General features: G+C 45.9%; 5 protein-coding genes, 4 long non-coding RNA genes and 2 pseudogenes across 13 annotated transcripts; 5 read left to right on the forward strand and 6 right to left on the reverse strand.

Annotated features, from left to right (window-relative positions):
• Window positions 1-32,333: 32,333 nt before the first annotated feature.
• Window positions 32,334-36,899, reverse strand: LOC144382050 (thyroid receptor-interacting protein 11 pseudogene; annotated as a pseudogene).
• Window positions 36,900-41,433: 4,534 nt separating this feature from the next.
• Window positions 41,434-80,530, forward strand: LOC144382051 (transport and Golgi organization protein 1 homolog). Its single transcript, XM_078074034.1, has 18 exons — window positions 41,434-42,148; window positions 42,502-42,703; window positions 51,885-51,966; window positions 52,521-52,622; window positions 54,279-54,470; window positions 59,494-59,621; window positions 60,697-60,796; window positions 61,692-61,811; window positions 63,289-64,514; window positions 66,591-66,678; window positions 69,783-69,914; window positions 76,563-76,626; window positions 76,796-76,934; window positions 78,920-79,021; window positions 79,689-79,749; window positions 79,858-79,893; window positions 79,973-80,040; window positions 80,164-80,530. Exons 9-18 carry the CDS (start codon window positions 64,453-64,455, stop codon window positions 80,528-80,530), a joined length of 1,119 nt encoding a protein of 372 aa, XP_077930160.1. The 5' UTR covers window positions 41,434-42,148; window positions 42,502-42,703; window positions 51,885-51,966; window positions 52,521-52,622; window positions 54,279-54,470; window positions 59,494-59,621; window positions 60,697-60,796; window positions 61,692-61,811; window positions 63,289-64,452.
• A 2,588-nt stretch (window positions 80,531-83,118) lies between these two features.
• Window positions 83,119-85,711, forward strand: LOC144382281 (uncharacterized). The gene is made up of 3 exons (XR_013448872.1): window positions 83,119-83,259; window positions 83,852-83,934; window positions 85,521-85,711. It is a non-coding gene; the product is annotated as an uncharacterized LOC144382281 (long non-coding RNA).
• A 5,920-nt stretch (window positions 85,712-91,631) lies between these two features.
• On the reverse strand, window positions 91,632-163,064 carry LOC144378826 (uncharacterized). 3 transcript variants are annotated; one of them, XR_013448873.1, is made up of 5 exons: window positions 162,934-163,064; window positions 160,280-161,118; window positions 158,531-158,693; window positions 106,332-106,453; window positions 91,632-92,247 (listed from the first exon to the last, which is right to left on the reverse strand). It is a non-coding gene; the product is annotated as an uncharacterized LOC144378826 (long non-coding RNA). The 3 variants fall into 3 exon arrangements; XR_013448874.1 differs by lacking the exons at window positions 158,531-158,693; window positions 160,280-161,118; window positions 162,934-163,064 and adding exons at window positions 107,464-107,635; window positions 108,072-108,184; XR_013448875.1 differs by lacking the exons at window positions 158,531-158,693; window positions 160,280-161,118; window positions 162,934-163,064 and adding an exon at window positions 108,072-108,158.
• Window positions 96,846-102,498, reverse strand: LOC144382282 (thyroid receptor-interacting protein 11 pseudogene; annotated as a pseudogene).
• LOC144382284 (uncharacterized) lies at window positions 103,984-107,516 on the forward strand. Of its 2 annotated transcripts, XR_013448877.1 has the most exons (3): window positions 103,984-104,154; window positions 106,407-107,032; window positions 107,386-107,516. It is a non-coding gene; the product is annotated as an uncharacterized LOC144382284 (long non-coding RNA). The 2 variants fall into 2 exon arrangements; XR_013448876.1 differs by lacking the exon at window positions 107,386-107,516 and having other exon boundaries at window positions 106,407-107,353.
• On the forward strand, window positions 113,422-126,551 carry LOC144382027 (acyl-coenzyme A synthetase ACSM1, mitochondrial-like). Its single transcript, XM_078073995.1, has 6 exons — window positions 113,422-114,042; window positions 116,770-116,921; window positions 117,406-117,507; window positions 124,249-124,376; window positions 125,452-125,551; window positions 126,447-126,551. Exons 1-6 carry the CDS (start codon window positions 113,997-113,999, stop codon window positions 126,549-126,551), a joined length of 633 nt encoding a protein of 210 aa, XP_077930121.1. The 5' UTR covers window positions 113,422-113,996.
• Window positions 125,492-150,480, forward strand: LOC144382283 (uncharacterized). 2 transcript variants are annotated; one of them, XM_078074757.1, is made up of 20 exons: window positions 125,492-125,551; window positions 126,447-126,566; window positions 128,039-128,201; window positions 129,196-129,264; window positions 131,341-131,428; window positions 134,533-134,664; window positions 138,107-138,128; window positions 139,869-139,957; window positions 140,190-140,267; window positions 141,326-141,389; window positions 141,559-141,697; window positions 143,687-143,788; window positions 144,456-144,516; window positions 144,625-144,660; window positions 144,740-144,807; window positions 144,931-145,025; window positions 145,973-146,055; window positions 147,864-148,026; window positions 148,619-148,701; window positions 150,290-150,480. In XM_078074757.1, exons 4-20 carry the CDS (start codon window positions 129,203-129,205, stop codon window positions 150,464-150,466), a joined length of 1,542 nt encoding a protein of 513 aa, XP_077930883.1. In that variant the 5' UTR covers window positions 125,492-125,551; window positions 126,447-126,566; window positions 128,039-128,201; window positions 129,196-129,202; the 3' UTR covers window positions 150,467-150,480. The 2 variants fall into 2 exon arrangements, with proteins under 2 accessions (XP_077930883.1, XP_077930884.1); XM_078074758.1 differs by lacking the exons at window positions 148,619-148,701; window positions 150,290-150,480 and adding an exon at window positions 148,220-148,593.
• Window positions 163,065-170,205: 7,141 nt separating the features above from the next.
• LOC118528410 (uncharacterized) lies at window positions 170,206-171,692 on the reverse strand. The gene is made up of 5 exons (XR_013448878.1): window positions 171,628-171,692; window positions 171,484-171,519; window positions 171,337-171,404; window positions 171,119-171,213; window positions 170,206-170,322 (listed from the first exon to the last, which is right to left on the reverse strand). It is a non-coding gene; the product is annotated as an uncharacterized LOC118528410 (long non-coding RNA).
• A 646-nt stretch (window positions 171,693-172,338) lies between these two features.
• Window positions 172,339-188,033, reverse strand: LOC118548226 (uncharacterized). The gene is made up of 7 exons (XM_078074036.1): window positions 187,933-188,033; window positions 186,870-186,938; window positions 184,706-184,793; window positions 181,471-181,602; window positions 174,752-174,815; window positions 174,444-174,582; window positions 172,339-172,453 (listed from the first exon to the last, which is right to left on the reverse strand). Exons 2-7 carry the CDS (start codon window positions 186,929-186,931, stop codon window positions 172,339-172,341), a joined length of 600 nt encoding a protein of 199 aa, XP_077930162.1. The 5' UTR covers window positions 186,932-186,938; window positions 187,933-188,033.
• ACSM1 (acyl-CoA synthetase medium chain family member 1) lies at window positions 187,772-229,594 on the reverse strand. Its single transcript, XM_036080824.2, is given in 15 exon segments — window positions 187,772-188,095; window positions 189,567-189,686; window positions 190,582-190,681; window positions 191,757-191,884; window positions 198,626-198,727; window positions 199,281-199,310; window positions 199,312-199,362; window positions 202,074-202,197; window positions 204,438-204,517; window positions 208,084-208,243; window positions 210,804-210,944; window positions 212,481-212,688; window positions 215,652-215,862; window positions 225,575-225,816; window positions 229,502-229,594. Coding segments are annotated over 14 exon segments (1,836 nt in total). The 5' UTR covers window positions 225,767-225,816; window positions 229,502-229,594; the 3' UTR covers window positions 187,772-187,906.
• Window positions 229,595-237,882: the final 8,288 nt, after the last annotated feature.

A 237,882-nucleotide genomic window follows, 5' to 3' on the forward strand; every position in this document is an offset into this window, starting at 1 on the left:
TTTTGCTCTCCTTGTTTTGTTTTTGTTTGCTTGTTTTTTATGGTTTCTTTATATTTATGTTCAAGATACTGCGTTCCTATTTTAGCAGTGCTAAAATGGTTCCTGTTGACAAGAAATTGACACAATAAGTGGTGGTTTGTAGAGCATTGATTTTCAGCTGCCTTGGGCCTGAATGAGTTGGGGAAACATTGTGTTAGTCCTAGAGAGAAACAGTTTAGGAAGTTCGGCTCAGGACAGGGCCCAAGAGAGATGATCACAGGGGGTTTGTCTAGTCACCTGGGTCCCTGGCCCTGCCCACCTGCTTGGCTCTCCCCGCCCAGCACACCTGGAGCTGCCAGCTCTCTGGGTGTTGTCTTGGATTCCCCAGGAGAGAAGCTGGTGAATGTTTTCTCTTAAAATACTCTCATTCCTGGAGGTCCCAAGAGATCCCATGAGAGTCAGCTTGGATTGTTTCCCCTGTGAGGTTCATAACGTAAAGCCCAAGCTAGTGTGTAGCAGGGTCACATAGGTAAGTGACAGATCTACCGCTGTTTGAGGTGTTAAAATGTCTCCGTCAACTAGGGATGATTTTGAGGCCATACAGTCTTCTCATACTAATATCCCAGGATATACCAGCCCAGAAGACATACTTGATTACAATTTTCTCATGCTTATTTCATTCGGTTCCAAGGTAGCTTTTTCTTTGGGATTTCTTTACTCCTATTTTATTTATAGAGGTACTTCTCAATTTCTAAACATATGGGAAATTCTAGTGAGCTTTTTAGCCATGATTTCTAGCACATTATATTACCACAACATGCTCTGTGTGATTTCATGCCTCTGAAACGTACTGAAATGTCCCTTATGGCCAAAATAGATCGGGTGCATTTTTGTAAGTGTATCCTATATGCCCAAAGTTAATGTGTCCTCCACAGTGGTATATGGATGTGGACAGACATACGGAGATAGCTGTGGGATTCAGATGGTTTGCCATCAAGGTCTACATGTTATGGATGTTCTGTGTGCTTTGAGTCACTGAGAGAGGGTTGAAACCTCCCACTCTGCTTGTGTATTTGCTTGTTGTTGCAGTTCTGTCCTCCTTTGCTTTATATGTTGTTCAGCCAATGGCTCTAGGATGGGAGTTGTGGAAGGAAGGAGATAGCGCCCAGAAGAGGGGAACAGGGACCCGGGTTGGGAGGGAGCAGAAACAAGAAGGATGGCCAAAGTTCCAGAGAGGACCTGTTATTGGGATGGCACGTGGTGGGGCGCCAGTTGGGAAGGGGCTCTTTAAGTATGAGGTCACGCGGGGTGTCCATTATGATCTAGCAGGAGCAAAGGCAGATGACTGGCTGAGAGAGAGTATAAAGCCTCTGGGTTGCTAAGGAACGGTTCAACCAGGGCAAGGCTTGGAGAAAAGTGTATCGTCCTCCAATCCCTTCACCTGCTACTGTTTCCTGCTGACCTAGTGATTTCCTAACCTGCTGACCTACTACCCTTTCTGAACCTCCCCTCGAGTACTTACTCTGACCCTGACACCGTCGCTGACCCCTTCTTCTCCTGACAAACGCCTTCCCCAATCCCACCCTTTACTTCTACCCTGCTCCCAACCCTCCTTAAAACCCTGTCCCCTTCCCACCCCTGCCCACCCCTCCCTACCCCACCCACCCCTACCTCCACTCCACCCCCCATCTCCACCTCCTCCCTGACGCCCCAGCACCCCTTGGAAGGACCAAGACATGAAGGTGCAGAGGCTGTTGTTCCTGGTGCTCTTGCTCCGCTGTCCCGGTTCCCCAAACCCAAATGTGAGTAAACATGGCACTTCACTGGTATCTTCACAGGTGTGGGGGGGAAGGGCAGAGGGGGAGGGAGAGAGAGAATCCCAAGCCAGCTGTGCAGTGAGTCCAGAGCCTGAAGAGGGGCTCAGCCTCAGGACCATGAAATCGTGACTTGATCCAAACCAAGACGTCGTCACTTAACTGACTGAGCCACCCGGTGACTCAAAGCTGCTAGTGGTGTCTTCGTTCCTCCTGGGTTCTTTCACATGGTGGTGAAATAATAGTTTTTTCATGGGGTCCTTGGTGGGAACTTGAGAAGAACTGCAGTTCTTCCTGAAGACCGAGGACCGCAGGGCAGGTTTCTCGGTCAGCCTGAAGGGGCTGGGGCCACAGCCGTCCACATCAAGTTCTGGGTCCTGTCTGTGTGCTTGGTCCAAAAAGAGCAGCTCTGGCAGGATGGAAACCTGAAAATACTAGGCTTATGGTGTCAAGAAGGAAGGATTTGAGAAGATATGAAAAGCCATTGAGCTCTTTGTCTTCAATAGGGGGCTTGTATGATATGTACATTAGATCTCATTCAACTTGTCTTTGAAAATGTCAGGAATGCTAATGTCTAGGAGCTACGGGTATTAGACTGGCTCCTGGAAGCCCAGTGAAGATCCTGCTGCAAGCCTTGTATGTTTAGGGTCCATCTTCTACATACTTTGATTTCATATCAGCACATTGTTCATATTTGTGAAGTTTGGCAGCCCTGGGAACAGTGGTATCTTAAGCATTGGTGTTGGGACTCAAGTGTTAAACAGTGAAGTGTCCTTTGTGCTCTGTGCTTCCTGGTTGGTTGACTTGTAACAACTTCTGAGTCAGCCCTTTCCTTCTGGGCTCGGAGGCTGTCCCCAGGGACTCTGTGTCCCACCAGGTCCATGGGAGCCCTGAGAAGCCCAGCAGAGACTAAGTGACCGCATCTTGCTGGGACGTCTGTCCCAGGAAAATCTGATGGATTGATGTCATCAGGAAGCGAATGAGTTGTTATCCATTCTTTGGCCCAGTATGTACAGAGTGTTGATTTCCCCAAAGTCAAAAGCTCCTGAATGTCCTTAGGATTGTCCCAATATAAAGAAATACCTGGTTCCTAGTGTGATATTTCACTCCTTAAAAAATAAAACCCTTACCGTCAGGAGAGAGAGACAGACAGGGAACACCCTAGAAATAAGCAGACTTCTTTAGATCCGGCCTACACCAGATTCTTAGAGAGGGCTCTGCAAAGTGGGAGTAGTCAGGAAGGACCCTAGTGTTGAGGCAGACTCATCCCACATGAATACCTCCAGTCAAAAGAGACTCGATTCTGTTTCTTTTGAGTCTTCAAAGGAGGGAATTTCTTGGTAGTCTTTATTGGAAATATCCCCCTCTACCGAGGCTGCATCTCATAGATCACTTGGACTTTCTCACCCTCCCTCATCTCTGAGCTCTTGCATAAACTACCTGGTCTTGCATTTCCCTCCTCCACCTGCTCATGGCCATTGTCTGTTAGAAGCCAGTGTTATTGGCCCCATTGGATGTCATCTAGTTAAGAGTCAGCTACTGGTCAGCATCCCGACAGCTGCCAGACGTACCACGTGGCCACAACTGGGGGTGTTTTCCATTTGTGACAAGATGGCCTCTGTCTTTTGTGCATTTGATCCCCATGATCAACCATTGTGCAGATAGCTAATGTTCTCTTTCAGACAGCGGCTGTTCAAAGACCGTGTATGTTTCCCACCAGCACACATGTTTGTGACCTCAGCTGTGAGGGCTGAAGATGAAAATGTTATAGATTTCAGGGGTACTTTCTAGAGAGTTGTGTTTGCACGCAATTCAAGCTTGGTGTGAATGAGTATGAATTGCATTGTGAGCGTCTCGTCTCCTAAAATACTTGGAAGTCCAGTTTTTGTAAAATGAGATGTGTTCTTTGTTTTGGTGTCCATATCCAGGAATTTTGTATTCTTTTAGAAATGAAATTTCATGGTCACCTGGGTGGCTCAGTCAGTTGAGCTTCTGCCTTAGCCTTGGGTCATGATCCCAGGGTCCTGGGATTGAGCCCTGCTTGGGCTCCCTGCTCAGCCGGCAGTCTTCTTTTCTGTCCCCCTCTACCCCTTCCCCTGCTCATGCTCTCTCTCTCTTTCACATCAATAAATAAAATCTTTTAAAAAATTAAATTTTAGAGTTGGTCTTGACTGATTTAGTTACAATACTGAGAAATAGGAACATGAATGCCTTTCACTGGCTTTTGGAGATAGGTGTTCAAGTAATTTAAAATGTCACAGATATCATCAAAAGAAACAAGATCACCTGATCATGAAAATCTTCATGTACCCCTGAAATCTGACATTTTGGGCTGTGATTCTGAAGCAAAGTGGGCATTGAAAGAAAACATCACTGTTTTCAGAAACTAAGCAATAATTGTACTTTATTTTTGTTGAAATACTCATCCCATATTATTCTAATAGAAGCCTCCTGTCTCTCTCTCACTCATGTCCTTATCGATAAACATCTGTCCATAGAACATTCTCATTTATATCTCTAGTACATTTTTTATTCTTGCTTTCTCTCATTCTTCCATAAATTTCGGGCATATTTTTGGAAAGGTTCCAGAGGAGTTTATCCAGGTCCTTCATGGATGTACAATAGAAGTCAGTGACTTCTTACCTACTGTAAGTTTACATTTACTTCTCTTGTCTATTTTATGTGGGCTTATAAATTCTTAAGTTCTGTTAGCTATAGAAAATTTATTTGCAATGTGTTTGTAGGCAAAATCAAATCTCTTCAGATTTGCCTATTAGATTTTTCCTACAGCTTCAGTGTTCTATAATGTATGTATGATCACAACACCTTTTTCAAGAATAGAGTTTGTTGATATTTACATAGGTAAACACAGTGAAACCCATCAGCACAGTAAGATAGTAAACACACTCATCACTCCCAAAAGTGTGCCCCTGCTCCTTTGGAATTCCTCTGTGCTCCTTCTCCTCCGTGGGGAGGCACTTGAGAGCTGTGCTTACCTGGGGGAGGCTGGTTGAGGGTTTGTAAAGTTGATGGTTTGGGACAGAGACATTGTAAATCTTTGAGATTCCTCATTGTCTCACGTGTTATTTCAGCTTGTCCATGTTGTGCCTGGCCGTTTCCCTCTTGGCCCTGATGGGGTTGGAGTTCTATGGAAACTTCCCATTATCACTGCCCCCTTGGGAGTTTGTGTCCTTCTCATTTATATCTGGAGAACCATCCTCGCTGTAAGTATACTAAAGTAGCTTATATATACTGTTCTTCATACATAAGCAGAAAATTTTATAGTCATTGGACCTTTTGTATCCATTCAGTAATAGAAATATCCCTCTAATACATCAATTTTGATGATCACCTAGATTGAAATAGATGTAAATTTGTGTTGCAGTGCCTTCTGTGATCCATATGTTCTTTTTTTTTTTTAAAGTTCAAGCATAATTGGCCAACAGTGTAGTATTCGTTTCAGGTGTACAACATGATTCAGCAAGTCTATACATTTCTCAGTGCTCATCACAATAAGTGTACTCTTAATCCCCTTCACCTCTTTCCTCCATCCCTCCACCCACCTGCCCTCCAACCCATGTGTTCTTTAGAAGTGTGTTGTTTCATCTCCATTTTTGGGTCATTCTCTAGCTATCTTTCGGTGCTTGATGTCTAGTTTGAGTCGTCTGTGGTCTGAGAACATACTTCCTGTGATTTCTTTTCCTTTGGTTGTTCAGATGTATCTTATGGCCCCGAATATGGCCTCTCTTAGTGAATGTTCCATGGGAACTTGAGAAGAATGTCTTTCCTTGGGTTGTTGAATGGATTATTCTGCAGATGTTAATGGATCCAGCTGATCGGTGATGCTTTTCAGTTCACCTGTGTTCTCATGGAATTTCTGTATCTGTTGGATCTGTCAATGACTGATAGAGGATTCTGAATTCCCCAGCTATAATAGGGATTCGTCTGTTTCCATCAGCAATTCTTTCAGTTTCTGCCTGATGTACTTGGACACTCTGTTGTTAATGCATGCACATGAGAAATTATTGTGTCTTTTGGAGAATTGACACCTTTACCGTTGACGTCATTCCCATCCTTATCCCCGACGGTTTTCCTTCCTCTGTAGTGTGTTTTGCAGGATCATTTCACTGGCCACAGGTTTCTAGTTGGATGTTTCTTTGAACACTTTAAACATTTCATCCTTCTTGATGGCAAGGTTTCTGAAGTGTGATGTAGTCCTTATCCTTATTCCTCTTGGGTAAGGGTTACTGCTCTCCTTCCCCCTTCCACCACCCACACCCAAGCCCTGCTCCAGATTTCCAGAATTGTTTCTTTGTCTTTAAGGACCTGTGACTGAACATTCTGGGTTAGGCATCGTTGGTGTTAGTTGTTTGTGTGTTTCTTTTGGTATTTATCCTGCTTTCCTTGTCTTGAGCTTCCTGGATCTGCGATTTGGTGGCTATATTAATTTAGGAAAATCCTCAGTCATTATTGCTCCAACTGTCTCTCTGTCCATTCTCCTGCTGTTTTCCTATTATGTGTGTGTTACACGATTTGTAATTGTCCCACTGGTCTTGGATTTTCTGTGCTGTCTTTTTAATTTTTGTCTTTGTTTTTCTTTTTGGAAGTTTCTGCCGGAAATTCTTTAGGCACAATGATTCTTTCCTCTGGTATGTTGAGTCTCTTAATGAAGCCATCAAAGGCATTCTTCATTTCTGTTATGGTGTTGTCCAGCATCCCGGTAAAATCTTAGAGTTTCATATCTCTGCTTACATTCATCATCTCTTCTTCCTACTGCCCCCTTTTTGCTTAGATCCAAGATCAGGTATGGAAGGGACTTGAAATTCCCAGCCTGCCGATGCCATCGTCTCTGCCTTAGATGCCTCAGGTAGTGTGATTCTAGTGCTTGCTGGCGTGGTTTTTACCTCTAGTATGCCTTGTGAGGTTGTGTTGAAAGCTAGATCTCCTGTTCTGGTAAAGGAACTGAGGTAAATAGGACGTTAGGGTGAGGTTGTCTACTCATCTGTGTGGGGTTAGACTGAGTTTACTCCCAGGTGAGACAGGGAGGAGATTGCATTGGAGTTGAGACTTTCCCCCTCACCTCTATTGCAGTCTTTGGGAAAGGCCCAGTTAGGCTCTGGGGACATAGTTTCACTTGAAGGCAGACCTTTCTAAGAAGAACAGAAAACTTCTGAGGTTATTTCTAAATGGAACCTCCCCCCTCTCCCTGCCAATGGAGAAACCTTCCCTTCAAAAGGAAAACAAGTATGTGCTACGGTGAGCGCTGTGAATTGTGCAAGACTGTTGAATCACAGATCTGTAGCTCTGAAACAAATAATGCAATATATGTTAAGAAAAAAAGAAGAAGAAGATAGCAGGAGGGGAAGAATGAAGGGGGGGTAGTCGGAGGGGGAGATGAACCATGAGAGACGATGGACTCTGAAAAACAAACTGAGGGTTCTAGAGGGGAGAGGGGTGGGAGGATGGGTTAGCCAGGTGGTGGGTATTAAAGAGGGCACGTTCTGCATGGAGCACTGGGTGTTATGCACAATGAATCATGGGTCACTACATCAAAAACGAATGATGTCATGTATGGTGATTAACATAACAATAAAAAATTTTTAAAAAAAGGAAAACAAAACTTTGACGTCTTTGCTGTGCTCATCTGTCTCTTCACTTCCCCTTCCTGTGGGGCTGGGTGACAAGGGCCAGAGCAACTCAGAGATTCCTAAGCAACATGTGAAGTTACAGGAATCACCATGGTTTTCTGTTTGCCCTCCACTGATGGACTTTCCCCTAACAACTGGCTTGTTGATAGCGTGCTGATATTCCAATATCCTGGCAAGATTTGGGGGCTGGCCTCAGCCTCTCCTCATCCTGTAAAACTTTTGAATGGGGAAATATGTTAATGGTGTCAAAATGGGGTCTTGCCTAGAGTTTACTAAGCTATAATTTATCACGGTGACTCGATCTGGATAGCCTGGTTCCCCTCTTTTGAAACATCCGCTGTCATTTCTCTTGTTGCTTATGCTTCATCTCTCGCCACGTGCCACTCTTTTTCTCCTTCGATGGCTTTTCTTTCTTTTTGATGACCCTCTGTAGCAATCTGGGAAACTTCATAGCACCTGATGTGCCATAACTGTGTGTGAATTCAGCAAACAGCCAACCCTTAGTAATAGTTCAGAGAAGCTTTCTGGACAAGGAAAACGGCATAATTTTGTCAGCGCTTTGCTCACCTGCCAGCCTCCCTTCCTACATTCCTTCCTCCCTTCCTTCCATTTTCTTTCTTTCAGGATCTTAGAATAATCCGTTTCTGAACTCAGTGTGGATATTGGGTTGCATTAAAGTTACGGAAATGATGAATTCATGAATGTGTTTTAAAATGTCTGCATGGTCCGCTGTCAAAATTGAACAGGTTGAACGTTCATTTCACAGAATGTGACTAGATTTTGGGGTCAAAACTAAGTTATATACCTTTGTGCTCTTTATCAGAAATGGATTGTGAACTATGGTGACTTAATCAGGAAATTCCAATTTTGTCTTCTTTTTTCATCCTGTGAAGTCATTCTGCTAAACAAAATGATTATTGTAATTTTATTGGATGACTGTTTCCGTATTGACCTGAACTAGAGATTTTGACTAGTAATATGTTTTGACATCAAACTTCATTTTGTTTCTTCCTCTCTTAGATAAAGCCTCGACAATATCAAGGTAAGTTTTTTGGCTTTAGTTTTCATTGTCGTAAATTCTCGGTACTGGTGTTTGATGTGGGTATAATAGGACTAGGGATAAATATGGTGACTCCTGATGTCTAATTGACTTGTTAACTCCTGAAAATCATTCTCTTTCCCATGTGGAGTCTAAGTGACAATGTGGAGGGTGTTGCCATCTCTTAGGAGACCAGGAGGAGGTATACCTCATGGGAGTAGGGAGAATAGGAAGAGTCATTTTGCAGAGACATGTTTAGGAGGCATGCGATGATAGGAGCCTGAGGTCTGGAGTGAGTACTTTGCCATGACCTGGCTCTTGGTGAAATGTCGAGATGAGAAAACACTCTTTGAGTCTAACAAGCAGGCTACACTTAGAGAAGGAGCCACATGTTGCCAGACAGAGCGTGTGTCACAAGAGAGGTTTAAAGCGTGGTTTTGAGTCTGAAGTGGAAGGAGCCTTTCCTGCCAGGGGAGAATGAGTGGAAAGGAACGGGTGCCAGTGGGGGTGATGTACTGTGTCGGGCCTCATGGATTGTGGTGATTCCGTGGTGCTGTCTGTTGACGGCCAGGGTGGCTGCCTGGCACATAGCAAACCCTCGAATGCTGGTGTTCGTCCCTGTGAGTGCAGCAGTGGGGGTGGTGAGAAGAGAGATCTCAGGGCACGAGAGCGCTCACATTGGGCCAATAGAAGAGAAGTTTGCACTTTGAGGTAAGATGAGAGAATTACGATTTTTTAGAAGATTCTGTTTATTCACTTGACAGAGAGGGCACAAGCAGACCGAGTGGCTGGCAGAGGGAGGGGGAGAAGCATGCACCCCACTGAGCCCAGACCCAGATGTGGGATCCCAGGACCCAGGGTGGAATCATGATCCGATGTGGGATCATGACCCAAGCTGAAGGCAGACACTTAACCGACTGAGCCACGCAAGTACCCCGAGATGAGAGAATTAAGTGCCAGTTAGAGGAGTCTGTGTTCTCGACCTTCGATGTGTTATCCATCAGTGATAGGGCGCTTCATGAGTGTTGTTTTCCTGTCAGGGTAGAGGGTAACCTTCTCATGTTGGGATGAGAAAAGCTTGTGTCCCAGGGAGTGTGAGTTATCCAGGCCCTCCAGAGACTGTAATGTGGAGTTTGTACCCGAGTGTGTTTGATTCCAAAGATCTTGTCCTCCAGAGCCCCTGCCTAGGGTTCATGACAGGCAATCTGTGAGCAGCAGAAAGTCACTGAAGGCCTTGGAGGTGTCACTCAATTGCCACTTTGAGCTTTCCTTGTGTGGAATTCCAAGGAGGATCTGGAAACGGACATGGCGCTGAGCAGGAGCAAAGGATGGTTTTGTTCATTTTGGGTTGTTTGCAGGGACTTATTTTTGTACCTTAATCATTGGAGGAGAGAAATGTTAGTTGACAGGATGCTTGGTTTTTCTGTTAGGTATCTGGGGATGACATCAGCATTTGCAGTGATTGCATTTTCCAAGATTGGTGCTTCCGCATGGGAGTAAACTTAGAAGACATTTGAGGGCGTTTCTCTATTTTTGAAAAAAATTTCAGTAGGAATCTCCCCGAAATAGGTTGTCTTAGGTTTCCAATGCTGCTAAAACTTGCTTCCTTAGGGCACAATGGGAATGCTAACAAGTTAGTTACACCCAAGTGTCAGAGAATGTGTCTCTGGTGCTCATACACTGGGATTATTCAATGTCACTGGTTTTGCTAGTTATCTTTGAGATTCTTTTTTCTCCTTTTAGTAACCTTACAACAAATAAAGGAGAAGATCCATCGACTTAGAACAGAAAACAGGGAGCTTGCTCAGGAAATATCCCTTTGGGAGCTGAAGGTATCAGTGCCTTTTCAAATACTTTTTGTGATTTCATTTTGGTTACTTCCACCTCTTGTAGTTCATCCTATTGACCTATTTCATGTGATCCAGAAATGGTCCTGATTCAAGAGAAGTTTCACAAATGTAGAGCACTGCCTCTCTATTTTGAAAGGAGTCACACATGAGTAGATAGGTTTGTGTAACACGATGCAATTTTGGAATTCTGTTTCCTTCTTCATATGTTTTATAGATCCAGGAAGGCAAGAAACACCTTGCAGAAACCAAGAGTGAACATAAGTTTCTCTCTGAGGAAGTGCTTCAATGGAAGGTAAGAATCCCTTCTTTGCCTGAATTGTGTCCTACCAACAGAAATCAAAGTAATGAATTATCATCATTATCATGATTATTATTATTATTTTAAACACTGATTGATTGACTGATTTGAGAGAGAGAGAAAGAGTGAGTGGTAGGGGACAGAAGGAGAGAGAGAATCCCAAGCTGACTCCATGCTGAGTGTGTAGCCTGATGCAGGGGTCAATCCCATAACCCTGAGATCAGGCCTTGAGCCAAAACGAAAGCAGGAGTCAGACACTCCACCGACTGTGCCACCCGGATGCCACCCAGGTGCCCCAAGGAATGGATTATTATTACTCATTCAAAATGTTTTGTTGAAGGAGAACATCAAAAAGGTTGAGGAAGTTAATGAAAATTTAAATGACACCCTTCGTCGGGCACGGGCTCACTTGCAAATTGAGAGAGAGAAGAAGGTCAAGAATCAGGGTGTGGTAAGAGCTGGCTGTTGAGTTTTAGCTTAATGTGGCTCCGGCAGGCTTTTGGTTCACTGGGTGAGGTGAGTGCAGCATCCTCGCTTGCTGTTTAGCACAGTAGAGAGTGGGCATCTGGGAACTGAAACTCCTACGGAGCAGTGAGCTGGGATTTCACTTAGAACCACCATGATGAGGTTTGCTCTTATAAGGACTAGGAAGTATGGTTGATTTCACAGCGAGGTAATGATCACATCATTCAGCCCTGCCCTCCAAGATATGTAGCAGATCCCCACAAGATACTTGAGCGATGAAGGGCGATGGCTGGCCCGACTGTACAGTCCCTTCCTCTCTTAATGCCAAACGGAGCATTTTCAATGTGAATAGGGGAAGACGTGTATATATGTATGTATGTGGATATATATATGAATGAAAGCCACTAAGAAAGTCATTTGTGAGTTCTTTGACTTGAACTCTTTTCCACTTTGCTTACTTTCTCCTTCTTCTATTATGCCTTAAGGGCTTTCTTTGTTGCACTGCATGATCCTGTCCTGTTAGGCGCCCTCACGTTGTTGTGTGATCATGATTTCCTGAATGTCTTTTCTCATATCTGTCTTAAAGGCCCAGGATGCATCCGAGGATGGAGAGCAGAGAGCCTTTAGGGCCAAAAAACTGCAGGGTATGTTATTTTGGGGGAAGAAATCCCCATATGGTGGCAATGAGTTTGCATTGGGAAGGGAAAGAATGCCTTCCTGCCTTCAAGGTCTTGCCCTTCTCCTTTCCCTATCAAACCGAAGTTCTCAGGTCATGTGCACATACACACACAAAAGAAAACTCATCCTTTCCAGAATATCAACGATGGATGGAAGACCATGGCAATGCCCTGAGTTCTTTGAAAACCACTCAAGAAGCCGAATTGAAACTCCTGAGGAGGAAAGTGGGTATCGTGGTGGATTTCTCTGAACAGAGACGAGTGGCTGCCGAAGAGTAAGCTATTCTTGTGTGAATTGCCACAGATACTATTGTATGAATTTCTGTGACGGCCAGTCTAGATAATTGTATTTCTTTTAGAATTGGCTCTAGAGTGTTTTTGCCAAATGCATTCTGTAGGATAGTGCCTGCCCTTCCTGCCTTGATGTGTGTGACCTGCATTTCCCTGTGTGTTCTAACTGCTTGTCACGCTTGTTGTGTGACTCCTTGGAGTAGAAGAGGGAAGGTACCATCATTAAAAACTTTGATACCTGGATCCCCTCTGGGTCTGTCTGCATTGTCCTTTTGGTTTCCGTGTCATCCCATGTTCTTATTAGCCCTGAATTCAGTCACTTTTGGTTCAGTACGAGACTTGGGTCAATAATGTGGATAGAAAAATGGAATTGTCCTGCTGCAGAGACACTGGGAGTTTCTTTGTGGAAAGTGGGTTGGGGCTCCAGCAGTCCTGGATCCCTTCATCCAGTGTACGACTGACATCATTCACTGTAGCCCAGTCCCTAAGAAGGCCAGGGTATTTCCCATCCAGCTGATTTTTTTAGGTGGAACTCTCCTGGGTCCCAGCCAAAGCCTGCGGGTTCACTAGCGCTCACCTTTGCTGGCTGACCCTGAACTTGACTCGTTTCCTTCTAAGCCCATGCCCATAAAGTTGTTCAGCTTCTTTCCAGTTCACTTGCCTGTTCCAGAATGTATTGATGTGTCCTGGCGAGATTGGCTCCCACTGCCAGGCTGGCCTTCTCCTAGGCTTCCTTCTTCTCCATCTGGTTCTCGTGTTTCTTCATGTACTCTTTAGAAATTGGGTGCATTCACTCACGAGTTTGCTCTTTTGTCCAGTGTTTCCTTGATTTTCTCAGGAGGAGATCAGGACCTTCGAGTCCCTCATTCACGTTGAAAAGCAAAACTGTTCCCTGTCTTCCCTGGACACTCAGCTTTGTGTTATTCCTTCCCACAGCGGGGGTGGGGCCTGCTCTGTGTCATTGGCATCCTGGTTCTGTTCATTGGAAATTTCTTTTGGGGGTGGGTACAGTGTCCTGACCACCTTTCTGTCTTCTACACTTTACAACTGAGCCACTCCATTACAGCCGCTCCAGAAAGCATTTGCTGAAGGATTGCCTGAGAGACCAGAAGCAAATGCATGTGTCTTTCTCTGTCTGGAGCTTTTGACTCCGTTTCTAAGAGTCTTTTTGCATGTGATCTTGAGTAAATCAGGTGTCCTGTTGAAACGCTTTCAATCAACACCATGAACAAAAGACTCTGAGGGCAACACAGCAAACCAGCCTTTCTAAGCATCGCACGTTGCTGCCTTCACTATCAGTGAACTCAGTCTTGTTCAAGTCGGTTGACTCCATGCAGTTGATAGTTTTCCATCTGAAATCTGTTGCGTGGAGAGAACACACTGACTATGTGACAGTTCACAGCCTTTTACACTTGAGGACATATTGCCGGCACTAAGATTGGCCTCTTCAAAGGAGGAGGCGGGGGTTGTAGTTGGTGACCCAGAGATGTCTGGGAGTGAGTTGCCATGCTGATGAAGCCATATTCTGGAAGGCTTCCTTTCGGGTTCATCGTGTCAGGCACAGCCTTGGTCTGAGGATCAGGGCTCCCCGTGGAGGTGTACGACTAACGATGGTCCCCCGCCTCATCCTATAGTTGGTCAGGCTTGGTTTTTCACTTTGAACTGAAAGGAGCCTTCACCGTCTCCGACAAAAGACCAACTCTGAGAGGACACAAACTGCAATGTTACTTGAGGACTTGATAATGAAGTAGAGAAGTGTAAAGACAGCTCCGATTGCAACGACTTGGCAGCATCCGGAGTTTGATTTTTCTTGAACCCTAAATGGGACCTTCAGTTCATTTCCCTCCTTGTGTTGTCAGTCTGTGCATTTATGAGGGACACTGGAATCTAGGCCATCCAGTGTGCTGGGAGGAATGACGGTAGAACTTCTGGACCTTGGCTACTGGACCATGTCTATACCTTTCCTGTCTTAGGAAGGTCGCAAAGACCCGCCGTGACCTGGAGGCAACAGAGAGTCAGCTGTCAGCTGCCGTGGAAAATCTGAAAGGAATCAAAGAAGAAACGGACAAGTACAAGTGAGTTCAGACACTAAATATTAGCGGCTCCTGACATCCCTGTTCACTTCGTATTTTTCACTTTTCTTCATTGTTTAGACTCAATTCCCATGTAATAGAAACAAAAATTCAGAGGCATATCCAGAGAGAATTACCAGACACAAAAAGTGAAGCTCTAGAAAGAACAAAACCATTTCATTACTAAACATGTCCTGATCCCCAGCGCTGGCCTGATTCTGTGGAAACTTCTTCCACGCCATCGTCCCTGGGGGTGGTGTCAGTTGTCCTAATCTTGAGGAAAGCAGTTTGTCGTAGGATGAATCCTACCCATAAAGCCGGTAGTGCCATCTGATGGCGCTGGTCTCTGCAACCCTGGGAACCATGGCGAGGATAGAAGTTTCCCAGTACACTTGATGGCACACTTGTCATGTGATAAATTAGGGAAAGATTGAAAATGGGTAAGGAAATTATGTCAACTCTGAACCCTGCAGGGGAAGAAAAACGATTACGGAAAAGAGGTAGCAATAGCTTTGATCCTACTGTGCATTATAACCATGTGAAAAGTGTTTCCTGTGTCAGGATCAATTGTATGAGGGGACAGATAAGAGGAGAATGGCCACGTGGGCAGATGATTTAAAATCACAGCCAATATTGGGTGTTATCTGACGAAAGCAATTATAACTCACAGGCGAGAAGTCGGAGCGTTGCAAGATCAGCTGCGGGAGGCAGAGCTCACCTTCAAACACAAGGTAACCTGAGTTGTGCCCCAACATCCTGGCCCCTTCGCGCCTCCTGCAGGTGATGGAAGTGGCCCTTAGATCCCTGAACATGGGCTCTTGGTGCGTTGACTTTTTCAGATCGCAGCTCATGAGAGAAGTGCTCTAGATAACTGGGTAAGTGTTTTCTTTTTCCTCCTCTTCGTTTGGGGCACAGTCCGGCACAGCTGAAGGCGGATGTGTTTTTCTCCCCCAGACTAAGGCTCGGGTTTGGGAGAGGAAGATAGTGCAGCAGAGCAGGGAGAACGCCTACGTGAGACACAGGTGTGCGAGTTTGACGTGCCCTTTTCTGGGTGTCTTGAGGGGTCAAGGCTAAGCTGTTTAGTGTCTAGTAGAGGACATGGTGTTGTAATTCTTCTAGACGTCCATTCTTTTTCTGTATTCAAGATTGCACATGATGAGGAGAGGGACGCTGCCTGAGGGATCCATGAGGCAGGAACCGATGCCGGGAAGACCTGAGACACAGAACCGTGTGCGGAGAGGTAGGGAGCGTGCTGTGAAATGCAGCAGCCTGATCTCTGCTGGGAAAGCACACGATGTCCTTCCCGTTCCTGTGGGTGATCACTGTGTGTCCTGGAGAGAATCACGAGCACTCCCTAAGGACAGCAGGTCGTCTGAAGGGGTGACAGGAGGGTGCTTTCCTCAGGTGCCCACCGGCAGCAGGGCCCCTGTCCCTGTGACAGGTGGAGCTCATGCCCCTCCCCTGACTGCAGACCCTCCCACCCCCTCTACCACCCACCTACTGCAGAGCTGAGCCTGGAGGAGTTGTGAGCCCGAGCTCCCTTCCCACTTTGACGCAACGGTGAAGACTTTTTGGAAAAAAACAAAAATTGAGAAAAATGGCATTTATTTACTCTTTATGGAGGTTCCTTGATTTTTGTTTTATTTGTCATCGACAGTAGTCTATTAATCCGTGAAAGTCATGCATTTTACTCCTCTAATGTTATCGGTATAAAGCCACAGCTTTACTTCTCAATCTGCCTATTTTTACTTTGCTCCTGACTGTACGATTAGTCTACTCCAATTCTTCTCTTAAATATTTACGTAATAGCCAGTCACACATGCTAGGCCTCATCTATAGACTGAAGGATTGAACCGTCAACTGGCGGCCTGAGAAAAGAATGCATGCCGTTCATGTTGAGGGTTTCTCCATTTTTAGCTGGTTGAGCCCAGAGCAGTCTACTGCCGTTCCCTTAGCTATGAAAACACCTGAAGCAAGCTGGGCGATGGTGGTCCCATCCTCGAGGGGGAGAGGCAGAGGTCTCCCCCTTGTCCTCAGGGGTCAGCAGAGACATTTGAGAAATGCTGTGTGTCTGAGAAGGGACCCAAGAGTGGGACAGAGGGGAACGTGTTAGGGGCGGGTTTGGAGGGTGGGTTTGAATTCTGCACAGTCGGTGCTGGTCTGAATCCACCTCCATCTGTTCTAGGGCTTTGGTCTGATGCTGAAACTGGTGCGTCTCCCATGGGGAACAGGGGCACCGAGCCTCCTAGAGACCCAGGGATGAGCAAGGTAACTACCGTGGCCTCTACCAGGTGTTCCGGAAACTTCTCCCTTTCTGAGCAGCACCCTGTCCTGGCCTTGTGTCTGTTGGGTGGGTTAGGGTTTGTCTGTGGTGTCGTTCACCTTTCAAAATACAAGCAGTTCACCCAGGGGCTGACAGGCTTCTCCATTACAGATCCTCACCTTCGGTGGCACCTCCTGAAGCCACAGGTGCTTAGAGGTGAAGGATGGCAGGGCGCTCACTGTGTGTGTGTGTGTGTGTGTGTGTGTGTGTGTGTGTGTGTGAGTGTGTGTGTGAGTCGACCCCTGCCCACCCACAGTGCCCGGGCGGGGACTTAGCTCGAGGAGGATGACACGTCACTCCACAGTGAAGTCTCTGGCCGGCCTGACTGCCAGTCAGTAGGTTACGATCAGGTGCGATTGGTGTAGTGTTCATGTTGGGGTTAGATGATTTACCTGGGACAAGGTCTGTGGTAATCCTCACAACTGGAAACTAGGGGAAACTCTCTCTCCATTTTATATTGCCTGTTTTGCAGTTTGGCATGTTCTTAGATAGGGCAAGTTTCGTAAGTCATCCCTGTTTGACTTCTGCTGGTAAAAATGCTGTACAGAATCCCTCTACTTGTACCCTTTCGACGACTGTTGTGAATTTCCAAAGCTGTTGGGTGTACTGGCCCACACGATCTGAAGGGGGGATGTCGGTGATTAGCTGCATGACCCGGGCCTCACAAGCCCTTCAGTTGGGCTTCTAGGAGCAGGTCTTTTTGGTCTTATGTCACTGTGAGAGCTGGTTTCTTCTCTCATCACACGTTCTGGAGTTGTCCATGAGAAAACATAAACATTTTTGTGAATTCTGTTATTTAGCCTTCCCATCTTAATTTCCCACTGGACAAAATTGCTCTGGAACTCAGTGTGCGGAAAATTCCGAAGACTGTGTTTTAAGATAAACACAGCCGCTGCACGTAAATAAGGGCCATTGGTATCATGTTCCTCTGGGAAAACCCTTTTCCAGGTCCACTATCAGACCACAGGCCCCTAATTCCTCAAGGGTCTTTGTGGCCTGGACAGAAACTGCAGAGAGTAGAAGACCGCTTTGTCAGGAAGTGAGGCAGGTGGGGACAGTCAGGGGCTTTGCGGGCAAGGGATTCACCTCGAGTGGCTCAGATTCCTTGTGGAGAAAGGGCATTCAGTTTCACCACATTCTGCCTATTCTTTTTTTTTTTTTAAATATTAATTTGACAGAGAGAGACAGAGCGAGGAGGGAACACAAGCAGGGGGAGTGGGAGAGGGAGAAGCAGGCTGCCCGCTGAGCAGGGAGCCCGATGCGGGGCTCGATCCCAGGACCCTGGGACCATGACCTGAGCCGAAGGCAGACGCTTAACCAACTGAGCCACCCAGGCGCCCCACATTCTGTCTATTCTTAACAAACCCAAATCTTCTGCGGTGGTTGAAGAGGAACGATGAAGTGTTGTCCACGATGTCAATGCCTCCGTGTCTGGAGTGTGGGCTGCTTTACTCGTTTCCAGTGATCCCTTTTCACCCTTTAAGACACTACTTCTTGGTAGTGAACGTTGGCAGACATGGGTAGTGATGTTTGGTGACAGTAGGTTATTCCTGTAACATCCATTCTCCTTCCTCACCCCACCCCCCTTATTATAGTAGGCAGCTATTGGGAGGGATAAAGTTTTCTAGCACGATGTGGCTCTCCTGGAACATGGTATTGGAGAAGGAGCAGGATGCTGAGAGCTCTCTTGGGTTTCAGCTCTTGGTGTTGCAACTTTTGTGTGTCTTGCCCAAATATTTTCTCCTCTGTTCTGCAGGTCGGTACAGATGTGAGAGGGTTTCCTCATGCCCCAAGGCCCCCCCATATGCCCTACCACATGGGGCAGGGTTTACCAGGCTTCACTGGCTATGGGCCACCTGCACCTCCTCCACATGGGTGGACATGGGGGCCTCAAGCACAGCTCGTTCCTGCTACACATGGTAAGATGATCTGAATTGGATGACCTGAATCGTAAAGCCTATTCATAGTTTAAGTACTTCAGTTGGTGGAGAAGATGTAGAGGAGGTACCAGAAGGCTTTGCAATGCAAGGATCGACCTGAGTGAGGACATAGTAGCATTCCTCACCTTTCTGTGGACATCCATTTCATGGACTGTCTTGTTTCACCCTACAGAAATGGGCAGCAGGTGTCCGCCATCGAGAAGAAAAGTGACAGTTTGCAAAAGACAGACATAAAAGCTTTGCCCATGGGCACTGCCCAGACACAATGTTTTGGGCCCTGGGATGGATGAAGCACAACCTCAAGTCACTGTGACTTGTGGAGGCCCCAGTTGTCCAGTGTTATTCATTAGCTCTGAAAACATCTGTCACTGGGTGGACTGATCACATCCTCAGGTGTGGGGGACTTGTGTCTCCTTTGTCCACAGGGGTGAGAGGAGACCTGTGAGAAACGCTCTGAATCTGGAAGGGATGTGGGAGTGGGAGAGAGTGGAACAGGGTGGGGCAGGTGTAGAGGGTTGGCTTCCATCCTGCATGGTCAAGGCCAGTCTGAATCCACCTCCGTCCCTTGTAGGGCTTCGGCCGTATTCAGAAACCTGTGGCACTCAAGGGGACAACAGCGGCACCCCGCCCAAGAAGGTCCCACAGAAGGACCAGGTAAATACTGTGTCTTTCCTCAATTGTAACCATTTCTGGAATCCTGTTCCTGTCTGGGCAGCACCCTGTCCTGACCTGTGTCTATTGGGTATGTCCTGGGATCTGTGTGTGGTGTCATTGACCTTTCAATATGCCAAGTCTTCATTCGGAGCCTACAGACTTCTCTGTTTCCAAATCATCACCTTCCGCGGGGCGTCCTGAAGCTCCAGGTGCTTAGAAATGAAGGAGAGCAGGACCCTGCCCTTGTGTGTGTGTGTGTGTGTCTGCATGTGTGTGTGTGTGTGTGTGTAAACTCCGGAGGAGAGCAATATGTCACTCCACACTGAAGTCGGCCAGTCCCGCTGACTCCTTGCAGTTTGCTTTCCCGCGAGAGCGGTAGTGGTGTTGGTTTTCAGGTCAGGAGACTAAGCTGGGAGAATGTCTGCGGTAATCCTCACAGCTGGAAACGGGAAAAGCCATGCCCTGCCTCACACTTTGTGCCACGTGTTTTGGGCAGCTGTGAGTGTTGGTGGAGAAGGTGAGCTGCGACCTCACGTGCGTTCCATCTGTGTGGGTGAAGACGCGACCCGGAATCCCTCCAGTTGCACCCTGGGTGAGATGAAGGTGAACTCTGCCAGGGGCCAGGTGTGTGGTAGAAAACGCCCCCCGGAGCACAGCCGTGAAGAGGGAATCCCGGTGACTCCCTGCAGGGCCCACGGCTCACACACGTTTCAGTCGTGCTCCCGTGAGCGGGTTCTGATGCGCTTTGGTGGCTGTGCCAACTGATAGCGTCTCTCCTGATCCATCCTGGGAGGGTGACGCCTGCTCTCCAGACACATTGGTTTGCATCCGGGGATGCAGAATCGGCCCCTCAGTGGTTCTCGGCGCCAAGGACTACGACTACGCATTTGCTCTGTGCCTGAGCTGAGGAGCATCGGAATGCCGGTGACGCAGATCCACAGAGCTGGGTCTCACGAACTCCTCGGGATCGTGTTCTTCTCAGCACTTTTCCCGGTCCGCTGCAGGACTCCAGAAACTCCTGTCTCCTGAGCGGTGTCTGTGGCCATGGACAGCACTTGGGAGAGTAGAAGAAGACCCCTTTGTCAGGGAGGGAAGCGGAGCAGGGTCAGGCGGGTGCTGGTGGGAAGCAGTTGGACCCACGAGGGGCTGTGATTCCACGTGTGGACACTGGGCTTCTCCGGACTTCTCAGCCTGTTTTTGTTCTCACTGAGTCACATGGCAAGCCTCTGGGGCCACACTGGACGAGGGGATCAGAGTGGGCCTGGACGCAGATGCGTGCCTGTCTGGCATATGCTGCTTATGGGCCGTTTCTTGTGGCCTCTGGTCACCTGGTAGGAGAAGACGACTTGACGTCCCACCTTCTCAGACATGGATGGTGATGTGTGGGGACACTACGTTCTTTCCTTCCCTGGTCCCTGAGTGTGTGGTGGCACCAAGAGGGGGACTAGGGTTTAGTGGCACTGGTGCTCTGCTCCCTGGAAGCTCAGGGTGAAGAGAGGGCCAGGTGCTGACCCCTGCTTCTTTGGGTTTCAGGTTGGTGGGGGTTCTGCTTCTGTCTGTCATAGCAACATTCCTTTGGTTTCTGTTCTGCAGAACCCTGTGGATGCAAGAGGACCCCCTCCTGTACCCGGCCCACTGGGTCCACCGTACCCCACGGATCCCCCTTCATCACCATCCTGGGGCCCTGGGGCACACCTCCCTCCACCCACCCAGTGGTCTCTGCGTCCTTACCCTGCACCCGAACCTACAGCACAGGGTGGGATGATATGAATCGTATGAATTGACTTACAATGTGTATTGTCTTCTTTCTTATTGAGTTGGTGGGGCAAAGGCTGAGTTTGTGCTGAGGCCTTGACATTGCGAGGGGAAAACCGCCAGGGGGCGCTGTAACATCCTGAGGTTTCTCAGGACATACAGGTGTTGTGCTTGGCTATTTGCACACACTGAGGGGGGGGGGGCGGTGCCGTCGTTGGGAAGGAAGCGTCTCTATCGCACAATGGCAGACATATATTTCTTACCGTCGGGCACGTCCAGAGTCCACAGTTGTTGTTCTGGGTGGGATGAAACACACCTCTCACTTTGTTTTCAGCGTGTTGAGTTTGAGCTCTCATTTCCTTAGTTATAGAAACACCTGAAGCAGGGCTATGGTGCCTTGATTAATCATCAGGGTAGGGGTCTGTCCCTTGTCCTCGGCAGTCAGTGGATACTTGTGGGAAAGCCTCTTGTCCGGTAAGGGAGGTGAGAATGAGAAACAGTGGCAGATGCTGGAGGCAGGTGTAGACGGTTTGTTGGAATGTTGCTCAGTCACTTCCAGTGGGATGGTCTTCCGTCTTTTCTCTGACGTGGGTCAGATGCAGACGCTGGGGCATCCTCCATAAGGAAGAGCAGTCCTGCATGCAGGCCTCTCATGTTATGGGAGAGTGAATGTTGCTAAGGACAGGATCACTTTCTTCAGGTTGCTCAGGAGACGCCTTTGATGGACTTTGTCTTTCACTCACACTGAGGTGGTCGGCAGGGCCCTTTGTGGTGAAGGAGAGCCGCTCTTCTCCAAAAGCTGGGCACAGCAGGTATGCGCATGCACACTGTACAGAGACCATATTCTGTGCTCTGGGAGGGATGAGGAGGGAATTTCAGGGGTCTGAGAGCAGCGAGGGACACACTCATTAAACGACATAGATGTTGTGTTCCGTATAAGGGAAGCACCAGCGATGCATCTGAAGGACAAGAGAGGGAGCCATGAGTCACTAGAAACAGGAGGCTGTGGATGAGAAGGATGGAGGTGCTCAGGGGAGTGGATGGGCCTCTCTCGGGTAGAGCGGAGGCCGTTCCTGCAGGCCAGCAGCTTGAGCAGTGAGTGTGAGGACACCGTGAGATCCACACCGGGTTGCTGCCTGTGTCCGTCACACAGCGTGGATAATGCAGTTATTTGTATCAGAACGTCATTGTTGCCATAAAGCTGTTCGTTCCTAATCTATAAGGATTGTTTCCTCTGAATTTCTGAAGGTTCTGAACTGGGTGAAAGAATGTGGTGGAGACTTGGGAAATTGAACTTGGTTCCTTTGGGGATTCTTGTCTGCCTGAGTTTGTGGGCCCCAGTGAGAAAAAGTGAAGACGGGACCAAGATCAGCAGAGTGGCTGCCTTGGCCTTCAGCCCGAGTCAGACTCTTGGTGGGGAATTCAGGATTGACCAGGAGCCACCCTCGCTGGATCCCTGTCACTACGCCTCTGCCTCTGAGTCACCGCTCTGCCTGCACTTTGCATCTCCCTGAACTTTGGTCACAGTATCCTGCGGATTTACCTGTGTTCCTGCCCGAATGCCAGCTCTCCGTGGGGCCTACTCAGAGCCTCAGCTTTGTTATCTGTGAAAGGGGAGCCTGTCGGATTCTGAGGTCATTAGAAGAATAGGAGTTGAAGTACATAAAGAATCTGCAGGGGCCCCTGGGTGGCTCAGTCGATTAAGCATCGGACTCTTGATTTCTGCTCAGGTCATGATCTCAGGGTTCTGTGATCGAGCCCCAAGTCAGGCTCGGCGTTGAGTGTGGAGCCTATCTAGGAATTTCTCTCCTCCCCACTCCCCATCCCCCGCCGCCTTTCCAGCACAAATTTGCCCTTTTTTGGTCTCTGTCTCTCTATCTCAAAAAAAGAGAAAGAATATGCAAAATATCTGGGCTGTTGGCCACTCCCCCTTCTCACTGTTTACATGAAAATAGCTCCATCAGATGATCATCAAAAGATGTTCATTTAAGTCCACAACATTACACTGAGAGTATAACACCTCAGCCCAGAGATTGGCATCCTCATTTCAAAAATAAGGCAAAGACCCCCTTTTTTTTTCTATTAAATTTTAGGTCCTAGCCGAGAATGAAGTAAAAGATCATTCTGAGAACATGTCCATGCAGAGATTTATATCTGAGATGTGAAGACAATTATTTTCTATTACATACAGACTCACGGAAGCAGCCACACACTCAGGTGTTCATTCAAGGCCTCAGATATACCAGAGGAAGCAAATGCATTTAGGAAAACATAAGGTCACAGTGTACTAACCCAAATCTATCTGCCTTACAGGACAGTACATTTGATATTTGAAGACGTCCCTGAGCAGTAACAACCAGGCTGTGTGTGCATATATTTAGAAAATTGTCAGATCAGCCTAATGTCCTGAGTGTTGTCCCTGCCCATCCTGTCCCCTGTGCTCTGTCTCTCCTGGGATCCCCCAAATAAACCTTTCACGGCTCTGTCTCTGTGTCAGCGTCTGCCATCAGGAGGCCCTGCAGTCGCTCCCCTTCCAGTGCACAGTGTGAGGCCCGTACACACAGAAAACAAACCGGCAGCAATGGTGGTGATGGAGGAGAGTAGCAAGATTCCCCTTTGTGGTATCTTCACTGCAAGGGGCGTAAGAAATCCTTCTGGGGAGGCGGACACAACATGTATTTAAGTCTGTTGGTGGTTGTATTAACTCTGGTGCTAGATACTCTCGAGCACATGGCGCCTGCTCGTTTAGGGGGTGTGTGGTGATGAGCAGGACAGGTGTCTGTCCCCAGGCAGTGGTCTGTTGTGATGGTGAGGAATGAATGAAGCATCCCTAGTGGCCCTGGGAGACCGGTGAGGAGGCCCTGCATTAATCCAGATTGTGTGCACTGGTTTCACCTCACCAGCTGCCCCCCAACAGCAGGTGGGCTCTGAGCGGGGCTGATGGTGACAGTTTTCTTGGTAAGACCCACGATGCCCCATAATCCTCCCCCAGTTTCCTTGTTGAGGGATGGGCAGGGCAGAGGCCAATGACAGGGGACCCATTCCTCCCTCACCACACAGGAGGAGTTGGGTGTATGCTTCTGTCACTGTTTAGGTCCTGTACTCCAATCCATTCTGCACCAGAACTCCTGGGTCTTGCAAAGCCCTCCTCCTTCCCGGCTTGTGGAAGCAGCCATCCCCCAGTAGCTTTGGGGTCGTGGCTGGGCCACCGAGGTGTCCAGGTCTGTCTGTCCACATGCTTCCCAGGAGTGGCTGGGAAGTGCACTGCTGTGGTCAAGGTCAGCCTGAGCAGCCTTTGAAAATGGGATTGCCATGCCCTGTGAGCGGGGTCTGGGCCGAATGATGGCAGGAGAGAGGGGGAGACAGGAGAGGTGGTTCCCTGTGGTCTTGGACAGGGCTGCACAGAGCAGAAGGCCCGAGGGCCTGGGGAGAGAGGGAAAGAGACTGTCAGGGAGAGAGATGCTGAGTGAGTGGTGGGGGGATTGGGCAAGTCCTAGAAAGCGAGAGGAACCAAGAGAGAGACACAGGGTAGAGAGAAGCAGAGACGAAGAGGAATTTCAAGGATGACAAGAGGTTGCTGGTCTAGGTGTATGGAAGTGGACCATGGACCAGGGTGGAGGAGGTCGATGTAGGTGCTTTGAGCATTGGGACCAGAGAAGGTGGGAAAGCCGGTGATCAGATTTCCCTGAGCCCAAAGCTCCAACCTTCCTAGGGCTGAGCTTTGCAGAGGCCGTTTCACTTGGGAAGATGGGCACACCCCCTTTTGCATGGGGTTGTGGGGCCGAGCCTCAGGATCTGTCATGGAGAGAGATGGCTTGGCTGGACCTGAGCATGCTCTGTGCCTGCAGCTGAGGGGCCCTGGCTTTGAGCATTGTAGGGATTCCCAGTGCGGCCAGCAGAGGGCGCGCGCGCACCTCCACCGGGAGGGGGCGGTGTCCCCGCGCGCGCAGCAACTGCCTGCTGTCAGAAGACGTCATGGCGTTATCCGAGCCAGGGTAGCTCAGGGCAGGAGAGGTTGCTGCTGCCCCCTGAGGACCCACTAGCCCTCCGAGAGCCAGAGCTGCGTTTACCAGCAAGTTCTGCCGCCGCCCTGGGGAGAACCTGGGGCCTTTGCAGCAACTTGGTGCCTCCTGAGGAGCGACGGAGAAGCAGCCTTGTTGGCTGAGTGCTGAGGAGGGGGCTCTGGGCGGCTTCCCAGGACCTGCTGGTAGGTGAGCAGCACAGTCGCTTGCATTTTGGGGGCTGTTCCCCTGGTTTGGTCCTTATGTTCCCTGAGGGTATTTGAACCAGAGGTATTTTCCTCAGGGGTCCGTGGATTGAGGGGTCCCGCGACGCCACGTCAGAGATGCTGTGGTGGTTTTGTTACACATGCAGGCTGGTTTCTGGGGAGAAATCCTGACTCCAATGAAGAGGAAGGGGAGCAGCATTTAGTTGGGAGGTGAACACACTAACTGCTGACTCTCAGGACCTTCTAGAAGAATGAGCTGGGATCCCACTGTCTGATTTCTGCTGGAACCGACCAGAGCCCCAGGTAAAAACAAAGTCCCGTCCAGTGTGTAACCTTAAAGGGAGAAACTCTCAGGGAATTATCAGCCACTGTCGGGTTTCTTTGGGAGGAAAGAGACTTGAATGTAGGACAGAGAAGCTGTGATGAAACCTCAGGCACACTGGGGACTATCAGAGAGGCTCACTGTTTTCAGGAGGAAAGGGGGCAATTTGGAAGGCTGTTAAGAACCAAAGGGCCATTGGCGGCATCTGGTAGTTCCAAGTGTGGTAGCTTCTCATGGGTGAGTCCTGTTGGAGGAGGTGGGGGGGGCATAGAGAGGTGAGAATCGAGTTCTGCTAGCTGGAATAGTGGCGTATCCGTGTGCGCGGTCAAGTCCATGTCTTCCTGTTGGGTCCCCACTGGATCTGGAGTGGTAGTGTGTGAGGGCTCCCCCTGCCCAAACCTCCTGCCTGTGTTTTGTGACCTTTCCCGTTATGAGTTTTCAAAATGACGCTTTTTAAAAAATTTTATTATGTTATGTTAGTCGCCATACAGTACGTTAGTTTTTGATGTAGTGTTCCACGATTCATTGTATTTGTGTAACACCCTTCCTGCTTCTGATCAAGATTTGCTTTGATGAGCAAAATACATCAGAGAAAGATAAATACTGTATGATTTTACTCATCTGTGGAGTTTCTAAAGAAAAAAAAAACAAATGAGCAAAGAGAAGAAAAAAGAGTCAAAGCAAGAAACACTCTTAAGTATAGAGAACAAGCTGTTGTTACCGAGGGGAGGTGTTTGGGGGAATGGGTTGAATAGGTGATAGGGATTAGGTCATGCACTTGTGATGAGCACCAGGTGTTGCCTGGAAGTGTTGAAGCGCTAGATTGTACACCTGAAATGACTATCATAGTGTATGTGGACTAATTGTACATAAAAACTTTAAAAAAGTTTCCTTGGGAGAATTTCTTTTTCTTTTTAGGATTTTATTTATTTGTATGTATGTATGAGAGAGAGAGAGAGACAGAGAGGCAGAGGGAGAAACAGGCCCCCGCTGAGCAAGGATCCCAATGTGGGACTCAATCCCAGGACTCTGGGACCATGACCTGAGCCAAAGGCAGACGCTTAATCGACTGAGCCGCCCAGGTGTCCCCGGAAGGCTTCCTGATCAACAGTCAAGTTCTTTGTATTTAGTGGTTTTGTGTTTGAGTGCCAGCAAAGCTTTTTCAGATCGGCATGTCTCACGTTGGAGGGAATGTGCATCGCGGTTGGAAACTACTCAAGTGACACTTGAGGAACAGGGAGGGTTAGATGGGAGAAACTCTCACGAACTTCCCATGTGAAGTCTGTATCTGCTCAAGATTGAGACCAGTGAGCCAGCATCACTTCATTGGAGACAGTGTTTCTACAGAGGATTGAGAGACAGCAAGTACAGAATCCAAAACAAGATGACAATTCCAAACCATAGGTTGGTTTTAATCCAGGACCCTAGGTCTGAAAGGAGCCAACTGAAAATATTTATTGGCACTTGTTTGGACTGAAGGCAAACCCGGAGTCCTGTATGCCTCCTGGAAGTGTCCTCCCCCAGTGGCTAGGAACAAAAGAGACCAATACTGCAGGAATGCACTGAATGAAATCACTGAGCACATTAGGGAACCTAGAGTACACTGAAGAACATGAAGCAATAGTTAGAGAACTTGTTGCAAGAATAGGAATACTTCTGGGACATTTCAGAAACAGACTCTCTCCTGAGTCACTGTGGTTCAGGCAACGCGAGTGGCCTTGCCCATCTCCCCAGCTGCCGCTCCTCTCCCTGTTACCGTGTGTCCTCCGGAGCCCTCAGGGTTTTGAGGCACACATCCATGGCAGCCCAGGGCCCAGGAGCTGATGAGAAACACAAAAGTGGAGGGTCGGCCGTTTGGTGCTCCACTTCTCTCCCAGTGCAAAACCCCTCCTCCACACACTTGCTTTCTCTTAGTGTTGTTGCTTCCCAGCGCGTCCAGGGACTCATCTCTGGATCCAGGGGCTTGAGGCTCCCACTCTGGCCATGGACAAAATGGTCTTCCTGGCTGTGGACTCCAACACTGGGGAGATGGACTGGCATGCCCGCAGGAAGAGGACAGTCATCTGTGGGGCCGACCCACCCGGCTCCCTTTCCCCATAAACACCCAGGACATGTGCACCATGTCTGAATAGCTGGAGACAGAAACAAAAACCCATGACTTTATGGGGCTAGAAATGAAATAGTCTCCTGAGGGAATCTGTAGAGTGGGAAAAGGGGGGAGGGGAAGCAGTCCACACTGAGAGAAGGTAGGGCTGTAGCAGAAGGTGGTTTGGCTTTATCAACGTCTGCGCTGTGGGTCCTGTGCTCTTTCACTTACCACTCCACTGCCTAAACCTCTTTGGCACAAGATCGCCATCCTCAGGGTTATGGGGGAAACATCCGTGGCACCCCTGTGGCACAGTGAGGGTATCAATTCACACCCTGACTTACGCCAGGAGACTTGAGACCATACGACCATTGCCACGACAGAGGCTCCAACCCTGATGATGCTGATTTGAGACTCTCTGGAAGAAAAAACGGAGAAAGATGAACAGGGTAAAAAGACACTCCCTAACCCAACCATATATCAAGGACCAAACAAACCCAAGAAAAGGAGGAATGGAAGAAAGAAAACTGGATACAGGAAGAGGAACCCCCCAAATTAATTCAACATAGGTTCACAATTGGGCCCAATTGGAAATCCAAAATTTACAGGGGCGCCTGGGTGGTTCGGATGGTTAGGCGTCTGACTTCGGCTCCAGCCGTGATCCCAGAGTCCTGGGATTGAGCCCCATGAGAGGCTCCCTGCTTGGAGGGGAGTCAGTCGGCTTCTCCCTCTGCCTCTGCCTGCAGCTCCCCCTGGTTCCTGCTCTTTCACACTTGCTTGCTGTCTCTCTCTCAAATGAAGGAATAAACCTTAAAAAAAAAAAAAATCCAAAATTTACTAAGATGATTTATATGGCAAAAGATAAAAGGAGGTCAATTGGCTTTTGGCCCTCTAAAACATGGGTTCTGAATTAACTTTAATGTCTGCTAAGATGTACCAGTTGGGTAACCTTCATGGACTCAATACCAGGGCTCCAGTTATGGTTATACCTAGTAAAATAACCATATTTTCTAGCTTCTGTATTTAATGCTTTGACATCAGGCCTTGCTGACTTTGGAGGGACTGTCCCTGGCAGGCTTACTTAATTCTTAGAAAAAGTCAACAACTTGCCTGTGAGCATACCTTTCACATCTAAACCAACCAGTACAGAACCCTTACCCCCCAACCACCTCCTCTTAAGAAGCTCTGGGCCACTATGCCCTGCCCTGATCACCCCAAGGGCAGGGACAGACTACTGCAGACACCACTATGCCCTGGAGCCCACTGAAATTATTCAAACTAGCCAGTCTTAAATGTGCTTATCCTGCCTCACCTGTCCCTTCCCATGGAAACCACAATAAAGGGTCTTGCCCACATTTTCCCTTCACTCCCTCTTTCTCCTGACCAATCCTGGTGCTTCCCCAGGTGGCCCTCCATGGCTCTCAGAACCTCCTTTCTTGGGATCTGTAAATCTACAAAACTTCTTCCATTGTGACAGCTACTTCTATATCTTCCTGACTTATCATACCTGATTAAAATAAATCCTGGTCCCCTTAAAACCTTGAGACCCCTAGGGGCACCTGGGTGGGTCAGTGGGCTATGCTTTCTGCTCAGGTCATGATCTCAGAGTCATAGGATCCAGCTCCATGTTAGGCTCCGTGCTCAGGGTGGAGTCAGCTTGGGATTCTCTCACTCGGCCCTTCCGTCCCCCCTCCCCCCCCCCACTGGGCTCGTGCACTAAGTGTCTCTCTCTTTCAAAGAAAGAAATAAAATCTTTAAAAAAACACAAGGGAGCCCAACAAATTTAACGATGGGGAATATTTTGCTAATATAGATTTGGTCAGTATGTTCTGTTCCATGCGTATTTCAACATCCTCTCAGTCAAATGTGCCTTGACTTTGAAGGGGACACATTTTACCTTGTTAAGCACAGGGCACCCAAGCCTCTCTGCTATCACAGGCATCTTTGTGGGCAGGATCTTCCTGCACCCGTCTTTCTCCAGGAACATAGGTATGACATCACATCTACGACTACCTACGTGAGGACATCTGTTTGACACACTTGTTAAGGACATACAGGTGCAGGGGCCACTGGGTGGCTCAGTCCATTAAGCGTCTGCCTTCGGCTCAGGTCACGAACCCAGCGTCCTGGGAACAAGCCCCGCATCAGGCTCCCCGCTCACTGGGAAGCCTGCTTCTCCCTCTCCCTCTGCCCCTACCAGCCCCTTGTACTCTCACTCTCGGGCTCTTTCAAGTAACCAAATAAAATCCTTAGAAACAAAGAAGGACGTACAAGTTCAAAGTCTGTCAGTATTTTTTTTTTGGTTCTGGAGGCAACATATTCCTTGTTTATAAATTTTACATAAGCCCATTTAGGCTGTTACTTGTCAATGAGCCCATGCTGGGTGGGGCTCCCCTCAACAAAAGGCTCTAGGATCTGTCCAAAACACCTGTGAGGGGACGACTGGCTGGCTCAGTTGGTGAAGCGTCTGCCTTTGGCTCAGGTCATGATCGCAGGGTCCTGAGATCCAGCCTGGCAGGGGACTCCCTGTTCAGTGGGGAGCCTGCTTCTTCTCCCACTCCCTTTGACCTCCTCCTCCAGCTCCAACTGTCTCTCAAATACATAAATAAAATCTTAAAAAAGAAAAAATCACCCGTTAGTGCTCCAAGTAAAAAGGCTTTAGCAACTACCTCTCCAGGTTCCTGGAGTCCCTGGAATTGTCCATGGACTCCCAATGCAAGTAATGGCCCTCCTTGGCCCTGGGTTATAGACCAGGAAAGAAGCAATTGCTGGCCATGCACTGGGCTCTCCTGGAAACGGAGTCTCTCACAGACTCTGAGCCTTCATGTCCTGCTGTCTGCTGTTCCTCGGGTCATGATACCCCCACCAGCTCAATGTAGTTACCAAGGCCTTCTTGCTACAGGCTGAAGCCAAAGTCTGCATATCCAACCTGCAGGTGGGGGTGGCTGCTTCTATCCACAGTCCATTGCCAGATTCCATGGTGCTGGAGGACGTCAGCCTTTCCTTCTACCCCTTGGCTACCTCAGGATTCCCTTGGGATCAACTGAGTGACCATCAATGACAGTTGATACATTTTGGTTTTGAAGACCAACTCCCCCTCTTGGTCACGTGACAATTTCACTTCCTAGAGAAGCACCTGTCCTAATCCTTAAAAGTCTCAGTCCCAGGTTGAAATTGATGTCTAGATATCAGAGTCCACTGTGATGGAAAGCCTGAGATTAAGATTCAATAGGCAGTGTTGTCTTGGTAGCAGGGAACATCAGAGGGCCTCCAATGGCCTCGGCCTCACTCAAAGTTCCCTTCCCCCTCTGCTCCCACAGATCAGGTCTCCTGGCCAAACGACCTTCTTTATCCCAGGGACCAGGCACAGTTTCTCCCCAAGGAGTAAGGTCCATTTCCCTGACAGCGTGTGGAATTATCCAGCAAGCCAGTCATGCCCTCCTGCAGGAAGAAGGGCTCACCGTCACTCTCCTGTTACTACAAGGTCTGCCCCCGCCCCAAAGCCCTTCTTCATTCTGCTCCCAGGTAAAACCCCCTTGTGGCCCTGCACGGTGTGCGCCAGGAGTATACATGGGTAATAAATTACTGTCGAGCTCATCTGTTCAGCATCTGGACATCCCATAACTTTAGGGTGGGAATCACTCCCTTTACCAATGGGTGAAGAGGAGAAAAATGAAATCCTTCTGCTTTGTACCTTTGTCAAGGCACAATGATGAGGCTCATGCACTTGAAGTTATTTGGATAATAATCTATTTGGGGCTTGTAAGAATTCCCTGGGGCTAAAGGGCGGCCTGTATGTGAATGATGAGCAGGAGGGAAGGCTGCAAAAGCAAGGGCTTGGATGGTCTCTTAAAGGTCGAACTCCAAGCAATGAGGGAACCCACAAATAATGACAGCAGGGAAGTCACATCAGATTTTCATCTCAGTTCGCCCTGACAGCAGCATGGAGAATGGATTCAAAGGAGGCCGAGAGTGGAACCAGCAAGATCAGTAGGCAGTCTACTGCACTAGTCTGTGCAAGAGACAGGAATGGGTGAACCAGAGCACTGGCAACAGAAAGGGAGGGAAGGAGTTAAGATATTTGGCAGGCGGAAGATACAGCAGAATGGAAAATTAATGGAATGAGATCTTTAAAGAAGTCTGAATGGGAGGCGCTTGGGTGGCTCAGTCAGTTTAGCGTCTGCCTTTGGTTCAGGTCATGATCTCGGTGACCCGGGAATCAAGCACCACATCAGGCTCCCTGCTCAGCAAGGGGCCTGCTTCTCCTTCGCCCTCTGCCACCCGCCCTGCCTGTGCTCTCCTGCTCTCTCTGTCAAATAAATAAATAAAATCTTTAAAAAAAAAAAAAAAAAAAGAAGAAGAAGAAGAAAAGAAGTCTGAATGGATGGTTTCCAGAGTATAGTGGAGTAATTAGCCTGGAACTGCAAATGAAGATTTGCAGTGGCTTTTGAGGAAATGAAGAAGGGAGTTGACCATGGACAGTTGAAGTAAAAACCGATTAAATACTGATCAATAGGAGCTAGTTAAGTAATTTAGGGTATATCCATAAATGCCTGCATTTCCTTTTAAAGAATGAATTGGAATTCATTCACATTTGTAAAGATCTCCAAGGCAGAGTGATTTTTTTTTTTAAAAAGCAAGTCATAGAATACTATACGCCCAAATAGACAAATATACATATATTTCTAAAGGCCTGAGATAAATCAGGTTACCCATGAAGTAGATTCCCAGGCAACATAAAGTGAAATGGAAAAAACAATTAAAAATAAAAACGGAGAAAGAGAAATGGGACATAGATGGGAAAATCAAACTTGCATTTTTAAAAAAAATGTATTCATCTTAAACTTTCATGCTATACACCTAGTTTCTCAAACAAAGCGGATGTGCTCGTGTATTTGATAAGTTTGGAACATTAAAACAAGTTGATGTTTTCCTTACCAAAGGTATATGTAGATAGGTGCTCCTTATGAAAACATCAAAGCATTACAAACAATACTGGAAGTACCATTGACCACAGCCCCCAACCCCACCAGTGTCTACTCTCATAAGAAATAACCACCATTTTCAGTTTGGTGAATACCTCTGCAGTCATGAAAAGATGCCTGTTTTTGTTAACTCATAAAAGAATATTTTTATTAAGCTGAAAGCAAGACTGCAAAAATATTACGTTTTGCAAAAGGACATTTTGGGATAAGGTAAACACACAGAGCGACTTGGGGTCTTTCGAGCGCTGTCTCATCTCTGGCTTGAGAATCCTCTATTCCTTTGAGAGGCCTTTGGCCGCCATTCCAACCTTCTTGGCAGGTGACAGTATTTGGGGTGTGTACGTGGGCAAAGCATCAGTGACGGCATTTAGAAGAAGGTGCTCCGATCCATCCGTTTCCGGTCCAGGTGGGGTAATAAGAGACACAGTTGTGGTGCGGGGCTTCGCATCTTTTGTCCGGGATGTGGATCCTAGGGTAGCGTTCAGACGTGGTGGGCCCTGTTTCATAGCCAGTTTTCCCCTTCCTCCGGAATCTGGGGGCTTCGCGTCATGAGCAGAGGGCTTTGGTGGTGGCAAAGCTGAATGAGATTCCGCTTCTAGAAACTGGACGAAAAGTCCTGAAAAAGAATTCTTGGCCATAGGTCGGTGATTTGGCTTCACACGTGTGTTGGGGGCGCTTTTGGATCCAGGCCCCCGAGTCATCCAGCTGGTAACACCACCTGGCCCTTCATTGAACAGCTGCCGCATCTGGTCTTCTCGGATCCCCAGCATGCTTCCCATCAACCTTAAGGCTTCCTGCCGTTCAGCATCAGGTGCTTGGAAAGATCCCAGGAAGAGGCTCCTTAGTAGGCTTTTGTCCACCATTCCTTCGGACTTACTGACTAAGTTCATCAGTTTCTTCTGTGTGTCCTCCAGGATTTCCTGCTGGACCTCATTCTGTTTCTGGAATTCTTGGAGTTGGTCTTCCTTCAGCTCCAAGTCAGCATTTGTTTTATGTAATCGTCCCTGCAATGACTTCAGTTTTCCTTCTAGGCTGTCTGCCTTTTCCATCCATTCGGCGAGCTCCAACTTGAGGTCAGCTAGGATGTGACCATACCGCTTTCCTTCTTCCTGGGAGGCAGGAAGCTGCAGCGCGGTGTCCTCTCTCTGCTGGGTCACCACGTGCAGCTGCTCCTGCAGCGACTCTACCTGCACACTGGCTCCTCGGCTGGCATTTTCCATGGCAGTGGAAGACAAAACGAGTTTTCCCTGCAAGACCGTCACTTCCTTCCTGAGTTGAGCCACTTTGTCTTCTGAGGCCAGAGCTTCCCGGCGATGAGCGTCTTCGGCTTCTAGAGCGAGGTGTCGCCGTCTCTCCAGCTCCTGGGTTAGGCGTAATTCGCTCTCACGTAAATGGTGAACCTCCTTCTGGAGGGCACAGGTTTCCGTTTGTTTCTGTTTCAGGGCCAACAGGACTTCATCTCTCCCCTGTTGGCACAGAACTGTCTTTCCCTGCATGGATGTAACTGCACTGACCAGCCGGTTCAATACCCCGGTCTCGTGCTCTTCTTTCTCTTGCAATAGTTGCTCCAAAGCAAGTGCCTTCTCTTTCATCGCAGCACCCTGGGATTCCTCCTCTCTCCGCATCACTGAAAGCAGCCTATCTGTCTCTTGCAATGCCTCATTTCCCACTTCCTTTTCTCTAGAGTTTTCCTCGACTTTTGCATTTTCCTCTTTCAGTTGACACACATCCATTTCCAACTCTGCTATTCTCTCCTTCAGATTGGTGACCGTCTGCCTCAAAAGTTCATTTTCACTCACTTGGCTACGGAAGTTCTCCTGTAAAGAAAGCAAGTCCTCACTTTTCGCTTGGATTCGGAGCTCCTGATCCTGAATGAAGTTTTGTAGAACGGCCTGTTTCTCCTTCAGCTGCTCGATGTCAGAATCCCTGTGTTCCTGTTCTTGGCCTTCTCCTTCCCACGTGGCAGCCACTGAATCAATCCATCTCTGCTTATCTTCCTGGAGGGCTCGAATCATTGTATCTTTTTCTTGCATGGATTTTCTCAGCTCTTCTACCTCTGCTTGGAGCAAGTGAGAAGCCTCACTCACTCTGTCAGATTTCATGGCCTCCAGAGAGTCTGCTGACTCTGAGGAGTCGGGGGAGGGCTGGAGGAAAATCACGTCCAGTTTCCCTAGAAGGAGATCCTTGGCATTGCAAAGCTCCCCGATGCTGAGCTGAATTTGTGCCAGTTCCTTCTCTAAATGTTGTAACTTTATTTCATTGCCTTTGTACGTTTGGATCAGGTCACTAGAGGTCGTCTCTAGTTCAGAATCCTTTTCGCTGCTGGCGAAAGCCCCCGCCTGGAGTTGTGCCAGAGCTCTCTGAAGCTGGGGTGACTCACGCTTCATATTTTGGACTGTGGTCATCACCTGCTGTTTCCACTCTTCCATGATCTTCACTCGCTGTTTTAATGTGTCCCGTTCCTGTAGAAGCTGCTTGAACTGATCCGTATTAACGCCTCGAACCTCATTACCAGTGCTGGATGGTTGCAGGAGTGTCAATAAAGTCTGACATTTCTGACTTAACGCATCCACTTCGAGGTCTTTCTCTCGAACAATGTGTGATAAATTCTGAATCGTTTCTCTAAACAGCTCCTGACCACTACTGTCAATTCTAGTGGACAGTTTTTGATTTTCCTCTTGCATCCGCCGGAGCTCTGCTTCTGTGGCAGCCATTCTATCTGCCATTTTGTCATACTCTGTCTTCAGATTGCTGTTCTCCCTCGTTTTCTCATTTAAGACAGCCAAGACCTGTTCGCTTTTCCAAGCATGCTCTTGCAATTGCCGCTGAAGTCGCTCCACGTCCCCGTTCTGGCTGTGAGAAGCCGCAGAGATCCTGCTGGAAAGACCCTGAATCTCCAAGTCTTTCTGCTGGATAATCTGAGTTAGTTTACCAATCTCCTCTTTGGAGAGCCGATCGATCTGTTCCGTCAGTCGGATGTTCTGTTCAGTTAGAAGCTTCATCTCCAGTTCGTGTTCTTTGATTCCTAGGACTGATCTTTGAGTTTCGGCTTCACGTGAATCAAGCTTTTCGCTTCCGTTTTCTCTAGGAAGAGGCTGACTGGTTGTGACTTCCACATCATCACAGTCTTCTGTTGGAATGTGCTGGCTTTTGTCAGGCAACCGGGCTTTCATTTGTTCTATCGTGTCCTGCAAATGCTGAATCTCCTCGTCTTTCGCTGAAAGGAGCTGAGCGTGTTCAGTATTCATCTGCTCCTGCCGGTATTGGAGATGCTCCACTTTCTGCTTCTGCTCTTGTAAAGAATGAAGCAGTCCTATCTTCCCCTGCTGCTGGTTGTGAATGATCTTCTGTTGCTCTCTGATTTCCTCCTCGAGATCATCCTTTAACTCCTGCAGTTGAAACACCTCACACTCTAGTTCTATGATCTCGTCTAGGATTTTAGGGTCGACCGCAGGAACAGAGCGACTCTGTTGTCTTAGGCTCTCCAGTTCTTCTCTCACATGATGATTTTCGCCTGTCACGGATGGGAGACACCTGTCTTTGTCCTCCACGGATGGCTGGAAAATGTCACTGCTTCTGAAGGTTTGGGTAGACTGGCCGAATTCCTCCTGAAGCTCTGGACTTCCTGTAAGTTCTTCAATATACATCTCTTTCTCTTTAATGAGTTGTGTCAATTGCTTCTGCTCCTCCAGAGCAGAGGACAGCATTTCCTTCGTTTCTTTACGGTCAGCGTCCATCTGCTCGATCCTCTTTTTGAGGTGTACTATTTCCAGGTCTTTCTCTTGACTGTGTTGAATGAAATGCACATGCTCTAAAGGGGACAATTCTTTGATAGTTTGCTCACACTTGTTTGTTTCCTCCAACAGCTTCTTTTCCGCCCGAGCCAATTTTGCTATTAACCGTCCTTTTTCTATTTTTAAAGCCCTCACAGCAGTGTTGTTTTCCAGAGAATCCTCGTTGTTCCGGAGAATCGATTCTTCCAGCTGATGTCTTACATCCTGGAGCGCCAAAACCAACTTTTGGTTTTCTGCTCTGAGATCAGAAGCAACGTTGTTTAAACTGTCATTCAGCCGCTCCATTTCTGCAAGCTGTTGCTTCAACCTTCGAAGCTCAGTTTCCCTTTCTTGAAGTAAGTCATCTTTCCCATGACCGGCAGACTCTTGATGTTGCAGGTCTTCTATCCGTTTTTCATACTCGAGGAGTTGTTTGCGGTGCCTGTCAATGATGTCGGCCAGTTTTTCTTGATGGACACTGCAGTATCGCAACTCCGAGTTGATGTTCCTCCATCTCCCTCATGCGCCTCTCTTCTAGGTCCCTGATGGTGCTCTTCAGTTTCCAGATGGCATTGGAGTCTGAGCTATTTGGTCCCTTGGACAAACGTTTCCAAAGTGTAAGATCAGCCTCCAGTGTTTTGATCTCGTTGAGGAGTCTGTTGATTTCTGTCTGAGATGATATGACATCAGCAAAGTCCATCGTGAGATCCGAGTTGTAGCCGGTCAAGGAAGTCTCACGGCCATCCACTCCCCCCTGGGAATGGCCTAGGCCAGAGCCCAGGCCACCAACCCAAGAGCACATCTCCGCGGGTCATATAACTGTCGTGGTCCGCTGTGGAAAAGCGTCCAGCGCAGTCGGACTACCCCGCCAAGTGTCCCAGAACCCCTGCTTGCGCCAGGCTAAGAATCAGAAGACAATAGGCGTTTCTAGGCAACGCCTGCGTGGGCCCGGCACCCGCCTCCCCTGCGCAGGCCACGTTGCTAGGAAAGGCCGAGGCCTCGGGCCTTCCCAGGGCCGACTCTGGCCACTGGTCCCGGTCCCAGCCGCTCAGCCCCACGACTTCCCATGCAGGGCTGGGCCCCTTCCCCTTCTGCCCCTGCTTCCTGGCTCTCCTGGGTGGGCCCCTAGTGAGTGCTCCTGCCTGACTGCCCCCAGGTGCCTGCCCACAGAAAATGCATGTGGCCCTGGACTTTCCCCCTAAGTGGTATCTCGGTACACAACTCCTGCGGCTTGTGCTTTCCACACAACAGTATCTTCTTAATCGAGGTGACTAGTACACAGGCACACGCATCCATTCACCTAGGAGAGCAGATCGCAGGTGCATTTGACAGATATCTACACCTGCGCAGAGGCACGGCCCTCAAGGAGACTTTGGGCATTTCCAGCCTCCAGAGGCTCCAGAGTGTTCTGTCCCTCTGTGCCCTGCCAGCTCTACGCGGACAGTGCGTCCCACACCGGGGTTTGGCGGTTCACTGCAGGCTCCGTGCGCTGGGCGCATCCGCTGCCTCGCGGAGGCTTGCGGCTTGACCCGGCAGGGGGTCGCGGGCGGCGGTGGTGGCGGTGCCGGATAGGGGGCCTCCGGGCCCTGCACAGGGCGGCCCCGGGGTTCCCGCCATGGGTGGAGGAGGGGCTGGGTACCGCGTCCCGGGTCTGGCCTCCCAAGGCCCCGACCCGCCGCGCCACTGGATGAGAGGCGGCGAGGGCGGGGCGCCGGCCCCAGAGCCGCTTCCACTGCCGCCTCGGGTGGACATGAAGCGATGTCGGCCCCCCTCCCCCCGGGCGATTCCTCGAGCTGCCCTGCCCTGGCCGTGCCGGCCGCCGCCGCCGCCAGGAAGAAGCAATGCAGCTGCATGAAGCAGCTGACCCACCAGACCGTGGGAAGGCGAGTGCGTCGGTCCGGGTCGGCAGGAGCCCGTACCAGGCTCGGGCGCGGGAGGGCCGGCTGCTCTCCTGGTCGCGAGCTCTGGTCCCTTGCCGCCGCCCCACATCAGGCCTCGGGGTCCGGGCCTGGGGCTGCGCCACGCCAAGACCTGGAGCCCGGCTCGGTGCCGCTGCCCGAGCCCCTGGGGAGCAGCGGGGTGGGTCGGCCGTCCCCGTCGCCCTCTGTCCGGGCCCCACCCAGCATCGCCCTGGGCGGACTGCACCCGAGCCTTCCCCTGCCCTCCCCCGGGGTTTGCCCTGGGTGAAAACTCCGCTAACCAGTGAGCCCCAGGCCGAGCGGACGCTGTGCTCTGCGGGCCATGGTCTCAGGCGTTCCCGGTCGCCCCGCCGCTGCAGACCCTCCACCTCCCAGTGCCTGACGGCACTAAATAAGGAAGGGGCCATCAGAGCCCATCGGATCCGCCCAGGACGTTCGGGCGTCCATCCAGGGACTGTAGAGGTGCCGCTGTCTCCAGACCCGGGCCCCTATGACCAGACTGCCCAAGATCCTGACATTGAGAAATTGGGAACTGGGAGGAAAGAACTGTGGAAACGCCTTGGGACGACTTTTAGTGTAATTTTGAAGAGCTTTTTAAAAAGCCTTTCTCCCTTTGGATTTGGAAGCCGAGTCTTCTCCAGGTTTCTTTGGGACTGCTTTAATGCTTGACAGGAAACATGATCCATTATGAAATGACAGAACAGACCGGAATTTGTGGAGCATCAGGCTGTTGCAACAGGAACCGTTGGTGGTGTTGAGAGCTCCTGCAGGTGACTGTCATGTGCCCCGTTATCGGGGGCACATCTTTCAACGTCTTTGGGGCAGTTGGCTGTACTGGACCTACTGTTTATGCTGGGAGAAATAGGAAAGTGTGAGTTTTCCACAGCTTTTGCTTCTTTTTTTCCCCAGTAGTGGGGTCAAAAGGGGAGTTTAGTTTGACCAAAGCACGTGTGTGAATGGCACGTGCATCCTGTGTGTTATCCATTCATAGAGCATTGCGAGGCCACGTTCTCGTCCCAAGATCGAGGACCTTGTGAGCAACCCCACAGTGAGGTTCCGTGGTGCTGTGCAGCTTTCTCGTGACTATCATTGGAAAGTCGACCTCAGAATACTTACTTGGGAGAAGATCTTCATCCTGAGGACGAACACACAGTAAGTTTTCTAATTCTGTATTCCCTCATACATTGACCGACCATCTTCATGGACTGAACACTAGGCCCCAAACAGCAAAGGTGTACTTAGCGCCTTAAATTAGGAACACTATGGTCAGAAATGTATTTTGAGGTGACTTTGGTCTCCGCATGGAGAACGGATGGAGGACAAAAGTTAGGAGGATCTCACAGCCATCCAGGAAGAAGGTCCAGGGAAGAAGTCAAGGGGAGCCTGAACTGGGGGAGCCGCCACTGGGATGGACGTGGGGAGGCACTGAGAGGTGCTGGGGAAGTAGGACCTAACAGAGTTTTCCAAAACCCAGACTGAGACAGATTAGGGAGGGTCAGGAAACCAATGTGGGGGGGGGGGTGGAGTGGGGCCAGCATTTAGGGGATCAAATAGGATACAAGAGCAAATATCACAAAGCACCCCGCATGGTGAGGGTGAGCACTGTCTTGTGGTACTACTACTTTTTCTGTGAGAGGAGAGCACGGTGGGGGGAAAGGGCCGGCACTCTGGAGCCGGGGAATGGGCTTCCGATCCCAGCTCCACCACGTGTCTGCTGTGAGGCGCTGGAAGTCACTAACCTCCCCGGCCCAAGCGTTCCTCGTCTGCACAGTAGAGAAAGGGACAGCACCTCACGGGGTTGTGAGGATTCCTGAGGAAATAAATACACGAGAGACTCTCCCAGCAGGACCTGCCCTAGTAAGCGCCGTGGCTGTGCCTTTATGACTTATGACACGGGACACAGACGTGGGGCCTGAGGTACAGACACACCGTGAATCGACAGACCGCAAAGAACCCCCTGAACAAGCACAAGGCCCTGTGTAGAGAACAGGGAAGGAACCCGGACTTGCAGGAGCTGCAGTCCATATTGTCCTGGTTCTGCCACTAACCAGACCCATCGCCTTTCCTGTGAATGAGCGTAGTTACATACACCTGTTCTTGCCCCCTAACAGAGCAGGTGAGGGACCAAATCAGGGAATAGCTACAAAAGGCCTTTGTTTCATATCACCATCACCCAGCCTTGCACATCCCCAAACCGTACCGAGGACGCTGTCATGATGACAATAAAATCATCGTTATCAGACATGGATGGAACTGGAGGGTGTTATGCTGAGCGAAGTAAGTCAATCAGAGAAAGACATGTATCATATGACCTCACTGATATGAAGAATTCTTCATCTCAGGAAACAAACTGAGGGTTGCTGGAGTCGTGGGGGGTGGGAGGGATGGGGTGGCTGGGTGGTAAGACATTGGGGAGGGTATGTGCTATGGTGAGCGCTGTGAATTGTGGAAGACTGTTGAATCACAGATCCGTACCTCTGAAACAAATAATACATCATATGTTAAGAAAAAAAAAGAAGAAGATAGCAGGAGGGGAAGAATGAAGGGGGGGAAATTGGAGGGGGAGATGAACCACGAGAGACTATGGACTCTGAAAAACAAACTGAGGGTTCTAGGGGAGCGAGGTGGGAGGATGGGTTAGCCTGGTGATGGGTATTGGGGAAGGCACGTTCTGCATGGAGCACTGGGTGTTATGCACAAACAACGAATCACGGAACACTACATCAAAAACTAATGATGAGGGGCGCCTGGGTGGCTCAGTCGTTAAGCGTCTGCCTTCGGCTCAGGTCATGATCCCAGGATCCTGGGTTCGAGCCCCGCATCGGGCTCCCCGCTCAGCGGGAAGCCTGCTTCTCCCTCTCCCACTTCCCCCTGCTTGTGTTCCTCTCTCGCTGTCAATCTCTCTGTCAAATAAATAAATAAAATCTTTAAAAAAAAAAACTAATGATGTAATGAATGGTGATTAACATAACATAATAAAAAAGGAAACCTCTTCCTTATCGTCAATATGGCAGATGCAGGGGCTCTGGGTCTCACAATTCCACTGGCAGGGCTCTTCCACACGTGCTGAGGACATGTCTACAAGGATTTTTTTCATAACCCCTGTTGCAACAGCAAAGGATGGGAAGCCAGGCACCTATCCTTCACCGAGGCCCTGGTGACATCACATATGTGGCTGAGGGTGGCAGCAGGTGCAAGCAGCTGGGGACAGGGGCGCGAGACAGGCAGTCACTGCATTCCTTCTGAATATATTTTTAACATTTTTGAACCAGGCGGGCACCTTCACAAATGAAACAATTCGGGAAAGAAAAAGGGGAATTTTCATTTACCTTTAATCTCCAGAAGGTGGTATCTATCCCAGCGCCAAGATTTAGAATTTGATAATGACATCCTGTCTTCCGCAGAAATGCCTTTAGCAGCTGGCTGATGCCTTGGACTCGAGCAAAATATCCTGAGAGACAGAGACAAGCTATCGCTCAGTGAGGTGGGAAATCATCCCTGCAGAGCCCACCCCAGGAGAAGAGCAAATGAGGACCCTTCTGCTCTTCTTTGGGGTCAGCGGTTTATCTGTGGACTTCATGGGACAAAGAGTGACTTTCACATTCTCTTGTTTTTTGTTTTATGTTATGTTAATCACCATATAGTACTTCAGTAGTTTTTGATATAGCGTTCCATGATTCATTATTTGCGTGCAACACCCAGTTTTTTTTTTTAAAGCTGTTTGAACTCAAGTAAGTACAATCTACTTGATGGTGGAATTAACCATCTTAAAAAAAAAGTCCCATAATTTTACATAAGAAAGCCAAGGGTTTTACATAAAAAATCAGATCTAAATGTTCCTCTTGGAAATATACTTTCTCTTGGTTAGGTGTAAGCCTCTCAGGACTCTGTGAAACCTCAACAATGCGAGATCATGACGAAAATAAGATTCTGGGGTCAGGAAACGGGGCAGATAAATGTCAAAGCAAAAAAAAAAAAAGAAAGAAAAGCCGTATTGCCACCACGTTCCCTTCCTCTCCATCCTGTGTGGGTAAGAGCCCCTGTTTATAAAGTGGCCTCATAGACCGTCTGCGGGAGGGGAAGGCATGAGCAAACGTTGCCGAATAAATGGACTGGTTCAGCTGTGGGGTGGGGAGCTGGAGTGAAGACGATGAGAAATAAAAGAGGGGAAAATGGAAAATAGTATCTGTTCTAAGAGGGGGAAATGGAAGATAATATCTGTTCTAAAGCCCTGTTGCTTAAAGTATAACTACTTTAAGAACCAAATCTCAGTAGCATTTAGAAACTTACTGCAATGGGACATAGGAATTCTATGTCTATTGATTCTCCTAATAAATAAGTTGAGCTTCTATTTTATGTGTCTCTTGCATTTTATTTTTCTAGGAAATCATTTTTCATGTATGTCATAGAATATCGTCCACAACAGATAGATTATTGGAACAAAACTTTAAAGATGCTCACCACATGTTGCCTGGGAAGCCCTCTCCTAGTGGGTCCGGTCTGGAGATGCCAGCCCATGCAGAGGAAGAAGGAAGGAAGGCCGGCTGACACCCTGCCTGGGGCGTCCAGCTCCCAGGGCCCCAAGGTGGGTTCCCACCTCTGTAGCACTGGTTAGGAAAGCTGCCTCAGGAGCCTGGGAGACAGGATTTCAGGCCTCTTAGCCAGGCCTGGCCCCATCTCCCTGATGCCTGGGTTCACCCTCAGCTCCAAGTAAGGTCCATGGCCTTATTCTCAGGAACCACCACTTTACACTTTCTTTACATTTCTTATACAATCTACCCATAGGCTCCATCTTTAGGGTGAGGATTCCCCTGCATGCCCAAGGACTGTGGTCATTTGGTCAATTTCTCAATCTGACTAAGTCACCCTCCCATCTCAAATCCCTTCACTGCCTTGATAGAAAGGACTTCAGAGCCTAACAGTGTTACTATCATTTTACTAAGGTCAAGAAAGTAATTCCTTACTTGACCAGACAGTTCACAGTAAAAGATAATATAAATGGCTCTTAAACATATAAAAACGATCTTCAACTTCACCCCCAAAAGAAGAGGAATATAAAATAAAATTACTGGGGCACCCGGGTGGCTCAGTCGTTAAGCCTCTGCCTTTGGCTCAGGTCATGATCCCAGGGTCCTGGGATCGAGCCCCGCATTGGGCTCCCTGCTCCGCGGGAAGCCTGCTTCTTCCTCTCCTACTCCCCCTGCTTGTGTTCCCTCTCTCGCTGTGTCTCTCTCTGTCAAATAAATAAAATCTTAAAAAAAAAAAAAAAAGAAAGAAATACTAAAAGGGATCCTCTACGCCAAGAGAGAGCCCAAAAGTAACACTGGACCAGAAAGAAAAAGATCTACAGAAACAGGGACTATACAGGTAATACGACGGTACTAAATTCATATCTCTCAATAGTTACTCTGAATGTAAATGGGCTAAATGCTCCAATCAAAAGACACAGGGTAGGGGTGCCTGGGTGGCTCAGATGGTTAAGCGTCTGCCTTCGGCTCAGGTCATGATCCCAGGGTCCTGGGATCGAGCCCCGCATCGGGCTCCTGGCTCAGCGGGGAGCCTGCTTATCCTTCTCCCTCTGCCTCTCTCCCTGCTCATGCTCTCTCTCTCTCTCTGTCTCTCCCTGTATCTCTGTGTCTCAAATGAATAAACAAAATCTTAAAAAAAAACAAAAACATCATTTAAAAAAAAAAAGACACAGGGTATCCGATTGGATAAAAAAGCAAGACCCATCCATATGCTATCTACAAGAGACTCATTTTAGAACTAAAGACACCTCCAGATCGAAAGTGAGGGGGTAGAGATCCATTTATCATGCTAATGGACCTCAAACGAAAGCTGGGGTAGCAATCCTCCTATCAGACAAATTAGATTTTAAACCAAAGACTGTAGTAAGGGATGAAGAAGGACGCTGTATCATACTTAAAGGGCCTACCCGACAAGAAGATCTAACAATTATAAATATATATGCTCCTAACTTGAGCAGCCAATTACATAAACCAATTAATAACCAAATGAAGGAAACACAACGAGAATAATACAATAACCGTAGGGGACTTCAACACCCCACTCACAGCAATGCACAGATCATCTAAGCAGATGATCAACAAGGAAACAAGGGCTCTGAATGACACACTGGACCAGATGGACTTCACAGATATATCACAGCATGCCATCCTAAAGCAACAGAATACACATTCTTCTACAGGGCACATGGAACATTCTCCAGAAGAGATCCCATACCGGGGCACAAATCAGGTCTCAACCCATACCAAAAGATTGGGATTATTCCCTGCATATTTTCAGACCACTACGCTTTGAAACAGGAACTCAATCACAACAGGAAATAGGGAAGGAACTCAAACACTCGGAGGCTAAAGAGCATCCTACTAAAGAATGAATGCATCAACCGGGAAATTAAAGAAGAATTGAAGATTTCATGGAGATGAATGAAAATGAAAACACAGCTGTTCAAAACCTTTGGGAGACAGCAAAGGCGGTCCTAAGAGGAAAGTACATAGCAATACAAGCTTTCCTCAAAAAATCAGAAAGTCTCCAATACACAAGCTAACCTTATGCCCAAAGGAGCCGGAGAATGAACAGCAAATAAAGCCTAAACCAAGCAGGAGAAGAGAAATTATAGAGATTAGAGCAGAAAACAATGAAATAGAAACCAGAAGAACAGTACAACAATCAATGAAACCAGGAGCTGGTTCTTTGAAATTATTAATAAGCTTGATGAACCTCAAGCCACACTTATCCAAAAGAAAGGGGAAAGGACCCAAAATAATAATGTCATGAATGAAAGAGGACAGATCACAACCAACACCAAAGAAATACAAACAATCTTAAGAACACACACAGCAACTATATGACAACAAATTAGGCCATCTGAAAGAAATGGATGCATTCCTGGAAACTTAGAAACCACCAAAACTGAATCAGGAAGAAATAGAAAACCTGAACAGACCCATAACCAGCAAGGAAATTGAAGCAGTGATCAAAAAATCTACCAACACACAAGAGTCCAGGGCCAGATGGCTTCCCAGGGGAATTCCACCAAACATTCAAAGAAAAACTAATACCTATTCTTCTGAGGCTGTTTCAAAAAATAGAAATGGAAGGAAAACTTCCAAACTTGTTCTATAAGGCCAGCATGACCTTGATCCCAAAAACAGACAAAGACCCCATGGATGCAAAAATTCTCAGCACAATACTAGCGCACAGGATCCAACAGCACGTTAAAAGGAGTATTCACCGTGACGAAGTGGGATTTATTCCTGGGCTGTAAGGGTGGTTCAACATTCGCAAATCAAATCCATGTGATACTTCACATTAATAAAAGAAAGGTCAAGATCCATATGATCCTCTCAATTGATGCAGAAAAAGCACTGGACAAAATGCAGCATCCTTTCTTGATTAAAACTCTCCACGGTATAGGGGTAGAGGGGATATACCTCAATAACATAAAAGCCATCTATGAAAAGCCCACAGCGAATATCATTCTCAATGGGGAAACACTGAGACCTTTTCCTGTAAGGTCAGGAACATGACAGGGATGCCCACTCTCACCACAGTTTTTCAACTAGAGAAGTCCTAGCCTCAGCAATCAGACAACAACAAAAAAGAAATAAAAGGCATCCGACTGAGCAAAGAAGTCAAACTCTCACTCTTTGCAGATGACATGATACTTTATGTGGAAAACCCAAAAGACCGCCCCAAAATTGCTAGAACTCATACAAGAATTCAGCAGGATATAAAATCAATGCACAGAAATGAGTTGCATTTCCATACACTAACAATGAGACAGAAGAAAGAGAAATGAAGGAATCGATCCCATTTACAAGTGCACTGAAACCCATAAGATACCTAAGAATAAACCTAACCAAAGAGGTAAAGGATCTGTACTCCAAAAACTACACAACACTTAGGAAAGAAATTGAGGAAGACACAAAGAAATGAAAAAACGTTCCATGCTCATGGATTGGAAAAACATTGTTAAAATGTCTACACAGAGTAATCTAACCATTCGATGAAATCCCCATCAAAATACCATCAACTTTTTTCACAGAGTGTAACAAATAATCCTAAAATTGGTATGGAACCAGAAAAGACCCCGCATCGCCAGAGGAATGTTGAAAACGAAAACCAAAGCTAGTGGCATCACAATGCCAGACTTCAAGCTATTGTACAAAGCTGTAATCATCAAGACACTATGGTTCTGGCACAAAAACAGACACATGGATCAATGGAACAGAAGACAGAACCCAGAAATGGACCCTCAACTCTATGGTCAACTAATCTTCGACAAAGCAGGAAAGAATATCCAGTGGAAAAAGGACAGTCTCTTCAATAAATGGTACTGGGAAAACTGGACAGCCACATGTAGAAGAATAAAACCGGACCATTTTTTGGCACCATACACAAAGATAAACTCAAGATGGATGGAAGACCTTACTGTGAGACAGGAATCCATCAAAATCCTAGGGGAGAACACAGGCAGGAGGTTCTTCGACCTCAACCGCAGCGACTACTTGCTAGATACATCTACAAAGGCAAGGGAGCAAAAGCAAACATGAACTATTGCAACTTCATCAAGATAAAGAGCTTCTGCACAGCAAAGGAAAAGCTCAGCAAAACTAGAAAAGGCAACCTATGGAATGGAAGAAGATATTTGCAAATGTCTTATCAAATAAAGGGCTAGTATCCAGGATCTATAAAGAACTTATCAAACTCAACACTCAAAAAACAATTAGTCCAGTCAAGAAATGGGCAGAAGACATGCACAGACATTTCTCCAAAGAACACATACAAATGGCCCACAAACACATGAAAAACTGCTCCACTTCATTCGGCATCAGGGAAATACAAATCAAAACCACAACGAGATACCACCTCATACCAGTCAGAATGCTTAAAATTAACAAGACGGGAAATAACAAATGTTGGGGAGGATGCGTGTGTCACCACTCACTGAATCAGAAAAATAGAATATTGCCCACACCCCAGAGATCTCTTCATGGTTCTCTTTCTTCCCTAAAGGAATTTACTATCTTGACTTTTATGGTGTTCATTTCTTTGTTTTCCCTTATAGTTTACCTCCTAAGGAAATACCCCTAAACAAATTATCATATTTTCCTTGCTTTTGACCTTTATGTGTGTAATCAGATATTACTCTGTAATATTTGGCTTCTTTTCTCAGCATTATGTTTTTAAGATGTGTCGATGTTGCTGCAGGTTGCTGTAGTTAATTTTCATTGCTGTATAATATCCCATTGTATAAAAACATCATGTGTTTTTTATCTGTTCTACCATTAATGGACACTGGGTAGTTTTCATTTTGGGGCTATTAGTGATTCATGCTGCATTGGATTCTTGTACATGTACGCTGGTGCGTATAAGCATGCATTTCTGTAGCATTTTTCTGGAAGACGAATTGCTAGTTCACACTGACATGACATTTTACCATGCGATTTTCCAAAGTATTGAAATGCTCCCATTAACAGGAGAGGAGAATTCCCATTGTTCCATAACATTGGCAATATTTGTTATTGTCAGAGTTTTTAATTTTTGTCAATCTGATGGATATATAGTGTTATCTTACTGTAGAGTTTTAGTTTTGCATTTCCCCATGTTTGCAGGTTAATTTCAGCTAAACTGAAATCTGCTCTTTGAAACTTATGGGCATTTATGTATCTTTTAAAGAGTCTGAGATTAAAACGGCTACTTCAAAAATCAGAGTAACATGTCTTAAATATAGAATTAAAATATTAAGGTGTTCTATGGCTACCCTTATGAAGCTAACTCTGAAACACAGGTTTGATTTTATTCATGAAGCCTCAAGCGATTTGGATCCTGTTTCCATCTGTATTTCAAAGCTCATATTAAGCTACTTTTTGAACATTCCTCAGTCGATGATCTTTGTCCAAACCCAGTAAAAATACAACCAAAGCATAGCTAATGACTGCATGAGAGAATCTGCCCATTTTACCTACTTTGGATAAAGCTACAGAAGAATGAAGAAGACACCCTCAGTGAACTCAGCCCTCCTGTCCCTGACTCTGACTCTGATGTACCAGGACAGCGTGATGAGGATGAGAAGGTGAACCAGATGTCTGCTACCTCTCTCATCCCCAAGAGCTGACCCGGCTCAGCCCCAGGCCACCTGGTACTCAGACCTCAATCACTTCTCCGCACGTCCTTCAGGGAATCCATCATTATTTTGTGGTTGTTTTTTTATAAGCAGAAAATTTTATGGGGAAAAATGAAGAAGAGGATTTACATCATGCAATGTACCTACCACAGATGTTCACAGCCAACTTTTTGGCTCCCTGAAATTCTTTCTCTCAGGGCTGCTACCATAACCCTTCTCTCCTTTCCTACACGCATTCCAGTCTTCCTTGATGTCCTGGGCAATTCATTTCTACCCTCTAACTTGCATTCTCTGCTCAGAAATACAAAAGCCCTTCAATTCACATGACCCTACCCTTCAGAGAAGGCAATGCAGTTCTGTTAGCATCCTAACATGCTCTTGGGATTTTATCCCCCATCACATTACAGTTTATAAAATACCCCTCATAGCCACGGAGAATGTGAAGACAAGGTCTGATAAATACATCTTTGCCATCTTTTTATGTCAACTTCCAAAGTTGATCCAAACCTTTGATCCAAACCCATTAGCCTCACCACCACCACCCAGCCCTTGCCAGAAGAGTTAACATGAACTGACAGGAAGTGAGTGACTTCCAGTTGGCTTTGACCACCAGCAAATTGCCCAAAAGGCAAGTAAGAACATGAGGAAGCAGAAGCATGAATGATCCAGATGACGAGGCTCTGAGCTCTTAACACTCTGGGCCTGGGGCAGAACATCCAAGGCCTGATTGCAAGTTCTCTTGTCACTTTGCCTTCCCCTAAGTCTCAGGTTCCCTACCCTGGAGCACTGCAGTGCTGGCGGGGAGGCTCTGCTGCCGGAGGATCAAGAGCAGTGGAGAAAATGGACAGGTCTTCTGCTCTACGAGGTCTACGGACAGTCAGAAACAGTAGGTAGATGGTACTTTCTTGGTCAGTCAGGATGTGCTGAGCCACTGAGCCCAGCAGACGAGCTGAACCATGTATGTGCAGAGGCCCCACTCTGCTCACAGCATTGCTTGAAGCCAATGGGAGGCTTCAGAATTCTAGGCTAATTTGCCCCAAATCAATTTGCACAAAGACAATTCACAGCTCATCAGTTTGTCAAGAGGCCAATGTACTGAAAACTATTGGACAAAACTTTGAAAAGGGGTGTAAGGACATGGTGCTACCATCCTTGTGATCATTAGCTCTAGGGAGCCCAGGAAGGGTGGCGGGATGGGAGGTTCTCTCCAGTTACATGGAGCCCACCATCTGCAAGTCCTGCCTACTTCATCCCTTCCTAGGGTGGCAACCACAGGCAGCCAGGAGCTGGCCCCAGCAGTTCATTTCTGGTGTTCACGTGGACAGCACACAGGTTTGATTGAGGGACACTAGCTAGAGTGGGGGAGGGAGCAGAAACTTCCTGTATATACCAACACACACACACAGACACACACACACACACACACACACACACACACACACAGTGTGACTCCCAAAGGCATCACTGACTAGCCAGGTGACAGGGCATTCAGAGTATCAGGCATGTCTTGAACCACAAAAACGTTATTAATGATAGTAGGGGCAGGGGCAGGTATCTTTCTTCCAACACAATTCTCAAGTCATTTCTGTTGCTGGGCCACTTTGCCCAGCCTCCTTGTTATCCCTGTAACTGACAGACAGATGACTACCACCTCAGGAGCTGGAGCAAAATGACTATTTTAGCCTCAATTCACATACTTGTCTGACTTTTTTGCAAAAAAATATGCTTTTAAATCATCAGTTAATTGGTCTGCTTCCAGGCCTAAGAAATATTAAGACTTTAGGTTAGTTCTTGTATGGTTCATAGTTTATATTTGGACAAGGAGGAGGGTGGGATGAGAACTACAATATACCCATGATTCAGGTTCCTTTGTATCAACTATTTGCAACAACAGAATACTGCCTTATACCCAGGTGGTGCTGTATTTCACAAAGTATTTTCATAGCCACTGACTCATCTGTGGAACATTTTCCACATGCCTGTACTGTGAGCAGCAACACAGCAAAGGAGAAAGAGCTTTCCCTCTCAGGAACTCAGACCCCAGTTCAAATCTCAGCTTGCCAATTACAGGCTTCAAGACCATTGGCATAGCATTGAACCTTCCAGAGTCTCTGCTTCTCTGTCTCCAAAATGGAAATATAACCCAGTCTCGCTGGGTTGTGATAAGGGAAATGAAAGGAAGTATATAAAGCTCTGGCTACAATGTCCAACCTCTTGTACATGCTCACCTTGCCGTTACTCTTGTTTTTAAGTAAGTGTTGCCCTAGATGCTAGGATAGTAGAGATGAATGGGGCAATCTCTATTCTCAGGATGCTTGTTATCCACTGAGGGAAACAGACAAGCAAAAATAAGTATAATTGGGAGCTCCTGGTTGGCTCAGTGGGTTGAGCTTCCGACTCTTGGTTTCAGCTTAGGTGGTGATCTCATGGGTCGTGGGATTGAGCCCCCGCATAGAGCTCCATGCTCAGCAGGGAGTCTGCTTAAGACTCTCTCTCCCTCTGCCCCCCAAACCCCATTCAAGCACTCTTGAGCTCTTTCTCTCTCTCTAAAATAAATGGATAAATATTTTTAAAAAAAAGAAGTATAATGCTCTGTTGGCTACAATGGAAGTGTGGGAAGAAATACTACAGAAGGAGAATCTCCCAACTGACTTTTCTTGGGGCCAGGATAATAGCTAGTTGTAACTGTTTATGGAACTAACTTGGTGTGCCAGGCACTGTGTGAAGAGTTTTCCACACACTCACAGGTACTATGAGAGCTAAGTGTTGTAATTACCCCCCTTTACAGAGGAGAAGATGAAAGGGGATTAATTGGCACATAGCTGGAGTCAAGATTCAAATCCTTGGGTGGCTCAGTCGGTTAAGCATTTGCCTTTGGCTTGGGTGGTGGTCCTGGGGTCCTGGGATCGAGCCCCGCATTGGGCTCCCTGCTCAGCTGGGGAGTCTGCTTCTCCCTCTCCCTCTGCCCCTCCCCCTCCACCCCTACTCTGTCTCTCGTTTTTCTCTCTCTCAAATAAACACACAAAATCTTAAAAAGAAAAAAAAAAAAAGATTCAAATCCTGGTCTGGCTTAGCTTTAGAAAGATATTTTAGAGTACCATAAAGGAGGAATAAAGTTCATCAGGAAGATAAATGGGGGTGGGGCAGTTGCCTAGCAGAGGGGACAACACAATCTGAATATTCTCAGCACAGCTCTGAGTCGTTGAGACAGTGTTCCTATCACTGTTTAACAGCCTGAGTCAATGTTAAATGATGTCATGGCCTTCCTCTAACAAACGGACACATGTCTGACATACAGTGCGTACTCCACACCTCACATTACATGCCCACAGCCCCGGGCTCACCCCTTTGCTTCTTTTTTGGCCCCTCCCACTGGACCGGGTAGCCCCAGGAGCTAGCACAGGCCCAGTCCATGTCAGGTGTGGTGAATATCTGCTGACCAGAATTGGGTCAATGCCTTGCACCTAGAATCTGGGCCTTCTAGCTTCCCCATAAGGGTTCTTTGCATAGCATCGAATGACATGGATGAGTGAGGATGCTGTGTGTGGTTCTTAATGCTTTGTAATCAGCCTGGACTCTTTGACCAACCCCATTTTCTTTCTTTTATGAATAGGGAGTAAGTTGTGGCACTCTCCGTGGAATGAAGATCAAGCCGGGTTCCATCGGGGAAGGCATCCCCCGCCTTCGACGTCCAGGTCTGGTCCTAAAGGCATTTGCTGGGTGCAGTTAGGGCTCAGCTGGGATTGGACAATTGTGGGACACCAGGTGACAGAACCAGCTGTGCCCACTCCACCCCACCCCCACCCCAGTTGTTGTCCTTCTTCCTCTCCTCCTGTTTTCCCGCCGATTTCCTGGGGAGGCTTCAGTTGAGAACTGCAGTATCCTGGGCATGAATGCTGCTCAGCCTGGCAGCCGGAAGCCTCATACACAACAGATGGGACCAGAGCACCTGGAGGGAGCCCTGGCAGCTCTCTCCATCAGCTGGTGCTTCTAGTTTTCCCTGATCTGTGTTTTCTAGCTTGAAGACACGTTTGCCACGTCTGCATGTCCATGAGACCAGTAGACCCATAACTTGGGTTTCACCACTTCCTGACTTCAAACTCTTCTGACAGCTGTAATCTATTTCCCAACAGGGCTCCTCCCCCCATTTATTCTCACCAGTGTCACACAAATAGTCCGGTACTGTGTGGGTGGGGCAGGCGTGTTGGGGTGACCCTGCAGGGTGGGATTCACACGCCTGTTGCTCCAGATCATTGACGACAAGGGCAACAGCCTGCCGTTCAACACTGAAGGCAACACTGGCATCAGGATGAAGCCCACCAAGCCCATTGGCCTCTTCATGGGCTACGAAGTAAGTGGTGATCCTCACCTGCCCACTTCCAGGCCCCCAAAACCCCTTCAGGGAGCAGTGTGGGTGCTAAGGGGGTGGATACAACTCCGCAACACGAGCCTTCTTCACACCTCCCTTCAGTCACTCCAACTCAATGAAGCCTCTTCTAACTAATCTCTAAGCTCCTAGTGTGTTCTCACATCCTTTCCTGTCCGAAACCGTCTGACACTTAAGTGCTGACAGGGTAGAAAGAAGCACCCTAGACTTGGGTTCCAATGATCTCTTTTTTTTTTTTTTAAAGATTTTATTTATTTATTTGACAGAGAAAGACACAGTGAGAGAAGGAACACAAGCAGGGGGCGTGGGAGAGGGAGAAGCAGGCTTCCCGCTGAGCAGGGAGCCCGATGTGGGACTTGATCCCGGGACCCTGGGATCATGACCTGAGCCGAAGGCAGAAGCCTAACGACTGAGCCACCCAGGCGCCCGTCCAATGATCTCTTGAGGTTGAGTATGCAGGAAGCTTTGACTGAGTTCAGATCCTACAGTCCCACTTACCAACAGGCTGTGCACAAATCTGTTAACCTTGCTGAGCCTCCAGAGAGGACAGTGGTGCCCCCACTTCACAGAGGAAGAAACTGCAGATTGGAAGCTTTGTATGTTTTCCCCACGTCAAATAAATGGCAGGTCTAGGATTCAAACCCACATCTTTTTGGTTCCCAAACCCTACGTAAGAAATCCAGGGATTACATAAAACTGTGACAGGCTCTAAGGAAACCTGAAACTCTTGACCAAATTCTCAGCTTCCAAGATTGTCAGGGGAGAGTGGACAGACCTTGAAGTTGATCTCAGACCCGTCTCCTTTCTCCACAGGAACAACCGTTGGTGTCCCTGTTGGCCTCACTCTATGCCTTGGGGGTGGGTGGTGCTGCTCCTTTTGTGCCATTATTGACCAAAAGCAAATAATGCAGGCCCTAGCCTTAATTCACAGTAGTACGATTTTAGGCTTGGATAAAAGAGAAAATAAACAGAGTAACAGATATATAGATCAGTGGTTCTCAACCCTGCCTGTATGTTAGAATCAGTTGAGAAGATTTAAAAAAATAATTCTTGGATCCAACCATAGAGATTCTGGTTAAATTAAACTGGGATGGTCCAGAGCAACATCAGTTTTTTTTTTAGTTGGAAATAACATATTTTATTTTACAAAGATGTCCTCCTCTATGCCCACACCTATGTAGATATATACCCCATTTCACATGCTCTCTTGACTATATGTTGTCACTCCTCCACTGAGATTTGTTTGCTTTTTTCCTTTCTTTTCTTTACTGAGGTAAAATATATAAAATTTACCCTTTTCACCATTTTTAAGCATACAATTCAGCAGCACTGAGTAAATCACAACATTGTACAGTTACCACCATGCATCTCCAGAAATTTTTTCCATCCCAAATGGAGACTCTGTTCCCATTAAATAATAACTCCCCCCTCCTCCTCATATCCCCAGCATTTGGTAACCTTTAATACACTTTTTGGCTTTAAGAATTTGCCTATTTTAGTTACCTCTATTAAGTGGAATTTTACAACATTTGCCCTTTTGTGTCTGGCTTATCTCACCTAGCACATGTTTTCAAGGTTCATCCATGTTGTAGCGTGTGACCAAATGTCATTTTTTTTCAGGCTGAATGGTATTGTATGGGTGTACCATATTTTGTATATCCATCAATTTCTTAATAGACATTTAGATTATTTCCATCTTTTGGCTACTGTGAATAATGCTGCAATGAACATTGGTGTGCAAGTATCCGTTTTGAGTTCCTGCTTTCACTTCTTTTGGATATATACCTGAAAGTGGAATTGCTGCATCATATGGTAATTCTATATTTAACTTTTTTTTAAAAGATTTTATTTATTTATTTGACAGAGAGAGAGAGACAGCGAGACAGTGAAAGAGGGAATATAAGCAGGGGGGAGTGGGAGAGGGAGAAGCAGACTCCACGCTGAGCAGGGAGCCTGATGTGGGGCTTGATGCCAGGACCCTGGGATCATGACCCGAGCCAAAGGCAGACGCCCAATGACTGAGCCACCCTGGCGCCCCTGTATTTAACTTTTTGAGGAACTGCCAAAATGTTTTCCACAGTGGCTGCACCATTTTATATTTCTATCAGCAACGTACAAGTGTTCCGGTTTCTCCATATCCTTGCTAAACCTTGTTATTTTCAGGTTTGTTTGTTTGTTTTGTGTGTATAATAGTCATTCTACCGCATGTGATGTGGTATCTCATTGTGGTTTTGATTTTCATCTCCCTAATGACTAGTGATGTTGAGCATCTTTTCATGTGCTTATTGGCCATTTGTGTACCTTCTCTGGAGAATTGTCTATTCAAGTCCTTTGCCTATTTTTAAAATTGGGTTGTTTGTTTTGTTGTTGATTTGTAAGAGCTCTTTATATATTCTGAATATGAACCCCTCATAAGATATATGCTTTGCAAATATTTTCTCCCATTCAGTGCATTGTCTTTTCACTCTTTTGATAGTGTCCTTTCAAGTAAAATTCTAAAAATTTGATGAGGAACATTTTATCTATTTTTTTCTTTTGTTTCCTGTGCTTTCGGTGTCATAGTCAATAAATAATTGTCAAATCCAAAATCATGAAGACTTCCCCCTATGTTTTCTTCTAAGAGTTTCAGAATTTTAGCTCTTGTGTTTAGGCTTTTGATCCATTTTGAGTTAATTTGTGTATATGGTGTATAAGGTAACTGCATTCATTTGCATCTGAACATCTAAGTTTCTCAGTGCCATTTGTTGAAAAGATTGACTCTTCCCACTGAATGGTCTTGGCATTTTTGCCTAAAAGCCATTGACAATATATGTGAGGATTTCTTTCTGGGTTCTCTATTTTATTCCAATCATCTATGTGTCTTTTTTTTTTTTTTTATGCCAGTTTTGTATGGGTGTACCATATTTTGTATATCCATCAATTTCTTAATAGACATTTAGATTATTTCCAGTATAGTTTTGCAGTAAGTTTAAAAATCAGTAGTGTAAGCTCTTCTCCCTGGAAAGAAGAACTTTCTTCTCCCTTTAAAAGATTGTCTTGGCTATCTGGGATCTGTCAAGATTTCATATGAAATCTATAGTTTTGCAGTAAGTTTAAAAATCAGTAGTGTAAGCTCTTCTCCCTGGAAAGAAGAACTTTCTTCTCCCTTTAAAAGTTTGTCTTGGCTATCTGGGATCTGTCAAGATTTCATATGAAATCTATAGTTTTGCAGTAAGTTTAAAAATCAGTAGTGTAAGCTCTTCTCCCTGGAAAGAAGAACTTTCTTCTCCCTTTAAAAGTTTGTCTTGGCTATCTGGGATCTGTCAAGATTTCATATGAAATCTATAGTTTTGCAGTAAGTTTAAAAATCAGTAGTGTAAGCTCTTCTCCCTGAAAAGAAGAACTTTCTTCTCCCTTTAAAAGATTGTCTTGGCTATTTGGGATCCGTCAAGATCTCATATGAATTTTAGGATGAATATTTCTATACCACTGAGATTTTGATAGGGAGTGCATTGAACCTGAAGATGGCTTTGGGTAGTATTGTCATCTTAATATTAAGTCTCCAATTAATACAGTATGTCTTTCCATTTATTGATACCTTCTTTCGTTTCTTTCAGCAAAAATTTTTATTTTTCAGTGTACAAGTCTTTCACTTTCTTGACTAAATTTATTCTTAGTATTATATTCATTTTGTTGCTATTCTAAATAGAATCATTTTTTAATTTCTTTTGTCCATATATAATTTTTTCTGTTTTTTAGTTCTTTGTTCATTTTTTCTCTTAGTTTTTGATCATTTAACACGTTTGACTTATTATTTCTTCCAAGTTTTTATTTAAATTCCACTTAGTCAACATACAGTGCAATATTAGTTTCAGGTACAGAATTTAGTGATTCATCACTTACATACATCAGCCAGTGCTCATCCTAAGGAGTGCACTCCTTAATCCCCATCACCTATTTCACCCATCCCCCTGCCCCCCCCCTCTGGTTACTTACCATCACTTTGTTCTCTACAGTTAAGAGTCAGTTTCTTAGCTTTCCCCTCTTTTTTCCCCAATGTTCATTTGTTTTGTTTCTTAAATTCCACATATGAGTGAACTCTAGAAATCAGATTCTCCCACTTCCCTGGGGGTTGAGGTTGCTGGGGTTTCATTGTTTTGTTTTTGATTTTGGACTGTTGAAGGCTATCGTAGTCCTTTGTTGTGGTACTTTTGCAGATTCTTTAAAGACTATTGTTTGTCATGTGTGATTACTGAGGTTTCTGATCCTTTAGCTCGTGTTCAGTTAATGTTTTGACAGAGATTTCCTTGAGGGGCAGGAGCTCAAATGAACAAAGAAAAACATCACCAACCAAAAAAGAAGAGAGAACAACCACTGTGCAGATTGGCTCTGTGCTGGGATACTCCTTCACCACTTAGCTGGACTTGCTCTGAGCCTAGGGATCAGCCTGAGATGAAAGCTTAAGGTTTTCTCAGGACTTTGCTGAGCATGCATCTTGCCCAGGCATGTTCATGGCTGTCTTAATTCCCCCATGCATATAGCTGTCTTGAACATCCTAATTTCAAAGACAAAAAACAAGAAACCCCCCAAAACTCACTCCAGCATCTCCCCCAGACCTTGATGGTCTATTGTATATCTCCACCCATAATCTCTTACTTCAGGCAACTTCACTTTTGTAGTTTGCCTGGTAGCTTCTATGAGCCGTGCTTGCTGCTTTTTTCTGAGTTACATAAAGTGAGTTCCTTGCACCTGTCCTTCAGGCAGCCCCCCAGATAGGTTAGAAAAGATGCACACAATAATCATTATTTTACTTTAAAACATCTGTTTTTTGGGGGCACCTGAGTGGCTCAGTCGTTAAGCATCTGCCTTCGGTTCAGGTCATGATCCCAGGGTCCTGGGATAGAGCCCCGCATCGGGCTCCCTGCTCCGCGGGAAGCCTGCTTCTCCCTCTCCCACTCCCCTTGCTTGTGTTCCCTCTCTCGCTGTGTCTCTCTCTGTCAAATAAATAAATAAAATCTTTTAAAAAAATAAAACATATGTTTTTTAAAAAGTTAATCGGTATCACAAATGGAAAACAGTATGATTTGCCAAAAACAGAAGGCAATTAAACTATAACTACAATGCAAACAAAACAATTTTTCTTGAATTCTAGCTAAACCCTGTTCCCACTAAAAGCTCCAGTCCTGAAACTCACTCTTGGTAGTTCCAGAGCTTTTAAAAACATGTCAGACAGTCTCCTTAATACAATCAGAACAATTGGAAGGGAACCTAAAATGGGATGTCATTCAATGTTTTTTTTTTTTTTTTTTTCCTGGACCCTTTTCAAATCATTTCGTGTTTCATGAGAGGGATGATCTCAACACATTGCTTAGTGGTTGAGTACAAAGGCTGTGGAGCAAGAATTAAATTCAAATACCAACCCTACCACTGACCAGCTGAGTGACTTTGAGTGAGTTATTGTGCTTCTCTGAGCATTCATTTCTTCTGTTATGGCCTATAAAAATCTAGCCTCACATAAAACCTGCACATGAATGTTGAGAGCAGCTTTATTCACAATAGCCCCAAAGTGGAAACAACCCAGATGCCCTTCAATGGGTTGACACCCAAACTGTGGTTCATCCATAACATGAAGTACCATTTAGCAGTAAATAGAACAAAGTATTGATGAACATAAGAAGCTGGATGAATTTCCAGAAAATTATACTGAGTGAAAAAAATAAAAACAGAGCTAGTCCCAAAAGATTACATACTATAGGATTCCATTTATGTAACATTCTTAAAGTGACAAAATTATAAAACTAGGGAATAGATCAGTCCCTGTCAAGGGCTTAGGGATTTGGAGGGAGGGAAAAGATGAGGGAGATGGGTGTAGATATAAAAGAGCAACACAGGAGATCCTCAGGATGACGGGAGTCTTCTGTAACTTGACTCTGGTGGGGGATGCACATTTGATAAAATACACGTAGACACACACAAAAAAGTAAAAGTAAACTGGGAGATCTAAGTGAGATTGGTGGACTGTAGCAATGTCAATATCCTGGTTGTGATATTGAACTGTAGTTTTGCAAGATGCTACCATTGGAGAAAACTGAGTAAGTGGCACACAGGATCTCTCTGTGTTATTTCTTATAACTGCATGCAAATATATAATTGTCTTTTTAAAAAAGATTTATTTATTTATTTATTTGAGAGAGAGAGAGAGAACATGTATTCATGCATGTGTGCATTAGTTAGGGAAGGGGTGGAGGGAGACAGAGAATCTCAAGCAGGCTCCATGCTGAGTGCAGAGCCCTACACAGGGCTCGATCTCACAACCCTGAGATTATGACCTGAGCAGAAATCAAGAGTTATCCGCCCAACCGAATGAGCCACCCAGGTACCCTGCAAATATACAATGATCTTAAAATAAACAGTTTAATTAGAAAAATAAAAGCCTTGTAGGTTTTCTGGGAGGATCAGATGATGTAGTATTTTGGGAAGGAAATTCATTTAACAAAAGTTTATTGACACCTCTCATTTGTCCAGGCACTATGTGAATGCTAAGCTGAGAACAAGTAAATAAAATACACAGGGTCCATGTTCTAGTGGAAATTTTGTTATACTAGAGTGCCACACAAAAGTGAGTTGTTACTTTAAGAAATTATCCTTAAAATTGGCTCAATATTGTTCACTAATTGACAAGTAGTGTTCATTGAGTACTTGGATATAATGAAAATAGACTCAGAGAGATTACAAAACTTGCCCAGGTGCCAAGTAGAGCCAGGAGCGGGATCCAGACCCAGATCTGAGCACCAGGTTGTGGCTCATCATCTCTAAACTCATTGCCTTCAACAAAGGGGTATTGTTGTCTTTGCAGGACAACCCAGTAAAGACAGCCGAAGTGGCGTGTGGGGACTTTTACAACTCTGGAGATAGAGCAACTATGGATGAAGAGGGCTACATCTGGTTCCTGGGGAGGAACGATGACATCATCAATGCCTCTGGGTAGGTATGGCTGACCTGAGCCGGGAGGCATCACCCTCACATGCCTCATGGGATCTAGCTTGTTCTGACATTCATCCAAGCTTGGCGATGGTTAGCTCAGTCTAACTCTGAGCAGAGCTCTGTCCGTGGGGCCCTTTTCTGGGGATACCTGTGTACCTCCCCCAAGCCCTGCATCCAGAAAAGTCTATCAAAATGTAGTTCAAGAGGTCTGCAAGGCGAACCATAATGAGACATTATGCAATTTAAGGAATTTGGAAGGAAGACGTTACTTAGGCCCTTTTTGGTTGAGGAAGCTTCCTCTATGTTTGGCTCCTCTAATGGGACACAACAATCACTGAAAATTTTAATAATAGATAACAACAACATAAACCTTTATGAGGCACTTACTATGGGGACGCACACTCTGCAGTGCTTTATATAACCCAGCTCTCAATGCTAGAAGGTAGATGCAATTTTGCCATTTTACAGATGAAGGAACTGGGTTACTGACTAGTGAATAAAGTTCCTTAAAGTTTCAAAGAGTGCTGGGTACAACCAAGATTTACCAAAGCTGTCTGGCTCCAAGTCAGTCGTCCCTAAACCTTAACGTGATTTGGAAGAAAAAAAAAAATGACACATTGTACCAGAGTAACAAGTTCTCTTGGATATTTCAGGGAAGTTGAGTGTGTTTACCTTTTAAATTTCTAAAACATGCTAATATAATGGGGAAGAGTATGCAGAATTTGCATGAATGTTTAAGATAAAGGCCGAGGCTTCTACTAGGTTTCATGCCAAGGGAAGCTGCTTGAGCCCAGCCCCAGAGCTCGGGGAGGACTAAACATTCACCCTCCTCCCTGAGCAGAGACAGTGAGGTGAGAAACTCTGGGGAGCATGTGAGTGTTGTATTTCTCAGCACGGAGTGCCCATTCTTCACGTTTGGGGCCCATGACAGAGCCAGGGCACAGGTATCTGGCTTCCTGTGACAGTTATCCTATGTGACAAGGGACGAGGTGACCCTCCAAAACATGAGACTTGAGGGCCTGCGTCACCCGGCCCTGGCAGCCACTCAGAAACCAAGGAGCCATTGATCCTGCAGGTACCGCATCGGGCCCGCAGAGGTGGAGAATGCCCTGGCCGAACACCCGGCTGTGGCTGAATCAGCTGTGGTGAGCAGCCTGGACCCAATTCGAAGGGAGGTAAGGAGGAGGACACAGAGGTCATCGTGTCTGTGTGTGGGCACCAAGGCAGGTGCGGGGAAACCTTCCTCCCGGTCCTGTCTCTCCAACCTTGGACCTAGGGTGGAGGGGGGCCCCCCCGGGGTGTGCATGTGCATTTACACTGTGTGGCCACCGGAGAGCAGTGTGGCCTCAACCATGTGTGACAGAACATGATGCTTGTGAGTGTGGCTTGCAGCTGGGGCTACTGCTGCCCATCTCCTAATTTCTGAGCCCTTCCTACCTGCCGGCTCATTTCACCCCCCTCACAGCAACCTCATTAATTAAGGACTCTGAGACCCTTTTTTACAGGGAAAGAAACAAGCATAAGGAGATTAAATAAGTTGCCTGATCACAAAGCTGTTAAGTGGTGGAGCCAGAATGGGAATCTGAGCAGTCTGGCTCCAGAGCAAGCATTCATTGATTCACTGTGTGCTGAGCACCTACTCTGGACAAGGCCCTGTGCCCTGTAGAAGCGACATGAATAATAGGAACGCAGTTAATCACCACCATTGATGTAATGCCCACAGAACTCTACCTACAATAATAGTGAAAATGGTGATGATAATGATAGGAATAAAAATCAGTTGAAACGAGCTTCGTGGTTTATATGAATGATCTCGATGAATCTTGAGAGCCATGCCCTGAGGAATGAAGCCGTGCTGTCCCCACATCAGAGAAGGACATGGAGGCTGAGGGAGGTGAAGTAATTTTCCAAGGCAGAGAGTAGAAATTGGAAGTATGGACACTGGTCCTGTTCTTTTCCAGGGGCTCAACTGTCAACTTGTTTTTCCATTTACTTAATACACATTGACTTTTTAGACTCTACACTTGGTTGCCACTCCCCCTGAGCCTCCACTCTGGTTCTGTGCTGCAGGTGGGGAAGGCATTTATTGTCCTGACCCCGGAATTCCTCTCCCATGGCCGGGACCAGCTCACCAAGGAGCTGCAGCAGCATGTGAAGTCAGTGACAGCCCCGTAGAAGTACCCCAGGAAGGTGAGTGAGGGCAGAGGGATGGGGTCTGGTCCCCTCCAGTGGGCCCTGGGCTCTGCTGCCCCAAATCTCCTAGGGTCGCTGAGGTGAAGCTGATGTAGCCCATGGAATGAGCATTTTTCTCTACCGAAGAAGCATTCAACTTAGGGGTTTAGGGGAGATCCATCTTAATCCTGGAAACCTCTATCCTGTGTCAGAAAACAAAAAGGCTGACAAAAAACCTACAGAAAAAAATCAGCCAAGAGCCTAGAAATATCCAAGAAGGTTATTTGAAATCTTTCACAATGTGAAAAAGACATTCAAGTCAACAACTGCCACACTTGTAAAAAACATTATTTGTAGTAAGAAATATATTCTAAATTGAAGCCCAGTACATATATAGATACATAACAAACAAAAGTTAACAAAATAATATTTATTGTAGCATAAAATACATTCTGAGAGGTTTTTTTTCTACCTCATTTGTTTTCAGTGCCATGTGCGAACTATGAAAATGTCCAACAATAGAGAAATGATTAAATTATTCGTGGTAATTAATGCTGTCCTATAATTTAAAAAGATGATGCAGATCTCTTATTTGTAACATAAAAAACATCACAAAAATATATTATTAAGAGAAAAAAGCAGGCTGTGAATAAATATACATGTTATCTGACTTGTTGAAAAACCACGTTTGCAAGGATACATGGGTGAAAAATTTAACGTGTCTTTCTTTTGTAATAATACATTGCTGTGCTTTCTGAGTGTTTACCCAAAGGTAGATAGCTAATATTTATTGAACATGTGTGCCAGGGGCTGGACTCAAAGCTCTACATGTATTATTTCATTTAATCCCCCCAAACCTGAGATGGCATAAGCATCCATTTGACAGACTGGAAATGGGGGAGGCTGAGAGACTCACAGTAAATTGCCGGAGGTTGGACTGAAGAAAAGGGCAGAGCTGAACTCAAAGCCAGTGTATCTGAAAACAGAGTTCGTCCTTCACATGTAAGGCTCTGCTGCCTCCTAGAGAGTAGACTGGAGGCTGCATGCCAGTTAGGATGGGCTGATGTTACTGTGAGGAACTAGGAGCCCCTCGTCTTAGTGGCTCCTACTAGGGAAGTATCTTTCTTGCTCCTGCCACATGTCCGCATGGTCTTCCTGGGACCAGGATAAAGGAGCACCCACACCCACCATAGGTAACTGCCAGGTGCTAGAAGAGATGGCCAGAGTGGATGCCAGACCCAGTTGTCCCAAGTGTTCTGTTCGAGGTGGCACGCCTCACTCCCACTCACATCTCACTGGTCAGAGCACGTCACAGGGCTGCATCCAACTTCCCGGGTCAGGGGACACCCTGACATGCCTTGGTGGAGCCTATTGGGGCCACCACATGGTGCCAGCCCGTCTGGGGGACTGTGCAGGGGCAGAGGAGGAGCCTGGGGCATTGGTAAGAAATGACAGCAGGACTAAGTTGGGATGGGTTTGCTTTATCCTTGACCAGGTGGAATTTGTCTCAGAGCTGCCCAAAACCGTCACGGGCAAGATTAAAAGAAGTGACCTTCGGAACAAGGAGTTTGGTCAGATGGAATCAGCAAAAGCCTCAGAAACCACTGTGTCTTCTTCGCCACATCCCTGGCTGCCTCAGTTTCCTCACTATGGGGAGGGTGAGGAGGGGAGTGTTGGACATTGATTTTAAGAGCATCAGGAGTGCTCACATTCCAGCATTTTTGTTCTTTTAAATTACTATCCGTTACTCTCCTGCTTCCAAGTCCCCGAGTGAGCGCCCAGTATGTGGCTGGGGTAATGAACTGACATCAGCATCCAAGGGGACTCGTGTTGTGCTTTTATTCTGTGAATGAACCAGTGCTAAATGCTGTCCCTCCATGATTCTCCCCAAGCCCCATTGGAGAGGACTCTGGGGCCAGATTCTCCCCCCTGGTTCCAGGGGCCCTGGGTGACTCCTTTTGTCTGTTCAACAAGCACAACACAGAGGTCTGAGGAGGGACCCTTCCTTGGGCCCAGGTGTCCACCTCTGCCTGGCTTGCCCATGCCCTGCTGGAGGGTGAGGTCAGGGCCAGAGCTAGTGAGGTGGCTGGGGAAGGGGGAAGGCGCCGAGGGCAGCCCAGCCTGGTGATTCCACTTGCCTGCCAGACCATTCCTCTCCGTTCCATCCAGCATCCCATGGACCTGCTGCCTCTGTATGCTGCTGCTTCCAGGTCCCAGCCTGCACCAGCTTAGGTGTGGGAGGGATCTGCCCTGTGGGGACCCAGGAATCCTGCAAGACTCCTCCAGCCCTTTCCGGGGTGCCCGATCCCCCATTCCTTCCATGGAGCCCAGGAGCTCCGTTCCCCAGCCCTCCGTAGGGTCCCCCAATCACTCACCCTTCCCCAGGGCCCAGGAATCCCTCAGCCTCCCCAGGGGCCCGGAGCTCTCCCCGCACTTTAGGAGGTCCTCCTGCCATCTGGAGACCGAGAGATGATGTGTGCAAAGGGCAGGGCTTAGCACAGGCCTGAAACAGGAGGGACCTGTGCTTGTCACCAGTGTCGCCTTTAACAGCTGTGAGACGTGAGGCACCGCATCTGGGAAGGCACTTGCCCCATGGAGATGCTGCTGCTCATGTCCATAGGTGCTCAGCACGTGGCTTCCTCTTGTCCTCAGCACAGTTATGGACACAGGCTTGGACGCCCCCAGCTCACTGAAGGAAACCAGCCCAGGGTCACACAGCTGGTAAGCAGCACAGCTGGATGTCACACTCTAGGCTCCCGGCCCTGTTTCCAGGGGCCACGAAGGGCTTCGTAGACGGGAGGCTGACGCTGGCTTTGGGGACACTTCCTCACCTCCACGAGTGATCTCACCTATTCGAGGCCCCCAAACTCTGTTCACTGCTTCTTCTTTCCCTGCTCCCTGTTCCACTTATAATCAGGGTGACCCCGGCCATCCTTCCTGGAATTCCCTAGTCCCCCTTAGAGGCTGGGCCTCTCTCCCGTTCACTTTTGGGCTAGTCTGACTCCACCCCTTCTGTAGCTGGTCTCTCCTTCTATAACCAGGACCGCGCAACTCTGGGGCTCTGGAGGCGGGCAGCAGCATCTAAACAGAATTTCATACAAATGTTTTGCTCTCCTTGTTTTGTTTTTGTTTGCTTGTTTTTTATGGTTTCTTTATATTTATGTTCAAGATACTGCGTTCCTATTTTAGCAGTGCTAAAATGGTTCCTGTTGACAAGAAATTGACACAATAAGTGGTGGTTTGTAGAGCATTGATTTTCAGCTGCCTTGGGCCTGAATGAGTTGGGGAAACATTGTGTTAGTCCTAGAGAGAAACAGTTTAGGAAGTTCGGCTCAGGACAGGGCCCAAGAGAGATGATCACAGGGGGTTTGTCTAGTCACCTGGGTCCCTGGCCCTGCCCACCTGCTTGGCTCTCCCCGCCCAGCACACCTGGAGCTGCCAGCTCTCTGGGTGTTGTCTTGGATTCCCCAGGAGAGAAGCTGGTGAATGTTTTCTCTTAAAATACTCTCATTCCTGGAGGTCCCAAGAGATCCCATGAGAGTCAGCTTGGATTGTTTCCCCTGTGAGGTTCATAACGTAAAGCCCAAGCTAGTGTGTAGCAGGGTCACATAGGTAAGTGACAGATCTACCGCTGTTTGAGGTGTTAAAATGTCTCCGTCAACTAGGGATGATTTTGAGGCCATACAGTCTTCTCATACTAATATCCCAGGATATACCAGCCCAGAAGACATACTTGATTACAATTTTCTCATGCTTATTTCATTCGGTTCCAAGGTAGCTTTTTCTTTGGGATTTCTTTACTCCTATTTTATTTATAGAGGTACTTCTCAATTTCTAAACATATGGGAAATTCTAGTGAGCTTTTTAGCCATGATTTCTAGCACATTATATTACCACAACATGCTCTGTGTGATTTCATGCCTCTGAAACGTACTGAAATGTCCCTTATGGCCAAAATAGATCGGGTGCATTTTTGTAAGTGTATCCTATATGCCCAAAGTTAATGTGTCCTCCACAGTGGTATATGGATGTGGACAGACATACGGAGATAGCTGTGGGATTCAGATGGTTTGCTATCAAGGTCTACATGTTATGGATGTTCTGTGTGCTTTGAGTCACTGAGAGAGGGTTGAAACCTCCCACTCTGCTTGTGTATTTGCTTGTTGTTGCAGTTCTGTCCTCCTTTGCTTTATATGTTGTTCAGCCAATGGCTCTAGGATGGGAGTTCTGGAAGGAAGGAGATAGCGCCCAGAAGAGGGGAACAGGGACCCGGGTTGGGAGGGAGCAGAAACAAGAAGGATGGCCAAAGTTCCAGAGAGGACCTGTTATTGGGATGGCACGTGGTGGGGCGCCAGTTGGGAAGGGGCTCTTTAAGTATGAGGTCACGCGGGGTGTCCATTATGATCTAGCAGGGGCAAAGGCAGATGACTGGCTGAGAGAGAGTATAAAGCCTCTGGGTTGCTAAGGAACGGTTCAACCAGGGCAAGGCTTGGAGAAAAGTGTATCGTCCTCCAATCCCTTCACCTGCTACTGTTTCCTGCTGACCTAGTGATTTCCTAACCTGCTGACCTACTACCCTTTCTGAACCTCCCCTCGAGTACTTACTCTGACCCTGACACCGTCGCTGACCCCTTCTTCTCCTGACAAACGCCTTCCCCAATCCCACCCTTTACTTCTACCCTGCTCCCAACCCTCCTTAAAACCCTGTCCCCTTCCCACCCCTGCCCACCCCTCCCTACCCCACCCACCCCTACCTCCACTCCATCCCCCATCTCCACCTCCTCCCTGATGCCCCAGCACCCCTTGGAAGGACCAAGACATGAAGGTGCAGAGGCTGTTGTTCCTGGTGCTCTTGCTCCGCTGTCCCGGTTCCCCAAACCCAAATGTGAGTAAACATGGCACTTCACTGGTATCTTCACAGGTGTGGGGGGGAAGGGCAGAGGGGGAGGGAGAGAGAGAATCCCAAGCCAGCTGTGCAGTGAGTCCAGAGCCTGAAGAGGGGCTCAGCCTCAGGACCATGAAATCGTGACTTGATCCAAACCAAGACGTCGTCACTTAACTGACTGAGCCACCCGGTGACTCAAAGCTGCTAGTGGTGTCTTCGTTCCTCCTGGGTTCTTTCACATGGTGGTGAAATAATAGTTTTTTCATGGGGTCCTTGGTGGGAACTTGAGAAGAACTGCAGTTCTTCCTGAAGACCGAGGACCGCAGGGCAGGTTTCTCGGTCAGCCTGAAGGGGCTGGGGCCACAGCCGTCCACATCAAGTTCTGGGTCCTGTCTGTGTGCTTGGTCCAAAAAGAGCAGCTCTGGCAGGATGGAAACCTGAAAATACTAGGCTTATGGTGTCAAGAAGGAAGGATTTGAGAAGATATGAAAAGCCATTGAGCTCTTTGTCTTCAATAGGGGGCTTGTATGATATGTACATTAGATCTCATTCAACTTGTCTTTGAAAATGTCAGGAATGCTAATGTCTAGGAGCTACGGGTATTAGACTGGCTCCTGGAAGCCCAGTGAAGATCCTGCTGCAAGCCTTGTATGTTTAGGGTCCATCTTCTACATACTTTGATTTCATATCAGCACATTGTTCATATTTGTGAAGTTTGGCAGCCCTGGGAACAGTGGTATCTTAAGCATTGGTGTTGGGACTCAAGTGTTAAACAGTGAAGTGTCCTTTGTGCTCTGTGCTTCCTGGTTGGTTGACTTGTAACAACTTCTGAGTCAGCCCTTTCCTTCTGGGCTCGGAGGCTGTCCCCAGGGACTCTGTGTCCCACCAGGTCCATGGGAGCCCTGAGAAGCCCAGCAGAGACTAAGTGACCGCATCTTGCTGGGACGTCTGTCCCAGGAAAATCTGATGGATTGATGTCATCAGGAAGCGAATGAGTTGTTATCCATTCTTTGGCCCAGTATGTACAGAGTGTTGATTTCCCCAAAGTCAAAAGCTCCTGAATGTCCTTAGGATTGTCCCAATATAAAGAAATACCTGGTTCCTAGTGTGATATTTCACTCCTTAAAAAATAAAACCCTTACCGTCAGGAGAGAGAGACAGACAGGGAACACCCTAGAAATAAGCAGACTTCTTTAGATCCGGCCTACACCAGATTCTTAGAGAGGGCTCTGCAAAGTGGGAGTAGTCAGGAAGGACCCTAGTGTTGAGGCAGACTCATCCCACATGAATACCTCCAGTCAAAAGAGACTCGATTCTGTTTCTTTTGAGTCTTCAAAGGAGGGAATTTCTTGGTAGTCTTTATTGGAAATATCCCCCTCTACCGAGGCTGCATCTCATAGATCACTTGGACTTTCTCACCCTCCCTCATCTCTGAGCTCTTGCATAAACTACCTGGTCTTGCATTTCCCTCCTCCACCTGCTCATGGCCATTGTCTGTTAGAAGCCAGTGTTATTGGCCCCATTGGATGTCATCTAGTTAAGAATCAGCTACTGGTCAGCATCCCGACAGCTGCCAGACGTACCACGTGGCCACAACTGGGGGTGTTTTCCATTTGTGACAAGATGGCCTCTGTCTTTTGTGCATTTGATCCCCATGATCAACCATTGTGCAGATAGCTAATGTTCTCTTTCAGACAGCGGCTGTTCAAAGACCGTGTATGTTTCCCACCAGCACACATGTTTGTGACCTCAGCTGTGAGGGCTGAAGATGAGAATGTTATAGATTTCAGGGGTACTTTCTAGAGAGTTGTGTTTGCACGCAATTCAAGCTTGGTGTGAATGAGTATGAATTGCATTGTGAGCGTCTCGTCTCCTAAAATACTTGGAAGTCCAGTTTTTGTAAAATGAGATGTGTTCTTTGTTTTGGTGTCCATATCCAGGAATTTTGTATTCTTTTAGAAATGAAATTTCATGGTCACCTGGGTGGCTCAGTCAGTTGAGCTTCTGCCTTAGCCTTGGGTCATGATCCCAGGGTCCTGGGATTGAGCCCTGCTTGGGCTCCCTGCTCAGCCGGCAGTCTTCTTTTCTGTCCCCCTCTACCCCTTCCCCTGCTCATGCTCTCTCTCTCTTTCACATCAATAAATAAAATCTTTTAAAAAATTAAATTTTAGAGTTGGTCTTGACTGATTTAGTTACAATACTGAGAAATAGGAACATGAATGCCTTTCACTGGCTTTTGGAGATAGGTGTTCAAGTAATTTAAAATGTCACAGATATCATCAAAAGAAACAAGATCACCTGATCATGAAAATCTTCATGTACCCCTGAAATCTGACATTTTGGGCTGTGATTCTGAAGCAAAGTGGGCATTGAAAGAAAACATCACTGTTTTCAGAAACTAAGCAATAATTGTAATTTATTTTTGTTGAAATACTCATCCCATATTATTCTAATAGAAGCCTCCTGTCTCTCTCTCACTCATGTCCTTATCGATAAACATCTGTCCATAGAACATTCTCATTTATATCTCTAGTACCTTTTTTATTCTTGCTTTCTCTCATTCTTCCATAAATTTGGGGCATATTTTTGGAAAGGTTCCAGAGGAGTTTATCCAGGTCCTTCATGGATGTACAATAGAAGTCAGTGACTTCTTACCTACTGTAAGTTTACATTTACTTCTCTTGTCTATTTTATGTGGGCTTATAAATTCTTAAGTTCTGTTAGCTATAGAAAATTTATTTGCAATGTGTTTGTAGGCAAAATCAAATCTCTTCAGATTTGCCTATTAGATTTTTCCTACAGCTTCAGTGTTCTATAATGTATGTATGATCACAACACCTTTTTCAAGAATAGAGTTTGTTGATATTTACATAGGTAAACACAGTGAAACCCATCAGCACAGTAAGATAGTAAACACACTCATCACTCCCAAAAGTGTGCCCCTGCTCCTTTGGAATTCCTCTGTGCTCCTTCTCCTCCGTGGGGAGGCACTTGAGAGGTGTGCTTACCTGGGGGAGGCTGGTTGAGGGTTTGTAAAGTTGATGGTTTGGGACAGAGACATTGTAAATCTTTGAGATTCCTCATTGTCTCACGTGTTATTTCAGCTTGTCCATGTTGTGCCTGGCCGTTTCCCTCTTGGCCCTGATGGGGTTGGAGTTCTATGGAAACTTCCCATTATCACTGCCCCCTTGGGAGTTTGTGTCCTTCTCATTTATATCTGGAGAACCATCCTCGCTGTAAGTATACTAAAGTAGCTTATATATACTGTTCTTCATACATAAGCAGAAAATTTTATAGTCATTGGACCTTTTGTATCCATTCAGTAATAGAAATATCCCTCTAATACATCAATTTTGATGATCACCTAGATTGAAATAGATGTAAATTTGTGTTGCAGTGCCTTCTGTGATCCATATGTTCTTTTTTTTTTTTAAAGTTCAAGCATAATTGGCCAACAGTGTAGTATTCGTTTCAGGTGTACAACATGATTCAGCAAGTCTATACATTTCTCAGTGCTCATCACAATAAGTGTACTCTTAATCCCCTTCACCTCTTTCCTCCATCCCTCCACCCACCTGCCCTCCAACCCATGTGTTCTTTAGAAGTGTGTTGTTTCATCTCCATTTTTGGGTCATTCTCTAGCTATCTTTCGGTGCTTGATGTCTAGTTTGAGTCGTCTGTGGTCTGAGAACATACTTCCTGTGATTTCTTTTCCTTTGGTTGTTCAGATGTATCTTATGGCCCCGAATATGGCCTCTCTTAGTGAATGTTCCATGGGAACTTGAGAAGAATGTCTTTCCTTGGGTTGTTGAATGGATTATTCTGCAGATGTTAATGGATCCAGCTGATCGGTGATGCTTTTCAGTTCACCTGTGTTCTCATGGAATTTCTGTATCTGTTGGATCTGTCAATGACTGATAGAGGATTCTGAATTCCCCAGCTATAATAGGGATTCGTCTGTTTCCATCAGCAATTCTTTCAGTTTCTGCCTGATGTACTTGGACACTCTGTTGTTAATGCATGCACATGAGAAATTATTATGTCTTTTGGAGAATTGACACCTTTACCGTTGACGTCATTCCCATCATTATCCCCGACGGTTTTCCTTCCTCTGTAGTGTGTTTTGCAGGATCATTTCACTGGCCACAGGTTTCTAGTTGGATGTTTCTTTGAACACTTTAAACATTTCATCCTTCTTGATGGCAAGGTTTCTGAAGTGTGATGTAGTCCTTATCCTTATTCCTCTTGGGTAAGGGTTACTGCTCTCCTTCCCCCTTCCACCACCCACACCCAAGCCCTGCTCCAGATTTCCAGAATTGTTTCTTTGTCTTTAAGGACCTGTGACTGAACATTCTGGGTTAGGCATCGTTGGTGTTAGTTGTTTGTGTGTTTCTTTTGGTATTTATCCTGCTTTCCTTGTCTTGAGCTTCCTGGATCTGCGATTTGGTGGCTATATTAATTTAGGAAAATCCTCAGTCATTATTGCTCCAACTGTCTCTCTGTCCATTCTCCTGCTGTTTTCCTATTATGTGTGTGTTACACGATTTGTAATTGTCCCACTGGTCTTGGATTTTCTGTGCTGTCTTTTTAATTTTTGTCTTTGTTTTTCTTTTTGGAAGTTTCTGCCGGAAATTCTTTAGGCACAATGATTCTTTCCTCTGGTATGTTGAGTCTCTTAATGAAGCCATCAAAGGCATTCTTCATTTCTGTTATGGTGTTGTCCAGCATCCCGGTAAAATCTTAGAGTTTCATATCTCTGCTTACATTCATCATCTCTTCTTCCTACTGCCCCCTTTTTACTTAGATCCAAGATCAGGTATGGAAGGGACTTGAAATTCCCAGCCTGCCGATGCCATCGTCTCTGCCTTAGATGCCTCAGGTAGTGTGATTCTAGTGCTTGCTGGCGTGGTTTTTACCTCTAGTATGCCTTGTGAGGTTGTGTTGAAAGCTAGATCTCCTGTTCTGGTAAAGGAACTGAGGTAAATAGGACGTTAGGGTGAGGTTGTCTACTCATCTGTGTGGGGTTAGACTGAGTTTACTCCCAGGTGAGACAGGGAGGAGATTGCATTGGAGTGGAGACTTTCCCCCTCACCTCTATTGCAGTCTTTGGGAAAGGCCCAGTTAGGCTCTGGGGACATAGTTTCACTTGAAGGCAGACCTTTCTAAGAAGAACAGAAAACTTCTGAGGTTATTTCTAAATGGAACCTCCCCCCTCTCCCTGCCAATGGAGAAACCTTCCCTTCAAAAGGAAAACAAGTATGTGCTACGGTGAGCGCTGTGAATTGTGCAAGACTGTTGAATCACAGATCTGTAGCTCTGAAACAAATAATGCAATATATGTTAAGAAAAAAAGAAGAAGAAGATAGCAGGAGGGGAAGAATGAAGGGGGGGTAGTCGGAGGGGGAGATGAACCATGAGAGACGATGGACTCTGAAAACAAACTGAGGGTTCTAGAGGGGAGAGGGGTGGGAGGATGGGTTAGCCAGGAAAAGAGGGCACGTTCTGCATGGAGCACTGGGTGTTATGCACAATGAATCATGGGTCACTACATCAAAAACGAATGATGTCATGTATGGTGATTAACATAACAATAAAAAATTTTTAAAAAAAGGAAAACAAAACTTTGACGTCTTTGCTGTGCTCATCTGTCTCTTCACTTCCCCTTCCTGTGGGGCTGGGTGACAAGGGCCAGAGCAACTCAGAGATTCCTAAGCAACATGTGAAGTTACAGGAATCACCATGGTTTTCTGTTTGCCCTCCACTGATGGACTTTCCCCTAACAACTGGCTTGTTGATAGCGTGCTGATATTCCAATATCCTGGCAAGATTGGGGGGCTGGCCTCAGCCTCTCCTCATCCTGTAAAACTTTTGAATGGGGAAATATGTTAATGGTGTCAAAATGGGGTCTTGCCTAGAGTTTACTAAGCTATAATTTATCACGGTGACTCGATCTGGATAGCCTGGTTCCCCTCTTTTGAAACATCCGCTGTCATTTCTCTTGTTGCTTATGCTTCATCTCTCGCCACGTGCCACTCTTTTTCTCCTTCGATGGCTTTTCTTTCTTTTTGATGACCCTCTGTAGCAATCTGGGAAACTTCATAGCACCTGATGTGCCATAACTGTGTGTGAATTCAGCAAACAGCCAACCCTTAGTAATAGTTCAGAGAAGCTTTCTGGACAAGGAAAACGGCATAATTTTGTCAGCGCTTTGCTCACCTGCCAGCCTCCCTTCCTACATTCCTTCCTCCCTTCCTTCCATTTTCTTTCTTTCAGGATCTTAGAATAATCCGTTTCTGAACTCAGTGTGGCTATTGGGTTGCATTAAAGTTACGGAAATGATGAATTCATGAATGTGTTTTAAAATGTCTGCATGGTCCGCTGTCAAAATTGAACAGGTTGAACGTTCATTTCACAGAATGTGACTAGATTTTGGGGTCAAAACTAAGTTATATACCTTTGTGCTCTTTATCAGAAATGGATTGTGAACTATGGTGACTTAATCAGGAAATTCCAATTTTGTCTTCTTTTTTCATCCTGTGAAGTCATTCTGCTAAACAAAATGATTATTGTAATTTTATTGGATGACTGTTTCCGTATTGACCTGAACTAGAGATTTTGACTAGTAATATGTTTTGACATCAAACTTCATTTTGTTTCTTCCTCTCTTAGATAAAGCCTCCACAATATCAAGGTAAGTTTTTTGGCTTTAGTTTTCATTGTCGTAAATTCTCGGTACTGGTGTTTGATGTGGGTATAATAGGACTAGGGATAAATATGGTGACTCCTGATGTCTAATTGACTTGTTAACTCCTGAAAATCGTTCTCTTTCCCATGTGGAGTCTAAGTGACAATGTGGAGGGTGTTGCCATCTCTTAGGAGACCAGGAGGAGGTATACCTCATGGGAGTAGAGAGAATAGGAAGAGTCATTTTGCAGAGACATGTTTAGGAGGCATGCGATGATAGGAGCCTGAGGTCTGGAGTGAGTACTTTGCCATGACCTGGCTCTTGGTGAAATGTCGAGATGAGAAAACACTCTTTGAGTCTAACAAGCAGGCTACACTTAGAGAAGGAGCCACATGTTGCCAGACAGAGCGTGTGTCACAAGAGAGGTTTAAAGCGTGGTTTTGAGTCTGAAGTGGAGGGAGCCTTTCCTGCCAGGGGAGAATGAGTGGAAAGGAACGGGTGCCAGTGGGGGTGATGTACTGTGTCGGGCCTCATGGATTGTGGTGATTCCGTGGTGCTGTCTGTTGACGGCCAGGGTGGCTGCCTGGCACATAGCAAACCCTCGAATGCTGGTGTTCGTCCCTGTGAGTGCAGCAGTGGGGGTGGTGAGAAGAGAGATCTCAGGGCACGAGAGCGCTCACATTGGGCCAATAGAAGAGAAGTTTGCACTTTGAGGTAAGATGAGAGAATTATGATTTTTTAGAAGATTCTGTTTATTCACTTGACAGAGAGGGCACAAGCAGACCGAGTGGCTGGCAGAGGGAGGGGGAGAAGCATGCACCCCACTGAGCCCAGACCCAGATGTGGGATCCCAGGACCCAGGGTGGAATCATGATCCGATGTGGGATCATGACCCAAGCTGAAGGCAGACACTTAACCGACTGAGCCACGCAAGTACCCCGAGATGAGAGAATTAAGTGCCAGTTAGAGGAGTCTGTGTTCTCGACCTTCGATGTGTTATCCATCAGTGATAGGGCGCTTCATGAGTGTTGTTTTCCTGTCAGGGTAGAGGGTAACCTTCTCATGTTGGGATGAGAAAAGCTTGTGTCCCAGGGAGTGTGAGTTATCCAGGCCCTCCAGAGACTGTAATGTGGAGTTTGTACCCGAGTGTGTTTGATTCCAAAGATCTTGTCCTCCAGAGCCCCTGCCTAGGGTTCATGACAGGCAATCTGTGAGCAGCAGAAAGTCACTGAAGGCCTTGGAGGTGTCACTCAATTGCCACTTTGAGCTTTCCTTGTGTGGAATTCCAAGGAGGATCTGGAAACGGACATGGCGCTGAGCAGGAGCAAAGGATGGTTTTGTTCATTTTGGGTTGTTTGCAGGGACTTATTTTTGTACCTTAATCATCGGAGGAGAGAAATGTTAGTTGACAGGATGCTTGGTTTTTCTGTTAGGTATCTGGGGATGACATCAGCATTTGCAGTGATTGCATTTTCCAAGATTGGTGCTTCCGCATGGGAGCAAACTTAGAAGACATTTGAGGGCGTTTCTCTATTTTTGAAAAAAATTTCAGTAGGAATCTCCCCGAAATAGGTTGTCTTAGGTTTCCAATGCTGCTAAAACTTGCTTCCTTAGGGCACAATGGGAATGCTAACAAGTTAGTTACACCCAAGTGTCAGAGAATGTGTCTCTGGTGCTCATACACTGGGATTATTCAATGTCACTGGTTTTGCTAGTTATCTTTGAGATTCTTTTTTCTCCTTTTAGTAACCTTACAACAAATAAAGGAGAAGATCCATCGACTTAGAACAGAAAACAGGGAGCTTGCTCAGGAGATATCCCTTTGGGAGCTGAAGGTATCAGTGCCTTTTCAAATACTTTTTGTGATTTCATTTTGGTTACTTCCACCTCTTGTAGTTCATCCTATTGACCTATTTCATGTGATCCAGAAATGGTCCTGATTCAAGAGAAGTTTCACAAATGTAGAGCACTGCCTCTCTATTTTGAAAGGAGTCACACATGAGTAGATAGGTTTGTGTAACACGATGCAATTTTGGAATTCTGTTTCCTTCTTCATATGTTTTATAGATCCAGGAACGCAAGAAACACCTTGCAGAAACCAAGAGTGAACATAAGTTTCTCTCTGAGGAAGTGCTTCAATGGAAGGTAAGAATCCCTTCTTTGCCTGAATTGTGTCCTACCAACAGAAATCAAAGTAATGAATTATCATCATTATCATGATTATTATTATTTTAAACACTGATTGATTGATTGATTTGAGAGAGAGAGAAAGAGTGAGTGGTAGGGGACAGAAGGAGAGAGAGAATCCCAAGCTGACTCCATGCTGAGTGTGTATCCTGATGCAGGGGTCAATCCCATAACCCTGAGATCAGGCCTTGAGCCAAAACGAAAGCAGGAGTCAGACACTCCACCGACTGTGCCACCCGGATGCCACCCAGGTGCCCCAAGGAATGGATTATTATTACTCATTCAAAATGTTTTGTTGAAGGAGAACATCAAAAAGGTTGAGGAAGTTAATGAAAATTTAAATGACACCCTTCGTCGGGCACGGGCTCACTTGCAAATTGAGAGAGAGAAGAAGGTCAAGAATCAGGGTGTGGTAAGAGCTGGCTGTTGAGTTTTAGCTTAATGTGGCTCCGGCAGGCTTTTGGTTCACTGGGTGAGGTGAGTGCAGCATCCTCGCTTGCTGTTTAGCACAGTAGAGAGTGGGCATCTGGGAACTGAAACTCCTATGGAGCAGTGAGCTGGGATTTCACTTAGAACCACCATGATGAGGTTTGCTCTTATAAGGACTAGGAAGTATGGTTGATTTCACAGCGAGGTAATGATCACATCATTCAGCCCTGCCCTCCAAGATATGTAGCAGATCCCCACAAGATACTTGAGCGATGAAGGGTGATGGCTGGCCCGACTGTACAGTCCCTTCCTCTCTTAATGCCAAACGGAGCATTTTCAATGTGAATAGGGGAAGACGTGTATATATGTATGTATGTGGATATATATATGAATGAAAGCCACTAAGAAAGTCATTTGTGAGTTCTTTGACTTGAACTCTTTTCCACTTTGCTTACTTTCTCCTTCTTCTATTATGCCTTAAGGGCTTTCTTTGTTGCACTGCATGATCCTGTCCTGTTAGGCGCCCTCACGTTGTTGTGTGATCATGATTTCCTGAATGTCTTTTCTCATATCTGTCTTAAAGGCCCAGGATGCATCCGAGGATGGAGAGCAGAGAGCCTTTAGGGCCAAAAAACGAGAACTGCAGGGTATGTTATTTTGGGGGAAGAAATCCCCATATGGTGGCAATGAGTTTGCATTGGGAAGGGAAAGAATGCCTTCCTGCCTTCAAGGTCTTGCCCTTCTCCTTTCCCTATCAAACCGAAGTTCTCAGGTCATGTGCACATACACACACAAAAGAAAACTCATCCTTTCCAGAATATCAACGATGGATGGAAGACCATTGCAATGCCCTGAGTTCTTTGAAAACCACTCAAGAAGCCGAATTGAAACTCCTGAGGAGGAAAGTGGGTATCGTGGTGGATTTCTCTGAACAGAGACGAGTGGCTGCCGAAGAGTAAGCTATTCTTGTGTGAATTGCCACAGATACTATTGTATGAATTTCTGTGACGGCCAGTCTAGATAATTGTATTTCTTTTAGAATTGGCTCTAGAGTGTTTTTGCCAAATGCATTCTGTAGGATAGTGCCTGCCCTTCCTGCCTTGATGTGTGTGACCTGCATTTCCCTGTGTGTTCTAACTGCTTGTCACGCTTGTTGTGTGACTCCTTGGAGTAGAAGAGGGAAGGTACCATCATTAAAAACTTTGATACCTGGATCCCCTCTGGGTCTGTCTGCATTGTCCTTTTGGTTTCCGTGTCATCCCATGTTCTTATTAGCCCTGAATTCAGTCACTTTTGGTTCAGTACGAGACTTGGGTCAATAATGTGGATAGAAAAATGGAATTGTCCTGCTGCAGAGACACTGGGAGTTTCTTTGTGGAAAGTGGGTTGGGGCTCCAGCAGTCCTGGATCCCTTCATCCAGTGTACGACTGACATCACTCACTGTAGCCCAGTCCCTAAGAAGGCCAGGGTATTTCCCATCCAGCTGATTTTTTTAGGTGGAACTCTCCTGGGTCCCAGCCAAAGCCTGCGGTTTCACTAGCGCTCACCTTTGCTGGCTGACCCTGAACTTGACTCGTTTCCTTCTAAGCCCATGCCCATAAAGTTGTTCAGCTTCTTTCCAGTTCACTTGCCTGTTCCAGAATGTATTGATGTGTGCTGGCGAGATTGGCTCCCACTGCCAGGCTGGCCTTCTCCTAGGCTTCCTTCTTCTCCATCTGGTTCTCGTGTTTCTTCATGTACTCTTTAGAAATTGGGTGCATTCACTCACGAGTTTGCTCTTTTGTCCAGTGTTTCCTTGATTTTCTCAGGAGGAGATCAGGACCTTCGAGTCCCTCATTCACGTTGAAAAGCAAAACTGTTCCCTGTCTTCCCTGGACACTCAGCTTTGTGTTATTCCTTCCCACAGCGGGGGTGGGGGCTGCTCTGTGTCATTGGCATCCTGGTTCTGTTCATTGGAAATTTCTTTTGGGGGTGGGTACAGTGTCCTGACCACCTTTCTGTCTTCTACACTTTACAACTGAGCCACTCCATTACAGCCGCTCCAGAAAGCATTTGCTGAAGGATTGCCTGAGAGACCAGAAGCAAATGCACGTGTCTTTCTCTGTCTGGAGCTTTTGACTCCGTTTCTAAGAGTCTTTTTGCATGTGATCTTGAGTAAATCAGGTGTCCTGTTGAAACCCTTTCAATCAACACCATGAACAAAAGAGTCTGAGGGCAACACAGCAAACCAGCCTTTCTAAGCATCGCACGTTGCTGCCTTCACTGTGAACTCAGTCTTGTTCAAGTCGGTTGACTCCATGCAGTTGATAGTTTTCCATCTGAAATCTGTTGCGTGGAGAGAACACACTGACTATGTGACAGTTCACAGCCTTTTACACTTGAGGACATATTGCCGGCACTAAGATTGGCCTCTTCAAAGGAGGAGGCGGGGGTTGTAGTTGGTGACCCAGAGATGTCTGGGAGTGAGTTGCCATGCTGATGAAGCCATATTCTGGAAGGCTTCCTTTCGGGTTCATCGTGTCAGGCACAGCCTTGGTCTGAGGATCAGGGCTCCCCGTGGAGGTGTACGACTAACGATGGTCCCCCGCCTCATCCTATAGTTGGTCAGGCTTGGTTTTTCACTTTGAACTGAAAGGAGCCTTCACCGTCTCCGACAAAAGACCAACTCTGAGAGGACACAAACTGCAATGTTACTTGAGGACTTGATAATGAAGTAGAGAAGTGTAAAGACAGCTCCGATTGCAACGACTTGGCAGCATCCGGAGTTTGATTTTTCTTGAACCCTAAATGGGACCTTCAGTTCATTTCCCTCCTTGTGTTGTCAGTCTGTGCATTTATGAGGGACACTGGAATCTAGGCCATCCAGTGTGCTGGGAGGAATGACGGCAGAACTTCTGGACCTTGGCTACTGGACCATGTCTATACCTTTCCTGTCTTAGGAAGGTCGCAAAGACCCGCCGTGACCTGGAGGCAACAGAGAGTCAGCTGTCAGCTGCCGTGGAAAATCTGAAAGGAATCAAAGAAGAAACGGACAAGTACAAGTGAGTTCAGACACTAAATATTAGCGGCTCCTGACATCCCTGTTCACTTCATATTTTTCACTTTTCTTCATTGTTTAGACTCAATTCCCATGTAATAGAAACAAAAATTCAGAGGCATATCCAGAGAGAATTACCAGACACAAAAAGTGAAGCTCTAGAAAGAACAAAACCATTTCATTACTAAACATGTCCTGATCCCCAGCGCTGGCCTGATTCTGTGGAAACTTCTTCCACGCCATCGTCCCTGGGGGTGGTGTCAGTTGTCCTAATCTTGAGGAAAGCAGTTTGTCGTAGCATGAATCCTACCCATAAAGCCGGTAGTGCCATCTGATGGCGCTGGTCTTTGCAAACCTGGGAACCATGGCGAGGATAGAAGTTTCCCAGCACACTTGATGGCACACTTGTCATGTGATAAATTAGGGAAAGATTGAAAATGGGTAAGGAAATTATGTCAACTCTGAACCCTGCAGGGGAAGAAAAAGGATTACGGAAAAGAGGTAACAATAGCTTTGATCCTGCTGTGCATTATAACCATGTGAAAAGTGTTTCCTGTGTCAGGATCAATTGTATGAGGGGACAGATAAGAGGAGAATGGCCACGTGGGCAGATGATTTAAAATCACAGCCAATATTGGGTGTTATCTGACGAAAGCAATTATAACTCACAGGCGAGAAGTCGGAGCGTTGCAAGATCAGCTGCGGGAGGCAGAGCTCACCTTCAAACACAAGGTAACCTGAGTTGTGCCCCAACATCCTGGCCCCTTCGCGCCTCCTGCAGGTGATGGAAGTGGCCCTTAGATCCCTGAACATGGGCTCTTGGTGTGTTGACTTTTTCAGATCGCAGCTCATGAGAGAAGTGCTCTAGATAACTGGGTAAGTGTTTTCTTTTTCCTCCTCTTCGTTTGGGGCACAGTCCGGCACAGCTGAAGGTGGATGTGTTTTTCTCCCCCAGACTAAGGCTCGGGTTTGGGAGAGGAAGATAGTGCAGCAGAGCAGGGAGAACGCCTACGTGAGACACAGGTGTGCGAGTTTGACGTGCCCTTTTCTGGGTGTCTTGAGGGGTCAAGGCTAAGCTGTTTAGAGTCTAGTAGAGGACATGGTGTTGTAATTCTTGTAGACGTCCATTCTTTTTCTGTATTCAAGATTGCACATGATGAGGAGAGGGACGCTGCCTGAGGGATCCATGAGGCAGGAACCGATGCCGGGAAGACCTGAGACACAGAACCGTGTGCGGAGAGGTAGGGAGCGTGCTGTGAAATGCAGCAGCCTGATCTCTGCTGGGAAAGCACACGATGTCCTTCCCGTTCCTGTGGGTGATCACTGTGTGTCCTGGAGAGAATCACGAGCACTCCCTAAGGACAGCAGGTCGTCTGAAGGGGTGACAGGAGGGTGCTTTCCTCAGGTGCCCACCGGCAGCAGGGCCCCTGTCCCTGTGACAGGTGGAGCTCATGCCCCTCCCCTGACTGCAGACCCTCCCACCCCCTCTACCACCCACCTACTGCAGAGCTGAGCCTGGAGGAGTTGTGAGCCCGAGCTCCCTTCCCACTTTGACGCAACGGTGAAGACTTTTTGGAAAAAAACAAAAATTGAGAAAAATGGCATTTATTTACTCTTTATGGAGGTTCCTTGATTTTTGTTTTATTTGTCATCGACAGTAGTCTATTAATCCGTGAAAGTCATGCATTTTACTCCTCTAATGTTATCGGTATAAAGCCACAGCTTTACTTCTCAATCTGCCTATTTTTACTTTGCTCCTGACTGTACGATTAGTCTACTCCAATTCTTCTCTTAAATATTTACGTAATAGCCAGTCACACATGCTAGGCCTCATCTATAGACTGAAGGATTGAACCGTCAACTGGCGGCCTGAGAAAAGAATGCATGCCGTTCATGTTGAGGGTTTCTCCATTTTTAGCTGGTTGAGCCCAGAGCAGTCTACTGCCGTTCCCTTAGCTATGAAAACACCTGAAGCAAGCTGGGCGATGGTGGTCCCATCCTCGAGGGGGAGAGGCAGAGGTCTCCCCCTTGTCCTCTGGGGTCAGCGAGACATTTGAGAAATGCTGTGTGTCTGAGAAGGGACCCAAGAGTGGGACAGAGGGGAACGTGTTAGGGGCGGGTTTGGAGGGTGGGTTTGAATTCTGCACAGTCGGTGCTGGTCTGAATCCACCTCCATCTGTTCTAGGGCTTTGGTCTGATGCTGAAACTGGTGCGTCTCCCATGGGGAACAGGGGCACCGAGCCTCCTAGAGACCCAGGGATGAGCAAGGTAACTACCGTGGCCTCTACCAGGTGTTCCGGAAACTTCTCCCTTTCTGAGCAGCACCCTGTCCTGGCCTTGTGTCTGTTGGGTGGGTTAGGGTTTGTCTGTGGTGTCGTTCACCTTTCAAAATACAAGCAGTTCACCCAGGGGCTGACAGGCTTCTCCATTACAGATCCTCACCTTCGGTGGCACCTCCTGAAGCCACAGGTGCTTAGAGGTGAAGGATGGCAGGGCGCTCACTGTGTGTGTGTGTGTGTGTGTGTGTGTGTGTGTGTGTGTGTGAGTGTGTGTGTGAGTCGACCCCTGCCCACCCACAGTGCCCGGGCGGGGACTTAGCTCGAGGAGGATGACACGTCACTCCACAGTGAAGTCTCTGGCCGGCCTGACTGCCAGTCAGTAGGTTACGATCAGGTGCGATTGGTGTAGTGTTCATGTTGGGGTTAGATGATTTACCTGGGACAAGGTCTGTGGTAATCCTCACAACTGGAAACTAGGGGAAACTCTCTCTCCATTTTATATTGCCTGTTTTGCAGTTTGGCATGTTCTTAGATAGGGCAAGTTTCGTAAGTCATCCCTGTTTGACTTCTGCTGGTAAAAATGCTGTACAGAATCCCTCTACTTGTACCCTTTCGACGACTGTTGTGAATTTCCAAAGCTGTTGGGTGTACTGGCCCACACGATCTGAAGGGGGGATGTCGGTGATTAGCTGCATGACCCGGGCCTCACAAGCCCTTCAGTTGGGCTTCTAGGAGCAGGTCTTTTTGGTCTTATGTCACTGTGAGAGCTGGTTTCTTCTCTCATCACACGTTCTGGAGTTGTCCATGAGAAAACATAAACATTTTTGTGAATTCTGTTATTTAGCCTTCCCATCTTAATTTCCCACTGGACAAAATTGCTCTGGAACTCAGGGTGCGGAAAATTCCGAAGACTGTGTTTTAAGATAAACACAGCCGCTGCACGTAAATAAGGGCCATTGGTATCATGCTCCTCTGGGAAAACCCTTTTCCAGGTCCACTATCAGACCACAGGCCCCTAATTCCTCAAGGGTCTTTGTGGCCTGGACAGAAACTGCAGAGAGTAGAAGACCGCTTTGTCAGGAAGTGAGGCAGGTGGGGACAGTCAGGGGCTTTGCGGGCAAGGGATTCACCTCGAGTGGCTCAGATTCCTTGTGGAGAAAGGGCATTCAGTTTCACCACATTCTGCCTATTCTTTTTTTTTTTTTAAATATTAATTTGACAGAGAGAGACAGAGCGAGGAGGGAACACAAGCAGGGGGAGTGGGAGAGGGAGAAGCAGGCTGCCCGCTGAGCAGGGAGCCCGATGCGGGGCTCGATCCCAGGACCCTGGGACCATGACCTGAGCCGAAGGCAGACGCTTAACCGACTGAGCCACCCAGGCGCCCCACATTCTGTCTATTCTTAACAAACCCAAATCTTCTGCGGTGGTTGAAGAGGAACGATGAAGTGTTGTCCACGATGTCAATGCCTCCGTGTCTGGAGTGTGGGCTGCTTTACTCGTTTCCAGTGATCCCTTTTCACCCTTTAAGACACTACTTCTTGGTAGTGAACGTTGGCAGACATGGGTAGTGATGTTTGGTGACAGTAGGTTATTCCTGTAACATCCATTCTCCTTCCTCACCCCACCCCCCTTATTATAGAAGGCAGCTATTGGGAGGGATAAAGTTGTCTAGCACGATGTGGCTCTCCTGGAACATGGTATTGGAGAAGGAGCAGGATGCTGAGAGCTCTCTTGGGTTTCAGCTCTTGGTGTTGCAACTTTTGTGTGTCTTGCCCAAATATTTTCTCCTCTGTTCTGCAGGTCGGTACAGATGTGAGAGTGTTTCCTCATGCCCCAAGGTCCCCCCATATGCCCTACCACATGGGGCAGGGTTTACCAGGCTTCACTGGCTATGGGCCACCTGCACCTCCTCCACATGGGTGGACATGGGGGCCTCAAGCACAGCTCGTTCCTGCTACACATGGTAAGATGATCTGAATTGGATGACCTGAATCGTAAAGCCTATTCATAGTTTAAGTACTTCAGTTGGTGGGGAAGATGTAGAGGAGGTACCAGAAGGCTTTGCAATGCAAGGATCGACCTGAGTGAGGACATAGTAGCATTCCTCACCTTTCTGTGGACATCCATTTCATGGACTGTCTTGTTTCACCCTACAGAAATGGGCAGCAGGTGTCCGCCATCGAGAAGAAAAGTGACAGTTTGCAAAAGACAGACATAAAAGCTTTGCCCATGGGCACTGCCCAGACACAATGTTTTGGGCCCTGGGATGGATGAAGCACAACCTCAAGTCACTGTGACTTGTGGAGGCCCCAGTTGTCCAGTGTTATTCATTAGCTCTGAAAACATCTGTCACTGGGTGGACTGATCACATCCTCAGGTGTGGGGGACTTGTGTCTCCTTTGTCCACAGGGGTGAGAGGAGACCTGTGAGAAACGCTCTGAATCTGGAAGGGATGTGGGAGTGGGAGAGAGTGGAACAGGGTGGGGCAGGTGTAGAGGGTTGGCTTCCATCCTGCATGGTCAAGGCCAGTCTGAATCCACCTCCGTCCCTTGTAGGGCTTCGGCCGTATTCAGAAACCTGTGGCACTCAAGGGGACAACAGCGGCACCCCGCCCAAGAAGGTCCCACAGAAGGACCAGGTAAATACTGTGTCTTTCCTCAATTGTAACCATTTCTGGAATCCTGTTCCTGTCTGGGCAGCACCCTGTCCTGACCTGTGTCTATTGGGTATGTCCTGGGATCTGTGTGTGGTGTCATTGACCTTTCAATATGCCAAGTCTTCATTCGGAGCCTACAGACTTCTCTGTTTCCAAATCATCACCTTCCGCGGGGCGTCCTGAAGCTCCAGGTGCTTAGAAATGAAGGAGAGCAGGACCCTGCCCTTGTGTGTGTGTGTGTGTGTCTGCATGTGTGTGTGTGTGTGTGTAAACTCCTGGAGGAGAGCAATATGTCACTCCACACTGAAGTCGGCCAGTCCCGCTGACTCCTTGCAGTTTGCTTTCCCGCGAGAGCGGTAGTGGTGTTGGTTTTCGGGTCAGGAGACTAAGCTGGGAGAATGTCTGCGGTAATCCTCACAGCTGGAAACGGGAAAAGCCATGCCCTGCCTCACACTTTGTGCCACGTGCTTTGGGCAGCTGTGAGTGTTGGTGGAGAAGGTGAGCTGCGACCTCACGTGCGTTCCATCTGTGTGGGTGAAGACGCGACCCGGAATCCCTCCAGTTGCACCCTGGGTGAGATGAAGGTGAACTCTGCCAGGGGCCAGGTGTGTGGTAGAAAAGGCCCCCCGGAGCACAGCCGTGAAGAGGGAATCCCGGTGACTCCCTGCAGGGCCCACGGCTCACACACGTTTCAGTCGTGCTCCCGTGAGCGGGTTCTGATGCGCTTTGGTGGCTGTGCCAACTGATAGCGTCTCTCCTGATCCATCCTGGGAGGGTGACGCCTGCTCTCCAGACACATTGGTTTGCATCCGGGGATGCAGAATCGGCCCCTCAGTGGTTCTCGGCACCAAGGACTACGCATTTGCTCTGTGCCTGAGCTGAGGAGCATCGGAATGCCGGTGACGCAGATCCACAGAGCTGGGTCTCACGAACTCCTCGGGATCGTGTTCTTCTCAGCACTTTTCCCGGTCCGCTGCAGGACTCCAGAAACTCCTGTGTCCTGAGCGGTGTCTGTGGCCATGGACAGCACTTGGGAGAGTAGAAGAAGACCCCTTTGTCAGGGAGGGAAGCGGAGCAGGGTCAGGCGGGTGCTGGTGGGAAGCAGTTGGACCCACGAGGGGCTGTGATTCCACGTGTGGACACTGGGCTTCTCCGGACTTCTCAGCGTGTTTTTGTTCTCACTGAGTCACATGGCAAGCCTCTGGGGCCACACTGGACGAGGGGATCAGAGTGGGCCTGGACGCAGATGCCTGCCTGTCTGGCATATGCTGCTTATGGGCCGTTTCTTGTGGCCTCTGGTCACCTGGTAGGAGAAGACGACTTGACGTCCCACCTTCTCAGACATGGATGGTGATGTGTGGGGACACTACGTTCTTTCCTTCCCTGGTCCCTGAGTGTGTGGTGGCACCAAGAGGGGGACTAGGGTTTAGTGGCACTGGTGCTCTGCTCCCTGGAAGCTCAGGGTGAAGAGAGGGCCAGGTGCTGACCCCTGCTTCTTTGGGTTTCAGGTTGGTGGGGGTTCTGCTTCTGTCTGTCATAGCAACATTCCTTTGGTTTCTGTTCTGCAGAACCCTGTGGATGCAAGAGGACCCGCTCCTGTACCCGGCCCACTGGGTCCACCGTACCCCACGGATCCCCCTTCATCACCATCCTGGGGCCCTGGGGCACACCTCCCTCCACCCACCCAGTGGTCTCTGCGTCCTTACCCTGCACCCGAACCTACAGCACAGGGTGGGATGATATGAATCGTATGAATTGACTTACAATGTGTATTGTCTTCTTTCTTATTGAGTTGGTGGGGCAAAGGCTGAGTTTGTGCTGAGGCCTTGACATTGCGAGGGGAAAACCGCCAGGGGGCGCTGTAACATCCTGAGGTTTCTCAGGACATACAGGTGTTGTGCTTGGCTATTTGCACACACTGAGCGGGGGGGGGGGGGGGGGGGGGAGGTGCCGTCGTTGGGAAGGAAGCGTCTCTATCGCAGAATGGCGGACATATATTTCTTACCGTTGGGCACGTCCAGAGTCCACAGTTGTTGTTCTGGGTGGGATGAAACACACCTCTCACTTTTTTTCAGCGTGTTGAGTTTGAGCTCTCATTTCCTTAGTTATAGAAACACCTGAAGCAGGGCTATGGTCCCTTGATTAATCATCAGGGTAGGGGTCTGTCCCTTGTCCTCGGCAGTCAGTGGATACTTGTGGGAAAGCCTCTTGTCCGGTAAGGGAGGTGAGAATGAGAAACAGTGGCAGATGCTGGAGGCAGGTGTAGACGGTTTGTTGGAATGTTGCTCAGTCACTTCCAGTGGGATGGTCTTCCGTCTTTTCTCTGACGTGGGTCAGATGCAGACGCTGGGGCATCCTCCATAAGGAAGAGCAGTCCTGCATGCAGGCCTCTCATGTTATGGGAGAGTGAATGTTGCTAAGGACAGGATCACTTTCTTCAGGTTGCTCAGGAGACGCCTTTGATGGACTTTGTCTTTCACTCACACTGAGGTGGTCGGCAGGGCCCTTTGTGGTGAAGGAGAGCCGCTCTTCTCCAAAAGCTGGGCACAGCAGGTATGCGCATGCACACTGTACAGAGACCATATTCTGTGCTCTGGGAGGGATGAGGAGGGAATTTCAGGTGTCTGAGAGCAGCGAGGGACACATTCATTAAACGACATAGATGTTGTGTTCCGTATAAGGGAAGCACCAGCGATGGATCTGAAGGACGAGAGAGGGAGCCATGAGTCACTAGAAACAGGAGGCTGTGGATGAGAAGGATGGAGGTGCTCAGGGGAGTGGATGGGCCTCTCTCGGGTAGAGCGGAGGCCGTTCCTGCAGGCCAGCAGCTTGAGCAGTGAGTGTGAGGACACCGTGAGATCCACACCGGGTTGCTGCCTGTGTCCGTCACACGGCGTGGATAATGCAGTTATTTGTATCAGAACGTCATTGTTGCCATAAAGCTGTTCGTTCCTAATCTATAAGGATTGTTTCCTCTGAATTTCTGAAGGTTCTGAACTGGGTGAAAGAATGTGGTGGAGACTTGGGAAATTGAACTTGGTTCCTTTGGGGATTCTTGTCTGCCTGAGTTTGTGGGCCCCAGTGAGAAAAAGTGAAGACGGGACCAAGATCAGCAGAGTGGCTGCCTTGGCCTTCAGCCCGAGTCAGACTCTTGGTGGGGAATTCAGGATTGACCAGGAGCCACCCTCGCTGGATCCCTGTCACTACGCCTCTGCCTCTGAGTCACCGCTCTGCCTGCACTTTGCATCTCCCTGAACTTTGGTCACAGTATCCTGCGGATTTACCTGTGTTCCTGCCCGAATGCCAGCTCTCCGTGGGGCCTACTCAGAGCCTCAGCTTTGTTATCTGTGAAAGGGGAGCCTGTCGGATTCTGAGGTCATTAGAAGAATAGGAGTTGAAGTACATAAAGAATCTGCAGGGGCCCCTGGGTGGCTCAGTCGATTAAGCATCGGACTCTTGATTTCTGCTCAGGTCATGATCTCAGGGTTCTGTGATCGAGCCCCAAGTCAGGCTCGGCGTTGAGTGTGGAGCCTATCTAGGAATTTCTCTCCTCCCCACTCCCCATCCCCCGCCGCCTTTCCAGCACAAATTTGCCCTTTTTTGGTCTCTGTCTCTCTATCTCAAAAAAAGAGAAAGAATATGCAAAATATCTGGGCTGTTGGCCACTCCCCCTTCTCACTGTTTACATGAAAATAGCTCCATCAGATGATCATCAAAAGATGTTCATTTAAGTCCACAACATTACACTGAGAGTATAACACCTCAGCCCAGAGATTGGCATCCTCATTTCAAAAATAAGGCAAAGACCCCCTTTTTTTTTCTATTAAATTTTAGGTCCTAGCCGAGAATGAAGTAAAAGATCATTCTGAGAACATGTCCATGCAGAGATTTATATCTGAGATGTGAAGACAATTATTTTCTATTACATACAGACTCACGGAAGCAGCCACACACTCAGGTGTTCATTCAAGGCCTCAGATATACCAGAGGAAGCAAATGCATTTAGGAAAACATAAGGTCACAGTGTACTAACCCAAATCTATCTGCCTTACAGGACAGTACATTTGATATTTGAAGACGTCCCTGAGCAGTAACAACCAGGCTGTGTGTGCATATATTTAGAAAATTGTCAGATCAGCCTAATGTCCTGAGTGTTGTCCCTGCCCATCCTGTCCCCTGTGCTCTGTCTCTCCTGGGATCCCCCAAATAAACCTTTCACGGCTCTGTCTCTGTGTCAGCGTCTGCCATCAGGAGGCCCTGCAGTCGCTCCCCTTCCAGTGCACAGTGTGAGGCCCGTACACACAGAAAACAAACCGGCAGCAATGGTGGTGATGGAGGAGAGTAGCAAGATTCCCCTTTGTGGTATCTTTACTGCAAGGGGCGTAAGAAATCCTTCTGGGGAGGCGGACACAACATGTATTTAAGTCTGTTGGTGGTTGTATTAACTCTGGTGCTAGATACTCTCGAGCACATGGCGCCTGCTCGTTTAGGGGGTGTGTGGTGATCAGCAGGACAGGTGTCTGTCCCCAGGCAGTGGTCTGTTGTGATGGTGAGGAATGAATGAAGCATCCCTAGTGGCCCTGGGAGACCGGTGAGGAGGCCCTGCATTAATCCAGATTGTGTGCACTGGTTTCACCTCACCAGCTGCCCCCCAACAGCAGGTGGGCTCTGAGCGGGGCTGATGGTGACAGTTTTCTTGGTAAGACCCACGATGCCCCATAATCCTCCCCCAGTTTCCTTGTTGAGGGATGGGCAGGGCAGAGGCCAATGACAGGAGACCCATTCCTCCCTCACCACACAGGAGGAGTTGGGTGTATGCTTCTGTCACTGTTTAGGTCCTGTACTCCAATCCATTCTGCACCAGAACTCCTGGGTCTTGCAAAGCCCTCCTTCTTCCCGGCTTGTGGAAGCAGCCATCCCCCAGTAGCTTTGGGGTCGTGGCTGGGCCACCGAGGTGTCCAGGTCTGTCTGTCCACATGCTTCCCAGGAGTGGCTGGGAAGTGCACTGCTGTGGTCAAGGTCAGCCTGAGCAGCCTTTGAAAATGGGATTGCCATGCCCTGTGAGCAGGGTCTGGGCCGAATGATGGCAGGAGAGAGGGGGAGACAGGAGAGGTGGTTCCCTGTGGTCTTGGACAGGGCTGCACAGAGCAGAAGGCCCGAGGGCCTGGGGAGAGAGGGAAAGAGACTGTCAGGGAGAGAGACGCTGAGTGAGTGGTGGGGGGATTGGGCAAGTCCTAGAAAGCGAGAGGAACCAAGAGAGAGACACAGGGTAGAGAGAAGCAGAGACGAAGAGGAATTTCAAGGATGACAAGAGGTTGCTGGTCTAGGTGTATGGAAGTGGACCATGGACCAGGGTGGAGGAGGTCGATGTAGGTGCTTTGAGCATTGGGACCAGAGAAGGTGGGAAAGCCGGTGATCAGATTTCCCTGAGCCCAAAGCTCCAACCTTCCTAGGGCTGAGCTTTGCAGAGGCCGTTTCACTTGGGAAGATGGGCACACCCCCTTTTGCATGGGGTTGTGGGGCCGAGCCTCAGGATCTGTCATGGAGAGAGATGGCTTGGCTGGACCTGAGCATGCTCTGTGCCTGCAGCTGAGGGGCCCTGGCTTTGAGCATTGTAGGGATTCCCAGTGCGGCCAGCAGAGGGCGCCCGCGCACCTCCACCGGGAGGGGGCGGTGTCCCCGCGCGCGCAGCGACTGCCTGCTGTCAGAAGACGTCATGGCGTTATCTGAGCCAGGGTAGCTCAGGGCAGGAGAGGTTGCTGCTGCCCCCTGAGGACCCACTAGCCCTCCGAGAGCCAGAGCTGCGTTTACCAGCAAGTTCTGCCGCCGCCCTGGGGAGAACCTGGGGCCTTTGCAGCAACTTGGTGCCTCCTGAGGAGCGACGGAGAAGCAGCCTTGTTGGCTGAGTGCTGAGGAGGGGGCTCTGGGCGGCTTCCCAGGACCTGCTGGTAGGTGAGCAGCACAGTCGCTTGCATTTTGGGGGCTGTTCCCCTGGTTTGGTCCTTATGTTCCCTGAGGGTATTTGAACCAGAGGTATTTTCCTCAGGGGTCCGTGGATTGAGGGGTCCCGCGACGCCACGTCAGAGATGCTGTGGTGGTTTTGTTACAGATGCAGGCTGGTTTCTGGGGAGAAATCCTGACTCCAATGAAGAGGAAGGGGAGCAGCATTTAGTTGGGAGGTGAACACACTAACTGCTGACTCTCAGGACCTTCTAGAAGAATGAGCTGGGATCCCACTGTCTGATTTCTGCTGGAACCGACCAGAGCCCCAGGTAAAAACAAAGTCCCGTCCAGTGTGTAACCTTAAAGGGAGAAACTCTCAGGGAATTATCAGCCACTGTCGGGTTTCTTTGGGAGGAAAGAGACTTGAATGTAGGACAGAGAAGCTGTGATGAAACCTCAGGCACACTGGGGACTATCAGAGAGGCTCACTGTGTTCAGGAGGAAAGGGGGCAATTTGGAAGGCTGTTAAGACCCAAAGGTCCATTGGCGGCATCTGGTAGTTCCAAGTGTTGTAGCTTCTCATGGGTGAGTCCTGTTGGAGGAGGTGGGGGGGGGCATAGAGAGGTGAGAATCGAGTTCTGCTGGCTGGAATAGTGGCGTATCCGTGTGCGCGGTCAAGTCCATGTCTTCCTGTTGGGTCCCCACTGGATCTGGAGTGGTAGTGTGTGAGGGCTCCCCCTGCCCAAACCTCCTGCCTGTGTTTTGTGACGTTTCCCGTTATGAGTTTTCAAAATGACACTTTTTAAAAAATTTTATTATGTTATGTTAGTCGCCATACAGTACGTTAGTTTTTGATGTAGTGTTCCACGATTCATTGTATTTGTGTAACACCCTTCCTCCTTCTGATCAAGATTTGCTTTGATGAGCAAAATACATCAGAGAAAGATAAATACTGTATGATTTTACTCATCTGTGGAGTTTCTAAAGAAAAAAAAAACAAATGAGCAAAGAGAAGAAAAAAGAGTCAAAGCAAGAAACACTCTTAAGTATAGAGAACAAGCTGTTGTTACCGAGGGGAGGTGTTTGGGGGAATGGGTTGAATAGGTGATAGGGATTAGGTTATGCACTTGTGATGAGCACCAGGTGTTGCCTGGAAGTGTTGAAGCGCTAGATTGTACACCTGAAATGACTATCATAGTGTATGTGGACTAATTGTACATAAAAACTTTAAAAAAGTTTCCTTGGGAGAATTTCTTTTTCTTTTTAGGATTTTATTTATTTGTATGTATGTATGAGAGAGAGAGAGAGAGACAGAGAGGCAGAGGGAGAAACAGGCCCCCGCTGAGCAAGGATCCCAATGTGGGACTCAATCCCAGGACTCTGGGACCATGACCTGAGCCAAAGGCAGACGCTTAATCGACTGAGCCGCCCAGGTGTCCCCGGAAGGCTTCCTGATCAACAGTCAAGTTCTTTGTATTTAGTGGTTTTGTGTTTGAGTGCCAGCAAAGCTTTTTCAGATCGGCATGTCTCACGTTGGAGGGAATGTGCATCGCGGTTGGAAACTACTCAAGTGACACTTGAGGAACAGGGAGGGTTAGATGGGAGAAACTCTCACGAACTTCCCATGTGAAGTCTGTATCTGCTCAAGATTGAGACCAGTGAGCCAGCATCACTTCATTGGAGACAGTGTTTCTACAGAGGATTGAGAGACAGCAAGTACAGAATCCAAAAGAAGATGACAATTCCAAACCATAGGTTGGTTTTAATCCAGGACCCTAGGTCTGAAAGGAGCCAACTGAAAATATTTATTGGCACTTGTTTGGACTGAAGGCAAACCCGGAGTCCTGTATGCCTCCTGGAAGTGTCCTCCCCCAGTGGCTAGGAACAAAAGAGACCAATACTGCAGGAATGCACTGAATGAAATCACTGAGCACATTAGGGAACCTAGAGTACACTGAAGAACATGAAGCAATAGTTAGGGAACTTGTTGCAAGAATAGGAATACTTCTGGGACATTTCAGAAACAGACTCTCTCCTGAGTCACTGTGGTTCAGGCAACGCGAGTGGCCTTGCCCATCTCCCCAGCTGCCGCTCCTCTCCCTGTTACCGTGTGTCCTCCGGAGCCCTCAGGGTTTTGAGGCGCACATCCATGGCAGCCCAGGGCCCAGGAGCTGATGAGAAACACAAAAGTGGAGGGTCGGCCGTTTGGTGCTCCACTTCTCTCCCAGTGCAAAACCCCTCCTCCACACACTTGCTTTCTCTTAGTGTTGTTGCTTCCCAGCGCGTCCAGGGACTCATCTCTGGATCCAGGGGCTTGAGGCTCCCACTCTGGCCATGGACAAAATGGTCTTCCTGGCTGTGGACTCCAACACTGGGGAGATGGACTGGCATGCCCGCAGGAAGAGGACAGTCATCTGTGGGGCCGACCCACCCGGCTCCCTTTCCCCATAAACACCCAGGACATGTGCACCATGTCTGAATAGCTGGAGACAGAAACAAAAACCCATGACTTTATGGGGCTAGAAATGAAATAGTCTCCTGAGGGAATCTGTAGAGTGGGAAAAGGGGGGAGGGGAAGCAGTCCACACTGAGAGAAGGTAGGGCTGTAGCAGAAGGTGGTTTGGCTTTATCAACGTCTGCGCTGTGGGTCCTGTGCTCTTTCACTTACCACTCCACTGCCTAAACCTCTTTGGCACAAGATCGCCATCCTCAGGGTTATGGGGGAAACATCCGTGGCACCCCTGTGGCACAGTGAGGGTATCAATTCACACCCTGACTTACGCCAGGAGACTTGAGACCATACGACCATTGCCACGACAGAGGCTCCAACCCTGATGATGCTGATTTGAGACTCTCTGGAAGAAAAAACGGAGAAAGATGAACAGGGTAAAAAGACACTCCCTAACCCAACCATATATCAAGGACCAAACAAACCCAAGAAAAGGAGGAATGGAAGAAAGAAAACTGGATACAGGAAGAGGAACCCCCCAAATTAATTCAACATAGGTTCACAATTGGGCCCAATTGGAAATCCAAAATTTACAGGGGCGCCTGGGTGGTTCGGATGGTTAGGCGTCTGACTTCGGCTCCAGCCGTGATCCCAGAGTCCTGGGATTGAGCCCCATGAGAGGCTCCCTGCTTGGAGGGGAGTCAGTCGGCTTCTCCCTCTGCCTCTGCCTGCAGCTCCCCCTGGTTCCTGCTCTTTCACACTGGCTTGCTGTCTCTTTCTCAAATGAAGGAATAAACCTTAAAAAAAAAAAAAAATCCAAAATTTACTAAGATAATTTATATGGCAAAAGATAAAAGGAGGTCAATTGGCTTTTGGCCCTCTAAAACATGGGTTCTGAATTAACTTTAATGTCTGCTAAGATGTACCAGTTGGGTAATCTTCATGGACTCAATACCAGGGCTCCAATTATGGTTATACCTAGTAAAATAACCATATTTTCTAGCTTCTGTATTTAATGCTTTGACATCAGGCCTTGCTGACTTTGGAGGGACTGTCCCTGGCAGGCTTACTTAATTCTTAGAAAAAGTCAACAACTTGCCTGTGGGCATACCTTTCACATCTAAACCAACCAGTACAGAACCCTTACCCCCCAACCACCTCCTCTTAAGAAGCTCTGGGCCACTATGCCCTGCCCTGATCACCCCAAGGGCAGGGACAGACTACTGCAGACACCACTATGGCCTGGAGCCCACTGAAATTATTCAAACTAGCCAGTCTTAAACGTGCTTATCCTGCCTCACCTGTCCCTTCCCATGGAAACCACAATAAAGGGTCTTGCCCACATTTTCCCTTCACTCCCTCTTTCTCCTGACCAATCCTGGTGCTTCCCCAGGTGGCCCTCCATGGCTCTCAGAACCTCCTTTCTTGGGATCTGTAAATCTACAAAACTTCTTCCATTGTGACAGCTACTTCTATATCTTCCTGACTTATCATACCTGATTAAAATAAATCCTGGTCCCCTTAAAACCTTGAGACCCCTAGGGGCACCTGGGTGGGTCAGTGGGCTATGCTTTCTGCTCAGGTCATGATCTCAGAGTCATAGGATCCAGCTCCATGTTAGGCTCCGTGCTCAGGGTAGAGTCAGCTTGGGATTCTCTCACTCGGCCCTTCCGTCCCCCCTCCCCCCCCCCCACTGGGCTCGTGCACTAAGTGTCTCTCTCTTTCAAAGAAAGAAATAAAATCTTTAAAAAAACACAAGGGAGCCCAACAAATTTAACGATGGGGAATATTTTGCTAATATAGATTTGGTCAGTATGTTCTGTTCCATGCGTATTTCAACATCCTCTCAGTCAAATGTGCCTTGACTTTGAAGGGGACACATTTTACCTTGTTAAGCACAGGGCACCCAAACCTCTCTGCTATCACAGGCATCTTTGTGGGCAGGATCTTCCTGCACCCGTCTTTCTCCAGGAACATAGGTATGACATCACATCTACGACTACCTACGTGAGGACATCTGTTTGACACACTTGTTAAGGACATACAGGTGCAGGGGCCACTGGGTGGCTCAGTCCATTAAGCGTCTGCCTTCGGCTCAGGTCACGAACCCAGCGTCCTGGGAACAAGCCCCGCATCAGGCTCCCCGCTCCCTGGGAAGCCTGCTTCTCCCTCTCCCTCTGCCCCTACCAGCCCCTTGTACTCTCACTCTCGGGCTCTTTCAAGTAACCAAATAAAATCCTTAGAAACAAAGAAGGACGTACAAGTTCAAAGTCTGTCAGTATTTTTTTTTTGGTTCTGGAGGCAACATATTCCTTGTTTATAAATTTTACATAAGCCCATTTAGGCTGTTACTTGTCAATGAGCCCATGCTGGGTGGGGCTCCCCTCAACAAAAGGCTCTAGGATCTGTCCAAAACACCTGTGAGGGGGCGACTGGCTGGCTCAGTTGGTGAAGCGTCTGCCTTTGGCTCAGGTCATGATCGCAGGGTCCTGAGATCCAGCCTGGCAGGGGACTCCCTGTTCAGTGGGGAGCCTGCTTCTTCTCCCACTCCCTTTGACCTCCTCCTCCAGCTCCAACTGTCTCTCAAATACATAAATAAAATCTTAAAAAAGAAAAAATCACCCGTTAGTGCTCCAAGTAAAAAGGCTTTAGCAACTACCTCTCCAGCTTCCTGGAGTCCCTGGAATTGTCCATGGACTCCCAATGCAAGTAATGGCCCTCCTTGGCCCTGGGTTATAGACCAGGAAAGAAGCAATTGCTGACCATGCACTGGGCTCTCCTGGAAACGGAGTCTCTCACAGACTCTGAGCCTTCATATCCCGCTGTCTGCTGTTCCTCGGGTCATGATACCCCCACCAGCTCAATGTAGTTACCAAGGCCTTCTTGCTACAGGCTGAAGCCAAAGTCGCATATCCAACCTGCAGGTGGGGGTGGCTGCTTCTGTCCACAGTCCATTGCCAGATTCCATGGTGCTGGAGGACGTCAGCCTTTCCTTCTACCCCTTGGCTACCTCAGGATTCCCTTGGGATCAACTGAGTGACCATCAATGACAGTTGATACATTTTGGTTTTGAAGACCAACTCCCCCTCTTGGTCACGTGACAATTTCACTTCCTAGAGAAGCACCTGTCCTAATCCTTAAAAGTCTCAGTCCCAGGTTGAAATTGATGTCTAGATATCAGAGTCCACTGTGATGGAAAGCCTGAGATTAAGATTCAATAGGCAGTGTTGTCTTGGTAGCAGGGAACATCAGAGGGCCTCCAATGGCCTCGGCCTCACTCAAAGTTCCCTTCCCCCTCTGCTCCCACAGATCAGGTCTCCTGGCCAAACGACCTTCTTTATCCCAGGGACCAGGCACAGTTTCTCCCCAAGGAGTAAGGTCCATTTCCCTGACAGCGTGTGGAATTATCCAGCAAGCCAGTCATGCCCTCCTGCAGGAAGAAGGGCTCACCGTCACTCTCCTGTTACTACAAGGTCTGCCCCCGCCCCAAAGCCCTTCTTCATTCTGCTCCCAGGTAAAACCCCCTTGTGGCCCTGCACGGTGTGCGCCAGGAGTATACATGGGTAATAAATTACTGTCGAGCTCATCTGTTCAGCATCCGGACATCCCATAACTTTAGGGTGGGAATCACTCCCTTTACCAATGGGTGAAGAGGAGAAAAATGAAATCCTTCTGCTTTGTACCTTTGTCAAGGCACAATGATGAGGCTCATGCACTTGAAGTTATTTGGATAATAATCTATTTGGGGCTTGTAAGAATTCCCTGGGGCTAAAGGGCGGCCTGTATGTGAATGATGAGCAGGAGGGAAGGCTGCAAAAGCAAGGGCTTGGATGGTCTCTTAAAGGTCGAACTCCAAGCAATGAGGGAACCCACAAATAATGACAGCAGGGAAGTCACATCAGATTTTCATCTCAGTTCGCCCTGACAGCAGCATGGAGAATGGATTCAAAGGAGGCCGAGAGTGGAACCAGCAAGATCAGTAGGCAGTCTACTGCACTAGTCTGTGCAAGAGACAGGAATGGGTGAACCAGAGCACTGGCAACAGAAAGGGAGGGAAGGAGTTAAGATATTTGGCAGGTGGAAGATACAGCAGAATGGAAAATTAATGGAATGAGATCTTTAAAGAAGTCTGAATGGGAGGCGCTTGGGTGGCTCAGTCAGTTTAGCGTCTGCCTTTGGTTCAGGTCATGATCTCGGTGACCCGGGAATCAAGCACCACATCAGGCTCCCTGCTCAGCAAGGGGCCTGCTTCTCCTTCGCCCTCTGCCACCCGCCCTGCCTGTGCTCTCCTGCTCTCTCTGTCAAATAAATAAATAAAATCTTTTAAAAAAAAAAAAGAAGAAGAAGGAAAGAAGTCTGAATGGATGGTTTCCAGAGTATAGTGGAGTAATTAGCCTGGAACTGCAAATGAAGATTTGCAGTGGCTTTTGAGGAAATGAAGAAGGGAGTTGACCATGGACATTTGAAGTAAAAACCGATTAAATACTGATCAATAGGAGCTAGTTAAGTAATTTAGGGTATATCCATAAATGCCTGCATTTCCTTTTAAAGAATGAATTGGAATTCATTCACATTTGTAAAGATCTCCAAGGCAGAGTGATTTTTTTTTTAAAAAGCAAGTCATAGAATACTATACGCCCAAATAGACAAATATACATATATTTCTAAAGGCCTGAGATAAATCAGGTTACCCATGAAGTAGATTCCCAGGCAACATAAAGTGAAATGGAAAAAACAATTAAAAATAAAAAAGGAGAAAGAGAAATGGGACATAGATGGGAAAATCAAACTTGCATTTTTAAAAAAAATGTATTCATCTTAAACTTTCATGCTATACACCTAGTTTCTCAAACAAAGCGTATGTGCTCGTGTATTTGATAAGTTTGGAACATTAAAACAAGTTGATGTTTTCCTTACCAAAGGTATATGTAGATAGGTGCTCCTTATGAAAACATCAAAGCATTACAAACAATACTGGAAGTACCATTGACCACAGCCCCCAACCCCACCAGTGTCTACTCTCATAAGAAATAACCACCATTTTCAGTTTGGTGAATACCTCTGCAGTCATGAAAAGATGCCTGTTTTTGTTAACTCATAAAAGAATATTTTTATTAAGCTGAAAGCAAGACTGCAAAAATATTACGTTTTGCAAAAGGACATTTTGGGATAAGGTAAACACACAGAGCGACTTGGGGTCTTTCGAGCGCTGTCTCATCTCTGGCTTGAGAATCCTCTATTCCTTTGAGAGGCCTTTGGCCGCCATTCCAACCTTCTTGGCAGGTGACAGTATTTGGGGTGTGTACGTGGGCAAAGCATCCGTGACGGCATTTAGAAGAAGGTGCTCCGATCCATCCGTTTCCGGTCCAGGTGGGGTAATAAGAGACACAGTTGTGGTGCGGGGCTTCGCATCTTTTGTCCGGGATGTGGATCCTAGGGTAGCGTTCAGACGTGGCGGGCCCTGTTTCATAGCCAGTTTTCCCCTTCCTCCGGAATCTGGGGGCTTCGCGTCATGAGCAGAGGGCTTTGGTGGTGGCAAAGCTGAATGAGATTCCGCTTCTAGAAACTGGACGAAAAGTCCTGAAAAAGAATTCTTGGCCATAGGTCGGTGATTTGGCTTCACACGTGTGTTGGGGGCGCTTTTGGATCCAGGCCCCCGAGTCATCCAGCTGGTAACACCACCTGGCCCTTCATTGAACAGCTGCTGCATCTGGTCTTCTCGGATCCCCAGCATGCTTCCCATCAACCTTAAGGCTTCCTGCCGTTCAGCATCAGGTGCTTGGAAAGATCCCAGGAAGAGGCTCCTTAGTAGGCTTTTGTCCACCATTCCTTCGGACTTACTGACTAAGTTCATCAGTTTCTTCTGTGTGTCCTCCAGGATTTCCTGCTGGACCTCATTCTGTTTCTGGAATTCTTGGAGTTGGTCTTCCTTCAGCTCCAAGTCAGCATTTGTTTTATGTAATCGTCCCTGCAATGACTTCAGTTTTCCTTCTAGGCTGTCTGCCTTTTCCATCCATTCGGCGAGCTCCAACTTGAGGTCAGCTAGGATGTGACCATACTGCTTCCCTTCTTCCTGGGAGGCAGCAAGCTGCAGCGCGGTGTCCTCTCTCTGCTGGGTCACCACGTGCAGCTGCTCCTGCAGCGACTCCACCTGCACACTGGCTCCTCGGCTGGCATTTTCCATGGCAGTGGAAGACAAAACGAGTTTTCCCTGCAAGACCGTCACTTCCTTCCTGAGTTGAGCCACTTTGTCTTCTGAGGCCAGAGCTTCCCGGCGATGAGCGTCTTCGGCTTCTAGAGCGAGGTGTCGCCGTCTCTCCAGCTCCTGGGTTAGGCGTAATTCGCTCTCACGTAAATGGTGAACCTCCTTCTGGAGGGCACAGGTTTCCGTTTGTTTCTGTTTCAGGGCCAACAGGACTTCCTCTCTCCCCTGTTGGCACAGAACTGTCTTTCCCTGCATGGATGTAACTGCACTGACCAGCCGGTTCAATACCCCGGTCTCGTGCTCTTCTTTCTCTTGCAATAGTTGCTCCAAAGCAAGTGCCTTCTCTTTCATCGCAGCACCCTGGGATTCCTCCTCTCTCCGCATCACTGAAAGCAGCCTATCTGTCTCTTGCAATGCCTCATTTCCCACTTCCTTTTCTCTAGAGTTTTCCTCGACTTTTGCATTTTCCTCTTTCAGTTGACACACATCCATTTCCAACTCTGCTATTCTCTCCTTCAGATTGGTGACCGTCTGCCTCAAAAGTTCATTTTCACTCACTTGGCTACGGAAGTTCTCCGGTAAAGAAAGCAAGTCCTCACTTTTCGCTTGGATTCGGAGCTCCTCATCCTGAATGAAGTTTTGTAGAACGGCCTGTTTCTCCTTCAGCTGCTCGATGTCAGAATCCCTGTGTTCCTGTTCTTGGCCTTCTCCTTCCCACGTGGCAGCCACTGAATCAATCCATCTCTGCTTATCTTCCTGGAGGGCTCGAATCATTGTATCTTTTTCTTGCATGGATTTTCTCAGCTCTTCTACCTCCGCTTGGAGCAAGTGAGAAGCCTCACTCACTCTGTCAGATTTCATGGCCTCCAGAGAGTCCGCTGACTCTGAGGAGTCGGGGGAGGGCTGGAGGAAAATCACGTCCAGTTTCCCTAGAAGGAGATCCTTGGCATTGCAAAGCTCCCCGATGCTGAGCTGAATTTGTGCCAGTTCCTTCTCTAAATGTTGTAATTTTATTTCATTGCCTTTGTACGTTTGGATCAGGTCACTAGAGGTCGTCTCTAGTTCAGAATCCTTTTCGCTGCTGGCGAAAGCCCGCGCCTGGAGTTGTGCCAGAGCTCTCTGAAGCTGGGGTGACTCACGCTTCATATTTTGGACTGTGGTCATCACCTGCTGTTTCCACTCTTCCATGATCTTCACTCGCTGTTTTAATGTGTCCCGTTCCTGTAGAAGCTGCTTGAACTGATCCATATTAACGCCTCGAACCTCATTACCAGTGCTGGATGGTTGCAGGAGTGCCAATAAAGTCTGACATTTCTGACTTAACGCATCCACTTCGAGGTCTTTCTCTCGAACAATGTGTGATAAATTCTGAATCGTTTCTCTAAACAGCTCCTGACCACTACTGTCAATTCTAGTGGACAGTTTTTGATTTTCCTCTTGCATCCGCCGGAGCTCTGCTTCTGTGGCAGCCATTCTATCTGCCATTTTGTCATACTCTGTCTTCAGATTGCTGTTCTCCCTCGTTTTCTCATTTAAGACAGCCAAGACCTGTTCGCTTTTCCAAGCATGCTCTTGCAATTGCCGCTGAAGTCGCTCCACGTCCCCGTTCTGGCTGTGAGAAGCCGCAGAGATCCTGCTGGAAAGACCCTGAATCTCCAAGTCTTTCTGCTGGATAATCTGAGTTAGTTTACCAATCTCCTCTTTGGAGAGCCGATCGATCTGTTCCGTCAGTCGGATGTTCTGTTCAGTTAGAAGCTTCATCTCCAGTTCGTGTTCTTTGATTCCTAGGACTGATCTTTGAGTTTCGGCTTCACGTGAATCAAGCTTTTCGCTTCCGTTTTCTCTAGGAAGAGGCTGACTGGTTGTGACTTCCACATCATCACAGTCTTCTGTTGGAATGTGCTGGCTTTTGTCAGGCAACCGGGCTTTCATTTGTTCTATCGTGTCCTGCAAATGCTGAATCTCCTCGTCTTTCGCTGAAAGGAGCTGAGCGTGTTCAGTATTCATCTGCTCCTGCCGGTATTGGAGATGCTCCACTTTCTGCTTCTGCTCTTGTAAAGAATGAAGCAGTCCTATCTTGCCCTGCTGCTGGTTGTGAATGATCTTCTGTTGCTCTCTGATTTCCTCCTCGAGATCATCCTTTAACTCCTGCAGTTGAAACACCTCACACTCTAGTTCTATGATCTCGTCTAGGATTTTAGGGTCGACCGCAGGAACAGAGCGACTCTGTTGTCTTAGGCTCTCCAGTTCTTCTCTCACATGATGATTTTCGCCTGTCACGGATGGGAGACACCTGTCTTTGTCCTCCACGGATGGCTGGAAAATGTCACTGCTTCTGAAGGTTTGGGTAGACTGGCCGAATTCCTCCTGAAGCTCTGGACTTCCTGTAAGTTCTTCAATATACATCTCTTTCTCTTTAATGAGTTGTGTCAATTGCTTCTGCTCCTCCAGAGCAGAGGACAGCATTTCCTTCGTTTCTTTACGGTCAGCGTCCATCTGCTCGATCCTCTTTTTGAGGTGTACTATTTCCAGGTCTTTCTCTTGACTGTGTTGAATGAAATGCACATGCTCTAAAGGGGACAATTCTTTGATAGTTTGCTCACACTTGTTTGTTTCCTCCAACAGCTTCTTTTCCGCCCGAGCCAATTTTGCTATTAACCGTCCTTTTTCTATTTTTAAAGCCCTCACAGCAGTGTTGTTTTCCAGAGAATCCTCGTTGTTCCGGAGAATAGATTCTTCCAGCTGATGTCTTACATCCTGGAGCGCCAAAACCAACTTTTGGTTTTCTGCTCTGAGATCAGAAGCAACGTTGTTTAAACTGTCATTCAGCCGCTCCATTTCTGCAAGCTGTTGCTTCAACCTTCGAAGCTCAGTTTCCCTTTCTTGAAGTAAGTCATCTTTCCCATGACCGGCAGACTCTTGATGTTGCAGGTCTTCTATCCGTTTTTCATACTCGAGGAGTTGTTTGCGGTGCCTGTCAATGATGTCGGCCAGTTTTTCTTGATGGACACTGTGCAGTATCGCAACTCCGAGTTGATGTTCCTCCATCTCCCTCATGCGCCTCTCTTCTAGGTCCCTGATGGTGCTCTTCAGTTTCCAGATGGCATTGGAGTCTGAGCTATTTGGTCCCTTGGACAAACGTTTCCAAAGTGTAAGATCAGCCTCCAGTGTTTTGATCTCGTTGAGGAGTCTGTTGATTTCTGTCTGAGATGATATGACATCAGCAAAGTCCATCGTGAGATCCGAGTTGTAGCCGGTCAAGGAAGTCTCACGGCCATCCACTCCCCCCTGGGAATGGCCTAGGCCAGAGCCCAGGCCACCAACCCAAGAGCACATCTCCGCGGGTCATATAACTGTCGTGGTCCGCTGTGGAAAAGCGTCCAGCGCAGTCGGACTACCCCGCCAAGTGTCCCAGAACCCCTGCTTGCGCCAGGCTAAGAATCAGAAGACAATAGGCGTTTCTAGGCAACGCCGGCGTGGGCCCGGCACCCGCCTCCCCTGCGCAGGCCACGTTGCTAGGAAAGGCCGAGGCCTCGGGCCTTCCCAGGGCCGACTCTGGCCACTGGTCCCGGTCCCAGCCGCTCAGCCCCACGACTTCCCATGCAGGGCTGGGCCCCTTCCCCTTCTGCCCCTGCTTCCTGGCTCTCCTGGGTGGGCCCCTAGTGAGTGCTCCTGCCTGACTGCCCCCAGGTGCCTGCCCACAGAAAATGCATGTGGCCCTGGACTTTCCCCCTAAGTGGTATCTCGGTACACAACTCCTGCGGCTTGTGCTTTCCACACAACAGTATCTTTTTAATCGAGGTGACTAGTACACAGGCACACGCATCCATTCACCTAGGAGAGCAGATCGCAGGTGCATTTGACAGATATCTATACCTGCGCAGAGGCACGGCCCTCAAGGAGACTTTGGGCATTTCCAGCCTCCAGAGGCTCCAGAGTGTTCTGTCCCTCCGTGCCCTGCCAGCTCTACGCGGACAGTGCGTCCCACACTGGGGTTTGGCGGTTCTCCGGCGGCTCCGTGCGCTGGGCGCATCGGCTGCCTCGCGGAGGTGTGCGGCTTGACCCGGCAGGGGGTCGCGGGCGGCGGCGGTGGTGGTGCCGGATAGGGGGCCTCCGGGCCCTGCACAGGGCGGCCCCGGGGTTCCCGCCATGGGTGGAGGAGGGGCTGGGTACCCCGTCCCGGGTCTGGCCTCCCAAGGCCCCGACCCGCCGCGCCACTGGATGAGAGGCGGCGAGGGCGGGGCGCCGGCCCCAGAGCCGCCTCCACTGCCGCCTCGGGTGGACATGAAGCGATGTCGGCCCCCCTCCCCCCGGGCGATTCCTCGAGCTGCTGGGCCCTGGCCGTGCCGGCCGCCGCCGCCGCCAGGAAGAAGCAATGCAGCTGCATGAAGCAGCTGACCCACCAGACCGTGGGAAGGCGAGTGCGTCGGTCCGGGTCAGCAGGAGCCCGTACCAGGCTCGGGCGCGGGAGGGCCGGCTGCTCTCCTGGTCGCGCGCTCTGGTCCCTTGCCGCCGCCCCACATCAGGCCTCGGGGTCCGGGCCTGGGGCTGCGCCACGCCAAGACCTGGAGCCCGGCTCGGTGCCGCTGCCCGAGCGCCTGGGGAGCAGCGGGGTGGGTCGGCCGTCCCCGTCGCCCTCTGTCCAGGCCCCACCCAGCATCGCCCTGGGCGGACTGCACCCGAGCCTTCCCCTGCCCTCCCCCGGGGTTTGCCCTGGGTGAAAACTCCGCTAACCAGTGAGCCCCAGGCCGAGCGGACGCTGTGCTCTGCGGGCGATGGTCTCAGGCTTTCCGGGTCGCCCCGCCGCTGCAGACCCTCCACCTCCCAGTGCCTGATGGCACTAAATAAGGAAGGGGCCATCAGAGCCCCTGGGATCCGCCCAGGACGTTCGGGCGTCCATCCAGGGACTCTACAGGTGCCGCCGTCTCCAGACCCGGGCCCCTATGACCAGACTGCCCAAGATCTTGACATTGAGAAATTGGGAACTGGGAGGAAAGAACTGTGGAAACGCCTTGGGACGACTTTTAGTGTAATTTTGAAGAGCTTTTTAAAAAGCCTTTCTCCCTTTGGATTTGGAAGCCGAGTCTTCTCCAGGTTTCTTTGGGACTGCTTTAATGCTTGACAGGAAACATGATCCATTATGAAATGACAGAACAGACCGGAATTTGTGGAGCATCAGGCTGTTGCAACAGGAACCGTTGGTGGTGTTGAGAGCTCCTGCAGGTGACTGTCATGTGCCCCGTTATCGGGGGCACATCTTTCAACGTCTTTGGGGCAGTTGGCTGTACTGGACCTACTGTTTATGCTGGGAGAAATAGGAAAGTGTGAGTTTTCCACAGCTTTTGCTTCTTTTTTTCCCCAATAGTGGGGTCAAAAGGGGGGTTTAGTTTGACCAAAGCACGTGTGTGAATGGCACGTGCATCCTGTGTGTTATCCATTCATAGAGCATTGCGAGGCCACGTTCTCGTCCCAAGATCGAGGACCTTGTGAGCAACCCCACAGTGAGGTTCCGTGGTGCTGTGCAGCTTTCTCGTGACTATCATTGGAAAGTCGACCTCAGAATACTTACTTGGGAGAAGATCTTCATCCTGAGGACGAACACACAGTAAGTTTTCTAATTCTGTATTCCCTCATACATTGACCGACCATCTTCATGGACTGAACACTAGGCCCCAAACAGCAAAGGTGTACTTAGCGCCTTAAATTAGGAACACTATGGTCAGAAATGTATTTTGAGGTGACTTTGGTCTCCGCATGGAGAATGGATGGAGGACAAAAGTTAGGAGGATCTCACAGCCATCCAGGAAGAAGGTCCAGGGAAGAAGTCAAGGGGAGCCTGAACTGGGGGAGCCGCCACTGGGATGGACGTGGGGACGCACTGAGAGGTGCTGGGGAAGTAGGACCTAACAGAGTTTTCCAAAACCCAGACTGAGACAGATTAGGGAGGGTCAGGAAACCAATGTGGGGGGGGGGGTGGAGTGGGACCAGCATTTAGGGGATCAAATAGGATACAAGAGCAAATATCACAAAGCACCCCGCATGGTGAGGGCGAGCACTGTCTTGTGGTACTACTACTTTTTCTGGGGGGGAGAGCACGGTGGGGGGAAAGGGCCGGCACTCTGGAGCCGGGGAATGGGCTTCCGATCCCAGCTCCACCACGTGTCTGCTGTGAGGCGCTGGAAGTCACTAACCTCCCCGGGCCAAGCGTTCCTCGTCTGCACAGTAGAGAAAGGGACAGCACCTCACGGGGTTGTGAGGATTCCTGAGGAAATAAATACACGAGAGACTCTCCCAGCAGGACCTGCCCTAGTAAGCGCCGTGGCTGTGCCTTTATGACTTATGACACGGGACACAGACGTGGGGCCTGAGGTACAGACACACCGTGAATCGACAGACCGCAAAGAACCCCCTGAACAAGCACAAGGCCCTGTGTAGAGAACAGGGAAGGAACCCGGACTTGCAGGAGCTGCAGTCCATATTGTCCTGGTTCTGCCACTAACCAGACCCATCGCCTTTCCTGTGAATGAGCGTAGTTACATACACCTGTTCTTGCCCCCTAACAGAGCAGGTGAGGGACCAAATCAGGGAATAGCTACAAAAGGCCTTTGTTTCATATCACCATCACCCAGCCTTGCACATCCCCAAACCGTACCGAGGACGCTGTCATGATGACAATAAAATCATCGTTATCAGACATGGATGGAACTGGAGGGTGTTATGCTGAGCGAAATAAGTCAATCAGAGAAAGACATGTATCATATGACCTCACTGATATGAAGAATTCTTCATCTCAGGAAACAAACTGAGGGTTGCTGGAGTCGTGGGGGGTGGGAGGGATGGGGTGGCTGGGTGGTAAGACATTGGGGAGGGTATGTGCTATGGTGAGCGCTGTGAATTGTGTAAGACTGTTGAATCACAGATCCGTACCTCTGAAACAAATAATACATCATATGTTAAGAAAAAAAAAGAAGAAGATAGCAGGAGGGGAAGAATGAAGGGGGGGAAATTGGAGGGGGAGATGAACCACGAGAGACTATGGACTCTGAAAAACAAACTGAGGGTTCTAGGGGAGCGAGGTGGGAGGATGGGTTAGCCTGGTGATGGGTATTGGGGAAGGCACGTTCTGCATGGAGCCCTGGGTGTTATGCACAAACAACGAATCACGGAACACTACATCAAAAACTAATGATGAGGGGCGCCTGGGTGGCTCAGTCGTTAAGCGTCTGCCTTCGGCTCAGGTCATGATCCCAGGATCCTGGGTTCGAGCCCCGCATCGGGCTCCCCGCTCAGCGGGAAGCCTGCTTCTCCCTCTCCCACTTCCCCCTGCTTGTGTTCCTCTCTCGCTGTCAATCTCTCTGTCAAATAAATAAATAAAATCTTTAAAAAAAAAAAACTAATGATGTAATGAATGGTGATTAACATAACATAATAAAAAAGGAAACCTCTTCCTTATCGTCAATATGGCAGATGCAGGGGCTCTGGTTCTCACAATTCCACTGGCAGGGCTCTTCCACACGTGCTGAGGACATGTCTACAAGGATTTTTTTCATAACCCCTGTTGCAACAGCAAAGGATGGGAAGCCAGGCACCTATCCTTCACCGAGGCCCTGGTGACATCACATATGTGGCTGAGGGTGGCAGCAGGTGCAAGCAGCTGGGGACAGGGGCGCAAGACAGGCAGTCACTGCATTCCTTCTGAATATATTTTTAACATTTTTGAACCAGGCGGGCACCTTCACAAATGAAACAATTCGGGAAAGAAAAAGGGGAATTTTCATTTACCTTTAATCTCCAGAAGGTGGTATCTATCCCAGCGCCAAGATTTAGAATTTGATAATGACATCCTGTCTTCCACAGAAATGCCTTTAGCAGCTGGCTGATGCCTTGGACTCGAGCAAAATATCCTGAGAGACAGAGACAAGCTATCGCTCAGTGAGGTGGGAAATCATCCCTGCAGAGCCCACCCCAGGAGAAGAGCAAATGAGGACCCTTCTGCTCTTCTTTGGGGTCAGCGGTTTATCTGTGGACTTCATGGGACAAAGAGTGACTTTCACATTCTCTTGTTTTTTGTTTTATGTTATGTTAATCACCATATAGTACTTCAGTAGTTTTTGATATAGCGTTCCATGATTCATTATTTGCGTGCAACACCCAGTTTATTTTTAAAGCTGTTTGAACTCAAGTAAGTACAATCTACTTGATGGTGGAATTAACCATCTTAAAAAAAAAGTCCCATAATTTTACATAAGAAAGCCAAGGGTTTTACATAAAAAATCAGATCTAAATGTTCCTCTTGGAAATATACTTTCTCTTGGTTAGGTGTAAGCCTCTCAGGACTCTGTGAAAACTCAACAATGCGAGATCATGACGAAAATAAGATTCTGGGGTCAGGAAACGGGGCAGATAAATGTCAAAGCAAAAAAAAAAAAAAAGAAAGAAAAGCCGTATTGCCACCACGTTCCCTTCCTCTCCATCCTGTGTGGGTAAGAGCCCCTGTTTATAAAGTGGCCTCATAGACCGTCTGCGGGAGGGGAAGGCATGAGCAAACGTTGCCGAATAAATGGACTGGTTCAGCTGTGGGGTGGGGAGCTGGAGTGAAGACGATGAGAAATAAAAGAGGGGAAAATGGAAAATAGTATCTGTTCTAAGAGGGGGAAATGGAAGATAATATCTGTTCTAAAGCCCTGTTGCTTAAAGTATAACTACTTTAAGAACCAAATCTCAGTAGCATTTAGAAACTTACTGCAATGGGACATAGGAATTCTATGTCTATTGATTCTCCTAATAAATAAGTTGAGCTTCTATTTTATGTGTCTCTTGCATTTTATTTTTCTAGGAAATCATTTTTCATGTATGTCATAGAATATCGTCCACAACAGATAGATTATTGGAACAAAACTTTAAAGATGCTCACCACATGTTGCCTGGGAAGCCCTCTCCTAGTGGGTCCGGTCTGGAGATGCCAGCCCATGCAGAGGAAGAAGGAAGGAAGGCCGGCTGACACCCTGCCTGGGGCGTCCAGCTCCCAGGGCCCCAAGGTGGGTTCCCACCTCTGTAGCACTGGTTAGGAAAGCTGCCTCAGGAGCCTGGGAGACAGGATTTCAGGCCTCTTAGCCAGGCCTGGCCCCATCTCCCTGATGCCTGGGTTCACCCTCAGCTCCAAGTAAGGTCCATGGCCTTATTCTCAGGAACCACCACTTTACACTTTCTTTACATTTCTTATACAATCTACCCATAGGCTCCATCTTTAGGGTGAGGATTCCCCTGCATGCCCAAGGACTGTGGTCATTTGGTCAATTTCTCAATCTGACTAAGTCACCCTCCCATCTCAAATCCCTTCACTGCCTTGATAGAAAGGACTTCAGAGCCTAACAGTGTTACTATCATTTTACTAAGGTCAAGAAAGTAATTCCTTACTTGACCAGACAGTTCACAGTAAAAGATAATATAAATGGCTCTTAAACATATAAAAACGATCTTCAACTTCACCCCCAAAAGAAGAGGAATATAAAATAAAATTACTGGGGCACCCGGGTGGCTCAGTCGTTAAGCCTCTGCCTTTGGCTCAGGTCATGATCCCAGGGTCCTGGGATCGAGCCCCGCATTGGGCTCCCTGCTCCGCGGGAAGCCTGCTTCTTCCTCTCCTACTCCCCCTGCTTGTGTTCCCTCTCTTGTTGTGTCTCTCTCTGTCAAATAAATAAAATCTTAAAAAAAAAAAAAAAAAGAAAGAAATACTAAAAGGGATCCTCTATGCCAAGAGAGAGCCCAAAAGTAACACTGGACCAGAAAGAAAAAGATCTACAGAAACAGGGACTATACAGGTAATACGACGGTACTAAATTCATATCTCTCAATAGTTACTCTGAATGTAAATGGGCTAAATGCTCCAATCAAAAGACACAGGGTATGGGTGCCTGGGTGGCTCAGATGGTTAAGCGTCTGCCTTCGGCTCAGGTCATGATCCCAGGGTCCTGGGATCGAGCCCCGCATCGGGCTCCTGGCTCAGTGGGGAGCCTGCTTCTCCTTCTCCCTCTGCCTCTCTCCCTGCTCATGCTCTCTCTCTCTCTCTGTCTCTCCCTGTATCTCTGTGTCTCAAATGAATAAACAAAATCTTAAAAAAAAAAAAAAAACATCATTTAAAAAAAAAAGACACAGGGTATCCGATTGGATAAAAAAGCAAGACCCATCCATATGCTATCTACAAGAGACTCATTTTAGAACTAAAGACACCTCCAGATCAAAAGTGAGGGGGTAGAGATCCATTTATCATGCTAATGGACCTCAAACGAAAGCTGGGGTAGCAATCCTCCTATCAGACAAATTAGATTTTAAACCAAAGACTGTAGTAAGGGATGAAGAAGGACGCTGTATCATACTTAAAGGGCCTACCCGACAAGAAGATCTAACAATTATAAATATATATGCTCCTAACTTGAGCAGCCAATTACATAAACCAATTAATAACCAAATGAAGGAAACACAACGAGAATAATACAATAACCGTAGGGGACTTCAACACCCCACTCACAGCAATGCACAGATCATCTAAGCAGATGATCAACAAGGAAACAAGGGCTCTGAATGACACACTGGACCAGATGGACTTCACAGATATATCACAGCATGCCATCCTAAAGCAACAGAATACACATTCTTCTACAGGGCACATGGAACATTCTCCAGAAGAGATCCCATACCGGGGCACAAATCAGGTCTCAACCCATACCAAAAGATTGGGATTATTCCCTGCATATTTTCAGACCACTACGCTTTGAAACAGGAACTCAATCACAACAGGAAATAGGGAAGGAACTCAAACACTCGGAGGCTAAAGAGCATCCTACTAAAGAATGAATGCATCAACCGGGAAATTAAAGAAGAATTAAAGATTTCATGGAGATGAATGAAAATGAAAACATAGCTGTTCAAAACCTTTGGGAGACAGCAAAGGCGGTCCTAAGAGGAAAGTACATAGCAATACAAGCTTTCCTCAAAAAATCAGAAAGTCTCCAATACACAAGCTAACCTTATGCCCAAAGGAGCCAGAGAATGAACAGCAAATAAAGCCTAAACCAAGCAGGAGAAGAGAAATTATAGAGATTAGAGCAGAAAACAATGAAATAGAAACCAGAAGAACAGTAGAACAATCAATGAAACCAGGAGCTGGTTCTTTGAAATTATTAATAAGCTTGATGAACCTCAAGCCACACTTATCCAAAAGAAAGGGGAAAGGACCCAAAATAATAATGTCATGAATGAAAGAGGACAGATCACAACCAACACCAAAGAAATACAAACAATCTTAAGAACACACACAGCAACTATATGACGACAAATTAGGCCATCTGAAAGAAATGGATGCATTCCTGGAAACTTAGAAACCACCAAAACTGAATCAGGAAGAAATAGAAAACCTGAACAGACCCATAACCAGCAAGGAAATTGAAGCAGTGATCAAAAAATCTACCAACACACAAGAGTCCAGGGCCAGATGGCTTCCCAGGGGAATTCCACCAAACATTCAAAGAAAAACTAATACCTATTCTTCTGAGGCTGTTTCAAAAAATAGAAATGGAAGGAAAACTTCCAAACTTGTTCTATAAGGCCAGCATGACCTTGATCCCAAAAACAGACAAAGACCCCATGGATGCAAAAATTCTCAGCACAATACTAGCGCACAGGATCCAACAGCACGTTAAAAGGAGTATTCACCGTGACGAAGTGGGATTTATTCCTGGGCTGTAAGGGTGGTTCAACATTCGCAAATCAAATCCATGTGATACTTCACATTAATAAAAGAAAGGTCAAGATCCATATGATCCTCTCAATTGATGCAGAAAAAGCACTGGACAAAATGCAGCATCCTTTCTTGATTAAAACTCTCCACGGTATAGGGGTAGAGGGGATATACCTCAATAACATAAAAGCCATCTATGAAAAGCCCACAGCGAATATCATTCTCAATGGAGAAACACTGAGACCTTTTCCTGTAAGGTCAGGAACATGACAGGGATGCCCACTCTCACCACAGTTTTTCAACTAGAGAAGTCCTAGCCTCAGCAATCAGACAACAGCAAAAAAGAAATAAAAGGCATCCGACTGAGCAAAGAAGTCAAACTCTCACTCTTTGCAGATGACATGATACTTTATGTGGAAAACCCAAAAGACCACCCCAAAATTGCTAGAACTCATACAAGAATTCAGCAGGATATAAAATCAATGCACAGAAATGAGTCGCATTTCCATACACTAACAATGAGACAGAAGAAAGAGAAATGAAGGAATCGATCCCATTTACAAGTGCACTGAAACCCATAAGATACCTAAGAATAAACCTAACCAAAGAGGTAAAGGATCTGTACTCCAAAAACTACACAACACTTAGGAAAGAAATTGAGGAAGACACAAAGAAATGAAAAAACGTTCCATGCTCATGGATTGGAAAAACATTGTTAAAATGTCTACACAGAGTAATCTAACCATTCGATGAAATCCCCATCAAAATACCATCAACTTTTTTCACAGAGTGTAACAAATAATCCTAAAATTGGTATGGAACCAGAAAAGACCCCGCATCGCCAGAGGAATGTTGAAAACGAAAACCAAAGCTAGTGGCATCACAATGCCAGACTTCAAGCTATTGTACAAAGCTGTAATCATCAAGACACTATGGTTCTGGCACAAAAACAGACACATGGATCAATGGAACAGAAGACAGAACCCAGAAATGGACCCTCAACTCTATGGTCAACTAATCTTCGACAAAGCAGGAAAGAATATCCAGTGGAAAAAGGACAGTCTCTTCAATAAATGGTACTGGGAAAACTGGACAGCCACATGTAGAAGAATAAAACCGGACCATTTTTTGGCACCATACACAAAGATAAACTCAAGATGGATGGAAGACCTTACTGTGAGACAGGAATCCATCAAAATCCTAGGGGAGAACACAGGCAGGAGGTTCTTCGACCTCAACCGCAGCGACTACTTGCTAGATACATCTACAAAGGCAAGGGAGCAAAAGCAAACATGAACTATTGCAACTTCATCAAGATAAAGAGCTTCTGCACAGCAAAGGAAAAGCTCAGCAAAACTAGAAAAGGCAACCTATGGAATGGAAGAAGATATTTGCAAATGTCTTATCAAATAAAGGGCTAGTATCCAGGATCTATAAAGAACTTACCAAACTCAACACTCAAAAAACAATTAGTCCAGTCAAGAAATGGGCAGAAGACATGCACAGACATTTCTCCAAAGAACACATACAAATGGCCCACAAACACATGAAAAACTGCTCCACTTCATTCGGCATCAGGGAAATACAAATCAAAACCACAACGAGATACCACCTCATACCAGTCAGAATGCTTAAAATTAACAAGACGGGAAATAACAAATGTTGGGGAGGATGCGTGTGTCACCACTCACTGAATCAGAAAAATAGAATATTGCCCACACCCCAGAGATCTCTTCATGGTTCTCTTTCTTCCCTAAAGGAATTTACTATCTTGACTTTTATGGTGTTCATTTCCTTGTTTTCCCTTATAGTTTACCTCCTAAGGAAATACCCCTAAACAAATTATCATATTTTACTTCCTTTTGACCTTTATGTGTGTAATCAGATATTACTCTGTAATATTTGGCTTCTTTTCTCAGCATTATGTTTTTAAGATGTGTCGATGTTGCTGCAGGTTGCTGTAGTTAATTTTCATTGCTGTATAATATCCCATTGTATAAAAACATCATGTGTTTTTTATCTGTTCTACCATTAATGGACACTGGGTAGTTTTCATTTTGGGGCTATTAGTGATTCATGCTGCATTGGATTCTTGTACATGTACGCTGGTGCGTATAAGCATGCATTTCTGTAGCATTTTTCTGGAAGACGAATTGCTAGTTCACACTGACATGACATTTTACCATGCGATTTTCCAAAGTATTGAAATGCTCCCATTAACAGGAGAGGAGAATTCCCATTGTTCCATAACATTGGCAATATTTGTTATTGTCAGAGTTTTTAATTTTTGTCAATCTGATGGATATATAGTGTTATCTTACTGTAGAGTTTTAGTTTTGCATTTCCCCATGTTTGCAGGTTAATTTCAGCTAAACTGAAATCTGCTCTTTGAAACTTATGGGCATTTATGTATCTTTTAAAGAGTCTGAGATTAAAACGGCTACTTCAAAAATCAGAGTAACATGTCTTAAATATAGAATTAAAATATTAAGGTGTTCTATGGCTACCCTTATGAAGCTAACTCTGAAACACAGGTTTGATTTTATTCATGAAGCCTCAAGCGATTTGGATCCTGTTTCCATCTGTATTTCAAAGCTCATATTAAGCTACTTTTTGAACATTCCTCAGTCGATGATCTTTGTCCAAACCCAGTAAAAATACAACCAAAGCATAGCTAATGACTGCATGAGAGAATCTGCCCATTTTACCTACTTTGGATAAAGCTACAGAAGAATGAAGAAGACACCCTCAGTGAACTCAGCCCTCCTGTCCCTGACTCTGACTCTGATGTACCAGGACAGCGTGATGAGGATGAGAAGGTGAACCAGATGTCTGCTACCTCTCTCATCCCCAAGAGCTGACCCGGCTCAGCCCCAGGCCACCTGGTACTCAGACCTCAATCACTTCTCCGCACGTCCTTCAGGGAATCCATCATTATTTTGTGGTTGTTTTTTTATAAGCAGAAAATTTTATGGGGAAAAATGAAGAAGAGGATTTACATCATGCAATGTACCTACCACAGATGTTCACAGCCAACTTTTTGGCTCCCTGAAATTCTTTCTCTCAGGGCTGCTACCATAACCCTTCTCTCCTTTCCTACACGCATTCCAGTCTTCCTTGATGTCCTGGGCAATTCATTTCTACCCTCTAACTTGCATTCTCTGCTCAGAAATACAAAAGCCCTTCAATTCACATGACCCTACCCTTCAGAGAAGGCAATGCAGTTCTGTTAGCATCCTAACATGCTCTTGGGATTTTATCCCCCATCACATTACAGTTTATAAAATACCCCTCATAGCCACGGAGAATGTGAAGACAAGGTCTGATAAATACATCTTTGCCATCTTTTTATGTCAACTTCCAAAGTTGATCCAAACCTTTGATCCAAACCCATTAGCCTCACCACCACCACCCAGCCCTTGCCAGAAGAGTTAACATGAACTGACAGGAAGTGAGTGACTTCCAGTTGGCTTTGACCACCAGCAAATTGCCCAAAAGGCAAGTAAGAACATGAGGAAGCAGAAGCATGAATGATCCAGATGACGAGGCTCTGAGCTCTTAACACTCTGGGCCTGGGGCAGAACATCCAAGGCCTGATTGCAAGTTCTCTTGTCACTTTGCCTTCCCCTAAGTCTCAGGTTCCCTACCCTGGAGCACTGCAGTGCTGGCGGGGAGGCTCTGCTGCCGGAGGATCAAGAGCAGTGGAGAAAATGGACAGGTCTTCTGCTCTACGAGGTCTACGGACAGTCAGAAACAGTAGGTAGATGGTACTTTCTTGGTCAGTCAGGATGTGCTGAGCCACTGAGCCCAGCAGACGAGCTGAACCATGTATGTGCAGAGGCCCCACTCTGCTCACAGCATTGCTTGAAGCCAATGGGAGGCTTCAGAATTCTAGGCTAATTTGCCCCAAATCAATTTGCACAAAGACAATTCACAGCTCATCAGTTTGTCAAGAGGCCAATGTACTGAAAACTATTGGACAAAACTTTGAAAAGGGGTGTAAGGACATGGTGCTACCATCCTTGTGATCATTAGCTCTAGGGAGCCCAGGAAGGGTGGCGGGATGGGAGGTTCTCTCCAGTTACATGGAGCCCACCATCTGCAAGTCCTGCCTACTTCATCCCTTCCTAGGGTGGCAACCACAGGCAGCCAGGAGCTGGCCCCAGCAGTTCATTTCTGGTGTTCACGTGGACAGCACACAGGTTTGATTGAGGGACACTAGCTAGAGTGGGGGAGGGAGCAGAAACTTCCTGTATATACCAACACACACACACAGACACACACACACACACACACACACACACACACACACAGTGTGACTCCCAAAGGCATCACTGACTAGCCAGGTGACAGGGCATTCAGAGTATCAGGCATGTCTTGAACCACAAAAACGTTATTAATGATAGTAGGGGCAGGGGCAGGTATCTTTCTTCCAACACAATTCTCAAGTCATTTCTGTTGCTGGGCCACTTTGCCCAGCCTCCTTGTTATCCCTGTAACTGACAGACAGATGACTACCACCTCAGGAGCTGGAGCAAAATGACTATTTTAGCCTCAATTCACATACTTGTCTGACTTTTTTGCAAAAAAATATGCTTTTAAATCATCAGTTAATTGGTCTGCTTCCAGGCCTAAGAAATATTAAGACTTTAGGTTAGTTCTTGTATGGTTCATAGTTTATATTTGGACAAGGAGGAGGGTGGGATGAGAACTACAATATACCCATGATTCAGGTTCCTTTGTATCAACTATTTGCAACAACAGAATACTGCCTTATACCCAGGTGGTGCTGTATTTCACAAAGTATTTTCATAGCCACTGACTCATCTGTGGAACATTTTCCACATGCCTGTACTGTGAGCAGCAACACAGCAAAGGAGAAAGAGCTTTCCCTCTCAGGAACTCAGACCCCAGTTCAAATCTCAGCTTGCCAATTACAGGCTTCAAGACCATTGGCATAGCATTGAACCTTCCAGAGTCTCTGCTTCTCTGTCTCCAAAATGGAAATATAACCCAGTCTCGCTGGGTTGTGATAAGGGAAATGAAAGGAAGTATATAAAGCTCTGGCTACAATGTCCAACCTCTTGTACATGCTCACCTTGCCGTTACTCTTGTTTTTAAGTAAGTGTTGCCCTAGATGCTAGGATAGTAGAGATGAATGGGGCAATCTCTATTCTCAGGATGCTTGTTATCCACTGAGGGAAACAGACAAGCAAAAATAAGTATAATTGGGAGCTCCTGGTTGGCTCAGTGGGTTGAGCTTCCGACTCTTGGTTTCAGCTTAGGTGGTGATCTCATGGGTCGTGGGATTGAGCCCCCGCATAGAGCTCCATGCTCAGCAGGGAGTCTGCTTAAGACTCTCTCTCCCTCTGCCCCCCAAACCCCATTCAAGCACTCTTGAGCTCTTTCTCTCTCTCTAAAATAAATGGATAAATATTTTTTAAAAAAAGAAGTATAATGCTCTGTTGGCTACAATGGAAGTGTGGGAAGAAATACTACAGAAGGAGAATCTCCCAACTGACTTTTCTTGGGGCCAGGATAATAGCTAGTTGTAACTGTTTATGGAACTAACTTGGTGTGCCAGGCACTGTGTGAAGAGTTTTCCACACACTCACAGGTACTATGAGAGCTAAGTGTTGTAATTACCCCCCTTTACAGAGGAGAAGATGAAAGGGGATTAATTGGCACATAGCTGGAGTCAAGATTCAAATCCTTGGGTGGCTCAGTCGGTTAAGCATTTGCCTTTGGCTTGGGTGGTGGTCCTGGGGTCCTGGGATCGAGCCCCGCATTGGGCTCCCTGCTCAGCTGGGGAGTCTGCTTCTCCCTCTCCCTCTGCCCCTCCCCCTCCACCCCTACTCTGTCTCTCGTTTTTCTCTCTCTCAAATAAACACACAAAATCTTAAAAAGAAAAAAAAAAAAAGATTCAAATCCTGGTCTGGCTTAGCTTTAGAAAGATATTTTAGAGTACCATAAAGGAGGAATAAAGTTCATCAGGAAGATAAATGGGGGTGGGGCAGTTGCCTAGCAGAGGGGACAACACAATCTGAATATTCTCAGCACAGCTCTGAGTCGTTGAGACAGTGTTCCTATCACTGTTTAACAGCCTGAGTCAATGTTAAATGATGTCATGGCCTTCCTCTAACAAACGGACACATGTCTGACATACAGTGCGTACTCCACACCTCACATTACATGCCCACAGCCCCGGGCTCACCCCTTTGCTTCTTTTTTGGCCCCTCCCACTGGACCGGGTAGCCCCAGGAGCTAGCACAGGCCCAGTCCATGTCAGGTGTGGTGAATATCTGCTGACCAGAATTGGGTCAATGCCTTGCACCTAGAATCTGGGCCTTCTAGCTTCCCCATAAGGGTTCTTTGCATAGCATCGAATGACATGGATGAGTGAGGATGCTGTGTGTGGTTCTTAATGCTTTGTAATCAGCCTGGACTCTTTGACCAACCCCATTTTCTTTCTTTTATGAATAGGGAGTAAGTTGTGGCACTCTCCGTGGAATGAAGATCAAGCCGGGTTCCATCGGGGAAGGCATCCCCCGCCTTCGACGTCCAGGTCTGGTCCTAAAGGCATTTGCTGGGTGCAGTTAGGGCTCAGCTGGGATTGGACAATTGTGGGACACCAGGTGACAGAACCAGCTGTGCCCACTCCACCCCACCCCCACCCCAGTTGTTGTCCTTCTTCCTCTCCTCCTGTTTTCCCGCCGATTTCCTGGGGAGGCTTCAGTTGAGAACTGCAGTATCCTGGGCATGAATGCTGCTCAGCCTGGCAGCCGGAAGCCTCATACACAACAGATGGGACCAGAGCACCTGGAGGGAGCCCTGGCAGCTCTCTCCATCAGCTGGTGCTTCTAGTTTTCCCTGATCTGTGTTTTCTAGCTTGAAGACACGTTTGCCACGTCTGCATGTCCATGAGACCAGTAGACCCATAACTTGGGTTTCACCACTTCCTGACTTCAAACTCTTCTGACAGCTGTAATCTATTTCCCAACAGGGCTCCTCCCCCCATTTATTCTCACCAGTGTCACACAAATAGTCCGGTACTGTGTGGGTGGGGCAGGCGTGTTGGGGTGACCCTGCAGGGTGGGATTCACACGCCTGTTGCTCCAGATCATTGACGACAAGGGCAACAGCCTGCCGTTCAACACTGAAGGCAACACTGGCATCAGGATGAAGCCCACCAAGCCCATTGGCCTCTTCATGGGCTACGAAGTAAGTGGTGATCCTCACCTGCCCACTTCCAGGCCCCCAAAACCCCTTCAGGGAGCAGTGTGGGTGCTAAGGGGGTGGATACAACTCCGCAACACGAGCCTTCTTCACACCTCCCTTCAGTCACTCCAACTCAATGAAGCCTCTTCTAACTAATCTCTAAGCTCCTAGTGTGTTCTCACATCCTTTCCTGTCCGAAACCGTCTGACACTTAAGTGCTGACAGGGTAGAAAGAAGCACCCCAGACTTGGGTTCCAATGATCTCTCTTTTTTTTTTTTTTTTAAAGATTTTATTTATTTATTTGACAGAGAAAGACACAGTGAGAGAAGGAACACAAGCAGGGGGCGTGGGAGAGGGAGAAGCAGGCTTCCCGCTGAGCAGGGAGCCCGATGTGGGACTTGATCCCGGGACCCTGGGATCATGACCTGAGCCGAAGGCAGACGCCTAACGACTGAGCCACCCAGGCGCCCGTCCAATGATCTCTTGAGGTTGAGTATGCAGGAAGCTTTGACTGAGTTCAGATCCTACAGTCCCACTTACCAACAGGCTGTGCACAAATCTGTTAACCTTGCTGAGCCTCCAGAGAGGACAGTGGTGCCCCCACTTCACAGAGGAAGAAACTGCAGATCGGAAGCTTTGTATGTTTTCCCCACGTCAAATAAATGGCAGGTCTAGGATTCAAACCCACATCTTTTTGGTTCCCAAACCCTACGTAAGATCCAGGGATTACATAAAACTGTGACAGGCTCTAAGGAAACCTGAAACTCTTGACCAAATTCTCAGCTTCCGAGATTGTCAGGGGAGAGTGGACAGACCTTGAAGTTGATCTCAGACCCGTCTCCTTTCTCCACAGGAACAACCGTTGGTGTCCCTGTTGGCCTCACTCTATGCCTTGGGGGTGGGTGGTGCTGCTCCTTTTGTGCCATTATTGACCAAAAGCAAATAATGCAGGCCCTAGCCTTAATTCACAGTAGTACGATTTTAGGCTTGGATAAAAGAGAAAATAAACAGAGTAACAGATATATAGATCAGTGGTTCTCAACCCTGCCTGTATGTTAGAATCAGTTGAGAAGATTTAAAAAAATAATTCTTGGATCCAACCATAGAGATTCTGGTTAAATTAAACTGGGATGGTCCAGAGCAACATCAGTTTTTTTTTTAGTTGGAAATAACATATTTTATTTTACAAAGATGTCCTCCTCTATGCCCACACCTATGTAGATATATACCCCATTTCACATGCTCTCTTGACTATATGTTGTCACTCCTCCACTGAGATTTGTTTGCTTTTTTCCTTTCTTTTCTTTACCGAGGTAAAATATATAAAATTTACCCTTTTCACCATTTTTAAGCATACAATTCAGCAGCACTGAGTAAATCACAACATTGTACAGTTACCACCATGCATCTCCAGAAATTTTTTCCATCCCAAATGGAGACTCTGTTCCCATTAAATAATAACTCCCCCCTCCTCCTCATATCCCCAGCATTTGGTAACCTTTAATACACTTTTTGGCTTTAAGAATTTGCCTGTTTTAGTTACCTCTATTAAGTGGAATTTTACAACATTTGCCCTTTTGTGTCTGGCTTATCTCACCTAGCACATGTTTTCAAGGTTCATCCATGTTGTAGCATGTGACCAAATGTCATTTTTTTTCAGGCTGAATGGTATTGTATGGGTGTACCATATTTTGTATATCCATCAATTTCTTAATAGACATTTAGATTATTTCCATCTTTTGGCTACTGTGAATAATGCTGCAATGAACATTGGTGTGCAAGTATCCGTTTTGAGTTCCTGCTTTCACTTCTTTTGGATATATACCTGAAAGTGGAATTGCTGCATCATATGGTAATTCTATATTTAACTTTTTTTTAAAAGATTTTATTTATTTATTTGACAGAGAGAGAGAGACAGCGAGACAGTGAAAGAGGGAATATAAGCAGGGGGGAGTGGGAGAGGGAGAAGCAGGCTCCACGCTGAGCAGGGAGCCTGATGTGGGGCTTGATGCCAGGACCCTGGGATCATGACCCGAGCCAAAGGCAGACGCCCAATGACGGAGCCACCCTGGCGCCCCTATATTTAACTTTTTGAGGAACTGCCAAAATGTTTTCCACAGTGGCTGCACCATTTTATATTTCTATCAGCAATGTACAAGTGTTCCGGTTTCTCCATATCCTTGCTAAACCTTGTTCTTTTCAGGTTTGCTTGTTTGTTTTGTGTGTATAATAGTCATTCTACGGCATGTGATGTGGTATCTCATTGTGGTTTTGATTTTCATCTCCCTAATGACTAGTGATGTTGAGCATCTTTTCATGTGCTTATTGGCCACTTGTGTACCTTCTCTGGAGAATTGTCTATTCAAGTCCTTTGCCTATTTTTAAAATTGGGTTGTTTGTTTTGTTGTTGATTTGTAAGAGCTCTTTATATATTCTGAATATGAACCCCTCATAAGATATATGCTTTGCAAATATTTTCTCCCATTCAGTGCATTGTCTTTTCACTCTTTTGATAGTGTCCTTTCAAGTAAAATTCTAAAAATTTGATGAGGAACATTTTATCTATTTTTTTCTTTTGTTTCCTGTGCTTTCGGTGTCATAGTCAATAAATAATTGTCAAATCCAAAATCATGAAGACTTCCCCCTATGTTTTCTTCTAAGAGTTTCAGAATTTTAGCTCTTGTGTTTAGGTTTTTGATCCATTTTGAGTTAATTTGTGTATATGGTGTATAAGGTAACTGCATTCATTTGCATCTGAACATCTAAGTTTCTCAGTGCCATTTGTTGAAAAGATTGACTCTTCCCACTGAATGGTCTTGGCGTTTTTGCCTAAAAGCCATTGACAATATATGTGAGGATTTCTTTCTGGGTTCTCTATTTTATTCCAATCATCTATGTGTCTTTTTTTTTTTTTATGCCAGTTTTGTATGGGTGTACCATATTTTGTATATCCATCAATTTCTTAATAGACATTTAGATTATTTCCAGTATAGTTTTGCAGTAAGTTTAAAAATCAGTAGTGTAAGCTCTTCTCCCTGGAAAGAAGAACTTTCTTCTCCCTTTAAAAGATTGTCTTGGCTATCTGGGATCCGTCAAGATTTCATATGAAATCTATAGTTTTGCAGTAAGTTTAAAAATCAGTAGTGTAAGCTCTTCTCCCTGGAAAGAAGAACTTTCTTCTCCCTTTAAAAGTTTGTCTTGGCTATCTGGGATCCGTCAAGATTTCATATGAAATCTATAGTTTTGCAGTAAGTTTAAAAATCAGTAGTGTAAGCTCTTCTCCCTGAAAAGAAGAACTTTCTTCTCCCTTTAAAAGATTGTCTTGGCTATTTGGGATCCGTCAAGATCTCATATGAATTTTAGGATGAATATTTCTATACCACTGAGATTTTGATAGGGAGTGCATTGAACCTGAAGATGGCTTTGGGTAGTATTGTCATCTTAATATTAAGTCTCCAATTAATACAGTATGTCTTTCCATTTATTGATACCTTCTTTCATTTCTTTCAGCAAAAATTTTTATTTTTCAGTGTACAAGTCTTTCACTTTCTTGACTAAATTTATTCTTAGTATTATATTCATTTTGTTGCTATTCTAAATAGAATCATTTTTTAATTTCTTTTGTCCATATATAATTTTTTCTGTTTTTTAGTTCTTTGTTCATTTTTTCTCTTAGTTTTTGATCATTTAACACGTTTGACTTATTATTTCTTCCAAGTTTTTATTTAAATTCCACTTAGTCAACATACAGTGCAATATTAGTTTCAGGTACAGAATTTAGTGATTCATCACTTACATACATCAGCCAGTGCTCATCCTAAGGAGTGCACTCCTTAATCCCCATCACCTATTTCACCCATCCCCCTGCCCCTCCCCTCTGGTTACCATCACTTTGTTCTCTACAGTTAAGAGTCAGTTTCTTAGCTTTCCCCTCTTTTTTCCCCAATGTTCATTTGTTTTGTTTCTTAAATTCCACATATGAGTGAACTCTAGAAATCAGATTCTCCCACTTCCCTGGGGGTTGAGGTTGCTGGGGTTTCATTGTTTTGTTTTTGATTTTGGACTGTTGAAGGCTATCGTAGTCCTTTGTTGTGGTACTTTTGCAGATTCTTTAAAGACTATTGTTTGTCATGTGTGATTACTGAGGTTTCTGATCCTTTAGCTCGTGTTCAGTTAATGTTTTGACAGAGATTTCCTTGAGGGGCAGGAGCTCAAATGAACAAAGAAAAACATCACCAACCAAAAAAGAAGAGAGAACAACCACTGTGCAGATTGGCTCTGTGCTGGGATACTCCTTCACCACTTAGCTGGACTTGCTCTGAGCCTAGGGATCAGCCTGAGATGAAAGCTTACGGTTTTCTCAGGACTTTGCTGAGCATGCATCTTGCCCAGGCATGTTCATGGCTGTCTTAATTCCCCCATGCATATAGCTGTCTTGAACATCCTAATTTCAAAAACAAAAAACAAAAAAACCCCAAAAACTCACTCCAGCATCTCCCCCAGACCTTGATGGTCTGTTGTATATCTCCACCCATAATCTCTTACCTCAGGCAACTTCACTTTTGTAGTTTGCCTGGTAGCTTCTATGAGCCGTGCTTGTTGCTTTTTTCTGAGTTACATAAAGTGAGTTCCTTGCACCTGTCCTTCAGGCAGCCCCCTGAAGGGGTTAGAACAGATGCACACAATAATCATTATTTTACTTTAAAACATCTGTTTTTTGGGGCACCTGAGTGGCTCAGTCGTTAAGCATCTGCCTTCGGTTCAGGTCATGATCCCAGGGTCCTTGGATAGAGCCCCGCATCGGGCTCCCTGCTCCGCGGGAAGCCTGCTTCTCCCTCTCCCACTCCCCTTGCTTGTGTTTCCTCTCTCGCTGTGTCTCTCTCTGTCAAATAAATAAATAAAATCTTTTAAAAAAATAAAACATATGTTTTTTAAAAAGTTAATCGGTATCACAAATGGAAAACAGTATGATTTGCCAAAAACAGAAGGCAATTATAACTATAACTACAATGCAAACAAAACAGTTTTTCTTGAATTCTAGCTAAACCCTGTTCCCACTAAAAGCTCCAGTCCTGAACCTTACTCTTGATAGTTCCAGAGCTTTTAAAAACATGTCAGACAGTCTCCTTAATACAATCAGAACAATTGGAAGGGAACCTAAAATGGGATGTCATTCAATGTTTTTTTTTTAATTTTTTTTTCCTGGACCCTTTTCAAATCATTTCATGTTTCATGAGAGGGATGATCTCAACACATTGCTTAGTGGTTGAGTACAAAGGCTGTGGAGCAAGAATTAAATTCAAATACCAACCCTACCACTGACCAGCTGAGTGACTTTGAGTGAGTTATTGTGCTTCTCTGAGCATTCATTTCTTCTGTTATGGCCTATAAAAATCTAGCCTCACATAAAACCTGCACATGAATGTTGAGAGCAGCTTTATTCACAATAGCCCCAAACTGGAAACAACCCAGATGCCCTTCAATGGGTTGACACCCAAACTGTGGTCCATCCATAACATGAAGTACCATTTAGCAGTAAATAGAACAAAGTATTGATGAACATAAGAAGCTGGATGAATTTCCAGAAAATTATACTGAGTGAAAAAAATAAAAACAGAGCTAGTCCCAAAAGATTACATACTATAGGATTCCATTTATGTAACATTCTTAAAGTGACAAAATTATAAAACTAGGGAATAGATCAGTCCCTGTCAAGGGCTTAGGGATTTGGAGGGAGGGAAAAGATGAGGGAGATGGGTGTAGATATAAAAGAGCAACACAGGAGATCCTCAGGATGACGGGAGTCTTCTGTAACTTGACTCTGGTGGGGGATGCACATTTGATAAAATACACGTAGACACACACAAAAAAGTAAAAGTAAACTGCTGGGAGATCTAAGTGAGATTGGTGGACTGTAGCAATGTCAATATCCTGGTTGTGATATTGAACTGTAGTTTTGCAAGATGCTACCATTGGAGAAAACTGAGTAAGTGACACACAGGATCTCTCTGTGTTATTTCTTATAACTGCATGCAAATATATAATTGTCTTTTTAAAAAAGATTTATTTATTTATTTGAGAGAGAGAGAGAACATGTATGCATGCATGTGTGCATTAGTTAGGGAAGGGGCGGAGGGAGACAGAGAATCTCAAGCAGGCTCCATGCTGAGTGCAGAGCCCTACACAGGGCTCGATCTCACAACCCTGAGATTATGACCTGAGCAGAAATCAAGAGTTATCTGCCCAACCGAATGAGCCTCCCAGGTACCCTGCAAATATACAATGATCTTAAAATAAACAGTTTAATTAGAAAAATAAAAGCCTTGTAGGTTTTCTGGGAGGATCAGATGAGGTAGTATTTTGGGAAGGAAATTCATTTAACAAAAGTTTATTGACACCTCTCATTTGTCCAGGCACTATGTGAATGCTAAGCTGAGAACAATAAATAAAATACACAGGGTCCATGTTCTAGTGGAAATTTTGTTATACTAGAATGCCACACAAAAGTGAGTTGTTACTTTAAGAAATTATCCTTAAAATTGGCTCAATATTGTTCACTAATTGACAAGTAGTGTTCATTGAGTACTTGGATATAATGAAAGTAGACTCAGAGAGATTACAAAACTTGCCCAGGTGCCAAGTAGAGCCAGGAGCGGGATCCAGACCCAGATCTGAGCACCAGGTTGTGGCTCATCATCTCTAAACTCATTGCCTTCAACAAAGGGGTATTGTTGTCTTTGCAGGACAACCCAGTAAAGACAGCCGAAGTGGAGTGTGGGGACTTTTACAACTCTGGAGATAGAGCACCTATGGATGAAGAGGGCTACATCTGGTTCCTGGGGAGGAACGATGACATCATCAATGCCTCTGGGTAGGTATGGCTGACCTGAGCCGGGAGGCATCACCCTCACATGCCTCATGGGATCTAGCTTGTTCTGACATTCATCCAAGCTTGGTGATGGTTAGCTCAGTCTAACTCTGAACAGAGCTCTGTCCATGGGGCCCTTTTCTGGGGATACCTGTGTACCTCCCCCAAGCCCTGCATCCAGAAAAGTCTATCAAAATGTAGTTCAAGAGGTCTGCAAGGCGAACCATAATGAGACATTATGCAATTTAAGGAATTTGGAAGGAAGACGTTACTTAGGCCCTTATTGGTTGAGGAAGCTTCCTCTATGTTTGGCTCCTCTAATGGGACACAACAATCACTGAAAATTTTAATAATAGATAACAACAACATAAACCTTTATGAGGCACTTACTATGGGGACGCACACTCTGCAGTGCTTTATATAACCCAGCTCTCAATGCTAGAAGGTAGATGCAATTTTGCCCATTTTACAGATGAAGGTACTGGGTTACTGACTAGTGAATAAAGTTCCTTAAAGTTTCAAAGAGTGCTGGGTACAACCAAGATTTACCAAAGCTGTCTGGCTCCAAGTCAGTTGTCCCTAAACCTTAACGTGATTTGGAAAGAAAAAAAAATGACACATTGTACCAGAGTAACAAGTTCTCTTGGATATTTCAGGGAAGTTGAGTGTGTTTACCTTTTAAATTTCTAAAACATGCTAATATAATGGGGAAGAGTATGCAGAATTTGCATGAATGTTTAAGATAAAGGCCGAGGCTTCTACTAGGTTTCATGCCAAGGGAAGCTGCTTGAGCCCAGCCCCAGAGCTCGGGGAGGACTAAACATTCACCCTCCTCCCTGAGCAGAGACAGTGAGGTGAGAAACTCTGGGGAGCATGTGAGTGTTGTATTTCTCAGCACAGAGTGCCCATTCTTCACGTTTGGGGCCCATGACAGAGCCAGGGCACAGGTATCTGGCTTCCTGTGACAGTTATCCTATGTGACAAGGGACGAGGTGACCCTCCAAAACATGAGACTTGAGGGCCTGGGTCACCCGGCCCTGGCAGCCACTCAGAAACCAAGGAGCCATTGATCCTGCAGGTACCGCATCGGGCCCGCAGAGGTGGAGAATGCTCTGGCCGAACACCCGGCTGTGGCTGAATCAGCTGTGGTGAGCAGCCTGGACCCAATTCGAAGGGAGGTAAGGAGGAGGACACAGAGGTCATTGTGTCTGTGTGTGGGCACCAAGGCAGGTGCGGGGAAACCTTCCTCCCGGTCCTGTCTCTCCAACCTTGGACCTAGGGTGGAGGGGGGCCCCCCCGGGGTGTGCATGTGCATTTACACTGTGTGGCCACCAGAGAGCAGTGTGGCCTCAACCATGTGTGACAGAACATGATGCTTGTGAGTGTGGCTTGCAGCTGGGGCTACTGCTGCCCATCTCCTAATTTCTGAGCCCTTCCTACCTGCCGGCTCATTTCACCCCCCTCACAGCAACCTCATTAATTAAGGACTCTGAGACCCTTTTTTACAGGGAAAGAAACAAGCATAAGGAGATTAAATAAGTTGCCTGATCACAAAGCTGTTAAGTGGTGGAGCCAGAATGGGAATCTGAGCAGTCTGGCTCCAGAGCAAGCATTCATTGATTCACTGTGTGCTGAGCACCTACTCTGGACAAGGCCCTGTGCCCTGTAGAAGCGACATGAATAATAGGAACGTAGTTAATCACCACCATTGATTTAATGCCCACAGAACTCTACCTACAATAATAGGGAAAATGGTGATGATAATGATAGGAATAAAAATCAGTTGAAACGAGCTTCGTGGTTTATATGAATGATCTCGATGAATCTTGAGAGCCATGCCCTGAGGAATGAAGCCGTGCTGTCCCCACATCAGAGAAGGACATGGAGGCTGAGGGAGGTGAAGTAATTTTCCAAGGCAGAGAGTAGAAATTGGAAGTATGGACACTGGTCCTGTTCTTTTCCAGGGGCTCAACTGTCAACTTGTTTTTCCATTTACTTAATACACATTGACTTTTTAGACTCTACACTTGGTTGCCACTCCCCCTGAGCCTCCACTCTGGTTCTGTGCTGCAGGTGGGGAAGGCATTTATTGTCCTGACCCCGGAATTCCTCTCCCATGGCCGGGACCAGCTCACCAAGGAGCTGCAGCAGCATGTGAAGTCAGTGACAGCCCCGTAGAAGTACCCCAGGAAGGTGAGTGAGGGCAGAGGGATGGGGTCTGGTCCCCTCCAGTGGGCCCTGGGCTCTGCTGCCCCAAATCTCCTAGGGTCGCTGAGGTGAAGCTGATGTAGCCCATGGAATGAGCATTTTTCTCTACCGAAGAAGCATTCAACTTAGGGGTTTAGGGGAGATCCATCTTAATCCTGGAAACCTCTATCCTGTGTCAGAAAACAAAAAGGCTGACAAAAAACCTACAGAAAAAAATCAGCCAAGAGCCTAGAAATATCCAAGAAGGTTATTTGAAATCTTTCACAATGTGAAAAAGACATTCAAGTCAACAACTGCCACACTTGTAAAAAACATTATTTGTAGTAAGAAATATATTCTAAATTGAAGCCCAGTACATATATAGATACATAACAAACAAAAGTTAACAAAATAATATTTATTGTAGCATAAAATACATTCTGAGAGGTTTTTTTTCTACCTCATTTGTTTTCAGTGCCATGTGCGAACTATGAAAATGTCCAACAATAGAGAAATGATTAAATTATTCGTGGTAATTAATGCTGTCCTATAATTTAAAAAGATGATGCAGATCTCTTATTTGTAACATAAAAAACATCACAAAAATATATTATTAAGAGAAAAAAAGCAGGCTGTGAATAAATATACATGTTATCTGACTTGTTGAAAAACCACGTTTGCAAGGATACATGGGTGAAAAATTTAACGTGTCTTTCTTTTGTAATAATACATTGCTGTGCTTTCTGAGTGTTTACCCAAAGGTAGATAGCTAATATTTATTGAACATGTGTGCCAGGGGCTGGACTCAAAGCTCTACATGTATTATTTCATTTAATCCCCCCAAACCTGAGATGGCATAAGCATCCATTTGACAGACTGGAAATGGGGGAGGCTGAGAGACTCACAGTAAATGGCCGGAGGTTGGACTGAAGAAAAGGGCAGAGCTGAACTCAAAGCCAGTGTATCTGAAAACAGAGTTCGTCCTTCACATGTAAGGCTCTGCTGCCTCCTAGAGAGTAGACTGGAGGCTGCATGCCAGTTAGGATGGGCTGATGTTACTGTGAGGAACTAGGAGCCCCTCGTCTTAGTGGCTCCTACTAGGGAAGTATCTTTCTTGCTCCTGCCACATGTCCGCATGGTCTTCCTGGGACCAGGATAAAGGAGCACCCACCATAGGTAACTGCCAGGTGCTAGAAGAGATGGCCAGAGTGGATGCCAGACCCAGTTGTCCCAAGTGTTCTGTTCGAGGTGGCACGCCTCACTCCCACTCACATCTCACTGGTCAGAGCACGTCACAGGGCTGCATCCAACTTCCCGGGTCAGGGGACACCCTGACATGCCTTGGTGGAGCCTATTGGGGCCACCACATGGTGCCAGCCCGTCTGGGGGACTGTGCAGGGGCAGAGGAGGAGCCTGGGGCATTGGTAAGAAATGACAGCAGGACTAAGTTGGGATGGGTTTGCTTTATCCTTGACCAGGTGGAATTTGTCTCAGAGCTGCCCAAAACCGTCACGGGCAAGATTAAAAGAAGTGACCTTCGGAACAAGGAGTTTGGTCAGATGGAATCAGCAAAAGCCTCAGAAACCACTGTGTCTTCTTCGCCACATCCCTGGCTGCCTCAGTTTCCTCACTATGGGGAGGGTGAGGAGGGGAGTGTTGGACATTGATTTTAAGAGCATCAGGAATGCTCACATTCCAGCATTTTTGTTCTTTTAAATTACTATCCGTTACTCTCCTGCTTCCAAGTCCCCGAGTGAGCGCCCAGTATGTGGCTGGGGTAATGAACTGACATCAGCATCCAAGGGGACTTGTGTTGTGCTTTTATTCTGTGAATGAACCAGTGCTAAATGCTGTCCCTCCATGATTCTCCCCAAGCCCCATTGGAGAGGACTCTGGGGCCAGATTCTCCCCCCTGGTTCCAGGGGCCCTGGGTGACTCCTTTTGTCTGTTCAACAAGCACAACACAGAGGTCTGAGGAGGGACCCTTCCTTGGGCCCAGGTGTCCACCTCTGCCTGGCTTGCCCATGCCCTGCTGGAGAGTGAGGTCAGGGCCAGAGCTAGTGAGGTGGCTGGGGAAGGGGGAAGGCGCCGAGGGCAGCCCAGCCTGGTGATTCCACTTGCCTGCCAGACCATTCCTCTCCGTTCCATCCAGCATCCCATGGACCTGCTGCCTCTGTATGCTGCTGCTTCCAGGTCCCAGCCTGCACCAGCTTAGGTGTGGGAGGGATCTGCCCTGTGGGGACCCAGGAATCCTGCAAGACTCCTCCAGCCCTTTCCGGGGTGCCCGATCCCCCATTCCTTCCATGGAGCCCAGGAGCTCCGTTCCCCAGCCCTCCGTAGGGTCCCCCAATCACTCACCCTTCCCCAGGGCCCAGGAATCCCTCAGCCTCCCCAGGGGCCCGGAGCTCTCCCCGCACTTTAGGAGGTCCTCCTGCCATCTGGAGACTGAGAGATGATGTGTGCAAAGGGCAGGGCTTAGCACAGGCCTGAAACAGGAGGGACCTGTGCTTGTCACCAGTGTCGCCTTTAACAGCTGTGAGACGTGAGGCACCGCATCTGGGAAGGCACTTGCCCCATGGAGATGCTGCTGCTCATGTCCATAGGTGCTCAGCACGTGGCTTCCTCTTGTCCTCAGCACAGTTATGGACACAGGCTTGGACGCCCCCAGCTCACTGAAGGAAACCAGCCCAGGGTCACACAGCTGGTAAGCAGCACAGCTGGATGTCACACTCTAGGCTCCCGGCCCTGTTTCCAGGGGCCACGAAGGGCTTCGTAGACGGGAGGCTGACGCTGGCTTTGGGGACACTTCCTCACCTCCACGAGTGATCTCACCTATTCGAGGCCCCCAAACTCTGTTCACTGCTTCTTCTTTCCCTGCTCCCTGTTCCACTTATAATCAGGGTGACCCCGGCCATCCTTCCTGGAATTCCCTAGTCCCCCTTAGAGGCTGGGCCTCTCTCCCGTTCACTTTTGGGCTAGTCTGACTCCACCCCTTCTGTAGCTGGTCTCTCCTTCTATAACCAGGACCGCGCAACTCTGGGGCTCTGGAGGCGGGCAGCAGCATCTAAACAGAATTTCATACAAATGTTTTGCTCTCCTTGTTTTGTTTTTGTTTGCTTGTTTTTTATGGTTTCTTTATATTTATGTTCAAGATACTGCGTTCCTATTTTAGCAGTGCTAAAATGGTTCCTGTTGACAAGAAATTGACACAATAAGTGGTGGTTTGTAGAGCATTGATTTTCAGCTGCCTTGGGCCTGAATGAGTTGGGGAAACATTATGTTAGTCCTAGAGAGAAACAGTTTAGGAAGTTCGGCTCAGGACAGGGCCCAAGAGAGATGATCACAGGGGGTTTGTCTAGTCACCTGGGTCCCTGGCCCTGCCCACCTGCTTGGCTCTCCCCGCCCAGCACACCTGGAGCTGCCAGCTCTCTGGGTGTTGTCTTGGATTCCCCAGGAGAGAAGCTGGTGAATGTTTTCTCTTAAAATACTCTCATTCCTGGAGGTCCCAAGAGATCCCATGAGAGTCAGCTTGGATTGTTTCCCCTGTGAGGTTCATAACGTAAAGCCCAAGCTAGTGTGTAGCAGGGTCACATAGGTAAGTGACAGATCTACCGCTGTTTGAGGTGTTAAAATGTCTCCGTCAACTAGGGATGATTTTGAGGCCATACAGTCTTCTCATACTAATATCCCAGGATATACCAGCCCAGAAGACATACTTGATTACAATTTTCTCATGCTTATTTCATTCGGTTCCAAGGTAGCTTTTTCTTTGGGATTTCTTTACTCCTATTTTATTTATAGAGGTACTTCTCAATTTCTAAACATATGGGAAATTCTAGTGAGCTTTTTAGCCATGATTTCTAGCACATTATATTACCACAACATGCTCTGTGTGATTTCATGCCTCTGAAACGTACTGAAATGTCCCTTATGGCCAAAATAGATCGGGTGCATTTTTGTAAGTGTATCCTATATGCCCAAAGTTAATGTGTCCTCCACAGTGGTATATGGATGTGGACAGACATACGGAGATAGCTGTGGGATTCAGATGGTTTGCTATCAAGGTCTACATGTTATGGATGTTCTGTGTGCTTTGAGTCACTGAGAGAGGGTTGAAACCTCCCACTCTGCGTGTGTATTTGCTTGTTGTTGCAGTTCTGTCCTCCTTTGCTTTATATGTTGTTCAGCCAATGGCTCTAGGATGGGAGTTCTGGAAGGAAGGAGATAGCGCCCAGAAGAGGGGAACAGGGACCCGGGTTGGGAGGGAGCAGAAACAAGAAGGATGGCCAAAGTTCCAGAGAGGACCTGTTATTGGGATGGCACGTGGTGGGGCGCCAGTTGGGAAGGGGCTCTTTAAGTATGAGGTCACGCGGGGTGTCCATTATGATCTAGCAGGGGCAAAGGCAGATGACTGGCTGAGAGAGAGTATAAAGCCTCTGGGTTGCTAAGGAACGGTTCAACCAGGGCAAGGCTTGGAGAAAAGTGTATCGTCCTCCAATCCCTTCACCTGCTACTGTTTCCTGCTGACCTAGTGATTTCCTAACCTGCTGACCTACTACCCTTTCTGAACCTCCCCTCGAGTACTTACTCTGACCCTGACACCGTCGCTGACCCCTTCTTCTCCTGACAAACGCCTTCCCCAATCCCACCCTTTACTTCTACCCTGCTCCCAACCCTCCTTAAAACCCTGTCCCCTTCCCACCCCTGCCCACCCCTCCCTACCCCACCCACCCCTACCTCCACTCCACCCCCCATCTCCACCTCCTCCCTGACGCCCCAGCACCCCTTGGAAGGACCAAGACATGAAGGTGCAGAGGCTGTTGTTCCTGGTGCTCTTGCTCCGCTGTCCCGGTTCCCCAAACCCAAATGTGAGTAAACATGGCACTTCACTGGTATCTTCACAGGTGTGGGGGGGAAGGGCAGAGGGGGAGGGAGAGAGAGAATCCCAAGCCAGCTGTGCAGTGAGTCCAGAGCCTGAAGAGGGGCTCAGCCTCAGGACCATGAAATCGTGACTTGATCCAAACCAAGACGTCGTCACTTAACTGACTGAGCCACCCGGTGACTCAAAGCTGCTAGTGGTGTCTTCGTTCCTCCTGGGTTCTTTCACATGGTGGTGAAATAATAGTTTTTTCATGGGGTCCTTGGTGGGAACTTGAGAAGAACTGCAGTTCTTCCTGAAGACCGAGGACCGCAGGGCAGGTTTCTCGGTCAGCCTGAAGGGGCTGGGGCCACAGCCGTCCACATCAAGTTCTGGGTCCTGTCTGTGTGCTTGGTCCAAAAAGAGCAGCTCTGGCAGGATGGAAACCTGAAAATACTAGGCTTATGGTGTCAAGAAGGAAGGATTTGAGAAGATATGAAAAGCCATTGAGCTCTTTGTCTTCAATAGGGGGCTTGTATGATATGTACATTAGATCTCATTCAACTTGTCTTTGAAAATGTCAGGAATGCTAATGTCTAGGAGCTACGGGTATTAGACTGGCTCCTGGAAGCCCAGTGAAGATCCTGCTGCAAGCCTTGTATGTTTAGGGTCCATCTTCTACATACTTTGATTTCATATCAGCACATTGTTCATATTTGTGAAGTTTGGCAGCCCTGGGAACAGTGGTATCTTAAGCATTGGTGTTGGGACTCAAGTGTTAAACAGTGAAGTGTCCTTTGTGCTCTGTGCTTCCTGGTTGGTTGACTTGTAACAACTTCTGAGTCAGCCCTTTCCTTCTGGGCTCGGAGGCTGTCCCCAGGGACTCTGTGTCCCACCAGGTCCATGGGAGCCCTGAGAAGCCCAGCAGAGACTAAGTGACCGCATCTTGCTGGGACGTCTGTCCCAGGAAAATCTGATGGATTGATGTCATCAGGAAGCGAATGAGTTGTTATCCATTCTTTGGCCCAGTATGTACAGAGTGTTGATTTCCCCAAAGTCAAAAGCTCCTGAATGTCCTTAGGATTGTCCCAATATAAAGAAATACCTGGTTCCTAGTGTGATATTTCACTCCTTAAAAAATAAAACCCTTACCGTCAGGAGAGAGAGACAGACAGGGAACACCCTAGAAATAAGCAGACTTCTTTAGATCCGGCCTACACCAGATTCTTAGAGAGGGCTCTGCAAAGTGGGAGTAGTCAGGAAGGACCCTAGTGTTGAGGCAGACTCATCCCACATGAATACCTCCAGTCAAAAGAGACTCGATTCTGTTTCTTTTGAGTCTTCAAAGGAGGGAATTTCTTGGTAGTCTTTATTGGAAATATCCCCCTCTACCGAGGCTGCATCTCATAGATCACTTGGACTTTCTCACCCTCCCTCATCTCTGAGCTCTTGCATAAACTACCTGGTCTCGCATTTCCCTCCTCCACCTGCTCATGGCCATTGTCTGTTAGAAGCCAGTGTTATTGGCCCCATTGGATGTCATCTAGTTAAGAATCAGCTACTGGTCAGCATCCCGACAGCTGCCAGACGTACCACGTGGCCACAACTGGGGGTGTTTTCCATTTGTGACAAGATGGCCTCTGTCTTTTGTGCATTTGATCCCCATGATCAACCATTGTGCAGATAGCTAATGTTCTCTTTCAGACAGCGGCTGTTCAAAGACTGTGTATGTTTCCCACCAGCACACATGTTTGTGACCTCAGCTGTGAGGGCTGAAGATGACAATGTTATAGATTTCAGGGGTACTTTCTAGAGAGTTGTGTTTGCACGCAATTCAAGCTTGGTGTGAATGAGTATGAATTGCATTGTGAGCGTCTCGTCTCCTAAAATACTTGGAAGTCCAGTTTTTGTAAAATGAGATGTGTTCTTTGTTTTGGTGTCCATATCCAGGAATTTTGTATTCTTTTAGAAATGAAATTTCATGGTCACCTGGGTGGCTCAGTCAGTTGAGCTTCTGCCTTAGCCTTGGGTCATGATCCCAGGGTCCTGGGATTGAGCCCTGCTTGGGCTCCCTGCTCAGCCGGCAGTCTTCTTTTCTGTCCCCCTCTACCCCTTCCCCTGCTCATGCTCTCTCTCTCTTTCACATCAATAAATAAAATCTTTTAAAAAATTAAATTTTAGAGTTGGTCTTGACTGATTTAGTTACAATACTGAGAAATAGGAACATGAATGCCTTTCACTGGCTTTTGGAGATAGGTGTTCAAGTAATTTAAAATGTCACAGATATCATCAAAAGAAACAAGATCACCTGATCATGAAAATCTTCATGTACCCCTGAAATCTGACATTTTGGGCTGTGATTCTGAAGCAAAGTGGGCATTGAAAGAAAACATCACTGTTTTCAGAAACTAAGCAATAATTGTAATTTATTTTTGTTGAAATACTCATCCCATATTATTCTAATAGAAGCCTCCTGTCTCTCTCTCACTCATGTCCTTATCGATAAACATCTGTCCATAGAACATTCTCATTTATATCTCTAGTACCTTTTTTATTCTTGCTTTCTCTCATTCTTCCATAAATTTCGGGCATATTTTTGGAAAGGTTCCAGAGGAGTTTATCCAGGTCCTTCATGGATGTACAATAGAAGTCAGTGACTTCTTACCTACTGTAAGTTTACATTTACTTCTCTTGTCTATTTTATGTGGGCTTATAAATTCTTAAGTTCTGTTAGCTATAGAAAATTTATTTGCAATGTGTTTGTAGGCAAAATCAAATCTCTTCAGATTTGCCTATTAGATTTTTCCTACAGCTTCAGTGTTCTATAATGTATATATGATCACAACACCTTTTTCAAGAATAGAGTTTGTTGATATTTACATAGGTAAACACAGTGAAACCCATCAGCACAGTAAGATAGTAAACACACTCATCACTCCCAAAAGTTTGCCCCTGCTCCTTTGGAATTCCTCTGTGCTCCTTCTCCTCCGTGGGGAGGCACTTGAGAGCTGTGCTTACCTGGGGGAGGCTGGTTGAGGGTTTGTAAAGTTGATGGTTTGGGACAGAGACATTGTAAATCTTTGAGATTCCTCATTGTCTCACGTGTTATTTCAGCTTGTCCATGTTGTGCCTGGCCGTTTCCCTCTTGGCCCTGATGGGGTTGGAGTTCTATGGAAACTTCCCATTATCACTGCCCCCTTGGGAGTTTGTGTCCTTCTCATTTATATCTGGAGAACCATCCTCGCTGTAAGTATACTAAAGTAGCTTATATATACTGTTCTTCATACATAAGCAGAAAATTTTATAGTCATTGGACCTTTTGTATCCATTCAGTAATAGAAATATCCCTCTAATACATCAATTTTGATGATCACCTAGATTGAAATAGATTTAAATTTGTGTTGCAGTGCCTTCTGTGATCCATATGTTCTTTTTTTTTTTTAAAGTTCAAGCATAATTGGCCAACAGTGTAGTATTCGTTTCAGGTGTACAACATGATTCAGCAAGTCTATACATTTCTCAGTGCTCATCACAATAAGTGTACTCTTAATCCCCTTCACCTCTTTCCTCCATCCCTCCACCCACCTGCCCTCCAACCCATGTGTTCTTTAGAAGTGTGTTGTTTCATCTCCATTTTTGGGTCATTCTCTAGCTATCTTTCGGTGCTTGATGTCTAGTTTGAGTCGTCTGTGGTCTGAGAACATACTTCCTGTGATTTCTTTTCCTTTGGTTGTTCAGATGTATCTTATGGCCCCGAATATGGCCTCTCTTAGTGAATGTTCCATGGGAACTTGAGAAGAATGTCTTTCCTTGGGTTGTTGAATGGATTATTCTGCAGATGTTAATGGATCCAGCTGATCGGTGATGCTTTTCAGTTCACCTGTGTTCTCATGGAATTTCTGTATCTGTTGGATCTGTCAATGACTGATAGAGGATTCTGAATTCCCCAGCGATAATAGGGATTCGTCTGTTTCCATCAGCAATTCTTTCAGTTTCTGCCTGATGTACTTGGACACTCTGTTGTTAATGCATGCACATGAGAAATTATTATGTCTTTTGGAGAATTGACACCTTTACCGTTGACGTCATTCCCATCATTATCCCCGACGGTTTTCCTTCCTCTGTAGTGTGTTTTGCAGGATCATTTCACTGGCCACAGGTTTCTAGTTGGATGTTTCTTTGAACACTTTAAACATTTCATCCTTCTTGGTGGCAAGGTTTCTGAAGTGTGATGTAGTCCTTATCCTTATTCCTCTTGGGTAAGGGTTACTGCTCTCCTTCCCCCTTCCACCACCCACACCCAAGCCCTGCTCCAGATTTCCAGAATTGTTTCTTTGTCTTTAAGGACCTGTGACTGAACATTCTGGGTTAGGCATCGTTGGTGTTAGTTGTTTGTGTGTTTCTTTTGGTATTTATCCTGCTTTCCTTGTCTTGAGCTTCCTGGATCTGCGATTTGGTGGCTATATTAATTTAGGAAAATCCTCAGTCATTATTGCTCCAACTGTCTCTCTGTCCATTCTCCTGCTGTTTTCCTATTATGTGTGTGTTACACGATTTGTAATTGTCCCACTGGTCTTGGATTTTCTGTGCTGTCTTTTTAATTTTTGTCTTTGTTTTTCTTTTTGGAAGTTTCTGCCGGAAATTCTTTAGGCACAATGATTCTTTCCTCTGGTATGTTGAGTCTCTTAATGAAGCCATCAAAGGCATTCTTGATTTCTGTTATGGTGTTGTCCAGCATCCCGGTAAAATCTTAGAGTTTCATATCTCTGCTTACATTCATCATCTCTTCTTCCTACTGCCCCCTTTTTGCTTAGATCCAAGATCAGGTATGGAAGGGACTTGAAATTCCCAGCCTGCCGATGCCATCGTCTCTGCCTTAGATGCCTCAGGTAGTGTGATTCTAGTGCTTGCTGGCGTGGTTTTTACCTCTAGTATGCCTTGTGAGGTTGTGTTGAAAGCTAGATCTCCTGTTCTGGTAAAGGAACTGAGGTAAATAGGACGTTAGGGTGAGGTTGTCTACTCATCTGTGTGGGGTTAGACTGAGTTTACTCCCAGGTGAGACAGGGAGGAGATTGCATTGGAGTGGAGACTTTCCCCCTCACCTCTATTGCAGTCTTTGGGAAAGGCCCAGTTAGGCTCTGGGGACATAGTTTCACTTGAAGGCAGACCTTTCTAAGAAGAACAGAAAACTTCTGAGGTTATTTCTAAATGGAACCTCCCCCCTTCCCTGCCAATGGAGAAACCTTCCCTTCAAAAGGAAAACAAGTATGTGCTACGGTGAGCGCTGTGAATTGTGCAAGACTGTTGAATCACAGATCTGTAGCTCTGAAACAAATAATGCAATATATGTTAAGAAAAAAAGAAGAAGAAGATAGCAGGAGGGGAAGAATGAAGGGGGGGTAGTCGGAGGGGGAGATGAACCATGAGAGACGATGGACTCTGAAAAACAAACTGAGGGTTCTAGAGGGGAGAGGGGTGGGAGGATGGGTTAGCCAGGTGATGGGTATTAAAGAGGGCACGTTCTGCATGGAGCACTGGGTGTTATGCACAATGAATCATGGGTCACTACATCAAAAACGAATGATGTCATGTATGGTGATTAACATAACAATAAAAATTTTTAAAAAAAGGAAAACAAAACTTTGAGGTCTTTGCTGTGCTCATCTGTCTCTTCACTTCCCCTTCCTGTGGGGCTGGGTGACAAGGGCCAGAGCAACTCAGAGATTCCTAAGCAACATGTGAAGTTACAGGAATCACCATGGTTTTCTGTTTGCCCTCCACTGATGGACTTTCCCCTAACAACTGGCTTGTTGATAGCGTGGTGAGATTCCAATATCCTGGCAAGATTTGGGGGCTGGCCTCAGCCTCTCCTCATCCTGTAAAACTTTTGAATGGGGAAATATGTTAATGGTGTCAAAATGGGGTCTTGCCTAGAGTTTACTAAGCTATAATTTATCACGGTGACTCGATCTGGATAGCCGGGTTCCCCTCTTTTGAAACATCCGATGTCATTTCTCTTGTTGCTTATGCTTCATCTCTCGCCACGTGCCACTCTTTTTCTCATTCGATGGCTTTTCTTTCTTTTTGATGACCCTCTGTAGCAATCTGGGAAACTTCATAGCACCTGATGTGCCATAACTGTGTGTGAATTCAGCAAACAGCCAACCCTTAGTAATAGTTCAGAGAAGCTTTCTGGACAAGGAAAACGGCATAATTTTGTCAGCGCTTTGCTCACCTGCCAGCCTCCCTTCCTACATTCCTTCCTCCCTTCCTTCCATTTTCTTTCTTTCAGGATCTTAGAATAATCCGTTTCTGAACTCAGTGTGGATATTGGGTTGCATTAAAGTTACGGAAATGATGAATTCATGAATGTGTTTTAAAATGTCTGCATGGTCCGCTGTCAAAATTGAACAGGTTGAACGTTCATTTCACAGAATGTGACTAGATTTTGGGGTCAAAACTAAGTTATATACCTTTGTGCTCTTTATCAGAAATGGATTGTGAACTATGGTGACTTAATCAGGAAATTCCAATTTTGTCTTCTTTTTTCATCCTGTGAAGTCATTCTGCTAAACAAAATGATTATTGTAATTTTATTGGATGACTGTTTCCGTATTGACCTGAACTAGAGATTTTGACTAGTAATATGTTTTGACATCAAACTTCATTTTCTTTCTTCCTCTCTTAGATAAAGCCTCGACAATATCAAGGTAAGTTTTTTGGCTTTAGTTTTCATTGTCGTAAATTCTCGGTACTGGTGTTTGATGTGGGTATAATAGGACTAGGGATAAATATGGTGACTCCTGATGTCTAATTGACTTGTTAACTCCTGAAAATCGTTCTCTTTCCCATGTGGAGTCTAAGTGACAATGTGGAGGGTGTTGCCATCTCTTAGGAGACCAGGAGGAGGTATACCTCATGGGAGTAGGGAGAATAGGAAGAGTCATTTTGCAGAGACATGTTTAGGAGGCATGCGATGATAGGAGCCTGAGGTCTGGAGTGAGTACTTTGCCATGACCTGGCTCTTGGTGAAATGTCGAGATGAGAAAACACTCTTTGAGTCTAACAAGCAGGCTACACTTAGAGAAGGAGCCACATGTTGCCAGACAGAGCGTGTGTCACAAGAGAGGTTTAAAGCGTGGTTTTGAGTCTGAAGTGGAGGGAGCCTTTCCTGCCAGGGGAGAATGAGTGGAAAGGAACGGGTGCCAGTGGGGGTGATGTACTGTGTCGGGCCTCATGGATTGTGGTGATTCCGTGGTGCTGTCTGCTGACGGCCAGGGTGGCTGCCTGGCACATAGCAAACCCTCGAATGCTGGTGTTCGTCCCTGTGAGTGCAGCAGTGGGGGTGGTGAGAAGAGAGATCTCAGGGCACGAGAGCGCTCACATTGGGCCAATAGAAGAGAAGTTTGCACTTTGAGGTAAGATGAGAGAATTATGATTTTTTAGAAGATTCTGTTTATTCACTTGACAGAGAGGGCACAAGCAGACCGAGTGGCTGGCAGAGGGAGGGGGAGAAGCATGCACCCCACTGAGCCCAGACCCAGATGTGGGATCCCAGGACCCAGGGTGGAATCATGATCCGATGTGGGATCATGACCCAAGCTGAAGGCAGACACTTAAGCGACTGAGCCACGCAAGTACCCCGAGATGAGAGAATTAAGTGCCAGTTAGAGGAGTCTGTGTTCTTGACCTTCGATGTGTTATCCATCAGTGATAGGGCGCTTCATGAGTGTTGTTTTCCTGTCAGGGTAGAGGGTAAACTTCTCATGTTGGGATGAGAAAAGCTTGTGTCCCAGGGAGTGTGAGTTATCCAGGCCCTCCAGAGACTGTAATGTGGAGTTTGTACCCGAGTGTGTTTGATTCCAAAGATCTTGTCCTCCAGAGCCCCTGCCTAGGGTTCATGACAGGCAATCTGTGAGCAGCAGAAAGTCACTGAAGGCCTTGGAGGTGTCACTCAATTGCCACTTTGAGCTTTCCTTGTGTGGAATTCCAAGGAGGATCTGGAAACGGACATGGCGCTGAGCAGGAGCAAAGGATGGTTTTGTTCATTTTGGGTTGTTTGCAGGGACTTATTTTTGTACCTTAATCATCGGAGGAGAGAAATGTTAGTTGACAGGATGCTTGGTTTTTCTGTTAGGTATCTGGGGATGACATCAGCATTTGCAGTGATTGCATTTTCCAAGATTGGTGCTTCCGCATGGGAGCAAACTTAGAAGACATTTGAGGGCGTTTCTCTATTTTTGAAAAAAATTTCAGTAGGAATCTCCCCGAAATAGGTTGTCTTAGGTTTCCAATGCTGCTAAAACTTGCTTCCTTAGGGCACAATGGGAATGCTAACAAGTTAGTTACACCCAAGTGTCAGAGAATGTGTCTCTGGTGCTCATACACTGGGATTATTCAATGTCACTGGTTTTGCTAGTTATCTTTGAGATTCTTTTTTCTCCTTTTAGTAACCTTACAACAAATAAAGGAGAAGATCCATCGACTTAGAACAGAAAACAGGGAGCTTGCTCAGGAAATATCCCTTTGGGAGCTGAAGGTATCAGTGCCTTTTCAAATACTTTTTGTGATTTCATTTTGGTTACTTCCACCTCTTGTAGTTCATCCTATTGACCTATTTCATGTGATCCAGAAATGGTCCTGATTCAAGAGAAGTTTCACAAATGTAGAGCACTGCCTCTCTATTTTGAAAGGAGTCACACATGAGTAGATAGGTTTGTGTAACACGATGCTATTTTGGAATTCTGTTTCCTTCTTCATATGTTTTATAGATCCAGGAAGGCAAGAAACACCTTGCAGAAACCAAGAGTGAACATAAGTTTCTCTCTGAGGAAGTGCTTCAATGGAAGGTAAGAATCCCTTCTTTGCCTGAATTGTGTCCTACCAACAGAAATCAAAGTAATGAATTATCATCATTATCATGATGATTATTATTATTTTAAACATTGCTTGATTGACTGATTTGAGAGAGAGAGAAAGAGTGAGTGGTAGGGGACAGAAGGAGAGAGAGAATCCCAAGCTGACTCCATGCTGAGTGTGTATCCTGATGCAGGGGTCAATCCCATAACCCTGAGATCAGGCCTTGAGCCAAAACGAAAGCAGGAGTCAGACACTCCACCGACTGTGCCACCCGGATGCCACCCAGGTGCCCCAAGGAATGGATTATTATTACTCATTCAAAATGTTTTGTTGAAGGAGAACATCAAAAAAGGTTGAGGAAGTTAATGAAAATTTAAATGACACCCTTCGTCGGGCACGGGCTCACTTGCAAATTGAGAGAGAGAAGAAGGTCAAGAATCAGGGTATGGTAAGAGCTGGCTGTTGAGTTTTAGCTTAATGTGGCTCCGGCAGGCTTTTGGTTCACTGGGTGAGGTGAGTGCAGCATCCTCGCTTGCTGTTTAGCACAGTAGAGAGTGGGCATCTGGGAACTGAAACTCCTACGGAGCAGGGAGCTGGGATTTCACTTAGAACCACCATGATGAGGTTTGCTCTTATAAGGACTGGGAAGTATGGTTGATTTCACAGCGAGGTAATGATCACATCATTCAGCCCTGCCCTCCAAGATATGTAGCAGATCCCCACAAGATACTTGAGCGATGAAGGGCGATGGCTGGCCCGACTGTACAGTCCCTTCCTCTCTTAATGCCAAACGGAGCATTTTCAATGTGAATAGGGGAAGACGTGTATATATGTATGTATGTGGATATATATATGAATGAAAGCCACTAAGAAAGTCATTTGTGAGTTCTTTGACTTGAACTCTTTTCCACTTTGCTTACTTTCTCCTTCTTCTATTATGCCTTAAGGGCTTTCTTTGTTGCACTGCATGATCCCGTCCTGTTAGGCGCCCTCACGTTGTTGTGTGATCATGATTTCCTGAATGTCTTTTCTCGTATCTGTCTTAAAGGCCCAGGATGCATCCGAGGATGGAGAGCAGAGAGCCTTTAGGGCCAAAAAACGAGAACTGCAGGGTATGTTATTTTGGGGGAAGAAATCCCCATATGGTGGCAATGAGTTTGCATTGGGAAGGGAAAGAATGCCTTCCTGCCTTCAAGGTCTTGCCCTTCTCCTTTCCCTATCAAACCGAAGTTCTCAGGTCATGTGCACATACACACACAAAAGAAAACTCATCCTTTCCAGAATATCAACGATGGATGGAAGACCATTGCAATGCCCTGAGTTCTTTGAAAACCACTCAAGAAGCCGAATTGAAACTCCTGAGGAGGAAAGTGGGTATCGTGGTGGATTTCTCTGAACAGAGACGAGTGGCTGCCGAAGAGTAAGCTATTCTTGTGTGAATTGCCACAGATACTATTGTATGAATTTCTGTGACGGCCAGTCTAGATAATTGTATTTCTTTTAGAATTGGCTCTAGAGTGTTTTTGCCAAATGCATTCTGTAGGATAGTGCCTGCCCTTCCTGCCTTGATGTGTGTGACCTGCATTTCCCTGTGTGTTCTAACTGCTTGTCACGCTTGTTGTGTGACTCCTTGGAGTAGAAGAGGGAAGGTACCATCATTAAAAACTTTGATACCTGGATCCCCTCTGGGTCTGTCTGCATTGTCCTTTTGGTTTCCGTGTCATCCCATGTTCTTATTAGCCCTGAATTCAGTCACTTTTGGTTCAGTACGAGACTTGGGTCAATAATGTGGATAGAAAAATGGAATTGTCCTGCTGCAGAGACACTGGGAGTTTCTTTGTGGAAAGTGGGTTGGGGCTCCAGCAGTCCTGGATCCCTTCATCCAGTGTACGACTGACATCACTCACTGTAGCCCAGTCCCTAAGAAGGCCAGGGTATTTCCCATCCAGCTGATTTTTTTAGGTGGAACTCTCCTGGGTCCCAGCCAAAGCCTGCGGTTTCACTAGGGCTCACCTTTGCTGGCTGACCCTGAACTTGACTCGTTTCCTTCTAAGCCCATGCCCATAAAGTTGTTCAGCTTCTTTCCAGTTCACTTGCCTGTTCCAGAATGTATTGATGTGTCCTGGCGAGATTGGCTCCCACTGCCAGGCTGGCCTTCTCCTAGGCTTCCTTCTTCTCCATCTGGTTCTCGTGTTTCTTCATGTACTCTTTAGAAATTGGGTGCATTCACTCACGAGTTTGCTCTTTTGTCCAGTGTTTCCTTGATTTTCTCAGGAGGAGATCAGGACCTTCGAGTCCCTCATTCACGTTGAAAAGCAAAACTGTTCCCTGTCTTCCCTGGACACTCAGCTTTGTGTTATTCCTTCCCACAGCGGGGGTGGGGGCTGCTCTGTGTCATTGGCATCCTGGTTCTGTTCATTGGAAATTTCTTTTGGGGGTGGGTACAGTGTCCTGACCACCTTTCTGTCTTCTACACTTTACAACTGAGCCACTCCATTACAGCCGCTCCAGAAAGCATTTGCTGAAGGATTGCCTGAGAGACCAGAAGCAAATGCATGTGTCTTTCTCTGTCTGGAGCTTTTGACTCCGTTTCTAAGAGTCTTTTTGCATGTGATCTTGAGTAAATCAGGTGTCCTGTTGAAACCCTTTCAATCAACACCATGAACAAAAGAGTCTGAGGGCAACACAGCAAACCAGCCTTTCTAAGCATCGCACGTTGCTGCCTTCACTATCAGTGAACTCAGTCTTGTTCAAGTCGGTTGACTCCATGCAGTTGATAGTTTTCCATCTGAAATCTGTTGCGTGGAGAGAACACACTGACTATGTGACAGTTCACAGCCTTTTACACTTGAGGACATATTGCCGGCACTAAGATTGGCCTCTTCAAAGGAGGAGGCGGGGGTTGTAGTTGTAGACCCAGAGATGTCTGGGAGTGAGTTGCCATGCTGATGAAGCCATATTCTGGAAGGCTTCCTTTCGGGTTCATTGTGTCAGGCACAGCCTTGGTCTGAGGATCAGGGCTCCCCGTGGAGGTGTACGACTAACGATGGTCCCCCGCCTCATCCTATAGTTGGTCAGGCTTGGTTTTTCACTTTGAACTGAAAGGAGCCTTCACCGTCTCCGACAAAAGACCAACTCTGAGAGGACACAAACTGCAATGTTACTTGAGGACTTGATAATGAAGTAGAGAAGTGTAAAGACAGCTCCGATTGCAACGACTTGGCAGCATCCGGAGTTTGATTTTTCTTGAACCCTAAATGGGACCTTCAGTTCATTTCCCTCCTTGTGTTGTCAGTCTGTGCATTTATGAGGGACACTGGAATCTAGGCCATCCAGTGTGCTGGGAGGAATGACGGCAGAACTTCTGGACCTTGGCTACTGGACCATGTCTATACCTTTCCTGTCTTAGGAAGGTCGCAAAGACCCGCCGTGACCTGGAGGCAACAGAGAGTCAGCTGTCAGCTGCCGTGGAAAATCTGAAAGGAATCAAAGAAGAAACGGACAAGTACAAGTGAGTTCAGACACTGAATATTAGCGGCTCCTGACATCCCTGTTCACTTCGTATTTTTCACTTTTCTTCATTGTTTAGACTCAATTCCCATGTAATAGAAACAAAAATTCAGAGGCATATCCAGAGAGAATTACCAGACACAAAAAGTGAAGCTCTAGAAAGAACAAAACCATTTCATTACTAAACATGTCCTGATCCCCAGCGCTGGCCTGATTCTGTGGAAACTTCTTCCACGCCATCGTCCCTGGGGGTGGTGTCAGTTGTCCTAATCTTGAGGAAAGCAGTTTGTCGTAGGATGAATCCTACCCATAAAGCCGGTAGTGCCATCTGATGGCGCTGGTCTTTGCAACCCTGGCAACCATGGCGAGGATAGAAGTTTCCCAGTACACTTGATGGCACACTTGTCATGTGATAAATTAGGGAAAGATTGAAAATGGGTAAGGAAATTATGTCAACTCTGAACCCTGCAGGGGAAGAAAAACGATTACGGAAAAGAGGTAGCAATAGCTTTGATCCTACTGTGCATTATAACCATGTGAAAAGTGTTTCCTGTGTCAGGATCAATTGTATGAGCGGACAGATAAGAGGAGAATGGCCACGTGGGCAGATGATTTAAAATCACAGCCAATATTGGGTGTTATCTGACGAAAGCAATTATAACTCACAGGCGAGAAGTCGGAGCGTTGCAAGATCAGCTGCGGGAGGCAGAGCTCACCTTCAAACACAAGGTAACCTGAGTTGTGCCCCAACATCCTGGCCCCTTCGCGCCTCCTGCAGGTGATGGAAGTGGCCCTTAGATCCCTGAACATGGGCTCTTGGTGTGTTGACTTTTTCAGATCGCAGCTCATGAGAGAAGTGCTCTAGATAACTGGGTAAGTGTTTTCTTTTTCCTCCTCTTCGTTTGGGGCACAGTCCGGCACAGCTGAAGGCGGATGTGTTTTTCTCCCCCAGACTAAGGCTCGGGTTTGGGAGAGGAAGATAGTGCAGCAGAGCAGGGAGAACGCCTACGTGAGACACAGGTGTGCGAGTTTGACGTGCCCTTTTCTGGGTGTCTTGAGGGGTCAAGGCTAAGCTGTTTAGTGTCTAGTAGAGGACATGGTGTTGTAATTCTTCTAGACGTCCATTCTTTCTCTGTATTCAAGATTGCACATGATGAGGAGAGGGACGCTGCCTGAGGGATCCATGAGGCAGGAACCGATGCCGGGAAGACCTGAGACACAGAACCGTGTGCGGAGAGGTAGGGAGCGTGCTGTGAAATGCAGCAGCCTGATCTCTGCTGGGAAAGCACACGATGTCCTTCCCGTTCCTGTGGGTGATCACTGTGTGTCCTGGAGAGAATCACGAGCACTCCCTAAGGACAGCAGGTCGTCTGAAGGGGTGACAGGAGGGTGCTTTCCTCAGGTGCCCACCGGCAGCAGGGCACCTGTCCCTGTGACAGGTGGAGCTCATGCCCCTCCCCTGACTGCAGACCCTCCCCCACCCCCTCTACCACCCACCTACTGCAGAGCTGAGCCTGGAGGAGTTGTGAGCCCGAGCTCCCTTCCCACTTTGACGCAACGGTGAAGACTTTTTGGAAAAAAACAAAAATTGAGAAAAATGGCATTTATTTACTCTTTATGGAGGTTCCTTGATTTTTGTTTTATTTGTCATCGACAGTAATCTATTAATCCGTGAAAGTCATGCATTTTACTCCTCTAATGTTATCGGTATAAAGCCACAGCTTTACTTCTCAATCTGCCTATTTTTACTTTGCTCCTGACTGTACGATTAGTCTACTCCAATTCTTCTCTTAAATATTTACGTAAAAGCCAGTCACACATGCTAGGCCTCATCTATAGACTGAAGGATTGAACCGTCAACTGGCGGCCTGAGAAAAGAATGCATGCCGTTCATGTTGAGGGTTTCTCCATTTTTAGCTGGTTGAGCCCAGAGCAGTCTACTGCCGTTCCCTTAGCTATGAAAACACCTGAAGCAAGCTGGGCGATGGTGGTCCCATCCTCGAGGGGGAGAGGCAGAGGTCTCCCCCTTGTCCTCAGGGGTCAGCAGAGACATTTGAGAAATGCTGTGTGTCTGAGAAGGGACCCAAGAGTGGGACAGAGGGGAACGTGTTAGGGGCGGGTTTGGAGGGTGGGTTTGAATTCTGCACAGTCGGTGCTGGTCTGAATCCACCTCCATCTGTTCTAGGGCTTTGGTCTGATGCTGAAACTGGTGGGTCTCCCATGGGGAACAGGGGCACCGAGCCTCCTAGAGACCCAGGGATGAGCAAGGTAACTACTGTGGCCTCTACCAGGTGTTCCGGAAACTTCTCCCTTTCTGAGCAGCACCCTGTCCTGGCCTTGTGTCTGTTGGGTGGGTTAGGGTTTGTCTGTGGTGTCGTTCACCTTTCAAAATACAAGCAGTTCACCCAGGGGCTGACAGGCTTCTCCATTACAGATCCTCACCTTCGGTGGCACCTCCTGAAGCCACAGGTGCTTAGAGGTGAAGGATGGCAGGGCGCTCACTGTGTGTGTGTGTGTGTGTGTGTGTGTGTGTGTGTGTGTGAGTGTGTGTGTGAGTCGACCCCTGCCCACCCACAGTGCCCGGGCGGGGACTTAGCTCGAGGAGGATGACACGTCACTCCACAGTGAAGTCTCTGGCCGGCCTGACTGCCAGTCAGTAGGTTACGATCAGGTGCGATTGGTGTAGTGTTCATGTTGGGGTTAGATGATTTACCTGGGACAAGGTCTGTGGTAATCCTCACAACTGGAAACTAGGGGAAACTCTCTCTCCATTTTATATTGCCTGTTTTGCAGTTTGGCATGTTCTTAGATAGGGCAAGTTTCGTAAGTCATCCCTGTTTGACTTCTGCTGGTAAAAATGCTGTACAGAATCCCTCTACTTGTACCCTTTCGACGACTGTTGTGAATTTCCAAAGCTGTTGGGTGTACTGGCACACACGATCTGAAGGGGGGATGTCGGTGATTAGCTGCATGACCCGGGCCTCACAAGCCCTTCAGTTGGGCTTCTAGGAGCAGGTCTTTTTGGTCTTATGTCACTGTGAGAGCTGGTTTCTTCTCTCATCACACGTTCTGGAGTTGTCCATGAGAAAACATAAACATTTTTGTGAATTCTGTTATTTAGCCTTCCCATCTTAATTTCCCACTGGACAAAATTGCTCTGGAACTCAGTGTGCGGAAAATTCCGAAGACTGTGTTTTAAGATAAACACAGCCGCTGCACGTAAATAAGGGCCATTGGTATCATGTTCCTCTGGGAAAACCCTTTTCCAGGTCCACTATCAGACCACAGGCCCCTAATTCCTCAAGGGTCTTTGTGGCCTGGACAGAAACTGCAGAGAGTAGAAGACCGCTTTGTCAGGAAGTGAGGCAGGTGGGGACAGTCAGGGGCTTTGCGGGCAAGGGATTCACCTCGAGTGGCTCAGATTCCTTGTGGAGAAAGGGCATTCAGTTTCACCACATTCTGCCTATTCTTTTTTTTTTTTAAATATTAATTTGACAGAGAGAGACAGAGCGAGGAGGGAACACAAGCAGGGGGAGTGGGAGAGGGAGAAGCAGGCTGCCCGCTGAGCAGGGAGCCCGATGCGGGGCTCGATCCCAGGACCCTGGGACCATGACCTGAGCCGAAGGCAGACGCTTAACCGACTGAGCCACCCAGGCACCCCACATTCTGTCTATTCTTAACAAACCCAAATCTTCTGCGGTGGTTGAAGAGGAACGATGAAGTGTTGTCCACGATGTCAATGCCTCCGTGTCTGGAGTGTGGGCTGCTTTACTCGTTTCCAGTGATCCCTTTTCACCCTTTAAGACACTACTTCTTGGTAGTGAACGTTGGCAGACATGGGTAGTGATGTTTGGTGACAGTAGGTTATTCCTGTAACATCCATTCTCCTTCCTCACCCCACCCCCCTTATTATAGAAGGCAGCTATTGGGAGGGATAAAGTTTTCTAGCACGATGTGGCTCTCCTGGAACATGGTATTGGAGAAGGAGCAGGATGCTGAGAGCTCTCTTGGGTTTCAGCTCTTGGTGTTGCAACTTTTGTGTGTCTTGCCCAAATATTTTCTCCTCTGTTCTGCAGGTCGGTACAGATGTGAGAGGGTTTCCTCATGCCCCAAGGCCCCCCCATATGCCCTACCACATGGGGCAGGGTTTACCAGGCTTCACTGGCTATGGGCCACCTGCACCTCCTCCACATGGGTGGACATGGGGGCCTCAAGCACAGCTCGTTCCTGCTACACATGGTAAGATGATCTGAATTGGATGACCTGAATCGTAAAGCCTATTCATAGTTTAAGTACTTCAGTTGGTGGGGAAGATGTAGAGGAGGTACCAGAAGGCTTTGCAATGCAAGGATCGACCTGAGTGAGGACATAGTAGCATTCCTCACCTTTCTGTGGACATCCATTTCATGGACTGTCTTGTTTCACCCTACAGAAATGGGCAGCAGGTGTCCGCCATCGAGAAGAAAAGTGACAGTTTGCAAAAGACAGACATAAAAGCTTTGCCCATGGGCACTGCCCAGACACAATGTTTTGGGCCCTGGGATGGATGAAGCACAACCTCAAGTCACTGTGACTTGTGGAGGCCCCAGTTGTCCAGTGTTATTCATTAGCTCTGAAAACATCTGTCACTGGGTGGACTGATCACATCCTCAGGTGTGGGGGACTTGTGTCTCCTTTGTCCACAGGGGTGAGAGGAGACCTGTGAGAAACGCTCTGAATCTGGAAGGGATGTGGGAGTGGGAGAGAGTGGAACAGGGTGGGGCAGGTGTAGAGGGTTGGCTTCCATCCTGCATGGTCAAGGCCAGTCTGAATCCACCTCCCTCCCTTGTAGGGCTTCGGCCGTATTCAGAAACCTGTGGCACACAAGGGGACAACAGCGGCACCCCGCCCAAGAAGGTCCCACAGAAGGACCAGGTAAATACTGTGTCTTTCCTCAATTGTAACCATTTCTGGAATCCTGTTCCTGTCTGGGCAGCACCCTGTCCTGACCTGTGTCTATTGGGTATGTCCTGGGATCTGTGTGTGGTGTCATTGACCTTTCAATATGCCAAGTCTTCATTCGGAGCCTACAGACTTCTCTGTTTCCAAATCATCACCTTCCGCGGGGCGTCCTGAAGCTCCAGGTGCTTAGAAATGAAGGAGAGCAGGACCCTGCCCTTGTGTGTGTGTGTGTATGTGTGCATGTGTGTGTGTGTGTGTAAACTCCGGAGGAGAGCAATATGTCACTCCACACTGAAGTCGGCCAGTCCCGCTGACTCCTTGCAGTTTGCTTTCCCGCGAGAGCGGTAGTGGTGTTGGTTTTCGGGTCAGGAGACTAAGCTGGGAGAATGTCTGCGGTAATCCTCACAGCTGGAAACGGGAAAGCCATGCCCTGCCTCACACTTTGTGCCACGTGCTTTGGGCAGCTGTGAGTGTTGGTGGAGAAGGTGAGCTGCGACCTCACGTGCGTTCCATCTGTGTGGGTGAAGACGCGACCCGGAATCCCTCCAGTTGCACCCTGGGTGAGATGAAGGTGAACTCTGCCAGGGGCCAGGTGTGTGGTAGAAAAGGCCCCCCGGAGCACAGCCGTGAAGAGGGAATCCCGGTGACTCCCTGCAGGGCCCACGGCTCACACACGTTTCAGTCGTGCTCCCGTGAGCGGGTTCTGATGCGCTTTGGTGGCTGTGCCAACTGATAGCGTCTCTCCTGATCCATCCTGGGAGGGTGACGCCTGCTCTCCAGACACATTGGTTTGCATCCGGGGATGCAGAATCGGCCCCTCAGTGGTTCTCGGCACCAAGGACTACGACTACGCATTTGCTCTGTGCCTGAGCTGAGGAGCATCGGAATGCCGGTGACGCAGATCCACAGAGCTGGGTCTCACGAACTCCTCGGGATCGTGTTCTTCTCAGCACTTTTCCCGGTCCGCTGCAGGACTCCAGAAACTCCTGTCTCCTGAGCGGTGTCTGTGGCCATGGACAGCACTTGGGAGAGTAGAAGAAGACCCCTTTGTCAGGGAGGGAAGCGGAGCAGGGTCAGGCGGGTGCTGGTGGGAAGCAGTTGGACCCACGAGGGGCTGTGATTCCACGTGTGGACACTGGGCTTCTCCGGACTTCTCAGCGTGTTTTTGTTCTCACTGAGTCACATGGCAAGCCTCTGGGGCCACACTGGACGAGGGGATCAGAGTGGGCCTGGACGCAGATGCGTGCCTGTCTGGCATATGCTGCTTATGGGCCGTTTCTTGTGGCCTCTGGTCACCTGGTAGGAGAAGACGACTTGACGTCCCACCTTCTCAGACATGGATGGTGATGTGTGGGGACACTACGTTCTTTCCTTCCCTGGTCCCTGAGTGTGTGGTGGCACCAAGAGGGGGACTAGGGTTTAGTGGCACTGGTGCTCTGCTCCCTGGAAGCTCAGGGTGAAGAGAGGGCCAGGTGCTGACCCCTGCTTCTTTGGGTTTCAGGTTGGTGGGGGTTCTGCTTCTGTCTGTCATAGCAACATTCCTTTGGTTTCTGTTCTGCAGAACCCTGTGGATGCAAGAGGACCCGCTCCTGTACCCGGCCCACTGGGTCCACCGTACCCCACGGATCCCCCTTCATCACCATCCTGGGGCCCTGGGGCACACCTCCCTCCACCCACCCAGTGGTCTCTGCGTCCTTACCCTGCACCCGAACCTACAGCACAGGGTGGGATGATATGAATCGTATGAATTGACTTACAATGTGTATTGTCTTCTTTCTTATTGAGTTGGTGGGGCAAAGGCTGAGTTTCCGCTGAGGCCTTGACATTGCGAGGGGAAAACCGCCAGGGGGCGCTGTAACATCCTGAGGTTTCTCAGGACATACAGGTGTTGTGCTTGGCTATTTGCACACACTGAGCGGGGGGGGGGGGGGGGGGGGGGGAGGTGCCGTCGTTGGGAAGGAAGCGTCTCTATCGCAGAATGGCGGACATATATTTCTTACCGTTGGGCACGTCCAGAGTCCACAGTTGTTGTTCTGGGTGGGATGAAACACACCTCTCACTTTTTTTCAGCGTGTTGAGTTTGAGCTCTCATTTCCTTAGTTATAGAAACACCTGAAGCAGGGCTATGGTCCCTTGATTAATCATCAGGGTAGGGGTCTGTCCCTTGTCCTCGGCAGTCAGTGGATACTTGTGGGAAAGCCTCTTGTCCGGTAAGGGAGGTGAGAATGAGAAACAGTGGCAGATGCTGGAGGCAGGTGTAGACGGTTTGTTGGAATGTTGCTCAGTCACTTCCAGTGGGATGGTCTTCCGTCTTTTCTCTGACGTGGGTCAGATGCAGACGCTGGGGCATCCTCCATAAGGAAGAGCAGTCCTGCATGTTATCTGTGAAAGGGGAGCCTGTCGGATTCTGAGGTCATTAGAAGAATAGGAGTTGAAGTACATAAAGAATCTGCAGGGGCCCCTGGGTGGCTCAGTCGATTAAGCATCGGACTCTTGATTTCTGCTCAGGTCATGATCTCAGGGTTCTGTGATCGAGCCCCAAGTCAGGCTCGGCGTTGAGTGTGGAGCCTATCTAGGAATTTCTCTCCTCCCCACTCCCCACCCCCCGCCGCCTTTCCAGCACAAATTTGCCCTTTTTTGGTCTCTGTCTCTCTATCTCAAAAAAAGAGAAAGAATATGCAAAATATCTGGGCTGTTGGCCACTCCCCCTTCTCACTGTTTACATGAAAATAGCTCCATCAGATGATCATCAAAAGATGTTCATTTAAGTCCACAACATTACACTGAGAGTATAACACCTCAGCCCAGAGATTGGCATCCTCATTTCAAAAATAAGGCAAAGACCCCCTTTTTTTTTCTATTAAATTTTAGGTCCTAGCCGAGAATGAAGTAAAAGATCATTCTGAGAACATGTCCATGCAGAGATTTATATCTGAGATGTGAAGACAATTATTTTCTATTACATACAGACTCACGGAAGCAGCCACACACTCAGGTGTTCATTCAAGGCCTCAGATATACCAGAGGAAGCAAATGCATTTAGGAAAACATAAGGTCACAGTGTACTAACCCAAATCTATCTGCCTTACAGGACAGTACATTTGATATTTGAAGACGTCCCTGAGCAGTAACAACCAGGCTGTGTGTGCATATATTTAGAAAATTGTCAGATCAGCCTAATGTCCTGAGTGTTGTCCCTGCCCATCCTGTCCCCTGTGCTCTGTCTCTCCTGGGATCCCCCAAATAAACCTTTCACGGCTCTGTCTCTGTGTCAGCGTCTGCCATCAGGAGGCCCTGCAGTCGCTCCCCTTCCAGTGCACAGTGTGAGGCCCGTACACACAGAAAACAAACCGGCAGCAATGGTGGTGATGGAGGAGAGTAGCAAGATTCCCCTTTGTGGTATCTTTACTGCAAGGGGCGTAAGAAATCCTTCTGGGGAGGCGGACACAACATGTATTTAAGTCTGTTGGTGGTTGTATTAACTCTGGTGCTAGATACTCTCGAGCACATGGCGCCTGCTCGTTTAGGGGGTGTGTGGTGATCAGCAGGACAGGTGTCTGTCCCCAGGCAGTGGTCTGTTGTGATGGTGAGGAATGAATGAAGCATCCCTAGTGGCCCTGGGAGACCGGTGAGGAGGCCCTGCATTAATCCAGATTGTGTGCACTGGTTTCACCTCACCAGCTGCCCCCCAACAGCAGGTGGGCTCTGAGCGGGGCTGATGGTGACAGTTTTCTTGGTAAGACCCACGATGCCCCATAATCCTCCCCCAGTTTCCTTGTTGAGGGATGGGCAGGGCAGAGGCCAATGACAGGAGACCCATTCCTCCCTCACCACACAGGAGGAGTTGGGTGTATGCTTCTGTCACTGTTTAGGTCCTGTACTCCAATCCATTCTGCACCAGAACTCCTGGGTCTTGCAAAGCCCTCCTTCTTCCCGGCTTGTGGAAGCAGCCATCCCCCAGTAGCTTTGGGGTCGTGGCTGGGCCACCGAGGTGTCCAGGTCTGTCTGTCCACATGCTTCCCAGGAGTGGCTGGGAAGTGCACTGCTGTGGTCAAGGTCAGCCTGAGCAGCCTTTGAAAATGGGATTGCCATGCCCTGTGAGCAGGGTCTGGGCCGAATGATGGCAGGAGAGAGGGGGAGACAGGAGAGGTGGTTCCCTGTGGTCTTGGACAGGGCTGCACAGAGCAGAAGGCCCGAGGGCCTGGGGAGAGAGGGAAAGAGACTGTCAGGGAGAGAGACGCTGAGTGAGTGGTGGGGGGATTGGGCAAGTCCTAGAAAGCGAGAGGAACCAAGAGAGAGACACAGGGTAGAGAGAAGCAGAGACGAAGAGGAATTTCAAGGATGACAAGAGGTTGCTGGTCTAGGTGTATGGAAGTGGACCATGGACCAGGGTGGAGGAGGTCGATGTAGGTGCTTTGAGCATTGGGACCAGAGAAGGTGGGAAAGCCGGTGATCAGATTTCCCTGAGCCCAAAGCTCCAACCTTCCTAGGGCTGAGCTTTGCAGAGGCCGTTTCACTTGGGAAGATGGACACACCCCCTTTTGCATGGGGTTGTGGGGCCGAGCCTCAGGATCTGTCATGGAGAGAGATGGCTTGGCTGGACCTGAGCATGCTCTGTGCCTGCAGCTGAGGGGCCCTGGCTTTGAGCATTGTAGTGATTCCCAGTGCGGCCAGCAGAGGGCGCGCGCGCACCTCCACCGGGAGGGGGCGGTGTCCCCGCGCGCGCAGCAACTGCCTGCTGTCAGAAGACGTCATGGCGTTATCTGAGCCAGGGTAGCTCAGGGCAGGAGAGGTTGCTGCTGCCCCCTGAGGACCCACTAGCCCTCCGAGAGCCAGAGCTGCGTTTACCAGCAAGTTCTGCCGCCGCCCTGGGGAGAACCTGGGGCCTTTGCAGCAACTTGGTGCCTCCTGAGGAGCGACGGAGAAGCAGCCTTGTTGGCTGAGTGCTGAGGAGGGGGCTCTGGGCGGCTTCCCAGGACCTGCTGGTAGGTGAACAGCACAGTCGCTTGCATTTTGGGGGCTGTTCCCCTGGTTTGGTCCTTATGTTCCCTGAGGGTATTTGAACCAGAGGTATTTTCCTCAGGGGTCCGTGGATTGAGGGGTCCCGCGACGCCACGTCAGAGATGCTGTGGTGGTTTTGTTACACATGCAGGCTGGTTTCTGGGGAGAAATCCTGACTCCAATTAAGAGGAAGGGGAGCAGCATTTAGTTGGGAGGTGAACACACTCACTGCTGACTCTCAGGACCTTCTAGAAGAATGAGCTGGGATCCCACTGTCTGATTTCTGCTGGAACCGACCAGAGCCCCAGGTAAAAACAAAGTCCCGTCCAGTGTGTAACCTTAAAGGGAGAAACTCTCAGGGAATTATCAGCCACTGTCGGGTTTCTTTGGGAGGAAAGAGACTTGAATGTAGGACAGAGAAGCTGTGATGAAACCTCAGGCACACTGGGGACTATCAGAGAGGCTCACTGTTTTCAGGAGGAAAGGGGGCAATTTGGAAGGCTGTTAAGAACCAAAGGTCCATTGGCGGCATCTGGTAGTTCCAAGTGTTGTAGCTTCTCATGGGTGAGTCCTGTTGGAGGTGGGGGGGGGGCATAGAGAGGTGAGAATCGAGTTCTGCTGGCTGGAATAGTGGCGTATCCGTGTGCGCGGTCAAGTCCATGTCTTCCTGTTGGGTCCCCACTGGATTTGGAGTGGTAGTGTGTGAGGGCTCCCCCTGCCCAAACCTCCTGCCTGTGTTTTGTGACGTTTCCCGTTATGAGTTTTCAAAATGACGCTTTTTAAAAATTTTATTATGTTATGTTAGTCGCCATACAGTACGTTAGTTTTTGATGTAGTGTTCCACGATTCATTGTATTTGTGTAACACCCTTCCTCCTTCTGATCAAGATTTGCTTTGATGAGCAAAATACATCAGAGAAAGATAAATACTGTATGATTTTACTCATCTGTGGAGTTTCTAAAGAAAAAAAAAACAAATGAGCAAAGAGAAGAAAAAAGAGTCAAAGCAAGAAACACTCTTAAGTATAGAGAACAAGCTGTTGTTACCGAGGGGAGGTGTTTGGGGGAATGGGTTGAATAGGTGATAGGGCTTAGGTCATGCACTTGTGATGAGCACCAGGTGTTGCCTGGAAGTGTTGAAGCGCTAGATTGTACACCTGAAATGACTATCATAGTGTATGTGGACTAATTGTACATAAAAACTTTAAAAAAGTTTCCTTGGGAGAATTTCTTTTTCTTTTTAGGATTTTATTTATTTGTATGTATGTATGAGAGAGAGAGAGAGAGACAGAGAGGCAGAGGGAGAAACAGGCCCCCGCTGAGCAAGGATCCCAATGTGGGACTCAATCCCAGGACTCTGGGACCATGACCTGAGCCAAAGGCAGACGCTTAATCGACTGAGCCGCCCAGGTGTCCCCGGAAGGCTTCCTGATCAACAGTCAAGTTCTTTGTATTTAGTGGTTTTGTGTTTGAGTGCCAGCAAAGCTTTTTCAGATCGGCATGTCTCACGTTGGAGGGAATGTGCATCGCGGTTGGAAACTACTCAAGTGACACTTGAGGAACAGGGAGGGTTAGATGGGAGAAACTCTCACGAACTTCCCATGTGAAGTCTGTATCTGCTCAAGATTGAGACCAGTGAGCCAGCATCACTTCATTGGAGACAGTGTTTCTACAGAGGATTGAGAGACAGCAAGTACAGAATCCAAAACAAGATGACAATTCCAAACCATAGGTTGGTTTTAATCCAGGACCCTAGGTCTGAAAGGAGCCAACTGAAAATATTTATTGGCACTTGTTTGGACTGAAGGCAAACCCGGAGTCCTGTATGTCTCCTGGAAGTGTCCTCCCCCAGTGGCTAGGAACAAAAGAGACCAATACTGCAGGAATGCACTGAATGAAATCACTGAGCACATTAGGGAACCTAGAGTACACTGAAGAACATGAAGCAATAGTTAGAGAACTTGTTGCAAGAATAGGAATACTTCTGGGACATTTCAGACACAGTATTGTTCTTCCAAAAGAACTGTTGAGAACTCTATGGGTTATCAGTAGTGGTGGGTTATGTTGTAAATTCAGAAACCGTGCATTTGGATTAGAATCAGGATTCAGTTAGTAGTTTAGGTAAAAGAAAGACTTTTGAATTCTGAACCTTCTCAACCTCTAGAAATGCTCACAAGATCAAAATGAGGCTATTTTAGGGAAGATCATAATCCAAAGAGGTTTCCTCCTTTTGCAAGAGACTGGGATATGCAGAAAATGGCATGTTCTTTGCACAAAAGAGGTAGAAGGAGCAACAGTGAGAAAAGGAATGCAGGCCTGGTCTGGACATGTGGGGAAAGCTGTCTCCCCAGATGTTTTCTATTTCAATTTGGGAAGTATTTACCTTCTTGTCACCAGATGGTGTACAGGTCCAGTCAGGGTTTGGTGCCTTCTTTCAATGTGTCCCGTGGACCCAAGAGTCCATTCCCTGGGATTTGGCAGCACAAGGTTTGGTTAGCAGTATGTGCTAAGGGCCTCTCAAGGGAGGTTGAAGAGAATCTCTGTGGAGGTATCTTTTCCAATAGAGAGACTCTCCAGGTTGCAAGGTGTGATGATCAAGGTAAGTGTCCCCTGGGAGTGGCCGGTGAAAAGATTGCTCTGCTACAACATGGTTAGTTTTAATAGAAGCAACTAGATCTTTGCATTATTGAAATATATCCCCTTTTCCCACCTGTGGGTCAAAACGGGCAGTGGTCGAATGCATGGATGTCCAGTGACTGTCTCCAAGGGTGAGAGTCTGAGTTCCAAAGGATATACTCTCAGTGTAATGTTGTGGACTTAAATGAACATCTTTTGATGATCATCTGATGGAGCTATTTTCATTAAACACTGAGAAGGGGGAGTGGCCAACAGCCCAGATATTTTGCATATTCTTTTTCTTTTTTTGAGATAGACAGAGACCAACAAAGGGCAAATTTGTGCTGGAAAGGCGGCGGGGGGTGGGGGGTGGGGAGGAGAGAAATTCCTAGATAGGCTCCACACTCAACGCCGAGCCTGACTTGGGGCTCGATCACAGAACCCTGAGATCATGACCTGAGCAGAAATCAAGAGTCCGATGCTTAATCGACTGAGCCACCCAGGGGCCCCTGCAGATTCTTTATATACTTCAACTCCTATTCTTCTAATGACCTCAGAATCCGACAGGCTCCCCTTTCACAGATAACAAAGCTGAGGCTCTGAGTAGGCCCCACGGAGAGCTGGCATTCGGGCAGGAACACAGGTAAATCCGCAGGATACTGTGACCAAAGTTCAGGGAGATGCAAAGTGCAGGCAGGGCGGTGACTCAGATGCAGAGGCGTAGTGACAGGGATCCAGCGAGGGTGGCTCCTGGTCAATCCTGAATTCCCCACCAAGAGTCTGACTCGGGCTGAAGGCCAAGGCAGCCACTCTGCTGATCTTGGTCCCGTCTTCACTTTTTCTCACTGGGGCCCACAAACTCAGGCAGACAAGAATCCCCAAAGGAACCAAGTTCAGTTTCCCAAGTCTCCACCACATTCTTTCACCCAGTTCTGAACCTTCGGAAATTCAGAGGAAACAACAATCCTCATAGATTAGGAACGAACAGCTTTATGGCAACAATGACGTTCTGATACAAATAACTGCATTATCCACGCTGTGTGACGGACACAGGCAGCAACCCGGTGTGGATCTCACGGTGTCCTCACACTCACTGCTCAAGCTGCTGGCCTGCAGGAACGGCCTCCGCTCTACCCAAGAGAGGCCCATCCACTCCCCTGAGCACCTCCATCCTTCTCATCCACAGCCTCCTGTTTCTAGTGACTCATGGCTCCCTCTCTTGTCCTTCAGATGCATCGCTGGTGCTTCCCTTATACGGAACACAACATCTATGTCGTTTAATGAATGTGTCCCTCGCTGCTCTCAGACACCTGAAATTCCCTCCTCATCCCTCGCAGAGCACAGAATATGGTCTCTGTACAGTGTGCATGCGCATACCTGCTGTGCCCAGCTTTTGGAGAAGAGCGGCTCTCCTTCACCACCAAGGGCCCTGCCGACCACCTCAGTGTGAGTGAAAGACAAAGTCCATCAAAGGCGTCTCCTGAGCAACCTGAAGAAAGTGATCCTGTCCTTAGCAACATTCACTCTCCCATAACATGAGAGGCCTGCATGCAGGACTGCTCTTCCTTATGGAGGATGCCCCAGCGTCTGCATCTGACCCACGTCAGAGAAAAGACGGAAGACCATCCCATTGGAAGTGACTGAGCAACATTCCAACAAACCGTCTACACCTGCCTCCAGCATCTGCCACTGTTTCTCATTCTCACCTCCCTTACCGGACAAGAGGGTTTCCCACAAGTATCCACTGACTGCCGAGGACAAGGGACAGACCCCTACCCTGATGATTAATCAAGGCACCATAGCCCTGCTTCAGGTGTTTCTATAACTAAGGAAATGAGAGCTCAAACTCAATACGCTGAAAACAAAGTGAGAGGTGTGTTTCATCCCACCCAGAACAACAACTGTGGACTCTGGACGTGCCCGACGGTAAGAAATATATGTCTGCCATTGTGCGATAGAGACGCTTCCTTCCCAACGACAGCACCTCCCCCCTGCTCAGTGTGTGCAAATAGCCAAGCACAACACCTATATGTCCTGAGAAACTTCAGGATGTTACAGCGCCCCCAGGCGGTTTTCCCCTCGCAATGTCAAGGCCTCAGCACAAACTCAGCCTTTGCCCCACCAACTCAATAAGAAAGAAGACAATACACATTGTAAGTCAATTCATACGATTCATATCATCCCACCCTGTGCTGTAGGTTCGGGTGCAGGGTAAGGACGCAGAGACCACTGGGTGGGTGGAGGGAGATGTGCCCCAGGGCCCCAGGATGGTGATGAAGGGGGATCCGTGGGGTACGGTGGACCCAGTGGGCCGGGTACAGGAGGGGGTCCTCTTGCATCCACAGGGTTCTGCAGAACAGAAACCAAAGGAATGTTGCTATGACAGACAGAAGCAGAACCCCCACCAACCTGAAACCCAAAGAAGCAGGGGTCAGCACCTGGCCCTCTCTTCACCCTGAGCTTCCAGGGAGCAGAGCACCAGTGCCACTAAACCCTAGTCCCCCTCTTGGTGCCACCACACACTCAGGGACCGGGGAAGGAAAGAACGTAGTGTCCCCACACATCACCATCCATCTCTGAGAAGGTGGGACGTCAAGTCGTCTTCTCCTACCAGGTGACCAGAGGCCACAAAAAAAGGCCCATAAGCAGCATAAGCCAGACAGGCACGCATCTGCGTCCAGGCCCACTCTGATCCCCTCGTCCAGTGTGGCCCCAGAGGTTTGCCATATGACTCAGAACAAAAACACGCTGAGAAGTCCAGAGAAGCCCAGTGTCCACACGTGGAATCACAGCCCCTCGTGGGTCCAACTGCTTCCCACCAGCACCCGCCTGACCCTGCTCCGCTTCCCTCCCTGACAAAGGGGTCTTCTTCTACTCTCCCAAGTGCTGTCCATGGCCACAGACACCGCTCAGGAGACAGGAGTTTCTGGAGTCCTGCAGCGGACCGGGAAAAGTGCTGAGAAGAACACGATCCCGAGGAGTTCGTGAGACCCAGCTCTGTGGATCTGCGTCACCGACATTCCGATGCTTCTCAGCTCAGGCACAGAGCAAATGCGTAGTCCTTGGTGCCGAGAACCACTGAGGGGCCGATTCTGCATCCCCGGATGCAAACCAATGTGTCTGGAGAGCAGGCGTCACCCTCCCAGGATGGATCAGGAGAGACGCTATCAGTTGGCACAGCCACCAAAGCGCATCAGAACCCGCTCACGGGAGCACGACTGAAACGTGTGTGAGCCGTGGGCCCTGCAGGGAGTCACCGGGATTCCCTCTTCACGGCTGTGCTCCGGGGGGCCTTTTCTACCACACACCTGGCCCCTGGCAGAGTTCACCTTCATCTCACCCAGGGTGCAACTGGAGGGATTCCGGGTCGCGTCTTCACCCACACAGATGGAACGCACGTGAGGTCGCAGCTCACCTTCTCCACCAACACTCACAGCTGCCCAAAGCACGTGGCACAAAGTGTGAGGCAGGGCATGGCTTTTCCCGTTTCCAGCTGTGAGGATTACCGCAGACATTCTCCCAGCTTAGTCTCCTGACCCGAAAACCAACACCACTACCGCTCTCGCGGGAAAGCAAACTGCAAGGAGTCAGCGGGACTGGCCGACTTCAGTGTGGAGTGACATATTGCTCTCCTCCAGGAGTTTACACACACACACACACACACACACACACACACACACACACACACACAAGGGCAGGGTCCTGCTCTCCTTCATTTCTAAGCACCTGGAGCTTCAGGACGCCCCGCGTAAGGTGGTGATTTGGATACAGAGAAGTCTGTAGGCTCCGAATGAAGACTTGGCATATTGAAAGGTCAATGACACCACACACAGATCCCAGGACATACCCAATAGACACAGGTCAGGACAGGGTGCTGCCCAGACAGGAACAGGATTCCAGAAATGGTTACAACTGAGGAAAGACACAGTATTTACCTGGTCCTTCTGTGGGACCTTCTTGGGCGGGGTGCCGCTGTTGTCCCCTTGAGTGCCACAGGTTTCTGGAATATGACCGAAGCCGTACAAGGGACGGAGGTGGATTCACACTGGCCTTGACCATGCAGGATGTAAGCCAACCCTCTACACCTGCCCCACCCTATTGCACTCTCTCCCACTCCCACATCCCTTCCAGATTCAGAGCGTTTCTCACAGGTCTCCTCTCACCCCTGTGGACAAAGGAGACACAAGTCCCCCACACCTGAGGATGTGATCAGTCCACCCAGTGACAGATGTTTTCAGAGCTAATGAATAACACTGGACAACTGGGGCCTCCACAAGTCACAGTGATTTGAGGTTGTGCTTCATCCATCCCAGGGCCCAAAACATTGTGTCTGGGCAGTGCCCATGGGCAAAGCTTTTGTGTCTGTCTTTTGCAAACTGTCACTTTTCTTCTCGATGGCGGACACCTGCTGCCCATTTCTGTAGGGTGAAACAAGACAGTCCATGAAATGGATGTCCACAGAAAGGTGAGGAATGCTACTATGTCCTCACTCAGGTCAATCCTTGCATTGCAAAGCCTTCTGGTACCTCCTCTACATCTTCTCCACCAACTGAAGTACTTAAACTATGAATAGGCTTTACGATTCAGGTCATCCAATTCAGATCATCTTACCATGTGTAGCAGGAACGAGCTGTGCTTGAGGCCCCCATGTCCACCCATGTGGAGGAGGTGGAGGTGGCCCATAGCCAGTGAAGCCCGGTAAACCCTGCCCCATGTGGTAGGGCATATGGGGGGGCCTTGGAGCATGAGGAAACCCTCTCACATCTGTACCGACCTGCAGAACAGAGGAGAAAATATTTGGGCAAGACACACAAAAGTTGCAACACCAAGAGCTGAAACCCAAGAGAGCTCTCAGCATCCTGCTCCTTCTCCAATACCATGTTCCAGGAGAGCCACATCGTGCTAGACAACTTTATCCCTCCCAATAGCTGCCTACTATAATAAGGGGGGTGGGGTGGGGAAGGAGAATGGATGTTACAGGAATAACCTACTGTCACCAAACATCACTACCCATGTCTGCCAATGTTCACTACCAAGAAATAGTGTCTTAAAGGGTGAAAAGGGATCACTGGAAACGAGTAAAGCAGCCCACACTCCAGACACGGAGGCATTGACATCGTGGACAACACTTCATCGTTCCTCTTCAACCACCGCAGAAGATTTGGGTTTGTTAAGAATAGACAGAATGAGGCGCGCCTGGGTGGCTCAGTTGGTTAAGCGTCTGCCTTCGGCTCAGGTCATGGTCCCAGGGTCCTGGGATCGAGTCCCGCATCGGGCTCCCTGCTCAGCGGGCAGCCTGCTTCTCCCTCTCCCACTACCCCTGCTTGTGTTCCCTCCTCGCTCTGTCTCTCTCTGTCAAATTAATAAAATATTTTTAAAAAAAAAAGAATAGGCAGAATGTGGTGAAACTGAATGCCCTTTCTCCACAAGGAATCTGAGCCACTCGAGGTGAATCCCTTGCCCACAAAGCCCCTGACTGTCCCCACCTGCCTCACTTCCTGACAAAGCGGTCTTCTACTCTCTGCAGTTTCTGTCCAGGCCACAAAGACCCTTGAGGAATTAGGGGCCTGTGGTCTGATAGTGGACCTGGAAAAGGGTTTTCCCAGAGGAACATGATACCAATAGCCCTTATTTACGTGCAGCGGCTGTGTTTATCTTAAAACACAGTCTTCGGAATTTTCCGCACACTGAGTTCCAGAGCAATTTTGTCCAGTGGGAAATTAAGATGGGAAGGCTAAATAACAGAATTCACAAAAATGTTTATGTTTTCTCATGGACAACTCCAGAACGTGTGATGAGAGAAGAAACCAGCTCTCACAGTGACATAAGACCAAAAAGACCTGCTCCTAGAAGCCCAACTGAAGGGCTTGTGAGGCCCGGGTCATGCAGCTAATCACCGACATCCCCCCTTCAGATCGTGTGGGCCAGTACACCCAACAGCTTTGGAAATTCACAACAGTCGTCGAAAGGGTACAAGTAGAGGGATTCTGTACAGCATTTTTACCAGCAGAAGTCAAACAGGGATGACTTATGAAACTTGCCCTATCTAAGAACATGCCAAACTGCAAAACAGGCAATATAAAATGGAGAGAGAGTTTCCCCTAGTTTCCAGTTGTGAGGATTACCACAGACCTTGTCCCAGGTAAATCATCTAACCCCAACATGAACACTACACCAATCGCACCTGATCGTAACCTACTGACTGGCAGTCAGGCCGGCCAGAGACTTCACTGTGGAGTGACGTGTCATCCTCCTCGAGCTAAGTCCCCGCCCGGGCACTGTGGGTGGGCAGGGGTCGACTCACACACACACTCACACACACACACACACACACACACACACACACACACACACAGTGAGCGCCCTGCCATCCTTCACCTCTAAGCACCTGTGGCTTCAGGAGGTGCCACCGAAGGTGAGGATCTGTAATGGAGAAGCCTGTCAGCCCCTGGGTGAACTGCTTGTATTTTGAAAGGTGAATGACACCACAGACAAACCCTAACCCACCCAACAGACACAAGGCCAGGACAGGGTGCTGCTCAGAAAGGGAGAAGTTTCCGGAACACCTGGTAGAGGCCACAGTAGTTACCTTGCTCATCCCTGGGTCTCTAGGAGGCTCGGTGCCCCTGTTCCCCATGGGAGACCCACCAGTTTCAGCATCAGACCAAAGCCCTAGAACAGATGGAGGTGGATTCAGACCAGCACCGACTGTGCAGAATTCAAACCCACCCTCCAAACCCGCCCCTAACAAGTTCCCCTCTGTCCCACTCTTGGGTCCCTTCTCAGACACACAGCATTTCTCAAATGTCTCTGCTGACCCCTGAGGACAAGGGGGAGACCTCTGCCTCTCCCCCTCGAGGATGGGACCACCATCGCCCAGCTTGCTTCAGGTGTTTTTTTTTTTTTTTTAATTTTTTTATTGTTATGTTAATCCCCATACATTACATCATTAGTTTTAGATATAGTGTTCCATGATTCATTGTTTGTGCATAACACCCAGTGCTCCATGCAGAACGTGCCCTCCTCAATACCCATCACCAGGCTAACCCATCCTCCCAACCCCCTCCCCTCCAGAACCCTCAGTTTGTTTTTCAGAGTCCATCGTCTCTCATGGTTCTTCTCCCCCTCCGATTTCCCCCCCTTCATTCTTCCCCTCCTGCTACATTCTTCTTCTTCTTTTTTTCTTTCTTAACATATATTGCATTATTTGTTTCAGAGGTACAGATCTGAGATTCAACAGTCCTGCACAATTCACAGCGCTTACCAGAACACATACCCTCCCCAGTGTTCATCACCCAGTCACCCCATCCCTCCCACCCCACCCCCCACTCCAGCAACCCTCAGTTTGTTTCCTGAGATTAAGAATTCCTCATATCAGTGAGGTCATATGATACATGTCTTTCTCTGTTTGACTTATTTCGCTCAGCATAATACCCTCCAGTTCCATCCACGTCGTTGCAAATGGCAAGATCTTATTCCTTTTGATGGCTGCATAATATTCCATTGTATATATATACCACCTCTTCTTTATCCATTCATCTGTTGATGGACATCGTGGCTCTTTCCACAGTTTGGCTATTGTGGACATTGCTGCTATAAACATCGGGGTGCACGTAGCCTTTCGGGTCCCTACTTTTGTATCTTTGGGGTAAATACCCAGTAGTGCAATTGCTGGATCATATGGTAGCTCTATTTTCAACTTTTTGAGGAACCTCCATACTGTTTTCCAGAGTGGCTGCACCAGCTTGCATTCCCACCAACAGTGTAGGAGGGTTCCCCTTTCTCCGCATCCCCGCCAACATCTGTCATTTCCTGACTTGTTAATTTTAGCCATTCTGACTGGTGTGAGGTGGTATCTCATTGAGGTTTTGATTTGGATTTCCCTGATGCCGAGCGATATTGAACACTTTTTCATGTGTCTGTTGGCCATTTGGATGTCTTCTTTGGAAAAATGTCTGTTCATGTCTTCTGCCCATTTCTTGATTGGATTCTTTGTTCTTTGGGTGTTGAGTTTGATGAGTTCTTTATAGATTTTGGATACTAGCCCTTTATCTGATATGTCATTTGCAAATATCTTCTCCCATTCTGTCAGTTGTCTTTTGGTTTTGTTGACTGTTTCCTTTGCTTTGCAAAAGCTTTTTATCTTGATGAAGTCCCAAGAGTTCATTTTTGCCCTTGCTTCCCTTGCCTTTGGCGATGTTTCTAGGAAGAAGTTGCTGCGGCTGAGGTCGAAGAGGTTGCTGCCTGTGTTCTCCTTTAGGATTTTGATGGACTCCTGTCTCACATTGAGGTCTTTCAACCATTTGGAGTCTATTTTTGTGTATGGTGTAAGGAAATGGTCCAGTTTCATTCTTCTGCATGTGGCTGTCCAATTTTCCCAACACCATTTGTTGAAGAGACTGTCTTTTTTCCATTGGACATTCTTTCCTGCTTTGTCAAAGATGAGTTGACCATAGAGTTGAGGGTCCATTTCTGGGCTCTCTATTCTGTTCCATTGATCTATGTGTCTGTTTTTGTGCCAGTACCATACTGTCTTGATGATGACAGCTTTGTAGTAGAGCTGGAAGTCTGGAATTGTGATGCCGCCAGCTTTGCTTTTCTTTTTCAACATTCCTCTGGCTATGCGGGGTCTTTTCTGGTTCCATACAAATTTTAGGATTATTTGTTCCATTTCTTTGAAGAAAGTGGATGGTATTTTGATGGGGATTGCATTGAATGTGTAGATTGCTCTAGGTAGGATTGACATCTTCACAATATTTGTTCTTCCAATCCATGAGCATGGAACGTTTTTCCATTTCTTTGTGTCTTCCTCAATTTCTTTCATGAGTATTTTATAGTTTTCTGAGTACAGATCCTTTGCCTCTTTGGTTAGATTTATTCCTAGGTATCTTATGGTTTTGGGTGCAATTGTAAATGGGATCGACTCCTTAATTTCTCTTTCTTCTGACTTGTTGTTGGTGTATAGGAATGCCACTGACTTCTGTGCATTGATTTTATATCCTGCCACTTGACTGAATTCCTGTATGAGTTCTAGCAGTTTTGGGGTGGAGTCTTTGGGATTTTCCACATAAAGTATCATATCATCTGCAAAGAGTGAGAGTTTGACTTCTTCTTTGCCAATTTGGATGCCTTTGATTTCTTTTTGTTGTCTGATTGCTGTGGCTAGGACTTCCAATACTATGTTGAATAGCAGTGGTGATAGTGGACATCCCTGCCGCGTTCCTGACCTTAGGGGGAAAGCTCTCAGTTTTTCCCCATTGAGAATGATATTCGCTGTAGGTTTTTCATAGATGGCTTTTATGATATTGAGGTATGTACCCTCTATCCCTATACTCTGAAGAGTTTTGATCAAGAAAGGATGCTGTACTTTGTCAAATGCTTTTTCTGCATCTATTGAGAGGATCATGTGATTCTTGTTTTTTCTTTTGTTAATGTATTGTATCACGTTGATTGATTTGCGGATGTTGAACCAACCTTGCAGCCCAGGGATAAATCCGACTTGGTCGTGGTGAATAATCCTTTTAATGTACTGTTGGATCCTATTGGCTAGTATTTTGGTGAGAATTTTTGCATCCATGTTCATCAGGGATATTGGTCTGTAATTCTCCTTTTTGATGGGGTCTTTGTCTGGTTTTGGGATCAAGGTAATGCTGGCCTCATAAAATGAGTTTGGAAGTTTTCCTTCCATTTCTATTTTTTGGAACAGTTTCAGAAGGATAGGTATTAATTCTTCTTGAAATGTTTGGTAGAATTCCCCTGGGAAGCCATCTGGCCCTGGGCTTTTGTGTTTTGGGAGATTTTTGATGACTGCTTCTATTTCCTTAGTGGTTATAGGTCTGTTCAGGTTTTCTATTTCTTCCTGATTCAGTTTTGGTAGTTGATACATCTCTAGGAATGCATCCATTACTTCCAGGTTATCTAATTTGCTGGCATAGAGTTGCTCATAATATGTTCTTATAATTGTTTGTATTTCTTTGGTGTTGGTTGTGATTTCTCCTCTTTCATTCATGATTTTGTTGATTTGGGTCATTTCTCTTTTCTTTTTGATAAGTCTGGCCAGGGGTTTATCAATCTTGTTAATTCTTTCAAAGAACCAGCTCCTAGTTTCGTTGATCTGTTCTACTGTTCTTTTGGTTTCTATTTCATTGATTTCTGCTCTGATCTTTATTATTTCTCTTCTCCTGCTGGGTTTAGGCTTTATTTGCTGTTCTTTCTCCAGCTCCTTTAGGTGTAGGGTTAGGTTGTGTACTTGAGACCTTTCTTGTTTCTTGAGAAAGGCTTGTATTGCTATATACTTTCCTCTTAGGACTGCCTTTGCTGTATCCCAAAGATTTTGAATAGTTGTATTTTCATTTTCATTGGTTTCCATGAATTTTTTTAATTCTTCTTTAATTTCCTGGTTGACCCATTCATTCTTCAGTAGGATGCTCTTTAGCCTCCATGTATTTGAATTCTTTCTGACTTTCCTCTTGTGATTGAGTTCTAGTTTCAAAGCATTGTGGTCTGAAAATAGGCAGGGGATGATCCCAATCTTCTGGTACCGGTTGAGACCTGATTTATGACCTAGGATGTGATCTATTCTGGAGAATGTTCCATGGGCACTAGAGAAGAATGTGTATTCCGTTGCTTTGGGATGGAATGTTCTGAATATGTCTGTGAAGTCCATTTGGTCCAGTGTGTCATTTAAAGTCTTTATTTCCTTGTTGATCTTTTGCTTAGACGATCTGTCCATTTCAGTGAGGGGGGTGTTAAAGTCCCCCACTATTATTGTATTGTTGTCGATGTGTTTCTTTGCTTTTGTTATTAATTGCCTTATATAATTGGCTGCTCCCATGTTAGGGGCATAGATATTTACAATTGTTAGATCTTCTTGTTGGATAGACCCTTTAAGTAGGATATAGTGTCCTTCCTCATCTCTTATTACAGTCTTTGGTTTAAAATCTAATTTGTCTGATATAAGGATTGCCACCCCAGCTTTCTTTTGGTGTCCATTAGCATGGTAAATGGTTTTCCACCCCCTCACTTTCAATCTGGGGGTGTCTTTGGGTCTAAAATGAGTCTCTTGCAGACAGCATATCGATGGGTCTTGTTTTTTAATCCAATCTGATAGCCTGTGTCTTTTGATTGGGGCATTTAGCCCATTTACATTCAGGGTAACTATTGAAAGATAGGAGTTCAGTGCCATTGTATTGCCTGTAAAGTGACTGTTACTGTATATTGTTTGTGTTCCTTTCTGGTCTATGTTGCTTTTAGGCTCTCTCTTTGCTTAGAGGACCCCTTTCAATATTTGTTGTAGGGCTGGTTTCGTGTTTGCAAATTCCTTTAGTTTTTGTTTGTCCTGGGGGCTTTTTATCTCTCCTTCAATTTTCAATGACAGCCTAGCTGGATATAGTATTCTTGGCTGCATATTTTTCTCATTTAGTGCTCTGAATATGTCCTGCCAGTCCTTTCTGGCCTGCCAGGTCTCTGTGGATAAGTCTGTTGCCAATCTAATGTTTCTACCATTGTAGGTTACAGATCTCTTCTCCCGAGCTGCTTTGAGGATTTTCTCTTTGTCTCTGAGACTCGTAAGTTTTACTATTAGATGTCGGGGTGTTGACCTATTTTTATTGATTTTGAGAGGGGTTCTCTGTGCTTCCTGGATTTTGATGCCTGTTTCCTTCCCCAAATTAGGGAAGTTCTCTGCTATAATTTGCTCCATTATACCTTCTGCACCTCTCTCTCTTTCTTCTTCTTCTGGGATCCCAATTATTCTAATGTTGTTTCGTCTTATGGTATCGTTTATCTCTCGAATTCTGCCCTCGTGATCCAGTAGTTGTTTATCTCTCTTTTTCTCAGCTTCTTTATTTTCCATCATTTGGTCTTCTATCTCACTGATTCTTTCTTCTGCCTCATTTATCCTAGCAGTTAGCGCCCCCATATTTGATTGCACCTCATTAATAGCCTTTTTGATTTCTACTTGGTTCGATTTTAGTTCTTTTACTTCTCCAGAAAGGGTTTCTCTAATAACTTCCATGCTTTTTTCAAGCCCAGCTAGTATCTTTAAAGTGATGATTCTGAACTCTAGATCTGACATCGTACTAATGTCCGTATTGAGTAGGTCCCTGGCAGTCGGTACTACCTCTTGTTCTTTTTGTTGAGGTGATTTTTTCCGTCTTGTCATTTTGTGCAGAGGAGAATAGATTAATGAGAGAACAAAATGCTAGCAGGGTAACAACGTCCCCAGAAAATATACTCTAAACAAATCAGAAAAGACCTGAAGCAGTGGGAAAAGAAAGGGAAAGAGAGAAAAAAGAAAAGGAAAGAAAAAAAGAAAAAAGAAAAAGATAAAGATAAAAACAAACAAAAGCAGAACAAAACAAAACAAAACAAAAACAGAATGTGATCAAATATGATCAGGCTGGATTATAGATCAGTGCCACACACTAGATTTTGGGTGTATTTTGGTCTGTTAAAAGAAAGTCCCTCTCAAAATTTTAAAGAAAGAAAAACTTATATATGTACAAAAATAAGGGTTGATATGATGAAGGGATGGAATATGACTGTAAAGATGGAAATTATAAAAAATTTTAAAAAAGGATTTGATAAGTTGTTTGAAAAAAGAAAGAAGAGGCTTAAAAAAAAAAAAAAAAAAGAAAGAAAAAAGGGAGAGAATGTGATCAGGCAGGGGAGTAGAAAAAAACCATACACTAGAGATTTAGAGTATATTTTGATCTGTTAGAAGAAACTATCTCAAGATTTTAAAGAGAGAACAACTTATATATATATGCCAAAAATACGGGTAACTACTATGAAGGGATAGAATATGACTTTAAAAATGAAAAATAAAAATGTTTTTTTTTTAAAAAAGGGATTGATAAGATGTTGGTTGAAAAAGGGAAAGAAAAATTGAAAAAAAAAAAGAAAAAAGGAAAAAAGAAAAAAAGACAGTTAAAAAAAATAATTAACTTTGAAAGACTAAAGAATCATGGTAAAAAAGCCATGAATTCTATGTGCAGTGTTCCCCTAGCGCTGGAGTTCTGCCGTTCTCATTGATCGGTAAACTTGGTCTTGGCTGGCTGTTCTCGCTGATCTTCTGGGGGAGGGGCCTGTTGCCGTGGTTCCCAAATGTCTTTGCCGGAGGCAAAATTGCCCCGCCCTTGCCGGTCCGGGCTGAGTAATCTGCTCGGGTTTGCTCTCTGGAGCTTTTGTTCCCTGCAAGCTCTCCGTACAGCTTTGGAGGCGGAGAGTGAAAATGGCGGCCTCCCAGTCTCCGCCCCGGCGGAGCCGAGAACTCGGGGTCCCGCTCCTCAGCGAGCCCCCAGAGAAAAGCCGTCAGTCACTCCCGTCTCCCCGGTCTCCGGCCGCACTCCACGCTCACCCGGCCTGTGACCGCGCCTTTCTATCTGGCACCCGACCCCGGGTGGAGTCTCCAAACCCAGCAGATCCCCGCGGTGCGCTCCTGCACCTCTCCTCCCGGGGGAAGAAGGTGAGTCTCCCCGGATCTGCCGCTTGTTGGGTCCCTGCTGGAGGAGCAGTGGCCCGACTGTGCCGCGGATCACGGTTTATAGCAACCCCGAGCTGAGAGCCCGCGCCTGGGCTCCGTCTCTGCAGCCGGCTTCCCTGCTCCGATACCTGGGAGCTCTGCCGCACTCAGGCACCCCCGGTCTTTCTGTGACCCTGAGGGTCCTGAGACCACACTGTCCCGCGAGGGTTCCACCCCCCACTTCGCCACCAGAGTGACGTCCCTCAGCGGAGCAGACTTTTAAAAGTTCTGATTTTGTGCTCCGCGGCTCTATCACTTGCCAGAAGCGGCCGTCGGAGGCCCCTCCCCCGCCGTCTATCCTCCCGAATAACGCCTCGGATTCACTTCTCCGCACGTCCTACCTTCCAGAAAGTGGTCGCTTTTCTGTTCAGAGAGTTGTTGCTCTTCTTTTCTTTGATCTCCTGTTGAGTTTGTAGGTGTTCAGAATGGTTTGATCCCTATCCAGCTGAATTCCTGAGAGGAGACAAAATCCAGGTCTCCTACTCCTCCGCCATCTTGCTCCGCCCCCCTTGCTTCAGGTGTTTTCATAGCTAAGGGAACGGCAGTAGACTGCTCTGGGCTCAACCAGCTAAAAATGGAGAAACCCTCAACATGAACGGCATGCATTCTTTTCTCAGGCCGCCAGTTGACGGTTCAATCCTTCAGTCTATAGATGAGGCCTAGCATGTGTGATTGGCTATTACGTAAATATTTAAGAGAAGAATTGGAGTAGACTAATCGTACAGTCAGGAGCAAAGTAAAAATAGGCAGATTGAGAAGTAAAGCTGTGGCTTTATACCGATAACGTTAGAGGAGTAAAATGCATGAATTTCACGGATTAATAGACTACTGTAGATGACAAATGAAACAAAAATCAAGGAACCTCCATAAAGAGTAAATAAATGCCATTTTTCTCAATTTTTGTTTTTTTCCAAAAAGTCTTCATGAACCGTTGCGTCAAGGTGGGAAGGGAGCTCGGGCTCACAACTCCTCCAGGCTCAGCTCTTCAGTAGGTGGGTGGTAGAGGGGGTGGGAGGGTCTGCACTCAGGGGAGGGGCATGAGCTCCACCTGTCACAGGGACAGGTGCCCTGCTGCCGGTGGGCACCTGAGGAAAGCACCCTCCTGTCACCCCTTCAGACGACCTGCTGTCCTTAGGTAGTGCTCGTGATTCTCTCCAGGACACACAGTGATCACCCACAGGAACGGGAAGGACATCGTGTGCTTTCCCAGCAGAGATCAGGCTGCTGCATTTCACAGCACGCTCCCTACCTCTCCGCACACGGTTCTGTGTCTCAGGTCTTCCCAGCATTGGTTCCTGCCTCATGGATCCCTCAGGCAGCGTCCCTCTCCTCATCATGTGCAATCTTGAATACAGAAAAAGAATGGACGTCTAGAAGAATTACAACACCATGTCCTCTACTAGACACTAAACAGCTTAGCCTTGACCCCTCAAGACACCCAGAAAAGGGCACGTCAAACTCGCACACCTGTGTCTCACGTAGGCGTTCTCCCTGCTCTGCTGCACTATCTTCCTCTCCCAAACCCGAGCCTTGTTCTGGGGGAGAAAAACACATCCACCTTCAGCTGTGCCGGACTGTGCCCCAAACGAAGAGGAGGAAAAAGAAAACACTTACCCAGTTATCTAGAGCACTTCTCTCATGAGCTGCGATCTGTAAAAGTCAACGCACCAAGAGCCCATGTTCAGGGATCTAAGGGCCACTTCCATCACCTGCAAGAGGCGAGAAGGGGCCAGGATGTTGGGGCACAACTCAGGTTACCTTGTGTTTGAAGGTGAGCTCTGCCTCCCGCAGCTGATCTTGCAACGCTCCGACTTCTCGCCTGTGAGTTATAATTGCTTTCGTCAGATAACACCCAATATTGGCTGTGATTTTAAATCATCTGCCCACGTGGCCATTCTCCTCTTATCTGTCCCCTCATACAATTGATCCTGACACAGGAAACACTTTTCACATGGTTATAATGCACAGTAGGATCAAAGCTATTGTTACCTCTTTTCCGTAATCATTTTTCTTCCCCTGCAGGGTTCAGAGTTGACATAATTTCCTCACCCATTTTCAATCTTTCCCTAATTTATCACATGACAAGTGTGCCATCAAGTGTGCTGGGAAACTTCTATCCTCGCCATGGTTCCCAGGGTTGCAAAGACCAGCGCCATCAGATGGCACTACCGGCTTTATGGGTAGGATTCATGCTACGATAAACTGCTTTCCTCAAGATTAGGACAACTGACACCACCCCCAGGGACGATGGCGTGGAAGAAGTTTCCACAGAATCAGGCCAGCGCTGGGGATCAGGACATGTTTAGTAATGAAATGGTTTTGTTCTTTCTAGAGCTTCACTTTTCGTGTCTGTTAATTCTCTCTGGATATGCCTCTGAATTTTTGTTTCTATTACATGGGAATTGAGTCTAAACAATGAAGAAAAGTGAAAAATACGAAGTGAACAGGGATGTCAGGAGCCACTAATATTTAGTGTCTGAACTCACTTGTACTTGTTTCTTCTTTGATTCCTTTCAGATTTTCCACGGCAGCTGACAGCTGACTCTCTGTTGCCTCCAGGTCACGGCGGGTCTTTGCGACCTTCCTAAGACAGGAAAGGTATAGACATGGTCCAGTAGCCAAGGTCCAGAAGTTCTACCATCATTCCTCCCAGCACACTGGATGGCCTAGATTCCAGTGTCCCTCATAAATGCACAGACTGACAACACAAGGAGGGAAATGAACTGAAGGTCCCATTTAGGGTTCAAGAAAAATCAAACTCCGGATGCTGCCAAGTCCCTTGCAATCCGAGCTGTCTTTACACTTCTCTACTTCATTATCAAGTCCTCAAGTAACATTGCAGTTTGTGTCCTCTCAGAGTTGGTCTTTTCTCGGACACGGTGAAGGCTCCTTTCAGTTCAAAGTGAAAAACCAAGCCTGACCAACTATAGGATGAGGCGGGGGACCATGGTTAGTCGTACACCTCCACGGGGAGCCCTGATCCTCAGACCAAGGCTGTGCCTGACACGATGAACCCGAAAGGAAGCCTTCCAGAATATGGCTTCATCAGCATGGCAACTCACTCCCAGACATCTCTGGGTCTACAACTACAACCCCTGCCTCCTCCTTTGAAGAGGCCAATCTTAGTGCCGGCAATATGTCCTCAAGTGTAAAAGGCTGTGAACTGTCACATAGTCAGTGTGTTCTCTCCACGCAACAGATTTCAGATGCAAAACTATCAACTGCATGGAGTCAACCGACTTGAACAAGACTGAGTTCACTGATAGTGAAGGCAGCAACGTGCGATGCTTAGAAAGGCTGGTTTGCTGTGTTGCCCTCAGACTCTTTTGTTCATGGTGTTGATTGAAAGGGTTTCAACAGGACACCTGATTTACTCAAGATCACATGCAAAAGGACTCTTAGAAACGGAGTCAAAAGCTCCAGACAGAGAAAGACACATGCATTTGCTTCTGGTCTCTCAGGCAATCCTTCAGCAAATGCTTTCTGGAGCGGCTGTAATGGAGTGGCTCAGTTGTAAGGTGTAGAAGACAGAAAGGTGGTCAGGACACTGTACCCACCCCCAAAAGAAATTTCCAATGAACAGAACCAAGATGCCAATGACACAGAGCAGCCCCCACCCCCGCTGTGGGAAGGAATGACACAAAGCTGAGTCTCCAGGGAAGACAGGGAACAGTTTTGCTTTTCAACGTGAATGAGGGACTCGAAGGTCCTGATCTCCTCCTGAGAAAATCAAGGAAATACTGGACAAAAGAGCAAACTCGTGAGTGAATGCACCCAATTTCTAAAGAGTACATGAAGAAACACGAGAACCAGATGGAGAAGAAGGAAGCCTAGGAGAAGGCCAGCCTGGCAGTGGGAGCCAATCTCCCCAGGACACATCAATACATTCTGGAACAGGCAAGTGAACCGGAAAGAAGCTGAACAACTTTATGGGCATGGGCTTAGAAGGAAACGAGTCAAGTTCAGGGCCAGCCAGCAAAGGTGAGCCCTAGTGAACCCGCAGGCTTTGGCTGGGACCCAGGAGAGTTCCACCTAAAAAAATCAGCTGGATGGGAAATACCCTGGCCTTCTTAGGGACTGGGCTACAGTGAGTGATGTCAGTCGTACACTGGATGAAGGGATCCGGGACTGCTGGAGCCCCAACCCACTTTCCACAAAGAAACTCCCAGTGTCTCTGCAGCAGGACAATTCCATTTTTCTATCCACATTATTGACCCAAGTCTCGTACTGAACCAAAAGTGACTGAATTCAGGGCTAATAAGAACATGGGATGACACGGAAACCAAAAGGACAATGCAGACAGACCCAGAGGGGATCCAGGTATCAAAGTTTTTAATGATGGTACCTTCCCTCTTCTACTCCAAGGAGTCACACAACAAGCGTGACAAGCAGTTAGAACACAAAGGGAAATGCAGGTCACACACATCAAGGCAGGAAGGGCAGGCACAATCCTACAGAATGCATTTGGCAAAAATACTCTAGAGCCAATTCTAAAAGAAATACAATCATCTAGACTGGCCGTCACAGAAATTCATACAATAGTATCTGTGGCAATTCACACAAGAATAGCTTACTCTTCGGCAGCCACTCGTCTTTGTTTAGAGAAATCCACCACGATATCCACTTTCCTCCTCAGCATTTTCAGTTCGGCTTCTTGAGTCGTTTTCAAAGAACGCAGGGCATTGCAATGGTCTTCCAACAATTGTTGACATTCTGGAAAGGATGAGTTTTCTTTTGTGTGTGTATGTGCACATGACCTGAGAACTTCGGTTTGATAGGGAAAGGAGAAGGGCAAGACCTTGAAGGCAGGAAGGCATTCTTTCCCTTCCCAATGCAAACTCATTGCCGCCATATGGGGATTTCTTCCCCCAAAATAACATACCCTGCAGTTCTCGTTTTTTGGCCCTAAAGGCTCTCTGCTCTCCATCCTCGGATGCATCCTGGGCCTTTAAGACAGATATGAGAAAAGACATTCAGGAAATCATGATCACACAACAACGTGAGGGCGCCTAACAGGACAGGATCATGCAGTGCAACAAAGAAAGCCCTTAAGGCATAACAGAAGAAGGAGAAAGTAAGCAAAGTGGAAAAGAGTTCAAGTCAAAGAACTCACAAATGACTTTCTTAGTGGCTTTCATTCATATATATATCCACATACATACATATATACACATCTTCCCCTATTCACATTGAAAATGCTCCGTTTGGCATTAAGAGAGGAAGGGACTGTACAGTTGGGCCAGCCATCGCCCTTCATCGCTCAAGTATCTTGTGGGGATTTGCTACATATCTTGGAGGGCAGGGCTGAATGATGAGATCATTACCTCGCTGTGAAATCAACCATACTTCCTAGTCCTTATAAGAGCAAACCTCATCATGGTGGTTCTAAGTGAAATCCTAGCTCACTGCTCCGTAGGAGTTTCAGTTCCCAGATGCCCACTCTCTACTGTGCTAAACAGCAAGCGAGGATGCTGCACTCACCTCACCCAGTGAACCAAAAGCCTGCCGGAGCCACATTAAGCTAAAACTCAACAGCCAGCTCTTACCACATCCTGATTCTTGACCTTCTTCTCTCTCTCAATTTGCAAGTGAGCCCGTGCCCGACGAAGGGTGCCATTTAAATTTTCATGAACTTCCTCAACCTTTTTGATGTTCTCCTTCAACAAAACATTTTGAATGAGTAATAATAATCCATTCCTTGGGGCACCTGGGTGGCATCCGGGTGGCACAGTCGGTGGAGTGTCTGACTCCTGCTTTCGTTTTGGCTCAAGGCCTGATCTCAGGGTTATGGGATTGACCCCCTGCATCAGGCTACACACTCAGCATGGAGTCAGCTTGGGATTCTCTCTCTCCTTCTGTCCCCTACCACTCACTCTTTCTCTCTCTCTCAAATCAATCAATCAATCAATGTTTAAAATAATAATAATAATCATGATAATGATGATAATTCATTACTTTGATTTCTGTTGGTAGGACACAATTCAGGCAAAGAAGGGATTCTTACCTTCCATTGAAGCACTTCCTCAGAGAGAAACTTATGTTCACTCTTGGTTTCTGCAAGATGTTTCTTGCCTTCCTGGATCTATAAAACATATGAAGAAGGAAACAGAATTCCAAAATAGCATCGTGTTACACAAACCTATCTACTCATGTGTGACTCCTTTCAAAATAGAGAGGCAGTGCTCTACATTTGTGAAACTTCTCTTGAATCAGGACCATTTCTGGATCACATGAAATAGGTCAATAGGATGAACTACAAGAGGTGGAAGTAACCAAAATGAAATCACAAAAAGTATTTGAAAAGGCACTGATACCTTCAGCTCCCAAAGGGATATTTCCTGAGCAAGCTCCCTGTTTTCTGTTCTATGTCGATGGATCTTCTCCTTTATTTGTTGTAAGGTTACTAAAAGGAGAAAAAAGCATCTCAAAGATAACTAGCAAAACCAGTGACATTGAATAATCCCAGTGTATGAGCACCAGAGACACATTCTCTGACACTTGGGTGTAACTAACTTGTTAGCATTCCCATTGTGCCCTAAGGAAGCAAGTTTTAGCAGCATTGGAAACCTAAGACAACCTATTTCGGGGAGATTCCTACTGAAATTTTTTTCAAAAATAGAGAAACGCCCTCAAATGTCTTCTAAGTTTACTCCCATCCGGAAGCACCAATCTTGGAAAATGCAATCACTGCAAATGCTGATGTCATCCCCAGATACGTAACCTAGCATCCTGTCAACTAACATTTCTCTCCTCCAATGATTAAGGTACAAAAATAAGTCCCTGCAAACAACCCAAAATGAACAAAACCATCCTTTGCTCCTGCTCAGCGCCATGTCCGTTTCCAGATCCTCCTTGGAATTCCACACAAGGAAAGCTCAAAGTGGCAATTGAGTGACACCTCCAAGGCCTTCAGTGACTTTCTGCTGCTCACAGATTGCCTGTCATGAACCCTAGGCAGGGGCTCTGGAGGACAAGATCTTTGGAATCAAACACACTCGGGTACAAACTCCACGTTACAGTCTCTGGAGGGCCTGGATAACTCACACTCCCTGGAACACAAGCTTTTCTCATCCCAACATGAGAAGGTTACCCTCTACCCTGACAGGAAAACAACACTCATGAAGCGCCCTATCACAGATGGATAACACATCGAAGGTCGAGAACACAGACTCCTCTAACTGGCACTTAATTCTCTCATCTCGGGGTACTTGCGTGGCTCAGTCGCTTAAGTGTCTGCCTTCAGCTTGGGTCATGATCCCACATCGGGTCTTGATTCCACCCTGGGTCCTGGGATCCCACATCTGGGTCTGGGCTCAGTGGGGTGCATGCTTCTCCCCCTCCCTCTGCCAGCCACTCGGTCTGCTTGTGCCCTCTCTGTCAAGTGAATAAACAGAATCTTCTAAAAAATAATAATTCTCTCATCTTACCTCAAAGTGCAAACTTCTCTTCTATTGGCCCAATGTGAGCGCTCTCGTGCCCTGAGATCTCTCTTCTCACCACGCCCACTGCTGCACTCACAGGGACGAACACCAGCATTCGAGGGTTTGCTATGTGCCAGGCAGCCACCCTGGCCGTCAACAGACAGCACCGCGGAATCACCACAATCCATGAGGCCCGACACAGTACATCACCCCCACTGGCACCCGTTCCTTTCCACTCATTCTCCCCTGGCAGGAAAGGCTCCCTCCACTTCAGACTCAAAACCATGCTTTAAACCTCTCTTGTGACACACGCTCTGTCTGGCAACATGTGGCTCCTTCTCTAAGTGTAGCCTGCTTGTTAGACTCAAAGAGTGTTTTCTCATCTCGACATTTCACCAAGAGCCAGGTCATGGCAAAGTACTCACTCCAGACCTCAGGCTCCTATCATCGCATGCCTCCTAAACATGTCTCTGCAAAATGACTCTTCCTATTCTCCCTACTCCCATGAGGTATACCTCCTCCTGGTCTCCTAAGAGATGGCAACACCCTCCACATTGTCACTTAGACTCCACATGGGAAAGAGAACGATTTTCAGGAGTTAACAAGTCAATTAGACATCAGGAGTCACCATATTTATCCCTAGTCCTATTATACCCACATCAAACACCAGTACCGAGAATTTACGACAATGAAAACTAAAGCCAAAAAACTTACCTTGATATTGTCGAGGCTTTATCTAAGAGAGGAAGAAACAAAATGAAGTTTGATGTCAAAACATATTACTAGTCAAAATCTCTAGTTCAGGTCAATACGGAAACAGTCATCCAATAAAATTACAATAATCATTTTGTTTAGCAGAATGACTTCACAGGATGAAAAAAGAAGACAAAATTGGAATTTCCTGATTAAGTCACCATAGTTCACAATCCATTTCTGATAAAGAGCACAAAGGTATATAACTTAGTTTTGACCCCAAAATCTAGTCACATTCTGTGAAATGAACGTTCAACCTGTTCAATTTTGACAGCGGACCATGCAGACATTTTAAAACACATTCATGAATTCATCATTTCCGTAACTTTAATGCAACCCAATATCCACACTGAGTTCAGAAACGGATTATTCTAAGATCCTGAAAGAAAGAAAATGGAAGGAAGGGAGGAAGGAATGTAGGAAGGGAGGCTGGCAGGTGAGCAAAGTGCTGACAAAATTATGCCGTTTTCCTTGTCCAGAAAGCTTCTCTGAACTATTACTAAGGGTTGGCTGTTTGCTGAATTCACACACAGTTATGGCACATCAGGTGCTATGAAGTTTCCCAGATTGCTACAGAGGGTCATCAAAAAGAAAGAAAAGCCATCGAATGAGAAAAAGAGTGGCACGTGGCGAGAGATGAAGCATAAGCAACAAGAGAAATGACAGCGGATGTTTCAAAAGAGGGGAACCAGGCTATCCAGATCGAGTCACCGTGATAAATTATAGCTTAGGAAACTCTAGGCAAGACCCCATTTTGACACCATTAACATATTTCCCCATTCAAAAGTTTTACAGGATGAGGAGAGGCTGAGGCCAGCCCCCAAATCTTGCCAGGATATTGGAATCTCACCACGCTATCAACAAGCCAGTTGTTAGGGGAAAGTCCATCAGTGGAGGGCAAACAGAAAACCATGGTGATTCCTGTAACTTCACATGTTGCTTAGGAATCTCTGAGTTGCTCTGGCCCTTGTCACCCAGCCCCACAGGAAGGGGAAGTGAAGAGACAGATGAGCACAGCAAAGACGTCAAAGTTTTGTTTTCCTTTTTTTAAAAATTTTTTATTGTTATGTTAATCACCATACATGACATCATTCGTTTTTGATGTAGTGACCCATGATTCATTGTGCATAACACCCAGTGCTCCATGCAGAACGTGCCCTCTTTAATACCCACCACCTGGCTAACCCATCCTCCCACCCCTCTCCCCTCTAGAACCCTCAGTTTGTTTTTCAGAGTCCATCGTCTCTCATGGTTCATCTCCCCCTCCGACTACCCCCCCTTCATTCTTCCCCTCCTGCTATCTTCTTCTTCTTTTTTTCTTAACATATATTGCATTATTTGTTTCAGAGCTACAGATCTGTGATTCAACAGTCTTGCACAATTCACAGCGCTCACCGTAGCACATACTTGTTTTCCTTTTGAAGGGAAGGTTTCTCCATTGACAGGGAGAGGGGGGAGGTTCCATTTAGAAATAACCTCAGAAGTTTTCTGTTCTTCTTAGAAAGGTCTGCCTTCAAGTGAAACTATGTCCCCAGAGCCTAACTGGGCCTTTCCCAAAGACTGCAATAGAGGTGAGGGGGAAAGTCTCAACTCCAATGCAATCTCCTCCCTGTCTCACCTGGGAGTAAACTCAGTCTAACCCCACACAGATGAGTAGACAACCTCACCCTAACGTCCTATTTACCTCAGTTCCTTTACCAGAACAGGAGATCTAGCTTTCAACACAACCTCACAAGGCATACTAGAGGTAAAAACCACGCCAGCAAGCACTAGAATCACACTACCTGAGGCATCTAAGGCAGAGACGATGGCATCGGCAGGCTGGGAATTTCAAGTCCCTTCCATACCTGATCTTGGATCTAAGCAAAAAGGGGGCAGTAGGAAGAAGAGATGATGAATGTAAGCAGAGATATGAAACTCTAAGATTTTACCGGGATGCTGGACAACACCATAACAGAAATCAAGAATGCCTTTGATGGCTTCATTAAGAGACTCAACATACCAGAGGAAAGAATCATTGTGCCTAAAGAATTTCCGGCAGAAACTTCCAAAAAGAAAAACAAAGACAAAAATTAAAAAGACAGCACAGAAAATCCAAGACCAGTGGGACAATTACAAATCGTGTAACACACACATAATAGGAAAACAGCAGGAGAATGGACAGAGAGACAGTTGGAGCAATAATGACTGAGGATTTTCCTAAATTAATATAGCCACCAAATCGCAGATCCAGGAAGCTCAAGACAAGGAAAGCAGGATAAATACCAAAAGAAACACACAAACAACTAACACCAACGATGCCTAACCCAGAATGTTCAGTCACAGGTCCTTAAAGACAAAGAAACAATTCTGGAAATCTGGAGCAGGGCTTGGGTGTGGGTGGTGGAAGGGGGAAGGAGAGCAGTAACCCTTACCCAAGAGGAATAAGGATAAGGACTACATCACACTTCAGAAACCTTGCCATCAAGAAGGATGAAATGTTTAAAGTGTTCAAAGAAACATCCAACTAGAAACCTGTGGCCAGTGAAATGATCCTGCAAAACACACTACAGAGGAAGGAAAACCGTCGGGGATAATGATGGGAATGACGTCAACGGTAAAGGTGTCAATTCTCCAAAAGACATAATAATTTCTCATGTGCATGCATTAACAACAGAGTGTCCAAGTACATCAGGCAGAAACTGAAAGAATTGCTGATGGAAACAGACGAATCCCTATTATAGCTGGGGAATTCAGAATCCTCTATCAGTCATTGACAGATCCAACAGATACAGAAATTCCATGAGAACACAGGTGAACTGAAAAGCATCACCGATCAGCTGGATCCATTAACATCTGCAGAATAATCCATTCAACAACCCAAGGAAAGACATTCTTCTCAAGTTCCCATGGAACATTCACTAAGAGAGGCCATATTCGGGGCCATAAGATACATCTGAACAACCAAAGGAAAAGAAATCACAGGAAGTATGTTCTCAGACCACAGACGACTCAAACTAGACATCAAGCACCGAAAGATAGCTAGAGAATGACCCAAAAATGGAGATGAAACAACACACTTCTAAAGAACACATGGGTTGGAGGGCAGGTGGGTGGAGGGATGGAGGAAAGAGGTGAAGGGGATTAAGAGTACACTTATTGTGATGAGCACTGAGAAATGTATAGACTTGCTGAATCATGTTGTACACCTGAAACGAATACTACACTGTTGGCCAATTATGCTTGAACTTTAAAAAAAAAAAAGAACATATGGATCACAGAAGGCACTGCAACACAAATTTAAATCTATTTCAATCTAGGTGATCATCAAAATTGATGTATTAGAGGGATATTTCTATTACTGAATGGATACAAAAGGTCCAATGACTATAAAATTTTCTGCTTATGTATGAAGAACAGTATATATAAGCTACTTTAGTATACTTACAGCGAGGATGGTTCTCCAGATATAAATGAGAAGGACACAAACTCCCAAGGGGGCAGTGATAATGGGAAGTTTCCATAGAACTCCAACCCCATCAGGGCCAAGAGGGAAACGGCCAGGCACAACATGGACAAGCTGAAATAACACGTGAGACAATGAGGAATCTCAAAGATTTACAATGTCTCTGTCCCAAACCATCAACTTTACAAACCCTCAACCAGCCTCCCCCAGGTAAGCACAGCTCTCAAGTGCCTCCCCACGGAGGAGAAGGAGCACAGAGGAATTCCAAAGGAGCAGGGGCAAACTTTTGGGAGTGATGAGTGTGTTTACTATCTTACTGTGCTGATGGGTTTCACTGTGTTTACCTATGTAAATATCAACAAACTCTATTCTTGAAAAAGGTGTTGTGATCATATATACATTATAGAACACTGAAGCTGTAGGAAAAATCTAATAGGCAAATCTGAAGAGATTTGATTTTGCCTACAAACACATTGCAAATAAATTTTCTATAGCTAACAGAACTTAAGAATTTATAAGCCCACATAAAATAGACAAGAGAAGTAAATGTAAACTTACAGTAGGTAAGAAGTCACTGACTTCTATTGTACATCCATGAAGGACCTGGATAAACTCCTCTGGAACCTTTCCAAAAATATGCCCCAAATTTATGGAAGAATGAGAGAAAGCAAGAATAAAAAATGTACTAGAGATATAAATGAGAATGTTCTATGGACAGATGTTTATCGATAAGGACATGAGTGAGAGAGAGACAGGAGGCTTCTATTAGAATAATATGGGATGAGTATTTCAACAAAAATAAAGTACAATTATTGCTTAGTTTCTGAAAACAGTGATGTTTTCTTTCAATGCCCACTTTGCTTCAGAATCACAGCCCAAAATGTCAGATTTCAGGGGTACATGAAGATTTTCATGATCAGGTGATCTTGTTTCTTTTGATGATATCTGTGACATTTTAAATTACTTGAACACCTATCTCCAAAAGCCAGTGAAAGGCATTCATGTTCCTATTTCTCAGTATTGTAACTAAATCAGTCAAGACCAACTCTAAAATTTAATTTTTTAAAAGATTTTATTTATTGATGTGAAAGAGAGAGAGAGCATGAGCAGGGGAAGGGGTAGAGGGGGACAGAAAAGAAGACTGCCGGCTGAGCAGGGAGCCCAAGCAGGGCTCAATCCCAGGACCCTGGGATCATGACCCAAGGCTAAGGCAGAAGCTCAACTGACTGAGCCACCCAGGTGACCATGAAATTTCATTTCTAAAAGAATACAAAATTCCTGGATATGGACACCAAAAAAAAGAACACATCTCATTTTACAAAAACTGGACTTCCAAGTATTTTAGGAGACGAGACGCTCACAATGCAATTCATACTCATTCACACCAAGCTTGAATTGCGTGCAAACACAACTCTCTAGAAAGTACCCCTGAAATCTATAACATTTTCATCTTCAGCCCTCACAGCTGAGGTCACAAACATGTGTGCTGGTGGGAAACATACACGGTCTTTGAACAGCCGCTGTCTGAAAGAGAACATTAGCTATCTGCACAATGGTTGATCATGGGGATCAAATGCACAAAAGACAGAGGCCATCTTGTCACAAATGGAAAACACCCCCAGTTGTGGCCACGTGGTACATCTGGCAGCTGTCGGGATGCTGACCAGTAGCTGATTCTTAACTAGATGACATCCAATGGGGCCAATAACACTGGCTTCTAACAGACAATGGCCATGAGCAGGTGGAGGAGGGAAATGCAAGACCAGGTAGTTTATGCAAGAGCTCAGAGATGAGGGAGGGTGAGAAAGTCCAAGTGATCTATGAGATGCAGCCTCGGTAGAGGGGACTATTTCCAATAAAGACTACCAAGAAATTCCCTCCTTTGAAGACTCAAAAGAAACAGAATCGAGTCTCTTTTGACTGGAGGTATTCATGTGGGATGAGTCTGCCTCAACACTAGGGTCCTTCCTGACTACTCCCACTTTGCAGAGCCCTCTCTAAGAATCTGGTGTAGGCCGATCTAAAGAAGTCTGCTTATTTCTAGGGTGTTCCCTGTCTGTCTCTCTCTCCTGACGGTAAGGGTTTTATTTTTTAAGGAGTGAAATATCACACTAGGAACCAGGTATTTCTTTATATTGGGACAATCCTAAGGACATTCAGGAGCTTTTGACTTTGGGGAAATCAACACTCTGTACATACTGGGCCAAAGAATGGATAACAACTCATTCGCTTCCTGATGACATCAATCCATCAGATTTTCCTGGGACAGACGTCCCAGCAAGATGCGGTCACTTAGTCTCTGCTAGGCTTCTCAGGGCTCCCATGGACCTGGTGGGACACAGAGTCCCTGGGGACAGCCTCCGAGCCCAGAAGGAAAGGGCTGACTCAGAAGTTGTTACAAGTCAACCAACCAGGAAGCACAGAGCACAAAGGACACTTCACTGTTTAACACTTGAGTCCCAACACCAATGCTTAAGATACCACTGTTCCCAGGGCTGCCAAACTTCACAAATATGAACAATGTGCTGATATGAAATCAAAGTATGTAGAAGATGGACCCTAAACATACAAGGCTTGCAGCAGGATCTTCACTGGGCTTCCAGGAGCTAGTCTAATACCCGTAGCTCCTAGACATTAGCATTCCTGACATTTTCAAAGACAAGTTGAATGAGATCTAATGTACATATCATACAAGCCCCCTATTGAAGACAAAGAGCTCAATGGCTTTTCATATCTTCTCAAATCCTTCCTTCTTGACACCATAAGCCTAGTATTTTCAGGTTTCCATCCTGCCAGAGCTGCTCTTTTTGGACCAAGCACACAGACAGGACCCAGAACTTGATGTGGACGGCTGTGGCCCCAGCCCCTTCAGGCTGACCGAGAAACCTGCCCTGCGGTCCTCGGTCTTCAGGAAGAACTGCAGTTCTTCTCAAGTTCCCACCAAGGACCCCATGAAAAAACTATTATTTCACCACCATGTGAAAGAACCCAGGAGGAACGAAGACACCACTAGCAGCTTTGAGTCACCGGGTGGCTCAGTCAGTTAAGTGACGACGTCTTGGTTTGGATCAAGTCATGATTTCATGGTCCTGAGGCTGAGCCCCTCTTCAGGCTCTGGACTCACTGCACAGCTGGCTTGGGATTCTCTCTCTCCCTCCCCCTCTGCCCTTCCCCCCCACACCTGTGAAGATACCAGTGAAGTGCCATGTTTACTCACATTTGGGTTTGGGGAACCGGGACAGCGGAGCAAGAGCACCAGGAACAACAGCCTCTGCACCTTCATGTCTTGGTCCTTCCAAGGGGTGCTGGGGCGTCAGGGAGGAGGTGGAGATGGGGGGTGGAGTGGAGGTAGGGGTGGGTGGGGTAGGGAGGGGTGGGCAGGGGTGGGAAGGGGACAGGGTTTTAAGGAGGGTTGGGAGCAGGGTAGAAATAAAGGGTGGGATTGGGGAAGGCGTTTGTCAGGAGAAGAAGGGGTCAGCGACGGTGTCAGGGTCAGAGTAAGTACTTGAGGGGAGGTTCAGAAAGGGTAGTAGGTCAGCAGGTTAGGAAATCACTAGGTCAGCAGGAAACAGTAGCAGGTGAAGGGATTGGAGGACGATACACTTTTCTCCAAGCCTTGCCCTGGTTGAACCGTTCCTTAGCAACCCAGAGGCTTTATACTCTCTCTCAGCCAGTCATCTGCCTTTGCCCCTGCTAGATCATAATGGACACCCCGCGTGACCTCATACTTAAAGAGCCCCTTCCCAACTGGCGCCCCACCACGTGCCATCCCAATAACAGGTCCTCTCTGGAACTTTGGCCATCCTTCTTGTTTCTGCTCCCTCCCAACCCGGGTCCCTGTTCCCCTCTTCTGGGCGCTATCTCCTTCCTTCCAGAACTCCCATCCTAGAGCCATTGGCTGAACAACATATAAAGCAAAGGAGGACAGAACTGCAACAACAAGCAAATACACAAGCAGAGTGGGAGGTTTCAACCCTCTCTCAGTGACTCAAAGCACACAGAACATCCATAACATGTAGACCTTGATAGCAAACCATCTGAATCCCACAGCTATCTCCGTATGTCTGTCCACATCCATATACCACTGTGGAGGACACATTAACTTTGGGCATATAGGATACACTTACAAAAATGCACCCGATCTATTTTGGCCATAAGGGACATTTCAGTATGTTTCAGAGGCATGAAATCACACAGAGCATGTTGTGGTAATATAATGTGCTAGAAATCATGGCTAAAAAGCTCACTAGAATTTCCCATATGTTTAGAAATGGAGAAGTACCTCTATAAATAAAATAGGAGTAAAGAAATCCCAAAGAAAAAGCTACCTTGGAACCGAATGAAATAAGCATGAGAAAATTGTAATCAAGTATGTCTTCTGGGCTGGTATATCCTGGGATATTAGTATGAGAAGACTGTATGGCCTCAAAATCATCCCTAGTTGACGGAGACATTTTAACACCTCAAACAGCGGTAGATCTGTCACTTACCTATGTGACCCTGCTACACACTAGCTTGGGCTTTACGTTATGAACCTCACAGGGGAAACAATCCAAGCTGACTCTCATGGGATCTCTTGGGACCTCCAGGAATGAGAGTATTTTAAGAGAAAACATTCACCAGCTTCTCTCCTGGGGAATCCAAGACAACACCCAGAGAGCTGGCAGCTCCAGGTGTGCTGGGCGGGGAGAGCCAAGCAGGTGGGCAGGGCCAGGGACCCAGGTGACTAGACAAACCCCCTGTGATCATCTCTCTTGAGCCCTGTCCTGAGCCGAACTTCCTAAACTGTTTCTCTCTAGGACTAACACAATGTTTCCCCAACTCATTCAGGCCCAAGGCAGCTGAAAATCAATGCTCTACAAACCACCACTTATTGTGTCAATTTCTTGTCAACAGGAACCATTTTAGCACTGCTAAAATAGGAACGCAGTATCTTGAACATAAATATAAAGAAACCATAAAAAACAAGCAAACAAAAACAAAACAAGGAGAGCAAAACATTTGTATGAAATTCTGTTTACATGCTGCTGCCCGCCTCCAGAGCCCCAGAGTTGCGCGGTCCTGGTTATAGAAGGAGAGACCAGCTACAGAAGGGGTGGAGTCAGACTAGCCCAAAAGTGAACGGGAGAGAGGCCCAGCCTCTAAGGGGGACTAGGGAATTCCAGGAAGGATGGCCGGGGTCACCCTGATTATAAGTGGAACAGGGAGCAGGGAAAGAAGAAGCAGTGAACAGAGTTTGGGGGCCTCGAATAGGTGAGATCACTCGTGGAGGTGAGGAAGTGTCCCCAAAGCCAGCGTCAGCCTCCCGTCTACGAAGCCCTTCGTGGCCCCTGGAAACAGGGCCGGGAGCCTAGAGTGTGACATCCAGCTGTGCTGCTTACCAGCTGTGTGACCCTGGGCTGGTTTCCTTCAGTGAGCTGGGGGCGTCCAAGCCTGTGTCCATAACTGTGCTGAGGACAAGAGGAAGCCACGTGCTGAGCACCTATCGACATGAGCAGCATCATCTCCATGGGGCAAGTGCCTTCCCAGATGCGGTGCCTCACCTCTCACAGCTGTTAAAGGCGACACTGGTGACAAGCACAGGTCCCTCCTGTTTCAGGCCTGTGCTAAGCCCTGCCCTTTGCACACATCATCTCTCGGTCTCCAGATGGCAGGAGGACCTCCTAAAGTGCGGGGAGAGCTCCGGGCCCCTGGGGAGGCTGAGGGATTCCTGGGCCCTGGGGAAGGGTGAGTGATTGGGGGACCCTACGGAGGGCTGGGGAACGGAGCTCCTGGGCTCCATGGAAGGAATGGGGGATCGGGCACCCCGGAAAGGGCTGGAGGAGTCTTGCAGGATTCCTGGGTCCCCACAGGGCAGATCCCTCCCACACCTAAGCTGGTGCAGGCTGGGACCTGGAAGCAGCAGCATACAGAGGCAGCAGGTCCATGGGATGCTGGATGGAACGGAGAGGAATGGTCTGGCAGGCAAGTGGAATCACCAGGCTGGGCTGCCCTCGGCGCCTTCCCCCTTCCCCAGCCACCTCACTAGCTCTGGCCCTGACCTCACCCTCCAGCAGGGCATGGGCAAGCCAGGCAGAGGTGGACACCTGGGCCCAAGGAAGGGTCCCTCCTCAGACCTCTGTGTTGTGCTTGTTGAACAGACAAAAGGAGTCACCCAGGGCCCCTGGAACCAGGGGGGAGAATCTGGCCCCAGAGTCCTCTCCAATGGGGCTTGGGGAGAATCATGGAGGGACAGCATTTAGCACTGGTTCATTCACAGAATAAAAGCACAACACAAGTCCCCTTGGATGCTGATGTCAGTTCATTACCCCAGCCACATACTGGGCGCTCACTCGGGGACTTGGAAGCAGGAGAGTAACGGATAGTAATTTAAAAGAACAAAAATGCTGGAATGTGAGCATTCCTGATGCTCTTAAAATCAATGTCCAACACTCCCCTCCTCACCCTCCCCATAGTGAGGAAACTGAGGCAGCCAGGGATGTGGCGAAGAAGACACAGTGGTTTCTGAGGCTTTTGCTGATTCCATCTGACCAAACTCCTTGTTCCGAAGGTCACTTCTTTTAATCTTGCCCGTGACGGTTTTGGGCAGCTCTGAGACAAATTCCACCTGGTCAAGGATAAAGCAAACCCATCCCAACTTAGTCCTGCTGTCATTTCTTACCAATGCCCCAGGCTCCTCCTCTGCCCCTGCACAGTCCCCCAGACGGGCTGGCACCATGTGGTGGCCCCAATAGGCTCCACCAAGGCATGTCAGGGTGTCCCCTGACCCGGGAAGTTGGATGCAGCCCTGTGACGTGCTCTGACCAGTGAGATGTGAGTGGGAGTGAGGCGTGCCACCTCGAACAGAACACTTGGGACAACTGGGTCTGGCATCCACTCTGGCCATCTCTTCTAGCACCTGGCAGTTACCTATGGTGGGTGCTCCTTTATCCTGGTCCCAGGAAGACCATGCGGACATGTGGCAGGAGCAAGAAAGATACTTCCCTAGTAGGAGCCACTAAGACGAGGGGCTCCTAGTTCCTCACAGTAACATCAGCCCATCCTAACTGGCATGCAGCCTCCAGTCTACTCTCTAGGAGGCAGCAGAGCCTTACATGTGAAGGACGAACTCTGTTTTCAGATACACTGGCTTTGAGTTCAGCTCTGCCCTTTTCTTCAGTCCAACCTCCGGCAATTTACTGTGAGTCTCTCAGCCTCCCCCATTTCCAGTCTGTCAAATGGATGCTTATGCCATCTCAGGTTTGGGGGGATTAAATGAAATAATACATGTAGAGCTTTGAGTCCAGCCCCTGGCACACATGTTCAATAAATATTAGCTATCTACCTTTGGGTAAACACTCAGAAAGCACAGCAATGTATTATTACAAAAGAAAGACACGTTAAATTTTTGACCCATGTATCCTTGTAAACGTGGTTTTTCAACAAGTCAGATAACATGTATATTTATTCACAGCCTGCTTTTTTCTCTTAATAATATATTTTTGTGATGTTTTTTATGTTACAAATAAGAGATCTGCATCATCTTTTTAAATTATAGGACAGCATTAATTACCACGAATAATTTAATCATTTCTCTATTGTTGGACATTTTCATAGTTCGCACATGGCACTGAAAACAAATGAGGTAGAAAAAAAACCTCTCAGAATGTATTTTATGCTACAATAAATATTATTTTGTTAACTTTTGTTTGTTATGTATCTATATATGTACTGGGCTTCAATTTAGAATATATTTCTTACTACAAATAATGTTTTTTACAAGTGTGGCAGTTGTTGACTTGAATGTCTTTTTCACATTGTGAAAGATTTCAAATAACCTTCTTGGATATTTCTAGGCTCTTGGCTGATTTTTTTCTGTAGGTTTTTTGTCAGCCTTTTTGTTTTCTGACACAGGATAGAGGTTTCCAGGATTAAGATGGATCTCCCCTAAACCCCTAAGTTGAATGCTTCTTCGGTAGAGAAAAATGCTCATTCCATGGGCTACATCAGCTTCACCTCAGTGACCCTAGGAGATTTGGGGCAGCAGAGCCCAGGGCCCACTGGAGGGGACCAGACCCCATCCCTCTGCCCTCACTCACCTTCCTGGGGTACTTCTACGGGGCTGTCACTGACTTCACATGCTGCTGCAGCTCCTTGGTGAGCTGGTCCCGGCCATGGGAGAGGAATTCCGGGGTCAGGACAATAAATGCCTTCCCCACCTGCAGCACAGAACCAGAGTGGAGGCTCAGGGGGAGTGGCAACCAAGTGTAGAGTCTAAAAAGTCAATGTGTATTAAGTAAATGGAAAAACAAGTTGACAGTTGAGCCCCTGGAAAAGAACAGGACCAGTGTCCATACTTCCAATTTCTACTCTCTGCCTTGGAAAATTACTTCACCTCCCTCAGCCTCCATGTCCTTCTCTGATGTGGGGACAGCACGGCTTCATTCCTCAGGGCATGGCTCTCAAGATTCATCGAGATCATTCATATAAACCACGAAGCTCGTTTCAACTGATTTTTATTCCTATCATTATCATCACCATTTTCACTATTATTGTAGGTAGAGTTCTGTGGGCATTAAATCAATGGTGGTGATTAACTACGTTCCTATTATTCATGTTGCTTCTACAGGGCACAGGGCCTTGTCCAGAGTAGGTGCTCAGCACACAGTGAATCAATGAATGCTTGCTCTGGAGCCAGACTGCTCAGATTCCCATTCTGGCTCCACCACTTAACAGCTTTGTGATCAGGCAACTTATTTAATCTCCTTATGCTTGTTTCTTTCCCTGTAAAAAAGGGTCTCAGAGTCCTTAATTAATGAGGTTGCTGTGAGGGGGGTGAAATGAGCCGGCAGGTAGGAAGGGCTCAGAAATTAGGAGATGGGCAGCAGTAGCCCCAGCTGCAAGCCACACTCACAAGCATCATGTTCTGTCACACATGGTTGAGGCCACACTGCTCTCTGGTGGCCACACAGTGTAAATGCACATGCACACCCCGGGGGGGCCCCCCTCCACCCTAGGTCCAAGGTTGGAGAGACAGGACCGGGAGGAAGGTTTCCCCGCACCTGCCTTGGTGCCCACACACAGACACGATGACCTCTGTGTCCTCCTCCTTACCTCCCTTCGAATTGGGTCCAGGCTGCTCACCACAGCTGATTCAGCCACAGCCGGGTGTTCGGCCAGAGCATTCTCCACCTCTGCGGGCCCGATGCGGTACCTGCAGGATCAATGGCTCCTTGGTTTCTGAGTGGCTGCCAGGGCCGGGTGACCCAGGCCCTCAAGTCTCATGTTTTGGAGGGTCACCTCGTCCCTTGTCACATAGGATAACTGTCACAGGAAGCCAGATACCTGTGCCCTGGCTCTGTCATGGGCCCCAAACGTGAAGAATGGGCACTCTGTGCTGAGAAATACAACACTCACATGCTCCCCAGAGTTTCTCACCTCACTGTCTCTGCTCAGGGAGGAGGGTGAATGTTTAGTCCTCCCCGAGCTCTGGGGCTGGGCTCAAGCAGCTTCCCTTGGCATGAAACCTAGTAGAAGCCTCGGCCTTTATCTTAAACATTCATGCAAATTCTGCATACTCTTCCCCATTATATTAGCATGTTTTAGAAATTTAAAAGGTAAACACACTCAACTTCCCTGAAATATCCAAGAGAACTTGTTACTCTGGTACAATGTGTCATTTTTTTTTCTTTCCAAATCACGTTAAGGTTTAGGGACAACTGACTTGGAGCCAGACAGCTTTGGTAAATCTTGGTTGTACCCAGCACTCTTTGAAACTTTAAGGAACTTTATTCACTAGTCAGTAACCCAGTACCTTCATCTGTAAAATGGGCAAAATTGCATCTACCTTCTAGCATTGAGAGCTGGGTTATATAAAGCACTGCAGAGTGTGCGTCCCCATAGTAAGTGCCTCATAAAGGTTTATGTTGTTGTTATCTATTATTAAAATTTTCAGTGATTGTTGTGTCCCATTAGAGGAGCCAAACATAGAGGAAGCTTCCTCAACCAATAAGGGCCTAAGTAACGTCTTCCTTCCAAATTCCTTAAATTGCATAATGTCTCATTATGGTTCGCCTTGCAGACCTCTTGAACTACATTTTGATAGACTTTTCTGGATGCAGGGCTTGGGGGAGGTACACAGGTATCCCCAGAAAAGGGCCCCATGGACAGAGCTCTGTTCAGAGTTAGACTGAGCTAACCATCACCAAGCTTGGATGAATGTCAGAACAAGCTAGATCCCATGAGGCATGTGAGGGTGATGCCTCCCGGCTCAGGTCAGCCATACCTACCCAGAGGCATTGATGATGTCATCGTTCCTCCCCAGGAACCAGATGTAGCCCTCTTCATCCATAGGTGCTCTATCTCCAGAGTTGTAAAAGTCCCCACACTCCACTTCGGCTGTCTTTACTGGGTTGTCCTGCAAAGACAACAATACCCCTTTGTTGAAGGCAATGAGTTTAGAGATGATGAGCCACAACCTGGTGCTCAGATCTGGGTCTGGATCCCGCTCCTGGCTCTACTTGGCACCTGGGCAAGTTTTGTAATCTCTCTGAGTCTACTTTCATTATATCCAAGTACTCAATGAACACTACTTGTCAATTAGTGAACAATATTGAGCCAATTTTAAGGATAATTTCTTAAAGTAACAACTCACTTTTGTGTGGCATTCTAGTATAACAAAATTTCCACTAGAACATGGACCCTGTGTATTTTATTTATTGTTCTCAGCTTAGCATTCACATAGTGCCTGGACAAATGAGAGGTGTCAATAAACTTTTGTTAAATGAATTTCCTTCCCAAAATACTACCTCATCTGATCCTCCCAGAAAACCTACAAGGCTTTTATTTTTCTAATTAAACTGTTTATTTTAAGATCATTGTATATTTGCAGGGTACCTGGGAGGCTCATTCGGTTGGGCAGATAACTCTTGATTTCTGCTCAGGTCATAATCTCAGGGTTGTGAGATCGAGCCCTGTGTAGGGCTCTGCACTCAGCATGGAGCCTGCTTGAGATTCTCTGTCTCCCTCCGCCCCTTCCCTAACTAATGCACACATGCATGCATACATGTTCTCTCTCTCTCTCAAATAAATAAATAAATCTTTTTTAAAAAGACAATTATATATTTGCATGCAGTTATAAGAAATAACACAGAGAGATCCTGTGTGTCACTTACTCAGTTTTCTCCAATGGTAGCATCTTGCAAAACTACAGTTCAATATCACAACCAGGATATTGACATTGCTACAGTCCACCAATCTCACTTAGATCTCCCAGCAGTTTACTTTTACTTTTTTGTGTGTGTCTACGTGTATTTTATCAAATGTGCATCCACCACCAGAGTCAAGTTACAGAAGACTCCCGTCATCCTGAGGATCTCCTGTGTTGCTCTTTTATATCTACACCCATCTCCCTCATCTTTTCCCTCCCTCCAAATCCCTAAGCCCTTGACAGGGACTGATCTATTCCCTAGTTTTATAATTTTGTCACTTTAAGAATGTTACATAAATGGAATCCTATAGTATGTAATCTTTTGGGACTAGCTCTGTTTTTATTTTTTTCACTCAGTATAATTTTCTGGAAATTCATCCAGCTTCTTATGTTCATCAATACTTTGTTCTATTTACTGCTAAATGGTACTTCATGTTATGGATGGACCACAGTTTGGGTGTCAACCCATTGAAGGGCATCTGGGTTGTTTCCAGTTTGGGGCTATTGTGAATAAAGCTGCTCTCAACATTCATGTGCAGGTTTTATGTGAGGCTAGATTTTTATAGGCCATAACAGAAGAAATGAATGCTCAGAGAAGCACAATAACTCACTCAAAGTCACTCAGCTGGTCAGTGGTAGGGTTGGTATTTGAATTTAATTCTTGCTCCACAGCCTTTGTACTCAACCACTAAGCAATGTGTTGAGATCATCCCTCTCATGAAACATGAAATGATTTGAAAAGGGTCCAGGAAAAAAAAATTAAAAAAAAAACATTGAATGACATCCCATTTTAGGTTCCCTTCCAATTGTTCTGATTGTATTAAGGAGACTGTCTGACATGTTTTTAAAAGCTCTGGAACTATCAAGAGTAAGGTTCAGGACTGGAGCTTTTAGTGGGAACAGGGTTTAGCTAGAATTCAAGAAAAACTGTTTTGTTTGCATTGTAGTTATAGTTATAATTGCCTTCTGTTTTTGGCAAATCATACTGTTTTCCATTTGTGATACCGATTAACTTTTTAAAAAACATATGTTTTATTTTTTTAAAAGATTTTATTTATTTATTTGACAGAGAGAGACACAGCGAGAGAGGAAACACAAGCAAGGGGAGTGGGAGAGGGAGAAGCAGGCTTCCCGCGGAGCAGGGAGCCCGATGCGGGGCTCTATCCAAGGACCCTGGGATCATGACCTGAACCGAAGGCAGATGCTTAACGACTGAGCCACTCAGGTGCCCCAAAAAACAGATGTTTTAAAGTAAAATAATGATTATTGTGTGCATCTGTTCTAACCCCTTCAGGGGGCTGCCTGAAGGACAGGTGCAAGGAACTCACTTTATGTAACTCAGAAAAAAGCAACAAGCACGGCTCATAGAAGCTACCAGGCAAACTACAAAAGTGAAGTTGCCTGAGGTAAGAGATTATGGGTGGAGATATACAACAGACCATCAAGGTCTGGGGGAGATGCTGGAGTGAGTTTTTGGGGTTTTTTTGTTTTTTGTTTTTGAAATTAGGATGTTCAAGACAGCTATATGCATGGGGGAATTAAGACAGCCATGAACATGCCTGGGCAAGATGCATGCTCAGCAAAGTCCTGAGAAAACCGTAAGCTTTCATCTCAGGCTGATCCCTAGGCTCAGAGCAAGTCCAGCTAAGTGGTGAAGGAGTATCCCAGCACAGAGCCAATCTGCACAGTGGTTGTTCTCTCTTCTTTTTTGGTTGGTGATGTTTTTCTTTGTTCATTTGAGCTCCTGCCCCTCAAGGAAATCTCTGTCAAAACATTAACTGAACACGAGCTAAAGGATCAGAAACCTCAGTAATCACACATGACAAACAATAGTCTTTAAAGAATCTGCAAAAGTACCACAACAAAGGACTACGATAGCCTTCAACAGTCCAAAATCAAAAACAAAACAATGAAACCCCAGCAACCTCAACCCCCAGGGAAGTGGGAGAATCTGATTTCTAGAGTTCACTCATATGTGGAATTTAAGAAACAAAACAAATGAACATTGGGGAAAAAAGAGGGGAAAGCTAAGAAACTGACTCTTAACTGTAGAGAACAAAGTGATGGTAACCAGAGGGGAGGGGCAGGGGGATGGGTGAAATAGGTGATGGGGATTAAGGAGTGCACTCCTTAGGATGAGCACTGGCTGATGTATGTAAGTGATGAATCACTAAATTCTGTACCTGAAACTAATATTGCACTGTATGTTGACTAAGTGGAATTTAAATAAAAACTTGGAAGAAATAATAAGTCAAACGTGTTAAATGATCAAAAACTAAGAGAAAAAATGAACAAAGAACTAAAAAACAGAAAAAATTATATATGGACAAAAGAAATTAAAAAATGATTCTATTTAGAATAGCAACAAAATGAATATAATACTAAGAATAAATTTAGTCAAGAAAGTGAAAGACTTGTACACTGAAAAATAAAAATTTTTGCTGAAAGAAATGAAAGAAGGTATCAATAAATGGAAAGACATACTGTATTAATTGGAGACTTAATATTAAGATGACAATACTACCCAAAGCCATCTTCAGGTTCAATGCACTCCCTATCAAAATCTCAGTGGTATAGAAATATTCATCCTAAAATTCATATGAGATCTTGACGGATCCCAAATAGCCAAGACAATCTTTTAAAGGGAGAAGAAAGTTCTTCTTTTCAGGGAGAAGAGCTTACACTACTGATTTTTAAACTTACTGCAAAACTATAGATTTCATATGAAATCTTGACGGATCCCAGATAGCCAAGACAAACTTTTAAAGGGAGAAGAAAGTTCTTCTTTCCAGGGAGAAGAGCTTACACTACTGATTTTTAAACTTACTGCAAAACTATAGATTTCATATGAAATCTTGACGGATCCCAGATAGCCAAGACAATCTTTTAAAGGGAGAAGAAAGTTCTTCTTTCCAGGGAGAAGAGCTTACACTACTGATTTTTAAACTTACTGCAAAACTATACTGGAAATAATCTAAATGTCTATTAAGAAATTGATGGATATACAAAATATGGTACACCCATACAAAACTGGCATAAAAAAAAAAAAAGACACATAGATGATTGGAATAAAATAGAGAACCCAGAAAGAAATCCTCACATATATTGTCAATGGCTTTTAGGCAAAAACGCCAAGACCATTCAGTGGGAAGAGTCAATCTTTTCAACAAATGGCACTGAGAAACTTAGATGTTCAGATGCAAATGAATGCAGTTACCTTATACACCATATACACAAATTAACTCAAAATGGATCAAAAACCTAAACACAAGAGCTAAAATTCTGAAACTCTTAGAAGAAAACATAGGGGGAAGTCTTCATGATTTTGGATTTGACAATTATTTATTGACTATGACACCGAAAGCACAGGAAACAAAAGAAAAAAATAGATAAAATGTTCCTCATCAAATTTTTAGAATTTTACTTGAAAGGACACTATCAAAAGAGTGAAAAGACAATGCACTGAATGGGAGAAAATATTTGCAAAGCATATATCTTATGAGGGGTTCATATTCAGAATATATAAAGAGCTCTTACAAATCAACAACAAAACAAACAACCCAATTTTAAAAATAGGCAAAGGACTTGAATAGACAATTCTCCAGAGAAGGTACACAAATGGCCAATAAGCACATGAAAAGATGCTCAACATCACTAGTCATTAGGGAGATGAAAATCAAAACCACAATGAGATACCACATCACATGCCGTAGAATGACTATTATACACACAAAACAAACAAGCAAACCTGAAAAGAACAAGGTTTAGCAAGGATATGGAGAAACCGGAACACTTGTACATTGCTGATAGAAATATAAAATGGTGCAGCCACTGTGGAAAACATTTTGGCAGTTCCTCAAAAAGTTAAATATAGGGGCGCCAGGGTGGCTCAGTCATTGGGCGTCTGCCTTTGGCTCGGGTCATGATCCCAGGGTCCTGGCATCAAGCCCCACATCAGGCTCCCTGCTCAGCGTGGAGCCTGCTTCTCCCTCTCCCACTCCCCCCTGCTTATATTCCCTCTTTCACTGTCTCGCTGTCTCTCTCTCTCTGTCAAATAAATAAATAAAATCTTTTAAAAAAAAGTTAAATATAGAATTACCATATGATGCAGCAATTCCACTTTCAGGTATATATCCAAAAGAAGTGAAAGCAGGAACTCAAAACGGATACTTGCACACCAATGTTCATTGCAGCATTATTCACAGTAGCCAAAAGATGGAAATAATCTAAATGTCTATTAAGAAATTGATGGATATACAAAATATGGTACACCCATACAATACCATTCAGCCTGAAAAAAAATGACATTTGGTCACATGCTACAACATGGATGAACCTTGAAAACATGTGCTAGGTGAGATAAGCCAGACACAAAAGGGCAAATGTTGTAAAATTCCACTTAATAGAGGTAACTAAAACAGGCAAATTCTTAAAGCCAAAAAGTGTATTAAAGGTTACCAAATGCTGCGGATATGAGGAGGAGGGGGGAGTTATTATTTAATGGGAACAGAGTCTCCATTTGGGATGGAAAAAATTTCTGGAGATGCATGGTGGTAACTGTACAATGTTGTGATTTACTCAGTGCTGCTGAATTGTATGCTTAAAAATGGTGAAAAGGGTAAATTTTATATATTTTACCTCGGTAAAGAAAAGAAAGGAAAAAAGCAAACAAATCTCAGTGGAGGAGTGACAACATATAGTCAAGAGAGCATGTGAAATGGGGTATATATCTACATAGGTGTGGGCATAGAGGAGGACATCTTTGTAAAATAAAATATGTTATTTCCAACTAAAAAAAAAACTGATGTTGCTCTGGACCATCCCAGTTTAATTTAACCAGAATCTCTATGGTTGGATCCAAGAATTATTTTTTTAAATCTTCTCAACTGATTCTAACATACAGGCAGGGTTGAGAACCACTGATCTATATATCTGTTACTCTGTTTATTTTCTCTTTTATCCAAGCCTAAAATCGTACTACTGTGAATTAAGGCTAGGGCCTGCATTATTTGCTTTTGGTCAATAATGGCACAAAAGGAGCAGCACCACCCACCCCCAAGGCATAGAGTGAGGCCAACAGGGACACCAACGGTTGTTCCTGTGGAGAAAGGAGACGGGTCTGAGATCAACTTCAAGGTCTGTCCACTCTCCCCTGACAATCTCGGAAGCTGAGAATTTGGTCAAGAGTTTCAGGTTTCCTTAGAGCCTGTCACAGTTTTATGTAATCCCTGGATCTTACGTAGGGTTTGGGAACCAAAAAGATGTGGGTTTGAATCCTAGACCTGCCATTTATTTGACGTGGGGAAAACATACAAAGCTTCCGATCTGCAGTTTCTTCCTCTGTGAAGTGGGGGCACCACTGTCCTCTCTGGAGGCTCAGCAAGGTTAACAGATTTGTGCACAGCCTGTTGGTAAGTGGGACTGTAGGATCTGAACTCAGTCAAAGCTTCCTGCATACTCAACCTCAAGAGATCATTGGACGGGCGCCTGGGTGGCTCAGTCGTTAGGCGTCTGCCTTCGGCTCAGGTCATGATCCCAGGGTCCCGGGATCAAGTCCCACATCGGGCTCCCTGCTCAGCGGGAAGCCTGCTTCTCCCTCTCCCACGCCCCCTGCTTGTGTTCCTTCTCTCACTGTGTCTTTCTCTGTCAAATAAATAAATAAAATCTTTAAAAAAAAAAAAAAAAGAGAGATCATTGGAACCCAAGTCTGGGGTGCTTCTTTCTACCCTGTCAGCACTTAAGTGTCAGACGGTTTCGGACAGGAAAGGATGTGAGAACACACTAGGAGCTTAGAGATTAGTTAGAAGAGGCTTCATTGAGTTGGAGTGACTGAAGGGAGGTGTGAAGAAGGCTCGTGTTGCAGAGTTGTATCCACCCCCTTAGCACCCACACTGCTCCCTGAAGGGGTTTTGGGGGCCTGGAAGTGGGCAGGTGAGGATCCCCACTTACTTCGTAGCCCATGAAGAGGCCAATGGGCTTGGTGGGCTTCATCCTGATGCCAGTGCTGCCTTCAGTGTTGAACGGCAGGCTGTTGCCCTTGTCGTCAATGATCTGGAGCAACAGGCTGCGAATCCCACCCTGTAGGGCCACCCCAACACGCCTGCCCCACCCACACAGTACCGGACTATTTGTGTGACACTGGTGAGAATAAATGGGGGGAGGAGCCCTGTTGGGAAATAGATTACAGCTGTCAGAAGAGTTTGAAGTCAGGAAGTGGTGAAACCCAAGTTATGGGTCTACTGGTCTCATGGACATGCAGACGTGGCAAACGTGTCTTCAAGCTAGAAAACACAGATCAGGGAAAACTAGAAGCACCAGCTGATGGAGAGAGCTGCCAGGGCTCCCTCCAGGTGCTCTGGTCCCATCTGTTGTGTATGAGGCTTCCGGCTGCCAGGCTGAGCAGCATTCATGCCCAGGATACTGCAGTTCTCAACTGAAGCCTCCCCAGGAAATCGGCGGGAAAACAGGAGGAGAGGAAGAAGGACAACACCTGGGGTGGGGGTGGGGTGGAGTGGGCACAGCTGGTTCTGTCACCTGGTGTCCCACAATTGTCCAATCCCAGCTGAGCCCTAACTGCACCCAGCAAATGCCTTTAGGACCAGACCTGGACGTCGAAGGCGGGGGATGCCTTTCCCGATGGAACCCGACTTGATCTTCATTCCACGGAGAGTGCCACAACTTACTCCCTATTCATAAAAGAAAGAAAATGGGGTTGGTCAAAGAGTCCAGGCTGATTACAAAGCATTAAGAACCACACACAGCATCCTCACTCATCCATGTCATTCGATGCTATGCAAAGAACCCTTATGGGGAAGCTAGAAGGCCCAGATTCTAGGTGCAAGGCATTGACCCAATTCTGGTCAGCAGATACTCACCACACCTGACATGGACTGGGCCTGTGCTAGCTCCTGGGGCTACCGGGTCCAGTGGGAGGGGCCAAAAAAGAAGCAAAGGGGTGAGCCCGGGGCTGTGGGCATGTAATGTGAGGTGTGGAGTACGCACTGTATGTCAGACATGTGTCCGTTTGTTAGAGGAAGGCCATGACATCATTTAACATTGACTCAGGCTGTTAAACAGTGATAGGAACACTGTCTCAACGACTCAGAGCTGTGCTGAGAATATTCAGATTGTGTTGTCCCCTCTGCTAGGCAACTGCCCCACCCCCATTTATCTTCCTGATGAACTTTATTCCTCCTTTATGGTACTCTAAAATATCTTTCTAAAGCTAAGCCAGACCAGGATTTGAATCTTTTTTTTTTCTTTTTAAGATTTTGTGTGTTTATTTGAGAGAGAGAAAAACGAGAGACAGAGTAGGGGTGGAGGGGGAGGGGCAGAGGGAGAGGGAGAAGCAGACTCCCCAGCTGAGCAGGGAGCCCAATGCGGGGCTCGATCCCAGGACCCCAGGACCACTACCCAAGCCAAAGGCAAATGCTTAACCGACTGAGCCACCCAAGGATTTGAATCTTGACTCCAGCTATGTGCCAATTAATCCCCTTTCATCTTCTCCTCTGTAAAGGGGGGTAATTACAACACTTAGCTCTCATAGTACCTGTGAGTGTGTGGAAAACTCTTCACACAGTGCCTGGCACACCAAGTTAGTTCCATACACAGTTACAACTAGCTATTATTCTGGCCCCAAGAAAAGTCAGTTGGGAGATTCTCCTTCTGTAGTATTTCTTCCCACACTTCCATTGTAGCCAACAGAGCATTATACTTCTTTTTTTAAAAATATTTATCCATTTATTTTAGAGAGAGAGAAAGAGCTCAAGAGTGCTTGAATGGGGTTTGGGGGGCAGAGGGAGAGAGAGTCTTAAGCAGACTCCCTGCTGAGCATGGAGCTCTATGCGGGGGCTCAATCCCACGACCCATGAGATCACCACCTAAGCTGAAACCAAGAGTCGGAAGCTCAACCCACTGAGCCAACCAGGAGCTCCCAATTATACTTATTTTTGCTTGTCTGTTTCCCTCAGTGGATAACAAGCATCCTGAGAATAGAGATTGTCCCATTCATCTCTACTATCCTAGCATCTAGGGCTACATTACTTAAAAACAAGAGTAACGGCAAGGTGAGCATGTACAAGAGGTTGGACATTGTAGCCAGAGCTTTATATACTTCCTTTCATTTCCCTTATCACAACCCAGCGAGACTGGGTTATATTTCCATTTTGGAGACAGAGAAGCAGAGACTCTGGAAGGTTCAATGCTATGCCAATGGTCTTGAAGCCTGTAATTGGCAAGCTGAGATTTGAACCGGGGTCTGAGTTCCTGAGAGGGAAAGCTCTTTCTCCTTTACTATGTTGCTGCTCACAGTACAGGCATGTGGAAAATGTTCCATAGATGAGTCAGTGGCTATGAAAATACTTTGTGAAATACAGCACCACCTGGGTATAAGGCAGTATTCTGTTGTTGCAAATAGTTGATACAAAGGAACCTGGATCATGGGTATATTGTAGTTCTCATCCCACCCTCCTCCTTGTCCAAATATAAACTATGAAACATACAAGAACTAACCTAGAGTCTTAATATTTCTTAGGCCTGGAAGCAGACCAATTAACTGATGATTTAAAAGCATATTTTTTTGCAAAAAGTCAGACAAGTATGTGAATTGAGGCTAAAATAGTCATTTTGCTCCAGCTCCTGAGGTGGTAGTCATCTGTCTGTCAGTTACAGGGATAACAAGGAGGCTGGGCAAAGTGGCCCAGCAACAGAAATGACTTGAGAATTGTGTTGGAAGAAAGATACCTGCCCCTGCCCCTACTATCATTAATAACGTTTTTGTGGTTCAAGACATGCCTGATACTCTGAATGCCCTGTCACCTGGCTAGTCAGTGATGCCTTTGGGAGTCACACTGTGTGTGTGTGTGTGTTTGTGTGTGTCTGTGTGTGTGTGTTGGTATATACAGGAAGTTTCTGCTCCCTCCCCTACTCTAGCTAGTGTCCCACAATCAAACCTGTGTGCTGTCCACGTGAACACCAGAAATGAACTGCTGGGGCCAGCTCCTGGCTGCCTGTGGTTGCCACCCTAGGAAGGGATGAAGTAGGCAGGACTTGCAGATGGTGGGCTCCATGTTACTGGAGAGAACCTCCCATCCCGCCACCCTTCCTGGGCTCCCTAGAGCTAATGATCACAAGGATGGTAGCACCATGTCCTTACACCCCTTTTCAAAGTTTTGTCCAATAGTTTTCAGTACATTGGCCTCTTGACAAACTGATGAGCTGTGAATTGTCTTTGTGCAAATTGATTTGGGGCAAATTAGCCTAGAATTCTGAAGCCTCCCATTGGCTTCAAGCAATGCTGTGAGCAGAGTGGGGCCTCTGCACATACATGGTTCAGCTCGTCTGCTGGGCTCAGTGGCTCAGCACATCCTGACTGACCAAGAAAGTACCATCTACCTACTGTTTCTGACTGTCCGTAGACCTCGTAGAGCAGAAGACCTGTCCATTTTCTCCACTGCTCTTGATCCTCCGGCAGCAGAGCCTCCTCGCCAGCACTGCAGTGCTCCAGGGTAGGGAACCTGAGACTTAGGGGAAGGCAAAGTGACAAGAGAACTTGCAATCAGGCCTTGGATGTTCTGCCCCAGGCCCAGAGTGTTAAGACTCAGAGCCTCGTCATCTGGATCATTCATGCTTCTGCTTCCTCATGTTCTTACTTGCCTTTTGGGCAATTTGCTGGTGGTCAAAGCCAACTCACTTCCTGTCAGTTCATGTTAACTCTTCTGGCAAGGGCTGGGTGGTGGTGGTGAGGCTAATGGGTTTGGATCAAAGGTTTGGATCAACTTTGGAAGTTGACATAAAAAGATGGCAAAGATGTATTTATCAGACCTTGTCTTCACATTCTCTGTGGCTATGAGGGGTATTTTATAAACTGTAATGTGATGGGGGATAAAACCCCAAGAGCATGTTAGGATGCTAACAGAACTGCATTGCCTTCTCTGAAGGGTAGGGTCATGTGAATTGAAGGGCTTTTGTATTTCTGAGCAGAGAATGCAAGTTAGAGGGTAGAAATGAATTGCCCAGGACATCAAGGAAGACTGGGATGCGTGTAGGAAAGGAGAGAAGGGTTATTGTAGCAGCCCTGAGAGAAAGAATTTCAGGGAGCCAAAAAGTTGGCTGTGAACATCTGTAGTAGGTACATTGCATGATGTAAATCCTCTTCTTCATTTTTCCCCGTAAAATTTTCTGCTTATAAAAAAACAACCACAAAATAATGATGGATTCCCTGAAGGACGTGCGGAGAAGTGATTGAGGTCTGAGTACCAGGTGGCCTGGGGCTGAGCCGGGTCAGCTCTTGGGGATGAGAGAGGTAGCAGACATCTGGTTCACCTTCTCATCCTCATCACGCTGTCCTGGTACATCAGAGTCAGAGTCAGGGACAGGAGGGCTGAGGTCACTGAGGGTGTCTTCTTCATTCTTCTGTAGCTTTATCCAAAGTAGGTAAAATGGGCAGATTCTCTGATGCAGTCATTAGCTATGCTTTGGTTGTATTTTTACTGGGTTTGGACAAAGATCATCGACTGAGGAATGTTCAAAAAGTAGCTTAATATGAGCTTTGAAATACAGATGGAAACAGGATCCAAATCGCTTGAGGCTTCATGAATAAAATCAAAACTGTGTTTCAGAGTTAGCTTCATAAGGGTAGCCATAGAACACCTTAATATTTTAATTCTATATTTAAGACATGTTACTCTGATTTTTGAAGTAGCCGTTTTAATCTCAGACTCTTTAAAAGATACATAAATGCCCATAAGTTTCAAAGAGCAGGTTTCAGTTTAGCTGAAATTAACCTGCAAACATGGGGAAATGCAAAAATAAAACTCTACAGTAAGATAACACTATATATCCATCAGATTGACAAAAATTAAAAACTCTGACAATAACAAATATTGCCAATGTTATGGAACAATGGGAATTCTCCTCTCCTGTTAATGGGAGCATTTCAATACTTTGGAAAATCGCATGGTAAAATGTCATGTCAGTGTGAACTAGCAATTCGTCTTCCAGAAAAATGCTACAGAAATGCATGCTTATATGCACCAGCGTACATGTACAAGAATCCAATGCAGCATGAATCACTAATAGCCCCAAAATGAAAACTACCCAGTGTCCATTAATGGTAGAACAGATAAAAAACACATGATGTTTTTATACAATGGGATATTATGCAGCGATGAAAATTAACTACAGCAACCTGCAGCAACATCGACACATCTTAAAAACATAATGCTGAAAAAAGAAGCCAAATATTACAGAGTAATATCTGATTACACACATAAAGGTCAAAAGCAAGTAAAATATGATAATTTGTTTAGGGGTATTTCCTTAGGAGGTAAACTATAAGGGAAAACAAGGAAATGAACACCATAAAAGTCAAGATAGTAAATTCCTTTAGGGAAGAAAGAGAACCATGAAGAGATCTCTGGGGTGTGGGCAATATTCTATTTTTCTGATTCAGTGAGTGGTGACACAGGTGTTTTTCAACAATTCATTAATCTATACATTTATGTCTTATGTATTTTTCTGTATGTTTGTCCTTGCATAAGAAAAAGTTTAAAAAAGAATAAACCCACAATGATGCAAGGCTTACTGAGTGTTTCATTTGGATCTTGGAGTCGTGCTTTAATGAACTAATTATCACCACCAACACTTATCCCACACACACACCCCTCAAAGAACCACAGTTAAAAATAGACCATGGTACATTGGATTCCTTAAATTCCTACCCAAAGATTGTTATGACCAGCTACCACCACTTCTACTATACCTGGTAGAACTGTGCCATAGAATCATTCGATATACGAATGGCACAGCAAAGCAATGGGTGATGGGGTATTTGAACAACATCTAGAAAATGAGAAAAGAAGGAATTTTATTTTTATAATAAAGATTTAAAATATCAGTTAATTATTAGCATTTTAATTCTGATCTCCCCTCTAAGGAGAGCCCATTATTTATTTAATTCTTTCAATAGACCTATACTGAGCATGAATTTTGTACATGGCATGCATCAGGCACTGTTGGGCAAAAGCAAGAAGAGTAAGATAACATCCCAACTGAGAGTAAGTAGTAATAGAGGAGATAAAACAGGACTCACATGGTAAGAAGGAAATTGGTAGATGTCATAAGAGAGATTGGAAGAAGGAGAACATAGCAGAGGGACATATTCCTTTTGAATGGGTGATCCAGGGACCTCATGGAACAGGGGGCATTTAGTTGGGGTATTTAACAAATGGAATGGTGTCTACAGGCAGAGGAAGGGGCGGGGTGGTTCTTGCAGATAGAAGGAGTAACAGGAGTAAAGTTTCCAGAGTTGAAGAAACATTTAAGTGAAGTCAAATAATACGGTTTATTTAGACAGGAGAGGAACAGGAAGTAAATTTAGGAAGATTGGGGTTAGTTGGAGCCAGATTATATAGAGTCTAAAATGTCTGGTATTCACTGTTGTTTTACTAGAGGTGGGAGTCTTTCAGTTTCAGATCAGGGTGGAGATACACTGGGAGAACAAGGAACACTAAAGAGGAGAGAATGTGGGTTTGGGGTCAGCCTGCTTGACTTCAATCCTGTTACTAATTCCTCTGCAACTCTGTTTCCTCATCTGTAAAATGAGAATATCTGTATCTTCCACACAGAACCACAGGGAGGTGTAATGGGTACATGGGGGAAATCTGCGTCCACTTTCAGTCCTCTTTCGGAGTCCCATCAACCCTCCCTCCCTCCCTCCCTTCCTTCCTTCCTTTTTTCCAGTATAATTAACATACAGTGTTATATAGTTTCAGTTGTATAATATAGTGATTCAACAATTCTATATATGACTCAGTGCTCATTAAGGTAAGTGGACTCTTAATCTCCTTCACCAATTTCACCCATCCTCCCACTCACCTCCCCTCTGGTAGCCATCAGTTTGTTCTGTATAGTTATGAGTCTATTTTTTTATTTGTTTCTTTTTTTTCTGTTTGTTCGTTTTGTTTCTTAGATTCCACATGAGTAAAATCATATGGTATTTGTCTTTCTCTGACTTATTTCGCTTAGCATTATACCTGCTAGATCCATCCAAGTTGTTGCAAATGGCAAGAGTTCATTCTTTTTTTATGGCTGAGTAATATTCCATCATATCTATGCCTATCTATCTATCTCACATCTTCTTTATCCATTCATCTATGAATGGATACTTGGACTGCTTTAATAATTGGCTATTGTAAATAATACTGCAATAAACATAGGAGTGCATATATCCTTTTGAAATAGTGTTTTCATATTATTTGGGTAAATACCCAGTAGTGCAATTACTGAATCATATGGTAATTCTATTTTTAAGTTTTTGAGGAAACTCCATACTGTTTTCCATACTGCCTGCACCAGCTTGGATTCCCACCAGACAGTGCATGAGGGTTCCTTTTTATCCACATCCTTGCCAACACTTGTTGTTTCTTGTGTTGTTGAGTTTAGCCATTCTGACAGGTGTGAGATGATATCTCATTGTGGTTTTGATGTGCATTTCCCTGATGACGAATGATGTGGAGCATCTTTTCATGTGTTTCTGGGCCATCTAGATGTCTTCTTTAGAGAAATGTCTGCTCATGTCTTCTGCTCATTTTCAATTGGATTATTTGGGGGGTTTTGTGTTGAGTTAAATGGATAGTACATCTTTAGGGAGTGCCTGGGTGGCTCAGTCATTAAGTGTCTGCCTTTGGCTCAGGTCATGATCCTGGAGTCCCGGGATCAAGTCCCACATCCGGCTTCCTGCTCAGCAGGAGGCCTGCTTCTCCCTCTCCCACTCCCCCTGCTTGTATTCCCTCTCTTGCTGTCTCTCTGTCAAATAAATAAATAAAATCTTAAAAAATTTTAAAAAATGGATAGTACATTTTTAACTTAACACTCCTTCTTTCAATCAGTATCTCTCATCTTCAGTAAGAGGAACTGAAGCTAAAAATGTTATCATTAAAATCACAAAAGTAACAAATGAAAAATAAATTTGTAGAATTAATACTTTGAAATAGTTCAAGCTTAAAGCACACTGAGACTTTGGGACACCCATGTAGTGGAGGTGGTGGGGGGAAGGTGGATTCGGTGTTTGTTTGTTTGTTTGTTTTTTGTGCAGCTTTAAGCCTCGGGACTGGCAGGATGTGTGCAGTAAACAATGATAGAGAGGCAAATATTGACATGTGGCAGGGAATGAGAAATGGAAAATGCAGTCTGATGTGCTGGAGGGATCATCAGATGGACTTGGGGGAGATAAACAAGGGGGAATTTGCATGGAGGGAGAAGACTAGACCTAAGGCATAGTTTCAAGAACCCCCTGAATGGATGTGCATGCTGGTGAAATGGAAGTAGAGGAGATTGGTTAGAAGGAAGAGGAAGGGTGAGGGCAGACCCTTGGAGGACTGCAGTGTTCAGGAGTAAGCTGGGTGAAGAGGATGTGGCTGCAGCAAGTGGAGAATGTTCTATAGAGTAGTTTGATACTAAGGGAGGAAAGACAGGGTTGGTCCAGTGTGGAGCAGGGTGAAGGGAAGGTATTTTTTAGGATGGGGAACCATGAATATGTTTATGGACTCAGGGTACAGAGTTAATGAAGAGCAAGAGGCTGAAACTATGGGAGAAAAGATTTAATAAATGAAAGATTAATGAAGAGGAGCAAAGTGAGAGATTAAAAATACAGGAGAAAAGATTTAATGGATGGGAGATTAATGAGAAGGGCTCCTAAGAGAAGGACAGAGAAAAGAGCAGGCTCCACAGAGGTTGTGGGGAGGGGACTGGACTTTGAGAGGTGGAGGGGCCTGTGTGCCAGCTCAGGACTAAGCACTCCACACACTTCACCTGTACCATCTCATTTATATTCCAACAATTTTGTGATGTAGTAATTATTAAAACTCCCATTTTACAGATAAAGAAACTGAGGCTCGGGGTAGCAAGTAAACCACAAATAAATGTTGAACGTGGGATAAGAAACTAGATTTCTCATTTTCCAAGGACTCTGTTTTTAAACACTTCAATAAATTGAGCAACAACAACACACACACACACAGTCACACACACACACACACACACACACACACACACACACACACACCAACTACCTGGCTCTGGCAGATCCAGGATCCAGGATACCTGAGCTTACTCTGGTTGCTTTAATTTCTTAAAATGTGTTTTCAGGGTCCCAAGTCCACAAAATCTGATCCATAGGCCTGGGGGAAGGGCTTGGAATCTGCATTTTCTTCAAGGTTTCATCAAATGTGATTTAGATACCGTGATGGATTCAGTGCTCCACACTTTGAGAAACCCAGAACCAGGGTTATATTGTGCTTATGGGACCCTCTGCTAAATAAAATATTTTTCAGCAGGGTCCAGCTTTTGAGTTTGAAACATGAGTTTCTTCTAGGAGTTTGTCAATACCAGAAGGTTAGTCTTCTTACCTGTTCAACAACCTTGGGGTCAAACTGGGGCAGATGATGGACAAAGAGTGTAGCCCCTGCTGTCCATGGTTCCAACAGGCACCCAAAGACAGCCAGAATCCAGCCTGTGTCTGAAAGGCACCAGAAGATATCAGATGTCTTCAGTTGCAGCAATTTCCTGCTAACTCCAAAATACAGTGGCCTCAGGTATGTGATTGATCATGAGAGAACGTGATCAAGGGCTGGGGACTCTGGTTTTCAGGTGGTGCCCCACCCCTCATCCTCAGTGCATGTGGTTTGCGTGGGGCTCCAGACACACTCCCACACCAGGTCCCTAGAGTATGCCAAATCCTATTTTCTGGCATGTGTGCCTTCAACTGGTTTAGTTATAATTATCCTTAAGGCTGGGAATATGGGGACAAAATCTGTAGCTCTTTTCTTGGATTTGACTCTGTTACTGATATAGTCCTAGATAATGTTGGCCATTTGGGGATAACAAGAGATAATAAGCCTTTCTGAGAAGAGCATCAAAACACAGCAGAAACAGGGCTGACAGATGGAGAGACGAAAACCTAATCCAGAGACTCTCTAGCTATGTCTGAAGCCAAACCCTGGAGTGCCCTGCCTCATGATCCAATAAATTCCTGTACTCATTTTTTGGCTTAAAGAGGTTTAGATTGGGCTTTCTGTCATTTGTGATGAAGAAAGACAAAGGGAGAGAGAGGGAGACAGGAAGAGGGAGAGAGGGTGAGAGAGAGACTTAATTCTTAATATCCCATCTTGGCAAAGGACTGGAAACAATTAGACAATAGGCAATAATTGGAAGGTGGAGTGGAGAAGGTTTCTCATTTCTATACCCTATCTTACTGCTTCTGAGAGACCTCTGTGTGCATAAGTCCTTGAGAAAACACAACGTTCCCATTAGCAGGAGACGGCTTTAAGGAACTTTACTATTAATAGGGAAGGGCAATCCACCCTCCCTCATCCCAGCTCTCTTAGGATTGTGGCTCACCCGTAAGACGTTACTAGCTAGGAGGATCTGTCTTCTCAGCTTTAGACCCACTACCCACTGAACATCTCTTCTGGGGTGTCTCTCAGGGACCTCAAACTCACTAGATCCTAATCTCTCCTGACTCCCTTGGACTAATTCTTTCTCCTCCAATGTTCTCTGTATTTTAGTGAATGTCATTACTGTCCATGAAACTGTCCAAGCCCAAAATCTGAGAGTCAACCTTGACTGGCCCCTCTCTTATCTTCCACATCTAGCCAATAGATCCTGTCCATTTTACCTCCTAAAATCTCAAATATGTTAACTTCCTTCATGTCTCTGACACTTTCGCCAAGCCACCACCATCTTGGATTATTCTAAGACCCTCCAACTGGTCTAACTCCATTCTGATTTTTCCCAACCCATTCTCCATATTGCAACTACAGTGATCTTTTATCTTTTTTTTCTTTTTCTTTCTTTCTTTCCTTCCCTCTTTCTTTTTCTTTCCTTCCTTCTTTCTTCTTTCTTTCTTTCTTTCTTTCTTTCTTTCTTTCTTTCTTTCTTTCTTTCTCTTGGGAGAGAGAGCGTGCATGTGCACAAGTGGGAAGTAGGTGGGGAGGGGAGAGAGAGAGAATCTCAAGCAGGCTCCACGTTCAGCACAGAGCCCAATGTGGGGCTCGATCTCAGGACCCTGGATCATGACCTGAGCAGATGCTTCACTGATTGAGCCACCCAGCTACTGCCACAGTGATCTTTTCAAAACACAAATCTGATCAGGTCTTTCCCTTGCTAAAATATGTCACATTGCTCTAATACCTCCCCTCTCTCTCTCTCTCAAAAACAAACAAACAAACAACCCTCTAAACGCTACACTAAGGCCCACGAGATCCTACAAGATCTGGGGCCCTGCTTACTTTCCCAACTCCTCCCGTCTATCCCTTACCCCACACTCTGAGCACCAGCTACCCTCAAATCTCAGTAGTTCTATAAATGCTACTTTTTATATCTTTGTGCCTTTGCTCTTGTTATTCAGACTGCACAGAAAGAACTCCCCTTCTTCCCACCCCCATTCCTCCAGGGTTTTGCTATTCAGTTGTTATCACTGTGTAACTTTGCATCAGCACAGATAGCCGAGGTCCACCAGATACCTCCTGGCACCCTCTGGTCTGGTTAATAAGTTAGGAAATATATTGAACTTGTTTTGGTCTGAATATTACTCTGGGGGAGGGGCAGAGGGGAGAAGAGGCTTAGTTTAAAATTGATTAAATGATTAACCCAAGGCTACAGCTTCAGCCTCCATGATTGTTTGTTCTAGATTAGGGACAGTGGCATGGTGTGGCTTGGTTCCAGGTATTATTTTCCCTAACAGCTCATAATTGGGTAACTCCAAGCTTCATTTGTCCATAACTGGGGAGAGGAAAGGACCTGTTGTTTCAGGTTACATTGTTAGCACATTCTCTCCTTCCCCACCAAACCCTGAGTCAACTGACAGGGACACCTCCTGTCAAGGTGCTCAGGCAGGACCTAAATATGCCTCCTTTGTCATCAGAGGCCTCTGTCAGCAAATGGTTAGGATTCCCAGCATTTACCTCTCAGATTTTCATCAGTCTGAACCAAAGAGCACAGAAGGGAGAAGCAGGATGGAGTCAATTTTGCTTAGAGCTCTTTTCCCAACCCACATGTTCACTCACACACATGCACACACCACCCCAGATGTGTGGCCCAGCCCATAACTCAATGCCTTCTTTCCTACCTTGAAGGGAAAGAGGATCACAAGGCAAATCCATGACTGTGTTTTGCCATCTTGGGGAAGCCTGTGGTCCCACTTGTAAAGAAGATGGCCATTGGGTCCAGAGTCTTTGACTTAATACAGGTATGATCTGGGAAGGCTGATCTGCAAAGGGATTCAGTACAAAAGGGGAGAAGTCATATTTCCTGCTTTTTCATTCCCAGAGAAGCAAAAGGAACAATATGAGGCTTGGAGTCAGAAAAATGGAGGTTTCTAACACTGGAGGGGAAACCAGTTCTCCCAGTGTTAGGAATCAAATGGAGTTTGAGAGTGAGTTAGATAAGTAGGCTGACATCTCTTCATTTAAAAAGGGGGGAAATACAGTGGATTGTTTTGCATGTAACAAACACTGAAATAGCACTTCCAGGCAGTGCTCTAAGTGATTTACAAATAAGAACTCATTCAATCTTCAGACCAACCCTAAAAGGCAAGTACTGCTCTTATTGTTCCCATTCTGTGGATGAGAAAACTGAGGCTCAGAAAGGTTTTTCATAACTTGCCTGAAGACATGTAGCCAGCAAGTGGTCCAGCCAGGATTCAAATTCACTCAGTTTGATCCAAAGACTATGCTGTTAATCACACTGCTAAGCTTGTTTTTTACATGAACCAACTTAATAGGAATTTCACCCCATAATCTTGGCAATGAGGGGTGGGGAAGAGAAAATGAGGATGCACATTTGCCCTGGTGTAAGCTTGAGATGGAGGGTAGAATCTGTAGGGTACCCTAGTGTACCTTGATTCTTGGGGACTTCTCCTAGACTGGGAGTCTCTTGGGCTTATAAATGCAAGTTCCCTATGGTGTTTGATTGGAGAAACTGCAAACGATCCCAAGGCTGCAGGACACACTGACTCTTGCTGTGATATAATTGTGGCAATTTAAGGGAGTTTTAGAGAATATTCTTTATTTACACCATTTTCTTTTAATTGTCTGACTTTAAAATCCAGTGTAAGGTGTGACTTCAGTGTGATATTTGCCTTTTGAGGCTGAAGTAAAGGACTTTAAAAACTGAGGGGTTACTTCAAGAAAACAAACCCAGCATGGTTTGTGGGTGATATGAAAAATGCCTGAAGATCTACAGAATCAGAGTTTTGGAGGTGGAAGTGGTCTTACTTACCTCCAACACTTCCCTAACCTTTCCTGCAAGGTGTCCCTAAAGTTATGCAACCTCTAAGAGATGGAAAACGTTTGCTCCCCAAACTGCCTGACAGCCACAGCCCCAATTTTTCTTACAGTCTCAAGCTTTCCCTTAAAAATTCATCCTTTAATCTTTCATTCAACCTCTTCATATATTTATTTTTTATATAAACATAATATTTCAGATTCCCTACCTACAAGGAAGACACAACACAACAACCCTCTAACTTTATACATCTCCTTTGCACGGGGTTGATAATACTTTAGTGACAGAGGCATGGAAGTTCAATACCCTTATTTTACAGATAAAACAATTGCATCCAAGGAAGGGGAAGGGACCAGCCCAGGGTCACACAGCAAATCAGTGGCATAACTGGGAAGAGAAGGTTTCCGCCATCAGACCTGGTGAGTCTCCTCCCACTGGTTGTTTGTCTACCAGCACTTGGGAGTGAATGGCCTTCCCCTGCCCTTCCTTAGAAAGCACATTCATCAGAACAGAAACTCACTTAATCAATGATCGTAAGTCCAGCCACCCTTGATGGCTATGGTCAGATATCAGGAGCTTTGTTTTCAGAGTAGGACACTTGGAAGCTAAAGAATCCACCTCTGAGGCAAGGGTATCTGTGGTCACGATGCCCTTGGCTTTGGACACTTGTAATAGGTAGAGAATGTCCTTGGCCTTCAACTGGATGGTTCCTGGCATGAAGATTATTCCTGGGAATGAAAAAGGAAATTTTGGGCTTCAGGCTTGGCCTATTTGCATAGAAATCCACTAGCCTCTTGCTGTGCAAAGTATGGTCCACGGACCAGCACCATCAGCACCACCTAAGACACAAAATCTCATGCCCCATCACAAACCTACCGAATCAGAATCTGCACTTTAACAAGGTCTCCAAGCGATTCCTACGCACATTGAAATTTGAAAAGCCTGCCCTGACCTCTACTACTCTAGATGGATCTGGCCAGGAGACTGGTGGATCCTACTTTACACAGGATCTGGGACTAAGCATGTAAGTAGGACAGTGTCCCTGACATTAGGATTAGCTGCATCCCTACCTCCATTTTTTTCGTCTCATTTCCTCCTCTGTCAGTCCCTTGTGTCTCTTGAATCTCCTCTCCCTCACTCTGCATATCTAAATTTAACTACATTATCCTTTGAACTGCCCTGCTTTCCCTTCCATCTTCTATCACCAACAATTAGTTCAAGTCTTCATGTGCCCCTGTTGGGTTCTAATCTCTCCACCACGTGCGTTCTCATCTCTCCACCAGGTGTCTTGTCCTGAGTCTTCCTACTACCCAACTTCCATATTATTACCTGTTCAGGTTCCACAGAACACCGACTTTTCCCACTCCGCTTTTCTTCTCTTCACCAGCACCTGTACCCTCTCTCCAGGAAAACACCATACTCTCCCCAACACTGAAGGCACTGCCCACCCTCCACCTTTCTCTCCTGCAAATCTATTCACTATTTCAATATGGCTGTTCTTCACACAGGCTTCTCCTGACTCCTGCCTTCTGCCCATTCTTGGAATTCTCTTCCTTTGCTTCTATCCCTCTTTAAATCTGCCTATACCAGAGGGCTAAGCTCATGTCTGGATTTCCCATGGGCCATCTCTTAGCTCTACAGATGACATGGCTTCTCTATACTCTCTCTGCCATTGCTGTTAATTCTTCATTCCACATGACCTTGATGGATTAATCTAGTATTTTATTGGTGAGAGACTATATGAACATGCATCATAAAGCAAATCAAAAGAGAATCCATGAGTCCCACACCAATTCTAAATTACATAAAAAGATAGGCAATTAAACAGGAAAGGGAAATAGCCACAGAATGCTAACTAATAAATGTAGAAAGAATAATATGTAGAAAATTTTCATATAAAACGACCATAATATTATTCAATTCAATCAAGAATCATTAACGGATTCTCAAGTCATAGGGTGAAAGACAATTGGAGAACAGGATACTCAACACAGTCTCATAAGTATTACTTACTAACTATAAAGGGACAAGATGCCTTGCAAAGGTGTTTGTAAATATCACTGATGATAGGACAAACCAACTTGATGTATCCCCTGATGTAAAGCACTGAGATAGGCAAATTGTCCTTTTAGTACTCCTACTAAAAATGTTTAACTGAATGTAATCCTGAGAAAAGAGTCAGAAACACAAATTTTGTGGGATCTTCTGCAAAACAACTGGCTTAGACATTTCCAAAATGTGGTCATACAGAAAAGTCCAGATTGAAGGAGATTGAGGAGACGTGAAACTTAATGCAATGCATGATCCTCTACTGGATTTTGGATTCAAACAAAAAAATTAAAGAATTTTGTCTATGGATGTATCAGTGTTAGATGTCTTGTGTGACAACTCTGTTGTGGTTAGGTGAGGAGAATATCTTGGATCATAGCAGATGCATACTCCAGTGTTTATGGGTGTTTATCTGGTGTTTATGGATGTCACAATGTCTGCAACTGATACTTAAATGACTCAGTGTGAGGGTACGTGCACCCCGATGTTTATAGCAGCAATGTCCACAATAGCCAAACTGTGGAAAGAGCCAAGATGTCCATCGACAGATGAATGGATAAAGAAGATGTGGTATATATATACAATGGAATATTATGCAGCCATCAAAAGGAATGAGATCTTGCCATTTGCAACGACGTGGATGGAACTGGAGGGTATTATGCTGAGTGAAATAAGTCAAACAGAGAAAGACATGTATCATATGACCTCACTGATATGAGGAATTCTTAATCTCAGGAAACAAACTGAGGATTGCTGGAGTGGGGGGTGGGATGGGAGGGATGGGGTGACTGAGTGATGGACACTGGGGAGGGTATGTGCTCTGGTAAGCGCTGTGAATTGCGCAAGACTGTTGAATCTCAGATCGGTACCTCTGAAACAAATAATGCAATATATGTTAAGAAAGAAAAAAAAGAAGAAGAAGAATGTAGCAGGAGGGGAAGAATGAAGGGGGGGGAAATCGGAGGGGTAGACGAACCATGAGAGACGATGGACTCTGAAAAACAAACTGAGGGTTCTAGAGGGGAGGGGGTTGGGAGGATGGGTTAGCCTGGTGATGGGTATTGAGGAGGGCACGTTCTGCATGGAGCACTGGGTGTTATGCACAAACAATGAATCATGGAACACTATATCTAAAACTAATGATGTAATGTATGGGGATTAACATAACAATAAAAAATTTTTAAAAAAAGAGTACACTTATGATAAAAAAAAATAAATGACTCAGTGTGGGAGGAGTGCAAAATGTTAACAACGGATGGATCTTTTTTTCTTTATTTTTTTAAAATTTAAATTCAATTAATTAACATATAGTGTATTATTAGTTTCAGAGGTAGAGTTCAGTGATTCATCAGTCTTATATAACATGCAGTGCTCATTACCTGATGGATCTTTGAAAAAAAGAATGAGACTATGCAGGAGAAAGTGTGTGTGTGGATGATTTAGAGAGTTATGACACTGTGTTTGAGGGTGTGTAAGTATGAAAGAGAGAGTGAGTGAGAAGGAGTAAAAGAATATTTGAGGGAGTCTGAGAAAGACAAAGACTGTGCAGAATATGAAAAAAGTTAGGGGAATATTAATATTTCAGGACCAATTCGCTCTGGGCCAGACCTAAAGTCTGTTGGGGTCTCTTTCAGTCACTGACCTGCTCGGATGCAGCCTATGGCCACCAGCCACCACTCAGGCACTCAAGGCAGAATCAAGGCTAGACGGTCTCCCTGCTGCAGGCCACAGGTCTGGGTGAAGACATTGGCTGCATGGCGGGATAGGTCTGTCAACTCTCTGAAACTCCACTTCAGTTCATCCCCTTGGTTATTCACCCACGACAGGGCTGGGTTTGGACCTCTCTTGCCCTCCTGGTCAAGATCATACACCATGTGTTACTTCCTACTTCAAAGGAAAAGGGCACTTATTTGGCCAATCTACTACCAAAGACACATTCCAGTGAAAATGTAGCTCGAGGACTGAGATCCCATTTTAAAGCATTTATAGAACCAAGAAAAGTTGGGGATAGGGTGTGATCCAGCCAACTTCTTCTGGTCTACTGTCACCACCTCCTCTCAAGTCACATAAAACCATGAATAGCCTTCATGTCACCTATTAAAGCCTTAAAATTTCATTTCCCCATGTGTCTGTCTTAGTTCCATATGGACAGTAGGTTCTCCTCTGTGCCTCAGTTTTCTCATCTATGAAATGGGTACAATACTACCTAGAAGGTAGTAAAGTTTAAATTAGTTATTTAAACAGGTAAAGTGTATATGACAGTGCCTGGTACATCGTAGGTGCTCAATAAAATTACTATCATTATTATTACAACAGAACAAGAGACTAATCTAATTCCTGAATATTTGGGGGAGTTTATTTTTAAAATTAAGATACCTCTAGAGGTGAAATAAGCAAGAAGACAGACCTGGAAGCTCCCAGGTAACCCTTGTTCCCTTACAGAAACATCAGGTAATCAACAGACTAAAATAGCTTTGTAGGAACTCTAGAAATAGTCAAGGATCTATGGCAACCAACAAATGTCCAAATGATAAAAATTCATATTCAGAATGGTAAGAAATTTTATGTTGTTTTTGTTTACCTTTGCCCCATCCCCTCTCTGGTGTTGTGAAGTATGATCGGGGGAAGCCACCCGATTCCCAGCCCCTCCCTTGGGACAGAAGAAAAGACTGGAATTTGTTTCAACATTCTGGCTTGTCAGGACAGGTTTCTGCCTCATCTGACTTGGGAGCTCAGATAGGAATGGTGACCTAGTTTGAATATCAGTTGGAGGTGTCTGAAAGCAGTGGCAGATGCCACAATGAATGGAAACTGTAGATCGTGGCCACCTCAGAGAAGGGGGGGACAGGGCAGACTACAGACAGAGGAAGGCAATATAACATCTAGGGCCCCAAGAAGAAGCACGTATGAGACTTTTAAGGAAATTAAAACATGAAAAAGTAGCAATGTATTTGGTAAAATTGAGAAAAAAGCACATGCATAGGCCTAGGAAAGACAAATGCCCGAGACCTTAAGTTTTCATATGGTTAGATTACTGAAGGCCTTTCTCTGCAAAGAACCAGCTGCAAAGACAGAGACTGGCTGCTTTTTTCAAATATCCAATTTTCAACAACCAGATCACAAGGCCATGTTGCCCATTTGAAGGAATAAAACAAATCTCCAGAAACTGACCCTAAAGAGACACAGGTTTCAGTTATTAGACAGAGACTTTAAAATGATTGTCTTAAACATGCTGAAAGAGCTAAAGGAAAATGACAAAGAACTAAAGCAAATCAGAAAAACAATATATGAACAAAATAAGAACCAAACAGAAATTCAGGATCTGAAAAATACAATAACTGAATTGAAAACTTTACCAGATGGATTCAACAACAGACTCAGTCAGACAGAAGAAAGAATCAGTGAACTTGAACACAAGTCATTTTAAATTATGGAGTCTGAGGGGCAAAAAGGATAAAAACGATGAAGAGAAGTGAATAGAGCCCAAGGGACATAGTATATAAACAATCAGAGCAATATACACATTATGGGAGTCCTAGAAGAAGAAGAAGAGAGAGAGAAAGGAGCAACGAGCTTATTTGAAGAAATAATGGCTGAGAAAAAGCAAAACCATATTTGCATTAAATACAGATTTATATAGTAGTATTCATTCATTCATCCATCCATTCATTCATTCATTCAGTATATGGATATACAAATACAAAAGGCTCAATGACTCCAAATAAGAAAGCCCAAAGAGACCCACACAGAGACACACTGCAATCAAACTACAAAAGCCAAAGACAGAAAGCAGCAAGAGAAAAGTGACTCATCATGTATAAATCTTTAATGAGATTATTAGTGGGTAGCAGACCAGAAGACAGTGGGATTATATATTTAAAGTGGTGGGGGAAAACCTGTCAATCCAGAAATTCTATATTCAGCAAAACTGTCCTTCAAAAATGAGGGAAAAATTAGGTCAGATAAATAAAAATTGAGGGAATTCCTTACCAAAAATTGATGGCCTATAAGTTCATTTCTCTATAAGAAATGCTAAAAGGAAGGGCACCTGGGTGGCTCAGCTGGTTAAGTGTCTGACTTTGGCTCACGTCATGATCTCAGGGTTCTGGGATCGGCCTGCATTGGGCTCCTCAATCAGTGAGGAGTCTGCTTATCCCTGTCCCTCTGCCCCTCAACCTGCTCGTGCTCTCTCTCTCTCGAATAAATAAAATATTAAAAAAAAAAAATGCTAAAAGGAGTCCAAGTTGAAATAAAAGGACGTCACACAGTAGCTTGAATACAAAAATATAAAGTTCTTTGATAAATACATGGACAAATATAAAAACCAATATTATTGTAATTTTGGTTTGAGACTCCAACTGTTACTGTTTTGCAGTATTTAAAAGACAAAAGCATAGAAAATAATCATAGTTCTATGTTAACGAGTACACAATATATAAATATGTAATTTGTGACATCAATAACACAACATGGGGAGGTAAGAGGGAGCTGGAAAAGATTAGGGGTTTTGTATGCAAATGAAGTTGTTATTAGTTTAAAATAGATTGTTATAACTTTAAGATGTTATATGTAATCCCCATGGTAACCACAGAAATTATCTACAGAATATACACAAAGGGAAATGAGAAGGGAATCAAAACATATCATTACGAAAAAATCAACTAAAGACAAAGAAAGGCAGTAAGAGAGGAAATGAGAGACCAAAAGCTATGACATCAAAAAAAAAACAATTAACAATATGGTAATAGTAAGTCTTTACTTATCAGTAATTACTTTAAATGTAAGTGCACTAAATTCCCCAAACTAAACTAAAATCCCCAAAAGACATAAATTGACAGAATGGATTAAAAAAAGAAAACAGGATCCAACTATATACTATCTACAAAACTGTTATTTCTAAATGATGGAATATGATAAAACCATACAAACACTTTCAGAAATTGTTTTGGAATAAAAATTTCACAATACAATATTAATTTTAAAAAGCAATATTACATTATAATCCAAATGTTTACAGTAGTATCCATTCATTCATTCAATACATATTTACTAAATTCTCATTATCTGTTAGGCACTGTTCTTAGACCAAAGGATACAATGGTGAACAAGATATACATATACACACATATGTACATGGTTTTCAATATTTTTTTAAAGATTTTATTTATTTATTTGAGAGAGAGAGCAGAGAGGGAGGGGGAGAGGGAGAAGCAGACTCCCGCTAAGCAGGGAGCCCGATATGGGACTCGATCCCAGGACCCTGAGATCATGACCTGAGCTGAAGGCAGACAACCAACTGAGCCACCCAGGCACCCTGGTTTTAAATATTTACAGCCAATTATCACTTTTTGTTTAAGTAAAATTTCTTATTTTCCTTAAGTTTTCTATAATGAGCATGCTTTTTAAAAAGATTTTATTTTTTTAATTAATTTCCAAAGCATGTCCAGAGTAAAAGTGCAGGCAATGCAGAATCTTATGAACAGAAAAATTTCTTGTAAATAGAAAAATGCCTTCAAGTGTCCCATCACATTTTCACTACCTGAAGGTCAACACTGATAATTATCTGGTGTATATTCTTCCAGCAATTTTTTCCCACATATGTGCAAACCTGATCCCATCATATTTGCCCCATATGATTGGAACAAAAGAGTGTATCTCACCTGAGATAAGGTAAGGTTAATATATATGTATATTCACATGTAAGTATTCATATTTATGAAAAAAACAGTGTTATGAAACAATTCTTGCCCAACAGATTACAGAATATTTAGCAAGTGTAATGACTAGTTATGTACATTACATGAGGGGAGCCGAGTATGTAATATTATTGTAGGAGTTTTAAAAATGATGGAAAAGCTGGTAGAAAACATTTGTTGCTCAGAACTCAGGCAGTATTTTAGACCCTAACTCTTACAACTTGAAGAAGATATTGCTTACACAGTGATGGATTTTTGTGTTAAGGATTAATCTGATGATGTGATACTCACATAAAGCTGTTTTCCAAGAAGATAGAAACACCCTCTAAACTTGGAGTTGAAATTTAAATTTTATGTGGTAATGTTTGAAGCCAAAGGAAATTGTGAAATAGTTTCAAAAGATAAAATGCTTAGTATTTAACTTAGCAATAAAAAGGATGAACAACAAATACATAGGGATAAATCTCAAAAATAATAATGTTGAATCAAAGAAATCAGACACAAAAGGGTGCATCTTGTATTATTCCATTTCTATGAAACCCTAGGAAAGAGAAATATAATCTCCAGTAGCAGCTGATCAGTGGTTGCCTGGGGCTCAGAGTGGGGTGGGGTAGGGACTGACTAGGAAAGAACAAAAGGAAACTTCTGGGGTAACAGAAATGTTCTAAAACTCCAAGTTTACACTAAAAAGGTGTGCATTTCATTCTATGTAAATTATACATCAACATAGTTGATTTAAATAAACAAAAACCTACATAGCTACTCTTTGCTAATCTCTAACTAAAATATACTTTGAAGAAGGAAAATTGGAAAGGTAGATCAATTACTTTAAGTATTCAAAAATGAGATGATTCTTTCGGAATATCAGAACACATGAGAGGGGCACCTGGGTGGCTCAGTTGGTTAAGTGTCTACCTTCAGCTCAGGTCATGATCTCAGGGTCTTGGGATGGAGTTCCATGTGGGGCTCCCTGCTCAGCAGGGAGTCTGCTTCTCCCTCTCCCTCTGCTCCTTCCCCCTGCTTGTGCTCTTATCTCTCTCAAATAAATAAATAAAATCTTTAAAAAAAAACACACACACAAAAAACAAACAAACATGTAAGAGTTTATGGCCTATAGAAAAAATTGCCTCAGTCTTATTTACAATGAAATATAAGTTGAAATTCAATGTTTTCCATAAATTAATGATGGAATATGATAGACTAATAGAATTTATATCCTAATTGACATAGATAGAACATTTTGCCTAATAATGATATAATTCACATTCTTTTCCATTGCATTTGGAACATTTACCAACCTCAAAAAATCTCAAAAGTTTAAAATAGAGTATGTTTTCTGACCACAGTGGAATTAAGCTAGGAATCATTAACAACAAGGAAATGAGAAACCCACCCCCAAGTATGTGGAAACTAACAATATATTTCTACATAATCTATCAGTCAGAGAAGGATCATAAGGCAAATAGAAAATATTTTCAACTGAGTGATAATAAAATATGACATATCAAAATTTGTACAATGCACCTAAAAGGAATGCTTAGTGGAAATTTGTATTTTCAAATGCATACATTAGAAAAGAAGGCAGGCCCGAAAGCTTCCACATCAAGAAGCCGAAAAAAGAAATCAAAGGAAATCAAATCAAAGGAAAATAGGAGGAAGGAAATAATAAAGATAAGAGTGTGCATCAGTGGAATGGAAAACAAATAACACAACTGAGAATCAGTGAAGCCAAAGCTGGTTTTGAAAAGATAAATAAAATTGATAAACTCCTAGGAAGACTTTTCAAGGGAAAAAAGAGAATAAAGATATTAACAATATTAGAAATGAAAAAGTGTATGCAATTACAATTCTTTTTTTTTAAAGATTTTATTTATTTGTCAGAGAGAGAGGGAGAGAGAGAGTGAGAGAGTGCAAAAGCAGAGGGAGCGGCCAGCAGAGGGGAGAAGTAGGCTCCCCGCTGAGCAAGGAGCCTGATCTGGGACTCATCCCAAGGATCCTAGGACCCTGGGGGATCATGACCTGAGCCAAAGGCAGATGCTTAACCAACTGAGCCACCCAGGCGTCCTTGCAATTACAATTCTTACAGACATTAAAATAGCAACAAGAGGAAAAATATGAATAATTTTATGCCAATAAATTTGACAACTAGTATGAAATGAACAAATTGCTAAAAAAAAAAAAAAATTCAGCTCGCCAAAACTGATAGAATCAAAATCTTAATAACCTTGTATCTATTAAAGAAGTTAAATCCATTCTAAAAGCTTTCCTGCAATGAAAACTCCAGATTTCATGTCTAAAAGTTTTGGTGTGCATACTAAGTGTATTAAGAGTTTGACTTGAAAAACGGATGCTTTTAAATAAGTTGAGATAATCTTGTTTTTCTACCAGCAGTGGCAAACTCAGAGGTTACAGGGGCTGGGCAAGTAACATAAATGAGAGAAGCCTGGCCACGTCCCTCTGGGATAAACTGGAGAGCCAGGTGTCTCTCAACGGGGAGCAGCCATTCAGCTCTACCAAATGATTGTTGCAATATAGGAATGAATGTTTAGTATTATGAGATGTGCCTTTACAAAAGAAACCCCAAAGCCCGATTCTGGTTCCTGCACTCTGTTGCTTTCTCTGCATGAGGGCTCCTCGGGCCAAAGCCTTCCCTCTTCGCATCTACGTATTTACAACCCATCCGTGAGAAAGCTAACAGCCCATTGCTAAATACAACCAAGTTATGGCCAGACACCAACATTGCTTATCTTGTGCTGGCTGTGCAGGGAGCTGATGCGTTCAAATTCATTCAACAAATAGTTAAATGTGCCAGGTTTGTTCTACATGCTGGGGTACCACAGTTAACAAAACAGTAAAAATTCCACTCGCTCATTGAACTTACATTCTAGTGACGCTGAACCTACTCATGTATCAGAGTTACAAAACATACAGACTTTTTGTGAATACCATGGAGGATTCCTTTATGGGATGCTGGGATAAAAGTCTAATAGTTTTAAAAGCACATGAGGACCCTTTTAAACTGTACAGGTCCTAGGAATGTTGCTAAATTCTTGTGTAAAATTACAGAATTACGGGCGCCTGGGTGGCTCAGTCAGTTAAGCGTCTACCTTGGACTCAGGTCATGATCTCTGGGTCCTGGGATCGAGTCCTGAGTCTGCTCAGCAGGGAGTCTGCTTCTCCCTCTCCCTCTGCCACTCCCCCCACCCTGCTTGTGCTCTTGCTCTCTCTCTTTCTAATGAAAAAAAAAAAAAGTCTTCAAAAATTACAGAATTCAATTTAGGAGCAACAAAAAACAGAGTCACTGACTCAGAGAAATCTAGGCAGAACTGACTGTTGAATAGTAAGGAGCTTGGAATGTTTGGCAGTTCATAAATTAATTTCTTTGGGGAAATATGGGACAAAGAGCCAGGCGATATGGGGTAATGTCATTCATCTGTTTGTGGATGTTTGTTCAGCTTTGTGGCTAATATCCATTTGACTCTATTGAGCAATGTGTAATATTAAGGTGCATCAAGGGTGGTAAGAAGAATTTGCTTCTGTTATGATTTTTGTCAAAACAAACAAAATGTAACTCCACTAACACTGTATTCACCTTTCCTAAGACATGAAGTGGGGAATCACTGTCTAAAGAGAAAAAATGAAGATTTGTACATTTTGTTAACTTTCCTATCCCCATTATCTAGAATAGTAATTGGCACATGGTAGGGGCTCACTAAGTCTTAGCTGAATGAATGAATGAATGAATGAATGAATTTGGACAGAATGTGACCTCTTGTGAACAGATTTGGGAGGCTGTTCCAGGAATCAATTAAAGTTGTGTGTACCATCTTAGGAGCCTAGAGTAACAAAGGATTTAATTTCCAAGAATAGTCAGGGGTTATAAATTGGTGGTCTGTATTCCATGCTTGGACATATGTTGTCTGGCTTACCAGGTACTCTCTTTTGTCTTATAACAAATTCTTTGCCAACACACACACACACACACACACACACACACACACAGAAGATTTCGCAAAAAAATGTTGGATTTCTAACATATTTTACGAGTAAAATACGTTGAAATGTGAGTTAAAATAAATAAATCTATTCTGGTTTTGGTTGTGTTGTTGTTTGGGCCATGGATCAGTTCTTGCATGATACCTGTTAAGTTGTAAGGGAGGTCCAGGAAGCCAGAGTGGACTGCAGTGGGCCCTCTGAAGGGTCTTTCATAGAAACAACGTCAAGACCTATGGGGCTTGTTAGTCAGGTTTCAAAATTTTTATTCCACCAATGTTTATTGAAGGACAGCTAGAGCTAGGTGACAGGCACCATGCACCACTAGAGAGACACTGATCATGATCAAGGAAAATGGAAAAGTGAAAACGGAGAGATGAGAAGTGCTGTGAGAATAAATATTAAGGGGATGAGGATCCTGGGGGGGGTGGGGAGAATTTGGAGACATGGAGAAATTGGCAAGGATTGACATGAAGATATAAAACCCAACAAAGATGAAGCATCCCTGGGGTCTATTTACTTGGTGGTTGTCTCCATGGGTTGATGCACTAACTAACTATAAGGACTATATAAAGATAAATCAGGGGAAAAGTGATGGTATCCCTTCTTCCTCTCTACCTCCTCCCTCTCCAGCCTGTCTCATGGTTCAAAAGTTCTTAACTAGATTACTGGTCAGCGCAAAGACAAAAGTCATTTTAGAGTCTGAAGGCAGAGATGTTTGGCATCACCAGATTGTGAGACCAGGTTAAATAAAGTATTATAGACTTAGCCTGGACCCAAATTCTGTTCCTTCATTTATTGGGTATGTGGTGGTTTCTGAGTGTTATTTAAACCCTTGGAACCTTGGTTTTCTTGTCTGGAAAATGGGGATGATGAGAGTGCCCATCTAATCATAGTATTAAATGCAAAGTGCCTGACATGGCATATAAAAAATGCTTTACCTAATTGAGCCCTCTATTTTACTTGGTGTTACTATGGAAATTCAGAGAAAGGAAAAAGAAGGAGGTGGGGAGGAAGCCCCCATGGTAGTTGAATACTAACATAAATGCAGGTTCATGGGAAATTTAAAATTACATGAACTTCCTCTTTTTTGGTAAAAATATATCATTTTACTATTTATGACCTCCGGCTATATGTTACAAGTGTAGGTTAAACTTTCTCTACCCTTCTCTTTTTTAAAAAATTTTATTTTATTTTATTTCAATTCAATTAATTAACATATTAGCTTCCTGACTCCATCTTATATTAACTCTCTGATCTGTCTCTTGGGGAAAGACAAACCGAGCACCTGGGTTTTTCTGCAGAGACGTGTAACCTCTAGACTTTCTTCTCTGGACAGACCCTAAAGCCATGCTCAAGTAGGCAGTTGATAGGGAGGAATACAGTTGCACTTGACATCCTCACAGAACGACAGATGACAGGACTTGCTATAGATGCCAGATGCTCATGTGTACAATCAGGTGATCTGTCCTTTCCCTATGAGTGTAGCCTGAAGTTAAGCCGAAGTTTGATGAGACAAATGCCAGTTAGGCTCATAGTCTCATTAGGTGAAGGTAAGAATTCAGACTAACATCAACTTGCTGACCTTGTGAACAGAAACTTTGCACTTGGTCACAATTATGTGATATTTTCACCCACCATCTTGTTTGTTTCTTAAATGAGATTATCCCCATTTCACAGATAAGACCACTGAGGCTCAGAGAAGTGAGAAAGTGGCCAGGCTGAGAATTGAACCCCCAAACATGAGCTTTTCCCACAACAATGGTAACCTGATACAGAAGCCTTTCCTGATTCTGTGCCCCTCAGCCTACTAGGAGCATGATGAGGCCAGTGAGGCCATTCCTGTCCTCACCTCCCATCATGGGTGGCTCCTTACCTTCTCCATTTGAGTCCAGTAGTCTAGGACATCACTTGCAAAGTTAAATTCCTCGGGTACACTGTAGTCATTCCATCTCGGGGCTCCAACCCCTGATAAAGCCTGGCAGCGAAGGTACCCAGGGGCAGGGTGAAAGCCACGGTAGGGTTTGCGGATGCCCCAGAGGACCCGGAAACTCATCAGCCACTGCATGGTGGGCAGTCCTCAGGAAGCCGGCACAGAATTTTCACGTCACTACCTGCCTTGGGAAGAGATGACTGGTCATGGAACGGTAATTTCCTCCACAAAAGGAAGCCAATAGCTTTGTTAGAGTAATAGCTTTGTTTCAGCTCACCAGAATTTGAAAGGCACAAGGCCCATCCACATCTCTACCCCCTCTCTTGTTAATATCCTGTCCTGGGTTCCGTGAGCTAACAATCTTTCCCGCCTGAAACTGGGTTTCTGTCACTTGAGACTATCAGGATACTGACAAATATACATCACCATACTCAGGACAGACCAGACTAATATCACAACACGTTCCCTAAAGGGTCCTTCCCAGGACAACATTCCAGGCAGCTATTTCCAACTCATCAGAGCTGACCCATGAAATGAAACTTGTTTGCCACTCCAGATCCCAACAAAGACCCCTTTTACATGGGAGAAGAAACTTCATTTATTATTATTGAAGTCTGATTGTGAAAATTGGCTTAAGCTAGAACGATCTTTCCATGAGAATGTTGACTGAAGAAAACCACTCCACAAACGGCTTTGAGATCCAATCACTTTACCACCAAAACCAATAAAGCCTCCTCCCCCCTGGTTTCAGCAATCACATAATACTGTTTGACAACAGACCACAGAATAGATCAATAAAACCTGACTCAGTTTATTTTCAGCCAGTTTAGACCAATAATAACCTAACCCCAATTTTGATGCTGCCCCCAGAACCCTACTTCACATTCCTAGCAGGGGGAGGGACTGCTAAATATGCAATTGAGTTAATGTCTGCAGAAAAGAGGATGGATATATGAAAAGTTCATCCCTTAGAGTTTGCTTGTCAGCACAGAACCTTGGGCCACATGACTTAAAGCAATGTCTCCTTTTTAGTGCCTATCAATCAACTGTACCATCTTGTGTTTCATCAGAGCATTTTTGAGCAAGAAAGAGACACTAAGATCTCAGCTGGCCCAGATCTGGCCCTCAGACATATTCCTGTTGGCTCTCGGTCTTTGGAGGAAAAATTTAAATTGTCAACATTTAAACCTTGGGACATTTCATTTAAAAGTCTTGATGGTCTCTCCTGCAAACGTAGAAAGTCTGGCAATACTGGGCCTTTATTTCAAACTGGCACAAATGGCTGGAGCTGAGAATTGTATGCTTCATTGAAAAGGAATGTTCTCCAATTTCACATGGTTACCCACCACTCCTTGTTTTGTCACGCCTACTAGTTTCTCCACTTACTGTACCTGTCAAGCCTCTGGATATTTGAGCTTAAAATATTTGATTTAGACCAACATTCCGAAAGGGGATTTCTCTAAGGTTTCAAGGCAAGTTTAGTCATAGAGCTGGTTCTAAAAGTCTGCCTTCCCTGTTCTTTTGTCTAACACATACCTCCCTCCACAAGCATGAACTGATTCAGAGCAGGAATACAAGACTCACTTGCTATTGTAAGGCACAGGTAAATAAATGACCTCAGGATCTTCTTTAAAAGACCAAGGTCAGTGCAAACAACCCCTGAATAAGTGGCTAAAGACAAAAACCAAAGGGAGAGAAATAATGAGGAAATTAATTAGTCCTTTATTATGGGTTAATTTGCATCCCTTCAAAATTCATCTGTTGAAGTCCTAACCCCCAGTACTTCAGAATGTGACCGTATTTGGAGACAGAATCTTTGCAGAGGTGATTAAGTTAAAATGAAGTCATTAGATGGACCCTAATCCAATATGACCCGTGTCCTTATGAGAAGAGATTAGGGCACAGACACATAGCAGGGAAATGACATGTGAACATGAAAATAGCTATCCACAAGCCAAGGAGTGAAGCCTCAGGAGAAACCAACCCTGCAGATAGCTTGATCTCAGGCTTCTGGCCTTCAGGACTATGAGAAAATAAATTTCTGTTGTTTGAGCCCCCACCCCAGTCTGTGCTACTTTGTTATGGCAGCCCTAGCAAACTAATAACACCTCTTTTAACCAAATAAAACAACTTTGGTATCGTCTTATAAATGTGTTTGCAATTCTAACTTCATCTTCACCACATAAGAGGACCAAACACAGTGCCCAGCTGAGGACTGTGGTAGCCGAGAGTGTGCCCTTAAGAGTGAAACATCATAGCTTCAAATTCCAGCCCCTTCCCCCACCACCTATGTAAATGGACAATTTTCTTAACCTCTGTCTAAAATATGGAAATACTGGCAGCCCCTATTTCCTAAAGTTGTGGGGATGAATGAATGACATCCCTCATAAAGCATTTAGGCACAGACTCAGTACAGATGAGTTCTCCAGAAATGGGAGTTATTATTAGTTACCGCTCCCTCTGGGGAAACTCTCGCTTGCTTAATCTTTGGAATTCGAGTGTAAAGAGAAGGAACAGGAATAAATTAAAGAACAATCTTTTGAACTGCCTTATTTTTTAAAAGATTATTTATTTATTTTAGAGAGAGAGAGAGAATGTGAGTGGGGGGAGGGGCAGGGGGAGAAGGAGAGAAATCCTCAAGCAGACTCCCCGATAAGCATGCTTCATCCCAGGACCCTGAGATCATGATCTGAGCTGAAATCAAGAGTCGGACACCCAGCCCTGACTGAGCCACCCAGGCGCCCCTAGAGTGCTTTAAAGTGCATTCTGAGGTCAGTTTGGCGTTGTGCCTTTGAGAGGTGGCTAGGCTCAGCATTATTTGCCCAGGTACACAGTGCCTTGAAGAGTTCCTGCAACAGAGCTCTAATTTCACAAGTCTTTGGACTGAAAAAGCTAAGTATTTCATGAGGCAACATACTTAGTGTGGTAAAGGGGATCCTGGAGTTACATAGCCAGGTTTGGTTCTGCTGCCTACAGTCTGAGTGATCTTGGCCACTGTTTATGTCTCTGAACCTGAAGACACACTAGTAAATCTACCACCTGACTTCCCTCAGGATTAGTGAGTTAATCTGTATAAATTACATTGCCAGCTATTGTGTCTAATATACAATAAGGGCTCGATAAATATTGAAATGCTCTCTAACTCCCGGCAAATTCTGAAGCCAAACCCCCCGAGTTAGATACTTAAAAAACAAATTTTTTTTTTAAATGAAAGGCATTCACTTTATATAATATGAACCAACTTCTGCAGAGTGGAATTTTGTTTCAAGTGTTCATTTTCTGGGTCTTCCTACTCTCCTCTGTACCCTCCTGCATAGTCCACCACACTCAGAGCCGCCTAACATTAAACAGATCACCCTCTATATGCCAGCCACTGTGCTAGGCATATCACACATATATTCTCATTTATCCTTCTCATTCAATATCACCATCCTCATTTTGCATTAAGGAAACAAAGTGTGAAAGAAGTTAAGAGCCTTGCCCAAAGTCAACCAACCGATAAGTGATGTTGTCAGAACCTGAAATTAGGCCTTTGGATTTTATTTTATTTTTTTAAGATTTTTATTTATTTATTTAACAGAGATAGAGAGAGAGCACAAGTAGGCAGAGCGGCAGACAGAGGGAGAGGGAGAAGCAGGCTTCCCGCCGAGCAGGGAGCCCGATGCGGGGCTCGATCACAGGACCCTGGGATCATGACCTGAGCTGAAGGCAGCCGCTTAACTGACTGAGCCACTCAGGCGCCCCAGGCCTTTGGATTTTAAATTCAGGGCTCTGTAAATATTTTACTGCCCTGTGATAGACACACACACACACACACACACACACACACACACAACACCTCACAAAGAAGCTTTCATTTATCTGCCTTACCTGGCAGTGTCTAGAAAACAGCTGGGCTTTGTCTTGGACTGATACAGAAACAGGGACTTTACATATTCACTTCTCTCTGATCAGTAAAGTTCCCAGGAGTGCACACACAAAAAGGACTGCCCATCTCTGGGGCGGAGAACTTGGCAGGAATCCGACGATTCAGAAGTGGGAGGAGATGCTCAGAACAGGATGGAAAACAATCCCAGCCCTCCACTGAAGAGACAATGGGTTGGAAAAATAAACTATATGAAGTCATTACAGTTCTTGTGGGACAGCTTGTGGTGTGAAGGAACAAAGTCAAATGGAGAATTCTCACTAACTCTGGGGCTAACCTGTTCTCTTTCCCAGCCCCATACCTCCAGTGCTCACATTTAAATGACAGCCAAGTGGCAATGTTGTCTAGTAGTTAACACCTGTGCTCTGGAAGCAGAAAGATGTGAGTTTAAGTAACCAGTCTGCCACCTACCATCTCTTTGACTTTCATTGACCTCCTTTCTCTACCCTCGTTTCCTTATATGTAAAATGGGAAAGATAATAGTGACAACTTATGGTTGTCTCTTATGGTTGTCTTGTTGTTATTGCATTGCTAGGATTAGATGGAATAATTCATGACAAGCACATAGCACAGTGCTTGGCCTAATCAATATTGGCTGTTTTTATTAATTGGGGATTTGGAGAGAAACAGTTCGGTGTAGTAACAAAATGCAAGGTCTTTGGAATCCCAAGGTCTTTGGCTTAAATCCTGGCTCAACCATTTACAAAGTGGCCGATGGACAAGCCATTGGCCTTTTCTAACAAAACAGAGGAGTGTGGTTGTTAATAAGATTTGTTCCTTTGGATCCTTGAAAGAACAGCACCAGGTCAAGTCTGCACAACGTTTGGCTCAGACATGTAGACGCTGGGTTGATGTTGATGTTGCATTAATAAGCCTGGATTGCTCCATGAAGTGGCTTATACTGTAGTCTACTAGAGCCATTTTGGGGGTGTTGCTGGGGGATGGGGATCTCCAGGACCCTGGCCCAACTATCACAGGAACTTTTCCCTCCCACCCTCTAATGAAGCAGGGACGAAAGTACCACAATGTATTAAGGAGGGCACGTATTGCATGGAGCACTGGGTGTTATATGCAAACAATGAATCATAGAACACTACCTCAAAAACTAATGATGACTAACAACATAATGGTGACTAACATAACATAATAAAAAAAAGATTGCTGGAGACACCTAGAACATCCCTGCTGGATTTGAGAGCAAGCCTGGCTTCCGAGAGGTGGGTTGTCCTTCTCCTGGCCAATTCATTCAAGATCAATTTTCAGCTCAAGACAGACTTTTTAAGGAGAGGAGTGAGTGAGAAAGCAGTGGTAAGTTGACTGGCCACAGTAAGTAAAGATTAAACAGCCAAAGTATCAAAGACCCTGATACTCAAGCAGAAGAGGCAGTCACTTTTAGGAAGAAAATGGGGACAGGAAGAAAAGTCTACAAGACACTTTGGATCTCAGTGGATCTCCCATGTGGAACTGTAACTCTGGTGTTGTGGGCATAGAAGACCGGCTCTGGGCCAGGCAGCCTGGTTCAGTCTAGCTTTCACCAGTTACCAGCTCTGTGACATTGAGCAGGTTTCTTATCCTCTTGTGCCTTGGTCTGCTCATCTGTAACAATGGGTCTATGGTAGAGATAGTGGAATTCTCTGAAGATTCCATTCACACTTCTCTTTTCATTTCAAAGCCTCTCTTGTAGTCAGAATGAGGCCACTGAATTCCAGGTCTGGATAATGAACACTAGGCAGACACGAGTCACATCTGGTCTAGGGCATTTAAGAGCAGTTATGAGGTCTCTATACTCTCTTCCCCCGACTCAGTAGTCCTGGAAACTCTGGAGATAGTAACATCAAAATATGGCAAAGACATTATCAGCCTCATTCTCTGTTGTATTGTATGGATGGAGGTTTCTGTGATTTGTCCTGACCGACCACCTGGAAATGCATGTACACATGAGGGCTAAAGAATGTTTTGTGAGACTCCCGTGCTGCATAAGTGACCTTGGGAGCCTAGTTAGTTATTAGACGGCTTCCAGGTCAGAACTGGCCCTTCTGGTCTGGACTGTAAGAGCTATATTTTGCCTTGCATCTCTTCTGGCTCCAGGCTGGGCTGCCCCCTCCCCAGAATGGAATCTGGAGGGAAGGGGAGGTAAACACACCTGGCTCAGGCTCCTTGAATATGTAAAGACATGATAACATAGGAATTCAGCTCACTCCAAACTGCACAGAGGCAGACAAATGTTTCACTTCAGAACCCGTCATTTGCCCTATAAATATGGCCCTTATGGAGATGGTCAGCTGAAAGTTTTAGCTGAGGGGAGGACGCTCCACCCAGGCCTCTCAATCGGGACTCCAGCCTGTCTCCATCGGGCTTCCCCAGCTAATGAGGTTGGATGTTTTAAGTACCCAATTTGATGTAACTTTGCCTTATTCTTTTTTTTTAGATTTTATTTATTTATTTGAGAGAAAGAGAGCACACTTGAGCACAAGGGGGGGAGGGGCAGAGGGAGAGAGAAGCAGGCTCCCCGCTGAGCAAGGAGCCCAATGCAGGACTTGATTCCAGGACCTGAGATCATGACCTGAACCAAAGGCAGACACTTAACCAACTGAGCCACCCAGGCACCCCACGATCCACTTTTTTTGAGAGTACCCAGACCATGGAAGGAGATGGGAGATGGAATGATAACCACCAGCAGATAGAAAAGAATGACCAAAAAAAAAAAAAAGACTGCATCAAAAAGCTGGATCTTAGTTTCTATAAATAGCCCTGCTCTTCTGAGCACATGCCCCCTTCCTGCTCCCTCCTCCCCTTTATCCCTCCTTCGGTGACAGACTGGCTCTGCTGGCCTACTGAAGGTTTGGTTAAAGGTAACTAACATAACATAATAAAATTAAATTAAATTTAAAAAAAAGGTAACTAAAATTAAGAGCGGAGTTCTCAGAGCTGATCTGCTGTGTCCAAGCTGACTGCACCTTTGACTACAGCTGATTCTCTGGGCCCCCCCTCCACCCCTCACACTGCACCTCTCAAGCATGAATCTCTTCCTAGTGCTCGGTGTGAACCCAGCCAGGTGCCTCCATGGGCCTCATCGCCCGGGGATCTCTACTGCACCTGTGTGGTGATGTTGGCGCATGACCAGTTCCCGGTGGGCGGGTCCCTGCAGCAACGGAACTAGGACTCACTCGGGTGCCTTCCACTCTCAAAGTTGGCCCCTTTCTGGTAACCATCAGTTTGTGCACTATAGTAAAGAGTCTGTTTCTTGGGGGCCGGGGCGGAGGGTGGGGGGATAGGTGAAATAGGTGATGGGGAATAAGGAGTGCACTTGTTGTGATGAGCACCAGGTGTTGTATGTAAGTGCTGAATCACTGAATTATACACCTGCAACTACTATCACAGTGTATGTTAACCAACTGGAATTTATTTTATTTTATTTTTAATTTTTTTTAGAGAGAGGGGTAGGTTCAGAAGGAGAAAGAGAGATTCCCAAGCCGACTCCCCGCTGAGCCCGGAGCCCTTTGCAGGGCTCGATTTCCACAACCCCGAGATCATGACCTGAGCTGAAATCGAGTGAGCCGCTTAAACAACTGAGCCAGCCAGGCGCCCCATTAACTAACTGGAATTTAAATTAAAACTTTAAAAAGTATATTCCTTCAATATAAATAAAAAATAAAAAAATAAAATTTGGCTCCTTTCGCCATGGATCCTTGGCTAGCTACTTCCTTTTAGGTGAAGATGACACTATTTGCCTTTTCTTTCAGGTTTTCATTCTGGTCCCATTCCTTCCTTCTTCTCTTGTAATCTTGTCCCATTCTTACTGTTTCTCAGACTTAGCCATATCTCACCTTCTTTTCTTTTCTTTCTTTCTTTCCTTCTTTCCTTGTTTCTTTCCTTCTTCTTTTCCTCCCACCTCTCCCTCCCTCCCTTCCTTCTTTTTTGCTATAACCATGCACGATTACCTCTACTCTTATTTATTCAATATTCTCCTTTACATCAATTTCCTTAAAATGTTAAATAAAACAACAACAAAAACCCATGGCAGTCCAAATGAAGCTCTGTACCACTACTATAATTAAGCAATCATTATTTTTTAAAAGATTTTTATTTATTTGTCACAGAGAGAGAGACAGAGGCTGAGCAAGCAGGGGGAGCGGCAGGCAGAGGGAGAAACAGGCCTCCCGCTGAGCAGGGAGCCCAATGCAGGGCTTGATCCCAGGACTCTGAGATCGTGACCTGAGCCGAAGGCAGTGGCTTAACTGACTGAGCCACCCAGGCGTCCCTAATTAAGCAATTATTTTACTTGCCACAAGGAAGAAACTAGAAATGAATACAGAGAAAGCAAAAATTGTTGCTGTTATTAAACCCCATTTCCGATAGAGTTCCCTGCCAAATACTTGAGACCAGTCTTGTTCTCTTTTTGTTAAAAAAAGGGAAATGAAGGTTTGATCAGTTGTTTATTGCTATGATAGTATTGCATAACAGTGGCACACATTTATTTAACACATTTCTCTCTCACGAATCTCAGACTAGTGGCTCTTTCCATAGTGGTCAGCAGAGGCACCCAAAATCAAGCCAAACCCTGTAAGTACATTTAAAACTTCTGTTTGCATCATCTCTGTTAACATTCTATTGGCCAGGGGTGCCTGGGTGGCTCAGTGAGTTAAGTGTCTGCCTTCGGCTCAGGTCATGATCCCAGGGTCCTGGGATCGAGCTCCGCATCCAGCTCCCTGCTCAGCGGAGAGCCTGCTTCTCCCTCTCCCTCTGCCTGCCACTCTGCCTACTTGTGCTCTCTATCTGTCAAATAAATAAAGAAAATCTTAAAAAACACACACAAAAAACATTCTATTGGCCAAAACAAGCCACAGACGAAGCTCAACAGCAAGGAGCAGAGAGCCATATACCTCCCTGTAGGAGGGTGTGTATGGGGTAGGGGGTGAGTAGAGAGCAAATATTTGCTAGAAAACAAATCTACTCTACCACACAGGAGCAGAGGACCTAGAAGTCACAAACTGAGAATTTCTAATTGGCTCAATGGGAAGGGTGAGCTCACTCTGGTTCTGGACAAAATCAGAGTTCCTTTAGCAAGGAACAAGGTGGTGTAGAGGTGACTGTGGGGAAGGCCACTGAGTAGGTGTATTAGTCCGCTAGGGCTGCTGTAACAAAACACCACACACTGGGTGGTTTAGACAACAGACATTTATTTTCTCACAATTCTGGAGGCTGGAAGTCCAAGATCATGATGCTGGCAGGGTTGGTTTCCTCTTGGCTTGCAGATAACCATCCTCTTTGCTACCTCTTCACATGGTCATCTGTCTGTGCAATGCACCCCTGGTATCTTTCTGTGGGTCCTAATCTGCTCTTCTTTTAAGCATGCCGGTCAGGTTGGATGAGGCCCACTCTAATAACCTCATTTTAACTTAATTGCCTCTTTGAACACCTTATCTCCAAATACAGTCACATTCTGAGGTACTGGGGGTTAGGGTTTCAACATATGAAACTGGGGGGACACAATTCAGGCCATAACAACAGGAGAAAAGCAATGTTCACCACACTTGTTCAAGTGTCTCCCTCCTCCAAAAGTTGCTTCCTTGATTATGTATTTTCTTCTGTTCCTTCCTCTTCCAAGTAATGGTTATTGGACAGAGTAGACTACTTTAGCTGTTACCATCTTTTCTATATGTCATAACCCATAGCTAATTTTTCTCCCCTTATTTACTCATTGAAACTGTTGTTTTGTTTGGGGTTTTTTTCTGGAAGTAAGTTTTCTAATGTTCTTGCTTCCAGTTCTGACCCTTGGCCATTCTGGGCAATGTTAATGAACTCCTTAATTGCTCTCTTCTTTCTGTTACCACACCTTGCCTTTTCTGAGTCTTCTATCTCAATATTGTCCACAGGATCCTCTTCCTCTTTCTTCTCTTTAGATATCCTTGTCCTCGAAGGACCTATCTTCAGCGAATAGTTCTTCTCGTTTCCTATGAACTTTCAATCTCATTCTCTCTTTCTCTGGATAAGTTCCAAAACCACATTTAAATCATGACCTCTCCCCTGAGTTCAAACTTAAATACCCAACTGATTACTAAATATATGCCGGCCTTGTTATGACCTATATTAACATGACCACAACTGAATTCAATATTCCCACCTCAAACCTGTTTCTCTCAGAAAGTGTTATAATCACCTACCCAGTGTAACTAATCAAAAACCTAGACATCATCCTTAAGTGCCTCTTTTCCCTTAACCCCACCTGCCTTATTTAGTCACTAAGTCACAAAGTTCTAAGAAGTAGAATTTCTTCTTCTAGGAATTTCTCAAATTTGGGGCACTTGGCTGGCTTAGTCAGAAGAGCATGTGACTCTTGATCTCGGGGGAATGAGTTCAAGTCCCATGTTGGGTATAAAGATTACATAAATAAATAAATATTAAAAGGAAAAAGAATTTCTCAAATTCTCCTCTAATGTATTCACCTTTCAGCTACTAAAGTAATCATTTAGAAATGCACTGTTACTCTTCAGATGAAGTCCAAACCATTTATGCATGTGTTAAAATAATCCTCCTTTTATCACTTCAGAACTTGAACCTGATGTTGAAATAATACTGAGTGTACCTTCCCAGGCGAAGTTCCTCCTTCCATATAAAAATAATGGCAGCAAGCCTAGGATACCTTATGCCACTAACACACACACAAATTGGTTAGCCTGGGGATCCCCCTAGAGCTAATGATTGCCCAGGGAAGTTGTACACATCCCATACTGGACCACTGGGACTTGGTAACCCTTACTTCTTGGTTATCAGGGTTACTGGGGTATCTTACAGGCTTTTGCTAGATAAGGATAGGAAGGATGAGGTGGTCTATCTTTATCTCATCCTGAAAAAGACCATATTCAATGATTTCATTATAGTCACAGGAAGCCGATCTTTGTGAAAAGGACTGGCTAAATATTATGATTACTTTATACAAGCTGTCTGGAGAAGGGGTCGGAGTGGAGGGAGGACAGTCAGATGGTATACTTTGGGTAGGTCATACATTTCCCCTAAAGATACAGGTTCCCATCATCAATCATTCCTGAGCCTATGAGCTGGGCACGGAGGAAGGGGATATGATAAAAAATGATAAAGTGTCAAAATGAACAATCTACTCGATTTTAAATTTTTGGAAGCTGTCAGTTAAATGATGCTCCCTTAAACATAGATAAATCCAGACTGAGAAAGACAAAGTTTTGCTATTTGATTAGGAGACTGTGTTTCTCTACTAGGCCGAACATAAAACTCTGGTGTCATCCAGTGGATTCCAGGAGGAGTATATCACAGGATGTACACATTCTAGTGGGTATTTTTTTTCATTTTTTAAAATTAAGTTCAATTAGCCAACATATAGCACATCATTAGTTTTTGATGTAGTGTTCAGTGATTCATTAGTTGAGTCTAACACCCAGTGCTCATCAGATCACATGCCTAGTGGGTATTTGTCAGGGGCTGGAAGAGAAGGCAAGTGAAAGGAAAGGATGCATAGGTGTTGTAGGCAAATGGGTCTAGGTTTGAACCTGTAGCTGTCATTTACTAGCTACGTGGCTTTGGGGAATATCACTTAATCTCTCCAAGTCTTTGTTTTCTCCTCTGGAAAATGGGAAAAATAAGAGTACCTGAATCAAGGGGTGACTGTGAACATGAATCAATATATATATTTGTTTGTCATAGTGCCTGATACTTGGCAAGGGCTTGATAAATGATTGATATTCTTATTACTGTTGTTGCTATTATTACTAAGTATTCTGACAGAGAAGAGCCTAGACCCTCAGAGATCCTTTGCTTTCTCCAGCTCACTTGAACCTGCTAGGAAGATTCATCCTCCATCCCTGGGTTGGAAATGAAGCCCCCAGAGGCCCCAGGAACAAAGTTTGTGGCTCATCATTCAATGCCACCCTCCCCTTCTTTACTTTCTCCAAAGACAATCCCCATGGTCTTGATTTAAAAATGATTTTATTACTTGATTATAGGAAGAGTAGATACTACCACAAACATGAGCCATGGGAAAGGGACACTTTCTTTGAGGTACCTATACTGTTTTCACACCTATGTTCTGAGGTTTGTAGATGCCACACAGAGGTGAAACATGATAGTATTTATAAAATGCCTAGGACAGTGTCTGGCATGTGGCAAGTGCTCAATAAATGGAGATTTCCCCTCCTCTGGTCATGACTATCCTGAGATTTGGGGTGACTTGGGGAGGCCTCCAATGTCCTAACCACGTGTGCAAGCCTGTCTGTATGGAGGCCTGTCCAGGGGTGAGATGGAGTGTCTTGACCTTTCATTTCCTTCCTAAGATCCAGGATTCTGCTGGACTCTG

This window comes from Halichoerus grypus, chromosome 6 (assembly GCF_964656455.1).
Source record: "Halichoerus grypus chromosome 6, mHalGry1.hap1.1, whole genome shotgun sequence".
Taxonomy (NCBI): Eukaryota; Metazoa; Chordata; class Mammalia; order Carnivora; family Phocidae; genus Halichoerus; species Halichoerus grypus.

Coding starts and splice junctions, on each gene's coding strand:
- LOC144382051 (XM_078074034.1), top strand. CDS start 64,453: ATGGACACAGGCTTGGACGCCCCCAGCTCACTGAAGGAAACCAGCCCA. Junction 64,515..66,590: donor AGCCCAGGGTCACACAGCTG/GTAAGCAGCACA, acceptor CTGATGCCCCAG/CACCCCTTGGAAGGACCAAG. Junction 76,627..76,795: donor CAAAAAACGAGAACTGCAGG/GTATGTTATTTT, acceptor CATCCTTTCCAG/AATATCAACGATGGATGGAA.
- LOC144382027 (XM_078073995.1), top strand. CDS start 113,997: ATGGACAGGTCTTCTGCTCTACGAGGTCTACGGACAGTCAGAAACA. Junction 116,922..117,405: donor GGACAATTGTGGGACACCAG/GTGACAGAACCA, acceptor CTGTTGCTCCAG/ATCATTGACGACAAGGGCAA. Junction 125,552..126,446: donor TGGACCCAATTCGAAGGGAG/GTAAGGAGGAGG, acceptor TCTGTGCTGCAG/GTGGGGAAGGCATTTATTGT.
- LOC118548226 (XM_078074036.1), bottom strand. CDS start 186,931: ATGGACACAGGCTTGGACGCCCCCAGCTCACTGAAGGAAACCAGCCCA. Junction 181,603..184,705: donor CCGGTTCCCCAAACCCAAAT/GTGAGTAAACAT, acceptor GTGTTATTTCAG/CTTGTCCATGTTGTGCCTGG. Junction 174,816..181,470: donor TCTGGAGAACCATCCTCGCT/GTAAGTATACTA, acceptor TCTGTCTTAAAG/GCCCAGGATGCATCCGAGGA.
- LOC144382283 (XM_078074757.1), top strand. CDS start 129,203: ATGGACACAGGCTTGGACGCCCCCAGCTCACTGAAGGAAACCAGCCCA. Junction 131,429..134,532: donor CCGGTTCCCCAAACCCAAAT/GTGAGTAAACAT, acceptor GTGTTATTTCAG/CTTGTCCATGTTGTGCCTGG. Junction 148,027..148,618: donor GCTCGTTCCTGCTACACATG/GTAAGATGATCT, acceptor CCTCCCTTGTAG/GGCTTCGGCCGTATTCAGAA.